Source organism: Panthera onca, chromosome B2 (genome assembly GCF_046562875.1).
Source record: "Panthera onca isolate mPanOnc1 chromosome B2, mPanOnc1 haplotype 2, whole genome shotgun sequence".
NCBI lineage: Eukaryota > Metazoa > Chordata > Mammalia > Carnivora > Felidae > Panthera > Panthera onca.
The window spans coordinates 11,596,585-11,884,942 of NC_138343.1; the positions used below are offsets into that span (position 1 = coordinate 11,596,585).

Consider the following 288,358-nt stretch of genomic DNA (forward strand, 5'->3'; position numbering starts at 1 on the left):
GAATAAAGTGGGATGAGGGCTATTACGTAGACCCATAGGGCAGTATGGAAACGCATACCAAGAACATTTACCACGGTGAGTGAAGCCTTTCCAGAAATGACATTTGAGCTGAGATCTGGAGGATGAAGAGAAGTTAGCCAGACTAAGAAGGGGGAAGTTTCAGAGAGAGGGACTAGCCAGAGAGAGAGCCTTTGAATGAGACTGTGATGGAAGCTGTAAGCACTTGGGTATGGCTCAAATATTAAGTATAAAACAAGTGATTAAAAAATGAGAGCATCTGTTAAGCCATATGAAGACTAGACTTTATCCTGATGGCAGTAAGAAAGGTTTTAAGGTGGAGAGGGGAAGAATCAGAATTTATGATCTCTTTGGTTTATATCAGAGACTGGATTGAGATAAAACAGGAGTTGGGGGACTAAGGTACCAGTTAGAAGACTTTTGCTATGATCTAGAAAAGCGATGACAATAACTAGACTAGGGAGAAGCAGTGATGATGAAGCACCGTCTGTCAGTCAAGAGGAAATTGTCTGAGTTGAAGGCTCTTCAAGAGCCTGAAAAGAAGGGAGCTGGTACCCGGCTGGATGTGTCCCTGGGAGGGACAGGGAGGAATCTCAGTAACACTCAGGTTCCCAGCAAGGGCTCTAAAACATGACCACAAGGGTTTGCATCTTGACACTATCACTTCTTACCTTCGCAATGATAAATCCTGGGCTTAACTTCTTACAAACCCAAACTTCAATATGTAAAGACGAGGATATTAAACTCTACATCTCATAGTGGTGATAAGATTAAAGAATCCATATTATTTCTACCTGCTTACTCAGCATGTATAAAGTGCTTAGCAAGGATAAGTGCTATATGCTCATTAATAGGAGAGGAGGTTACTCAAACAGATGGCCCACTGTGTTCACGTGGGGCATGCCTGATAGTGTAATATGCAATCCCATTTGGAAATGCCATCTAACTTATAATCAACAGTTGATTTACCAAAAGCTCTTTATGCCTTTGTCTTTACTCTGAACAGGACAGTAAGAGGGAAATTAGTGCCTGGCCCAACAGCTGAATTAAAAAAAAAAAAAAAAAGAAAAAAATCAAAACCTTTACCTAACTTTTAATAGATGAGAGTCCCAGATCTTTCAGAATTTATTAAATGTTTTTCTCTCTTGTAGTTATTTCTTAAAACTACCAAGAAAAAAATACAACAAAGAGATTTCCCTACTAGAGAAACCATGACACTGGCACACACACTGTCCATTTAGTCACTTGCAGGTGTGAACAGAACCTCAGAAAACAAGATCTCTATGCAGTAGACATTAAAAGCTTTCTGCAAATAGCCTTAACTTACTTTATTCCACTGAGGTGCATAATACTTAAGACAATCGTTGCTTTTATAAAGAACAGAATAAAGAAATCCACCATTTCTGCCATAAATCTGTGGGCCAAGGATGGAATAACATACTCTCTGCCTGTAAATTAAAAAAAAAAAAAAAAAGTTAGTAAAACTACTTATTTCACATAGGCCTTGGAACCCAAGCTAGGTAATAAATCAGAGAACATAAAGTCAAGGTACAACTTGCTAATTAAAACCTTGCGACAATTATTGGTATTGCCTACATGAATAGTACATGTTTTTACAGCAACTCTATTCCACTATTTACTGAACAGTTTAAAAGTTTGCTTTCATCCTCTTAATGTTTAAAAAATGATTTCACAGGTAAATTTAATTATTTAAGGTACTCAATACATTTCACTAGGGACTCAAATGAGAATCCAGGTGATCACAAGCCTATGTCACAAAATTAAACTTTTTTTTTTTTTTTTTTTTAAGTAGGCTTCACACCCAAGGCTGATCCCAAAGAGGGGTTGGGGGGGATTGAACTCAGGCTGAGATCGAGTTGGAAGCTAACTGACTGGGCCACCCAGGCGCCCCCAAATTAAACATTTTTTGTAAAAACCAAGGTTAAGTATAGACGATTACTAGAAAGTAAATACCTGTGTTCCTCATTTTACCCCCTATTCACTTTGTCTTGCTTTCTATGTAATAAATGCAATGATTATCAATCTGACATCTCAAATTCTGAGCGGGATCAAATTCAGGAAAACTAGTTTTTGTTCCTTGTATCTGTGGCTGAATAAGGTAAACAAAAAGTCTAAATATTAAACTAAACCGCGTAACTAATGCAAAACATTCTAATTCCCATAGACAAGCAAACAGACAATATACAAGATCACTCAGCTAGGTTCCAAAGGTTCAGAACTCCACATACACTTATGTAAATCTTTTCTATCCGTCAGCCCCACTGTTCTTCATGTAGGTAATATATAATTATATAAATTACATATTATAGAAAAGATTCTATATCATATATCCTGTCGTGCATAATAAATCCACGTCCAACCGCCACCAGCCGTCAAAACGGGTTTGCCATCTGACAATTAAGCTTTGGCTCTCTCCACGTCGTGGAGATCAAGGGCACGGTTTCAGGAGCAAAGACGTCCTTACACGTGGAATAAGGAATCAGTTCGGAGAGCCAGGTCTAAAGGAAGAACAAACCGTGCAGCTTCGCGCCACACTTCGGGGATTGGAGGCCTGGGCAGAAGACAGCTGACGAACGTGGAGAAACCCCAGTTCCAGATGCAAAACGCGTGCCCTCTCTCCCCACCAGCGAGCTCCCGTAAGACCCCCCTTCGCTCCGCCCAACCTTCCCGACGCGCTACTCACCTGCTTGCCGCCCGGTCTCGCTCGGGGTTCGCGAAGGAGCGGCCGATCCCACTCTGGTCACTGGGGTGGAGCGGACGGATCCCTGCCCTTGCGGGGCCCGCGGTCCCAGGCCCGCGACGGGAGCAGCGGTGGTGACGCCGGTGGCCACCCCCGGGTCGGGCCCGGCGGCCGCGGCGCTCAGGAAGTAGAAGGGGTTGTAATAGCCCAGCTGGGGGGGCGGCGGCGCCGCGGGCTGGGGGGCGGCGGCGCCTCCGCCCGAGGGGTAGCTCGGCGGGGGCGGCTGGGAGCTGCAGTAGGCGGGGAAGGCGGCCAGGCCGCTGTGCCAGGTGAGGTAGCCGCAGTAGGATTGCCACAGCCACTCGTGCACCTGCCGGGAGTACTCGCGGGCGCTCAGCCGCGCCGGCCTCTCTCGCGGCGCGCCGGCCTCGGGCGCCTCGCGGCCTGCCGGCTCCTGCGGCCCCGCACTGGAGCCGGGGGCCGCCTCCCCGCACTTCCCGGGCTCGCGCGGCGGCTCCGACTCCTCGGCGGCGGCCGCAGCCAGCGCGAGGCCCGGGGCCGGGGGCCGGCCCGGGGCCTGGGGTTCGGCCTGCGGCCCGTCCCGCGGGCGTGGGGCGGCGGCGGCAGGAGGGCCTCTCAGGGAAGGGACGGGCTCGGGGTCCCCTCCGCCGTCGTCCTGCCCGGGAGGGCGGCCTCGGGCTTCCTCCGGCCCCTCTGCCATCGTCGCCTCGGCAGCACCCTCGGCGGTCCTGTCACTGCGCCGTCTCCCTCCCCCACTAGCCCCTCCCCAACGGCCCGGTCGCCACCGCAGCAGCCGCAGGCGTCAACAATTCGCCACCGGAAGCGGAAACCCCGCCTCTCCCCGGCGTCGCCGGCCGCGGGGCGGGGCAGGCGGAGGGGGGGGCGGCGCGGAAGAGGGGCTGCGTGCTCCTGGCGGGGGCGGTGGACGTCGGGGGACTCGGAGGCCGGGGGCCCTTGGTTCGCCGGTTGTGGGGCTCGCGCTGCCCGCTCCCCCGCCACCTTTCACGTTCTTCCTGAAACCTAAGGCCTGTGGCTTCCCCACATCATCTCCTGGGAAGTGGACTCAGGCTGTCCCTGGAGACACTGCTGGTGGAGGAAGAGACTTCCAAGAGCAGTCCCAGCTCCCTATTACCGAGACGCGACAGTTTGGGTTTCCAGGCCCTGGGCTTGTTGCTTATTTCCGCCTGCATTCATTCCAGTGAATTTGTCCCTGGCCATTTGTACTCGAGGGAGTGACATTAGACATATGCCCTTAAGAGGATAAGAAATTAATAACCAAACTAAACTGAAGATAGTATGGCTCAGCTGCAGAGATTTTCAGTGTAAAAGAAGGGAGGAGGGATTATGTTGATTTAAGATCTAGACCCTGTCCTTATCCTGGAGCTAATTTGTGTCCGTAAAATCTTATTTCCACTGCTGCAGACTCTAGCAAAGCTGCCTTGTGTTAACCTTGATGCCTGTTCCTTTATTTTCCGCTAAGGCAAGACCCGTTCATTTCCCAGGGCTTTGGAGCCTTTTATGAATACCCTGGTCCAGGCATGATTTCCCCTTCCTCTTTCTTTCTTCTCTCTTCCTCTCTCTCTCTCTATATATATGTATGTGTGTGTGTGTGTATATGCATATATATGTGTATATATATATACACATATATATACATATATACACATATATATGCGTATATATATATACACATATATATACATATATATACATATATATGCATATATATGTGTATATATATATGAATATGGTATTGAATGAGTGTGAAATATTGTCGTGATTGGAGACATGGACTTTGTTTTGAATATCGTTGATTATGTAGCACCTGGTAGAGTGCCACCCACATAGTAAACATTTATGTTAATCAGGACTCTTGGCTGCAGTTGTCAGAAATCCAACTGTAATTGATTTAAGAGAGAAAAAGATAAGTGAATTTACTGACCTAAAAGTTCAGGAGTAGTTTAGGTTTCAAGGTAATTACTTCAGGAGTCACCTCTTTTTCAGTTTCTTTCCTCACTTGCCTTTGGAGGAAAGTAAGAGTGTTTCTGTTTCAGTGACTTAAAAAAGCCTGAATTCTAACTGGCTTGAACAAAAAATAACTTTTTTTTTTTTTTTTACCTATGCAAATTAACAAGTTCAGGGATTCTACATAAAGTGAAAACGTTCAACCGGACATCTAATAGGCAGCCCACGAGAGAGAACAGAGGCAAAATTAAAACAATGGCCCCCAAATTTTCTAGAATTGAAGACAGATTATTACTCTTTAGATTGAAAGAAAAACCCAGTCTTGAGAAAATAACATACACATCATGATGAAGTTAAGCAAAGAGAACATTTTAACAATCTTAATAGCAATGAAAACTTAAACTGACAAAGAAACAACATTGAGACTGGAAGCCAAGTTTTCACAAGTAAAAATCAATGCTGAGGAGAACAGAATATATTCAGTACTGCAGAGAAGCTACTGACAACCTAGAAAGTTACAAGCAAGTAATCACTCAAAAATGAAGACGTGATGTGACACGCCTCTGCCACTCCAAGCAGCGTGCTGATTAACCCTAGCCCTTTACCATCACACCCAGCTAAGGAGTGAAGCCTCAGGAATATAGAAAGAGAAGTATTCACGACTCAAAATGTAAATGGATCCTGGAAATACGGCAGTACGTGACTTCTGAATCTCTGGAACTCCCCACAAAGAAACAGACTAGTTAGTAAAACCAAAAATGTATGAAACATTTACAACAAAACTAATTGACAGGTAACATCACCAACCCCAAAATACAAGAGGATGATGTCAAACCACAAATGCAAAACTTGCACAATATCAGTGCAAAAAAAAAAAAAATCACGTCAAAACTAAAGATGTTAAAATGATATAAGAAACAAAAGAGCAAAATGAATCAGAGAAAGAAGAACTCAGAAATGAAGTAATAGAACTTGGGGAAGAATTAGGAATAAAAGAAAAAAATATTTCTGAAGAGAATACTAAACTAGGAGGAGGGGCGCCTGAGTGCCTCAGTCGGTTAAGTGTTGACTTTGGCTCGGGTCATGATCTCACAGTCTGTGAATTCGAGCCCCACGTTGGGCTCACTCTTGTCAGCACAGAGCCCGCTTCAGATCCTCTGCTCTACCCCCTCCCCCCCACCCATTCCTTCCCTACTCGTGTTCTTTCTCTCTCAAAAATAAACATTTAAAAGAAATTATTAAACTAGGAGGAACCCAGGAGTAAACAAACACTACAGATAGTGTCCAAAGAGAATGAGAATTGGGAAATGAGATTTTTCTTAAGTAAAAAAGAAATTTAGAGAAAGAAATTATTTTACAGAAATGATAAACATTGAAGATTGGCACAGAAGATCCAGTATATGGATAAAGAAGCCCTGATAAAGAACAGTTTGTTAAAAGAATACAACATGATAATTCAAGAGAACTTTTCCTAAAATAGAAATAGATTTTTGTACTTATATGTAGTCAATATGTATTATATTAATATATTCATATGTATATCCATATATATATTTAAAACCTCACGTTGAAAGAATATACTGTGAAAACACTGAATAACAAAATACATTCTAGTAAAAATTACTCGAGTTTACATTTTGGTCATTTAGGCCAACATTCATGAGAGAAAAAAAACGGATTATCATAGGACTTCAACAGTAACACTTCATTCAAGAAGAAAATAGTGAAGCATTTAAAATGTTCAAAGAAAGAAAATGAGAGGGATACCTGGATAGCTCGGTCAGTTGGGTGTCCGACTCCTGATTTCAGCTCAGGTCATGATCCTAGGGTCGTGGGATTGGCCCTACTGAGCCTGCTTAGGATACTCTCTCCCTCTGCCCCTCTCCCGCACTCATTCTAGCTCGCTTTCTCTAAAAAAAAAAAAAAAAAAAAAGAAAGAAAAAAGAATGAGAACTTAGGACTTTGTATCCACCAAAACTGACTTTCAAGTACAAAAACATAGGCTAATTTGTTATCATAATGGAGAAACTCCGAGAATGTCATTCCCTTGAGTTCTTCCTGACGAATCTAGAGAATGAAACTCAGCATCAAACTGACTAACAATGACAGAAGGACAGTGGTGAGCATTCAACCTTTCATTACTTCTAGCACTAAGACTAAATGAGGGCGTGTTTCAGTCAGGGCTCAGTCAAGGGGAAGAGACCAAGTAATCTGAACGAGAACGTTTACTGTAAAGGATAGTTAATGGAATTAGGAGTGAGGTTGGCAAGTAAGAGTCAAAGAGGACTCCTGCCACATAGAAGCAGTAGATCTGGGGAGCAGCCACCAATCCTAGCACTGAAATTGAGTGGCCAAGGAAGGGCTCCTCACCGCCACTCGGGGCTGAGGTCTGGACCTTGTTGGAGAGGACAGGACTCTGTCTCATTGCTGTGCACAGAAGATCCCTGCAGTGTGGCCTCGGTGGGATCTGTTAGAAGCCCTTTCTGTCTGCAGCGTGTGAGGATGCTCTCCACTGGGTAGCTCGTCTCAGGTGCCCCATCTCAGAATTCGCTGCAAAGTGAGAGAGCCCAACGTGGGGCTTGAACTCACAAACTCTGAAATCATAGCCTGAACCAAAGTCAGAGGCTTAACCGACAGAGCCACCCAGGTGCCCCCAGAAACCAAATATTTTTAAAAAGAAAGGCCACCCTTTCCTTGCTGCCTAGAAAGAGGTCCGTATTGTGTTGTTCTGAGTTCCTGGCCTAACTTAAAGAGAAACTTTTACAATGTCTGGAGCCCTTGATGTTCCACGAAAGGAGGAGATGTCCTCAAATTCCCGTGGCAATACAACTTACATGGCAGCAATCATGACTTCAAGATGGAAAGTACATCCACAGAAGGAAAAGTGATACCTACATCGTAAATCTGAAGAGAACCTGGGAGAATCTTCTGCTGGTGGCTCGTGCCGTTGTTGCCTTTGAAAACCTGGCTGATGTCATATCACACCCTCCAGGAATCCTGGCCAGCAAGCTGGACTAAAGTGTGCTGCAGCCACTGGGGCCACTCTTATCACTGGCTGCCTCATTCCTGTAACCCTCACCGAGTAGATCCAGGTTGTTTTCTGGGAGTCATACCTTCTGGCGGATACCCCTCCCAGGGTTGACTGCCAGCCTCTCAGAGACATGTCTATGGTAACCTGTCGACCCTGCTCTGTGAAACACAGACTGTCCTCCGTGCTATGTGGACGCTGCCTTCCCTTACAACAACAAGGAGCTCACTCAGCGGGTCTGACGTGGCGGGTGCTGGCCCTGGAGTTCAGTGCATACATGGCACCGTCTCCTGTGAGCACCCATGGGAGATCGTGCCTGATCTCTATGTCAACAGAGATCCTGAAGGGATTGAAAAGAGACTGATAATCGCACTGCTGATGAAAAGACCATGGCCAGGGAGGAACTGCAGCATAAGTGGACTGCTCCAGGTCCCAAGTTTACCGGCACTCCACCTGAGGTCAGAGACTGGCCTGGAGGTGAGCCAGCGCCCTCTGCCTATGCGGCAGGTCCCTACTGGGGCCTGGAGAGCTCAGCCTGCCGTGGCCTGTGGTTCCCACTGCCCAGGCCCCTGAATGGCTAGAAATGACCAATAGTCTCAGGCTGTTCTTCCACAGATGTTTAAGCAGAAGATGGAAATAAGGGTGATGGAAAATAAACAGTTAAAAAATATATCAGGAAATTTTTTTAGAAAGCTCAAGAGAGGAAAGGAAACATAATCATAATTACAACTTCCCTTGTCATTGAATAATATTTACAAGAGTAATAATGTCAATATTATTATTTCAGCCGAAATCATGATGTATTACTTTGAGAGGAAGAGAAATAGAGATGGTTGGGGAAGGCAGAAGGTAGCTCAAGGCAGATCTCCTACTAAAGAGTCAACAGACACCTAAATGACATGGTATCTAAAACAGATATAAAGAAGTTGAAGTACACATATTATTCAGAATATGGAAGCAAATGACTTGAAAGTGCTCAGGGTTGCCTTCATGGAAACTAAATGCAGGCTCCCCTTTTTCAAGACCCATAAACCTGTTAGAAAGTTAATTTAGTATCCTGATTCTATAAACACACACACACACACACACACACACACACACACACACACACACAAACCCACTGCCACCAGCAAGAAAATAAACAATATACATGTTGTGAATACACCTGCTAGGGTTCTGCAGCACCCTGCACACCAGTGAGCTTGCTTCCAGGGAGTAGGTTGTGGTGCTCGGAGTAGGGAAAAGTGGGACAGAGTATTGCTGTTTTTCTTCTATTGTGTGATTAAAAAAACAAACTATATTACTCTGTTGGCAAGGAAGGAAGGAAAGGTGGAAGAGAAAGAAGAAATGGGAGGCTGACTTCAAGTACGGCGGAATAGGGAGGGTTCAAATAATGTCACCAGGATCTGGTTTCTGTGTCAGGAATGCAAACTCTGCTGTTAGGATCAAAAAACAAACGAACAAACAAACAAATAAACAAACACTTCAGCCTTAAGATTCCATATTCCTAGTCTTGAGAAGGTGCGTGGTTTCTATGGGTGAAAAGTTGCATGCTAATAAAAGTTGTGTGCACATTAGTTAAGGGACAGGAGAGTCCATGAAAGGAGACAACAGTAGCAGGAAAGAACATTTACAGAATCAAATAGAAATAGAGGATTAAAAAAACAACAACAACAAGGAAACTGTTTAAAATATAGCAGAAAAGTCAAGGAAAATGGAGATGGAGAAAAGACCATGCTTTACAAAGTCTGGTTCCTGGACCAGAAATAGCAGCATCACCTGGGAATGTGCTAGAAATGCAAACTCTTGGGTCCCACATTAGACCTTCTGAATCAGAGACTCTAGTCCTGAGGGTCTACCAATCTGTATTTTAACAAGGCTTCCAGTTGATTCTGAAGCACGCTAAAGTTTGTGGGCAGTGCACAATCCCTATGTAGGGCAATTTAACAATATCAGTCATACTTGGAAATTCGTGTACCCTCCGAGCTACCATTTTCACTTGCAGCAATGAACTCTACAGTTAATCTGCATGCAGGCAAAATGATTTATGTACAAGGTTGCGGCATTATTCGATTGGAAATTATAGGACTGGTGAATCTGTACCACGCAGTGCTGTGTAGCTGTAATCAAAATGAGCACATTCTTCATGCACCAGTATCTCCCAGATAAGTTATACCAATGTCTCCAGATTAAGCTGCAAAAGCAAAGTGAAGAAGAACATCTCTTGAGTGCTGTCATTTGTGGGAGTAAAAGGAGCAGTATATATAATGCATTGACTCTACGTGTGTTGACAAAATCTCTTGAAGGCCAAACATGAAATAACTGGTTACCTATCGAGGATGGAAACTGGATTTTAAGGAAGAAGATAAAAAGATATTTGAACCATGGGACCTTATTACCTAGTTGAAAAAAAAACAAAATGTATTTTAAAATTGTGCAACAAATTCACCTCTCTGTCTTTATTACCGCAAAGCAGCCTGTCATCGGTTGTTATAAACTTCTACAGTAGGGTTATTACTGTGATACCTACCATACCACTGGCCTCCCTGCTTCATCTTCTCTAGTCTTGACCTGCTCCAATTCATTTCCTACACTGTTATAGACAGATTTCCTCTCAATCGAGATAAGAAAAAAGATAACGCCTTTTATACCTTTTCTGAGCCCTGTACATCCTCCTCTTCCCCAGGTGATTGATACTGGAAACGACCACCCCCATCCAAGGTTGCCGTACAGAACATACATTTGGGAAGCTCAGGAAAATCCGCAGCAGCTGCCCATGAAGTGTCAAGGGAGCCATTTATAATTTGTTTTAAAAGTCAGCTCTGTGCCCAATGCGGGGCTTGACCGCGCCACCCTGCGATGGAGACGGGGGATCAAGAGTGGGTTGCTCCATCCACTGAGCCACCCAGGCGCCCCTCAAAGGGGCCATTTTATTTCTTCTTCTGTTAGTAAACGTTTTGGGTTTCAGATCCAGACTGGAAGATTTTACTTTAAACACATTTGATATTTTTAGTTGCTGTATGTAAAAGGATTGCAGAAAGGTGGCTTTTTCTTTCTCTGATCCTTACTCTGGCCTCTGAGGTTTGGGAGGAGTTAGTGTTTGGGTGTGAGTGGCAAGGACACTTGACATGAGATCTATTCTTGACAGATTTTTAAGTGGATGATACAGTATTGTTAATTACGGATACTGTATTGTACAGATCTCTACAACTATGCATCTTGCGTAACTAACTTGCTATCCATTAGCTTTTGGCTTTTACTACTGAGTGTCCTTTTCCCCTTTGAGCAACCGCATCCTGCTTATGATTTGGAAAACTGTCTCACCCCAATATTTTCGATTCTTGTGGGAATGGGGCCGTCAAGCACCATTCTACCAACCTGCCCACTCCTCCTTACATGTGGTCCAATCCAGTTTTTGTCTCAGTAGAACTTCAGTCTTGAATGGTGACTGCCGGTGGTTGGATACCCATCAGTCTAAACAGACCATCTGTGAGCTTCTGTGACTGGATCCTTGGATTGTCCCCGGTTCCTGATCACTTTAGAGTCCTGCTCACCTTTCCCTTTTATTCTGTGAGTGACCCGTTATTCTTACAATACTATTTTTTTCTTGTTAGCCAGAGTCAGATTCTTGGGATTATAACCCCAAAATAGTAACCATAACAGGATACAATTCAGAAAACTGTACCAGTTGAGCCACACAAAATAGACTCATTTTTCACTATTTAGCACCTCTCTGGAGAAGTCTGTCTCCCCTCATTTTTTTAAATATTTATTTATTTTTTAGAGCAGGGGGCAGAGTGTGAGCAGAGGAAGGGCAGAGAGAGAGGGAGACACAGGATCCGAAGCAGGCTCCAGGCTCTGAGCTGTCGGCACAGAGCCTGATGTGGGACTCAAACTCATAAACTGTGAGATCATGACCTGAGCCGACATCGGATACTCAACCAACTGAGCCACCCAGGTGCCCTTGTCTCCCCTCCTTCTTAATCTGTGGTTCTGATGAGACTGACTGCACCCCTCTGGCCCTACAGGTAGGCACACGAGAGTACCCCCCTAGACACAGGTTCAGGGATAGAGTAACCTCTGGGATTTAGATGCATGCCAGGATGGTATGAACTTGTAGCTGCTGGTGGCCATTTTTGATGCCATGTGAATGAGTTTGCCTGAAAGTGAAACCGACATAGAGAAAAGTAGAACTGAGAGATGGAGAAACAAAGAAAATACTCTTGTGACATGTTTCTCTCTTGGACCCAGTGATGTCCGAAGCAATCTCCTTGAATTTTAGACTTGCTCAAGCTAGTAATTCCCCTTTTCCATTGTTTCTGTCACAACCAAAAGAATCTGAATACAGAGTGGGGTTCCGAAGTTCTTCACCTTCTTTTTTTCGTCCTGTCATTGAACTAAACAGCTTACAAGTTCTCTCCTGCAATGTTCTCCATGAGGAGGAGGAAGGTAGATCACTGTTTATAGCTTCCTACCAGTATTCACTTTCAATAAACTTCCTTAGAGCTGGATCATAAAATATTTAAATGGTACCATCTGGTGTTGCTCTTGAAAGCATTCTTCCTCATTGATTACAAACCAGTGCCCAGGTCAGAGACCAGTGTGTTGATTGATGCTCTTCCTTTGGTGGGAGCCCTTAGGCACCTGGGCGTTCTGCTCCTTCTTGTCCCATAGTCTGGCTATAGTCACAATTTCAGGAGTACTGTGCACCAGTGGTCTCAATCCTGGCTGCACACTATAGTCTCTGAGGAACCTTTACAAACCACCCACGAAGGGGCACCTGGGTGGCTCAGTCGGTTGAGTGTCTGACTCTTGGTTTCAGCTCAGGTCATCATCCCAGGGTGGTGAGATCGAGCCCTGTATCGGGCTCCATGCTGACAGTGCGGAGCCTGCTTAAGATTCTCTCTCTCCCCCTCTGCCCTTCTCCCTCACTCGCGTGCTCTCTCTGTAAAGACAAACAAAAAACCACCCATGTCTGGATTCCACCCCTAAAGATTCTAGTATAGGTCTTGATTAGGGCCTAGTGATCCATGTTTTCTGAAAAGTCCCCAGGCAATTCTGTGCAACCAGATTTGAGAGAGTCACTGACACACGCAGTGCACCTCTAGATTGGCCTAGCTGGTTCTAACCAAAAAGTGTTGGTGCTTCTGCTCTCCCTGACCTCTTCAAGTGAGTGTAGATGTTCTCCATCTCCTCTAGCCACACATTCGTTTCTGTACCCACCTTCCTCAACTTACCACGGGGCTGTGTCCCAAGAAACCCTGTGTAAGTAGGGAAAATACATTTAGTATGCATAATCTACGGAACCTCACAGCTCAGCCTAGCCTAACTTAAACATGCCCAAAATTACCCTACAGTTGAGCAAAATCATCTAGCACGAAGCCTATTTGATAATCAAGTGTTGAGCATCTCATGTAATTGATTGAACGCTGTACTACAATTGAAAACAGAATGGCCATCCGTGTATTACTGGTTCACCCTCGTGATCGCAGGGCTGAGTGGGAGCTGTGGCCCCCCTGCATCACAGGAGAGGGCCACACCACACATCGCTGGCCCCGGGAAAGATCCAAATTCAAAATTCAAAGTATGGCTTCTACTGAATGCCTATCACTTTTGTACCATCATGAAGTCAAATATTTGTTAAGTCAGACCATCATAAGTCAGGGAAGTCCTTTCCTGAGCATTTTAAATCCTGAATGCTATGCCAGCTACTAGGAGTACAGAGGTGAATTAAGTCCAGTCTTCATACTTGAGGGACTACAGCATAGATGGGAGAGATTGGTAGGTGAATAAGTACAATGCCAAAAAACCGTGAGCCTAAGGAGGGAGCGGCCAGTTCTACTCGCAAGAACGTGGAGGTTTGATTCAGGAAGGGCTTTATACAGAGGGTGACCTTGAGCTGAGGTAAGTCTTACAAGTATACGAACTACTAGGGAAGGTGATTCCAGGGAGAGGGTGCAACATGGGAAAAATCCATGGAAATAGCAAAGCTGATATTTGTGATCTGAGGTGGATAAATCTGGAAAAGTTGGGAAGGGCCAGATTGGGAAGGGCCTTTGCCTCTTACAAGACAGCTTGGGACTTAATCCAGCGGGCAGCAGAAGCCATCAAAGAGCTTTAATCAGGGAGGTCATAGTTTTTTTAGAAACCTCTGTCCAGGACCATGTGGGAGGTGGGCCGTGAAGGTGTAAGACTGAAGACAGGGACTGCAGGTGGGAGACTGTCACGTAGATGACACGGGGGGAGCCAGAACCAAGGCAACAGCAATGAGATGGAAAGGAGAGGAGGCATTTGAATGAAAGCAAGGAAGCCCAACTTGCAGAATTTAGTGACTGGATGGATGTGGGGAGAGAGAGAGAAGCTCAGTCTCCAGCTTGGATGCCCGAGTGAGTGGACTGTGATGCCATTCGTGGAGATCAAAGGCAGAAGGAAGCACAAGATGGTGGAAAGGAGGACCGGTAAGATGCCTGTGGGATGTCCAAGGGGTACTGGCTCTTGACTCTACTGTGTCTGTAAAGATACTGACAGAGGAGTCATAAGCATGCAGGTAGTCCTTGAAATAACAAGCAGGTGGTAAATATGAAATGACCAGAAAAGAAAGCCAAGAACAGAGGCCAGGGGAACACTGAAGAAGGACCAAAAAAAAAAAAAAAAAAAAGACCAAGAAAAAAAATAGGTGGGAAGGAAAGTAGGGCTGAGTAGGAGACTTTCCATGAGAAGGGAGCTACATCTGGTGTCTAAGTCCTAAAAAAATCAAGGACAACGAAAATGGTGGTGGGTTTTTTTCTTTTCTGACCAGCCTGCCTCTCTCTCCCTCTTTTGGTAATAGCAGTCCAGTCTCGCCCTGCTGATCACCCCTCTCTTGCTGTGTGCAACTCTGGTGGGGCTGTCGGGGAGGGCAGAAATTCTGCTGGCGGGTGGGCACGCCACCCAAGCTTCGTCAGCCGATTGGACGTACCCTCTTGGGACTTGGAAACTAGAGCCAAGTGACACAGAGATGGTGTACATTTCACGTCAGCATCAAACCCTGATAATCTCTCTCTCTCGCTCTCGCTCTCCCTCTTGCTCTCTCCCTGGAGAGAGGGAGAGCAAGAGCGAGAGAGGACTGTGAATTATCTGTTGCTATTGACATTTCTTTCTCTAATTTTAGAGGCTGTGATAGCCTTCCAATAAATTCTTTAAAAAAATATTTCATTTTATGGAGCACCTGGGTGGCTCAGTCAGTTGAACATCCAACTTCGGTTCAGATCATGATCTCACGATTCATGGGTTCAAGCCCCGTGTCGGACTCTATGCTGATGACTCAGAGCCTGGAGCCTGCTTCAGATTCTATGACTCTCTCTCTCTCTCTCCCTCTCTCTCTGCCCCTCCCCTGTTTGTGCTCTGTCTCTCTCTGTATCTCAAAAATGAATAAACATTAAAAAACATTTTCTTAATAAAAAAATATTTTATTTTAAAGTAATCTCTACACCGAACATGGGGCTGGAACTTACAACCCCAAGATCAAGAGTCCCATGTTCTACTGACCGAGCCAGCCAGGTGCCTCCCAATAAATTCTTCTTAAGTGTAGATTAGCAAGTGCTGGTTTATGATCTTTGTAACTGAAGGGTCTTAACTGGATTCAGCCATTAGGAGGTCAGTGAGTAGTTCAGTGAGGTGAAGGGTGAAATGTTAATTGAAAAGAGAAGGAAGGTGAGGAGGTAGAGATAATTGCATTCGTCAAGGAGTTTGATTTAGGAGAGAGTATATTAGGAAAGTAGCTAATTACTTTTAGCTACATTTAAACCCATGTTTTGCTAAGACAACAGAAAAGGAGTTCCTGAAAACAGCAGCCACGAATCTTGTCTTAGTACTGATTTCTCTCATGTTTAGTGAGATTTCGTTTATCAACATATTTCACCTGTTCTTACTAATTGTATATGACAGAGTCACCCATGATGGGGAAATTGTTCTTTAAAATGTCTACTTCGGAGGGACGGCTGGGTGGCTCAGTCAGTTAAGCGTCCAACTCTTGGTTTCAGCTCAGGTCATAATCTCATGGTTCGTGAGTTCAAGCCCCGCACTGGGCTCTGTGCTGACAGCACAGAGCCTGCTTGGGATTCTCTCTCTGTCCCTCCCTGGCTCGCTCTCTTGCTCTCTCTCTCAAAAATAGATAAGTAAACTTAAAAAATAAATAAATAAAATGTCTACTTCAGAATCAAGGTTTGCCTGATTTGATATAGTGATAGAAGAAAATAATTTGAAAGAAATAATAAAACCACCACCAAAAGTTTCTTCCAAAAAGATGTCCAGGGCACCAAATAAAATATTACATTTAAAAATAATTTGATTTTGCTACTGGATTTTAGAAAGACATAAAATAAGGCACCTTTTTCTTCTCCAACCAAACTTGGAGTGAATTTCTGTCTGATGCTTTTCTGCCCTCCAGTGGTTGTTAAAAGGCATCGAGAAATGTATCATCTTCTTTTAAATATTTTATAAGGATATATTTTCTTTGCAACAGACTTTTTGGCTTTAGGAATTCAAAGCAATTTATAAATGCCTCAGCATTCACAAAACGCACACGTTCTTAAAAATGGGCAAAACTCAGAAAGCAACCCAAGCCTCACAGAATGTAAACTTGACTTTAGGCAACCAGTAGGTGGAGGAATTTCCAAAGCTAAGAACTCGGCCACACTATCCAAACCCAACTCCAGAACCGGAGGATCTTAAAAATAATAGACCTGGATCTTCATTTTATACTAACAGAAACCCACGACTGTCTGTCAACTAGCTCCCAGGTGTGTTTACATATACACTTAGTGCCCAGGAAATGCAGGAAAGGAAGGACTACTTTGGGATTTGAATTAGACATTACTTGCAAAGTATGAGAAGCAGGGCTGAAGTGAAAGCTCGAAAGGTATGGACAGTGTAAAGTAAAAAGCTGAAAAGAAGTAGATGTGTGAAGAAAGTGACTGACACCGGGAGGAAAGAAGCCAACAGAAAAAGTGCCCAGGTCACATGTTGGAGAGCGGTGATGGTGCCCAGATAGGTCACAGTGGGGGGCTGAGTGTGGCTCCCACCCAGTCAGCAATAGAAAGCTATTATGAAACACAAAGGCCAAATATTTATAAGGTGTTGGTACAAATGAATGGGGAAAACACTCCTTTGCCTCTGTCTGCACCTTTCTTTATTAGCACTGAAAGCAACCAGTCCAGGGAAAAGCCACAAAAGCTCTTGAACAGCCAGCTCATCTTAGCCCTTTTATTTATGCTCAACTCAGATTCTTAGAATTTCACCCTTGGCTCAGACACCACTCCATCCAAATCTCTCCCTAAACTCCCTCCAAGGCAGAACCCGCTAGCCTAATGCCACTCTTTCCCTCCTCATGATTATTTTACTTTATTTACATGATTTCCCCCCATGTATTCTCCTTATCATAAAGTGGGGCCCCACTGCCAGGCTAGTCTGGAGTTGAAATATGCAGGATGTGAACAGAAACTGGAACCCAACTTCATCCAGTTCCCACTCTGTTCTTGGCCTCCTCACTCTTGGGGTCAAAAGAAGGAAAAATTCCATAATTCCTCATTGCTTCTCCATTTTTCTCTCTTGACATGGAGTTTTGTTGACCTGTACACCCTTTTCTAAATTTAATATCCTGGCTCAATTTTTTATTCTTACTACCACGATGACTTACCCTCTTTTTATCGAATAAGCTTTTCCCCACCCCCAATCAATCTTGTGTACTTAAATAAGCCATATCCCAACAGGCACATGAAAGATGTTCAACATCACTCCTCATCAGGGAAATACGAATCAAAACCACAATGAGATATCACCTCAAGCTAGTCAGAGTGGCTAAAATGAACAAATCAGGAGACTATAGATGCTGGAGAGCATGTGGAGAAACGGGAACCCTCTTACACTGTTGGTGGGAATTCAAACTGGTGCAGCCGCTCTGGAAAACAGTGTGGAGGTTTCTCAAAAAATTAAAAACAGATCTACCCTATGACCCAGCAATAGCACTGCTAGGAATTTACCCAAGGGATACAGGAGTGCTGATGCATAGGGGCACTTGTACCCCAATGTTTATAGCAGTACTTTCAACAATAGCCAAATTATGGAAAGAGCCTAAATGTCCATCAACTGATGAATGGATAAAGAAAATGTGGTTTATATATACAATGGAATACTACGTGGCAATGAGAAAGAATGAAATATGGCCTTTTGTAGCAACATGGATGGATCTGGAGAGTGTTATGCTACGTGAAATAAGCCATACAGAGAAAGACAGATACCATATGTTTTCACTCTCATGTGGATCCTGAGAAACTTAACAGAAGACAACAGGGGAGGGGAAGGGAAAAAACAAGTCAGGGAGGGAAGCAAACCACAAGAGACTCTTAAAAACTGAGAATAAACTGAGGGTTGATGGGGGGTGGGAGGCAGGGAAAAGTGGGTGATGGGCATTGAGAAAAGCACCTGTTGGGATGAGCACTGGGTGTTTTATGGAAACCAATTTGACAATAAATTTCATATTAAAAAAATAAGCCATATCATGCTTTTGTCTATCAGACTGGAAGGATTACTAAGATTAATGGTACCCAGTGTTGATGAGGTATGGAGAAATAGGTTGCTCATGCACAGTTGGAGGGAGTGTAATTTTGCACAACTTTTTGGAAGGGTAATTTGGTAGCATCCACCAGCATTCAAAACATCTGAGCTTTGTTGACTCATTAATTCTCCTTTTAGAAATCCACCTTTCAGAAATATGAGCATGAGGGTATAAAAATACAAGTCAAGCATATTTCCTATAGGATTATTTGTAAAAGTAAAACAATGAAAATAAATGGGATAGCCATCAAAAATTAAAATCCAGAAATCAGAACAGTAGTGTAATCTGTCAATAAATTCAATAACTAGTTTTTTGAAGAAAAAACCAATACAATGAACAAAATTCTGGCAATGTTAATAAAGAAAAAAAGAGACTACAGGTGTAGAACACCAAGGAAGAACAGTTTAAGTTTAAGCCTCAAGCCCTCAATCCTTTGTGGAAATTCAGTAATTTTATTCCTATGGTTTTTAATACAAAGAACTCAAGCTCCAGGAGAGCTAAAGTCTAATTTGTACTCCAAACCAAGTAGCAGTGCAGTTTGTTACCACTGAGGCTGACCCATACAGACTTCAAGACCAAGTCCAGAAGACATTATATAATACCCTAGAAGGTCTGAAAAATAATTACTCATTTACACAGCTGGTCCTTCAGAGCTTTTTACCTATGCTTTCTGATGAACATTATTCAATGTACTGAAGATACATTGATATAATATGACAGTTTCATTCCAAATAATCCAAATGGATTATTTTTTAGAAAAAGAAAAGTTGCTAAAAGTTGCTCAAGAACACGAAAACCTAAAGATACTTATAACTGAAAAAATTTAAAAAATCAAAGAACTCTCTATTTAATGGTTAATCTTGTAGTTAGTTTTTAATTCTCATTTTCTAGCCTCATTGTGTTAAGCTCAGAAATGATGCTTGTGTATTTTTTGCATTTTAGAACTTGATACTAATTTTGAACTACTGTATGATCAATTTTTAAATGTTTCATAAGGTATTGGAAAAATAATCAATGTAAGTGGCACTTTCTAGCTAACCTGCAAAAGCCAGAATATTCCTTATTTGCCTACCTGTCATCTATTTTTTAATTGTAAAAGTAAAATATGCTTGTTATAACAAATTCAAACCACGAAGAAATATCTTTGCATCCCAACAGATGGTCACGTTGTCTATATAGATCTTTCTACTTGTGTTCTTTTTAAAACATAAAAAATATTTTAATTGCTACAACTCTTTAATATTTGCTTTATTAATTTATTTCTCCAGCATTCCTTTAATATGGTTTGTTTCCCTTTCTTAACTTTTTTGCCAGTATGCTTATCACTCTATAATCTTTCATACAGTGTCTCCATTGTTACTAATTTATTATTGCAGTATTGCTGTCTTCTTTGGTTCAAGACTTATTTCGAAGTGGGGTGCCTGGGCCCCTTGGTGGCTCATCAGTTAAGTGTCTGACTTTGGCTCAGGTCATGATCTCACGATTTGTGAGTTCAAGCCCATCTTGGGCTCTGCTCTCAGAGTGCAGAGCCTGCTTTGGATCCTCTGTCTCCCTCTCTCTCTCTGCCCCTTGCTCTCAAAAGTTATTTTTGAGAGAGACAGAGGAGAGAGAGAGACAGAGTGCAAGCAGAGGAGGGGCCGTGAGAGAGGGAGACACAGAATCCAAAGTAGGCTCCAGGATCTGAGCTGTCAGCACAGAGCCTGACGCGGGACTCACATTTATGAGCCTTGAGATCATGACCTGAGACAAAATCAGACACTTAACTGAATGAGCCACCCAGGCACCCAAAAATTAAAAAAAAAAATTTTAAAGCCTGAAAAGACTGTAGATATTGTATATAAAAAATTATTTAGAAGAGTAAACTTTTTCAGTGGTTGGGCTATCTTACTAAATCTTCTGTTCTTCTTGGTTTTAGCTTTACTACCGTGTCCTCAAACACCATGGCCCATATAATATTTACTTTTTAGGCTCTTCAATTTTCATTTAACCCTCATAAAGGATTAAGTCCATAAGACACTGGAAAAACAAGTGTTTTCTCTATTTTTAGAGTTCTGATGATCTTTGCAATGAATCTCATTAATAATATAATTTCGATTTTTTTAATCAGAGTCATAGTTATTTTGCGAACTCAGTCTGTCCAAGACAGAAGTACATATTAGAGCCCACTACTTTTGTATTTTTAAAAGATTCATCTTTCTGCATTTTTAACAGTTATCGCTGAACACATTTTCATGAAAAACAATTCAACGCTGTGGCAGGCAGAATTCTAAAAATGTTTCCAAAATCCTTGCCCCCTGGAGGACATGCTGGGTATAATTTCTCTCCTTGAGTGTGAAAGAGTTCTGTGAATATGATGGGCTGTTACTCCCATGATTAGGTTACATTATATGGCAAAGGTAGAAGGGATTTTGCAGATAAAATTAACCATACCTAATCAGTCAACTTGAAGTTAATCAAGAGGGAGATTATTCTGAGTGGGCTTGACCAAATCAGGTGAGTCCTTTAAAAGAGAGTTTAAAGGTCAGAGATGAAAGAGGTTGCGAGCTGTGGGGAGAGACAGATTCTCATGTTGGCCTGTCGTGAACGGCTTATGGAAGGGGCTGTGAGCCAAGGACTTGAGGGCAGCTTCTAGAAGCTAAGAACGATCCCCAGCAAGTGAACGATTATCCAGCAAGGGAATACAGACTTTGGACCTACGACCTCAAGGAATGTAATTCTGTTAATAATCTGAATCTAGAAGAGGACCTCAAGCCTTGGACAAGTTCTAGAGGAGAGAGTACAGCTCTAGGGCACCGTGATGGGATTTCAGTCTCGCTAGACCCTGACCAGAGCTCTCACCGTGTCAGACTTGTGACGACAGAAATGATGGGATAAGTGGGTGTTGTTTGAAACCATTTGGTGAGGTAATGTGTTATGCACCAATAGAAAGCTAACACAGCCCCATAAAGACTTCTGAGAGTTGTGTTTTCAGTGTGATGTATATCCTTCATCATTATAAAGTAGTAACCTTTAATTTTTTGCTTAATGTATTTTCTTTGAATTTTATTGTATTATATAGTATTAGTAATGTGACTCCCACTTTCTTATTTTTTACATTCCCCTATTTTTCTTTATCCATCCTTTTAGTTGTAATATTTTGAGATGCTTGGATTTAGATGTGGCTTTTAAAAATAGTGTGTACACTTGTTGAATTGAGTTTCTGTTTTCCTGTGCTACAATGTATCACATTTATCAAACCCTATGTCTACAATAAATTTGGTCTTAGGTTTCCTCTTGCTGTGTTTCTTCTATCTCATTCTTCCTTTTATTTTCTGTACTTTGGCATATAACTTTTTTTCTTTTTTCTCCTCATGTTTTAGAATGGGTGCATTTATTTTTTAATAATTTTTTTTTTTAGAAATTAAAAAAGAAAATTTTAATTTTTTCTAAAGCATCTTCAACCTATATTTTTCTTCAAGGTAGAGACTGTGACACTTGTCCCCTTGTATCCTCAGTCCCAATCACATAAAAGTGTCTAAAAAAAAATGTTTCATTTGCCAAATCAAAATCACTAGGCTCTAAGCAAGTGTCCTGGTTAAATAGCTTGTAGCACTTTTTTTCAAAGGCACTTAAAAATATTTGATTTTTCCCTTTGGATTGTATTTTTTCACGTTGATTACAAAACATTTTCTTCATGTGTACTCTTTTGAAACAGAAACCTGTAATCTGTAGCAGACAAAAATAAATTGATAAATTAAAAGGTAATTATGTTCTTTCGAATGTGTTTTAAATTTCACTGGGTGTGGGGCCTGGCTGGCTCAGTTGGTAGAGCATGTGACTCTTGATCTCAGGGTCACGAGTTCGAGCCCCATGTTGGGTGTAGAGATTATTTAAAAATAAAATCTTAAAAAAATTATTGGGTCTTTAATAACACAGAGGATTATGAGAATTTTAGTAATCAAATGCATATAATGCTTATTCTGACAAACTCGAACAATAAAGAATAGAAAGAGAAAAGGTCCTTCCTACCTCATACGCCAAAGATAGCCATTATCGCCATGTTGCTATCTTTCTAAATAGTATTTTTCTCAATGCTAGAACGATGACAATAATATTGACTAATAGACGAGAGGCCAAGATGGTGGAACAGCATGGAAGCTTTTTTTGTGTGTCTCTCGCCCCCTGACATGCAGCCAGATCAACACTAAACCATCCTGCACACCTAGAAAACTGATCTGAGGATCAACAAAACAATCTGCACAACCTGAACCACAGAACTCAGCAGGTGCGCCGGGTGGGGAGGTGAACTTGGGGAGAGAAGCCGCGGAGGGAGGATGGCGATGGGAAAGCATTTCCCACACCCCCTGAAAGCAGCTGGAGAGAAAAGAAAGAGTGTGAACAAAGGGACTGAACAAAAAAGGGAGAAAGGAGAGGGTTTAAATTCCATGAAGACTCTATAAACAGGGGGAGCCCAGAGACTGAAACAACACAGCCGGATACCCGGCGGTGCTCTGGTGGGAAGGGCGAATCCCCAGGAGCAGAGTGAAGTCCGGGGGTCTTTGGGCCCCTCGGGGAGAAGCGGTTCCCCTGCTGGGAGGACACCCGGTAGAGGCTGTGTGGTCACCTGGTCTCAGCAGACGCCAGAGAACAACCACATTCGCTGGTGCTGGAACAAGGTCGTTAAGGGGGAAGCCTGGGGTCAGATGTGTGTCCTGACTTACCATAATCCCTGAAACGCTGCTGCTGCACCATCGCGTGAACTTTTTCTGGGGCGGGCTGGCACCCGGCTGCAGTCTCGCGGAATCGGCAGCAGCACGGTCTCGAGAACGTTCCTGGGGGCTGCCGGCACCGGCCAGTGCTCGGTGAGACCCTCCTCCAGAGGATCTGAGCGGGTGGAAGCCTCGGTCCCTCAGAAGTGAGGGGTCGGAACCCGGCCACATCTGAGATAAAACTCAGGAGGCAGGTGCCGCTGGGCAGCCTGACGGTTTGGTCACCGACACTGTAAAAGCGTGGGAGTGGGAGGAAGCTGGAGACAAAGTAGGGGTGCTCAATTGCCAGGGAGAGCACAGAGATCTGATACTGGAGAGTGGGTACCTGGGTGACGACATTTTCACACCTCCCGCGCATGCGTGTACACGGCTATGAGCGCCGGAACAATCCACCCGCAAGCTAAGCAGCGCCATCTAGTGGAGAATGGAGCCATTACACTAAATCCCGCCCAACTGAGCCAAAAGTGCTCTTGACAAACACAAGTCTCTCCACCTGCTTAGTTTACCGACTATAAAGTACTTCATAGTTTGACTTCTAGGGGAAACGGGATATAATTTCAATCGTATTTCAGTCTGATCGCTGGTCCATCTATTCAATTTTTTTCTTTTCTTATTCTTGAATACAGAAAGAAAAAATTTATTTTTATTTTCTATTTTTATTAAAAATTTTTTTATTTTTTAAATTATTTTTTACTTTTTTGTAATTGTTAAAAATTCCATTTTACTTCCATCATTTCATTTTATTCTATTTTAGTGTATTGATTTTTTCAAATTTTCAAATATTTTCTTTATTTTTCTTTTTTCCCCCTTTTTTTCTTTTCTTCTATTTCCCCTTTTTTCTCTAATCTATCAAGCTCATTTCAACACCAGACCAAAACACACCTAGGATCTAGCATCCTTTATTTGATTTTTTTTGTGTTGTTTTTAATTTTATTTTTTTTTACCTTATTAATTCCTTTTCTTCCTTCAGAATGATGAAATGAAGGAATGCACCCCAAAAGAAAGAACAGGAAGAAATGATAGCCAGGGACTTAATCAACACAGATACAAGCAAGATGTCTGAAGCAGAATTTAGAATCACAATAATAAGTATACTAGCTGGGGTTGAAAATAAAATAGAATCCCTTTCTGTGTAGATAAAAGAAGTAAAATCTAGTCAGGATGAACAAAAATTCTGTAACTGAGTTGCAATCTCGGATGGATGCCACAACGGCAAGGATAGGTAAAACAGAGCAGCGAATCAGCAATCTAAAGGACAAACTTCTGGAGAATAATGAAGCAGAAAAAAAGAGGGAGACTAAGGCAAAAAAGCATGATTTAAGAATTAGAGAACTCAGTGACTTATTAAAAAGGAATGACATCAGAATCATAAGGGACCCAGAAGATAAAGACAGAGAAAAGGGGGTAGAAGGTTTATGTGAGCAAATCACAGCAGAAAACTTCCTTAACCTGGGGAAAGACACAGATATCAAAATTCAGGAAGCACACAGGATTCCCATTACATTCAACAAAAACCAACCATCAACAAGGCAAACCAATAGTCAAATTCACAAAATACTTAGGCAAGGAAAGAATCATGAAACAGCAAGGAAAAAAAAAAGTCCTTAACCTACAAGGGAAAACAGATGAGGTTAGCAGCAGACCTATCCACAGAAACTTGGCAGGCCAGAAAGGAGTGGCAGGATATATTCAATATGCTGAATCAGAAAAATATGTAGGCAAGAATTCTTTATCCAGCAAGGTTGTCATTCAAAATAGAAGGAAAGATTAAAAGTTTCACAGACAAACAAAAATTAAAGGAGTTCGTGACCACTAAACCAGCCCTGCAAGAAATTTTAAGGGGGATTTTTCTCTGAGGGGAGAAAAGAGGAAAAAAACAAAAACAAAACAAAACAAAAAAACAAACCAAAAAGACCATAAGCAACAAAGACTAGAAAGGACTAGAGACCACCACCAGAAACTCCAACTCTACAGGCAACATAATGGCAATAAATTCATATGTTTCAGGACTCACTCTAAACGTCAATGGACTAAATGCTCCAATCAAAAGACATAGGGTAACAGAATGGATAAGAAAACAAGATCCATCTATATGCTGTTTACAAGAGACCCACTTTAGACCTAAAGACACCTTCAGGTTGAAAGTAAGGGGATAGAGAACCATCTATCATGCTAATGGTCAACAAAAGAAAGCTGGAGTAGCCACACTTATATCAGACAATCTAGACTTTAAAATAAAGACTGTAACAAGAGATGAAGAAGGGCATTATATCATAATTAAGGGGTCTATCCACCAAGAAGATCCAACAATTGTAAACATTTATGCTCCAAATGTGAGAGCACCCAAATGTATAAATCAATTAATCACAAACATAAAGAAACTCATTGATAATAATACCATAATAGTAGGGGATTTCAACACCCCACTAACAGCAATCATCTAACAGAAAACCAACAAGGAAACAATGGCTTTGAATGACACACTGGACCAGATGGACTTAACAGATATATTCAGAACATTTCATCCAAAAGCAGTAGAATACACATTCTTCTCCAGTGTACATGGAACGTTCTCTAGAATAGATCACATACTGGGACACAAATCAGCCCTCAACAAGTACAAAAAGATCGAGATCATACTGTGCATATTTTGAGACCACAATGCTATGAAACTCGAAATCAACCACAAGAAAAAATGTAGAAAGATAACAAATACTTGGAGACTAAAGACCATCCTACTAAAGAATGAATGAGCTAAGTTAAAGAGGAAACTAAAAAGTACATGGAAGCCAATGAAAATGATAACACCACAGCCCCAAACCTCTGGGACGCAGCAAAGGCGGTCATAAGAGGAAAGTGTATAGCAATCCAGGCCTTCCTAAAGAAGGAAGAAAGGTCTCGGATACACAACCTAACTTTACACCTTAAAGAGCTGGAAAAAGAACAGCAAGTAAAACCCCAAACCAGCAGAAGAAGGGAAATAATAAAGATTAGAGCAGAAATCAATGCTACTGAAAAAACAAAAACAAAAACAAAACAAAACAAAACAAAATGGTAGAACAGATCAACGACACCAGGAGCTGGTTTTTTGAAAGAATTAACAAAATTGATAAACCACTAGCCAGTTTGATCAAAAAGAAAAAGGAAAGGACCCAGATAAATACAATCAAGAATGAAAGAGGAGAGATCACAACCAACACAGCAGAAATAAAAAACAATAATAAGAGAATATTATGAGCAATTATATGCCAATAAAATGGGCAACCTGGAAGAAATGGACAAATTCCTAGAAACATATACACTACCAAACCTGAAACAGGAAGAAATAGAAAATCTGAACAGACCCAGAACCAGTAAGGAAATCGAATTAGTAATCAAAAATCTCCCAGAAAACAAGAGTCCAGGGCCAGATGGCTTTCCAAGTGAATTCTACCAAACATTTAAAGAAGAGTTAACACCTATTCTCTTGAAGCTGCTCCAAAGGGTAGAAATGGAAGGAAAACTTCCAAACTCTTTCTATGAGAAGAATTACACATCGTTAAAGGTGTCACTTGCGTTTGTCACACAGACACACCTCTGGGTAGTAGCACATCCCGGATCTTCTGACTTCCATGCCAGCGTTCCTTCTAATTAGTGCAAGACCTGCTTTAGTCTCTTGAAGAGTTAATGAAATATGAGCTTTTTTTTTCCTCAGAAGATAAGCCCTGTTGGAAATATGCCTATCTGGTGAGATGTTGAAGAGACTTATTTCTGAAAACTAGAGAGTATGGAATTGATTTAATTTGATGTAATAGTTGGATAGCCATTCAGTAGGAGCATCTTACAGAATGGAGACCATATTGCTGGTGTAGTTATTTTATTTTATTTTTTTTAAATTTTTTTTAACGTTTTTATTCATTTTTGAGACAGAGAGAGACAGAGCATGAATGGGGGAGGGTCAGAGAGAGGGAGACACAGAATCTGAAACAGGCTCCGGGCTCTGAGCTGTCAGCACAGGGGCCCGATGCGGGGCTCGAACTCACGGACCGCGAGATCGTGACCTGAGCCGAAGTCGGCGCTCAACCGACTGAGCCACCCAGGCGCCCCTGGTGTAGTTATTTTAGAGGCTAACAAACGAGAGAACATTTTGATAACTCCTTGGAGAACTGGATTTTGGTTGTTAATCATGGGACATCACTCTCTGAATTCCACATCCACTGAATGCGCTTACATTAAAATATTCCTTCTTTATTCAGCTACTCGCATATCAGCAGTGTTTTAGTATATATATACATAGGGAAGTTTTGACCACTTATTTAGTGTATGTAGACAGGTAATTTGGATAACTTAGGTTTTCAAATACAATTTTTTAAAAAAGTTTACTTATTTATTTTGAGAGAGACAGAGAAAGAGAGAGAGAGAACAAGCAGGGGAGGAGCAGAGAGAGAGATTCCTAAGCAGACTCACGGAGCCCTACGCAGGGCTGGAACTCATGAACTGTGAGATCATGACCTCAGCTGAGATCATGACCTCAGCCGAAATCAAGAGCCATATGCTTAAGTGACTGGGCCACCCAGGCGCCCCTCAAATACTATTTTTTCCCAGTAGGCATATCCAATTAATTTTGTTTTGCTTCAATTAGATAAATAGCAAAATTTCTGTTTTGATTTACCATTGCCGTCAGAGCTGACAAAGTAAGGTCTGTAAGAGTGGAGGAAAATTCCTGGTTATTCGTCCAACTTTTCTCTATCCCAGGATATGGAGAGTACATAGGACATACAACTCCTATAAATACCATATTGCCATATATTTCTATCTTTTTGCTGAAAATACATATCATATATGCCTCTTCAAAATATTTCTCTAGATCTCTGTACATCTTGCAGTAATGTCACAGGGCTGTGTCTCTAAATGTCCATAGAGGAGCATAGATTTTAGCATGCTTGGTCGCAGATGGCAGTCAGTCACCTGGAACCAGCAGTCTGCACCTGCCTAACTCGGGTATTTTCTTCTGAAGAAGAATGCCCGAAACAGGGGGGTGTCCTAATATCGGCTGCATGCAGGGCAGGCTGCTGGGGGACATGTGTCATTAGCTCACCCTTGCTAGGACATGTGTACCATTCATTACGTGTAAACATAATGTCCCCCACAGGACAACGAGCAGGAAAAAAAATAAGTCTTCCCCAACACATCTCACTTTCCCAAACAAATCTACAAAACTGTTATGTTCATGGGAAGAAGGTCCATTAGAAGTTTATTGATCTATAAGTTGAAGAAATGAGGCCATGCAGTTATTATTAAAAATAACAACCCCCCCCCCTTTTTTTAAATGCACACCTTCTGATTAGTTTCCAAGATGGATTATTGATGTCATGGGAAATTTGTAACGGAATGTGAATAAGGCACACCTTTGTGATATTGGTGAATGGGATTTAAAAATACACATTATGGTTTAGTAAGTGTGGTCAACGATGCATTTCTTTTACCTGGCTCTTCATGGCAGTAGGGGATACCATTTTTTGACTGTGACGGTCTTAATAAAAAGCAAGGCATTGCAATAAAGGGGACTTAGAACTCAAATATTCAAAATTGTACCTTTGGGCAAAAAGCATCTTTCGATATAAAGTGTCAGGTTGTACTAGAGAGAAACGTGAAAAAACTTCTCTCCTGATAGGCAAATGTTACCCTTTGTTAGTTGCATGTTCTGTGCAAAGTCACAAAACAAACTGTAGAAGAATGAAAACCATTTGGAGAAATCTGGATGGATCATCATTGGTTAACTAGAGCTGGCTTACTTTTCCCTTATAGCACAGATACAAGCTTATATCAACTTGTCTGCCAAAGCCATTAAAAGCCCTTAAATTGTATCTGTATCTGAAGTACAGAAAGTGCCAATGGTTTAAAATAATTGTTTTGAAATGAGTATGTTTAATGAAAGTCATTTTTGGAACATGAAACTTAGGAAATGCTTCCTAAAGATTTCATGTCGCAGGCATTGGAAAAGACCCATAACCAACTGCACGCTCTTCATTTCCAATTAAATGGCACAAAGATATCCGGAATTAAGCACATTTAAGACTAAACCATGGTTCCTTCCAGATCTGGTTCTCTTTGGGTGTTTCCTGTCACAGGAAATGTCCGGTTGTAGATCTGTCAATGACAATTGACTGCAGCTAGAAAGGCAGACGAAGAAGATACGGATATGTGTGGCAAACGTGTATTAATTTTTGGCACGGGGAATGCCCTTGGGACAGGCGGGTAGAAATAGTCTATGGGCACTTGGAGTTAAGACACTGGGGACACTGGAACTGGGCTGGGGATATGGATTTGGCAGTCATCTACACAGAAGTGATAGATGAAGTTAAGCGAGACAAATGGGCATCTGAGAGGGAGAAAAAGAAGGGAGAGGAACCAGAGATGTTTACTGGGCATCACAAAATCAAATAGAGTTTAACAGGAAAACGGTAACGTCCACAATTTCAGTGGATGAGGAGTGGGATAAAACCACTGGATTTAATGTCCTTGGAGAGTTTTCAGAAACGTGGTGAGACTCAAAGTCAAATTATAGTAATTATCAAACAGTTATAAAACAGTGTTGCTTGCTTTATGCAAGTTGCTAATGTCACTGGACCTCAGTTTTTTCTTCTTTAAAATGAAGGGACTCTTTAGATAAACTCATCTAGACTCTAAGAAGTTGAAGTAGACATTTTCAGCTGAATGAATGAGTGAATGAATAAAACTGTATGTATTTCCTACCAGTTCTAGAAAGAATTTCCATAAATAAGGAGAAGTGGTTTGTACGGACCTCTCACTTTAAGACGTCTTGTGAAAATAAGACTACCAGTAATAGATTATCTGATGGAAACTATATTATCAAGGAAAGAATTTTCAAAACAATAGACTCTGGATTCTTTAATCATTTGATCTTACAAAAGGATAGTTGGTAACATCACAAAGCAAAGAGATACAGGAGACCCTTGCACTTGATTTGCTGACATTTATTTTTGCTCTGATTTTTTTGGTGAATGTACATGACATTCAGTTGTGCTACTCTGGATTTCTTACCCCTTTGCCAATATTTATTAGGTCCTCATATCACTGGTAACACTGCAATTCCATAATGTGCAAGAAAACAAGCATATTGCAAAAGCAGCATTGTCTTGGTAATTATTTTCCTATATATGCCGAAGTTTTATTGTTTTTTTTTTTCTTTCCTTTTTCAATAAATTCAACCTACTCATAAAACCAGTAGGTAACTTAGGGCCCCAGGGCTGGTAAAATGATTGAACCTCAAGTCCAAATTCTCAGTATCTGTAATGAAGCATTTTGAAAGCCTGATACAAGCCCAAGGCCAGTCAACAGAGTCTAAGAATTTTAAGTGAACTTTTTCAATATAAAATTAGGACTATTTTTTTGTTATTATGACATTTAATTAAAAAAATTATTTATTTAAATTCAAGTTAGTTAACAGTATAGTATTGGTTTCAGGAACAGAATTTAGTGATTCATCACTTACATATAACACCCAGTGCTCATCCCAGCAGGTGCCCTCTTAATGCCCACCCCCCATCTAGCCCATCCCCTAAGAAGCCTCCCCTCCAGCAACCCTCAGTTTGTTCTCTGTATTTAAGAGTCTCTTATGGTTTGCCTCCCTCTGTTTTTATTTTTCTTTCCCTTCCCTTTCATTCATCTTTGTTTTTTAAATTCCATATATTTGTCTTTTTCTGACTTATTTTGCTTAGCATAATACACTCTATTTCCATCCACATCGTTGCAAATGGCAAGATTTCATTCTTTTAGATTGCCAAGTAATATTCCATTATATATATGAACCACACTTTGTCCATTCATCAGTAGACAGACATTTGGGCTCTTTCCATACTTTGGCTATTGTTGATAGTGCTGCTATAAACATGGGGGTGCATGTGTCCCTTTGAAACAGCACACCTGTATCCCGTGGATAAATGCCTAGTAGTGCAATGGCTGGGTCATAGGGTAATTCGATTTTAAGTTTTTTGAGGAACCTCCATACTGTTTTCCAGAGTGGCTGCACCAGCTTGCATTCCCACCAACAATGCAAAAGAGATCCTCTTTCTCTGCATCCTCGCCAACATCTGTTGTTGCCTGAGTTGTTAATGTTAGCCATTCTGACAGGTGTCAGGTGGTATCTCATTGTGGTTTTTGATTTGTATTTCTCTGATGATGAGTGATGCAAATTATTACTATTTAATGGATATGTAGCATGTCCTTTTTAGAGTCTTTTCTTCCCACTTAAAATTTTTCCTCCAGAAGTTTATTTACAAATTTATTGTAAGTTATTTTTCCTTATATTATACATTAAAATATATAGTATATGTATTATTGTATCCTACTAAAAAGTAAATTCATTTTCTGGGATATTTACATTAATGAAGATCTATGAGGGGGATTTTCCTAGTGAAGAGGACTTGAATTATGGAGCTGGATTCTAGACTTTTCTGACTGACAGTTATTCCAACTGCAAATGGCTTTATCTGGTACATTGAAGAAGCCATTCTTCAGGGAAGCTGATGGCATGTTGGATACATTCCCCAATTCAACCAGAAGGGCTCAGCCGTCTTTCCTGAATCTGACATATCTGACATATGAGCAAGGGGCAAATCAAAGTGGAAAATAATAATTTTAACATGCAGAATTCATCACAGGATTTAAACAATTAGAATTTTACTTTATTTCAGAATAAGTTTACAGTTGAAAAAAAAGATATTTACTAAAGCCACATAATTCGTATGAACAAAACTTTTATAGCAAAACCTTGGTACATGAGCATTAGTAATTTGAATACTATATGGGTATAGAAGATATTTAAAAAACGGAAACGACGTATCCCAAAGGCTGTAGGAGGCACAATATATATATGCTTGTATTGGGTCTGCAAGCATTATACTAGAATTCATTACACTGATCCAACAAGTTGTGGATTGTTCAGCGCTGTGTACTGAAAGGATACAAAGGAATATGCTAGTTTCTCTTGTACTGAAAAAGCATGTTCTATCAATACTACAAAATAGGAGCAGCAAGTCAAGCCAACAAACAATTTCTTAGGTTTTGGAAGAAGTGTTACATCTATGGCTTTGTAACTCTCATTGTTTTGAGACTGGTTAGAAGTCTGGAAAGTGAAAAAGGAAGTCTATAATAAAACATTAACGACATACTTTACAAGGCATCTGATTATTCATTCAACAGGTTCAACACTGGGAAACAAAAAAATTTATGAGCTTGATCTTTGAGCAAAATTGTGAGGTAATCTGTCTGCCTCCTCCCACCAATCGTTTGGCATAAAAAAAAAAAAAACTTTCTGCAGAAAAGTAAAAGTTTCCCATTTGACAATGGCAGAAGAATATTTTAAGAAAAATTAGAAATTACTTCTAGTTTTAAGTTTTAGTAACTGTAAAGAATACAAGTCTTCTAAGGGCAAGAAACTGGATAATGGTCTTTAGGATGGAATTTTCTTACGTTTTGTAAAAAAAAAAAAAAGTGCCTTGAAATATGTATCATGCTGACAATGTATCCACGCTGACAAAGGTGAACATTTGGTAAAAACGAGGGAAAAAAGGTCAAAACTTTTCAGAGCATATTACTACTGCATCACACTGAAACTGTCTCAAGGGTAAAAATATACATCTTAGATTCTCAAAGGTTTTATTTTCCAACTAGCAATTAAACTGAAGTGTCAAATTGAATCATGCAGTATTTTTACCTATCAGCTACTGTGTTCATGATATTAGGGGGACAGAATTCTCCCCTCCCCCTTAAAATGTGTAATGCTCACTAGTCATCATGTGGAACTCAAATTACACACAAAGGCAAATCATGAAGAAACGTTAAATACTTCAAAATGCCCATGAAGGCATGCCAGAAATGATGCTGTTTCTAGAACACAGAACTGCTGGAAGCCAAAACCAAAGCAGTAGGTGTTCCTGCGACTTCTAGGTCTTCAATGCTGCTTGTTTTTTTTTTGTTTTGTTTTGTTTTGCTTTTGTTTCTTTTTTTGATGGGTTCAGGTCAGGGGGCTCAGTCTCTCTGGAGGTTAGCCCATAATTTCTGCAGGTTCCGTGACCAACTTGGATCCATCCCAGGCTGTCTTGAACTGTTCTGGAACAGGAAATTCTCTCTGGAAGAATGAAGAACAAAGTTACTTGAACCCGGGCTTTCTTCTGCAAACAGATGGGAGCCTGAATAGTGTCGCATAATGGACAAAGACATTTTAGGGGACCCAAGCGTGTGTTGTGGAGAGGTCCTGTGTGTCATGTGGAGACCCGGATAGTTATGTGTCAGTTCTGTCAGTCAATTCTAGCATCATGATTAAAGCTGGATCCTCCTGGGGTGCCTGGGGGGCTCAGTTAGTTAAGAGTCTGACTTTGGCTCAGGTCATGATCTCACAGTTCGTGAGTTCGAGCCCTGCATCAGGCTCTGTGCTGACAGTGCAGAGCCTACTTCGGATCCTCTGTCCCCCTCTCTCTCTCTCTGCCCCTCCCCTGCTCATGCTCTCTCTCTCTCTCTCTCTCTCAAAATAAATAAATTTGAAAATAAAGGGTGTGTGTGGGGGAAACCTAGAACCCCCTAAGAATGAGGCATTCTTCTAAGTACTAGGTATACATGGACTCAGTCAACTGATAGCTCTGTAAGTGAGGTGTTACTGAGACGCCATCCATGGGAAACAGGTCTGGGAGGTCAAGCAACTGGCTTAAGATGATATTGCTGTGAGCAGAGCGGCCAGCGGTGGACAGCCTCTCCACCAAACTCGAACCTGCACAGGATCAGCTGGGGGTCCTGTTCAAACCCAGACTCTGGGGCCCCTGAGGGGCTCAGTCGGTTAAGCGTTGGGCTTGGTTTCAGCTAAGGTCATGATATCACAGTTCGTGAATTTGAGCCCTGTATTGGGCTCCTGTTGGCAGCTCGGAGCCTGCTTGGGGTTCTCTCTCTCTCCCTCTGTCTCCACCCCTCCCCCGCTCTCCCTCCCTCTCTCTGCCCCTCCCCACCCCCTCTCGCAAATAAACTTAAAAATGCAGATTCTGATTCAGGAGATCTGGGGAAGAGAATGGTCATCTGTATTTCCAGCAAGTTCTGAGGGGACACTGAGGCTGCTGATGTCCAGTCACGCTGAGTAGAAAGGTTTTATCCCGGTGTTATGGGTGTACCCTTTGATGAAATAGGAAAATGTGCTTCGGGTTATAAATTTCTTACTCTGCATCCTGCCACCATCTCTTCCCACTGGGAAATATACACCCGAGAGAGAGAGAGAGAGAGAGAGAGAGAGAGATGTGTGGGGGATGGAGGGGGGATGCAGGAGAGCCAAAACAAATGTAGTTTGGAATCTCTCTTTTCCCCAGAAAGTGATTCTGCGGTCATTTCAGGAGAGGATCCAGGGCACCTGGGTGGCTCAGTCTTTCCCGTGTCCCACTTCACTTCAGCCCAGGTCATGATCTCCTGGTTTGTGACTTTGAGCCCCGTGTCGGGCTCTGTGCTGACAGCTCAGAGCCTGGAGCCCGCTTCGGATGCTGTGTCTCCCTCTCTCTCTCTCTCTCTCTCTCTGCTGTGTCTCCCTCTCTCTCTCTCTCTCTCTCTCTCTCTCTCTGACACTCCCCTGCTTGCTCTCACTCTCTCAAGAACAAATAAACGTTCAAAAAAAGAAGATGATCGAAAAGGAAGGTGAGAAGCAGTACTCTTGATGCTGGCTTCCATGGCCTCCCTGGACTTCCTGAACACACAGCACTGCTGAAACCCCAAGTATCGGACAAGCTGGTGTCTGCACTCACCCATCAAGGAGACGCAATGTTTCAGTGGAATATACACGCAAGTCCGTATCTTTTCAGCTGTGGGATGCAACTGCTTCTTTTGGAACAAGCTATTTATTTTAAAGGGAAAGCCCTTTTTTAAAATTATTCTTCTTTATTTTATTTTTGAGGGGGGCGGAGAGAGAGAGAGCACAAGTGGGGGAGGGTCAGAGATCAAGGGAGACAGAGGACCCGAAGTGGGCTCCATGCTGATGGCACAGAGCCCAACATGGGGCTTGAACTCACAAAAAAAAATTAAAATTTTTTAATTTTAGGGAAGGCCCTTTCTCTAAGGAGCGATGAATTCTCCCTGAGTGAAACCTGTAGCGGAAAGCCTTAAGATGAAGCAAAGAAGCCGAAGTCTTCATAACCTAGTGTGTGTGTGTGTGTGTGTGTGTGAGTGTGTGTGGTCAGTATCCCATCTGGGTCTCTTCCCGATGAGTAGACAAGGAGGCTTGGTGGTTGCTCTCAAGAACAGGTCAGGTGGGGAGTACCCCGGAGTGGAGGTGCTTCTTTGCTAGTAACCATGATTCAGCTGCTTCACATCTTTTTTGGGAGTGAAGTAATGTGATGACATTCTTCTCTGGGCGACTGATTTCCTTCAGGATGAGTCATCCCCACCATCCACCCCCAGACTGCTATGCCCACGGCTGGACCCGTGTATTGCTTCCTTCCACCTCCAACTAGAAAATGTAAGAAGAGAAGCTGGATGGGATGCCTGGGTGGCTCAGTCGGTTAAGCGTCCGACTTCGGCTCAGGTCATGATCTCGCGGTCCGTGGGTTCGAGCCCCGCGTCGGGCTCTGTGCTGACCGCTCAGAGCCTGGAGCCTGTTTCAGATTCTGTGTCTCCCTCTCTCTCTGACCCTCCCCTGTTCATGCTCTCTCTCTCTCTGTCTCAAAAATAAATAAATGTTAAAAAAAAATTAAAAAAAAAAAAAAGAAGAGAAGCTGGAATGAGGGCATAAGATAATCTACCTATAAAGGGAAGACTCCTTTTTCAGCCTGAAAGCTCGGGTTTCGACCCCTACTCATGCTTTAGGTCAGTGGATCTCAAGCTTGGCTCCATGTTGGAATCAGCAGAGAAGCTTTAACAAATGCAGATCCAGGGACCACGCCCAGGGATGCTAGCTCAATCACTCTGGCAAGGTGGTCCAGACCCACCGTTTTTCTTAGAAGATCCAGTTCCCGTGCAGACTGAGCCTTCTGCCTACACAGCTTCAAAGGCCAGGGACCACCCTAAGTTTCGGCTCTCTTATCCGAAGCTGCTTTGTATTAGTTTTAGCTCCTCAGCAGTGTGGACATGGAGAACGTGAGAAGACTCTTCCCCAGCTCAGGGTTAGACCGGCCAAATACCGAGCTGGGAGGCATGGCCCAGTGCTGGCGGACTTCTGTTTTTCAGCCTGACAGGATGGATTCTAGGCTGTGCTACTTAGCATGAGGCTGGGTAGTACTCAAGACAGGTGGACAAAGAGAACGTGGGAGCAGGGATGTCGTCTGCCTAAGGAGATCAACCTGAGTACTGACTGTGTAGACAGTCGGCTGGTGTCTGAACCACAGGCTGATGCGGTGCCTTCGAAGTTCCTTTTGCTCCCATCCTCCCCTGCTTCCCTGTCCCCTCTCCCCGCCTCCCCCTTCCTGCACAGTTAGAATCAGAGGGAATCGCCTCTGGGTCGATCTGTACTCTTCCAAGAAGCAACAACTAGAAGGAACCAATAACCTGCTTCCAAGTTGCATCAACCAGCAAGCTCACCACACTGAATGATGCAGAAAAAAGTACTCATTTAGACTTCCTTTTCGATGTGTGAGAGCATCTGCGTGCTTCTTTTAGGGGCTGCTTTGTTGGGGAGAGGAGGCATAGAGAAGAAATAGTTGCAGAATCAATTAGGCTGTGTTTCTCAGAGGGGCTGGATGGGCTGATGGCATCAGAATCACCCGGGACGCCTGTTAAAGTGCAGATCCCCAGACCCCGCCCAAAGCCCCCTGAATCCAACCTGCAGGTGCAGACTTTGGGAGCTGACATTTTCGTCAAGCTTCTCGGCTGATCCTTACACTGAGTTTGAGAACCCCTGTTGTAAGTATACCTACAGGAGAAATAGGTCTACTAATTGTCGACCTCCCTCCCATTTTTTCCCCAAGGTATTTCTCCTTCCTTTCTGTTTGCCTCCACCCCAGCAAAGGAAAACAGTCAGTCCTCAATACCATGAACTCGGATGTATGGGGTACCATTTGAGAAAAGCTAGCCCGTTAAGGTAATTACCAGTGAACTTCTTAGAGAATCACAAATCCAGGAATGAGCCCAGTCAGGAAACTAACAGGGGAGAAGAACTGTGGAAGGCAACTCTCCGAATTCCTCTTCTGCCTGTGAATTATTCTACAAATGAAGTTCACAGGTTGGGAGCTGATTAATCAATCTCTAAGAATGTTAATAAGGATGGGGCGCCTGGGTGGCTCAGTCAGTTAAGCATCCAACTCTTGATTTCAGCGCAGGTCACGATCTCACCACAGTTTGTGAGTTCAAGCCTCGCATCAGGCTCTCTGCTGATGGTGCAGAGCCTGCTTGAGATTCTCCCTCAAAATAAATAAACATTAAAAAAATGAAGAAAAAAAGAATGCTAATAAAAAATGCTCAAGAAAAATTCTTTACCGGCTTTTAAAAGGTACTTACATAATCACCATCCTGAGGAATCAGGACATTCATTTCAGATGATTTGGCACTCACGATCTCACAGTCCAGTGCCTCTTCACTGAGGTAGATGTGGCAACCTTCCGTCTTATTAATGGAAATCGTTGGCACTTTCCCCATGACCTGAAATAAACAAGAGAACAATCCTGGGACCAACGTAGAGAAATAAAAATTAGAATGTCCTCGAATAAGCATGGTGCATGGGCTTCCCGGAGCTTTAGGAAGAGCTGGGTCAGGGCTAGTGAGGCTGCTTAATGGCACTGTGTCCAGGCTGAACTGGTGGGTGTCATTTGGGGACAGAATGAAAGGACCACACAAAGGGATTCTCAAGCCGCAGGGTCTCTTTCCTGAGACAAAATGAAGGGATTAATGTGAAAACAGCAGCTAAGTGTTCAGAAAAAGTCTCACCCCCCTCGAGTGGATTTGCAACATATATTTGATTTCATGATAAAAGCAACAAGGAGCATTTGCTTTTATTTGCTTACAATTTTCATTCTGACAAATCTATCAATCTTAGGTTAAAACAAATACTAATATTGCCACTTAAGAGTAAACACACTGTTCTGTAATCGAGTAGGTTTTTCTTGAACCTAAATTAGAATAAATAAGAAACACTACAATTCTTTTCCCATAAGTCTTCTGCCGGATAAAAATCTCACTGGCTGAATGTGAAGCCTGAATAAGACATTGAGCGTCTAGGTTATTTTGAAATGTATTAATTCCAGGAGCCAAAACCGGGGACTTGGTTGAGGCCACTCACTGGATAGATAAACAGGATCATACCCACGAGGGGGGGCGGTTCTTTGTATTGTTTGCAAATATCTAAGTGCTATAAAAATATTGCTCAGTTTCAAATTTCTTGTTTTAACAGTTTTGAGACATCCCCCCCCACCAATCTCTATAGGGGCAGCCTGTTCCCCAATGACCATATTACAACTCTACAATTTTCCTTCTTGTAATGGTAATTGGAAGTGATAAAGACATCTGCTGTTTCACCCTGAAGAAAAGGCTGGATTGCAAACCCAAGGAGCAGCTCCTGTCGATGGTGCAGGTGATGTAAAGAATTCCTCAGGGGGAGTCTAGCCAGGTCACCACACTTCTCTGTTTTCTCCCTCTCTCCATAGAAACTGGACACTGAGTTAGCAATGAGCCCCAGTGCCAAAAAAAAAAAAAAAAAAAAAAGCAGAGGTAGTTCAAGGTCAGGTAAGCATGGGATTTGCCATAAATAAACTAAAACAGTAACAATACATAGATCTATATTTCAAAAATGTGTCAGCAGTAATGTTTTGGTGATTTCTCCATTTATCTTCTAGTGATGAAAAGCATTTACAGTTGCCTCGAACGATATGGAAGCCAGGCAAGTCAAGAGAAAAGATAAACTGTCAGTGGGTCTTTGGTGATTTGTTTGTGAGGCAGAATGGGGACCCTTGAGGCAAGCACAGGACACTAATCCACTCTGCTGATATTTATATATTGCTATATTGTATTACAAATGCATAAACACTCCATGTTTCCGGAAGTCTGAAAAAGCAACAGCAGACCTTAAACCATTGCCCCAATATGGTACGAATGCTCTTTTCCACAGTGTTTTGGTCAACACTGCATGAGCATAGATTGTAGACATGCTCTTTGTGCCCTGGTGGTCTGGGAGCACTTTGGGAACAGAAATGGCTTCTTATCAAGGGAACTGGGTCCAAGAGTCGTTCCTCTGCTGAGTGACAGGTGATGTGTGACCTTGCCCAGGCCAATGCTCTAGCATTTAATCTGTTTCTATATTAGTTTGGTTTTTCCATAAATGTATTTCTCTACAAAAAAATTTTTTTTAAGATTTTATTTTTAAGTAACCTCTACACCCAACATGGGGCTCAAACTCACAACCCCAAGATCAAGAGTCACACCTCCACAGACTGAGCCAGCTGGGTGCCCCTATTTCTCTATAAAAATTTAAAAAATTTCCATAGAATATCTGAGTCTCTTTTCTTTCTTAAAACTTGTGTGCATTTTTTGGGGGTAGTTTGCCAAAAATGGAAGTCCTGGACCAAATCATATGAACTTAGGTGAATGCCCCTTTGTTCCCTTCAACCTTTTTTAAGTCATTGAGGTTAAATCCGCAAACACAAAATTCACCTGTTTCACGTGCACGATTTAACGGTATTTGGTAGGTTTACAGATGTGTGCAACCATCATTTCACCTCAGTTCTAGAATATTTCCATCACTCCCCAAATACCTCTAGTGCCCAATTACAGTCAAACCCCGTCCTCACTCCCTGGCCAACCACTCATCTCCATTGTAACCAAGCCCCTTCAAAAGAATGTATTAGAGGTGCCTGGGTGGTTCAGTTGGTTGAGTGTCCGACTTCAGCTCAGGTCATGATTTCACAGTTTGTGGGTTCGAGTCTCACATCGGGCTCTGTGCTGACAGCTCGGAGCCTGGAGCCTGCTTCGGATTCTGTGTCTCCCTCTCTCTCTGCACCTCCCCCGCTCCACTCACGCTCTGTCTCTGTCTCTCAAAAATAAATAAAGTGTTTAAAAAAATTTTTTTAAATAAAAGAATGTATTAAATGTTTTAAATAGTTAATGACATTCATTTGATTTTAACATCCAAAAGCTTGGAAAGGATTCAAGAAAATGTCTCTCTCTGGTCTCTGAACCCCGTTGCCAAGTTTCAGTCCCTCTTGGACAGATAACCACGGTTTATCCTTCCAGGTTATTTTTAGAATGATCTATTTCAAACATAGCAACAAAGAAAATATAACACGCAAATATACATATGTCAAACAGCTTTGTCAGGGTCTAACGTTTTGGTTTCTTTCTTTCTTTCCTTTTTTTTTTTTTAGGACTATAATCTTACAGTCGAGTCGAAGTCCCCTCTGTATTACCCACCACTGCATTCACTACCCCTCTCTCATTTTCGTCTCTTCCTTTTCCAGTTTTATATTTCCCAATGATTTTTCTTGTCATTGGCTGGGTTACAACCCTTAAAGCGTTATGGAACAAAGGCAATGATAGAAGGAATTTTTTCTTTATTTCTGACTTTAATGGGGAATTCTGAAGATTCAAATGAAGTTTGATTTTCACTATAGGATTTTGGTAGATGCCTTTAATTGGGTCACAGAAGGTAGTATATCTTCTATGACTTTTTTTCTAGGATTATCAGATACAAATATATCTGTGTATATATATGTGTGTGTATATGGAAAAATGAAATCATGCTCTACATAATCGTACAAAAGTGTTCTTTCCTCTCAACAAGGTTATCATGGATATCTTTGTAGATCACTTTTAAAAATGGTCATGCGGTAGCCATTTTTATATAGAGTTCAGAAGTTAAAAACATTTTTTTAACGTTTATTTATTTATTTTGAGAGAGAGAGAGAGAGAGAGAGAGAGCGAGCAGGGGAGGGGCAGAGGGAGAGGGAGAGAAAGAATCCAAAGCAGGCTCCACACTGTCAGCGCAGAGCCTGATAAGGGGCTCGAATGCACAAACTGTGAGACCATGACCTGAGCCGAAATGAAGAGTCAGACACTTAACCAACGGAGCCACCCAGGTGCCCCAGAAATTTAAAATTTCTAAGTAGACATAGCTTCCTTGATAATTTCTTCTATAACTTCTCAATTTAGAATTATTTCTCCAGAAATTTATGAGTATTTAAAACTGTTTTCTTCCACTTTACTATAGCTTCATGTTTTGTATTTAATTCAATTGGTTTTAATTTTGAACGTGATGTATTTTCATTAAAAAACGCTAACTCCTTATATATCATCAGTGCTACCCAATCTCATTTCTGTAAGAATAAAAGGAAGCTTGAAATATACTCTCTAAAATTCAGAGGGGGTAGATTAGATTATTTCCAGAATACTTTTCACCTGGTTAAATATGTGCTCTCACCTCAGTCACAGAATATTATTTCTGTGACTTTGGGGAGGGGAGGGTTGCTTAAAAATAATGTGAAGTGAGAGAAAGCCTGGCTCTTTGTGTAGAAACTTCACTATCCAAAATAGTTCTTCAGAAACTGTGGACTTATTATTAGGTTTACATGAACCATATTTATCCTTGAGTATAATAATATACCCTTGGACTTTTCCTTTCCTTTTTTTTTTAACGTTTATTTTCTTTTGAGAGAGTGCACACGTGAGTGGGGGCGGGGGGAGGGCAGAGGGTGAGAGAGAGAGAGGGAGAATCCCAAGCAGGTTCCATGCTCAGCACAGAGCCCAATGCTGGGCTCGATCCCACGACCCTGGGATCATGACCTGAGCTGAAATCAAGAAGCAGACACTCAGCTGACTGAGGTACCCAGGCACCACAGAACTGGACTTTTTCTGATGATGAGTGATTTCCTTAAAATTTTCATACATAATGCTTTGGGAGAAATAGAACTATTAAATAAATGGATGGATGTGGTTTTCAGAAATGCTAAATTAGAAGGTGGCATTATAGAATGTAAGCTTCACGAGGACAAGAATTTTTGTCTTGTTTGCTCACTGGTATTTGTTGTGCTGAGAACAGTACCTGGCACATCAGACATGTTCAACAAACATTTGGCAAATGAATGAATGAAATGAGTGTGTTACATGTTAAGTGGCCTTGAGCACACAGCTCACATTAAAATTTTTAAAAATATTTATTTATTTTTAAGAGACAGAATGCAAGGTGGGGGAAGGGCAGAGAGAGGAGGGGGGACAGAGGATCCGAAGCGGGCTCTGCACTGACAGCAGCGAGCCTGATGTGGGGCTTGAACTCACGAATACTGAGATCATGACCTGAGCCAAAGTCAGACACTCAACTGACTGAGCCACCCAGGCACCCCGATAACTCACGTTTTTGAAACTAAAGTGTGAGCTGAGGATTCCGGTCGAGTTTCCCTGTGTATGTGGTGAAGATAACAATATAGTAAATGCCTGTGCGGAGTTATTTGGTTGCTTTCTCCTAAGCAGTTTTCTATCAGGAAATTAAATTTATGAAGAAATGGAAGCAGAATGGTTAGGGAAGGAGATTTACACAGATGCACCACAGACAATACATGGAACTGAGTGAGAAAGAGATACATGTATCCACAGAGCCCATGTGGCAAGGATATTTAGAATTTGGGCTGCAGAGGACTTAGAATCCCTCAGCTAACCTTGGGTTTCAGGGCAGGGAACTCGGAGTCAGAGGTGAAGCCAACTGCCCAAATGCATATGGCAGGTGGGGACAGAACTGGGGCCTTGCCCAGGGCTCAGGGTTCAGGACTCTTTCCATTAAATGGACACACACAAAACCATGTCTTAAATAGTAGTGAGTGAAATGTAAAATGTCCATTCAAATGTACTTGAAGTAAAAGTGGCAGTGGTAGGGGTGTCTGGGTGGCTCAGTTGGTTGAGTGTCTAACTTCAGCTGAGGCCATGATCTCATGGTCCATGAGTTCCAGCCCTGCTTTGGGCTCCACACTGACAATGTGGAGCCTGCTTAGGATTTTCTCTCTCCCTCTGTCTCTCATGCACTTGTGCTCTCTCGCTCTCACAATAGATAAATAAACTTTAAAAAAAGTGATGGTGGTAAAAAGCTCAGTAAAATGAGAGAAATATCTATAAAACCAGAATCCAATTTTAACAAACATTATCAGGAAACATCAGGTCACAAGGGGTTAATTAAATGTATGAAACCTGTCACGGTAGAGCCTGTGATTCGGGAGTTGAGTGTTTGAGCCCCACGTTGAGTGTAGAGATTACGTAAAAATGAAGTCGTAAAAAATGAAAAAATAATAAAAAATAACAACATGAAGAGAGTGTAATCGAAGGTGGAAGTTATCGCTGGCCAAAGGCAGGAAGCCCATTAACTCCTGGCATACTGTAAAATCCCACTGGGTTAAATCAAAATTTACTAAAGGAGTGCACATTTTCTCCTAGTTTGCAAATTCAATTCCAGTCCTACTTTCCAGGTTGTTAGTGTGATAATCTCACCGACTCTTCACAAAAACTCTACTTCCTCCTTACTCAGAACCAACTGTCCCTGAGAAAAGAAAATTCTCTTCGGGATGGTGCTATCATCTAGGAGAATCTCTTAGAGTCTGTGTTCATTCATTAGTTGACTCATCCCAATCATTACCTCGCCAAACATTTATTGGACACTGACTACGTGCAGGTGCTGAGCCAGTGTCTGTGGCTGCAAAGATTAGTTATCTGCTCTTGAAATAGGCATGTGCAAGATAGGATGTGTTAGAGTCTAAGAGACTGAAAAGGCGGAAGTCACACTGTCTAAGAAGAAAGACAGGGCTTCAGAGAGGAGGTGATGACAGAGCTGTGTCTGGAGGAAAGGGAAGAAGAATTCTCCAGGTGGACATGGCCGGCCCCTTGGGGGGGCAGCTGGATCATCAGAGCAAAGTGGCAATGGGTTCAGAGCGCCCGCTTGACAGGCCACCTACCTGCATTTGAATATCCTTGGAGTTGATCACTTCCACAATGCCTACCACGTTGTCAAACACAAGGCCAAACTTCTTACAGTTGTCTAGAGGAAGCAAACAGAAACACAGCCCTGTTAGGCACACGCATCATGTTTATGCAAAGCAACCGACCATCCTAAGTGACCCCGGGTGCTGCCCTACCGATTGTAATGGAATTTATTTTCCCTTTCATCTGTAGAGTGGACTTGTTGCAGCTGAAAATGTAAGCCACTTGTTTCAGTTCGGTCTCCGAAATCACAAGGTCATGCCTGTCCTCTTGATACTCCTAAAATGAAAACACGTGCAAATACTGAATACAAGGACGTATGCAGATAAATGGAATCCTCCGCATGTTGAAATTACTGTGGGGTTCAACGTTAATTCTAGCTTTTCGATATGCCCTTCCTTTCAGAACCACTTTTTAATAGGCCAAACCACAGGTCTTACTCTGTTTTTGTAATGATGGGAATGAATGGAACCACTGCTTGGAAGTGGGCAGGGAGGGGGCGGGGGTCAGTGTCCATTTGCAAACCAGTCTCAGGCGCCCAAGAGGCTGCTGGGTGGTGGGCTGGAGCTTTTTTGTTCAGTCTGTATGCTGAGTCTGGCCTTAATGCTGCAGTAAAATGTGCCGCGTCAAGGAGTTGGGCAACTAGGTTAGTGACGACCGTGGTGTTGAGTCCCTGTGTATCTGCAGCCCAAGACCACCTTTCTCGGGAATTTGGTCTTCCGGAAACCTTTGGGGAAGCTCCATGGATTGGCAGGGAGCACCAGGTCTCGTGCACATTCTCTGTGTCTCTGTCCTGTTCACACAACCAGGCAAGTGGTGGATGAAGCGGCAGATGACATCAGTGCCTCTGTCCATGGCCCTGAACACCCTACCTCCAACCAGAACGGGGAACAGATTAAAAGCTTGTGGAAAGAGTTGTCAAATCCGTAGAGACAGAAAGTAGATAAGGCTGTTGCTGGGGGCTGAGCGGGGGCGTGGGGAGTTGTTGTTTAAGGGGTACAGGGTTCCAGTTTGACAAGATGGAAAGAGTTCTGTGGATGCGTGCTGATGGCTGCACAATGCGAATTCACTTGGCATCCGTGAGTCAGTATGTACGCTTAAACGTTAGGTGTCACTGAAATGCTAAGATGGTAAATTTTATGTGTATTTTACCACAATGAAGAAAATGATTTTAAAAACGTGAAGAAAAGGATGCATGAGAAATAATGAAAAACCAAAAAGTAAAAAAAAAAAAAAAAAAAAAAAAAAAAAGAAGTTGATGGAAGCATTCAGAAACACCCCGGTTTTTGCTCTCGCCAGAGGCTTGTGCCTTTGTCTTTTCACTCAGAAACCCTGAAGACCTGGGTAAGCACTTGGTCCTGTCACTGGAGCATGCCAGGAATGAAGGTTAAGGTTAAAGGGCTTCACTCACGACTCTCCATTTCTTTCCTTCCAACTCGAACACGGGAGCATGTTTCTGAGGAGGATGAGACAGGGGGGCCCTGGAGCCTGGGGAGAGGCTTTTGGTAGGAGATGGAGTTTGTCCTCCTTGAGTCCGTAGGCTGGGATTCTTGTATGTCTTCTGGTCATCTGTGACGTGCCGGAGCCCTGGAAAGGGAACACGTTGCCACGTTTCTTTGTATTTTATGCAAAGGGAACTGTCCCTAACTTCTTGGATGAATATAAACAGAACAAGAAATTTTGGTAATGCTATTCTCAAGGTTAATAATATGCACAGAGACCTTATAGATTTAGAGTTAATTAGAAGCACTGTAAATATTTTTTAAATTTGAGGGAACTTCTTTAAGGAGGTAAGATAGATAAAAATTCTATAAAAAAGAAAAGCACCTGGCCAAAAAAAGATCACATGATTTACTTCTTTGCTCATGGCTAAGGCTTTCCCCAGGTGTAGCCTAGAAGGACAGGGCATTCCAGTAAGTATACACCATAGAGTATGGAATAGACTTCAGGGTTATGAGTCCATTCTCTTACTTTGCAGATGGGGGGGACCGCCCAGCCAGCTGGAGCCAGAGGAAAATTTAGAGTTTGGGGCTCTTAGCTCCTAGCCCAGTGCACAGGGACAATTACACCATAACTCCTATTACTGGTCTGAAACAAAAATACATTTGCATAAACCTTACTGTTCAGAATGCATGTACATCCTGATATATCTTAAAGGTATGATTAAAAACAACCGTTCACAGTGATGACAAATGTGCTTCAATGACAGAATTATTTGGCAAGCCTGTCCACTGCTTGAGGACAGAGGTACTACTGTTTGTCATTTTATTTCACTCGGTCTTAATGCCCCGGTTGTGGATGGTGCCGAAGCATCGAGGCTGCTGTGAGTGGTGCTAACTTGGAACCCAGAGTCTCTGAGTTCTTCCTGATGGTCCACGTAACAGCCCACTGAGCCCGTCTCCCTCGAGATGAAGAACGCTGCAGGCTTCTGTTTCCCCACACAGCTCCCCGTGTTTTGGGGATGGGGACGGAATGGTGCATCCATCACTGTAGGCTCTGGGGGGAAGCTATGTGCCTTGGAGGCAGAGGGAGACAGAGTCAAGGTCCAGTTTTCTCACCTTTCGTAATTCCTTCCCCTTGGTTAAGTTGGGCAAATAGAGCTGAGCGTGAAGGGGAGGGCTCCTCTCTTCTGTCTTCATTCTCAAAAAGCGGAGGTGGCCCTGGAGGAGGGGGTGGGGGAGGGGGCGGAGGAAGGCCAGGCCCAGGGGACAGGACGGACGATGCTGATGCGGTTGATGCTACTGGCCCCTGAGGGAGAGAGAAGACGGAAAGCATTGTCTTCAGACTCACGCTCTCGCTGAGAGTTGGGATTTCGCCACTGTCACTCAGAACCTGCTACCAATGACGAAGTGGCGTTCAAGACTCACAAGGGGCACCACGGGTCTGTCTGGAGCACTGGGACCCCCCGAGGGCGGGGGCGGGGGGGATGCGTCTTGGGAACAGAGCATGACTGAGCTGGAGGGCCCTGTTGGCAGAAACTGCATGCTCTGGGTTCACGCTGCCAACTCACAGGCAAACAGAGCCATATTCACAGGGTCACATCCAAAGCTCAGGACTTGAATGGAACCAGGCCTTGGCCAGCTGAGAATCATAAGAAGAATGTAGTTCAACCGATAAGAGGATTCGCTCTTTTGGGCTGCTGGGAATCACAACCACCAATAAGCGAGAGAGTGGCAAAAATACTCAGTGGATATTAGGTGTTTCTGAACCTTTTTGAGCAGCTCAAGAGAAAGATACTGAAACTCTTTTTCTGGAACTCATTTTCCAAGTATGCATGCCTCACACTGACCCCCAAGTGGGGGCCGTGTATGAGCTGGATGCCTGTCAAATCAGGGTCCAGGACCCATCTGATGGTTTCATGCATCTAATCTTGATTGTTAATGAACCAATTAAAAATTGAATCCTTTCTGAGCAAGATCTAGGCTTACTTATTTTCGCTGCTATGTGAAATTCAAGGTTTGTTTTCGGTTTGAAGTTCTAACAAATTCATATGACAGTAAAAGGTGCGAGACAATAGAAGAGTATGTTTGAACGTTTTGAGAAAATCACCCCCTCTCCCCCATGTAAACACACATATACAACAAACTTGGGTGATGCAATGTTTTACTTTTAAACCTAAAGCGGAGGGGTGCCTGGGTGGCTCAGTCAGTTAAACGTCTGACTTTGGCTCAGGTCATGTTCTCACGGTTTGTGGGTTTGAGCCCCATATCGGGTTCTGTGCTGACAGCTCAGAGCCTGGAGCCTATTTCGGAATCTGTGTCTCCTTCTCTCTCTGCCTTCCAGCCCCTCCCCACCCAATCAAAAATAAATAAATGTTAAAAAAATAAACCTGAAGTAGAACTCTGTATCTAGGATAAGGCATTATAAGTGGATTCAATGAAAAAATAGAAAATTAAAAAAGTTGAGAGTAATGGACATGTGGTTTAGGCTCATGTATTTCCAATGCCAAATATAAAATGTAAAACATCTAAGTGCTAAATATTAACGAAGACAGCATATTCTCATTTTCATAAGCAAGTCAGTATTCCCAAGTGTCAATATTGGGAAGTTTTAATTGGTAGTAGTTTTCAGTTGAAAAAAAAAAAAAACCCAACATGCTATTTTCAAAGTACTTATATAATCTCTATTAAGTGCAGAATTACTCTAAAGATAAAAGATTCTTCTCTTATTCAGAATGCATGTCTGAAAAACTGAGTGGGCTGGAGGTCTTGTCTCCTGAGCTGTAATTTGTGATGGCTTTTTGTTTCTAAGGAAGACCAGCCTGACTCCATCAGAATGCTTGAGTCAAGTAAACCAGGACTGCACAATTCACGAGGCTGGCCAATTTTTCTTTCTTCGTATCTTAAATGTTTCCCATTATGTTGCTAGGGTGAAATTTGAGAATTTGCTCTGAATCATCGATAGCATGTAAGAGAAGCTCTGCACATCAAGCAATATTCCAGTCCTTAGTTCCAGACCCTGAAAGCCCCACTACCCCCACCAACATTACTTTTACTCACAAGCACGTAGTAGCTCATAGAGTGAGTGGAGGGCCAGACCCTTCCTCACTTCTGAAATCCTGCAGCTTTGCAGTCCTATTTTGTGGAAAGGATAGAGGATACTGGCTTCTCTATCTCAGACTGATTTTGATGGCGCCCCTGCTCTCAGAATTCAGAGCGTCTCTCTAAGAGCCATTAAAAGGACACTGAAACCAATAAGCTACAGATACAACTTTTTGGAACTTTGATACCTTCAGATGGCTGACTCAGGAACACCAAACAAAGGATTTACTGCAACAACTGTTGAATATAAAAGCCAAAATATAAGAGAACTCAGGACCAGCTGAAACTCAACTTATCCTGAGCGCCTTCTGGCTCAGCCCCAGTGAGAGCACAAAACTAGGCTCCAGTTTCCAAGGGGACTTTACAATTAGCATTCAGGGGCTTTCCTGCAGACTCAAAAGCAAACTTGGTAGGCATTCCCTTGACAGGCCTCGGGGGCTACTTTGTAGCAGAACCTGGTCTTTACCTCTTTCTTCCTCCTCTTTTCCTCCCGCAGGATCTCACGGCACCTCGGACCGAGTACCAGTACAGAGCGTTCTGTATTCTCACATGTGCCTGGCCACGAGTGGCAGTCACATCCACTGAAATCGCAGCCCGGCACTAATCTTCAGGTGTCCCAGTAGAGACAGAAGGGAGATGGTCAGAGAAGGGAAGGGAGCCAAGAGTTCTGGAAAGTCTAGTATTTCCAGGTGTCGATTACTTCTGTTCATGTAACGAGACATTTAATGCTCAGTATAGGACGGCCTCTATGCCTCTATTCCCAAACTTGTGTGAGCATTCGAATCATTCTGAAATCTGTTAGAAATTTAAAAACCCAGCCCGTGTCCCAGAAATGCTCTCTGGGGAGGTGAAAAGCATCTGTTTTTTTAATTTTTATTTTTTAACATTTATTTATCTTTCAGAGAGAGAGAGAGAGAGAGAGCGAGAGAGCACGCGTGAGTCGGGGTGGGACAGAAAGGGAGGTAGAGAGAGAGAGAATCCCAAGCAGTTTCCATGCTATCAGCACAGAGCCTGTGGTGGAGCTAGAACCCTCGGACTGTGAGATCATGACCTTAGCTGAAATCAAGAGTCACTCACTTAACAACGGAGCCACATCTGTATTTTTTGAAGCTTCCTGGGTGATTCCAGTGCTCAGCCAAGTTTGGGAAGAATCACTCCATGCTACGTGCGGAGATTAATCTTAGTCCTCACAATAATATCATTAGGACTGTCTTGAAATCCCTCCTTAACAGAAAACAAAGCAGGAAATCAGAAAGGCTGACCCAATATTAAATGGCTAGTAAATGGCAGAGACATAATTCAAGCAATCTGCTTGATTCTAAAGCCTTCTTCAGGGAAATCTTTTATGTTATATTTACAATATATTTTTTAAAATAGTCACTAGTGAAATTAAAGGACCAGAGGTATAGGCTACGTCAATACATATGTAGTGTTGTTCTTGGGCCTCTGGCTAGAATATACATGACTCAAGTATGGGGAGGTGGTGTAATAGCTGGCTTAATTTTTATCTCCACTATTCCTTGTTCTGTTTCTCTAATGCCTCCGTGGCTGACTGAGCTCCTACAGCCAACTCTGGTACCAGGACCCCTATATCCTATGGAGATTTAGGAAGTCTTGGGTGTTGACCATGGCCCCTCAGCATCCAAACATCCTTGACGCTGGATTGTTGTGGCTCTGAGCCTGTGCTTCTAGAAACTGGCCTCTTGCCTTATTTGCTTTTCTCGAGTACCTACTGGTTCCAGTAATAGGGTGTTTGCACCCAAATCATGGCTCCTTGCCTTAGGGTTCAAGTTTTTCTGGGATGGGGACCTGACCCTCCCCCCACCGGGGACTGGAGATTTAAGGGCATCACCTCTTGGTGTGACTTCCTATTACAGATAATGCACCAGCTGGTCTAGACTGAATGAGACGTAGTGGATCAGATCAGGGCTACGGCCTCCGTGGCCTGTGGAGTGATCCACCACAACCCGCTGTCACTGCGATGTAGGCCCTGTGGGAAGCAGAGCGCAGAGAAGAAAGCAGCACGGGGAGGACACAGTGCACGCTGTGAGCTGGGTCCCTGCAGGGAGACAGGAGGACGGCTCCCAGACGGGCAAGCCTGCCCGGAGGTGCCGGGAACAAGAGCTGGAAGAGCCTCCGGACCAACCGTGCCTGCTCCAGGAACATGAGGGGTCCGGGGAGAGTCACAGGGGAGAGCTTTTAATTAGCCTGCAGACGGCATTCACTTCTTAGAACACAGGCTATGGGGTCCCACGTACACATGTGGATTAAAATAAAGACATTCAGGGGCGCCTGGGTGGCTCAGTCAGTTAAGTGTACGACTTTGGCTCAGGTCGTGATCTCGGGGTTCACGAGTTCGAGCCCCACGTCGGGCTCTGTGCTGACAGCTCAGAGCCTGGAGCCTGCTTCTGATTCTGTGTCTCCCTTACGCTGCCCCTCCCCTACTCATCCTCTGTCTCTCTCTCTCTCAAAAATAAACATTAAAAAAATAAAATAAAGGGGCGCCTGGGTGGCTTGGTCGGTTAAGCGTCCGACTTCGGCTCAGGTCATGATCTCACGGTCCGTGAGTTTGAGCCCCGTGTCAGGCTCTGTGCTGACAGCTCAGACCCTGGAGCCTGTTTCAGATTCTGTGTCTCCCTCTCTCTCTGCCCCTCCCCTGTTCATGCTCTGTCTTTCTCTGTCTCGAAAATAAATAAACGTTAAAAAAAATAATAAAATAAAATAAAGACATTTAATAAAAGATGTTGTTTACTTGCAAACTATCTGAATATTTCTATTCTTTCTAAAAGAAACTTTTTCTTAATAAAAAATTCCGTTACAGTGTGCTTTACCCTAACAAGTGAAGAATCGTACATCTTAAAGCTGAAGACCTACAGGATTATGATATCACATGACTTGCACAAGGTCACACAGACCAGAAGGGTGAAAGTGGGGAATGATGCTGAGCCAGCAGGAAGAAAGGCTGAGCCTCACTGGGCAGCAATTGCCCCACCCCCCACCCCCCGACACACAGATGTTTTTGTTTTTTTTTTTCTTAAAATTTTTTTTAACATTTATTTATTTTTGAGACAGAGAGAGACAGAGCATGAATGGGGGAGGGTCAGAGAGAGAGGGAGACACAGAATCTGAAACAGGCTCCAGGCTCTGAGCAGTCAGCACAGAGCCCGATGCGGGGCTCGAACTCACAGACCGCGAGATCATGACCTGAGCTGAAGTCGGACACTTAACCGACTGAGCCACCCAGGCGCCCCCAGATGCTTTTTAAAAATACTACTTTGAGGGGCTCCTGGGTGGCTTAGTCACTTAAGCATCTGACTTTTGATCTCAGCTCAGGTCATGATCTCACATTTCCTGGGTTCAAATCCCATGGCCGGCTCTTCATTGGCAGCTAGGAGCCTGCTTGGGATTCTGTCTCGCCCTCTCTCTCCCCTTCCCTGCTTGCTCTCTCTCTCTCTCTCTCTCTCTCTCTCAAAATAAATAAATAAACTTAAAAAAATACTTTGGTATCTGTATTTGGTACAAAATACTTTGATACATTGATGTCTCAAGTATCTTAGAGCCCCAGACTGGTAACAACTGAAATATACATTTTATCAAAGTCATTGTAACAATGGCTTATAATTTAAAGAAAAGCAGCGCATTTAGGACTTTATTTTATTTATTTATTATTTATTTTTCTTTGAAGTAGGCTCCACACCCAGTGTATAGCCCAACGTAGGGCTTGAACTCACCATCCTCAGATCAAGACCTGAGCTGAGATCGAGTCAGATGTTTAACTGACTTTCATGTTTATGATTTTAAATGGCCATATTGAAGGTGCAAAATTCACCCATGTTGCAGCAAGAGCACAGCATAAAACCTAGAAATGCTGCTTTTGAAAGCTATTCAGATTAATTCTGAGAGCAGATGTTTGATTGTATACTTTTCTTTGGAGGTGGGGAGGGCAAAGACTCAAAAACGTCTGCAAATCTCTTCCTCTAAGTTAATTTCAACTGTCCTGGGAACAGCTGCTTCCTCTGATTTTAAATATATGAACTGTAAAATAATGAAACCATTGTATGCAGCATGTGCAAAGCTTGTCATGTTGCAGTTATATATACTATATACATATGTAAGAGTACAAGTAATATACAAATAATACAATTGTGTACTAATATGCATCAACACTTTTCATTAAATGTTACTTGAATTAATAACTACTCATTTTATTACTTTAGAATTTATATTTTATTCTGAAGAAGCAGCTACTTCAGGCTCTCAAATGAAGCCTCCTCACTGTTTTGCTGCTGGCAATTATGGATGTAATTAACAACTCACTTCTTTCCCCGGTGACAAACACCAGTTTGGGTACAGTGTAGCTTTGAATCTATCTAATTTACCAAAAAGACTCCCATGATCCATTTTGTTGAGTTTGTAGAAAGTGGGTCTAATGCAGTAGAATTAGGCAGAGGTTTTTATCTTTGTGAAAAATTAAGCCAAAAGTGAAACATAGCCGCTTAAGTAAAAAAAAAAAAAAAAAAAAAAAATCTATTTCTCTCTCCTCTCTCTCTCTCTCTCTCTGCTAAACGTTTTCCATCAACACAGCTGCTTAAGTAAAAAAAAAAAGTCTATCTATCCTCTCTCTCTCAGCTACCAGTTTTCCATCTATGATTTTTCTGCTTAATAACTGACTTGTTTGGAAATTTTCAACTTTCACATTTTAAATTCCAAGATTTTTCAAGCCCAACAGTAAAGGTAGCAGGGGATTGGTCTAAATAGAACTTAACTCTTTAACAGATAGACTGATAATGAATCAGGATAAGGAGGTTCGTCTGTCCACTCAACAAACATTTACGGAGCGCCTCCTTGCAAGGAACCAGGCCTGCGGTGAAGAAGCAGCAGACGTCCTGTTTGTTAAGAAACTCGTCATCTAGGAGGGGTGTTAAGGGCACAAATAAATAATTGCAGATGCAGTTTGATATGTGCCGTGTGGAACATGAACAGGGACATGAGGGCACAGAGGAGGGCATGACCGGCTCTCCTCAGGAGAGTGGGGTTAGCGGGGCCGGAGAAGGGCTGCTGTGCCTAACCTGGGCCATACCATCGAATGTTTTGCAGAGGACAGGGGTCTATAAAGAGAGGCATGAGGGAGTAAGAGGGAGTAACGTACATACAAATCACATTAATCTCCACCTTTATCTTATTTTATTTATTAAAAAAATTTTTTTTTAACGTTTATTTATTTTTGAGACAGAGAGAGACAGAGCATGAACAGGGGAGGGGAAGAGAGAGAGGGAGACACAGAATCAGAAGCAGGCTCCAGGCTCTGAGCTGTCAGCACAGAGCCCGATGCGGGGCTCGAACTCACGGACCGCGAGATCACGAACTGAGCCGAAGTCGGATGCTGAACCCATTGGGACACCCAGGCGCCCCCCCTCCTTTTTTTAAAAATTAATCTCCACCTTTAACAACAGGTCAGCCAACCTGTATCTTGGCCTGTGTTTTTACCAGTTTTTAGAAAAGCAGACACTCAGAAAATAAAAATATCACGGGGCAGCCTCTTGGAAGCAGTGGATTGTGTCCCATACCACAGAGCTTTTGTTACAATTTTCCTCTCTGAAACTAGCTTAGAGATAGTAATATTTTGAGCCACCTATCTTGCTAAGTATTTGTGAAGATTACAGATCAAGCTACAAAAGGAACCATCTGACGTGCAGTGGCATTGTTTATGGGTTTCGCCAGCGCCCCCAGCCCCCAGCCATCCTCCTTGTGGCCTCCACCCTGGCTCCCCTCACACGCGCACACACAGATGGCTGTCCTAGGATTCTTGGTCAGATTCTTTCTCGAGCTGTCCACCTCAGAGCCAAGCTGACCCATCAATCCCCTGGCTTAATGGTTTACTTATTTTTTATATTTTTGTTAAAAAAATGGTTATTTATTTTGAGAGAGAGAAAGAGAATCCCAAGCAGGTTCCATGATGCCAGCAGGGAGCCTGACACGGGGCTCGAACCCACAAACTGTGAGATCAAGAGCCAGACGCTTAACCAACTAAGCCACCTAGGCACCCACTCTGGCTTATGGTTTATGTTCTGCAGGCAGCAGTGAAAACTTACGTGTGCCCAATCACACACTTCAGAAGCAGTTTTAAAATTACAAAGCCATTTTAGTCGCAAATATACTTTCATTAACATGCGACAGCTGCGGGAATGGACAATGTTTTACAGCTGAACTTTTGGGTCAAGTGCTGTTTGTTAATTTTCCCAAATACGGCACACAAAATACGAGTGTGAGAAAGCCACTCATGTACCAAAACAGGAGGGAGGGATTAAATGAAAGAACCAGCACTTTCAGAACTAAAGACTTTCTATGCGCAGAAGTCAGACCGTTCTCACTGCAGAAAAAAATACTTCACAAATTTATGATTTAGGGTTTGTTTATATTTTAGAATCAAAATTTCTATTTTTTGCAAGATGCACTTTGATCAAGAACTTAGTGAAATTGATACATTTCCAAATTTATCAATTTCTATAAGTACTTGTGAATTTTACTTTCATATTTACATCACACTTTCATTGGCAGACAAGTATCATCGAGAAAAAAAGATTGCACATAAACTAACAGATGACCATCCCGTACAACATAAGGATAAGCCAAAGAGAATTATGGCTTTAGTCTCTATTTTCTTATTTTTATCGCTTCCTGTAATTTTGAGACTTCTCCTGCCAAAGAAAACAAAGTTTCTGGGGGCCTTTCCAAGAAAACAGAATTGTTAAAAATACTACAATGAAGTACTATATAGTATGTTAAGCACCTGCTTATTAATAATTGTTAAAAAGTCAATTTAGGGAGTATTTCCTATTTCATCTATGGCAACAGAACACTGCTTGAGTTTTAGGTTTCCACAAAGCACCAATGGCACTTGTTGAAGTAAAACCATGGTCTCACAATTATGAAGGAAATGTGGGTCCATGCGGATCACTTTTCTTCAGAGGCAAGATTCCAAACACCCTTATCTCAAGAAGTATGAGAGAAGGGTGCCTGGGCTCAGTCTGTTAGGCAGCTGACTCTTGATTTCGGCTCAGATCACGATCTCACGGTTCCTGGGATTGAGCCCCATGTCTGGGCTCTATGTTGACGGGGTGGAGCCTGCTTGGGATCCTCTGTCTCCCTCTCTCTGCCCCTCTCCTGCACATGCGCTCGCTCTCTCTCTCTCTCTCTCTCTCTCTCTCTGTCAAAATAAATAAATAAACTTGAAAAAAAAAAAGAACTAGAAGAAGGGTCATGAAAATACATCTCACAGTCTTGTCCATGACTTCTGATGGTTTCCCTCTCCTGGAGTCTCTGTACATCATTCCTTTGAGAACCTGGAGGGGTGTGTGAGCTATGGCAGTAGATGAAGAAAAGACAGAGCAACAAACAAAGTCCCTTCAGAGAAGCTTTGAGGTGGAACACGGCTGGGGAAAAACATACATAGTCTATGTGAGTTTGGGGAAACCAGTTAATTTACTGTTTTTTCTTTCTTTTTTTTTTTAAAACAGTGCATTTAAGGGGCACCTGGGTTTGAGCCCCGGATCGGGCTCTGTGCTGACAGCTCGGAGCCTGGAGCCTGCTTCAGATTCTGTGTCTCCCTGTCTCTCTGCCCCTCCTCTGCTCCCACTCTGTCTCTGTCTCTCTCAAAATAAATAATAAAAATTAAAAAAAAAAAAAGAAACTCTTTTGGCTCCATCTAATGAACCGAGCATTTAGTGAGTTTCTATCAGCTGGGAATTTGTGGCAAGCAGGTGGCAAGGGACAGGTGCAGGGGAGGCATCTGTGACCAATATTCCGCTGCCTGTAATAAAATGCACTGTCCATTTCTGTTACCGCCATCTGATGGACGAAGTAAAGAAATATTACATATGCGGCTCTTGGACGAGGAACACAATCCGTAGTTAGTTAATGGAATAACATGGTAGAAATTTCATTGCGAAGAAATGTGATTACACATGAATGCGTTTCACTTAGCAAATGTGACCGGGCACTGTGTTTAAGGCCCCGTAGCAGCCGCAGCTGCCGGTTCCCAGCAGAATGGGGAAAGCGCCCTGCTTTCAGGAGCTCCCGGCCTCGGAAGAGAGACAAGACACTTCTGTGTTCCCAGACAACAGGCACTCAGCTCTTGCCTTCACGTCTTTGCTCAGGATATGCCTTTGTTTAGAAGGCTCTTCCCCAACGTATAATCTGGAAAACCCTCATAGATCCTTCAAGGCTCGACTCCAACGTCTCTTCCTTTTTGTACATTGTCTCTCCCAAGAGCAAACTTCCTGTTTCTCTGTTACGAGGACCCGTGAGGAACACCCTTATTAGAATCATTCACGCTACACTGTAATTACCTGTCTGTGCATTCAGGTTTGGTCATGAGCCTGAGCACTAAAGAGTCACTCATTATTCATCCCAATGTCACTGGTAAGGTGGCCCAGCGCCTGACACCTGGTAGGTGCTTCGTAAGTACTTACTGAAGTGAGTAAGTAACTGCTTTATAAGGTAGAAAGTGCTGAGCATCATAAAAGAAGTACAAATTTTAAGAGGTGCCAGGGGGCGGTCTGTGGAGGGAAAAGGATAACTTCCAGCTTCGGGCATGGAGATGAGCAGAGGAGACAGGCGACTCGGTTCTTGGGAAGGAGGCCATGTGAAAATGGCACTGAAGGTTGGATGGGTCGGATCTGGCACAAGGAAGCAAGAGGAAGGGGGTTCCAGCAGTGTTGTCGTGACAACAGATAACTGCAACTGAAATGTCAGCATCACACGAGAACTGACAGATCCACGTTCATGTTGCCTTTCCAGGCATCACCTTCTGATGTGACACACTTGTTTAACCAAACTACCACTCCTCAAGACTCTCCTTTAGGACTGCCTGCGGATCTATTTACAAAAACATAACGCACCAAGCAATCACTCATTCCGCTCTACTCTGCCCCTTCTGACTGCAAAGAGTATGACTTGAATTAATCCCTCTCCAAAGAGGGTCTCAAAGGCTTCTGGCCATTTGAAAAGATAAAAGTCACTTAAAAAATATGTTTGTTTTTGAGGAAAAGAGCACGGGGGAGGGGCAGAGAGAGAGGGATGCTGAGGATCCGAAGCAGGCTCTGCGCTGACACCAGAGAACCCGATTTGGGACTCAAACCCACAAACCATGAGATCATGACCTGAGCCGAAGTCAGACGTTCAACCCCACAATTCGCCCCACAATTCGCTTTTAAAGAAGGAACATTGGCTACCATGTACTACCCTAAAAAGGATGGGCTAAAGACTTTATCTGCCCTTGCCCTTTCTCACTGAGACAAGAAGGTGGATGATGGCATTGAGATGATGGACAGGGAGAGGGACAGAGCTACTCGACCACGGCAGGGATTCCTGGGGGGGCCTGGTTTCAGGAAGCAGGCAAGTCCCCCAGGAGCAAGGGCTGAGCTTCACCCCAGAGGTGTGGCTCCTTGGGGGTGAATGAGAACCCAGGCCTCAGCTCAGCTCTGGGCTCAGTTCTGGGCTGGACTGACAGTGGGCCTCATTCAACATCTCCTCCTATTCAGGCACCCCCTGCTTTGCTCTAGGGAGCACCTCTGTCTGCGCCCCTAAATCACGACCTCCTGATTTTCCTGGGAGGAGCTGAAGGAGAGGGCAGGGAACAGGACAAGGCCAAGTACATCACTGCCTTCAATGTCACACGTGAAGGAATTTTAAATGAACGCACTTTAATTAAAATATTCCCAAAGGTGATGGTTTAAATAAATTAGGAATGTGTATTAATTTGCTGGCCCTCAGGTGAAGAGAGTTCAAGTTCTTGGTTAGAAAGAAGTTCTAGTAAATAAAATAACCCTGATTGTTAAGGTTGGCAGTTTTAAAAGCTATTACTGTTTTGATTTAGGAAGAGAAAAATTTAAGTACTCTAAAAAATTTATGTATTGTTATCAACCACCAATAAAACTCAAGAATATTTACGAGATAATAAAAATGGTTCTAAATATAAAAGGTTTACTTAGAGCTTCATAGTGCAGCTAATTCTAAACTATTGTGTATGAAATTGTAGATATTTATTTTTGACTTATGCTTACTCTACTGAAGATATAGCTCAAGTAGAAATAAAATCCTTGAACAATCCCCAAAACTTCAAAAGGCAGAAATTGAAGCTTTAAGCAATCCCTCATTAAATCAGACAACTGGTCTACAAATGGTCAAGACATCATTACACAAAGTCAGTTGTGTTCCTTTGTTCTACAAAACTGCACCTACCTCCAGCTCTCTAGAAACGTTGCTTTCTAGAGGTCATTAATACATCACAGCATTATTTACAATAGTTAAGATACGGAAACAACCTAAATGTCCACGGGTAGATGGATAGTTAAGGAAGGTGTGGTCCGCACGCACACACACACACACACACACACACACACAAATACACACACACTGGAATATTACTCAGCTGTAAAAAATGAGTTTGCCATTGGTGACAACATGGAAGGACCTAAACAGTATGATACTAAAGGAAATAAGTCAGTATTATACTAAAGGAAATTTCACTTCTATGTGGAATCTAAAACACCAAATCAAACGAACAAACGAAACAGTGCAGAAACAGACTCATAAATACAGAGAACAAAGTGGTGTTTGCAGGGGTGGGGGGAGATGAGCAAAACAAGTGAGGAGAATTAGAAGGGACAGGTTTCCAGGTACAAAACAAGGAAGTCACGGGAACCAAAAGCATAGCCTAGGGGATATGGTCAGTACGCTGCAGTAACTCTGCGTGGTGGCAGGTCACGAGACCCGGCGGTGATCACTTCGTAATGTATGTAAGTGCCGAATCGCTGTGTTATATATACGCTTAAAACCCATATAGTATTGCACTACACTTTAATAAAATAAAGGTCACCAATAAGGTGGATGATGGCAGCTTTTCCCTAGTCCCTACGTTCCCCACATTGTCACAGTGGATAGTGGCAGCCAGCCCACGCTTCTTCAAGTCTGGAGATCCTGGACTCTGGTTTTCTTCTCCTCCTCTTCTCTTGTCTCCTTGACGGATTGACTCCACTCCCCAGAAAACACGGTTCCCCGGGGTGTTTTCCTCCACCGTGTCCTCCTTTTTTGTCTCTGCATCCACTTAACGATCGTCCCTAGGCCTCCCCCTTGGTGATGTCACCTGCCTGCTGCACCTCTCTATGGAGAATGTCTCACCTGCACCCCAAACAGCACGGGGAAGGCTCATGTCAAGGCTGTCTTGCTCCTCTGTGGAGTTCCCTGTTGTACTGATGTTGCTATGATTCTCCCAGATTTCCAGACTTGGAAACTTGGGTGTTTAGGTTTGATCTCTCTCTCTTTCAAAGGAAAGACAAAGTCCTCATCTCAGCATCCACTCTATCTCTTGCTTCCCATTGCCGTCCCCACCCTCCAGGTCACGTACGAATTGTCCCAGTCCCAGCCGTCCATAAAGCCTCCCAACAAGGATCGGGGAGCCTCTAACCTCCTCCCCTTTTCCGTCTATCTTGCACAACTTCCAAATCACCATCTTTTTGCTCAAAAACCTATGATGAAGGAAAAAATCCTGCATACCACATATAGACCCATCTTTTTAGGAAAAGACATACAGACAGATTTCACCATCTGGCCCTAGTTTGCTTTTCTGGCCTCAATTCTCACCATTTTCAGCTCAGAAAACGACCAGTTTTTCTCTCAAAGTACTTTGTTCATGTCCTATATGCATGTGCCGAATTCTCTGCTAAGAATAAGAACTGCCCTTTCCCAGGGCGCCTGGGTGGCTCAGTCGGTAAAGCGTCTGACTTTGGCTCAGGTCATGATCTCACAGTTTGTGGGTTTGAGCCCCACGTCAGGCTTTGTGCTGACAGCTCAGAGCCTGGAGCCAGCTTCAGGTTCTGTGTCTCCCTCACTCTACCCCTCCCATGCTCATGCTCTGTCTCTCTCTGTTTCTTAAGAATAAATAAACATTAAAAAAAAAAAAAACCTGCCCTTTTCCTTACTATCCACCTAGGGCTCTCCAAACTCCTATTCATCCTTCAAGACCCAAATCAAACATCAGCCCCTCTCTTGTCTTTTCTGCCTACCCAGGAAGTCTAACTAGCAAGGTTTCTTTTCCAACACAGCCTTGGTTATTGTAATTTATTTCTGCATCATACTTAAAACTTGCTGCTTGATGGCAGAAACTGTAACATAAATAGAATGTCTGTTGTATGCCTTGTACATGGTAGGTAGCCAATAAACGGCTATTAAGTAAATGAATTGCTAAATAAATGAATGAGTAAAAATCAAAGATCTCTGGACTCCTTTGGTCCAACTTGAATACACTCGAGCAGTGTTTTTCAAACTTTACTATACATATAAATCACCTGGGGAAATCTTACTAAAATGCAGGTTCTGATTCAGGAGGTCTGGAGTGGGGTGCTGTATTCTGCATTTCAAACAAGTTTCCAGATTACTGCCGGCCCCAGAACCACACTGCACTGAAGGATTGTGTGTTCCTTCCATGTTCTGTGCAAGCATCTGTGCTTTGTGTTTACTTGTAGCGTGGTAGTTACATCATGTTGTATCTGTTTATATGTTCTTTAGGTAGAATGTGAGTTTCAGTGGACAGAAATGTGCGGCCTGCGTCATATACCCATTCTCTGCATTGTCAGCACCTGGCCCAGAACCTGCTGCATGCTAGGTGCTGCATACTATGTTTGTTTAATTACCAGTGTCTCTCAGGCTGAACTCCAAGCCATTTCCAAGTTTACTTCATTATCTGTGCATTTGGAGCTGCTTTGTTAGTCAATGATACTCCTAACTCCCTCTGAGCAGTCTGGATCTTTTCCATAAGAGAACAAAAGTAATTGGCTACCCAAAGCCCCAAAAGGGAGCTAAAAACCCAGGAGCAATTAAGTCGACTGAATGCAGCTGTGGTCAAGGTAGACTGGAGACAGCCACTCCCCGCAGCCCCAGAGCCCCATGGAAGAGATCAAGGAGCTCTGTGATCCGGACAAGCAACACGCCGTCTAAGGCTCTACCAATTCACTTCGATGAATAAATGCAACGCACAGGATTGGTACAAGTTCTAAATGAAAATTTCGATCGAAAAGACGGAGAACAGTTTTCTTTTGTACAAATCAAGAGGGAGCCAGAGGGGCCAGAAGACTGGAAAACTTATAAGACATACATATTTAATGCCATGCTACAGGGCCTACATTATTTATAAGTCAGAATACCCTCTGGCTGAGTTTTAATTTGCTCACGGCAAACTGTTACACTTTGCGCTTTGTTAACGAACATTTGGCCTTTCCACTGAGAAAGAGGCCGGAGAGAAAGATCTACCCTGAGAATAAAGGAGTGATGGCAAAATGTCTGGCTTCGAGAAAAATAAAACCCCACCTTGTCTATGACTATAACACCCCCAACTACCTGTCTCTTTCTGGAGGTTCGGATGACTGACAACTAACTACATCACCATCACATAAGACTTGCTTCACGTTCGTGTATGTAGAGTTTTATCCTTTCCACACCTAATTATACCCTAGGTGTTCCCAACAATAAAGGAATTCAAGAAAGACATGAAAAAGGACAGAAAGATGTCAGCAAGTTTAACCCCAGAAAGTGAAGAAAACAACCACATTTTATCCCGTTCATGGAATTCTTTTCATGACCTTTTTCTGGCCAGATCCACACAGAACGGAACAATAGCCTGAATGTTGATCTGGCCAATGCATAGGAAAAAAAAAATCAGTTATTTCGGTAATTTTCAGTGCAAAGATGCGGCCTTAGCCGTTCAATGCTTATTATCTCATCTGCAGGAACTGCCGACAAATATCACAAACCCGACCGACAGCAAGGGATGATAAATAACAGTGTCCCTGCTGGGTTCCTGCCAAAAAGCTGATTTATCCAGCACAGCGCGTTTGAAACCCAGGGCAGAGGAAACCGTGCAAATTAATATGTAAAAGAGTTGCCAATAATTAAATGGAAAACTACAAGTTGTTTCTGGCATACAGTCCTTCTGGACCACGGTCACGTTGAAGAAAAGCTTACAGAAATGAGAAGGTTCCATTTACCACAGTAAATGTCACCAGAAATCCTACGTGGATCTCTCCACAGCTGCGTCTTCTTCCAAGCTCATGGTCCCCACCGGCGCCCGCACACCTGTGCACAGACCCTCGCCCTGCAATCACTGTCCCGGAGAATAACCGGCCTCAAAGTTTTACATTCCTCCCTGACAACTGACGGGAGCCACAGTTGCCCGGCACAGCTGTGGTCTGAAGGCCAATGTCAGGAGGTGGGAGCTGGCAAATCCAGTTCCAACTGTCAACTCAGGGGGAGCGATCCCTTCTTAGGGCAGTGCGTTCTTGGAAGCGCAGGGCCCTGGGCAGCTAGCTCGATGCTGGTCCCTGAAACTCCCATGGGGCTCTAATCTCAAAATTCAATTTGAAAACAGAGAAAAAAAAAAAAAAACCACGGTGACTCAAAATACTTGAGATGTTAAGTCACCATCAGCGTTTTGACTGTGTCCATTAAAAAGGAATGCGTTTCCTAAACCTTCTGAATGTTGTGATATCAGTGAACATGAACACCTCATCTTCCTACCTGCTCTTGGATCCTTAACATCTTATGAATACGAACTGTTTGCATGATTGTGATCAGTGGGCAAATAAACGAAATTATTCCTATTTATTTTTTCTTCCCAAAGGCCATTTAATCAGATCATTCTAACAGTCCTCGTAAGAATGCTGTGATTCTGGCTACAATCGCTCATTGTTCATTTTGCTGCTACGTTGACACATCATCGTTAAGTGAAGAGAAATTAGTTTGATTTAGGCTGTGGATTATGCTTTTAAATCTTTTTAAAGATGTTTAACCTTTAATTAAAATGTTTAGAAGGAGGGAAGATGGCGGTGTAGGAGGACGCTGGGCTCACCGCGCGTCCTGCTGATCACACTCAGATTCCACCTACACCTGCCTAAATAACCCAGAAAACCGCCAGAAGACTAGCAGAACGGAGTCTCCGGAGCCAAGCACAGACGAGAGGCCCACGGAAGAGGGTAGGAAGGGCGGCGAGGCGGTGCGCGCTCCACGGACTGGCGGGAGGGAGCCGGGGCGGAGGGGCGGCTCGCCGGCCAAGCGGAGCCCCCGAGTCTGGCTGGCAAAAGCGGAAGGGCCGGACGGACTGTGTTCCGAGAGCAAGCGCGACTTAGTGTCTGGGAGGTCATAAGTGAACAGCTCTGCTCAGAGAGCGGGAAGGCTGGAGGACAAAGGGAGGGAGAGTTGCTGAGCCCCGGGACGACAGAGCTGTTTGGTGGGGAACAAAGGTGCCCGTCAGCGCCATCTCCCTCGCCCATCCCCCAGCCAAAATCCCAAAGGGAACCAATTCCTGCCAGGGAACTTGCTCGCTCCGCGCAAACACCCAACGCTTTGCTTCTGCGGAGCCAACCCTCCGGCAGCGGGTCTGACTCCCTCCCGCTGCCACAGGGCCCCTCCTGAAGTGGATCACCTAAGGAGAAGCGAGCTAAGCCCGCCCCTCCTGCCCCCGTGCACCTTGCCTACCCACCCCAGCTAATACGCCAGATCCCCAGCACCACAAGCGTGGCAGTGTGCAAGTAGCCCAGACGGGCCACGCCACCCCACAGTGAATCCCGCCCCTAGGAGAGGGGAAGAGAAGGCACACGCCAGTCTGACTGTGGCCCCAGCGGTGGGCTCGGGGCAGACATCGGGTCTGAATGCGGCCCCACCCACCAACACAAGTTATTCAAGACAGCACAGGGGAAGTGCCTTGCAGTTCTGCACCACTCCAGGAACTATCCAAAATGACCAAACGGAAGAATTCCCCTCAGAAGAATCTCCAGGAAATAACAACAGCTAATGAACTGATCAAAAAGGATTTAAATAATATAACAGAAAGTGAATTTAGAATAATAGTCATAAAATTAATTGCTGGGCTTGAAAACAGTATAGAGAGAGGGCAGCAGAGAATCTCTTGCTACAGAGATCAAGGGACTCAGGAACAGTCAGGAGGAGCTGAAAAATGCTTTAGACGAAATGCAAAACAAAATGGAAATGACGACGGCTTGGATTGAAGAGGCAGAGGAGAGAATAGGTGAACTAGAAGATAAAGTTATGGAAAAAGAGGAAACTGAGAAAAAGAGAGATAAAAAAATCCAGGAGTATGAGGGGCGCCTGGGTGGCGCAGTCGGTTAAGCGTCCGACTTCAGCCAGGTCACGATCTCGCGGTCCGTGAGTTCGAGCCCCGCGTCAGGCTCTGGGCTGATGGCTCGGAGCCTGGACCCTGTTTCCGATTCTGTGTCTCCCTCTCTCTCTGCCCCTCCCCCGTTCATGCTGTGTCTCTCTCTGTCCCAAAAATAAATAAAAAAACGTTGAAAAAAAAAAAATTTAAAAAATCCAGGAGTATGAGGGGAAAATTAGAGAACTAAGTGATACACTAAAAAGAAATAATATACCCATAATTGGTATCCCAGAGGAGGAAGAGAGAGGGAAAGGTGCTGAAGGGGTACTTGAAGAAATAATAGCTGAGAACTTCCCTGAACTGGGGAAGGAAAAAGGCATTGAAATCCAAGAGGCACAGAGAACTCCCTTCAGACGTAACTTGAATCGATCTTCTGCACGACATATCATAGTGAAACTGGCAAAATACAAGGATAAAGAGAAAATTCTGAAAGCAGCAAGGGATAAACGTGCCCTAACTTATAAAGGGAGACCTATAAGACTCGTGACTGAGCTCTCTTTTGAAACTTGGCAGGCCAGAAAGGATTGGCACAAGGTCTTCAATGTGCTGAACAGAAAAAATATGCAGCCGAGAATCCTTTATCCAGCAAGTCTGTCATTTAGAATAGAAGGAGAGATAAAGGTCTTCCCAAACAAACAAAAACTGAAGGAATTTGTCACCACTAAACCAGCCCTACAAGAGATCCTAAGGGGGATCCTCTGAGACAAAGTACCAGAGACATCGCTACAAGCATAAATCATACAGACATCACAATGACTCTAAACCCGTATCTTTCTATAATAACACTGAATGTAAATGGATTAAATGCGCCAACCAAAAGACATAGGGTATCAGAATGGATAAAAAAACAAGACCCATCTATTTGCTGTCTACAAGAGACTCATTTTAGATCTGAGGACACCTTTAGATTGAGAGTGAGGGGATGGAGAACTATTTATCATGCTACTGGAAGCCAAAAGAAAGCTGGAGTGGCCATACTTATATCAGACAAACTAGACTTTAAATTAAAGGCTGTAACAAGAGATGAAGAAGGGCATTATATAATAATTACAGGGTCTATCCACCAGGAAGAGCTAACAATTATAAATGTCTATGCGCCGAATACCGGAGCCCCCAAATATATAAAACAATTACTCACAAACATAAGCAACCTTATTGATAGGAATGTGGTAATTGCAGGGGACCTTAACACTCCACTTACAGAAATGGATAGATCATCTAGACACACGGTCAATAAAAAACAAGGGCCCTGAATGATACATTGGATCAGATGGACTTGACAGATATATTTAGAACTCTGCATCCCAAAGCAACAGAATATACTTTCTTCTCGAGTGCACATGGAACATTCTCCAAGATAGATCATATACTGGGTCACAAAACAGCCCTTCATAAGTTTACAAGAATTGAAATTATACCATGCATACTTTCAGACCACAATGCTATGAAGCTTGAAATCAACCACAGGAAAAAGTCTGGAAAACCTCCAAAAGCATGGAAGTTAAAGAACACCCTACTAAAGAATGAGTGGGTCAACCAGGCAATTAGAGAAGAAATTAAAAAATATATGGAAACAAACGAAAATGAAAATACAACAATCCAAATGCTTTGGGATGCAGCGAAGGCTGTCCTGAGAGGAAAATACATCGCAATCCAGGCCTATCTCAAGAAACAAGAAAAATCCCAAATACAAAATCTAACAGCACACCTAAAGGAAATAGAAGCAGAACAGCAAAGGCAGCCTAAACCCAGCAGAAGAAGAGAAATAATAAAGATCAGAGCAGAAATAAACAATATAGAATCTAAAAAAACTGTAGAGCAGATCAATGAAACCAAGAGTTGGTTTTTTGAAAAAATAAACAAAATTGACAAACCTCTAGCCAGGCTTCTCAAAAAGAAAAGGGAGATGACCCAAATAGATAAAATCATGAATGAAAATGGAATTATTACAACCAATCCCTCAGAGATACAAACAATTATCAGGGAATACTATGAAAAATTATATGCCAGCAAACTGGACAACCTGGAAGAAATGGACAAATTCCTAAACGCCCACACGCTTCCAAAACTCAATCAGGAGGAAATAGAAAGCTTGAACAGACCCATAACCAGCGAAGAAATTGAATCGGTTATCAAAAATCTCCCAACAAATAAGAGTCCAGGACCAGATGGCTTCCCAGGGGAGTTCTACCAGACGTTTAAAGCAGAGATAATACCTATCCTTCTCAAGCTATTCCAAGAAATAGAAAGGGAAGGAAAATTTCCAGACTCATTCTATGAAGCCAGTATTACTTTGATTCCTAAACCAGACAGAGACCCAGTAAAAAAAGAGAACTACAGGCCAATATCCCTGATGAATATGGATGCAAAAATTCTCAATAAGATACTAGCAAATCGAATTCAACAGCATATAAAAGGAATTATTCACCATGATCAAGTGGGATTCATTCCTGGGATGCAGGGCTGGTTCAACATTCGCAAATCAATCAACGTGATACATCACATTAATAAAAGAAAAGAGAAGAACCATATTATCCTGTCAATCGATGCAGAAAAGGCCTTTGACAAACTCCAGCACCCTTTCTTAATAAAAACCCTTGAGAAAGTCGGGATAGAAGGAACATACTTAAACATCATAAAAGCCATTTATGAAAAGCCCACAGCTAACATCATCCTCAATGGGGAAAAACTGAGAGCTTTTTCCCTGAGATCAGGAACACGACAGGGATGCCCACTCTCACCGCTGTTGTTTAACATAGTGTTGGATGTTCTAGCATCAGCAATCAGACAACAAAAGGAAATCAAAGGCATCCAAACTGGCAAAGATGAAGTCAAGCTTTCGCTTTTTGCAGATGACATGATATTATACATGGAAAATCCGACAGACTCCACCAAAAGTCTGCTAGAACTGATACATGAATTCAGCAAAGTTGCAGGATACAAAATCAATGTACAGAAATCAGTTGCATTCTTATACACTAACAATGAAGCAACAGAAAGACAAATAAAGAATCTGATCCCATTCACAATTGTACCAAGAAGCATAAAATACCTAGGAATAAATCTAACCAAAGATGTAAAAGATCTGTATGCTGAAAACTATAGAAAGCTTATGAAGGTAATTGAAGAAGATATAAAGAAATGGAAAGACATTCCCTGCTCATGGATTGGAAGAATAAATATTGTCAAAATGTCAATACTACCCAAAGCTATCTACACATTCAATGCAATCCCAATCAAAATTGCACCAGCATTCTTCTCGAAACTAGAACAAGCAATTCTAAAACTCATATGGAACCACAAAAGGCCCCGAATAGCCAAAGTAATTTTGAAGAAGAAGACCAAAGCAGGAGGCATCACAATCCCAGACTTTAGCCTCTAGTACAAAGCTGTAATCATCAAGACAGCATGGTATTGGCACAAAAACAGACACATAGACCAATGGAATAGAATAGAAACCCCAGAACTAGACCCACAAATGTATGGCCAACTCATCTTTGACAAAGCAGGAAAGAACATCCAATGGAAAAAAGACAGTCTCTTTAACAAATGGTGCTGGGAGAACTGGACAGCAACATGCAGAAGGTTGAAACTAGACCACTTTCTCACACCATTCACAAAAATAAACTCAAAATGGATAAAGGACCTGAATGTGAGACAGGAAACCATCAAAACCCTAGAGGAGAAAGCAGGAAAAGACCACTCTGACCTCAGCCGTAGCAATCTCTTACTCAACACATCCCCAAAGGCAAGGGAATTAAAAGCAAAAATGAATTACTGGGAGCTTATGAAGATAAAAAGCTTCTGCACAGCAAAGGAAACAACCAACAAAACTAAAAGGCAACCAACGGAATGGGAAAAGATATTTGCAAATGACATATCGGACAACGGGCTAGTCTCCAAAATCCATAAAGAGCTCACCAAACTCCACACCCAAAAAACAAATAACCCAGTGAAGAAATGGGCAGAAAACATGAATAGACACTTCTCTAAAGAAGACATCCGGATGGCCAACAGGCACATGAAAAGATGCTCAATGTCGCTCCTCATCAGGGAAATCCAAATCAAAACCACACTCAGATATCACCTCACGCCAGTCAGAGTGGCCAAAATGAACAAATCAGGAGACTATAGATGCTGGAGAGCATGTGGAGAAACGGTAACCCTCTTGCACTGTTGGTGGGAATGCAAATTGGTGCAGCCGCTCTGGAAAGCAGTGTGGAGGTTCCTCAGAAAATTAAAAATAGACCTACCCTATGACCCAGCAATAGCACTGCTAGGAATTTACCCAAGGGATACAGGAGTACTGATGCATAGGGGCACTTGTACCCCAATGTTTATAGCAGCACTCTCAAAAATAGCCAAATTATGGAAAGAGCCTAAATGTCCATCAACTGATGAATGGATAAAGAAATTGTGGTTTATATACACAATGGAGTACTACGTGGCAATGAGAAAGAATGAAATATGGCCCTTTGTAGCAACATGGATGGAACTGGAGAGTGTGATGCTAAGTGAAATAAGCCATACAGAGAAAGACAGATACCATATGGTTTCACTCTTATGTGGATCCTGAGAAACTTAACAGAAACCCATAGAGGAGGGGAAGGAAAAAAAAAAAAAAGAGGTTAGAGTGGGAGAGAGCCAAAGCATAAGAGACTGTTAAAAACTGAGAACAAACTGAGGGTTGATGGGGGGTGGGGGGGGGTGGGTGATGGGTATTGAGGAGGGCACCTTTTGGGATGAGCACTGGGTGTTGTATGGAAACCAATTTGACAATAAATTTCATATATTGAAAAAAAAATGTTTATTTACTTATTTTGACAGAGAGAGAGAGAGCGCGCGAGCGTGCGAGCAGGGGAGAGAGGGGAAAGAGAGGGAGAGAGAAAAATCCCAAGCAGTCTCCTCGGTGTCAGCACAAAGCCCTACCTGGGCCTCAATCTCACGAACCGTGAGCCAAAATCAAGAGTTGGATGCTTAACCGGCTGAGCCACCCAGGTGCCCCTGTGTTTTGGAATCTTTTAAATAGATTTTAGTCATTTAGGTTTAAAATTTAAAACTATGGTTTTTATAACACAGTTTGTAATGTATGTATTTTTATCCCAAACTTTAGAAGAAGAGGACAAAAATATTAGGAAATATACTTCATATGTCTTAAAGCTTGCTAAAAGATTATGCATTGATGATGTTATCTCTGAACTAACACTTTCTTACCATAATCATTCCTCACTTTTAATATCTGACCAACACTTTACCATTAAAGAAGTGAAGTAGCTGCTCTGCTTTATAATAACTGCCATTTTAAATAGAATTTTCCCATAGCATAACATGCTCAGTAAATAACAGCCATTATTATTATGGCAATCTACACTGCCCAGTGTCTGCTCCAAAGATTATACACACGATTATTCATTTTTGAGAGACAGAGCATGAGCAGGGGAAGAGCAGAGAGAAAGGGAGACACAGAACCTGAAGCAGGCTCCAGGCTCTGAGCTGTCAGCACAGAGCCTGATGTGGGGCTCAAACCCACAAACCACGAGATCGTGACCTGGAGTCAGATGCCTAACTGAGTCACCCAGGTGCCCCAGGATTATATTTTATATAACATATATACACATTTGTATAAATATAACATTTATGTTTTAAAAAATGTACTTTGTGATCCATTAGTGGGTCATGAAATCAATTTAGTGGGTCTCAGCCAGAATTTTATAAAAAATGAAATAAAATAGAAAACATATTTGAATGCATTTCATGTGGTAAGAGACAGAACTGTTTCACAAAACATGTTTTAGTATTATGAACAGGGTGTGTGTGTGTGTGTGTGTGTGTGTGTGTGTGTGTGTGTGTAAACTGTATTTCTTACCACTAATTGCCTTTAAAAGTTTGAAAGCCGTTGTTACAAGGCTTTTATTTCTCATGAAAATAATGAAAACACAGTATTCACTCCAGAATAAAGGAAAATAGCTACATTTATTTTTCTATAATTAATATTTGATTCTTATCTTAAATATTCAAAACACCATTACTCAGAGGTAAAAGGTATTGAAAGCATTTAAGAGAATTTTCTATTCCTTTTCCATGGGTGCCATTAGAGAATTAATGAGCTGGTGTTTGTTGACATGATTATTTTCCACAAATGGGTTCTGTTTCCTTTTCCATTTATCTACCATGAAATGTAAGACATCCAAGGACTCTTGCTGTCTAGTTTACTGTTCTCTAGTGGTGACCTATCTCCACGGCAAATACATGACTATCTCCCTTTACAACAAACTGATCTATAACAAAATAGCATCTCATTGGAAGTGTACGAAAAATAACACTAATCCATCCACCCAAACACCCACCTGCATCATGGTCACCTTCCTGTGTTAAAACCCTTCAAGTGTCTATGAACTCTCTTCTCAGAAATCATAATGTCGTGGGCAGAAGAAAAAGAAACAATTAGCTGCACTTTATAACTGTGCGTTTGTGCTTGCGGAGAAAATAGGCAAACTAGAAAGTAAAAGGAAGGGTCTGCCTTTGGGGGTCAATGTTAACGTTTGTTACAAGTGTTAGGGAGGAAAGGCAGGAATCCCACACTCCCTTGGAAAGTCGCAAACTCTGTGTTGCTATTAAGCCTACCTCACTGACGTCAACATTCAGGACAAGGGGTAGGTGCTGGAGCATGGCCAACCAGAAGAGTGTGTGGGGGGGGGGGTTCTACCCCCGAGCGGAATTCACAAATATGCCCCTTTACTTTCTCCAGAGTCACTCTGGTTAGATCATCCACCGTGACCCCTTAAAGGTAACATTCATTTCTAACAGAAGGGGGTTTCCATAGGAAGTCTTTCTGTGACAAGTGCAGAGACTTAAAAGGGCAAGGAAGATTCTAAGAGTCCCCTGTCTCGCAATTTAGTTCAAACCATTTACTGAGTACTTACTCCGTGTCAGGTACTGTGTTAGGGGCTGGAGACAGAGATGAGCTTCCAACTGAGTGGGAGAGACCCCAACACACACGTACAAATGACAGTCGCGTGAGCTGAGCTATACTCGAAATACAAAGGGGGCGTAGAGGAGAAATCCCCATCCCAGATGGAGAGCCGAGGCACATCAATGGAAGTTTCTTAAAGAAGTGATGTTGGAGCGGAGTCTTGGAGAAGAGAGACAGGTACTTCCCCCCAGGGAAGGCCAGACAGCATGATGTATGTTTGGGACGTTGCAAAAAGGCTAAAGCATATGAGATTTGCAAGCTTTGAAACAACAATCTGATTTGGTTTGGCCTAAGCACGGCATGTGCTGAGGATCCCACCAGCAGTTTGGGAGTGCTGGGAAGCAGCGAGATGCGGGGAGAGAGGAGAGACCACGCTGAAGACAGGGCAAAGGTCAGGCCAACCTCTCACAGGCTGGGATTTTGTCCTAGGGCTAAGATAATGCTTGAGGCGCTAGGATTGCCTCGGTGTTCAAAAACGTCATTCAAAAAAAATTTTAAACATCAAAAAAAGACATTTAAAACATTTAAAAGGACATTTTCTTAATCATTCTATCTTCTTAAAATTGTAACTATTTTCAAACCTATTTCCTTTAATTTTTTTTCACAGTTTCTTTACATGTGCCATCTTAGTATGCAAAACCTTTTGCACTTCAGCACGTTGGGCTGGTAAATCATTTCCCATGTAGGCATCATATATGTTATTATTTTTTTGATGTTTATTTATTTATTTTTGAGAGAGAGAGTCTACGGCCATACCACCCTGAACGCGCCCGATCTCGTCTGATCTCGGAAGCTAAGCAGGGTCGAGCCTGGTTAGTACTTGGATGGGAGAGAGAGAGAGAGAGACAGAGACAGAGAGAAGAGGGGAGGGGCAGAGAGAGAGAGGGAGACACAGAATCTAAAGCAGGCTCCGGGCTCCACACTGTTAGCACAGAGCCCGATGAGGGGCTTGAACTCACAAACCCTGAGATCGTGACCTGAGCCGAAGTCGGATGCTTAACCGACTGAGCCACCCAGGAGCCCCTCATATATGTTCTTTTGAATGGCTGTAGAGGTTTCATTGGGTTCTCACCATGACCAACTTAACCATTTCCTTTCTGCATGTCAGGTAGGTAGTCTCCAGATTTTCTCATGACAAACGACACTTTCATAAAGAGTTTCTACGTATCTATTTATCTTACGCTTTCCTTGAATTCTAATTCTAAATTCTAAAGTGTAAGGATCCTAGGCTACCAGGAATGAACACCGTTATGGCCTTTTTTTCTCCAGGGGGCAGACGGCTTGGTACTTACAGTTTTGCTCCAAGTCAGGCCGGTGGTATGGTGTTCCTTGATGTATGCTTGCAGAGCACTCCAAATGTTCAAATAGGACTTCACCCAATCCACATGGCGTAAATCGCTTTGTTATAAAAGAGGGTGGAAGAGAGTAGAGTTAGGATCTAAGGTAAAATTTAAAAAAGACTAACAGGAACGTGGTAATCCAGTAACTAAGGCTCAGGAGGACCCTGGACCAGTTGTCTTTCTGGGTCAGTCACCGTGAACCAATTTCCGGAAAGGACCCTGAAAGGCTGGTGGCCCAGGTCTCACCTGAGGGGAGCCGAGTGCCCTCCCTGAGCTCCAGGTGAGGGGCCAAGGGGACCCCGGGGAGCAGATCCAGCAATTTGGGCCGTGCGCCCTCACATGACCTCTAACTAGAAGGTGACCACGGAAAGAGACCATCTCTTCCCGTACCTGCTTCTGGTGCAGAATGAGAACAATGTGTTTTGGAGGGGAGAAGGGTATTGGAAGAAAAAAAAAGTCCTTTGGCTTTCTAATAATTTGGTTGATTTATTTGGCCAAGGGAGTAGTAAGGGGGATGCTGATGCAAGGAGACGATTTCCCACAAACAGGTAACACCCAGTCCCTAACACAACGTGGGGTTTGTAGCATTGGGCACAACCGCTCAACCAGACCCCCGTTTCCAAGACAGAGCAAGCAAACTATATGAGGGGAGCACGGCACTGTGGCTGCTCTGTGTTGTTTTGTTTTGACAGAGCAGCTTTGTTGACATACAACTCACATCCCATACAATTCATCCATTGATTTAAAAACATTTTTTTAATGTGTATTTATTTTTGAGAGAGAGAGAGAGAGAGCACAAGCAGAGGGAGGGGCAGAGAGAGAGAGGGAGACACAGAATCGGAAGCAGGCTCCAGGCTCCGAGCTGTCAGCATAGAGCCGGACGTGGGGCTCGAACTCACAAAACGTGAGATCATGACCTGAGCCGAAGTCGGACAGTTCACCGACTGAGCCACCCAGTTGCCCCTCAATTCACCCATTTAAAGTGTATAATCCAATGGTTTAGGTCAGCAGCCATGCAATCATCACCATGGTCAACTTTACATTACATCACCTCAGAAAGAAATCCCATACCCATCAGCCGTTACTGCACATTTCCCCCAAACTTCCCCAGCCCTGGACAATTCCTAAGCTACTGTCTGCCTCTACGGATTTGCCCATTCTGGCATGTCACAGGAATGGAATCGTACAATATGTGGGGTTTTCTGTGTGTCTGACTTCTTTCACTTAGCCTGTTTTCAAGCTTCATCCATGTTGCTCTTCTGTCAATGATCCGTTGCTTTAACGGCTGAACAACATACCATCGTATGTGCAAACACATTTTATTTATCTGTTCAGTAGTCGATGAACATTTGGGTTGTTTCCACTTTGGGGCTATTATAAATAATGTTGCTACAAACATTTGTGCACAAGCTTCTGTGTGAACATGTTTTATTTCTTTTAGAGATACACCTTGGAGTAGAATTGGCGAGCGTGTCTGGTTTTTGCGGTAAAAAATATCCGGACGTCTTTCTTTTTTTTTTCTTAAGTTTGTTTATTTATTTTGAGAGAGGAAGAGAGTGTCCGCGGGAGAGGGGCAGGGAGAAAGTAAGAATCCCAAGTAGGCTCTGTGCAGTCAGTGCAAGACCCCCACGTGTGGCTCAGTCTCCCAAACCGTGAGATCGTGACCCGAGTGGAAATCAAGAGTTAGATGCTTAACCGGCTGAGCCACTCAGGCACCCCTCGGTACATATTTATTTAAATGTCTATTTATTTTGGGGGGGGGGAGGGGCAGAAAGAGAGGGGACAGAGGATCTGAAGGAGACTCCATGCTGTCAGCACAGAGGCCAACGCAGGGCTCGAACTCATGGACTGTGAGACCGTGACCTGAAGTCAGACGCTTAGCGCACTGAGCCACCCGGGCTTCCCAGTACGTATCTTTTGTGTTGTGATTATATTTTCCGTATATTTTATAAATATTCTTTCGTGTCTCCTCAATGCTTCTGACAACTGAAAATAACCTGAAACAGACGCAGTATTGGTCAATGACCTGGTCCTCACGTTTCCTTCCCACTGAACAGTCTGGGCCGGCCGGTGAGGTGCGGGAGCCCCTCGATTTGCTGACCGATAAGCACTTCCACTTCTGCCGCCTGAGGGCTCAGAGGGGGAGCCGCTCTCCAGCCCAGCGCCCAGGGGGTGGATGTCTCTTGCTCTTGTTTTTGCCTCATTCCTTCCGTGAATGACTAGACATCAGCCCCATCACATACAGCCAGCTGTTGACAGGGCCGGCCGCGACATTATCGGAGGGGAAGGACTCTCATAACCCTTCCTGCAGCGGAGACACTGCGGCTTGTCTCCATTCAGCCCATTTTCAATTCCAAACCCAGTGTTAAGTGTCTCCAGGACCTATTATTTGTGCTGTAGAATGCGAGGTCTATTTTAAGCTGGATCTGCAGGCAAAGCTCCTTGGTTGGGACTCATCTGTACTGCCCTTCTTAGAGATGTCTCTCCGTCCGCCCCAGTTGTATTTCGTCTCCACGCCCTCGCTGGTTTCCCTCTCAGGGGCCTGGTTCACTGTCTCAGCTCACTCCTGTTCCTCACTCACACTTCATTTCCCGATTCCTCCTTTCTTCTCTCTGCTTGCCCACCAGCCCTGTTTGGGGCAGTGTGAAAGAGCTGTGCCCTTATAGGACGGGTCCACCGCGAACCATCACAGAGCCCTCTGGCCGCCGTGGGGACACGTATGGAATGGCACGTATTCAAGTGGGGAGTTTATCATCACGAGAGAACTGCGGCAGACTTTCCAAAGCACATCCATTATCTGGATAACTGGCCTCACTTTCCACTTTGCTTTAGCTGCAAAGATGGGCTCTTCCCTTAACATTTACCGTAAGCTAGCCTTTGAAAGGAATCAGGAACGCACTACACTAAGTTTGGGGACAGATGTTTAACAAATGAACACCTGAAAATTTGGTCGGTAAAAGAAGGGACGTACCTGTGTTTGTAGTCCTTTAAGACTCTGTTAGTGTAAAAGGTGGCAGCCTCATTCATCTCCTTGACATAAGGACCGGGTTTGGGGGACTGGGCGAACAGGACCGTCACCCCAGCATAGAAGAAAAAAAAACAGGATAAGAAAGAAAATGTCTTAAGGATGAAGAAAAGCCATGGAAAGTTGGAGACAAACATTTTGTTCTGTAAGGATAAGTGAGACATTTCCACATTTCCGAGCACAAAGCATCGAACTGCAAATAGGGTAAGAGAGAGCTGGTGCGTTCACCCCGAGAGGAATCTCCTGGGGTGTAACGGACAGGAAGGAGCCCGAAGGTAGCCCAAAGTTCTCCTAAACACTCCAAAAAATGACAGGTGCAGGGGCCAGACTCACCACAGCTATCCACCCAAGGGCAGGGATGCTTTCGCTGACGGCGGAGAGATGATTAAACATTTTACTCCCCCGGTTTCTCTCTCTGAAAGTTTGGATTTCCTGGATCTTTTCTGAGATTGGTTTCAGAAGCGCAGCGACATCATTCTGCAAGCAAGCATTAAACATTGTTACTAAAGAGCAAGACTCCTAGCAAGCATTGAACATTGTTACTAAAGAGCAGGGCAGAAGTTCAGGTCTCCAGGCTGGCCTCAGCAGGAGTACTTGCCATTGGTCAGGGGCTTTCAGACCAGAACGGAGGGCTGTTGTTACCGTAATACTATGTTTTCATTCTCTGAAGTGTGAAAATTGTACATATTTTTAACATTATGAATGCCGTCTCCTGAGACATGGAAGAAACCCAGCATATGATACAGTGCCTGTTTTAGAGAGTGCAGCATGAACAAGGAAATTGAGTGTGGTCAGTTTAATTTCGAAATGGAACATATAGGCCACACACGCTGGAATAACACAGATCTAAAATCAGGGTGGGTGATGGGGGCGCTTGGGTGGCTCAGTCGGTGGAGCATCTGACTCTTGGTTTCGGCTCAGGTCATGATCCCAGGGTTGTGGGATCGAGCCCCATGTTGGGCTCTGCACTGAGCTGAAATAAAAAAAAAAAAAAGATGAAAATAAAATCTGGGGTGGGGGGAGACATTAGTAAAAAGGTATCTTCTTGCTCCTGTGGGAATAGATGCGAGGGAGGGTCTTGCTTTTACCAGTTACCATAATTCACGTGAAAAAGTGGAGATCTTCCACGGTGGCTCTTTTTTTAAAAAATGTGATGGCTTACAATATTTACGGTTATCTTAGTCTGGTTTGGCTTTCTACCTTGTGCCTCGTGAACCTGGCCAACAACTACTGGTTACTCTCACTTGTGATTAATTCAACAACTGACTTCTCTAGTCATACAGAAAACGACTTTCAAAATTACGTGAGCCAGTTATGAAGTATCACAGACACAGGGGCCTGTACTCCCTCCCCTTCCACCCCTGGAGCAGTCTCTTCTCTTTGGTTTTGAAGTAGATACAAGATTACCTGGTTGTTTTGTTTTTTTTTTTTTTTATGTGTTCCAAAGAACTAGAAACAGCTTGTACTCTGGCAATATTTTACTAAATGGTGTTTGCAGAAATGTTAAATGGAAAGGCCCCTAAAGCTCTTTCATTTCTTTTACTGAGACTTCAGAGCAAAGGTTCTCAACCTTGGCCACACATTGAAATGATCCGGGAGCTTTGAAAAACAGAGGGCTGGGTCCCACCCTGAAAGAAAGACTGTGATTTCACTGGTCTGGAGGTGGTCTGGGGTAGGGATGTGGGGGGAGGGGGTTGGAAATGCTCCCCAGGTGCAGATTTTAATCACTGCTACAGTGATGGCTTAGCACCCCAAAGGGCAGTTGTTCCTGCCAGGGACGGCAGACCGTTGGGGAAGAAGCCACAGTCAGCCACAGCAGCTTCCAGACCTCACTTCTCCTTCTTGACCCTTTTATATACCCTTCCCTACAAGAAATGTATATTAAGAGCTGACACTGGTTCGAATCTCAGCTCTGCCACTTACTACCGATGCGGCCTTGAGCAAATAACTTAATCTGAGCTTTGGTCTCCTCATCTGTAATTCAGAGATAATACAGCATTTCAAGCTTTCATTTCATTTCATTTCATTTCATTTCATTTCATTTCAAGATTTACTCTTATGTAATTAGCTTGGCGAGGAAGTAAAAGGGATGTCCTCTAGCATATGTAATACTCATTTGCTTCAAGTAAGTGTCTGTGCATTTAAGATAAGAGAGGCTCCAAATAAATATCCACCTAGGTTAATAGGATTTTAGGATTACAGGAATCCAAACTGGGTCATCTAGTTCAGGTTCTGATAGACCCGTCTGAGTAGGTCATGATCAGTGTTTTAAAAAGTAACTGAAACAGAAAAAAAAGTATCAGAGGGCATTCACATGAGGTGGGAGCGTCCCAAACATTTGTTTCAGTTACCCAGTGGCTGTGCGTGTACATGCGTGTGTACAATGTATTTCTCATCATGAATCTCAGTCTAAAATTTTAAGAGGTGTGGATGGAATCCAGTTCTCCCATTTCACATAATTAGGAGACAAGATCAGCTAGCCAGTGTTAGTAGAGCTGGGGCTAGAACCCAGGTCTTCTGGGAGGCCCTGAAACAACTTTCTGCATCCGGTGCTCAGAAAAATACAGTTAGCTCTCCACGCACAAGTTTCCTCCCTGCCAGCAAGAGTAGGGGAAGGTATTGTGAAGAGATTAGGGGCTCAGATCTGGAAAGAGACCACCTGGATTCAAGTCCTTGCTCCCCAGTGTACTAAACCCTAGGCCATTCCTCAGATTACCAAATGTGTCTATGATTCCATGACCTCATCTGCAAAATAGTGTTGATAATGGTACCCACTTGACAGGACTGTTAGGAGGAGTGAATGAGAGGAAGCTGTCTGTACTCGGTATAGAGTCAGGTGCACTGGGGTTCTCCGCAAACAGGGCGTGATCTAAAGGTCTCTGCCAGGGAAGCCTCCAATCGCCCACATTCACTGCCCAGTTCCCTCTTATCACTTGTATGCCAGCACAAGAAGAGAGATTTCCTAGTTGGGATATGCAAATGGACAGAGGCACGCTTTTTGTTTTGTTTTTGACACCTTGATTTAGGACTTCCAGGCTCCAGAACTGTGAGAAAGTAAATGTCTGTTGTTTAAGCCCCCCAGTCTGTGGTACTTCCTTTTGGCACCTGTAGAAAAATAACCTAAGGGTACAATGGCTTTATAGGAGAAGCAAACACCTCCAAACCTCCAACAACAACTCCCAAATCAACCTCTGAATAAAACAGTCACCCCCCACCAAATACTCCTTGCCTCAAAACTCCATGCCTCTTCCATGTTTGTTTGTTAACGGCAGCCAAAAGTCAGGTTTAAATGCTCTCCCTGGAATTTCGCTATTTGTTTATTTAAAAAAAAACTTTTTTACATTAAGTAAATACTACCCACGATGTGGGGCTTGAACTCACAACCTCAGAATCAAGAGTCGCATCTTCTATGGACAGAGCCAGTCAGGCACCCCTGGAATTTCACTCTTTAGAAGGGAAACATTGCCCTCTTCAAGGGATTCTTTTTAGTCCAAATCCTACATCAGATCCAAGGTGTGTTATAGGTATTTCTAGAAGGCAGCTGATTTTTGCTTATGGCAAAACTACTAAAAAGCATCCTAATTTCCTCCAACAATTTGCTAAGCTATAATATTCTTGATGCAGTGACATTTCTGAAAAAGACCAGAATATCTGAATTGTTGGTGATATCTGGCCTATTGCCCCAAGGGGAAAAATAACCAGAAACACTGTATTTACAATGTTAGATAGATTTATTAAGGCCATCTTCATTTATCTCTAACTTCCCAAGAACAAACTCTAAAGTCTGAGGAGACCGAAGGATATTATACATTGGTTATCTGATGAAAGCATCATAAAGATTGAGAAGAGTTTCCTTTTGCCTTGGTTTGGCAATTGCACAAAGAACTGTCCTCATTAAGAAAGACAGAGAGAGAGAGAGAGAGAGAGAGAGAGAGAGAGAGAGGAAGGAAGGAAGGAAGGAAGGAAAAAGGAAGAAAGAGAGAGAGAGAAAGAAAAAGAAAGAAGGAAGGAAAGGAAGGAAGAAAGAGAAGGAAAGAAAGAAAGAAAAGAAAAGAAAAGAAAAGAAAAGAAAAGAAAAGAAAAGAAAGGAAAAGAAAAGAAAGGAAGGAAGAAAGACCGGCTCAGAGAACTAAGTAAAACAGCTATTTGCATAACCTTAATAAACACTATAGCTTTTATTCGGTGCCAGATTTCTCCTGTACTGCAAGCTAGGCTAACACTCTCCAGCTCATCCTGAACGTTCACAGCTGGAATCAAAAACAGAGAACATTAGGGTTATGGTGTGATTTCCATCAAAACTGACTGTGTAGGGATGTCAGATGAAAGGCAAATGGGAGAGAGGCTTTCAGTTACAAGTATTTCCACCTGTTAAGTACTGAGCAGGTACTAGGCGTACTCAATAAATACAGGCTGAAAGGCACATGTCAATGAACACTACAAAAGGGCTTTCCACTCGTAGAAGGGGATACATTTAGGAGGTGTCCTGGGTTGTTTCAATGGATGCATTGGTGATGGCTCCTCAGACCGCATCTAGCTTTAGGCTGACTTGGGATTGGCCAGTTGTACCCAGGTCTCATTCAGATGACTTCCTGCCTGCCTGCCTGCCTTCCTTCCTTCCTTCCCTCCCTCCTTCCTTTCTTTCTTTCTTTCTTTCTTTCTTTCTTTCTTTCTTTCTTTCTTTCCTTCTCTTCTTTCTTTCTTTCTTTCTTTCTTTCTTTCTTTCTCTCTTCCTTCCTTCCTTCCTTCCTCCTTCCTTCCTTCCGTCCTTTCTTCCTTCCTCCTTCCCTCCCTCCTTCCTTCCTTCCTTCCTTCCTTCCTTCCTTTCTTTCTTTCAAAAAATTTTTTAAATCTTTATTTATTTTTGAGAGACAGACAGAGTGAGCAGGGGAGGAGCAGAGAGAGTGGGAGACACAGAATCTGAAGCAGGCTCCAGGCTCTGGGCTGTCAGCACAGAGCCTGACAAGGGGCTTGAATTCATGGACCATGAGATCATGACCTGAGCCAAAGTCAGACACTCAACAGACTGAGCCACCCAGGTGCCCCAGATGACTTTCTTTAAACTCAGGTTTCTATTACTCTGAGAGACCTTTCCTTGGAATAAAACCATTTTGCAAGGTTCAAATGAAGGGTTAACTGGAAAATCTTCTCTTCTCCTTCCCCCAGTTTCTGTGGGCTTTAACAGAAGGAGAAAATGACCAAAATGGAGGGGAGAGAGAGACATCAGCTGACTGTTAGTTTCAGGAAATGTTCTACAGGACTGTCTCAGCTTGATGGGACTGTGCTTTGGAGAGTATTTCAGGACTCAGTGTCTTCATGACCCTAGTTTCTGCCTTAAAGTTGAAGAATTGAGACCCAGTATCATCAACTTCATCTCAGCTTAGCTCCAGAAATAATTGTTTTGCAGAAAGTAAAATTAAAGAGCTTTATCAGCAAGCTCTGTAGAAACTTTACCCAAAAAGGAAAACCAAATTTCCACTCACGCTATTTTGTGAGAAATGGAACAGACTCCCTGGACTTTGACCTCAGAGATGTGTCACTGAGTGGAAGGAAATAAGCCTATTCCTGGAATCCAGGGTTTTCATGGGTTCTCTTCACCAGGTAGAGAACGGATCAATCTATCGCTACTCCTTTTTAAATAATTTGTTTTTTCTGGTTATAAAATTAACATACACTCTCTGTGAAACGCTGGGGAAAAAAACAGATGGGAAGACGTCGGTGAACAATAAACATGCTTAATTCCGCCACGTGAAAAAAAAGCCCTACTTAAATGTTTTATTTTTTTTTTCTGGCACACAGACTTAGTAGAGCTCTCTTGAAAAATAACAATAATTACTTTAAAAATAATGGCCATTAAGACCGTAAAGAATGGTCCTAAGAGTGGGATTCCAGAAGTTTCAATGAAAATAAGCAAGGACACAAATAAAATGCCATCAATATATTCTTGGCAAGTACTGTGAGAATTCTGTAATTGTAGAAAGGATGTTCTAAATGTAAATACTACAAAAGCATTACTATCACAATGCAGACAAGCTAAACAGCATTAAAGAAAGTATTTGATTTTAAATATCTGACTCCTACTTACATTTAAAATTCTAAGAAAACTTACATCAAACAGGAATGCTTAGCCCAGCATGCCACCAAATATCAATCATTATTACCTTGGCTAATGTGTTTTTGTGTAAAGTTTTACCAATTGATTCCACTTAGGTGCATGTGTGAACATGTGCGTGAATTATAGCACAAAAGACATATGGAAACATACACATCAAAGAGTTAACATTAAAATTTTTCTTATTCAATCTTGTAGGTTTATTCATATATTTTAAATTTTGTTTAAAAAATTTAAAAAAAAATTTTTTTTGAGACAGAGAGAGACAGAGCATGAACAGGGGAGGGGCAGAGAGAGAGGGAGACACAGAATCTGAGACAGGCTCCAGGCTCTGAGCAGTCAGCACAGCACAGAGCCCGACGTGGGGCTCGAACTCACAGACCGTGAGATCATGACCTGAGCCGAAGTAGGATGCTTAACCGACTGAGCCACCCAGGTGCCCCTTCGTATATTTTGAATTTTCTAATCTGTACACCCATTTATTCTGTTATTAGGGGAAAAGTTTTAAAACATACTAACTAGTTTTGTACCTTCAGTGGTAGAAAAGAATTTAATGGGTGCTATTAAACTTACATATATCAAAAAAGATTAAGCCTCTTCCTTACCATGAGGTAAGTCATTTCAGGAAACCATCTTCAGAAATTATCAGAATGAGTTATTCAGTTGAAGAATAGGTATAGCATTTTCTCAGGCAAAGGTTACCCAAATTGGGTTTCTAAAAATATGTTATTTGGGCACGTTTTAATAAAGGAAGCAATTGTTTTCACCATTTTAAGTTAGGAGCAAATATTTTTTACCAGAAACATTAATTTGAGTTCACTCACTTTGGTGCAGTTGTAGACACTTCCCCAGGCTAGTTTCCCTTAATGTTCCTGTTACATAAAAATTTTCCACTGTCCAGGAACATTTTGGAGGTTTGAGAATACGCCTCATGGAAATACTTTCAGAAACACTGGTACAGTTAAGACAACTTGGAAATTGAAAACAATTGCAAAACTGTCACAGAAGTCAATCTAAATAAACGAAACTTACTGAGCACTGCAAACATACATGATATTGTAGTAGTTGTCATTATCTTGCATTGTGACGATTTTCATAGAAGATATTTTTTATGTTCACGAGGATTTACATTCCATATCCTATTTCAGCGTTTGCTAAACTCTCCTAAAAAACACACTTAAGCATCCTCGGCTTTTGCTTATATTCCTTAAAAATCATTTAAAAAAATTTTTACTTGTTTTTTTTTTTTTTTTGTTTTTGACAGGGGGCAAGGAGGGGCAGAGGGAGAAGGAGAGAAAGACTCCCAAGCAGCCTGCACGCGCCCAGTGTGGACCCAGATGCGGGGCTCGATCTCATGAACCGTGAGACCACAACCTGAGCTGAAATCGAGAGTCAGACGCTTAACCGACTGAGCCACCCAGGCACCCCTAAAAATAATTTTTAAACAGTAAAACCATGGAGACTTGGGTTCCTTGGGGAATGAATTGCTTTGGAGAGTTGCACTGTCCTGATACCCAAGAGAGAAGCTCCTAACATACAAAAACTCCTGCTTAATTTTTTAAAGTTTATTTATTTATTCAGGGAGAGAGAGAGAGAAAGAGAGAGAGAGAGAGAGAGAGAGACTGAGCGAGAGAGCTCCTACTGAAATTTTTAATGCAAATCTTTCAACAACCCATTATACTCATCAGCACTTTTTCTTTCAGTAATTTTAAAAAAACAAACCATTTCAGACATGCATAAAAGCATAGAGACTAATAGGTAGGCATGTATATGAAACACCACTGAATACTGACTGGGGCCCAGGATCATCACCATGCTGCTCCTTTACTGACATTTGCTGAAGGATGGTTGGACATGCGAGGGTCTGGAGCCTGGGACAGAGAACCTCAGGGAAGGCACCGAAGCTCGACGTCAGCCTGTTCCATTTTTCTCATAAAGGTAGAACCGTGTGCTTGCAGTTACAAATCGGGCAGTTTTAAAATTGAAGCAGAGTTGACATATACCATTATATTAGTTTCAGATGTATAATTAATGGTTTGATACCAGTCTGGCTCATATCCACCACCACATGAAGCTACAAAATATGTTTTCTCCTGGTGCCAACTTTTAAGGTTTACTCTCTTAGCCACATTCGAATATGCAGTACAGTATTATTATTTTTTTTTTTTTTATTTTTTTTTTTCAACGTTTTTTTATTTATTTTTGGGACAGAGAGAGACAGAGCATGAACGGGGGAGGGGCAGAGAGAGAAGGAGACACAGAATCGGAAAGAGGCTCCAGGCTCCGAGCTGTCAGCCCAGAGCCTGACGCGGGGCTCGAACTCACGGACCGCGAGATCGTGACCTGGCTGAAGTCGGACGCTTAACCGACTGCGCCACCCAGGCGCCCCTGCAGTACAGTATTATTAACTCTAGTCACCATGCTGTATGTTACACCCCCACAGCTTCTTTCTTTTATACCTGGAAGTGTGTACCTTTTAATCCCCTTCACCCACTTTGCCCACCTCATTCTCCACCCCTGACCCCTGGCAACGACCAATCTGTCCTCTCTATCTATGAGCTTGGTGGTTTTTGTTTTCAGTTCTATCAGTTTGGTGTTTTTTTTTGATTCCACCTATAAGTGAGATCGTATGGTATTTGTCATTCTCTGATTTATTTCACTTCGCATATGCCCTCAAGGTCCATGCATGTTGTCGCTAATTACAAGATTTCATTCTTGTATATGGCTGAATAATATTCCATTGTATATGCATCCCAGTTCGTCCATCCATCCTGATTGATACTCAGGCTGTTTCCAAGTCTTGACTATTGTAAATAATGCACACGGGGTGCAGATACCTCCTCAAGTTAGTGTTTTTGTTTCCTTTGGAGAAATATCCAGTAATGGGATTACTGGATCATATGATAATTCTAGTTTTAATTTTTTTCCCACACACGCATTTAAAAAAATGTTTATTATTTTGAGAGAGAGAGAGCGAGTGAGCCTGACCGGGGGAGGGGCAGAGAGAGAGAGAGAGAGAGAGAGAGAGAGAGAGAGGGAGACACAGAATTGGAAGCAGGCTCCAGGCTCTGAGCAGGGGCTCGCACTCGTGGACTGATAAATCATGACCTGAGCCAAAGTCGGATGCTTAACCGATGAAACCACCCAGGGGCCCCTATTTTTAATTTTTTGGGGAATCTGTTCAGTGGCTGCACCAATTTACATTCCCACAAATTGGGCATTTTTAACGTAAAATCTTTTCTGCAAAAGCATTCAGCAAACCACAGGCTAAAGAGCCTTCTCCAAATAAATGTTTTAATTGTTCAGATAATACTACAAATAATAATTTGCACTGTTGCTACCGACACATTGTAAGTTATATGTTTTAACATTCAAAGCCTTATTTAGGATTTCATGGCCCCTGACACTGAGCAGTAGACACTCTGTCAGTCCCCACTTATATTTTTGTCTTTGCCACTGTTCACAGGGGTGAGCCTTATCTCTCATCATTTCTAGTTTTTGTTGTGTACTACCAAAACCTACAATTGATTCGTCAGAACAAGAACACAGTTCTGCTGACATGATATGTGGACCACAATTTTCTCTAAGCTCTCAATGTTTGACATGTCTCAGAAGAGTAGGTACAAGATGTAAAAAGTCAAGTTCAACGAAAATCAAAATGTTTACACAATGACCCACAACAATTTGTGTCCTTATAACACCTCATATCCTGAATCTTGCTGCAACAATAGGAGTCAGAAGATGGAAACAACAACAACAAAAACCCTGTAACATTAACTGTTCCCTCAGGTTGAGATTTATTGTTTTCATTATAGTTGTTCTGATAGGTAGAGTCTTTCACTGGTAGTACAAAAAGAGAATAGTCCAGACAGAGAAAACACATCTTTTGTATTCATGCATGGGTGTGCAGGCTAACAAATTAAGTTGAATATCAACAACTTAACCTGGTTACTTACCCACAGAGAGCACAAGAGAGGAGACTGGGTGGCCGAGAAGAATCTTATCTTGCACTTTGTTATGTTTTCAGCTTATTTTATGGGTCCAGCTGAGAAGATATCAACTCTGACCCCATCTGGGGAGGTATCACCTGGCATCTAAGAGTGATGAATTTTGTAACGACCTATAATTTTACTTTATGGGATACTGAACATTAGAGAGGAACAGCAGGTCTCATTTTGTGCTCTACTCAAACGCACAGGGACTTCACTAACAATCTCTACGGGTATAAATTGGACAACACTGCCAAAACTGTCCAGATTCACCAGCTTTACAAAATCTACAACAATATACTATGATCAGAAATTAGTTCTCTGCAAATGCAAAAAACAAAAACCAAAAACCAAAAAACACACAACTGAACTGCCATTAATCTTTTTTTTCCTATTAACATTTGTTGAGCACTAACTGTATGCCAAGCACCATACAGTCACTTGTGTCTACTTTCTAATGATATCTCTCAGTTTATTTTTTTTAAATTTTTTTTGGATAAATCTCAGTTTATTTTTTTTTAATTTTTTTTGATAAATCTCAGTTTATTTTTTTTATTTTTTTTGATAAATCTCAGTTTATTTTTTTTTTATTTTTTTTGGTAAATCTCAGTTTATTTTTTTTAATTTTTTTGATAAATCTCAGTTTATTTTTTTTGATAAATCTGTTTATTTTTAATTTTTTTTGATAAATCTCAGTTTACTTTTTTTAATTTTTTTATAAATCTGTTTATTTTTTTTTAATTTTTTAATAAATCTCAGTTCATTTTTTTTAATTTTTTTTTTTTTTTTTTTGATAAATCTCAGTTTAAACTATCAAAGCACCATTTGAAAAATCCCAGCCTAGTCAACTGGATTTACCGGGTTATTATCTTCCCCCTCAATAAGCGGCCCATGGTAGAGGCACAGCTAGATCTCCCTGAGATTCATTTATGCAGAATATTGCTGAGATGACCCAAATCTATAGTTTCCCTTCCAAACTCAGGAGATAAGAAAAACTTCAACAACTATCCTGTGAGTCTTAAGTCACATGGCAGGTGAACCATTACTGTCTCAAGCTACTAACGCTTAGCTCCAATAATCCTTAATTAGAAACTTGCTTTTTCTTTTAAGGTTAGCACAATCTCCATGAGATTCCACTGTCCGATTTTATCAAGCACAATGCTTCCCACTTGGCATCCAGTTTGGTGAACAGCTCAGCACAAATAGTGCTTCCTGGTCAACGGAGTTTGGTATCCCCCTTTTGGTGAGTCATGATTCACCTCAGAATACTGCTAGAGAAGTACGAAAGAAACCTATTTAACTTTGTTTAACCTGATGTTTCTACAGTTTTTTGTTTTTGCCCACAGAACCTTTTCTCTCCCCCAACCCTGGTTTTCTAGGGAACTGATACTCTGTGGGACAGAGCGTGGGAAATGCTGTTCCAGGGAGTCCGTGGGGCGGCTGCAGGAACTCCCAGAAGTCTGCAGGGCTGCTCATTGGGTATCCATCATTCCCCTCCTCTCCACTTGGTCTTGCTCATTACCACTGAGATACTTCCAAGGGCATTTAATGGAGGTAAAGAAGTCTCTAGTCCCCCTCCAACACCCACACCCACACCCACACCCACACTGGGAGGGCTGTTGGCACAGCCTGCCCCCCTCTGCACTGAGATTCTGTCTTCTACTGCCATCCCCTCTGCCAGTCCTTCTCTGACTCGCCTGGTGCCCACTTCTAATCACCCCCACCATTTGCAGCTCCAGTCTTTCCTCTCCCTTCTCCTTATCGTCTTTGTTTTCTTTTTTTTTCTCTTGCAGATCGAACCCTGGGTGGAAAGGCAGACTCCCTAGAAAACACAGCATTCTTTTCCTTCTGCAGAGCAAACTGATGGCTAATGACATTTGCCTTTGGTCCTTCCAGGTCTTGAGCTGTCTCTTCTCCCTGGGCTGCCCCATGGCCATGGGATGCTTCTTGGTATCCAAGAGGGATTTCTGGCTGCTTCCAGCTGCAGAGAAGTTTCCTGTTTTAAGGTTTCCTTATGTTGTAGATCTCATGGGCTCAGCCTTCTCTGTGCTTATAGATTCCTGTGCCTGGTGTTTCACACTGACTTCTAAGGGGAAGTGCGGCTAACAGGGTGTGTGAAGCTAGCACAAAACGTGATATACATCCAGAACGACTTTCTATGAGGTATGTGCAGGAAGACCATCTTTGATCTTTGACTTAGTTATTAGACATAAGGCCTACTGCTCTTGACTATGTAGTAAAATGGAGATGATTGTATTCATTATGTCTCTAAAGAGAGTCATCTTGTTACCTGTTTGTTTCTTCATTTATCCAACAAATATATGCCAAGGGCCATCTACGTGCCAGGGCTGGTCAGAGGTGCTGGGGTAGGGCACCCCAATACAGACAGTTTGCAGCAGCAAACGATACAGTGACTCTTACGTCCCTGCCCTCTTTTGTTCAAGTGAGGTGGGGAAGGAATTGGCTCATATGGGTTTGGAGGTGGGCAAGTCCCAAGATCTGCAGGGTGAGCTGGCAAGCCAGAGACCCAGAGCTGACGGCAGAGCTCCAATCTGAAGGCCGGCAGGCTTGAGACACAGGAAGAACTGGTGTTAAGTTTGAGTCCAAAAGCAGAAAAAAAGCTGATGTCCCAGTTTGAAGGCAGTCAGACAGGAGGAATTCTCCCTTACCCAGGGGAGGGTCAGGCTTTTTGTTCTATTTGAGCCTTCAACTCATCAGATGGGGCCCACCCACATTAGGGTGCTTTATTTATTCAACCTACTGATTTAAGTGTTAATCTCATCCAAAAACATCCTCACAGAAACAGCTAGAATAACGTTTGACCAAATATCTGGGCACCCCAATGGCCTAGTGAGGCTGACGTATAAAGTCAACTGTGACAAGAGACAGTACACTCTGCGGGGAGCAGATTTCTGATTAAGGATGATTGGAGCTGGGTATCAGTACGAACAAAGAATTATAAATAACTAAAGTATATAGTATGTTAGGTGTTAAAAGCCACTGGGAAAAAAGGTGGAGTCGAGTGAGGGGGATCAGAAATACATGTGGGGATGGGGTGCAATCTAAAATAGGATGACCAGAAGAGGTGTCATGAGGGAGGTGACATTTGAATAAATACTTGGAGGAGGGTATTAGCCGTGGGGCTGTCTGCGGGAAGCAGAAAGAGCTCTTCAAGAGGAAAAAACCATCACAGGGGTCTTGAGGCTGGAATGTGTCTCCAGGGTTCAAGGATCAGCCAGCAAGACCAGTGGAGCTGGAACGAGTTGGAGGAAGAGGTGGAAGAGGAAATGGTGGGGAGCAGGGGAACGAATCACACGGGCTGTTGACAGGACTCTGGCTCTTATCCTGAATGAAACAGAAATCGCTACAGAGTTTTGAGCACAGGAATGACATGATGTGATTTTCTTTTATAAGAATCATTCTGGCCGCTGCGCTGAGAATAGACTGGGGGAAGGGGGAGGGTAGAAGCAGGGAGATCGTATTTGAGACTTTGCGAGAATTTGGATGAGAGACAGAAGCAGCTGGGGCCAGCGTGACCGTAGCGGAGGCTGTGAGGAGATTCTGGACTGGACGTGGGCTATCTGAGCGCAGGAGGAGTTAAGAATAACTCCTCGGTTTTTGATCTGAGCAATTAGGATGGAGTTGTGGTCACCTGAGAAGCAGAAGTTGAAGAAGGAACAGATTTTAGGAGGAAGACCAGGAGTTCAGAGTTGACACACTCTTTAGGCTACCCTTAACCTTGCCTTCCCAAGGGCCACACTTCACTAAGATGAGTCTGCAAAGCGGCTCCTGATGTCCTTAACTCCCCTCCTTGCTTCTAACTAAGCTTGATTCCTTTCTGGTTTCCATGCTCGGGAGCAGGTTCTCCCTTCTCAATTCAGTGCAACACAGTGTATCATGTGTTGTTCCTCATACACAAGGATGGTGCCTTTGGCCCACAATCAGCAGGAGGTGAGCTCGGTGCCGTTTCTCTCCTGGTGATGGTTTGTGCTGAGTCATCCACTCTGGCCAGCGGCAAATGTCTGCGAGACAAGTCGCCTGGATAATGGGTACACCCCGGGGTTGGCGGTAAAATTTTTTTGTTAATTTCCCAGGTCAATTACTCATTCTATCCTGAAGTTAGCTGGCCTACAGAGAGCTCAAACCTTTGGACTTAACTTCATCTGTGCCATATTTTAACTAATCAGAGTAATGGATGGAGACATACTGTTTAATATGGTTGATCTGGGGTAGACCCAATCATGTCATATGCGTGTCTGTGGGTGATCTAGCTTTCTTGCTTTCTTTCTTTCTTTCTTTCTTTCTCTCTCTCTTTCTTTCTTTTTTTTTTTTTTAAAGGTTTTACTTTCAGGTAATCTCTACACCCAACATGGGGCTCAAACTCACAATCCCGAGATCAAGAGTGGCACACTCTACCTACTGAGCCGGCCAGGCGCCCCCTTGCTTGCATTTTTTATGCTAAATACAGTGCTTGTCACGTAACAGGTAAATGAAGAAATAAATACATTAATGTTGAAGTAATAAATAAAAATGAACCTTCGAAGAAGTGAGACGTGATCTGGATAGTAGAAATAAACTTATTTACTTACTATGGCAATAGTTTATCCTCTTTGATACATGTGTTGTTTTATTCATAAGTGAACACAACGATCAGGTATTTTCTTCTATGTTTTCTTCCTCTGTTTTCCTTCATAAGCTTTTCCTTGTATGGTATCCACCTTGATCTCATCAAGCTTTCTGGTTCCTATTATCTGTTAAAATATTTATAGAGCACCTACGATATGCCAGGTTTAATTCTAGGTATTTGGAATATATTAGTGAGAAAAAGAGAGACTTCCTCTACTGGGTTTGTAAGTGGTGAACGGACGGCAAATAATATACATGATAAATACATCTTACGTTGAAAAAAAGTAGAGCAATAAAAAGGGATGTAGGTTCTGGGGAGTTTTATTAATGTAAAAAGGCTTAGGTAAGAAGGTCTGGCTGACTGAAATATTTGACTATTTGGTGAATTCTGTTTCTTCTAGCCAATCCTGTCACATGCTAGCAGCTGATCAGAGTGGAATATGGAATTTCAATGAGGAGAAAATAGGAATTGGAAAGGAATAAAAGTTGCCTCCCTCACTCCCACCCCAGAACTGGCTAACCTGGATTCAGCCACTCATAAAGCTAGAGTTCATTTTCAATTCCAGATAGTCTTGACCTTGGCATACAATACAGGATAATATGCTTGCTGCTGATTAGCATTACAGAATAAAATGTGCCAGGTATACTTTCTAGTACCTGCTTGACCACCTCTGTGTTACCAATCTTGATTTTTTTCTTGTAGGTACATTTTGTCAGCTCTGGGTCCTTCTGACTTCCAGTGCATAGCGTTACTTTATTAAATTAAATACACTCAGAGATTTTTTTTTTGGTGACCCCAAGATACAAAATTAAAATGTGAATACATGTACCCTACCACTGGGCAACATCATAAAAAGTTGGTAAATTTACAGGCAGGGAAAATATACAACTGTTTCCCATGTTTGGTTTTAGGAAATTTCTCTGAATTGCTAAGATGTACCTTTCCAACATCACACACTCGCATTGCTAAGTACAAAATACAATGCCTGCAAATGAAAGGCTGAACGGTCAAACTCTTTCCTTCCTTCTGGCACATTAGATGCTCCTTCCAGAACACAGAGAGATAGGCTGAGGCCAAGAGGAACTGACCTGGGCAGTCAATGGGATTTGTTCCTCATCATCAGGCCATGTTAGGAACCCCACACAAGTCTGTATAAGACCTTCAGTGGTGAGCCTCATATAGGGATCAGTTTTGGGGTAGGGAGGACATGAATTGCCTGCTATCAGTCAGGTACTATACTTTGCATTCTATATCTTAATTAAACACCACAAAACCTTGGAAAAATTAGCATTATTATTCCTGTTTTACGAATGAGGGGATAAGTTCAATAAATACTTAGTGATATGCTCAAGGTCATCTTGACAGAACTGGGATTTGAATTCAGATATGTCTGCTTCTCAAAGCTTATGTTCTTAGGCATAACGAAGAAAGCATTGGCTTTGGAGCGGGGCACATCCTGGTTTAAACCACACCTTTCACACCCGTTGGGGCTAACTTCCCCTCTCTGAGCCCCAGAATCCTTCTAGGAAAGGAGTAATACTCATCTGTGACCAAATAAGATAATATGTGTATAATGTCTGACACATACACATCACAGAGACCTCAAGATGGGACCTGTTGTTATTTTCACCATTATTCAAAGATTTTACTGACTGTATGTATGAATAAACAGTATGTCATTGATAGCCAAACAAAATGTATTGCTCAGTGAAACATCACTGGTAAGAGAACCGACAGCCCACAATTCGTAGCCACAAGGACGAGCTCTCAGCGCAGGCCGTCCTGGATGAGGTAGAAACTCAGGTCTTCTCTTCTGAGACTCCCAGGCCACTTACTCGTGTACTCCTAGATACGACATAGGCTGAAGCACTGTGACAATGACTGGAGCACTGAGGAACAGTCTTTGGGAGAGGCTGCCCAAGGTCAATGCCAGGTGGAATTGTATCACCTCTCATGTGTTGACACCATGCTGGACTCTGAGACCTCGCTGTTTCAGTCGCTACTGATTAGTCGTCACCGTATCACTGATTTTCTTTAAAGACAACTTCTCTTGTGGCCATCAGTTTTGTAAATTTTGGACCTCATATCCTTCCTAGACCTGCTGGTACAAGCGTTTTCCCGTTAGCAAGAGTGTGCCACAGGCAAGAGACATGGCAGCCTGTAGTGGGAGAACGTTCTGTTTGCTACAGACCTGTCGGATATGAAGGGCAGCACAATGGAGTTGCCATGCACTGCAGGCACCAGAGTCAGTCTCGGATTTTAGTCTTTTTTTTTTTTAATTTTTTTTTTAACATTTTTATTTATTTTTGAGACAGAGAGAGAGCATGAACAGGGGAGAGTCAGAGAAAGAGGGAGACACAGAATCTGAAACAGGCTCCAGGCTCTGAGCTGTCAGCACAGAGCCCAACGCGGGGCTCGAACCCACAGACCAAGAGATCATGACATGAGCCGAAGTCGGATGCTTAACCGACGGAGCCACCCAGGCGCCCCTCGGATTTTAGTCTTAACTCTGCCTCTTACTGACCAAGAGAATAACATTCACCTCATAGAACAGATGTGAAGCAACAGGTGTTCCATATTCATTAACGCCCTTCCTCCTTACGCTTCTGGAAGGTACACTTTGAGACCAACTGTGACAACTCAGAGGGCAAAGTCCAATGACTAACACAAACTACTACCTAGTGAGATGCCTCCGAGTGACTGATACTTCGGTGTCTACCTTGATAGGTGCTGATTCTTGCTAATGACTTTGAAATTAAGTATTATTATCCCATTGTTTCAGCAGACAAAACTGAGGTTTGGGCACACTTACTAATTTATCTCTGAAGTTGGCCTGTATTATAAATGATTTTTTTAAAAAAGGGGAATGGGAAATGGGAGGCAAACCATAAGAGACTCTTAAATACAGAGAACAAACTGAGGGTTGCTGGAAGGGAGGGGTGGGTGGCAGATGGGTTAAATGGGTGATGGGCATTTAGGAGGGCACTTTTCAGGATGAGTACTGGGTGTCATATGTAAGACATGAATCACTGGGTTCTACTCCTGAAGCCAAGACTACACAGTATGTTAACTAACTTGAATTTAAATAAAAAATAAAATAAAAAAGGGAAGGAAATTCATTGAACAATTACTATTAATTGCCTCAATGACCACATTCCCACCACCATGCTGTTACCAAAAGAGTAAGAAGGTCACACGAATGCACAGCTACAGCATGGTGAGATGTGGTCCAAGAAGGAACTGGGGAGGAGCTGGTCTGAGGTGGGTGGGGTCAGGTGGGACAATCCAGAGGGGCCAGCTTTGCTTGTTTTTGTTTTTTTTTTAATGTTTATTTATTTTGAGAGAGAGAGACAGAGAGCATGAGAGCACGAGGTGGGTAGGGGCAGAGAGAGAGAGAGAGAGAGAGAGAGAGAGAGAGAGAGAAAGAATCCTGAGCAGGCTCTGTGCTGTCAGCATAAGAGCCCAACGTGGGGCTCGATCCCATGAACTGTGAGATCATGACCTGAGTTGAAACCAAGAGTCGACGCTCAACCAACAGAACCACCCAGGCACCCCTGTTTGCTTGTTCTTTAAAAATGAGAAGAAATGTGCAGAGTTCTAAGCTGGGAGAACAGCAGGTAAAAATACACACACTCCTATAAAAAACAAAGACACAGAGGCATAAAAAGTCACAGTGTGCAGGAAACAATAAATTTTCCTGGAAGGCATGGAACGCAAATCCTGTGGGGAGTTGTGGGTGATGAGGCTGCCAAGCCAGACAAGGATCTGTGTCTGGGGAGCCCCACGTGTGGTGCTGAGCAATGCGGATTTTAGAGAGAACTCCTGGGAGGGTTTTAAGCAGAGCAGCGCCCCAACCGGAGACTGAGAATAACCAGCTTGGTGGGGAGGAGAGACTCAGAGGAAGGCACGGGGGTGGGGCCAGCACCAAAGCAGAGGCAGCAAGGCCAGTAGGAGGTGTTTCTAAGGCATTGATGAGGGACTGACGAAGGCAGTGGCTAGGGTGACCATGAGAAGGGGCCGGATCTGAGAGGCATGTAGGACAAGAATGCCTTCTGTTTCTATTCTGCTGCCTCTGGAGGACCCAGCACACAGTAGGCACTCAATAATTGAGTGCTGAGTTGACGAATGAGGTAAAAATGAGAAGTGACAGCAGACAGAGACACAGAGGATGACTCCAAGGCTCCCTGTCTAGAGGACGCTTTTAAAACTGCTGCTGCCTCCTGCTGATAAAGTCAAGGAAGCTGCTGGATTCCATGAGCAGATGGAGACGGCACCCTCCAACCCCAGCAAATCATCTTTCAAGCCAAAGGCAACCGTAAGAACATGGCGCACAAGAACTACCAAGCATGGGCTTTCTGCAGGATGCGGAATGAGAGTTCAAGCTCTTGTCTGAGTCCTAAGTGGAAGAGTGACTTCGGCTGGCCTGTGGGTTGTGGTCACAGAGTCGATAAGAGAAAACACTTCTAGATTGCTAGCCTTTCATGATCCCATGTGGTGGTGTCTGGGATCCTTTTTAAGAAGTATTCCTATAGTGTTTTCATGATTTCCTTGGCCAGGCTTGAATAGTATGTTCTTTACCTAGGTTTCTTGCCTGAAGATAGTTAAATTATAAACACAAAATCCTGGAGTCCTACTTCCTATTATTTTGTCGGATTTTCCTATTTTATTGTTTCTTAGAACATGTTTGGTCACAAACATAGGGGGCTATTGTAATAGGAGGAATGTTTAGGTTCACGGAACTGCCCCATTTTTACTCCTTCATTCTTTGAGCAGTATGGCACGGTGGATGGTGGGAAGATGCACAGCTCACCCTCCCCCATTCCTTCTTTCCTTCTCACTCCTCATCCCCAGAAGCTCCTGCACTATGTGGGGACCCCGCAGAGCCTGCCATGGAGGTGGTTTGAGGGCTACTTCAATAGAACGTTCTGGGAGTCTCTGGCTCCTGACAATGAAGGGAAGAGCATTTGAAACAGGAAAAGGAAGTTAAGACTGCAGAGACATGGTTGCCATATGGATTTTCCTTCCACAATCCATTTACTTTTTGGAAAAGAACAAACTTATTAATAATTATTAGCCCTGTAGTTATCAATTAACCCCTTTTTCAGGGTCAACGCAAATCAACCAAGAGCAATAAAGGGGCTGACAAGAAAGGAGGAAGAGTGGATGTGACATGGGAGCCTGCATGACAGGAAAAGTATGCTGATATGGTAGCCAACAGGGTGATGCCCACACTCACCCCATTACACCCAGGGCCCAGCTCTCAGGACCGGGCTCTCAGGGTTAGCTCCCTTGCCATCTTGGGCCACAGTGTCACTGGCTACCAAACCTGGCTGGAGAAAGCTGGTGGCACCGGGAACCGGAAGCTTGTGCTCTAGGCTGGTAAAGCCCCGCCGATCATTGCAGGTCTCTGGCAAGTTGTGTAATGGAACATCTGTGAGCTTTGGTGTCTCCATCTGTAGATGGAGTGTAACATTACTATCCACGCGCTCCTGTGTGACATTATGGAAACTAACAGGTGATAAAAGAATCTCGAGATCCTCGAATTAAAAGGTTACTGGGAAATGTTCACACAAAACGCCATCAGTATTTATGCCATTTACATCAGGAGTTGGGGGAAAAACCCTCAGGACTGGGAAATTCATTGATTTTACTATTTCTGTTTTCCATTCTACTTATCTCAAATTCTCTGCCCGCTGAATCCCACCCCCCCAACTTCAAAAAGAAGTACTGTCCCTTCTATATCTGCACTTTTATTGAAAGCAGAGAAATCAGACAATGGCATTTGAGTCTGGCATTTTGGGTTCATTTAGAAGAATCTTTAGACTTGAAAATAAGAAAGAATGATTTTCAAAGGCAGTGAAAGAAAATCATCTTCAGTTAAGGGCAGTTTGTGTCCAGAGAAGCAATGGGGATGTGGATCCTGGGACAATGACATAATCCTCCTTCTTCTGTACTAGGGATAACTCCGGGCGTCTACAGGCAGCTGTTCAGTGGTCTCAAAACCTTTTTGTTTATGGAGTTTCCTGACTCCAGACAATTCTACAGTGTGGTCATGGTCAGATTTCCTGGTCACGCACCTATGTGTTGCTTGTGCTGGACCCAGTTCCACATAGAGCTCCCCCAACACTTGACCGACACTCACAGCACACACCCTCAGCTCCATATGTATCCTGTTTGATTTTTCCATTTGTAAAACACCTGGCAACACGTTAGATCCAGATGAAAAGCAAGGTGTTTACAAACTAGTAAAGAAATACGATATTTATCCTGTCAGCTGAAATGAACGTGACAGATGTATTTTTGGTTAAAATTAAGATCCTGAGCCCTATCACGTTACTCCCGGCGATGTCGCCAGATGCACAGCGTGTGTCTAACAAAGACACGCCCTATGGTCATTTGAGCCAGGCTGCGGGTTCCAACAATTCATGGCAGGGAGCTCGTGACAAGGGCTTGCCTGAGAGGGGGCCCCACCCACGAGTCGAACCCACTGGAGTAGACTCTTGAAAGCAGTGTAGAAAGGATTCTCTTCTATCTTGCCCTGCCCACAAACATCTTCGCTGTCAGGCAAGGGTTCTGGGAAGAAAACACATGGACTCTTCAATTTGGGTCTACAAAAGTGGTTCTCATCTCGGAGCAGCAGACTAGACATGTCCCCAAGGACATAAATATGGGAACGGACCAGTTCTTCCCACTAGGCTCGCTGGGACTTTTCTTCCCACCGGATTTGCATAACTCCAAATAGGAGTGACTTGTGCGTGCACAGAGGGCACACAGGGGAGACACAGGAGAGAACCCACGGGGCTATTTTCTAGGGCAAGCTCTTCCTCTGGTTCTTTTCAGGGTCCCCTTGTCCATAGTTTATGAGCCCGGTCTGCTTCTCTTGCTGACCAATGAGCTGGTAAAAACAATACTGTTGGCAGTACAGGGAAAGATAACTGAACTGCCTTTAAGCCTGGCCTTCTTGAGGGCTTTGTGTCTAGTGACAGGACCTGGGCATGTGAGAAGGCTCTACCAAGGGGTCCTAGGGTTCCATGCAGGTTTGAATTTCCATCTTTCCACACCTCCCTTTATGGACTGGTATTTGCTTCTTTTGCACAGGTGCCTAATCCCAACTTCATCCCACTGTAATAATGATAGTCAAACTGGGTCCTTTATCGTTACCTTATCTGCACTCTGTAGAGCTAGTCTACCGTGGGTTATGTCTCTCTGGGGTGTGGCCACCTGCACACCAATGAGGTCTTTCCTCCACATTGATATGCATTCCATGTGTACACATGACATCTTAGGAGTCACAGGGATTCTTATAGAACCGTCCAGAAAAATTAGAAAGGAAACAATGGGGAGGGAAAAAAAAGAATGAAAGAAAACAGCTGTTATGTACCCTGGACTCTTGAGAAGGAATTTGGGGGATGGTAGCACCCACCCTCCCCATAAAATGATTTGAAATAGAAAAACAAGAAACAATAAGTACCATATAATAAGTTTCATAAATAATAAATAAGTCAAACAAATAAAATTCACCAATTCGCAGCCTGAGTCCCATGTAAAAGTTTTGCAATTGAAGAAGGAATGAGCAAAACAAACAAAGAAACAAAAAAAACCCACCACCACCAACAACAAAAACCATGGACCTGGGGCTATCCACCTAAACATGTCCGAATGAGCTCATGACAACAGCTTCCAAAGAGAGAGAGAAGAAATAATTGTCACTATGAAGGAATCAGGAGGGATAGGAAGCTCAGCAAAACTTGCAAATTTATAGACAAATAAAAACACCAAGAGAAGAATTCGTGCAGCCCAGATGGTTAGTGTTACCATGACAAGCCAGAACAACTGGCCCAAAGTATGGCTGCATTACACAGATAGTAACATTGGAACTGTCCCCGACAAGCCTAGTGTTAACCGCTGAATTATGCCTCCCCTAGATTTGTATGTTGAAATCCTCACCACAAGTACCTCAGAACATGACCATATCTGGAAGCAGGGGTGTTGCAGATGTAATTAGTTAAGATGAGGTCATGCCGGAGTAGGGTGGGCTCCTAACCCATTATGACTGGTGTCCTTACAAAAAGGGGAAATTTGGATAAGGAGGCACACACGCTGGGAGAGCACCATCTTGGTTTTGGAGTTCTGGCCTCCACTACTGTCAGACAATAAATTTCTGTTGTGTAAGCCCTCAGTTTGTGGTCGTGTTTCGTTATAGCCGCTCTGGCAAACGAATACACCTGACTAATAGGCTGGAGAATCTCAAGCTTGGACGAATAGGCACATGGTGGAGTCAGGATTGTGATAAGCACAAAATCAGGAGCAGAGATAACAGAAAATTTCCTAACCGGGAAGGGAACTTTGGCGTGGATGTCGGGAGAATCCCGACAAATCTACTCAGTAACGAGTGACTTGGCATGCCCATATTTCCCTTCACAGGCTTGTCTATCACTTAAAAAAAAAATAAAGTAAAGGGAAAGTTTTAAAGCGACCATAAATAAGGGAAGTTGGCATTTAATGATTTAAGGAGAACAAGTAATTTGGTTTCTCTCCTTAGACTTTGGAGGAGAACAGGTCTGGGTGGAGAAATCATGACAAACCCAAGAAAAAATACTTGACCAGGGTCATCTTGCTCTTTAAGGGCAAAGGAGAATATTTTAAGATTTAGTGGACTTGAAACAATGACCAACTAAAAATAGAAACAGTGGGTCACAAAGACTCATACCCATTATGTCGCTGCAGGAGATAATTAAGGCTAGACAGAGACTTAAAGATCTCTTTGAGAAACAAATGAATTAGAGTATTAAGCAAGGATTAATTAATACGCCTTTCACTAATAATGAAAACAGTTGGTAAGTTAGCAAATAAATTCTTGGAACTCTCAAGTAATAGCAGAACCCTAAAAGGATCTCAGATAATAACTATAAAGAATGAATACTAGAAGGGGAAACAAAGACTCTTTCTGATTCCTAAAAGGGAATGAAAGTTTATTTAGTTAATAGTAGAAATAAATAGAAGCAATTAAAATGGTTTCTCTGAAATACATTAATGTTAAAATGTTAACGAACAGACCACTTAGGGTTATCCTTTGGCCTAGCTCAAAAAGAAATAAAGAGTTTAAAATCCAGCAAAGAACACACAGAAATGAAAAAGAGAAAGCATTAAATGACTACAATAGGAGATAAACTGATTGGGCTTAAGGATAAATAATGTATCAAAAATAAACAAGAACAGCCTGAACTTGCTTATTGTAACAAAAACAGTAGTTGACCAGATGAAAAAAAAATAAAATCCAACAATCTGCTGTTAAAAGATATATTTAGTACCAACCCATTTTGATCAATGGGGTGGGGGAGAATGGTCTCAGATTTAACCCACTTAACTACAAGAGCAGAGATACTTTGGGCTTTTCCATTTGTTCGACGCAATTTCACACACTTGAACCCTGCCTGTCTTCCAAGACTGGGTTCCAGGGTCCCCTTCTCTGTGACCGTGTCTGCAGCTTCCCCAACCCCTACGCAGCGCTCCAGACTGCCACGGGGGGCCCCGTCAGCTCAGCATTTATTACGGAGCACCACATTTAGACTGATCTTTGGTCCTCACCAGACCTTGAGCTCCTGCAGAAAGCAGCTCTTGGTGTCTCTAAGCCTAGCTAATCAAATGATGGACTATGGTGTATCCGTCAAAATGAAACATAAATGGATTTGGAAGATGGAGATGGACATTTCAGGGCTTTTCTTTAACATAGGCATGGAAGTACACTGTTGTAAGAACTTTGGCTGCTCACTGTGATGGCGTATTGGATTTGCTTGGGGAAGGGGTTGGCGGAGGGGAGGGGACTCGGATGCTGAGACGGCAAGCTGCAAAGGGCCCTGAATGTCGTCCTATGGGGTCTATGGGATTGACTGCAGGATTCCAGATTAGTTTCTTTTCTGTTTATTGACTCTGCTTTGTCACAGTGCCCACGATCAAAGAATGGGGCACAGACAGTGGAGAAACCAGTTAGGAGAGTCCATTCCTATAATGTTTGTCAGTGAGTGGTGGTATTTCTTTCTTCTTCTGTCCTTTCTTTTTTTAAGTTTATTTATTTTGAGAGAGAGAGAGAGAATGAGAACATGAGTGGGGCGGGTCAGAGAGAGGAAGCAGTGCAGAGCCTGACATGGGGCTTGAACTCATGAATCATGAGATCATGACCTGAGGTGAGATCAAGAGTTGGATGCTTAACTGACTGAGCCACCCAGGCACCCCTTCTTTTGTCCTTTCTTTATTCACGGTTGTTTCAAGAGCAAGCCTGGAATACTTTTATGTTAAAAAATTTAAAACCTTCCCCTCTGTAACCCAGTCATCCTTTCTTCCTCTCTGCATTAGGGCAATGGGAATGGAGTAAAGGTTTCAGATTCCACAGTCTTATGGTCAGGGCAGTGTCAGGGCTCAGAGACTGGTTAGATGTGGGGGCTGAAGGAAAAGGAGTCCAAAGAATTTAGGAATTTCTAATTCAAGTGACAGGGTGGTTCGTGGTTCCATCAACTGAGAGAAAGAATCGGAGTGGGGGCTCAGTTTGACCAAGGTGTGTATGTGCGGGTTCTGGACAAGGTGCATTTGAGGTTCAGGTAGAGCATCCAGTCCTCGGGATAAGGAGTCTGGAGGTGCATAATTGGCACCATTAGCACAGGGGTGACTGGTACCACCATGGAAACTGAGGATACTGATCAGAGAGAGACGGGGTTCAAGAAATTGCTCTTCTGATGATAAAGAATGAAATCTTGAGGGAATATATATAATTAATGAGTAGAGGAAGAAAGAGAAGCCAGAGAAAGAAATGAAATGGGAGAGACAACTTGCAGAGAATAGAGTTTCATTTGCAAGAGAAGAACAAACTTTTAGGAGGGGAACAGTCAGTAGTAAAGTTTCTTCAGGGAGGTTGAATGGAATGAGGACAACCAGGAAGATCCCAGGGCACTGGGAAAGTCTTTTTTGGTAAAATGATAAGGAAGGAAGACAGATGACAGGAGACTGAAGGGTGACAGGGAAGTGAGGACATGAAATCAGGGAGGACAGAGTATTCTAAAGAAGTCTAGCGACAAAGGGAAGGAACGTGATGGGTTTAGGTGGTCAAGGATGATGAGATTTTTTTGTTTGTTTAAAGGAGAAAGAACCCTGATTTGGTTGGCAGACCAAGCAGAAGGAGCCAGTAAAGAGAGAAAGAGGGAACGATTGATTAGATAAGGTTCCAGAGAAGTCAGGAGGTCGTCACATAAATGGGGTGCTCATGATGTTATCAGATCAAAAAGAGAATTCTGAATAAAAGCAATGAGGGGTCACTATAGGATTGCCACAGACACAACCTATATAATATAGTAAATTTTTATGTCCCAAGCAACATAAAAAAATACATAAAAGAGAAGTGGGGGGAAAGCAAGAAGAAATAAGTAAATGAGTAATTGCATAACAAACTCTATTCAGGACATGCCTGGACAAAGAATATAGACAAAATTGAAACTTACAAAAAAGTAAGGAAAAACTAACAGACATAGGAAAGAGAATTAAACATGAAACAGAAACATGTTTAATTAAACATTAAACAGAAACATGACACAATTAAAAAATATTTTCTTTTCACTAAAAATAAATCTCTTCCCACCATTTATTACATAAGGGAGACAAAGACACATTAAAAAAATATACCTACAATATTCTTCCACAATGTTAGAAAACCAGTATCAACTGAATTCCATTTAAGTAACACCATACAATTAGAAAATTTTTTCTTATAAATAATATCAATTAAAGAAGCAAGCCATGGCCCAACCCCTGTGCTCTTACATTTCTTTTAGAACCCCACTCCTGAATCTTTGTTTTGGTCCCAATTCTTCACGATTTCTCCCCAAGCTCAGCTGAAGGCATTGGGTGGTATTTCCTCTTTATAAAGGCTTATTTGTTTGCTGGTCTTCTCTACTCAATCTTCTTTAAAAATACTAATTATGTTTTATATGTATGGGCTCAAGTTTATTGGAGAATCAGGTAAAGAATGAAGATATGGATCATAAGAATTTATGATTAACCAAAAGTTAACTCAAAAATAGAATGCCTACTCAAATGATGTCATAGATAATTACCAAATAAAGAATGTCCACTACGATGACAAATAACATGGATTAGGATGATAGGAGAAGATGTGAATATTTAGTTATGTTACATACAAAGAGCAGAGAAAGTACTCTGACACAAAACTGAGGAGAATATGAAATAATATAAGTCATTAGATAATGATGTTCATCACATTATTTCCTTTAGAATTTCTTCAATTTACTTTTCTTTTTTTTTTTTTAACAAAACCAAAAATCAGGGACAAAATGGAACAGGGGTCATCCTCTTGGAAGAGTTAAGAAAACTAGCAGGTTATAGAAAATGTCAGCAAAAGTACTCTTTTTAAATGAGACAAATATATCTCCAGGTCCTGTCAATAGTAAAATAAATGTTCCACTTAGAAAAACTAAACAAGACTAAAGCCACATAGGGCACCTGGGTGGCTCAGTCGGTTAAGCATCCGACTTCAGCTCAGGTCATGATCTCACAGTTTGTGGGTTCGAGCCCTGTGTTGGGCTCTGTGATGACAGCTCAGAGCCTGGAGGCTGCTTCTGATTCTGTGTCTCCCTGTCTCTCTGCCCTTCCCTTGCTCATGCTCTGTCTCTCTCTGTCTCTCAAAAATAATAAATGTAAAAAATTTTTTTTTTAAAAACCACATAAAGCATCTCAGAGCAATAAAGAGCTCGATGGTGAAATTTGTGGCCATGTCTACTTGGGAGATCTTATAAGCCAGTTATCTTGATGCTCAGGTAGGAAGAATAAAATTTAATTAGCATTTAAAAGAAAAAAAGAAAACAACAACAACAACAAACCAAACCAAAGAGAAACTGGGGTGATACATTCATGCTCAGAATTGGAAAACCTTAGAGGAGCCAAGATGGTGGAACAACAGCATGGAAGTTTCTTTTGCATCTCGCATCCATGAAATACAGCCAGATCAACACTAAACCATCCTGCACACCTAGAAAACTGATTTGAGGATCAACAGAACCTGAATCACAGAACTTAGCAGGTACGCAGCATGGACAGGTGAACTGGGGGAGAGAGAAGCCACAGAAAGCAGGGAGCTGTTTTTGCGTGCTGAGAGAGGGTGGAGAAGATGGGGAAAATATAGGAAAAGGGCCCTGCCCCCCAAAGCAGCTGGAAAGTGGAAAAGTGGAAATAGCTGCAGGGACTGAACTAAAAAGGGAGAAAGGAGAAAGGAGAGGGCTTGAATTCCATCAAGACTCTATAAACAGGAGGAGCACAGAGTCTGAAACGCCTCAGCTTGATACCTGGCAGTGCTCTGGTGGGAAGGGCGCATCCCAGGAGCAGAGTGGGGTCAAGGAGGTCCTCAGGCCACATGGGGAGAAGTGGTTCCACTGCTGGAAGCCTCTGGTAGAGGCTGTGTGGCCACCTGGTCCCAGCAGATCCCAGAGAACAACCACATTCGCTGGGGCTGGAACAAGGTCATTAAGGGGGAAGCCGGGTGCCAGATGTGTGTTGTGATTTTCCATAATCCCTGAAATGCTGCTGCTACATGATCACATGAACTTTTTCTGGGGTGAGCTGGCACCCAGCTGCAGGCTCTGGGCATTGGCAGCAGCACGGTCCTGTGAACGTTCCTGGGGGCGGGTGGGCACCCGGACATTGCTCGGTGAGACCCTCCCCCAGAGGATCTGAGCAGGTCAAAGCCGCAGTCCCTCAGAAGTGAGGGGTAGGGAAACCCAGCCGCATCTGAGATAAAACTCAGGAGGCAGGTGTCGTCTGGCAACCTGATGGCTTTGTCACAGACAGTGTAAAAGTGGGGAGTGGATGGAAGCCTGAGACAAAGGACAGATGCACAATTGCTGGGTGGGGAGAGCACAGAGTTCCAATACTAGAAATTGGGTAGCTGGCTGGGTAACACCATTTTCACCACTCCCACGCATGCGCATACACACCTACAAGCGCCATAACAATCCACCCCAGTAAGCATTGCCATCTAGTGGAGAACAGAGCCGTTACACTAAGCCCCGCCCAACTGGGCCAACTTCGCTCTTCAGGAACACCACAAATCTCTCCGCCTGCTTAGTTTATGAACTATAAAGTGCCTCATAGTTTGACTTCTAGGGGAAAATGATTAATTTTAATCGTATTTCAGTCTGTTCACTGGTCCATCTATTCAATTTTCTTTTTTTCCCTTGATTACAGAAAGAGAAAAAATATTTTTATTTTCAATTTTTATTAAAAATATTTTTATTTTTTCCACTATATTTTTTACTTTTTCGTAAATTTTTCAAATTCTATTTCACTTCCTTCATTTCATTTTATTCTATTTCATTGTATTCATTTTCTCAAAATTTCAAATGTTTTCCTTCTTTTTCCTTGTTTTTCTCCCCTCCCCCCCCCCTTTTTTCTCTAACCTATCAAGCTCCTTTCAATAACCAGACCAAACACACCTAGGATCTAGCATCATTTATTTGATTTATGTGTGTGTATGTGTGTTGTTTTTAATTTTTTAATTTTAATTTTTTTTACCTTATTAATTCATTTTCTTCCTTCAAAATGATGAAACGAAGGAATTCACCCCAAAAGAAAGAGCAGGAAGAAACAACAGCCAGTGACTTAACACAGATACAAGCAAGATGTCTGAACCAGAATTTAGAATCACGAAAATAAGAATACTAGCTGGGGTTGAAAATAGATTAGAATCCCTCCCTGTGGAGATAGAAGAAGCAAAAACTAGTCAGGATGAATAAAAAAATGCTATAACTGAGCTGCAATCTCTAATTGATGCCACGGTGGCAAAGATGGATGAGGCAGAGCAGTGAATCAGCGATAGAGGACAAACGTAGGAGAATAATGAAGCAGAAAAAGAGAGGGAGACTAAGGCAAAAGAGCACGATTTAAGAATTAGAGAAATCAGTGACTTGTTAAAAAGGAACAACATCAGAATCATAGGGGTCCCAGAAGATGAAGAGAGAGAAAAAGGGGTAGAAGGGTTATATGAGCAAATCATAGCAGAAAACTTTGCTAACCTGGGGAAAGACACAGACATAAAAATCCAGGAAGCATACAGGACTCCCATTACATTCAACAAAAACCAACCAACAACAAGGCAAACCAATAGTCAAATTCACAAAATACTCAGGCAAGGAAAGAATCATGAAAGCAGAAAGGGAAAAAAGTTCTTAACTTACTAGGGAAGATAGATTAGGTTTGCAGCAGACCTATCCACAGAAACTTGGCAGGCCAGAAAGGAGTGGCAAGATATATCCAATGTGCTGAATCGGAAAAATATGCAGGCAAGAATTCTTTATCCAGCAAGGCTGTCATTCAAAATAGAAGGAGAGATTAAAAAATTCCCAAACAAAAATTAAAGGAGTTCATGACCACTAAACCAGCGCTGCAAGAATTTTTAAGGGGGAGTCTCTGAGGGGAGAAAAGACGGAAAAAAAAAAAAAAAAAGACCAAAAGCAACAAAGACTAGAAAGGACCAGAGAACATGACCAGAAACTCCAACTCTACAGGCAACATAATGGCAATAAATTCATATCTTTCAGGACTCACTCTAAACATCAATGGACTAAATGCTCCAATCAAAAGACATAGGGTAACAGAATGGATAAGAAAACAAGATTTATCTATATTCTGTTTACAAGAGACCCACTCTAGACCTAAAGACACCTTCAGGTTGAAAGTAAGGGGATGGATATGTCATTTGCAAATATCTTTTCCCATTCTGTCAGTTGCCTTTTAGTTTTGTTGATAGTTTCCTCTGCAGTGCAGAAGGTTTCTATCTTCATGAGGTCCCAATAGTTCATTTTTGCTTTTCATTCCCTTGCCTTTGGAGATGTGTCAAGTAAGAAATTGCTGCAGCTGAGGTCAGAGAGGGTTTTTTTCCTGTTTTCTCTTCTAGGGTTTTGATGGTTTCCTGTCTCACATTCAGGTCCTTTATCCATTTTGAGTTTATTTTTGTGAATGGTGTAAGAAAGTGGTCTAGTTTCATTCTTCTGCATGTTGCTGTCCAGTTCTCCCAGCACCATTTGTTAAAGAGACTTTTTTCCATTGGATAGTCCTTCCTGCTTTGTCAAAGATAAGTTGGCCATACTTTTGTGGGTCCAATTCTTGAGTCTTTATTCTATTCCATTGGTCTATGTGTCTGTTTTTTGTGCCAATACCATGCTGTCTGGATGATTACAGCTTTGCAGTAGAGGCTAAAGTCTGGGATTGTGTTGTCTCCCACTTTGGACTTCTTCTTTGATATTACTTTGGCTATTTGGGGTCTTTTGTGGTTCCATACACATTTTAGGCTTCCTTGTTCTAGCTTTGAGAAGAATGCTGGTGCAATTTTGATTGGGATTGAATTGAATGTGTAGATAGCTTTGGGTAGTATTGACATTTTAACAATATTTATTCTTCCAATCCATGAGCACAGATTGTTTTTCCGTTTCTTTGTATCTTCATTTCCTTCATAAGCTTTCTATTTCCTTCATAAGCTTTCTATAGTTTTCGGCATACAGATCTTTTACATCTTTGGTTAGATTTATTCCTAGGTATTTTATGATTCTTGGTGCAACTGTGAATGGGATCAGTTTCTTTATTTGTCTTTCTGTTGCTTCATTATTAATGTATAAGAATGCAACTGATTTTTGTACATTAATTTTGTATCCTGAGACTTTGCTGAATTTATGTATCAGTTCTAGCAGACTTTTGGTGGAGTCTATTGGGTTTTCCATGTATAATGTCATGTCATCTGCAAAAAGTGAAAGCTTGACTTCATCTTTGCCAATTTTGATGCCTTTGATTTCCTTTTGTTGTCTGATTGCTGATGCTAGAACTTCCAATACTATGTTAAACCACAGCAGTGAGAGTGGACATCCCTGTCGTGTTCCTGATCTCAGGGGGAAAGCTCTCAGTTTTCCCCCGTAGAGGATGATATTAGCTGTGGGCTTTTCATAAATGGCTTTTATGATGTTTAAGTATGTTCCTTCTATCCTGACTTTCTCAAGGGTTTTTATAAGAAAGAATGCTGAATTTTGTCAAATGCTTTTTCTGCATCGATTGACAGGATCATATGGTTCTTTTATTAATGTGATGTATCACATTGATTGATTTGCAAATGTTGAACCAGCCCTCCAGCCCAGGAATGAATCCCACTTGATCATGGTGAAATGACATATCAGACAAAGGGTTAGTATCCAAAATCTATAAGGAACTCACCAAACTCCACACCCGAAAAACAATCCAGTGAAGAAAGGGCAGAAAACATGAATAGACACTTCTCTAAAGAAGACATCCAGATGGCCAACAGGCACATGAAAAGATGCTCAACGTCACTCCTCATCAGGGAAATACAAATCAAAACCACAATGAGATACCACCTCATGCCAGTCAGAGTGGCTAAAATGAACAAATCAGGAGACTATAGATGCTGGAGAGCATGTGGAGAAACAGCAACCCTCCTGCACTGTTGGTGGGAGTGCAAACTGGTGCAGCCGCTCTGGAAAACAGTGTGGAGCTTCGTCAAAAAATTAAAAATAGATCTACCCTATGACCCAGCAATAGCACTGCTAGGAATTTACCCAAGGGATACAGGAGTGCTGATGCATAGGGGCACTTGTACCCCTATGTTTATAGCAGCGCTTTCAACAATAGCCAAATTACGGAAAGAGCCTAAATGTCCATCAACTGATGAATGGATAAAGAAAGTGTGGTTTATATACACAATGGAATACTACGTGGCAATGAGAAAGAATGCAATATGGCCTTCTGTAGCAACGTGGATGGAACTGGCGAGTGTTATGCTAAGTGAAGTAAGTCATACAGAGAAAGACAGATACCATATGTTTTCACTCTTATGTGGATACGGAGAAACTTAACCGAAGACCATGGGGGAGGGGAAGGAAAAAAAAAGTTAGAGAGGGGGAGAGCCAAATCATAAGAGACTCTTAAAAACTGAGAAAAAACTGAGAGTTGATGGGGGGTGGGGGTGGGGTGGGTGATGGGCATTGAGGAGGGCACCTGTTGGGATGAGCACTGTGTGTTGTATGGGAACCAATTAGACAATAAATTTCATATTAAAAAAAAAAAGGGGGGATGGAGAATCATCTATCATGCTAATGGTTGACAAAAGAAAACCCGAGAAGCCATACTTACATCAGCCAATGTAGACATTAAAATAAAGACTGTAATGAAGAAGGGCATTATATCATAATTAATTGGTCTATCCATCAAGAAGACCTAATAATTGTAAACATTTATGCTCCAAATGTTGGGTTAGAGCACCAAATATATAAATCAATTAATCACAAACATAAAGAAACTCATTGATAATAATACCATAATAGTAGGGGACTTCAACACCCCACTTTGGACAGATTATCTAAACAGAAAATCAACAAGGAAACAATGGCTTTGAATGACACACTGGACCAGATGGACTTAACAGATATATTCAGAACATTTCATCCAAAAGCAGTGGAATATACATTCTTCTCCAGTGCACATGAAACGTTCTCCAGAATAGATCACATACTGGGATACAAATCAGCCCTCAACAAGTACAAAAAGATCGAGATCATACTGTGCATATTTTCAGACCACAACGCTGTGAACCTTGAAATCAACCACAAGAAAAATTGTGCAAAGATAACAAATACTTGGAGACTAAAGACCATCCTACTAAAGAATGAATGGGCTAACCAAGAAGGTAAAGAGGAAATTAAAAAGTACATGGAAGCCAATGAAAATGCTAACACCACAGCCCCAAACCTCTGGGACGCAGCAAAGGCGGTCATAAGAGGGAAGTATATGGTAATCCAGGCCTTCCTAAAGAAGGAAGGTCTCGGATACACAACCTAACCTTACACCTTAAAGAGCTGGAAAAAGAACAGCAAATAAAACCCCAAACCAGAAGAAGACAGGAAATAAAAGATTAGAGCAGAAATCAATGGTATAGAAATCAAAAAACCAATAGAACAGATTAATGAAACCAGAAGCTGGTTCTTTGAAAGACTTAACAAAATTGATAAACCACTAGCCAGTTTGATCAAAAAGAAAAAGGAAAGGACCCAGATAAATACAATCAAGAATGAAAGAGGAGAGATCACAACCAACACAGCAGAAATAAAAACAACAATAAGAATATTATGAGCAATTATACACCAATAAAATGGGCAATCTGGAAGAAATGGACAAATTCCTAGAAACATATACACTACCAAAACAGATAGGAAGAAACAGAAAATCTGAACAGACCCAGAATCAGGAAGGAAATCGAATCAGTAATCAAAAATCTCCCAAAAAACAAGAGTCCAGGGCCAGATGGCTTTCCAGGGGAATTCTACCAAACATTTAAGGAAGAGTTAGCATCTATTCTCTTGAAGCTGTTCCAAAAAATAGAAACGGAAGGAAAACTTTCAATCTCTTTCTATGAAGCCAGCATTACCTTGATTCCAAATCCAGACAAAGACCCCGCTAAAAAGGAGAACTATAGACCAATTTCTCTGATGAACATGGATGCAAAAATTCTCAACATGATATCAGCCAACCAGATCCAACAATACATTAAAAAAATTATTCACCACGACAAGTGGGATTTATACCTGGAATGCAGGGCTGTTTCAATACCCACAAAGCAATGTGATTAATCACATAAATGAAAGAAAGGGCAAGAACCACATGATCCTCTCAATAGATCCAGAGAAAGCATTTGACAAAATACAGCATCCTTTCTTGATAAAAACCCTTAAGAAAGTAGGGATAGAAGGATCATACCTCAAGATAATAAAAACCACATATGAAAGACCCAACGCTAATATCATCCTTAGTGGGGGAAAAATTGAGAGCTTTCCCCCTAAGATCAGGAACAAGACAGGGATGTCCACTCTTACCACTGTTATTCAACATAGTATTGGAAGTCTTAGCCTCAGCAATCAGACAATACAAAGAAATAAAAGGCATCAAAATCAGCCAATGGGAGGTCAAACTTTCACTCTTTGCAGATGACATAATACTCTATATGAAAACCTAAGATTCCACCAAAAAACTGCTAGAACTGATCCATGAATTCAGCAAAGTGGCAGGATATAAAATCAATACACAGAAATTGGCTGCATTCCTACACACCAACAATGAAGCAACTGAAAGAGAAATCAAGGAATTGGTCTCATCTACAATTGCACCAAAAAAACCATAAAATATCTATGAATAAATCTAACCAAAGAGGTGAAAAATCTATACTGAAAACTATAGAAAGCTTATGAAAGAAACTGAAGAAGACACAAAAAAATGGAAAAATATTCCATGCTCCTGGATAGGAAGAACAAATGTTGTTAAAATGTCGATACTACACCCTAAGCAATCTACATATTCAGTGCAATACCTATCAAAAACACCAGCATTCTTCACAGAGCTAGAAAAGAACAATCCTGAAATTTGTATGGAACCAGAAAAGACCCTGTTAGCCAAAGGAATCTTGAAAAAGAAAACCAAAGTAGGAGGCATCACAATTCCGGACTTCAAGCTGTAATCATCAAGACAGTACGGTACTGGCACAAGAACAGACACTCAGATCAATGGAACAGAATAGAGAACCCAGAAATGGGCCCACAAACATATGGCCAACTAATCTCTGACAAAGCAGGAAAGAATATTCAGTGGAATAAAGACAGTCTCTTCAGCAAGTGGTGCTGAGAAAATGACAGCGACATGCAGAAAAATGAACCTGGACCACTTTCTCACACTATACACAAAAATAAACTCAAAATGCTTGAAAGACCTAAATGTAAGACAGGCAGCTATCAAAAACCTCGAGGAGAAAGCAGGGAAAAATCTCTTTGACCTTGGCCGCAGCAACTTCTTACTCAACACGTCTCTGGAGTCAAGGGAAACAAAAGCAAAAATAAACTATTGGGACCTCATCAAAATAAAAAGCTTCTGTACAGCAAAGGAAACAATCAGCAAAACTAAAAGTCAACTGACAGAATGGGAGAGGATATTTGCAAACGACATATCAAATAGAAGGTTAGTATCCAAAATCCATAAAGAACTTACCAAACTCAACACCCAAAAAAACAAACAATCCAGTGAAGAAATGGCAAAAGACATGAATAGACACTTCTCCTAAGAAGACATCCACATGGCCAACCAATACATGAAAAAACGCTTAACGTCATTCCTCATCAGGGAAATACAAATCAAAACCACAATGAGATACCACTTCACACCTGTCAGAATGGCTAACATTAACAACTCAGGTAACAACAGATGTTGGCAAGGATGCAGAGAGAGAGGATCTCTTTTGCACTGCTGATGGGAATGCAAACTGGTGCAGCCACTCTGGTAAAGAGTATAGAGGTTCCTCAAAAAATTAAAAATAGAACTACCCTACAACTCAGCAATTGCACGACTAGGCATTTATCCAAGAGATACAGGTGTGCTGTTTCAAAGGAGCACATGCACCCCAATGTTTATAGCACCAGTATCAACAATAGCCAAAGTATGGAAAGAGCCCAAATGTCCATTGATGGATGAATGGATAAAGAAGATGTGGTATGTATACACACACACACACACACACAATGGAGTATTACTCAGCAATCAAAAAGAATAAAATCTTGCCATTTGCAACTACGTGGATGGAACTAGAGGGTATTATGCTAAGCGAAATTAGTCCATCAGAGAAAGACAAATATCATATGACTTCACTCATATGAGGACTTTAAGAGACAAAAAAGATGAACATAAGGGAAGGGAAACAAAAACAATATAAAAACAGGGAGGGGGACAAAACATAAGAGACTCATAAATATGGAGAACAAACAGAGGGTTACTGGAGCAGTTATGGGAGGGGGGATGGACTGAATGGGTAAGAGGCATTAAGGAATCGACTCCTGAAATCACTGTTGCATTATATGCTACTTAACTTGGATGTAAATTAAAAAACTAAATTAAATAAAAATTAAAAAAAAGAATTGGAAAACCTTGGTTTTCCACTTTTTTGCTCTTATTGGAAGGATACCAGACAAATATATTTTTGTGTTTTATCCCTTATCCACATGAGAATAAGAGTATTTGTTCATAACCAATCCATAGACCAGGGATAATCATGCTTAAGCCCTTCCATGATGGTCTTGTTGAGTGTGAATCTCCTTTCTGCTAGAAAACATGCACTCCATAAATATGGAAAGAAAAATCTCCTCTTCTGGACTCCCTGAAATTCTCATACTGTAAAAAGTGATAGGGTTGACTTTCTATGTACTGTTTCCACAAACACAGAGACAAGAGGAGGTTCCAAGAGAGTCATTTAATGGGTGATCTTGGGAGACGGTTTTCATCATCCAGAATATCTGGGGTCCGGTTGGTTTTGGATGGTTTACTCACTCTGTTTCTTGAGCACCTACAATGGGTGCTGGGCACAGGCTGGGCAGTCATGGCTCACAAGTACTGGATAATCACATTCTACCATCTGAGTCCCTTCCTGGTACTTACTGGTGGTAATTTATGTGATTACTCTCTACCTACGTCAACAATCAAATTGATTTGGTGCCATGGACAATGTAAGAGCATAAAGACTCAATCAGTATAGGGAAAACCATTAAGTGTGGGGTGACCGGATTCAAAGATACTAAAGACAAGTCAAAAGAAGTTAAAATGAGAACAAAATGAGAGCAAAGCGGCTCAGAGGAGTCACGTGCTAGAAAGTTCTAAGGTGTATGGTCTCACGCTCGGCTCACAGCTCCCTCCCCCTCGCCCCTGCTTCTCACTGATAAAACCATAGGGATGTGATTGTCCTTCTCCACCCTCTTTCTTCATATCCCTCCCACTGCTCCTCTTGGACTCCTCCCTGAAATCTTGTAAGATGGAAGAACAACGAAAAGTTGACTGAGCAAACTAAAGCCAAAAGAACCGTCCCAAATGCACTTCTTGGTAAGGTCTCTGAAGGCTCTGATTCTTTGGTGGCTATTTTTGAAAAGAATACTTCAGTCTCAAGGACAGTACTGAGAACTACTGAATGACTCTGAATGTCTCCATCCAGGCCAGAGAAATGCTGTCAAGAGACGCCAAGGAAAGGCAAGAGCTCTCACTTTCCCACAAAAAGTATTTTAAAGACATGGGTCATCCAGCATATGTCTACCAAAAAAGACCCTTCAAATTCTACAAAGTCAATTAAAATTATAGTGATAAATATCTCCCGTGGCCACTGTCAGTTTCAGATAGGTAAGGTAGGATATGGGCGTTTTACGAGCTACATATGCGGTTAGAATTCATTAAGGACTTGTTATTACAAGTGAGCAGTATGTTTATGCCCGCATGACAGGACTTATAATCCAACTTCTGACTTCCCAAGAGGAATCCTGTATACATTCAGCTATAGGATACCCAGCCAAAGAGAATGGTGGGGTTCCTGTTGTTTGAATGACTTAAATCCAATTTGTGTGATGTGCTACCCATTATTCTATGTGGAGAATCCATCCAGGCAGAGATGGGATAAAGCCAGAAGTTTGCACTACAGCGTCTGTGGTTCTAAAGGCATAATTACCAGCTTCAGAGGGTTGACAGTGGACATTCACGACAATTTCACAGCCTCAAGAAAGGATCGTTTTCCACCATTATGTGAAAACTCTGCCCAGGAAAGAATCCATCTAATTGGAAAAGTTTTCAACAGCATTTAAATATCAGGCCAGCTGGATCTCCATCACCCATGTGAATTTAATCAGCACATTCTTCCCAGAACCTATATTCTATAAGCATTGAATGCCTGAACTACATCTGTCACCCAAATCTGGTTGTGATCCCTTCTTGTCATTAAATGCTCCACGCCCCCAAATATGAACCATTCTGTGGTAGGCCTCAAAGGCACTCCTTTTGTAAAAGGGTACATAAAGGAAATGGTACCTTTGAAATAAAATGCCTTTCCAACACCTAATCACCTGTTTTTCCTCTAACTTACCTTTCCCACATTCCCGTTAGGAATACTTTCTCACGGCTAATTCTACTTGGTTGATCCATGACTTACATTTTACCAGTTATACCCTCAACTGATATCGCAATCCATACCAAACTGACCTCCAAATATCTATCTCTTTTCTTTTTTTTTTTTTTTTTAGGTAAATGACACCAGTATCACTAAATAAAAGTATCATTCCACTCTGTTCCCTCTTGTGCCACTGTAATCCATTAACCAAGCTTTTATTCTTCAAACCAAAAGTGATCAGGAGCCTGAGGCTCCCTTCTTAGCAAACTTGACATGAAATAAAATAGTTAGGACCATACTGCGTCATAAAAGCATCAACTCGAATGATCTCTGAAGCTCTTAGAATCTTGTTGGGGAGAGGGATGGAAAATATGTCTAAAAAAATAACGGGCATGTTTCTGAAACGACACATAAACAAGTTATCTGTGCATTGACAGAAACTACTCAATAGGCGCTCAGAAAGTTCAAGGCTATGAAGACACCATCAGAAGGCACAGTTAATAGGCTCCTTAATAGAGGAGAGGAGAGTGGGCAGGAAAGCTGAAAGGGTGGCCATGGTAGGGGCAGGAGTGTGGTAACAGCTAAGACCGGGGCAAAGTACAGGAATACATGAATCGTGACAAAGAACAGCACCCACACCATAGTTTTCCAAAGTGCGTTCGCACACAAATGAGATAATGACACGTACAGAAGTGCCAAATGTTAGGACAGCTCTGTAGCTGGCATCCGGTAAATGTTGGGTTAAAAAAAAAAAGCCTGAAGAAATAAGAATTAAAGAGGGCTAGAGTACAGAAGATGAACAGGCCCCAGTGGAGACCTGAAACAACCTCAGGCCAATTTATCTAAGAAGTGATTCCAGATATGGGGCCCCTGGGTGGATCAGTCGGCTAAGCGTCTGACTCTTGATTTTGGTTCAGGTCATGATCTCACGATTCCTGAGTTCGAGCCCCTGCACAGGGCTCTGTGCTGACAGTGCGGAACCTGCTTGGGATTTTCTCTTTCTCTGCCCCTCCCTTGCTTGTGCTCTCTTTCCCTCTTAAAATAAATAGACATTTAAAAAAAAAAAAAAAGAAAGAAAGAAAACACTAGTCCTCGAAGCAGCTGATCTGCCAAAATCTGACAAGAACATTTTGTTCTTGTTTCATTTATGAAAAGAAGTAATCATCAAAGGAGAAGCATATTCTCTAGGTATTTGCCACTGGAAACCTAAATAAATATTAAGCTGCAGTGGGGGAAACAATGTGGGGAAGGTAAGGAAAAAAGCTTGTGTGTGTTTTCTTCTCTCCAAGATTGGGAAAAGAAGCTGCCTCTCTTGCTCAAGTTAGGAGGTGAGAGAGGCTGTAAAGCGGTGAATTTGGGTCTATTATTCTGGCAGGGTTGACTCGCTCCTGCTCAAAATTTACGTTTTACAATCTCTGGAGGGCACAGCACATTTCAATCAGCGTGTGCAGTAAGTAGCTTGTTTTCTCGGACATTTTATTCTGGATTATCTGTGGTGAGGGTACTTAGGGAAGTGTCTGCATTTTCAATTAAGAGCTAACTATACAAATTAAAAGTCCTGCACGGCGAGGCTTAAATCTAGCCCTCCCTGGTCGGTGCACATAAACACTAATATCAAATGATGGTTTCTGTCATGTGATCCGTCCCCCAGCACATACAAATATAGAACATGACCATAAAAAGTAACGGACCATGCCCTCTGCTAAGTAATTTATGCCGGCGGATCTAGGCTAGAATGCCAGCTGCAGTTACCTTCTCCCGGTCTGCTGTGTTCACACGTACGGCTTTGTACAGATGGACAGAATCTATGTCCTGCAAACAGGGCCCGAGTTAAGGCTACCGAAACCGCAAGCAAATGGTAAATGTGACGGCCGACACACGTGTGGCTTTTAAAAAAGATTTGTGGAATGACTCCACTGCCTGTCTTTAAATTAATTTCTGACTCAGGTCCTACAAGAAAAACTTGCGGCCTTTCCAATCTTTTTTATTTTTTTTATTTTTTGCGGTGGCTTTATGGTGACTAGCAACCAAATATTTAGCTTCGCAATGGAGAATGATAAACAGTCAGTAACTATTTTATTAAAGATGCAAAGTGATCCTAATGTTTGAGTAAATGGAGAACGAAAAATTCCCTGGTCATATTCTAGCCTTTGCGGAGAATTTGCCTTCAAGGCAGTCTGGAATGGAACAAACTTCGTATGAAATAGTTGATAAAACAAAGGACGTTATCCTTCTTTATTAACCTTTACCCCTCGGATAATCCCCCAAATCCCTTGTGTGTGAAAACTACCTCACTTCCTTTGGGCAGTCATTCATTATCTAATTCAAGTCTTACACAAAGAGAGATGAGCTAATGTGCCTTATCAGATTAAAAAAAAAAAGTCACCACGAGTGATGGCCAACAGGACAGGATCTTAGCAAATCCTTTCTGCCTCCAAAGTCCTGGGTTGCTAAATACCTTTAAAGCTACTAACCCACGGTCACAGCTCACAGGCCCTTTGACAGCTTTATGTTCCTAAAACAAACAGTCTGGGCAGAAGAATGACAGAATTACCCTCCTTTCTGATTATCTTCCTCTCTGCATCCTGATAAACTAATGATTAGCTTTCCTGTTGGCATTCAGCACTGACTGGGTAGCTTCAGGCTGTCAACTCAAGCAGACCCTGATGGTATCACACAATCTTCTTCCTCTCCTTCCTTCCCTGGTGCTTTATTTTTCGTGAACCAGCATTATTCTCCAGCCTTCCCACCCTAGCCAGGGGGTAATTTCCAGGGTAATTTTCTTGCCATGGAAAGGCGCACACGGAAAGCAAAGGCTTCTTTCGGCCCCCACTTCTCCACCTACACCGCACGGATCTACTCAGAAGGCTGCTGGTTACACACGGGCAATCCTGCAGGTATCAGGAAGCAATCAGTCTTACCCGCTCTTCACAGACTGTTCTTGAGCACAGGTTTTAGTTGGGCCTAAGTCTATGTACGCTTCTCCCGAAATTAAAAGCATATATGTATTGCCTTTGGTTGCCTTTGTGTCAGTAGTTTAGGCAGAACCAGTCCATTTAGTAATATCAGTAAGAGCAGAAACTTGTGCATATTTATGAAGTGTGAATACAGAGTTAATTCGGAAAAGGCTATAAAGTGGGCCGCTGGTTCGATGCTAATGGGCTACTCCTCCAGATCGCCGGGAAACACCAGTACTAAACGAAAACATAACTATGATACAAAGGATACAAACTTTTTATCTTTTATTTCTCTTCTCTTTTTTTCAGGATAAATGTGGAATCACATATTTAAAAAATCCACTTAAAATACTTGCTTGGCACATATTCACAATAGTTACTTAGCAGAATATTTTCTTGATGTCTTGATTTCTAAACGTCCTCAGGGAAAAAAAAAACACTTTTTAAAAAAATACTTTAAAGCAGGCATTCATTTTACATTAGGGCCAGAATTCTTTTATTGCATTATGTTATCTGTCATATGCCCCCTCACAAGAGAACTTAGCAGTGCTAATCATGGCCAAATCTCTCAAGAAAATTCAGCAACCCCAGCGACGCGGTGACATTTTCTGGGCATGGACTTAGGCAACACTTGGGAGTTTGGCTTTGTTTGCTTTTCCTTTACAATTTCCAGACCTGCCACCCGCACTACCTAAATTACCCAAGGCATGCTCTGAGATCAAAGTCACAAAACGGTTTTGTCTGGCATTTTAAAATATTGGACAATAACTCTACACCATGTAGTTATTATGGTAAAACACAACAGAAGCAACCAGGATTAAATCATTCTAGTTAAAAAAAAAAACAAAAAACGTTTAAGGGGCGCCTGGGCGGCTCAGTCGGTTGAGCGTCCGACTTCAGCTCAAGTCATGATCTCACAGTTGATGAGTTTGAGCACCGAGTTGGGCTCTGTGCTGACAGCTCAGAGCCTGGAGCCTTCCTTGGATTCTGTGTCTCCCTCTCTCTCTGCCCCTCCCCTGCTCATGGTCCGTCTCTCTCTCAAAAATAAACATAAAAAAAAAAAAAACCTTTAAGATATTTGTATACGTGTATCTATGTCTGTATCTCTCTCTCTATATATATCCAGATAAAATAAAAACAAATTCAGCTGTTGGATCTGAAGGTTTTCTTGTCTTTCTCTGGATGGTTCCTGGGGGATTAATTTGGAAAAACCCAAAGGAGTGTTTAGAAAGACAATATTTTCTCATGAGACAGACCTCACGTTAGCCAAACCAAGTTACCCACACAGACTGGCTAGACGTTCACCACACCTGAGGATACGTTCTTCCCAGCATACAGGTTGATGACATTTCCCAGCATCCCTTGCAACTAGGAATGGCCGCAGAACTGAATGAAGGTGGAGGTGATATATGCCACTTCCAGGCCTGGCCCATCAAACCTTCCTGGGAATGATCCAGCCTTCTCGTTCCCAATTCAATGGCTGAGGATGTAGAGGAGGTGGGACAAGATGAAAAAAGCCTGGTTCCCTGAATGACCTTGACTGTCAGCCAAACCCACCAGAGCAGACCTTACTGAGCAAGGAGAAAATGTCTACTATGGTACGCCTCTGAGATCTGGGGACTATTTCCTAAAGCAGTTGGACGCCCCTAACGCTGAATTCTTCTATTCAGTCACCTGACACTCCCATGCTTTTTCTCATTTAATCCTCACATTAGCTCTCTGAGGTAGGAACTATTATCCCCACTTTATTTTTTGTTGTTGTTTTTTAAGTAGGTTCCACACCCAATGTGGGGCTCAAACTCATGGCCCCCAGATCGAGAGTCACATGCTCTCCTGACTGAACCAGCCAGGTGACCCTCCCATTTTAAAGATAAGGAAACACGGGCTGAGTTTAACTGTCTTTCCCCAGGCAGGCAACTTACACGAGTTGGTTTGGTTGGAATGGCTCTCTGTAAATGTACTGGGGACTTTACCAGATTAATTTGCCAGTGGTCACTCAGAAAAAGAGAGAAGATTCTCCAATTTAAGGAGACTCTGATAAATTTGTTTTTCTTGCATTTGGATTTGCAGAGCCAATGAGTAGATCCAAGTCCAAAGTTTCTATTCCTGATGACCCTCACAAATTAGGATGTTTTATAAAAGTCTCAAGTATATTTGTGCCTAGTAGTAATCTCGATCTATCATGCACCAAGCAATTATGTAAAGTCCTAAGGTTACTGCCATTAAGCTTTCTTGTTTAGTTTAAGATGAACAAATTATTAATAAACTCTAATGCTCCATGCAAAATCTGTTAAATGGGTACTTTGAGGAGACCACTGTGCAGGAGCATGTGCATTCACTCATAGATGGGAGGGATGGCCGCCTCTCATCTCCCTCCTCTTCTAATTTCCAGACTATGTGAGCAATGAAAGGACAATCAGTTTTAGAGTCCTGCTCAATACACAGGACGGTACTATTTCCTTTTAAAATGCAAGTCCAGATAGAGACAGAAAAGAAGAGCGAGTAGAAGAAACTTTTCTCTCTCTCTCTCTTCTGGAAGAACAAAAAACCCAGACTTCCTGGTCTTTTCAATAGAATAAAATCCACGGTGGCAGTCAGTGACCATAAATCATCTTCCCTGAACTTGGAACTTAGGATTAATATTTTTTCTCCATGTACTGGTGCACATGAATTCTATTTGAACACACACACATACATGTGCACATGTGTATGCGCACACGTGCACGCACACGCACACACACGCACACACACACTTCATTTCACTGTCAGGTCTTGGCAGCATGAGAAATGTTGGAGAAGATATGGAAAGTATATGTGGGGGGGGAACAAGAATGCCTACTGTAATTGCCCACGGCAGGTGCAATTCACCATGCTGAAGCTTCCTCTCTGCTCCTGCAAATTAACTGGGGCTAGAGGTAGTGGGCCCTGGAGGGAAACCTCTTGGGAACCCCGTGGCGACAGCCTTCCTTGGGGGTGATGCCCATACCTGGCTTCAGGAGCACTGGTCTACTGGAGATTACATTTTCAGCACAGGGCAGAGTTTTGGGGTCTCCTAGGGTGGATGATTAAAGATCAGGTTTCACATCTCTCCCAGGTGATGTGAGATATTTCAATGCCAAAAAACACGTGTTTCACCTCTCCCTATTCAAGCGAACATTTCCTACATTTTATTTTACTTTTTTTAATGTTTATTTTTGAGAGACAGCGAGCGAGAGCAGGGGAGGGGCAGAGAGAGAGGGAGAGAGAGAATCCCAAGCAGACTCTGCATTATCAGCGCAGAGCCTGATGTGGGGCTCGAACTCATGAACTGTGAGATCATGACCTGACCTGAAATCCAGAGTCAGATGCTTAACGGACTAGCCACCCAGGCGCCCCTACAGTTGTATTCTGACATGAAACTCCTATAAATGATGTGCAGGGTGGCTCTTCTTGTACGCAGTATCTGTGAAAAGGACTCTGCATGGTGAGAGGGGTTCCAAAGGGAACAGGGCCCAAGCCTAGGTCCGGTGCCCAGGTCATTAACATGTCACTGAACTTCATTTTTCATGCTGATGGGTTAGAAATAACTCATTTTCCCTGTAACCGCCTGTTGTAAAAATAAACGCATAGTTGAGCGTTCCAAGTTGCCTTGAAAAATTCTGCACTTACGGAACGGGGGCTTGGTCATTTTCCATGTGAGAATCCTTTCCTCAACTGGGAAAAAGCCAGGCTTGATAAATTGTCACTCAAATTCCTAGACAAAAATACTGTAAGGACTAGGCCATTCTTCCGCCTAAAGATTATTTTTGTAAATTACAACAAGGAGAGAGAAGAAAAGCATGAGATGTTCTGCCCATGTTTTAGAACTTGTTCTGTATCATGAGTGTTGGAATAGGTCAATGAGAGGAAGGCTTTCAAAGTGCGAGATGTGATGAGCCGTCACATTAGTCCTTCATGAAATCAGTTCAGTAGGTCCACAGAAGGGACTAGAAGAAAAATATGAGAATGTGGTATACCTGGTAAGCGCGACTGTGGTTTTGTGGAACTGGGTGGTGAAACAAGATATACTTTTTTTATGGGTCAACAGTTGAAGAAAGTTTTGGAAGCCTTCATGTCGGAGAATATAAGAAACCCGTTTTTTACTCCAAAGTAAGAGAGGAAGGTTTGAAAATGGATGTTGTCATTGTCAACCGGGGCTGCAGACACACCTCTTACCCTGCTTCTCCCAGACAGAAGGAGGGGTGAGTGTGGATGGATTAGGGTGCAGGTAGGGAAGAGAAAGCAAACGGTAGGGAGGCATCATGCTTTGGTTTGTGGCTCACAGTCTTATTTAAGAACCTGATTAATTATTTTAAAGTCTGGCAAGAAGAAGGGAATGGAGGCAATCTCTATTAGTTTTCTATGGCTGCATAACAAATTACTACAAAGTCAGTGGCTTAAAACCACATCCGTGTATCACCTCACAGTGTCTTCAGGTCAGAAATCTAGGCAAGGTCAAGCCAGATTCTCTGATCAGGGTGTCAGGGCTGAATCAAGGTGTCAGCAGTGTTCCATCTTCAGCTTGGGGTCCCCTCCAGGGCTCACATGGGTTGTTGGAGAGATTGATCCCTGTTTCACTGCTGGCCATTGGCAGGGGTCCCTCTCAGCATCTAGAGGCTGCCCCTCTGACAACTCGGTAGCTCAGGCTTTAGAGCCAGCAGGAGAGTCTCTCTCCAGCCACCAGGACGGTCTTGGGTGACATAACAATCGCAGGAGTGATACCCCATCTCCCTGCTCATAACTTAATCAAAGTAATGCTACCCCACATCTTCACAGATGCCACCTACATTCTAGAGGAGGAGATTATACTGGGAGTGCCCTTCAGACAGTGGGGATCTTAGGGCCATCTTGGAATTCTGCATACCACAGCCTCCTGATAGTTACAATCCACATAAAGCAACAACCATCAAGCATCTCGAACAGCCTAAAAGAAATGTGCACGTCTGCATTTTCCAACCTGGTGTGTCAGCCTTCTGCAGGACATGAATACATGTCCCTCTTCAAAAAGCCTCCACGGTCAGGGCGCCTGGGTAGCTCAGGCAGTTAAGCATCTGACTTCGGCTCAGGTCATGATCTCAGTTTATGGATTTGAGCCCCACAACGGGCTGTCAGTGCAGAGCCCGTTTCAGATCCTCCCTCCCCCTCTCTCTCTGCCTCTCCCCCACTCGTGCTCTCTCAAAAATAAATAAACATTAAAAAAAAAAAAAAAAAGAGCCTCCACGGTCAATTTAGTTTGGGAAAAATGTGGGTTTAATAACATTTAACATATTTCTTTACTGAACAGAATATGGGATTTCCCCAAACATCTTTAACCCTGAAAATATTTTTCGGGTTTGTGCTAACTCAATTCACCACATTATTAATATTAATATGGCTGTAATACTACTATTATACTAGAAAGAGTTGTATTATTGTTCTTGTATTATTGTTTTATTCCCTCTGTGATGCCTTTCCTGATCACCTTTGTCTATGAGATCCTTCTTCTCTAGATTTTGGTAACACTAATGGTTTACCTTGCTTGATTGGCAGTTTGCTTACAATTGAGAAATATAAAATACTTGTCGATGGTCACCCCCTACTAAATTTAGTCTCTTTGAAGGCCAGAACTCTGGCTTAAGGCCCCAGTGTAGAGCATTGGAGACAGCTGTGCTGGGAAGCATGGTGGCTGAGATTTCTGGGGACCTGAGTTATCTGTGGGTAATTTATCAGCTTAGGGACTAATGAGCAAACCTGTTACCCTCTCTCTGAACCTCTCCTGGATCCCCTTTAAACTGAAAGTGTTGCAAGAGATGATCTCTGAGGTCGCTTCGCACTGAATAATCTGTATCTGCCTGTCTCCAAGCCCTGCCCCATCACATGGGTATCTTTATGGTGCCTGGCCCACGGGTATGCACTTCAAAAAAATATGTTTGTTGACTGAATACTTTTGAACTTACATTGTTATGGGTTCCTGTATTTTATCAGTGCTCTTCTGTGTTCTAGGATGTTGCTAGCTTCCAGCTGGCCGGGATGCTTACCTGGTCTTGTGCATCTAGCTTATACAAGCCTCAGGCCACAACTGACCTAATGTAGCTCTGACCTTGTGCTATGCTTCTGTAACATAGGTGGTCTTCTTCATTAACGGGGATGGAAGGCAACCCCCTGGGAGGTGCACCTGTCATAAAATATCTTCTTTCCCAATGCCTGAATCTCCTGTTAAAGATTCATTCTCTACCCTTTTCTCTTAGAGCTCTATTACAACTCTAAAGAAATAAATACAGGAGTTATTATTTAGTAACTCATTCAGTAAGAAGTAAGCTGCCTTGTAATAGGCATGTAGTGGGCACGAAAGAAACCTCTGCTGTTGTGAGCCCCTAGGATGTTGGAGATGTTTGTTACGGCAGCATAACACCATCTGCTTCGATGCAGAAATGTCAGGAGGAAAGCACAGGGGGTTGACAATTGATTGCTAGGGGATTTTGTGCTTGTGGGGATTTTAGGTGGCGACATCTAATGCTGCACACAGTTTATTAGCAACAGACCAACAGCATTAGCGTCACCAGGAGCTGACTAGAAATGCAGACTCTCGGGCCCTGCCCCAGACCTACTGAACCAGACTCTGTACCTCCAGGTGATTCAAGTGAAGATTAAAGTTTTGAGAATCAGTGGCCTAGAGGCAACTGGAAATGAGAGTCTGAAGCACCTGAAATAAATCTGAGCTAGAGGTGTAACTGGGTGCAATCCACATTCCACAGGTTTGTAAGTGTGGCCGGTCCCTGGACCAGCAGTATCGCCATCACACGGAAACCCTTTTTTGTTTTTTGTTTGTTTTTGAGAGATAGGGCCTGAGTGGGGGTGCGGCAGAGGGAGAGGGAGAGGGAGAGGGAGAGGGAGAGGGAGAGGGAGAGGGAGAGGGAGAGGGAGAGGGAGAGAGGGAGAGAGGGAGAGAGGGAGAGAGAGAGAATCTCAAGTAGGCTCCAAGCTGTCAGTGCAGAACCCGACACAGGGCTTGATCAGAGATCAAGAGTCAGACGCTTAACCACCCAGGTGCCCCATGTAGGAACTTTATTTCAGAAATGCAGATTCTTGGGCCTCAACCAAGATCTACTGACTCAGAAACTGTAAAAGGGGCCCAGAAACCAGTGTTTTAACAACCCTGGATATGAGTCTCATACACACCGAAGTTTGGGAGCCTCTGTCACATACCAGTGAGTTGAAATAACAGTTACTAGTCTCCTGAATGAAGGGGATGGTTATCACATTGTCCCCATGAGAAAATACCACCTGTTTCGTGGTCATTTTCTTTATACTGTATCTTCTAGAAGGTACACGGGGACAATCAAGGCCTGGCTGCGGACTCTTTTTACCACGGTGATGACCTCTCAAATCTGCTTTTCTATCTGGTGGACGTACTAGGACAAAGCTGTGGGTAAAGAAGCAGAGGACAGAAAGGGAGGGGACATCAAACAACTGCTTTGCCTTGTGCCTCCTTGATCCTGCTGGGCCTTATGGCACTTGAAGTGCTGTGATGAGTGCTACAGAAAACACTTCCTGGGAGGGAGTCCCCTGGAACAGATCCAGGCCTCCCCCCTTTTACCAAGAATGCGAGAGAGGGGCGCCTGGGTGGCTCAGTCGGTTGGGTGTCCAACTTCGACTCAGGTCATGATCTCATGGTTCGTGGGTTTGAGCCCCGCGTCGGGCTCTGTGCTGACAGCTCAGAGCCTGGAGGCTGCTTCGGATACTGTGTCTCCCTCTCTCTCTCTGCCCCTCCTTGCTCAAGCTCTTTGTCTCAAAAATAAATAAAAACATGATAATAATAACAAAAAAGAATGCAGTAGAGTAAGAACGGGAACCCCAGCTGTCATTCCCAATGGTCTGCACAGCCACATGCTAACCCATACACATCCCTGACTGCAGCTCACTTTGGGATGCCACGGTTCTACAGCACTCATTCATTCCTTAACTTGTTCCGTAACTTGTTCACTTTGTGCAGTATTTAATGGGTGACTTTTACGTGCAAGGCCCACGAGGCCCATGGAGAGGTCTCTTGTGTTTAGAAAAGGGACTGGGGGGAAGGCGGCACCAGCCAGGAAGGTCATGGCTCTTCCCTGCACCTGAGACTCCCAGGGATGCACCAAACTGGCCTCTCCTCCTACTTCAATCACAGAAAAGCCGGGCTAAGGCCGCATCTAGAATGCAGCGCACTGTGACCTTCTAGTTTCACTGTTCCCTTTTGCAAAGGAGGGGGTGGGAAAGCAGGGATCGAGGAGGCCAGGGAGGAAAATGCATCCACAGCAGAACACACAGTATCTCCATCCTTACAAAGCTGCCTGCCTAGGGCTGTGCGCTAACTCCCCATTTCACAGGAGGGGAGTGATACGGCCATCCGTGGTGGGGCGGTGGGGATGGCTGGCCACTCTGGCTGCAAGTTCAAATCACCTGATAAGCCCAGAAAATGCTCAAGGCCAAGACCAGTCCTTGAACCACTTAAACCAGACCTTCTTGAAGTGAGATCCAGGCGCTGGTATTAAAAAAAAAAATGTTCTGGGTGATGCCACTGCACAGGTGGGGCTGGGAACCGCTTCTCCAGGGAGGGTCGGGGGTCTTGCCCCTTTATGGAGCTGAGAGCTTCCTCCCCTGAAAGTCAAAGTCCCAGTTTCTCAGGATTCTCAGCAAAACTTTTTCAATTTCAAGAGTTTGTTTTAGAGTTCAAAGGGAGCTATTCAATTTAAGCTATTGTATTAAAATGACCATCCAATTATCTTCTATATTTTTAATTTTTTTATTTTGTGAGAGAAAGAGCATGGGTGTGCATGAGGGAGGGGCAGATGGGGGGAGAGAGAGAGAAAGACAGAGAGAGAGAGAGAGAGAGAGAGAGAGAGAGAGAGACGCTGACAGGGCTTGATCCTACCACCCTGGGATCACGATATGAGCCGTAATCAAGAGTCGGATGCTCAACCTACTGAGCCACCCAGGTGTCCCTTTTATATTTATATGGTTGTCACCAAACTTCTGATGCAGAATATTTAGTGAAAAGAACAATTCTTATTTTTTTCTTGTTTAACAATGTATGCTGGTCATAGATCTATTTTTGTTTTTTTGTGTTTTTTGTTTTTTTGTTTTTTTTTTTTTTGAGAGAGGGCACAATGAGCAAAGGGCAGAAAGAGAGAGAGAGAGAATTCCAGGAGGGGCAGAGGGAGAAAGATAGATGGAGGAGGGGAGAGATAGAGACAGAGAAGTGGGGCTCACCCGATTCGGGGCTGGAGCTCACCTGGTGTGGGACTTGAACTCACAAACCGTGAGATCACGACCTGAGCCAAAGTCAGATGCTGAAAGACTGTAGATCTATTTTTAATGAATAATTTCATTCACTACACAATCAATATGGCCAGAACATTGTTATTACGAATCCTTGGTAGAGAGCGCGATGTTATTTACATGAGACAATGTCTGTGGTTTGGGCGGGGTGGGGAGGCGGTGCTGGGTTTAGAATGTGGTAAATTCAAAATGGCCTGGGGAATGAGAAGGAGCCCTTCCAGCCATCACTTTGCTCTTCACATCCGCTATTATGTTTTTTTAATTTTTAATATTTATTTATTTTTGAGAGAGAGCGCGAGAGAGTGCAAGCATGAGTGGGGAAGGGGCAGAGAGAGAGGAAGACACAGAATCTGAAGCAGGCTCCAGGCTCTGAGCTGTCAGCACAGAGCCTGAGCGTGGCTGGAACCTGCGAACTGTGAGATCATAACCTGAGCAGAAGTTGGATGATTAACCAACTGAGCCACCCAGGCGCCCCACATCCACTATTATTTTTATATGAAAGTTTACTCTGGGCCTTATGTAGCAATGTGATGTTAGGTTAAAAGTTGTTAGAGACTGCACTGACATTCCCTAACTATATCCCTACACAATACATTTCAGAAGCGTTGACAGCCTATATCTATGCCAACTATGAAATCAAAGGTAATCGAATTCATACAGGCAATTTATAGATGATGACAGATGTGAACAGGTTTGATAACAAAGTAGCACAAAATACGAACTAAAAATCAGTGGTAAAGTCTTTCTTAGTTAATAAAACGGTTGTGAGACTGGCAAAAAGAATAGGCCCTCTTCTATGGCTAATATTCTATGGTGTGTGTCTGTCTATCTATCTATCTGGTTATCTACCTGATCACATCTTGTTTTTTTTAATGTTTATTCATTTTTGAGAGAGAGAGAGACAGAGAGAGAGAGAGACAGAGAGAGAGAGAGAGTGCAAGCTGGAGAGAGGCAGAGAGAGAGCGAGACCCAGAATCCGAAGCAGGCTCCAGGCTCTGAGCTGTCAGCACAGAGCCTGACGCGGGGCTAAAACTCACGAACCATGAGATCACGACCTGAGCTGAAGTCAGACGCTTAACCGACTGAGCCACCCAGGCACCCCTGATCACGGTGAGACAGGGTAACTACATTTATCCGGGTGATGTGCAGAATTGTCAATTCACTATGTTATACACCTGAAACTAATATAACATTGTATGTGTCAACTACATTTCAATCAAAGAAAAAGAAGAGGCTACAGAAGACATAAAGAGATTGCCCTTTTAACCTGGTGATGTCAATTGTAATAGTATGAATTTGGCCATGAAAAGATTATGAAGCCAGAAGAAATGTTCCACGCCAGAGACAGACCTATATGCTACACTTCTCACTCTGGGGATGTCTCTCAGAGTAAATGGTTCTGCTGCCTCCTTGTTGTCTGTCTTACACTAACCATTCCCTAGGCCGCCTTGCCTCTCGAAATACACTCTCACCTCTTGGGGTTGTTGGTACTGAGAGGCCATCAGAAGGAAAGCCCGCTGGGCCTGGAAAGCACTATGCACCATTTCCGCCTGGGAACAAAGAGAAAGAGGCAAGTTTAGATGTTTGAGCTTCAACACACAGTTACCATATAATCCAGCAATTCCATCCCTAGGTATAAACCTCCAAAATGAAAACATATGTCCCCATAAAAACTTGCTAATGAATGTTCACAGCAGCATTCTTCATGATAGCCAAGATGTAGAAACAACCAGAACGTTCATCAAGTGATGAATGGCTAAACGAAATGTGATATATCCGTACAATGGACATTACTCGGCATTAAAAAGAGATGAAATGCTGATACATGCTACAATGTGGGTGAACCTTAAAAACATGCTGAGCGAAGGAAGCCAGTCAGAAAGACCACATTTGTATGATTCCATTGATATGAAATGTCCAGAATAAGCAAATCTAGAGAGACAGAAAGGACATTCGCAGTTGCCCGGGGCTGTGGGAGAGAGGAATGGAGGTTTCTTTTGGGGGTGATGCTGGAATCACATAGTGCTGATGGTTTCACAACTTGGGGAGTACAGTAAAAGCCACTGAACTGTTCACCCTGAAAGAGTGAATATTATTACGTGTCAATGACATCCCAATAAAGTTGTTAAAAAATGTCCGAGTCCCAAAGTACCATCGTTTTCAAAAGGTATCTCTCCCGTCCTCATTCACGGGGTGCCCAGACCTGTGTGTTCTATGCCTTCTAGTGGAAAGAAACTTGTCCCTTAAGTCATTCCCATAAATATACGTTCCCCATGAGCCAGTGGCTTCTACAACTAACCATTAAGACATATTTGGAGGGGTCCTGGGTGGTTCAGTCGGGTAAGTGGCTGACTTCAGCTCAGGTCATGATCTCACGGTTCAAGGGTTCGAGCCCCGCGTCGGGCTCCGTGCTGACAGCTCAGAGCCTGGAGCCGGCTTCAGATTCTATGTCTCCCCCTCTCTCTACCCCTCCCCTGCTCACATTCTGTGTCTCTCCATCTCTCAATAATAAATAAACATTAAAAATTTAAAAAAAAAATTTAAAAAAGAATACCAAGAAGAAAATAATTCAAAATACTTGTATCACCTACAAATGACCATTTTTGGCAGAATGTTTCTAGGTTTTAAGAAAATGCACTGTTTTCAGAAGACAAAGTATGACTTAGAATAATTTTTAAATGCAAATAATTACAAATATTAAAGTTTAATAAAATGCCTCACGATCTAGAAATAATCCTTATTAACAACAGATGAACACCATTGTATCACCTTTTAAGATCTATATGCACAGACTTTTATAAGATGGGACCATACCCAAGGTACTATTTTTTAAGAAAAAAAGTATAAATTTTGATTATGGTTGAGCATTAGACATGAAAGAGAAAGAATTGGTAAACTTAAAAGCTTCTGCACTGTTATAATTAATATGTCCTAAATGATCATTCCAAGGTATGTGTATGTATGTATATATATATATATATATATATATATATATATATATAAAATATTAAGAGATTGGAATAATTATGTATTTGCATTTTAAATTACCTGGTATAACTGACTGACTTCTTACTGATAAAGATGAGAATATAAAGTATGTTCCTACTTTTTTTTCTATCTCTGGCTCCCTATATTTCCTATGTGTTTACTTATTTTTCTTTTGCTCTAGTTGTGACATACATATCCTATTTGTAACATTAATTCACAGACTTGAGGATCAGTTCCATGTGTAAACACACCTATGTTTCTCACCAGTCATTTTACCATGAATTCTCCGGATCTAGGTTATCTTGATAATTTTTTTGCTGGCCGAACCTAATTATCTATTCTTTTCTTCAAAAAAAGATCTCCAAGTTGCTTTTTGTTCTTCAAGTCTGGACACGTCTCCCTGTTGTCTTTATATTTTCACAGAATCTTGGCTGAATATAACCTCCTTGGGTCACTTTCTTCCTCCATTTTCAGATAGCATGGCACTGAATGTGGCAATGGAGAAACCCGAAGCCAGCTTGGTTTTTTTCTCTCTTGCAGAAAATTGGCTTTTTCTAGTTTGACACCTGGAGAATTCTTTCTTCATCCTCGGGGTTTAACAGCTTAACCACAACGCGTTTGGGTCTTGAGGATTCTGTGTTATATCTGCTGGAGTAGGCTTGGCCCTTTACTTGTTTCTAGGAGAGTTTCCTTACATCATTCAAGACGCCTCTGTTCCATTTGTTACAATCTCTGTTCAGGGACTCCATTCATCATCTTTAGATTATGAAATATTTGAGTGTCTCTGTATCTTCTAGATTCTCTCTGTCTTTAATTTCTTTGTCTTTCATCTGTATTTACTGTGATCATATGAAGTCTCTATTGTGAGTTAACAGATTTTTCAACAGGATCTCTTATATACATTCACATTTTAAATTTATATATCATTTCTGCGTGAATGTTGTTTTTGTTCTTGATTTATTACCATTCAATTTTCCTTTGCATTTCACTCTTATTCTATCACCTTGTCTTTAAGCTATTTAAAACTGTTTATACTCTTATTAAGTTCTGAGAATGTAAGTTATACTCTTATTAAGCCATTGTGAGGAATCTGTGTCTGTTCCTTACGTTTCCCTTTCTTCGAGTGTGAGCCTGTGCTTTCCCTTTGCATGCTATCCTCCTGTCTGACACACTACCTCTAGCTGTCCTGAAGGTGATTCCATGAGCCTTTTGCTACCATTTTGGGGGCTGGGTTATTTTCCCCTTCACTCAAGGGTTTGTGCTCTGTCAACTCTTTTAGAGCCCGATGGAATGCGACGAGACGGACAGCTCAGTGAGGTGATGTCCAGTCTTTGAGAATTTGGGTGCTACTCATTCTTCTGAGAATAAGTTGAGTATCTTAAACCATGATTTGCTCCACATTCCTGGGACATACACCATTCTGATGGAGTGGTCCCACAGATTTTAGATCATCCCTCCAATTCAGAACCCAGACACGAACCATCGTCTACACAGGGAAGCAGCCCTATGGTTCCCTTTTCCCTTTTATTTTCTTCTCCTGATTTCATTTCCTTTAAGGTATGTTTTTAAGGGGGTGGAGAATAGGGGCAGAGCTATGAACCAAAAGCTGCTTAGCCATCAGTTACTGAAATGTATTGCTTTCAGTTATCGCTTTCTTGTTTACTTACTATTAGTGAAATTTTTTTTTTTTTTTACCTCTTTTCTTTTTTCTTCTCTTGGCTCATCGTGGTTGTACAATTCTGATTCAGTTGTGTTTTTTGGTCACAGGTTGTATCTTTTAACTTTCTGATTTCACCTTTCATCTCTTCTTATTTACTTACTATTAGTGAGTTTTTTGTTTTTTTTTTTTTTACCTCTTTTTTTTTTTTCTTCTCTTGGCTCATCGTGGTTGTACAATTCTGATTCAGTTGTGGTTTTTTGGTCACAGGTTGTATCTTTTAACGTTCTGATTTCACCTTGGATCTCTTCCTTGTTAGTGTCACATCTGGTTTGGGGCAGTTTCTATCTCTCTGTCACCAGGGATAACTCTTTCTTCTCTGATAAATAGGTAAGAACCAGTATAACACATTTAATACATTTTGAATAACAGATAGCTAGACCATTAGGATTAGCTTCATTTCATCCTGGTGTCAATATCAAACAATTTTCTGGGCTGGAGGGATAAATGTATCAACCAAATGGGAAATTACAACTTTTTAAATTGAAGAATAATTGACACACAATATTACATTAGTTTCAGGGGTACAATATAGTGATCCGATATTTATATATACTATGAAATGGTCACTACAATAATTCTAAGTTACCATCTGTCACTCTACAAATCTGTTACGATATTATTGGCTATATTCCCTGTGCTGTAATTTATATCCCCATGTCTTACTTATTTTGTAGCTAGAGGACTGTCCTTCTTTTTTTTTTTTTTTTTTTTTAATTTTTTTTTTTTTTTAACGTTTATTTATTTTTGAGACAGAGAGAGACAGAGCATGAACGGGGGAGGGTCAGAGAGAGGGAGACACAGAATCTGAAACAGGCTCCAGACTCTGAGCTGTCAGCACAGAGCCTGACGTGGGGCTTGAACTCACGGACCTCGAGATCATGACCTGAGCCCAAGTCGGCCGCTCAACCGACTGAGCCACCCAGGCGCCCCGAGGACTGTCCTTCTTAATCCCCTTTACCACTTTCATCCATCTCCCACTTTCTTCCCCTCTGGCAACCATCAGTCTGTTCTCTGAATCTATGAGTCTGCTTCTGTTGTTTTGTTTGTTTTGTTTTTCAGATTCCATGTATGGGTGAAATCATGGCACTTGTCTTTCTCTGCCTTATTTATTTCACTTAGCATAAATACCCTGTGGGTCCATCCATGTTATTGTATATGGCAAGATTTCATTATTTTTTTATGGCTGAGTAACATTCCACCTCTTCTTTGTCCATTTATCTATCAATGGACATTTGGGGTGATTCCATATCTTGGCTATGGTAAATAATGTTGTGATGAACACAGGGGTGCATATGTCTTTTAAAATTATTGTCTTCATTTTCTTTGGATAAACACCCAGATGTGAAATTGCTGGACCATAGGGTAGTTCAATTTTTAATTTTTTGAGGAACCACCATACTGTTTTCCACAGTGGTTGCACCAATTTACATTCCTACCAACAGTGCACAAGGGTTCCCTTTATTTCCATGCCCTCAACAACACTTGTTATATCTTGTCTTTTGGATAGCAGCCATTCTGACTGGTGTGAGGTGATATCTCACTGTGGTTTTGATTTGCATTTTCCTGATGGTTAGTAATGTTTAGCATCTTTTCATGTGCCTATTGGATATCTGTATTTCTTTGGAAAGTGACTATCTAGGACCTCTGCTCATTTTTAAATCAGATTGTTTTTTTAATTTATTTTAGGTTGTATGAGTTCTTTATACATTTTAGATATTAACCTCTTGTTTGATACATCATTTGTGAATATCTTCTCCCTTCGGTAGGTTGCCTTTTCATTTTACTGGTGGTTTCCTTCACTGCAAAACCTTTTTAGTTTGATATGGTCCCACTTGTTTATTTTTGCTTTTGTTGCTCTTGCCTGAGAAAACAAATCAAAAAAAAAAAAAATCCCATCTAGGAATTGTATGGTTTCAGGTCTTACATTTAAGCCTTTAATCCATTTTGAGCTAATTTTTGAATATGGTGTAAGGAAGTCATCCAGTTTCATTCTTTTGCATGTAGCTGTCCAGTTTTCCCAGGACAATTTATTGAAGAGAGTATCTTTTCCCCATGGTATGTTCTTGCCTCCTTTGCCATAGATTAACTGACCATATAAGTGTGGGTTTATTTCTGGGCTCCCTCTACTGTTTTATTGATCTGTATGTCTGTTTTTGTGCCTGTATCGTCCTGTTATGATTATGATAACTTTATGGTATAGTTTGAAATCTGAAACTGTGATACCTCCATCTATGTTCTTTTTTTTCCTCTAGATTACTTTGGTTATTCGGGGTCTTTTGTGGTTCCTTAGGATTATTTGTTCTAGTTCTTTGAAAAAATGTCATTGGTATTTTGATAGGAATTACACTGAATCCATAGATTGTTTTACATAGTATGGACATTTTAACAATATTAATTCTTCCAATCCACGAACACAGCATAACTTCCCATTTATTTGTGTCATCTTCAATTTCTTCCATCAATGTCTTATAGTTTTCAGAGTACAGGTCTTTTACCTCCTTGTTTAAATTTATTCCTAGGTATTTTCTTCTTTTTGATGTCATTGTAAATGGAATTCTTTTCTTAATTTCTTAATTTCTGTTACATCATCGTTAGTGTATAGAAACAGATTTCTATATATTGATCTTGTATCCTGCAACTTTACTGAATTAATTTATTAGCTCTAACAGTTTTTTGGTGGAGTCTTTAAGGCTTTCTCTATATAAGCTATGGACATGTCATCTGCAAACAGTGACAGTTTTACTTCTTCCTTTCCAATTTGGATGCCTTTTATGTCTTTTTCTTGCCTAATTGCTATGGCAGGATTTCCAATACTACGTTCCATAAAGTGATGAGGGGGGTAGTGACTAGTTTTTGTCATTCTACTTCATTAGTATGTTTTGGCATCTGACAAATTTTTCCAAAATGTTTACTGAAATGAGCACCTTGATCTTGTTTCTAACTTTTCTCATCATTTCTCATTCAAGGAATTTTTTCTACCGAGGAAAAAAAAGCTTCAGATCAAACCAAGATTTGTAGACCATTTACATTTAAAACAACAAATTCAATCATCATCAACATACCAGAGTAAGTTTCATGAATGTTTACATGAGGGTATATCCTCCATTTTGTAGATAGTACACTATCTCCTCTTCTATTTGTCCTGGTACCCTGATTGCTGGGATTATATTGCTCAAAATTTCAAATTTTGGATGTTCCTTAAGGAAGAATAGAGGATTGTCAATATTTATTGTCCTGGAGGCATTATGACCTTATGAATGCAAAGTTATGAGCTGCATGACTGTTTATCCACGTATCAAAGTGTGTATTTTCAGTGGTTGAGAAGGACTTTTGTCAGTCTCTAATGACCACATTTCCAAAAAGAAAACTATGAAATATAGCTTGCCACAGCTTGGATATAAATAAAATACTTGCACATCTCTCAGCCACAATAATATAGAGTATTGTCCTCATCTATGACAAGCTTTGCTGAGTTGACTGAACTATAGTTGCTGTGGAACAGTAATTCAGGATTGCCTGACTTCTGTAGTTGAACTGCTGGCTCAGAGGTGGCATTGACAATATTTTTGTAGTTATCTCAGGATGAACACTATCATTAGTGTTTTTTTACTTTCCCTACAAAGAATATTTAGCTGTTGGTAGTAGAGTAATTTTCTGGTGGTCTAATCAGAAAGGCGGCCAATTGTATTAATTAGAATCCTTCCCCAAATGGCCTTTCACTCAACAAGAGAGCCGGAGTTGGAGAGGAGAATGGCTCAATACCTAGATACCCGCTTCAACTCTTTCACTTTGCTTATGAAGAGAAATCTTTCTGAGGATTCAGCTGTGCACTTCTCCCAGCTCCCTAAAACTCTGGGCATAATTAGCAGACTATAAAGCACATTCATGTTTAACTCATCAGTCCATGTTTCAAAGGATTTTCATTCCACACTTGAGATATTGTGATCTACCTGCTTCTACTGGAATGTTCTGTGAGTCCCCTCAACCAGACAGCATCCTATTTAGGAGCAATTTTACTAAACCTGCTGAGTTCTGACAACTCAAAAGGGAGAATTTGGCTCACTCAGGCAGCTCAAAACATTGTGAAAGAAAATGCCAAACGTAGGGATTTTCAGTAACAACAAATAATTGCGGGTTTTTGCTGAGTTTGTCCATCACATGTGTGCAGGGCTCAGAGAGCCTCAGTGACCTTTGTGGGTGTATATGTGCATCTATCTGTCTCTGAGCACGTGTGTGAAGAGAGGAAAGGGAGACTATTTAAGACTCAAGGCTATGCATTTGGTTTAAACTCAATCCACTATCACTTAGGTAAATGGGATTCTTGGATAGATGGAACTGTGGACCACTTTTTTTTTTTTTGCCCTAGGAGCACACAGTAGGACAGAGTAGGAGAATGAATTTTGGTAATCAGTTTAAAGTAAACCTCAGGACTAGGAGACACCAGCCAAGTATGACTCATTTCCATCTAATCCCCTCAGGAGAGAGCTGACTCCCTGGGGAAGCCCAAGTGATCTCTAAATACTCATCAAATCTTTGCATTGTTTCACAGGGAATGTTACAGGCTGAAAAATACCATGTGGATGAAAGAATGAACAGGTGCAACTGGGAGAAAGGGTGTAGGAAAAACATGGAGGAGACGAAAAAGTACCCAATCAGGGCATCTGTAATGAAGGGATTCCCAGGTCTTCTGAAACAGCATCAACCTTCTTGAGAACCAGACAGTCAAGGGAAGGGGGTCCTCCTCTTCTAAGGTCAGGGGAAAGGGCATCTGTTTTTGGATGCAGTATGTGGACTCTGGAAAGGTCATGGTCAATGCCATCCCCACTGCCCTCCCTAATTAGTCTGCCAATGCCCTATATTTTATAATTAGAGATTTTGTATTTTTAGATTTTATTCCTTAGGGGCCTCTAATCAGGGGCCTTTAACCCTAAAGGAGAAGTTCCTTGAGTTTCAGCAAAGAGGGACCTGAGAGACAAAAGCAAGACAAGAAAATGGGTTGATGAAAAGAGGTGACAGGATGACAAAAACAAATTTGACCACTTCTCAATTTTGCTTAAAATAAATTGAAGATGCCTAATTTTTCTTTTAATTTTTTTTTAACGTTTATTTATTTTTGAGACAGAGAGAGACAGAGCATGAACGAGGGAGGGTCAGAGAGAGAGGGAGATACAGAATCTGAAACAGGATCCAGGCTCTGAGCGGTCAGCACAGAGCCCGACGTGGGGCTCAAACTCACGGACCGCGAGATCATGACCTGAGCCGAAGTCGGCCGCTTAACCGACTGAACCACCCAGGCGCCCCTGAAGATGCCTAATTTTGTAACAACGAACGTAAGCACCAATTCTATAAAGTCAGATTATGAAAGGCATCTGGGTTGACATATTAAGAACCATAAAGAAAGCTTACACCAGTGCTTCTTAGCCGTAAGTGTGTATTACAGTCACCTAGAGGGTTTGTTAAAACAGAGTCCTATCCCCCGAGTTTCAGATTCAGTAGGTTTCCATGAACCTGAGAATTTACATTTCTAACAAATACTACTTGCTATAATTGCTTATTAATTCTAAGAGGTCTTTTTTGTCAAGTCTCTTGGATTTTCTTGATAGATAATGATCACATTATCTGCAATAAAGGACAGTTTTATGTCTTCCTTGCCAATTTGTATACCTTTTAATTCCTTTTCTTGTCTAATTGCATTTCACAGACTTCCAGTCTGAGTTGAAAAGGAATGCCCAAAAGGGGACATCTTTGCCTTGTACCTGATCTGAGTGGGAAAACTCCGAGTTTCTCACCATTCATTAATTATGCTAGCTGTAGGTTTCTTGTAGATAGTCTTTATCAAGTTGAGAAAGTTCCCCTTTAGTCCTGGTTATTGAGAATTTTTATTACGAATGGGTATTGGATTTTACCAATGGCTTTTTCTGCACCTATTAATATGACCATGTGATTTTTCTTTTTTAGTCTGCTGATGGAATAGATTACATTAATTGATTTTTGAATGTTGAACCAGCCTTGCATACCTGGGAAAAATTCCACTTGACCGTGGTGTATAATTCTTTCTATACTTTTTTGGATTCAATTGGCTAATTTTTTTTTTTTTTGAGGATTTCTACATTTATGTTCAGGAGAGTTATAGGTCTATAGTTTTCTCTTCTTATAATACCTTTATCTTATTTTGGTATTAGGGTAATACTGGCCTCATAGAATGATTTAGGAAGTATTTTCTCTTTGGAAGAAGATTCGGAAGAGATTGTAGAAAACCGGTATAGTATCTTTCTTAAATGTTTGGTGGAGTTCACCAGTGAACCCACTGGGCTTGATGCTTTCTATTTTTGAAAGGTTACTAATTATTAATTGAATTTCTTTAATAGATATAGGCCTTTCAGATGATCTGTTTCTTCTTGTGTGAGTTTTGGTAGATGTGACAGATGAATCTTTCAACGAATTGGTCCATTTCATCTTGGTTATCAAATCTGTGGGCATGGAGTTGTTCACAGTATTCCTTTATTATACTTTTAGTTTCCATGGGATTTGTAGTGATATGCCCTCTTTTATTTCTGACATTAGTAATTTGTGTCCTCTCTTTTTTTTTTTCCCCTTATTTAGCCTGGCTAGAGGCGTATCAATTTTATTGATCATTTCAAAAAACCAGCTTTTAGTTTTGGTGATTCTCTACTGATTTCCTGTTTTCAATTTCATTGATTTTTGTTCTAATTCTTATTATTTCTTTTCTTCTTTTTCTAGTTTCCTAAGGTGGAAACTTAGATTATGTATTTCAGATCTTTCTTCTCCTCTAACATTCCCATTCAATACTATAAATTTCCCTCCTAGCACTGCTTTCACTGCATTCCCCAAATTTTGATCTTGTTTTCATTTTTATTTAGTTCAAAATATTTTTTAATTGAGGTATAATCAACAGATAACACGGTACTAGTTTCAGGTTACAACATAATGATTCGGTATATGTGCATATTGTGAAATGATCACCACAATAAATCTAGTTAATATCCGAGTTCAAAACAATTTTTAACATCTTTGACTCATGTGTCATTGAGAAACGTGTTGTTTAACATCCACACATTTGAGGATTTTCCAGTTATCTTTCTGTCATTAATTTCTAGTTTAATTCCACTGTGGTCTAAGAGCAGACAATGTATGAATTGATTTTTTTTTTTTAATTTGGTAAGGTGTGTTTTGTGTTTCAGAATGTGGTCTGTCTTGGTGAATGTGACATGTGAGCTTGAGAAAAATGTGTATTCTGTTGTTGTTCGATAGTTCATAGGTGTCTACCTATGATTGATGGAGTTGAGTTCAGGTACGTCCTTACTGATTTTCTGCCTGACAGACCCGTCCATTTTTGAGGCAGGGATGTTGAAGTCTCCAACTGTCATCGTGGGGTAATGCTCTCGTGGATGGTGGATTTGCTCTTCTATGACTACAATGCTCTGTTGTTCTGAGCACACGGCTATGCACTGTTAAGAACTGTTAGGTCTTGTGGGTAATTGACCCTTTTGTCATAATGCAATGCTCTTCTTTTCCCTGGTAACTTTCCTTACTTGGAAGTCTGCTCTGTCTGACGTTAATCCAGCTACTCCTGCCTTCTTCTAATTAGTGTTAGCACGGTATATTTTCCACATCCATTTACTTTCAATCTATACGTGCGTTCATATTTAAAATGGGTTTCTTATAGACAACATGTAGTTGGTTGTGTTTTTTGACCCACTCTGACAATCTCTATCTTCTCATTGGTGCTTGTTGACCACTGACATTCAAAGTGATTACTGCTATAGTTGGATTATATCTACCATATTCATTACTATATTCTATGTTGCCTTATTTGTTCCTATTTTTGTCTGCCACTCTTTTTCTGCTTTTTGTGGTTTTAACTGAGCATTTTAGATGATTCCACTTTCTCTCCTTCCTTAGCATATCATACACTGTTTTCTCCTTTTTAAGTGGTGACCCAAGAATTCGCCACATACATTTAATCCAAGTCCACTTTCAAATAACATTATACCACTTCATAGTAGCATGAATACCTTACAATAACAAAATAATATATTTTTTAAAAGTTTTATTTATTTATAAATAAAACGTGAGTTTTATCAAAAAATAAAAATAAAGTGTGAGTGGGGGAAGGGCAGAGAGAGAGAGAGAAAGAGAGAGAGAGAGAATCCCAAGCAGGCTCCACACTGCCAGCACAGAGCCTGATATAGGGCTTGAACCCATGAAGACACAGGAAATGAGCTGAGCCAAAACCAAGAGTCAGATGCTTAACTGACTGAACCACCCAGGTGACCCAATAACAAAATAATCTTAATCTCTTCATCTTGTCCTGTGTATCACTGCTGTCATTCATTTCACACACACACACAATGAAAATAAATGAAAAATAAAAGTTTTTATTTTACCTTCACTTATTTCTTGCTTGATATTCTTTATATAGATACAAGTTTCTGAGCTAATTATATTATATTCTTTTTCTCTGAAGAATTTGTTTTAACATTTCTTGCAAGGTAGGTCTACCAGCAACAAGTTCCCCTCAATTTTCGTCTGAGAAAGTATTTCTCCTTCACTTAAAAAAAATTTTTTTAACGTTTATTTGTCTTTTGACAGAGAGAGACAGAGCGTGAGTAGGGGAAAAGAGGAGCAGAGAGAAAGGGAGTCACAGATTCCAAAGCAGGCTTCAGGCTCTGAGCTGTCAGCACAGAGCCCGATGAAGGGCTCAAACTCATGACCTGAGCTGAAGTTGGACGCTTAACCAGCTGGGCCACCCAGGCATCCTTCTTCTTCACTTTTGAAGGATAATTTCTCTGGGTACAAAATTCTAGGTTGGTAGGTTTTTTTCTCTCTAACACTAAGTATTTCCTTCCATTCTCTTCTTGCATGGTTTCTGAGAGGTCAGATTTAACTTTTGTCTTTGTTCTTCCTCTGGTTATTTTCCTCTGTTTTTTCCTCTGGTTATTTTCCTCTGTATTTTCCTCTGGTTTCTTTCATTTTTTTTTAATTTTCTATAATTTGAAAAGGATATGCTGGGGTGTAGGGATTTTTTTGTTTTTTTTGTTTGTTTATTTGTTTTTTTGTTTGTTTATTTATTTATTTATTGTATTTATCCTGCTTGGTATTCCTTAAGCTTCCTGGATCTGTGGTTGGGTTTCTGATGTTAATTTGGGGAAATTCTCAGTTATCATTGTTTCAAACATTTCTTCTATTCCTTTCTCTCTTTATTCTCCTTTGGGTATTACCATTATACGTATGTTACACCTTTAGTAGTTGTCCCAAAGTCCTTGGATATTCTCTTCTGTTTTGTTTGGTCTTTGTTCTTTTTGTTTTTTTGAAGGTTCTACTGGTACATCCTTTAGCTCTGAGATTCTTTCTTCAGTTGTGTACAGTCTACTAATAAGCCCATCAAAGCCATTCTTTACTTCTGTTGCAGTGTTTTTTATCATTAGAATTTCTTTCTGGTTCTTTCTTAGGATTTCTGTCTCTCTGTTCATTGCCCATCTGTACTTGCCTGCTGTCTACTTCCTCCATTATTGCCCTTCACAAATTAATCAGAGTTATTTTAAATTCCCAATTAGGTAATTCTAACATCCCTGTTATGTCTGGTTCTCAGGCTTGCTTTGTCTCTTCAAATTGAGTTTTTGCCTTTTGGTATGCCTTGTAATTTTTTTGATAATTTTTTACATTTGGTAATTTTTTTCATTGCCAGACTTGGGCGAGAGAAACTGCCGTTAATAGCTATCTAATTTTTTTTTAATGTTTATTTTTGAGAGAAAGCGTGCGTGCACGCACGCGCAAGTGGGGGAGGAACAGAGAGAGAGGGAGGCTCTAGGCTCTGAGCTGTCAGCACAGAGCCCAATATGGGGCTCGAACTCACAAACCATGAGATCATGCTTGAGCCGAATTCGGACGCTTAACCAACTGAGCCACCCAGGCATCTCAGAAACTGCTATAAATAGGACTTCAGTAATGGGATGGTGGCAAGACAAGGAAGTGTACTTTAATCCTATGATTAGGTCTCAGTCTTAAGTGAGTCTGTGCCTCTGGGATGTGAACTTCACAAGTGTTTCTCACATTTTTTTCCTTCCTCTCTAGGTGGGACAGGATGGCTACAGTGATCTGGACTTGGGTGTGTCCCCTTCCCATGTGGAAGACTAGTGCCGGCTGGAGTTGGGGATTTCTCTTTCCTGGTCAGTTGGGCTGTGACAATACCCTACCAGGTTAGGCTCTGATTAACTAGCTTCCACTGAGGACAGGTCTTTTCTCTTTTTTTAAATCTTTATTTATTTTTGAGAGGGGGAGAGAGAGAGAGAGACAGAGCACAAGCAGGGGAGGGGCAGACAGAGAGGGAGACACAGAATCTGAAGCAGGCTTCAGGCTCCGGGGCTGTCAGCACAGAGGCCGACGCAGGGCTCGAACCCACGAACCATGACATCATGACCTGAGCCAAAGTCGGAAGCTTAACCGACTGCACCACCCCGGCACCCCAGGACAGGTTTTGTTAAGAACAGAGTGCTCTGGCTGATTTTAAAATGCTTCCTTTCCCCCCTCCCCGTGCCAGAAGCCTGAGGGCATTTTTCTTCCATATTTACTGTGGGGACCTGACTGAACTGCCACAGGCAATGTCACAGTGTTGTGGGGGACCCCAACAACTGGGTCCTCCTGGACTTCTGAACTCTCTGAGTCGTCTGCGCTGAGCTTCCAACAATCCATCAATTACAGTTCAGGTTGTTTTCCCACTGGGCGCTGGTTCCCATGGCAACGTCACTCCTGAGTCTCTGCTCCCAGATGCAGGAACTCCTGTTGTCACCTGTTTCTCTGGTCCCGGGGACAGCAGTCTGCCCTGGGTCCTCCCTTCTCTTACAGATCCAAACAGAGCTGCTGGTCTTTCAAACTGTTCAGCTTATTACTTGTTGTTGGCATGGTGTGGTGACTTCCAGGCTCCTTAAATGTGGCCCCAGAAGACAGAAGCCCTTTCTCCACTTTTTTTTAAGCAAGAAAAATTTATCCTGTTTAAATTTTGAGACATCTTTGACCTCGTATCCCATCTTCATCCTCTTGGTGACAGAACATCTCCTCATCCCCTGCTTTTTGACGTATTTACATGGGAATGTGGATAAGGCGTGGGGAGGGAGGTTATGAACACAGAGGTGTTGTGAACACCTAGGTAGGAGGGCCTTGGGGGCAGTTATCCCATGGAAAGAGTGGTAGAACAATGATGATGGGGGCGGGGCTCACTAAGAGACTATGATAAAAACTATTTCCACTTGGATTGTTCTGTTTGTTAAAAATAGCAAAGTTTTCTAGAGAAGCTTTTATCCTCATCATGAGGGTTTCTTCTTTGTGTTGATTATTGTTATTTTTATCATATTTATCTGGGGGTGCTTATGGAGATTACTGAGGTGGGGAACTAAAGCGACAGACCACTCCTTTATGTCGTCACGGCCAAAAATAAAACACACAAGGATGGGATGTTTCCTCGCTAGCACTTTAGTTCCCACAGACCTTTGGCTATTCTGCATAAGCTGGGCAACGGCTCTGTCCCTTCCCAATGTGCCATTAGGAAAAGGCATCAGGCAAGCCAGCTGAGTTGCCATTAATAAGGAGACACGTACATCTGTGTGTGTTAAAACCTGTTCTGAGGGCAGATCTGTGTGTTCAGTAACGTAGTCAAAAGCTAAAAATGAAGAAAGGAGAAATCAGATGGACAATTTGTTGTTGAACTTCGAATTGCCACAGTGACACGGGACAAGGGCCAAGCTTTGCTTAGACTACGAATGGCCCCGTTATTTCAGTCAACATCCTAATGCCTCACTTGGACTACCTGTGCCATGTCAGTGCCTGGCGTGTGTCACTTGTCCTTATACAAATGGCTGGCACAAATTACAGGGTCGATTCTAACTCACCGAGGAGAAAACAGGACTTGGAACGATGTCCTTATGAAATAAATATGCCATGATATCAAAGGCAGTTATCACTGAGTACTGAAACTATATGAGTAGCTTTTGTTCTCTTCCTCATGTATTTGTTCTGAAATTTTTCTTCATCAAACTTTTAAATTGTATTATTGGGAAAAATATGCAAAAGATATAAATAACTGAGTAAGACAGAAATTTATTATTGAATTTCACAATCGAAATTTTCTTAGAAAATGTTTTTAATGTTTATTTATTTTTGAGGGAGAGAGAGAGAGAGAGAGCACAAGTTGGGGAGGGGCAGAGAGAGGAAGAAAGAGGACTCAAAGCAGGCTCCTTGGTGTGAGCACAGAGCCCCATGTGGGGTTTGAACTCATGAACTGTGAGATCATGACCTGGGCTGAAATCAAGAGTCGGCCCCTTAACTGACTGAGCCACCCAGGCACCGTGCCCCTGAACTGTATTTTCTGAGTACCTACTAAGTGTCTACGTGCCACCAGGTTTCAATGGGGGAAACAAGTCATGAATACAGAGAATGGTTAACAAATATGAGTAATAAGTGATAAGGTGCTAATTATACAGAACAGACAAGAAACATTCAATCCTGAAAGGAACGGATTGCTGGTATCACCCACGATTGAAAGGGTAAGCCTGACAACATCTGGTTAGCTTGACAACACACAAGAAGCACTCTCATTAAAAGGGAATGTATTCCTTTGTGAAGAAAAGATTTCCTTCTCTGTAGAACCCAAGAAGCATTACTTCGAAACCACTCATTTCTAACCATCATTTCCCTTAACGTGGCTCCCTGGTCCTTTGAGACAACAGAGTTCCCTAAAGCTTATGACTCAGCCACAGCTGCCCTTTTTCAAATATCCAGTGTGCACACCATAAAATGGAGTCTAAATTTACAGTCTGACTAGGGGCAGGAAGCAGTAATGTCACACTCCACTTATTTAAAAATATGTTGGCAATGCTCCGTTAAATCATAAAGACAAGTTAATTTAAAGACTCTGGCCCACTCAAATACCAAACGAGTTCAGTCAATTTCAGGCTCTGCCTTCGTCAAAGTATATATCAAAAGGGCAATAATTTTATATTAGGTAATTGTTATAAATTAGTATTTTTACTGCCCTTACAGTTGACTAATTTTTTTCCCCCGATAACTCCACTTTCATTGGCAGAGAAAGGAGGCATGCTTATTGAATACAGCTCAATAGTTTTGCAGTCTGGAAAGCAAAGATGAGCAGGTAGAACGTCAATGTTAGACTTCCAGGCGCAGTTTATAAAAAAAGTAATCATTCAGGCTCTGAAAATAAAAGAGGTTTATTCTTCATTAATAGGATTGTTGCCTTGGCAACTTCCAACTCACATAAGTATTTACATCAACCACGGTGCATGTTTCTGACACTAGAGAAGAGCTCCAACGTGTCCCTTCTATATCCATGCCTGGAATCTTCTATTATACGGCTCAGTTGTATTAGTGGTCTCAGTCAAAGTGACTCAACACTCAACCAACCCCAACCCAAACCAAAGAGGAAATTTAAACCTATTTCTTGGTATGTCAAGTTAGTAAAAGACAGCACTGATAGATGGTTTTCTTTCTCAAAAAAAGATTGTTTATATGGGGAAGAATAGCTTTGTTTTTATTTCCTGCTCATCCAGCAGAGGGCAAGGCATTTTTAGAGTCAACATTACAAATATTAATGAGCATTCAAATCATGCGTTGTTTCCCTAAAATTCTTATTTTCCTAGTTCATAATTATCACCAAATTGCCTAAAGGACTTGAAGACATTATGAGCATATGAATCAGTACTGTGTGTGTGTCGGGGGCTGGGGGTGGGGAGGGAAAGGGCGGGGGGGGGGCAGTAAGTATTAGGCAGTGTTTACTATTGACCTAGCACTTCCAATTGTAGGCATTTTCTTTGAGAAAATAATTGTACAATAATAAAATGATGTTTGTGCAAGGATATCCACTGAAGTTTTGTTTCTAATTGGGGAAAAAATTGAAAACAAGTCAAATGTTACTTTTTTTTTTTAAGATAGTATATTGTAAACACTGATTTTTCTTAATGTTTCTTTATTTTTGAGAGGAGGGAGGGGAAGAGGGAGGGAGACAGAGAATCCCAAGCAGGCTCTGCGTTGTCAGTGCAGAGCCCAATTTGGGGCTCGAACTCATGAATGGTGACATCATGACCTGAGTTGAAATCAAGAGTCAGATGCTTAACTGACTAAGTCACCCAGGTGCCCCAAATGTTACTACTTTTTAAAATGACTGTAAATAGCCTTGCAGGGACAGGACCAGGTCGACACTGGGGAGAAGCCCAGGCTTGCTCCCTCTCAGGGTCACACCCAAGGACCTTACTTGTATCACCCTAGTCTGGGCCCTGCATTCTTATATATACATTATATTTCACCGAGATACAATTTTGAGTGTTTAAATCAATTATGGTGTAACCACACAATGAAGTATTATGCAGTCACTAAAAATGATAATGTAGACTCCAACCTACTGACATGGTAAGAGAATCAGAAGATACGGTCTAAATTAAACAAGCAGTTTACAAAAATAAAATGTGCAGAAGACTTTTATAGCAGCGCTATCGACAATAGCCAAAGTATGGAAAGAGCCCAAATGTCCACCAACAGGTGAATGGATAAAGAAGCAGTATATATTTACAATGGAGTATTACTCAGGAATCAAAAAGAATGAAATCTTGCCATTTGCAACTACGTGGATGGAACTAGAGGGTATTATGCTAAGTGAAATTAGTCCATCAGAGAAAGACAAATATCATATGACTTCACTCATATGAGGAATTTAAGATACAAAACAGATGAACATAAGGGAAGGGAAGCAAAAATAATATAAAAATAGGGAGGGGGGTGAAACATAAGAGACTCTTAAATATAGAGAACAAACAGAGGGTTGCTGTGGGTAGGGGGATGGGCTAAGTGGGTAAGTGGCTTAAGAAATCTACTCCTGAAATCATTGTATGCTAACTAACTTGGATGTGAATTAAAAAATAAATTTTTTAAAAATGGGGAAAAAAGCAAAATCTAATATAAAAACAATCGCCGTGGTTTTAAAAAGCCCAACAACAACAACAAATTCTTCTAAATAACTCACTGTTGCAGTTTATATTTAAAAAGGCCAAAGATCTGAAAGAAAAACAATGAGTATGTCTCAAGGCATGGGAATAGGAGGAAAAAACACCACTGTATGTTTAAATCCATTTGCTTTCCTGACAGGTACGAATATTGTTACAAGTCTGTATTCTGAACAAAACCATTCTCCTAAATTAACTTCATTTTCAAATTCAATCCCTGTGTGGTTAAAAAATACTTGGCAGATCGGCCCCTCTCCAAATTTTCTAATTTTTTTTTTCTTTAACACTTAAGGAATCTAACGCATTTTATCAACATGTTTAAATCAAATCCTTTGACTTAGTAAGCCAGAACTGCTTCGTGGTTAATGAGCCTTGGGTCTACACAAGGAAAGGGTACTTGGTGGCTGAGACCAGTCTCAAAAACTAGAGACAACAAGGTTCTCCTTATTCTAGAATGCCACTGTGACACTAAGCACTGTCTTCTCACTTGTGTTATTTAAGCCCTATTCTTATGTAACTTCTACGCATGTGTACACGCCTTGTGTCTCCAACTAGGTGGCATGTTTTGAAGACGAGGCCAGTGGGTGCCTCCATAGAAGGCTCTTTGGTACAACAGAAGCTCAGGAACTACTGCTTCATAATGAAAGACCTAAGTTACTGGAAAGCAGTGTGGTGGAGAGACCATGAGCTTTAGACCTTCAGACAGGCTTGAGATAGAATCCAACTCTACCCCTTACTAGATGTACGGCTACAAGCAAGTCTTTCTGAGCTTGGCTTCTTCGTCTTGAATGTCTTCTGTCTTAAAGGTTCTCCTACCGACCAAGGAAGGTTTGTCAGTAGCTGTGTAGAGTGCCTGGCACATTGCAGTCTCTCAACAAATGCTCGTTCTCTTTCCCCTTCTTTCCAATTGCCTCTCTCACGGATATGGAAAATGAAAATGAGGCAGGGAAATAAGATCGATCTCCAGTAACCACAAAAGTTAGCTAAGAACCAGATTGTGTTCATTCATCAACCATATCTGGTCAATATCAATCCATCTAGACTGAGCTCTTACTATGAACACTTGACCCATGAAAAAGTCTTTGACTGACACTGGTTCCCCCACTCCCAGGGGATTCCCAGGCACCCTGGACTCTTGACCACAAGGGTGCCCAGCAGCCAAGTGGCGCCACCTAGTGCCTCCTAGTGCCTGTATTTTCTCTTCACTTGTTTTTTCCTGCTCAGCGAACTCCTTTTTAGGCAATACCTTGATTCCAAGAGTTTTTCTTCCAGAATCAGACATTCCTTTTCCTCCTCTTTTGATGATAACCATAGCACATACATGATACAAAAGGTTCAAAAGACATGACTGTTTAGGAAGTAAATGTTTCCATTAAGCCCACAGCCCCACCCCCAAAATGACCATTGTCAGCAATTCAATGAACATCCTTCCAGACTTTACTTTTGACAAAGCAAATCTTTCTTAAGTGTATATATCACCTCTTCACTCTCTCTTCCCTCAATTTTTGCTCAGTTATCCTCAGAAAAAAATTTCTCTTCCTGCCTTTTTTGTGCCACTTGTGAATCTCAAAGCTACCCTTATAATAGATGCTAAGTATCAAAGGGCTGTAACTCTACACTCATATAAAGAAAAAGAAAAATCCCATCTTTGGTGGCAAGAGTAGAAAGGAATCAGGCCAAATACCAGTTGAAAGTACACAAACTTGCATAGAAATCCCTATCTCCTTGTCTTTCTCTAATGAAACTCACAGTCCAGGCATCAATCAGCATTCACCATAAATAACTACTTTGCAGTTAACGTTACTGTTTTCCTGCTTCACTTAACTAAAAGCAGAGTGGAAGAATTTTTTCTCGCATGTTGCATTACATAAGTGCTGCTCACAAAACATTTGGTTAAAGGTTTTTCTTTTTAATTTCTCATCTGTCACAGACTGATACTTTCGTAAAATAAATAAAAGAGCTTTGCTAGGAAAATGAAATTAAAAAGCCAGACCTACAAAGCACAAGTCCTAGTTTTTTTTAAATTACCAGATTTAGCAGACATAAAATTACTCTGTTGGGTTGCTAGCAAAGTTTTCAAAGTTGTACAATTTGTGCTTATCGTGTGGCAAACTGTTAGCAAAGAGACTGTAGATCTCAGCAGGCTGTGTACCATACACGCAGCGAGGTTCTTCCATACCTTTTCATTGGAACTGAACCCCTCCTTGCTTACATGAGGTCTATGGGAAAATGTCTTCCAAATTTCTAAGAACTAATTTATAAGTGAACTTTGGGGGCGCCTGGATGGCTCAGTCGGTTAAGCGTCCGACTTGAGCTCAGGTCATAATCTCGCGGTTTGTGGGTTCAAGCCCTGTGCCGGGCTCTGTGCTAACAGCTCGGAGTCTGGAGCCTGCTTCAGATTCTGTGTCTCCCTCTTTCTCTTTCTCTTTCTGCCCCTCCCCCGTTGGGCTCATTTTCTCCCTCAAAAATAAATAAATAAACATTAAAAAATTTTTTTAAAAATATAAATGAACTTTGGGGTAAGAGTCCCCATTAAAACATTGGGATGGTTAGTATTTCGACATATTGAGCCAATCTACTCAATTTTTTAGTTTTCATCCAGATGTTTGTTTAAAATTACAACAATACAGCTGAAGATTCTTGGAACCCAAGAAAGTTGATTATTGGAAATACACAGTGAAGTTCCAAACAAGAATTGAATTTCCCAACTGGCCCCTTCAGACTCCAACATTATCTCTCACCTGATCTCTATCATTTTGAACGTTAACGGTCAAAGGAGAAAGTAACACGTCAAACCGCAATGCAAACAGAAAACAAAATTCAATTCCTTTTTTAAATGTGGGCTTCAGTTTAAAATACTTACAGTAAAGCTCACAAAAATACCTTGTTTCAGATAGAGATCATGGGATTTCTAGTGGCAGTGACTATCAGTCAATATGTTGGTGGATTTTCACATCCTTATAAACTCTCATTTAGATCTTACATCTGTCAGAATGGCTAAAATCAAAAAGACAAGAAATAACAAGTGTTGGCGAGGATGTGGGGAAAAGGGACCCTGTGTACTGTTGGTGGGAACGTAAATTGGTGCAGTCACTGTGGAGAACAGTATAGAGGTTCCTCAAAAAATTAAAAATAAAAATGCTATGTGATCCAATAATTCCACTACTGGGTATTTACCCAAAGAAAACGAAAACACTAACTCAAAAAATACATGCACCCCTATGTTTACTGCAGCATTTACAACAACCAAGATATGGAAGCAACCTGCGTCCATCAATAGGTGAATGGATAAAGAGGACACACACACACAGATATTACACAGCCATAAAAAAGGATGAGATCTTGCCATTTGTGACACGGATGGACCTAGAAGATATTATGTCAAGTGACATAAATCATGCTGAGAAAGACAAATACCTATGATTTCACACATGTAGAATCTAAAAAAAACAAAGCAAAGAAACAAAGAAACAAACAAAGCAGAACCAGAACTATAAATACAGAGAGCACCCTGATGGTAGCCAGGGGGGGAGGGGGGAGCGGATCAGGCAGAATGGGGGAAGGGAGTGGGAGATCCAGGATTCCAGTCATGGAATGAGTAAGTCACAGGAATAAAAAGCACAACACAGGGAATATAGTCAATGATATTATACTGTATCGGGACAGATGGTAGTTACACTTGTGATGAGCACAGCATAATGAGCAGAGATGATGAATCACTACATTGTATACCTGAAACTAATGTAATGTTGTGTGTCAACTATCCTTAGATAAATTTTAAAAAATTCTCATTTAGCTTTTTTAAATGAGAATGAAGGGAATGAGGGAGGTACTAGATAAACTGTCAGATCTATGAGAAATTTAGAGTGTGTGTGTGTGTGTGTGTGTGTGAGAGAGAGAGAGAGAGAGAGAGAGAGAGAGAGAGAATGAGAGAGAGAAACAAAAATCTACAGAGTCTATGTTTCTCCATATTTTACTTGCTAATTCATGACTTAATACTTGGCTTTGGTATTTTTTTTAACTGGTAGTCTAGGATACTGTTTAATTTAAACTTTGGCTATGGCACATTCATCTATCCATTGATTCACTAATTCGTTAATGATTTGATTCATTCACTCAAACATTCATTTTCATTCATTCGTTCACGAAGCACTGATTAACCACTCACTATGGGCACAGTGCTAGATGCTCCCAGGGTCAGAGGAAACAGCATACTTCTGGAACCTTGTGATAGACCCCAGCACTCAACAGGCGAGCCCCAAATTATCAAAAAACCATACTACCTTATCCATATATTAGTCAGTTTTAACAACACTGATTAATTGAAAGTGAAGTATCAATGTTCCAAGTGCCTTAGAAAAGTGTTTTCCCAGGGTGCTTGGCTGGGTCAGTCAATGGAGCATCCGACTCTTGATCTCAGGGTTGTGAGTTCGAGCCCCACATTGGTGTAGAGATTACTGAAAAATGAAATCTTTTAGGGGTGCCTGGGTGGCTCAGTCGGTTAAGTGTCCGACTTTGGCTCAGGTCATGATCTCACGGTCTGTGAGTTCGAGCCCCATGTCAGACTCTGTGCTGACAGCTCAGAGCCTGGAGCCTGCTTTGGATTCTGTGTCTCCCTCTGTCTGCCCCTCACCCACTCACTCTCTAAATAAATAAATAAATAAATTTTTTTAAAAAAGTGTTTTCTGAAAAGGAGAGGATTTCTATTGCAAACACACATGAGTGATATCATTATTTTTTTTTTAAAAGAATAATGGAGATATACTACTGTATTAGTTTCAGGTGTACAGCATAGTGATTTAATATCGATATACAGGATGGAATGGTCACTGAAAAACATTGGTTACCATGTGTCACCATATAAAGCTGTGACAATGTTACTGACTATATTCCCTATGCCGTACATTACAATCCCAGGTTATTTACTTTATAACTGGAAGCTTGTGCCTCTTACTCCTCTTCCCATTTGGCCCATCCCCCCCACTCCCCTCCCCTCTGGCAACCACCACTTTTGTTCCCTGCATTTATAACTCTGCTCCTATTCTGTCGGGTTTGTTTGGTTTTCAGATTTCACGTGTAAGTGAAATCATATGCTATTTGTCTTTCTGTCTAACTTGTTTCACTTACCATTGTACCCTTGAGGTTCATCCATATCGTTGCAAATGGCAATTCATTTTTACGGCTGAGTGTGTGTGTGCGTGTGTGTAATACATCTTCTTTAATGAATGATAAATTATTAATTCATTCATTAAATACCTTGTTTTCTTTTACATCCCTAACACATCTTATACTTGATATTTTTTTATTATTTTTTTTTAATGTTTATTTATTTTTTACAGAGAGAGAGAGAGAGACCGAGCGTGAGCAGGGGAGGGGCAGAGAGAGAGGGAGACACAGACTCCGAAGCAGGCTCCAGGCTCTGGGCTGTCAGCACAGAGCCCAGCAAGGGGCTCGAGCCTGTCAACTGTGAGATCATGACCTGAGCCAGTCTGACGCTTACCCACTGAGCCACCCTGGAATTTTTGTTTTTTGTTTCATTTTTGTTTAAGATGTGTAGTCCCCAAAGCTCAGAACCCTTTAGAATTTCTTTTTTTTAAAAAAAATTTTTTTTAATGTTTATTTCTGAGACAGAGAGAGACAGAGCATGAGTGGGGGAGGGGCAGAGAGAGAGGAAGACACAGAATCGGAAGCAGGCTCCAGGCTCTGAGCGGTCAGCACAGAGTCCGACACGGGCCGATCTCACAGACCACAAGATCATGACCTGAGCCGAAGTCGAATGCTCAACCGACTGAGCCATCCAGGTGCCCCTTATATTTGATATTTTAAAAAGAGTTGGCTTGTAATGTGTTATAAAATGTACAAACTCTCATATTTTAAAACTTACATTGGTAAACCACAACCTAAATACTAAGTATGCTAATAGATACATTGAACGAGTAACAATCTAAATACTAACACTAAAAGCAAGAAAGCGTATTTTATACTTGCCTTAGGCATACAGACAAATCTGCAAACATATTTCTTACAGAGTGACTCTTGGACCTGACATCCCATATATCTGACGGAGACCTCTGTCTTACACGTAGCTAATACGGCATGACAAAGAATTCTTAGGTGAATAGTGGATATGCACGCGAGTGGGCGCGTGCGTGTGTTTTGTGGGGATGGTGCATGGATAGAAATAACAAGATAAGCTAAATGAAATCAGGTCATTTCTTTTAGACAAAGTATTAATTTTCAGAGGCTGACGCAGCCTCCAGGCAGACAATTAAGTTATCCTGAAGTCTAGATAGAAAACAACAACAAATGTTCCAATTATCGGTGTCGTTTTAGAAAAGAAGGAAGGATGGGGGAAAGAAAAGGGTGAGGACAAGGACGTGTACTTTCCGGTCTTGGGTAGCATGACTGAATTCTGACATGGATGGTAAGCAACCCTCGGAAAGAGTTACGGCCCAGGAGAAAGATGTATGGAGAGAAGTTGCTGGTTACCCTTGGGAACTCCTGACGTGGCCTGGACTGTAGATTCTTGCTATGAGTTTGCACAGAGCAAGGCCATTCATGTAAGACTCAGTAATCTACTCTGTTCCTAGGTACAGGCCAACAGGTGCCAGCTGGTGGGGGACACTGCTTACCCCAAGCACAGCAGGCCTGGGCACGGTCGGAATGCATCCGTGCTTTTCCTTGCTGCTCGTGCTAGTGAACACAGAACAGACACAGATAACCAACACTAGCACTCCATAGTTTTCCTTCAAGGAAAAAAAAAAAAAGCACTCAGGCATGAGTTTGGTAAAAGCAAATTTACTATCCAGGAAGGGGGAAAAAAAAAGGCAGAAAAAGCCTTAACCTGCAAGATCACGGCACCTGATTCATTACTTCAGCAAAATGTTTTGGTGCCGTTTTATGTTTGGTAGATGGGGAGATCCTGGTGGTTAGTGACGCCTGGTGGCCCTTCAAGACATGTTTGGATTCTAAGTCCACCTGGTCTCCAAAGCTCTAAATGTGGTATCAGACTAGAACTTTCAAGGGAAGAGTTGGGGATTATATGTCCTAAACACAAACGCCCTTAAGTTAAAAAGCAGTCTCAGGGATGTCCCACTAAGGCTAGTGACGTAGCAGGAGTGAGCCTTGCGTCAGAGCAGATGCTGGGTAGCAAAGTACGTGTCCAATGCCGAGAATAAAAATTCTCCACATTCTTGGGAAGAAACGATGACAGAAACTGATATCTGTGACCTTCTGGAACTCTGCAACTTTGGCACCAACAGCACAGTGAGTGATAACCAGGCTGGGACAAGGCGGGTGTGATGGGGCAGAAACCAAGACCCATGAGGGAGACGGTGCATCTGTCCCGAAGGCCACCAACTTCCCTGTCGCCTCACTCAGCACTGCTCTGAGGACATACTTCACACACGAGCAGAGGTGATGTTCCACACTCTCCTTACTCCTCGTCTGAGTCAGCGGTCCTAATGAACTTTCCTCATACTGTGGAAACTGGGTAGGGGGGGTCGGGAACCACTACGGACTGCAGAGGGTGGGAGGAAGGAGGCAGGTAAGTGCCACTTGCTTCTCACTAGGGATCCAGTTCCCCACAAAGGTGACGGGGGACACAGCTGCCCACAGGGTCAAAGGCAGGCATCTCCCCACCCAATGGCGACTGGGAACTGTAGAGACCAGACTCTGGCTCTGAACCAAGCCACGGTCCATCATGCAACCCAACACCGATGTCACCTAACCTCTCTAGTGTGTGTTTTCCTCTCTCAAAAGAGAAGGAAGGAAGGAAGGAAGGGATGCAGGGAGAGAGGGAGTAAGGAAGGAAAGGAGGGAGGGAAGGAGGGAGGGAGGGAGGGAAGAGGGAAGGAAAGGAAAGGAGGGAGGGAGAGATGAGGGAAGGAAGGAGTGGAGGGAGAGAGGGGGAAGGAAGGAAGGAAAGAAGGAAGGAAGGAAAAAAGAGACAGAGGGAGAAAGAAAAGGAAAAGGGGATATATATTAGAACGGATGATATGAAGGTATCTCCTTCTCTAAAAATTCCAACCATCATAACTGGCTAAGACAGTAAGAAAGAAAAATCCCAACTCGAAGTCTGTATGAAATGTAGGGGCAGAATCTTTTTTTTTTTTTTTTTTAATTTATTTATTCACTTTGAGAGAGAGAGAGCAAGCTGGGGAGGGGCAGAGAGAGAATCCCAAGCAGCCTCCATACTGCCAGAGCAGAGCCTGGGCTTGAACTCACGAACCGTGAGACCATGACCTGAGTGGAAATCCAGAGTCGGACGCTTAACCGACTGAGCCACCCAAGGCACCCCAGGATAGAATTCTTTATACAAGTCATTTTCTGTATCTCTGCCACGTGGAGAATCTCAAAGACCTACAGATCCTTTGGGCTTGACGTTGCTAAAGTACTCTATATCTTGTTACAGTAAAAATAAATGTTTAAAATAAAGCAATGAGCAGGAAACTAGAAGTCAATGAGAGAAATAACTTGGCGGAAGACGACCAGGAGAGGATGAGGGGGATCTATGTAGAATGGGCTGCTTGGTTGACTCAACCCCAAACTTGTGCTTTGGAGGATTTTTTTATGGCAAGGGCAGGAGAGTTCCTATATAGACCCCCATTATAAAGCATCAAAAATGCAAATGGTCACTTTTTAAATGAGTGTGATTTACCCATGAATATTTTCTAAAGTCAAAGGAAGATATGGATGCAATGAGTAGACTTAATATGCACACGCATTTGTGTGATTCATTCCAGAGACAGAGTTATTAATTATTCCAGAGAAAAGGTCCATGTAAAGGAATAAGGGACAACCTTTAAGACCAAAAAGGACAGACTCACAGGGCCTCAAGGTCTCTTGAAATGAAGGAGTCTGATTTTCTTCTCTATCACAGTAAAGCAGGATGATATTTTGTCTGTAGTGTTGGCTGTGTCCTTTTTCTGTTGTGTTTCCTTCTGCTTGTATGGGATGTCCAGATGATTGAGGTACTTTCCCTGGCATGACTCAAGATACGTTTATAAGGGTGACAACGCCCTATCGCAAGCCCTGTGTGGAAACCCATCAGCCCCTCCCTCATGCTTTAATGCTGACACAGGGGGGAGTCGCTCCATCGGGCTGTGAGAAAGGGAAGGCCCTTGGGAGGGAGGTCGTCCAGCCTCATCACTGGGGAGGGTAAGGGACCAGCTCAAGGTTACACTGTAAAAAGTCGAGCCAGCTCTAAAATGCAAATACAACCTGCTAGTCCTAGTCAGCCGCTCTTTGAACATAGCATGAAGACAAACAAAACATTTTGGAGAAGATTTAAATAAATAACAAAGACTAGAAACATCTAGAGTGATTGTGACCCATCAGGAGTGCCCCTATCATAACTGTCTAAAAATGTTCGTCCTTTACAAAGGCAGGGAAGTCAAGGTCATAACACGGTGCACTGTGACTTAATCACACTATGCTTAAGTGTGCTGCACTTCTTAACTGAATTGTATTCCCCTTGGATTCAAAGTATGGTTCTCTCATTTTTACGAAACAATGAATAAAAGAGTGTTTCTTTCTTATCCATTTTAATCAAGAACAGAAAATAAATGGTTCCAGACTTCCAGAGACATTTTTAAAATGTAAATTCTATAAATCTCCAAAAAGGGTTTGCGTTGAGAGGAGCTATGTGATTCATAGTCGTTTTGCGATTGTCAAATCATTTAGAAAGAGCCTGAGATTGGGTCCATTGACCGTGAATGACAGCAGGCCAGCTTTGTGAAAAACAATCACGTAAGTCCAGTTAAGGATAAATGATGCCTGGCCAAGAGCTCGGTATTACATACACCCAGTTTCTGGGGGATCCTTTCCTTTGACATCGAAGACTATATTTAATCTAAATAGCTATTATAAAATTAGGCACTGTTGATTCTTTCTTAAAAGGGGTGCAAGCTTCGCCAGTGTTCCTGGGTTGAAGACTAGTTTAAATAAGCCCTTGGGTTTATGTTGCACACAAGAAGGCTTTACAAGATCTAATCTTTTCTAAACCTGTTATATTCTTTGGTTCAACAGGGCTTCCTAATTGTAGCTATTAGTTCCTCTTTTTTGTGGTCTGGTCTGTCAATGGACTATTGAGTGATCAGTAAATTAAAGCCCAGCCAGCAGCCAACACATCGAAGCAGACGTTAAATCATAGCTTGGCTGCCCTTATTCATTATTAGTATCTGTGAAACAGCTTTTAAATACACGGATAGGATTTAACATGATGCACATTTGTGTCATTCTCAGATTTCCATACTGTACAATCAGGTATGTGAGGGTTTTTTTTTTTCTTCTTCTAGGCAACAGGTGTGTTCTTGGAACAATGTTCAACCCCCACTTCTGGCTTATGTGAGAGGCAGCAGCTGCAAGCTTAATGTCACTGACACATGGTTCTATAAGAGAGAAAATAAACCGCCTTCTCAGTGTATTAAAGTCATGGGCAGATGGACAATAGCTGTCTGTACTTCCTTTGTGTTGTAGAAGCAGAGTCTAAACTTTGAGATGACAAGGTTTTCTCTGCCTCTTTTTCTCTTCTCCCCCTCCCCTCTCTTTTCTTCCTTCTTTCTCTCCTTCTTTCATTTTTCAAAAAACTTGTTAGTGAAAAACATGCCTTTCTTTAAGCATTCTGCACCCATTATTGAGAACTGTCCTCCAGTTGAGTCATATTGTTTTCAGGCTGACGAGTGGAGAGGAGAAAAAACGTGATATAAATCGGGCTGCACTTTATTTAGAACTTGCTTTGTTCTGAAAAGAATTGAAAGGAACTGTTTACTATGGAATTTGAAGAGACTTACTTGCTATGCAAACACGGCGTGTTTTCTTTAAGGGCAAATTCAGTGCTCCAGTACAACACTTCTATATCTAATTTTGTGAGATATTGCTAATGACAGTTACAATGTACTCTCCACCTCACAAGTACAATGTCAATGTTAACTGATAGGAACCATAATGATCCAGTAATTCTTGTAATAGAGTTTAAGACAACAAATGTTTGTCAGTTTCTTCAGAATCTCTTAGTAGTGGCAGGACTATTCCATTTTGCGTGTTAGTTTTCAGGTGCTGTCGTGCCTCAAACAGAAGCAGTCCAGCCACTGTCTTACTGCATACAAGGTTTCTCGAGAACAAGCACATTAAGCTCAAGAACAGACCCGAGTAATCACTGAGCTCCGGGATCCACTGGAAGTGAACACGTCTCATTGCACGGACTTTTCTAGAACCCATGGACAGCAGAGTTTCCCCTCTTCTGCCAAGAGGCGTTTCAATAGGGATTTTAATAAAAATGGAGGCCATGAGACGAATCTTCCTTTTTCTTAGACGTGACGAACAAACGCATTGCAAACGGGAGGAGACAGGCACCTATTTAATTACAATCCTGGAGTCTCTGGTATCACCTGAGCCACCAGATCACCTGGAAGACTGGGGTTGGGTGCTGCATATAATGTCTCATTGGGGGACAAGTAAGAGAGAATGAATCCCTTTTTATGTTTGCTTCTTTTTTTTTTTTAACCGCAAACCTCAGCTTTATTCAAGAATGAGATTTTCTGTGAATCGACACTGAAAATGGTTTTGCCATCGCTGAGAAATCCATGACCAGATGGATTTGGAATTTAATCCTCTGTGAGAAACAAAGGCAAATGAAAAAACAAGAACCTGCAGATAAATTTCTCCTAGGTTTTTTAATTGGTTTGGCTATGACATTAGATTTTCACTAAATGCATGCAAATAATGACTAGTGTCAAGGAGGATGCTAAACATTTTTTTAAATTTTTCTATTTTTGAGAGAGAGAGAGAGAGAGCCAGAAGGGCAGACGAAAAGAGAGACTCTCAAGCAGACTCCACACTCCGCGCAGAGCCCAACACGGGTCTCGATCCCACGACCCTGGGATCATGACCTGAGCCGAAACCAAGAGCCAGACGCTCAACGAACCGAACCACCCAGGTGACCCTAAACATTTTTAAATGTATCCAAAGTGTCTAAAACTGGAAGTCTGGCCCAGATATCATTAAAGGTCTTTATCAATCCAAGGATTACCAAATTCTATGATTTTGCGGGGCGCCTGGGTGGCTCAGTGGGTTAAGCGTCCGACTTCAGCTCGGGTCACGATCTCGCGGTCAGTGAGTTCGATCCCCACGTCGGGCTCTGGGCTGACGGCTCAGAGCCTGGAGCCTGCTTCCGATTCTGTGTCTCCCTTTCTCTCTGCCCCTCCCCCGTTCATGCTCTGTCTCTCTCTGTCTCAAAAATAAATAAACGTTAAAAAAAATTAAAAAAAAAAAAAAGAAAAAAAAAATTCTATGATTTTGCTTCTTCCTCAGGCTGCACTTTTCCACTGTGGTAAAATACACATGGTACCCTCTTCACTATCTTTAAGTGTACATCTCAGTACTGTTAAGTATGTTCACATCGTCCTGCAACAGATCTCCAGAACTTTCTCTGGAGTTCAGCTTTCATTGCAAGACTAAGACGCTATACCCATTAAACAAGTTCCCGCTTCTCTCTCCCGCCAGCCCCGAGCAGCCGGCATTCTACTTTCTGTATCTGTGAGTCTGGTTGGCTACTCTAGGTACCTCCCTCAGCTCAATGGATTCAGAGACACCTCACGTAAGTAGAATCATACAGTCCTTGTCATTTTGTAACTGACTTATTTCCCTTAACGAAATATCCTCAAGGTGCGACCATGTTGTAGCGCATGTCAGAATTTCCATCCTTTTTAAGGCTGAATAATATTCCCTTGGACGCATAGACCACATTGTGTTTGCCCTTTCATCTGTCCACACACACACGGTGGCTGCCACCTTTTGGCTATTGGTGCATCATGCTGCTGGGAACGTGGGTACACAAATAGCTCTTCAGGATCCTGCTTTCAGGATTCGACACTGGCTACATCATTCTGCATTGCCAGCAGCAGTGAACAAGGACCCCAGTCTCCCCATATCCTCACCCACCCTTGTCATTTCTGGGGTGTTTGTTTGTTTGTTTGTTTGTTTTTTAAATAGTAGTCATCTCCTCCACAGAGACAAAGAGAGAAAAGTACTCACGTGAGTCTCCACATCGCCAGCAAGGATCCTACTCTTCTGTAAAAACTCTGCCACCATGCTGTTCATCAGCTTATCAAAGGCTTCCACGGAGGGTGCCACACCTTTGGAAGAATCACATTTTGTCAGTCTCTGAGAGGTTTTTTTTTTTTTTTAATGTTTTTATTTATTTTTGAGAGAGAGAGAGAGAGATGGAGTGCAAGCAGGGGAGAGGCAGACAGAGAGGGAGACAGAATCTGAAGCAGGCTGCAGGCTCTGAGCTGTCAGCACAGAACCCGACGCGGGACTGGAACCCATGAACTGTTGAGGTCATGATCTGTGCTGAAGTAGGAAGCTCAAATGACTGAGCCACCCAGGTGCCCCAGTCCCCAGGAGTCTAATGAAAAGCTGATACTGCTTTGCCAGAGGCCCTATGGAAGCTTAATATCACCCATCCCATTCTCATTCTTTTCACCCAGGCAGTCATTCAATCGGTCAGTATTCCTGAAACGTTTTTCAATGGCTCAAGAAAACACAATGCTCTCCTATTTGAGTAAGCACTTTCACCTACATTCGAATTTGTTTCTTCCCCAAACTCACGAGGTTAAGTACCACCATCATAGTTTTCCTGGTTGAGGAAATGGAGATGTAATCGGAGCACATGACTTGACCAAAACTATAGTCAAATAAGAGGCAGATCCAAGAACTGACATAAGCCAAGTGTACTTTCTACTACACTGATCTGCCCAGGTGCTGTGAGACCTTGCACACAGTTACCAAGATTACCCAGGACAATTACAAGGCAATAACAAACTCTGGTAAGTAGGAAAACAATGCCAATGTCACACATTCTGTTCCATCCTGTCCTCACTTCCTGGGGGAGGGAGGCAGAGTTGGGAGGCATGAAAAGGTCTGCTGAGCTAACTCACGTTAAGTTTTGATCTGACAAATTACCATAAAAACCCAAGCGACAACGGCCCAACCTGGAGTGCTCTGTATCTCTTTCCCTGCTTTTTAACAGAAAAATTGTGTCTTAGTCCCAGATTTCATGTCCCTAATATTGAAAAACTCAACCCTACAGGCAATTAAAATCCAAACCAAAACCTAGGATTCCCTTTCTCAAACTGTACATTAGTAGCCATGCTCATAAAGCTGTAGGATAAAGCTTCCTTCCTTTCCCAGATGCCCATTTCCACAGGCCCAGAAGGTGATGAAAACAGCTGCTTACAGTGCTGTGCACCTACAGTCTAACTTCTAAGCAGGCTATTGAAGCTGAACCTTAAAGTTCAAAATACAGTACATACCAACTTCTGGAATATAAAAGGGGGGCAAGCCCACAGATTCCTTAGGGGTCCATTTGGAAGCAGATAAACCCGTTTGTTGCTGTGGGAGACACCTGAGAGGTGTCTGCGATGTATTTAAAGTTAGAGAGTTTGAGACATGAGACAAAGGACTCTACACAGCAGAAGGAACGGTTATGAAAGGAAATTATTTTCCTATTTCCCTTTCATCACTTAGCTCTGTTCACACCTCCTCTGGGCAGCCCTTAATGACCTGTCTTTCTTCCCAGCCTGCATCTTGTGAGCATCCCTTAATCAAAGCAGTTGTGGCCCTGAATAGCAAAGCATGGAGACCAAAGATTCTGGAGGATTCTGCATATAATCCATCTTAGATTTCCTCGTATATAACAAAGTACTCATTACTTGGTGTGTGCGCAAAAATACTTCTTCAACTGTTGAACCAAACTTACCTGATCGTCAGGGGGAAAAAACCACCATAAAACACAACATAGCACCTGTATCATAAGAAGGCAGTTCGCTGACTTCTGCATATTACAGATGTAGTGGACAGGGTTCCATCTAAAAATTTCTTTTTATTTCTTTTTAGATTTTTTAGTGTTTATTTATTTTAGAGAGAGAGAGAGAGAGAGAGAGAGAGAGAGAGAGCAGAGGAGGGGCAGAGAGTCCAAAGCAGGCTCCAGGCTCCAAGCTGTCAGCACAGAGCCTGATGTGGGGCTTGAACTCACAAACTGTGAGATCATGACCTGAGCTGAAGTTGGATCCTTAACCAACTGAGCCGTCCAGGCGCTCCTAAAAGTTTCTTTCTAAATCAAAAAAAAATTTTTAACTTCAGTTATAACATCACCATAATAACGATGTTTTATATTTCAGGTGAGAGGGTGTCCTTAAGGATTTGTTAAAAATAGAATTTAGAAAACCATCAAAGCTTACTAAATTAAGAAGAAATGAAAGCGATGCTGTTTAGGGTTGTAAAATGTTTTAAGGATGGTTATCATTCAGATATTTTACTAATTATCCTGCTTACCAATGACCCTACTGCATTCCTAGTAGGATAATAAACCGCTGGGTAAGTTGTTTTACAAGACCTCATTCTAATAACTGGTTTGGAACAATTTTCTGTATTAGAAAATATCTGTTTAAATACTTAAGTAATTTAATTATACACCTTCCAATTTTGTTTAGTTTATTAAGTTTCCCTGAAAATTACTGTTGTAACAAAGAAAATACAAAGTGCAGTCTAGTACCTCTTCAAGCCAAGTGAGGTTCAAATTATTGAGTTTTTCCCCCCTTTATTCAACAATGCTACACAGTGTTCTGAGAGTTGGATTTTACTTATATTTTATGTATCTACAGGCTTTCTATTTGTGGGCAGCAATCGTACAGAAATGTCTTTTGATCTCCTGATGTCAAAGACATAAGGAAACCCAAGTTATTGAAGCGAACATGAAAATATTTCCTTACAAATGAGGTTTACTGAATCTCCTACACCAATTATACAGTTAACAAAGAGAGGCTCAGAATGAAATCATAGATGTGTTTCAGTTGATGTGGAAGAAATTTACAGGCCCCTGGCAGCCTCCCTTTAAAGAACATCCCCTTTCAATTCATTCAAAACATTTTAATTTTCATTATGTTCAGGGGGGAAAAACCAGTCTGTGCATTTGTGTTCATGCAGTAATTTTTGTCCTAAGGCATCCGATACAAGGCACAGCCCCCAAATACTCCTGAAATTCTAGAAGCACCAATGTGGATCTTGCCTAGTGAAAGCTTTTTTTTTTTTTTTGAAGCCCCCATTCCCCTAGGCTTTTCTCGGTCCCCAAAGCCTGATAGGATTCAAAATGGGTCAGATAAGGAGGAAATGTACTTGAGACAAGAATAGAGTTGCCAGATGAGATACAGATCCCCGAGTTACATTGGAATTTCAAATAAATAATGAATAAATTTTTAGAGTTAAGTGTGTACCATGCAGTATATCCCAGGCAATATGTGGAACATACTTATACCCCCCCCAAAAAAGTAGTTCATCTGAAATTCAAATTTAACTGGGTGTCCTGTATTTTTATTTCCTAAATCTACGACCTCAGACAAGAAGGAACTGGAAAAATTACTGTCGATACTTAGAGAGTTTGCCTTATATGGTATTCTTCTAGCTAACTTTTATGTTATGTTGTTAACTTTTTATGTTTGATCATATATTTAAAATCTTTTTTTTTAAGTGGCATTAGCATATGACTTTAAAGGCATATTTGGTTAGGAACAGGCACAGGTGACACAATGAGACGTGATCATGTTACTTGGAACCAACGTTTGGCTTCCCGTCAGACTCACTTCCTTCAAAACTGCAGTTCTTAAATTTAATGACTTGTTCTCTTTAAAATTCAAATCTACAGAATGATAATTCCTTCCAATTGACACTGTAATCGAGAACATTAATTTCTCTTTGATAAAAGTACTCAGGTAATATATGTATAGCCACTGCGGAATGTGGAACAACAGTATAAACACTAGAGCAAACGAATAACGACATTTGGCACATAGATTATACTCTTAATAGGCACAGATACTGGTAATTTTTGCAGATTGTGGGTTGAAACTTTATTTCCTTTCCCTTCTTCAGGGATGGCTTGCATCTGGTGAATATCATGATCACGTACAAAGGAAGGAGTATGGGGGCGCCTGGGTGGCTCAGTTGGTTAGGAGTCTAATGCTTGATTTGGGCTCAGGTCATGATCTCACAGTTCGTGGGTTTGAGCCCCGCCTCAGGTTGTGCGCTGAAAGTGAGGAAGCTGCTTGGGATTCTATCTCCCCCTCCCCGCTGCATCTCAAAAAAAGTAAACAAAACAAATAAAGGAAGGAAGGAAGGAAGGAAGGAAGGAAGGAAGGAAGGAAGGAGTACGAAAGCTGAAGAAAGGGTGATAAAAATATTTCCTGAGAACTAAGTGATGGGGAGAACATTAAGTAATGACAACAGTTGGTGTCCCTACCTCTACTGACACCATTAAGTCCCTCACAGTCCCCAGGAGGCCGGTGTGACTCTGCAGACAGCGACTCCAGTCGGCCGACCACCCGTTCCAGCCTCTCCATCAGTCCTTGCATCTCTGCCATTCTAGAAAAACACAGGCACAAATGGAGTCCGTGTGAATGTCAGGGAGGATTAGCAAGCTGACACCATTAAATTTAACGGCAGCAACAGGGAAAATAGAAATTACTCGGAATGGCTTTCATTACCTAGAGAATATTTCTATACATCAGGAAAATATGTGAAACTCCAAAAAACGTAAACCTTGGAACAAAAAAAAAAAAACCCAAAAAACCCAAATTATATTGATCTTGGTTTCTATTCGATTCAATGACTTTATAAGCTCCATATGCAATACACAAAAAAAAATCACTCCCTACACCATTAACAAGTATCTCCTTGGATGCTTCCTTGTGCTATGATACAATCTATGTCTAGCATAAACTAAAAGCCCGTGAACATATATCTCACAATTAATATTGCCAACTCTTATCCTACTAAGTGGTAGGAGCATATTTTAACTATTTCCAATGGTTTCTTTCTGTGAAAGTATAACTCTCCAGGGGACACTAAACCCACTGGTAATTCTTGTTTACCTACTCAATTACTTTAAGCCAAACAGCTGAGCTGTTTATGAATTGAGTTTATGAAACCATATCACTTAGCAGGTGACTGGGTTTTCATCTCGAAGGGCTAACTGTCTTCTACTTACTACCACCTTCAGTGTGTCTGCCGCTGGATTACTTTAGGTTACAATTATTCCGAATGGTGGAAATTTTTAATTTGAAATATTAACAGTGTATATTTCGTTTTGCTGCTGATTATTTTTGGACAAAGTTTAGTTTTAGGTGGAGTGGTTTCTGGAGACAGGAAGCTTCGGTTCCCCGGCAGTCTCTGCTGGGATAAATTGGGTTTGACGCTGGATAAGGGATTGAGGATGAGAGCGGGCCTGTTGGGAATCTAGCTTTTCTGCGTCCAAACACTTCTTAGAGAGCTATCCTGAGTGCGCACAGGTGAGTACCTTAAAACTGCTGGCCCTACAATGTAACGTTATGAAGGCAACCGCTGAGGAATGGAACCCAATCTAATTTGGCCAAGTTCATGAGATCCAGCTTAGAGATACCATAGCTCCCGCCATGTCAACCTACGACTGCTTTTGGCAAATTCAGGCTGCTGCCCCAGAGAAAGTAAGACACACCCCATCTTAATCAGCGTCTGTAGCTCTCACTCTTGAGAACTTTCTAAGCATCATCTTAAGCCAAAGAAGATAGACGTGCTCCCATAGAGGAGACAGGGCTGCCCCAGAGGGTGAGTAAATACTATTTCTCTAAGACAGGTAATGTTTTCTATTTCTGCAAACAACCAACTAATGCATTTTTTTGTGTGTTTTGTATTTCATAATGATGACATGTCACTGCCATTTTCAAGAGCAAGGTTAGACTTATCAAAACATGTGGGTAGCTCTGTACTTCTGCATCCACACGTTAGATGGTCATCAGATACGGATGGGGGGGGGGGGTTCACTGCCTATTTTGGAAAGTCATCTCCTCTGAAACTGCCAGCAGCTATGCTTTCAAAATATGGGGCAGTGTTCTCTGCACGGCTGAAATCAGCATCTAATCCCAAGGGGATTCAAAATTAGAAGTTTCTCATCTATTCTTTTCCTCTTAACGTCAGAGCTTTCGCTTCTACTGCAATATGAAAAAAAAAAAAAAAAAGAAGCAATTTAATTGAACCCTTTACGTAATCGTGCAAGGGAACTGGGTATCCTGTAGGAGGGTGAAGGCCATTTGAGAGATGGTAAAACCCCTCAAATCTTTTAATAGGCGTCCATCTGTTCACGGTTATCTATGTTCTCTGTTACTCAACTTGCCAAATGTTACACCATAGACCTAGCCCATGCTAAGGGAAAAAAAAAACGTGTTTGCTTTGTTAGCAAGTTCCCGATGCCCCAACAGAAAGGCACCCACCACCTCCAGAGGCTCACAGCGCCATTTCAGGAAGGCCTGTTACATTTCACACTTAGGATGGCTGTCCCCGACTGGGGCTTAATCGGCCTCCCTGACAAGACTCAAACTCACACTATCTAATAGCGCTCCATATGTTGAGAGACAACAGGAGTTAGCCCACACACTGCAGGGCCAGGCTGACTGGTGTGGAATGCAGTCTGAAAACAAATCAGATGTCACTTCGCGTAAAATCACCATGGACTGGAGTCTTGTCACAGCCTCTGAAGAGATCAAAACACAACCCAGGCAAGGAAGCTGGAAAGATGCCTCTGGGTTTAAAATTTTAGAACAGTTTCTAAGAGAAATGGAAGAACAAATAAAAGAGAGAATAAAAAAGAGAAAGGTATCCAAAATATACATGGTATATTCCCAGGGAGAATGATGGGGTCCAAGATGGCTATGCTTTCTTCTCCCAACACACACACACACACACACACACACATCCCTCCCCACATGTGGCCTCAGCTGCTATCCTGGCTCTCAAGAATGAAGAAAGAACAGAGCAACAGATTCTCCAAATTCTTCCCAGGCAGTTCCATTCGCCTTGGTTTTTCAAAGTGGATTTAGCCAAGTTTTCATGAGGCCAGGAATTAGGAATCAGGCTGAGGAAATGGATAGGACAGGAAATGGAGACAGCAAGGTCAGGGTAAGGAATGAGTCAGAGCCAGGTGGACAGACAGATGGATTTGAACCAGGAAGCCAACAGAAGAGGGGATCTATGGCAAACTGGTCAGACATAAGATGTTCTAAGAATCAGATGAGAAGCAGAGAGAAGCCAGACACACAGCTGGGCAATCAAGAGACTAGGTCAGATGATGAGGCTCAGACTTGGTCTCCAGACTGTCTAGACCTCCAATTCATGCAGAAGAACCCCAAGATGAGGTCCCCTATAACCTCCGGCTTATAGAGGATAAACACAATCATCTGACCAGGTGTGAGGGTGGGTGGAAAGAAAAAGTGGGAGGAATATGGAATTCCATGACCTTCTCTTTTTAATGATCTGTTTTAGCAAATGACACTCGAGGTGAATCTTAATTCCTTGTTTTGTAATAATTTGGTAGTATTCTTTCTTGAGTTCCTTTATAATAGGAAGTAGAACTCATCTTGGTTTTTTTTCCTCATTTGAATTATCCCCTTACTTTTCCCTTTTTAAAGTTTAACTCTTTAGACATGCACAGAATTTAAATAGCTCTACAATAGTTCTATGAGGCTGCCCCCTTCCATTTTTGCCTTGAGAATCAACCGATTTCCATGATTTTAGCTGTTTCTTTCAGTAATTATCTCCTCATCTGTACATAACATGCTTCCATCTCTGTGTGTCTTGTTTCTCTTCGGTTCCAGGCATTATCCACTGAGTTCCCACCAAAACCAAGAGGTTTTGCCCAATCCCCACCACCAGACACATGAACACTTCCTTTTGCCCAGTACTGTTGTGTCACAATTTCTATGTGACCAAGCATCGGGGTCAACCCGTTTATGACTATTCACAGCTGAGTCACAACGTATCCTAAAATTGTTCTCCATTTTCTTTTTTCACAACCTGTTTCCCTGCAGCTATGTTGTTCAGCTTCCCAGTTTTCTCTACATACTTAAAAGCTATTCACCTCCAAACTCTTCTCCCAGTTGTACAAGTCTCCTTTCAGTTGAGGCAAACACGTCTGGAATGCTATTACATCTTTCTTCTCAGAGGCATCTCTTCTGGAGAATCACTCCAAGTGCATGAGAGCTCAGTAGGCCCACGGTGCCTCTGGGACCAGAGATCTGCCTTCCCTTTCACCCCAGGGCCTTCTCCCCACTCGTTCTTACCTAGTAACACCTGCTTTTCCGATTCTATACCCTCCTCTTTCTTGGTGTACTTTCTTAACTGTCTTCTTAGTTTCAGAGCATTTTCTTCTGAAAACGAGGTACGCGAAAGGACAATTTTTGTGGAGAACCTGCAAGTCTGAAAATACCTTGATTTTGCCTTCACACTTCGGAGGTTTGGCTGAGCGTAGGATTCTGGGATGGAAGTTTTCCTCAGAATTTGCAAGCCATTCCTCCACTGTGTTCTAGCTTCCTAGGTTACTGTTGAGAGGTCCAAAGCCGTTCTGATTCTCTGATTTTTCATCCCTTGATGCAGTCTTTGTTTTCCTTTCTGGAGGAAGTTTGCGGGGTCTTTGTCCCCAACGGTTTGGGATTTCACAATGACATACCTCAGGGTTGATCAAATGTTTTAATGAATGATTTTCAAAAAGGTGTGGCAAAAATAGGAAAATGGGCATCGCATCCTGTTTATCTCTGAGTTTACAAACTAAATTTTGTGGGTTTTTTTTTTTTCAAATAAAGTAGTTAGGATTCTAAATACTTAAACAATTTAAACTCCTTTACACCAAATACACCCATTTACAAATATTTCATACACTTCATTAAGAATATAGCCAGTTAGTATTCTCTCATATACTGTCTTTGGTAGCATTTTCCTAGGTGAAAGGATGGCTGTCATCATTTAAAAATTTATTAATTTTATATTATTTTATATTTGTGTTATATTATTTCTATTCATATATTACTTTTATATTATACTTATGTTATTTTTATAGTATCACTTAAAAGTTAAAAAATAACATTGGTCATTTCATAAAACCCATCCTTAAAGTACAGATAGTTCCTAATACTAATTTTGTGTGCAATGCTCTGCAATAAGACAATGACTAAAACAGTGAGAGAGACGACATTCCTATCCTTTCCCATAGTAGTTTCCAGAAAGGGAGAGTTCCCCAGACTTACAAACATTTTTACAAGGTCTCCATCGTTTGCCTCTTTTTAACCAGGGCTGTTTAGAGGGGGCCCTGCTTTTGGAATCACTAACTGAAGTTCTTGGGGAAAGAGCTTAATTTTGTTTTGCTTTATTTAGTTACTACCTGTACATAGGGTTCCTATAAGTGTGTAGAGAAAGGCACACAAAGTCTGTGACATGATCAGTGATAGATGTGTTAGCTACTGTTAGGAAGACATCCCATTTATTTTTGCTAACGGTGCAAACAGATTTACAAACCACTGTATCAAGCCTTTGTGCATGTTAACTGCTGGGCAATCATCTAAAAGACTTGGCCAACAGAGTTGTCAAATCACTATGAACGTAATTACACTTCCATAAAAAATGAAAACTAAGTAAGTAAAATAAAATAACATAACATAAAAAACCTGGCCAATGGAAATGACTAGCTAAACATTTCAGGTCATACCTTATAATTATACCCTTATAATTTTTTTTCCCTTGTCTCAGTTTCCTCTACTCACATACTTATTATTCCGCCAAGATTTCTAAAAGTGGCTTTCTCAAGTCCACGTGCAACGGTGAGATTTTTGGTGTGTAATTAGTTTGGCAGTCATATGTGTTCCCCCAAACATTAAAACAATTCAGAACTGATCAACATATACTACATTAGTTTTAGATGCACAGCTAATGATTTGATAGAGTATGACGTAGTCCTCCCTTATCCCTCAGGGATCTGTTCCAAGACGCTCCCAGGAAGCCTGGAACCTCAGAGAGTGCCAAACTTTGTATATGCTGTGTTTTTTCCTACATGCACATTCTTACGAGTAAGTTTAACTTCTCTATTAGGCATAGTTAGAGGTTAACAAGAATAACTAACAATAAAATAGAACCATCACAACAGTATACTGTACTCTAATAAAAATTATGTAAATATGACCTTTCTCTTTCCCAAAATACCTCACTGTGCTGTACCCATGCTTCTTCTTGTGATGACGTGAGATGATAAAATGCCTACGTGATGAGATGCGCTGAGGGAATGACGTAGGCGCTGTGACAGCAGCACATGGCTGCTACTGCCCTCCCGGCCTCAGAAAGAGGATCATGTATCTACTTTAGCACTGTGATCGACTGCAGGTAACTGAAACTGTGGATGAGAGGCGGCTACCATACAGGGAGGTGGTGGGAGGGGGGTGCCTGGGCGGCTCAGTCAGTTAAGTGTCCAACTTCGGCTCCGGTCATGATCTCGAGGTTTGGGAGTTCAAGCCCCGCGTCAGGCTCTGTGCTGATAGCTCGGAGCCTGAAGCCTGCTTCAGGCTCTGTGTCTCCCACTCTCTCTCTCTCTGCCCCTCCCCTGCTTGCACTGTGTGTGTGTGTGTGTGTGTGCGCGCGCGCACGCGCATCTCAAAAATAAACATTTAAAAAATAAAATAAAATAAAAAAGGGGGTGACTTCTGTACATTGCAAAATGATCCCCACAATAAGCTCAATTAACCAGCCCCATACACAGTTACGGATTTTTTTCTTGTGTTAGGAACTTTTAACATCTGCTCTCTTGGCAACTTTCAAATATACAACACGATATTGTTAACTACAGTCACCGTGCTGTAGATTACATCCCCAGGATTTCTTTATCCTCTAACTGGAGGCCCCTACACATTTCCAGAATGATTTGTTTGCTTTAAAAGAGCTCTCTGCTAAGGACACAAGCCCAATCTCCGTGGAATCACGTTTGGAAAACAACGCTCCTTCATCCCTCAGATTGTCTCATCCAAATCGTCTTGTGCTCAGTGGTAAGGGGTCTGGTAAGACAGAACTACTTAGTCTAACCAATTATAGCTGCTTTGAAAATCGCCACCCTCTGGTACAGCGTCAATGGTGATAAGCCCAGAATAACCGCCTGCTTGTCTGTGTTACAGTCTCGGCATCTAGAAGCCACCTCTGCTCAATTAAAATCCTGCCTCGCCCTATCTTTCCACTAGCACATGCACACCTTGCCTCCCACAAGTCTGAGCTCTCCACGTGCTATGGTACTACCTTTTACTCTTCTTTGCATCTCCCTCTGAGTCCTGCCTGCTGCCGTGTACACGGAGAATTCTATAAATACTTTTTGATTGACTAATTAATTGGCTACCACTCACTGCCTTTCCCTTGCCTGCCCACTCGCTGGCATAATCCCAGTTCAGGTGATGAGCCAGATTTTCACAGGAGAAGTTCCCACTTGTTTATTTTAGTTTTTAGTGTACATATATTTTTAAGTTTATTTATTTATTTTTGAGAGAGAGAGATAGAGTGAGTGGGGGGAGGGGTGGGAAGAGAGAAGGAGAGAGAGAATCCCAAGCAGGCTCCGCACTGTCAGCTCGGACCCCGACGTGGGGCTCGAACTCATGAACCGTGAGATCATGACCTGAGCTGAAACCAAGAGTCAGACGCTTAACCGACTGAGCCCCCCAGGAGCCCCAAGATTTCCGCTTCGAAGAAGACATTAGGTTAGCTTAACCCACTTAAAACCACGGTGGCTTCTTCCCGTGACTTACAAGAGCACACCCGCTCTCTGGAATGTGAACCCTGGGTTTTCCACAGCTCCTTTTTTCCTTCGGGGTTTCAAGATTTTTAAAACTCCACACTGTCCAAAGGATTTTGTAAATCGCTCACAGCAAGTTCATAAAACAAGCCAGGGAGAACACTACTGCGGTAACATCTTCATGTTCACAACGGCTGGGTGTTCCAGGGTCCAGACTGCTGGCTGAAGTTCTGCTCTCATGAGGCCAAAGGTGCAGAAATAATTGTGGTGAGCGTTTCTCCTCTAACTCTATAAAGGAGACCCAGACTCCAGGGATTCCAAAGATCATGAGTCTAAGCTTACACAGAAAACAGATTTGAGGTGACAGGAAATGGGAGATTCTCTAACTTTTTCTCATGGTCAGACTGGGCAGCTGGCTTACGTGTGAGCAAACAGGAGTCACAATGGACTCCTTTCTCTATAAATCCGCCCGAATTAAAGAAAGATTTGTTGAACTACCACCGAACCAGGCCGTCCTAGATGTTAATTTCTCTTTATTGTGACTGTAATAATTACTTCCTTTCCTTTCTCTAGAAGCTACCAATCCCTGGGGGGAAGGAATCGTGTGGTTCAGTATTACTGATGGGGTAAATAGTATGTGCAGCAGAAACAAACCACAGTCTTCATTCCTCCCTCCATTGGCTGCCTCCCTGGATACGCTGGGTTCATTCATTCAGTTAGTCCCCTCTACCTGCCCAGCACAGTGCTCGTGGGTAGAAAATCAAGTGGGATTAAAATACATTTCTGGGCCCAGCTGTCGTGGGAGGGGGCCGGAAGGAGACCCTGCTCTGTCAAGCCAGGGAGTTGTTCTCTCAGAGACACATTCCCATTGTCAAGGTGCCTTTCTATCTTTCGCTTTCCCTCCCGAAGAGCACTGCTGGGGCCAGTTTCACCAAACATCAAAAAAAAAAAAAAAAAAAAAAAGAGAGAGAAAAAAAAAGAAAAAGCCACCATTTTCTTTTCATTGCAGAGAAGTTTCAAAAGTCTCTGGATTTTGAGACAGTAATATCAGAATAGGAGAGATCAGAGAGTTACGCGAATGAAAGAACACTTTTAAATTTTTCACAAAACTGGAGAAAACCTACCAGAGGAGATCCTGATTAGCCGACGGATTCCTCCAAAGGTCCCAGTGCAGAGAACAAAGGCAAACTCTCTTCAGCTGGACTTTCGAAAGGACCCCCCCCCCCACCCCAGCCCTCTATAACTCACAGGGTTCCTAAGACCCAATGGCATTGACAACTCAAACGTGCCCCCCTCCCCCACACCGCTCCCTCTCCCCTCCCACCCTTCTACTGCTGCCACTGCCTCAAGGGTCCTTCCCGGCACTGGCGCACCCATTCTCTGCAGCTCAGCGCTCCCACGAGGCCGCCTCGTGTCCTACAAATCAGAGGTAACCTCGCTTTACCGTTCGCCATTTACTTCCTGTCATCTCCACCAAATCCGAAGTTGGACACAGAAGGGTAAAATAATCAACCACACGTAGAAAGGACCTCCCCATTCCATCTGCCCTCCCCACTCCGGTGGTATCACTTCTCAGGAGCATCCCTGATCCGTCCCGTGATACAAATATTTCTGGTCTAAGTTGGAATCTCTGAAGATAAGAGGTGAGGGCTCATAACTTGATATGGTAGAAAAAGCATCTTGGTATCGGGGAACCTTCATTTGAGATCCAGTCCCTTAACTGGCAGCTTACATCCCTCTGGGCAGATGATTTAATCCATCTGGGTCTCAATTTATTCACTTCTAATACAGGAGTTCATTCCTGTTTCTTCATTCGCTGACTGAAGAAAATTGTATGCAAATGTGTTTTGAGATGTGTTCTGTGCTGCTGCTGGGGCTACACGGCTGGATGAGACACAGACTGTCCTCAGGGGCCATGATTCCCCTCAGGAATGGACAGTTTGGCCGTTGGGGGCAGGCCAGCCCTCCAGGACACCGGGCTGCAAGGAAGAGCCCAGTGGGAACTAAGGCCATGGGGGAAGTCTAAGTATATCTTGAAGGCTGGCTCTGTGCCCTGTGGTAGTGACGGGTAAGGACAGAGTCATAAAATCATAGAGTCTGAATGCTGAGTGGACCAGGAATGAAATACTTCCCCTATCAGGAAGTGTGAACTCTCTTAGCTAAATGAGACCCTTCACTGAAAAGAAGCTCCCCCCTAACTCACTTCATGACCCATTTCTAAGCTCCTATGCTTTCCTATTTCCCTGCACTGCCCTTTTGCTCTTGCTTAGGCCGTGGAAGGGGTGTAGGTCAAGAAGGTGTTTCCAGGAGTTCCCCAAGGGCCACATCCTGGCGAGAAGTCATGGAGACTCCACTGGCTAATCTATCACAGCCTGGGAAGGGCTTCCATGGACCTTTTGTCGCTCCATAAAAAAATGTATTGCTCTCCTTACATTGCAGAATTTACAAAGAACTCTTACAACTCAATAATAAGACAAAGATTCCAACTTAAAAATGGCCAAAATAGAGCGCCTGAGTGGCTCAGGAGGTTGAGCATCTGACTCCTGATTTCAGCTCAGGTCATGATCTCACAATTTGTGAGATCAAGCCCTGGATTGGGCTCTGCACTGACAGCGTGGAGCCTGCTTGGGATTCTCTTTTTCCTTCTCTCTGCCCCTCCCCCCACTCCCGTGCATGTGCTCTCGTGCGCTCTCTCTCTCAAAATAAATATTAAACATTTTTAAAAATGACCAAAATATTTGAACATTTTTCCAAAGAAAATAGGCAACTAGCCAGCAATATAGCACATAGACTCAACATCAATAGCCATCAGGGAAATGCAAGTCAAAACCACAATGAGATCCCACTTTGCAGCCACTAGGATGGCCAGGGCCAAGAAGACAGATGATTACAAGTGCCAGCGAGGACATGGAGAAATCAGAACCTTCCTACACTTCCGGTGGGAATGTGAAATGCTGCAGCTGCTATGGAAACCACCTGGAACTTTCTTAAAAAGCCAAGTATATATCTGCCATATGACCCAGCCATACCATTTGCATTATCTACTCAAGACCAATTAAAACACATGTCTACACACAGGAACACTTGTACGCAAATGTTCATGGCATCATCACTCATAATAACCAAAACATGACGGGGAGCAGCTGATGACCAGATAAACAAATGAGGCATATCCATACAACGGAATATTATCCGGCAATAGAAAAGGGAAGAAGCACTGATACGTTCTGCAACATGGATGAACCTCAAAAAAATTGTATTTATTTTTTAAAGTTTATTTATTTTGAAAGAGAGGGAGAGGGAAAGAGAGAGGGCAGGAGGGTGCCTGAGTGGGGGAGGGGAAAAGAGAGAGAGAGGAAGAGACAGCACGGGGCTCGATCTCAGGAACCATGAGATCATGACCTGAGCTGAAATTATGAGTCAGACGCTTAACTGACGGAGCCACCCAGGCGCCCCCCCCCCACCCCGCCCAAAACACGATGTTAAGTGAAAGAGCCAGGCACAGATCAGGTATTATACAATTCAATTTCTAGGAATATCCAGAAAAAGCAAATTTCTAGAGACAGAAGGTCGATCAGTGGTTGCCTAGGGCTGAGGCTAGGAATGCGAAGGGACTACAAATAGGAATAAAGTTTCTATTTGAAGTGAGGGAAATGATTTAAGACAGGATCATGGTGGTAGGGGCCCAATACTGGAAATATGATAATAGTCATTGAATTGTGCACTTAAAATGGGTGAATTTTATGGTATGCAAAACTGTACCTCAATAAATGTTGTTTTCAAAAACAAACAAGTACAACTGATCCTCGAGCCCACAGGGTTTAGGGACACCAACATCCCCCATGCAATTAAAAATCCACATATAACTTTTAACTCCCCCGAAACTTAACTACTAATGGCCAACCGTTGACCAGAAGCCTTACCGATAACACAGTCAATTGATGTATATTTTGTATGCTGTATTTATATACTGTATTCTTATAATAAAGTAAGCTGGGGAAAAGAAAACGTTAAGAAATCATGAAGAGAAACTATGGTTGCAGCAGTGTATTTGCTGTATTTATTGAAAAACTCTGCACTCCGTGGCCCTGCGTGGTTCAAACCTGTGCTGCTTAATGCCAAGCCTCAAGCTCCCCTTTATAACCGTACAGTCAAAAACCAGTTAAGTCAGAGTTAACTTTGCTGCTCTCACCTCCCAGCAAAGACACAGGTGGTAATTAACCTTAACCAGAGACTTCCCTGAGCGGCCACAGCCTCGCTCCCGCTCCCAGAACAAGCTGCAGGGGACAGAGCAGAGCGGTGGTGTTTCACACGGCAGCAGAAATCGCTGGGCAGAAGTGGGGCCTCCAAAATGCAGATTCCTGCCCTCCCCCCACCCCACCCCCATCTCAGCAATACTAATTTAGTGGTTCTGGGTGTTCCTGGCAATCTGCATTTCTCAGAAGCGCACCTCAGAGTAAAAGGACCCACGCTTTGGGAAATCTGATCATAGAAGTGCCCGGGAATGCTGTGGGAGCATGTGTGCATGGGTGTGGGGGTCAAGAAGGGCGAGTACTCAAGGGAGCCCTGGGAAGTAAGGAGGCCCTTCGAGTTCAGTTAGGAGCGAAACGGACTCTCAAAGGACGAAGAGGCATCATCGAAAGCAGAAAGGTAAGTAGAGTAGATGTATCCCTGAGCCTATGCCCAGCATGTGCCAAGACATGGAGACACTGCAGCTAGAAAATATTCCTCAGGCATTCATTCACCACGTGCCAGAAGCTATCTAAGAGCTCATGGGAAAATAAGGGATTGATGAGTAGCTGGCAGGAGTGGCGGACAAAGCTGAGGGGAGACGTGGGAATTTACTACAAGGCAGCAGCGGGTTGGAGAAGGTCTGAGAACGTAGGAGAATGAAGGAGGTCTGAGTGGGGACCACGGGGCTTGAGTGGGGCTGGGAGGGAAAGAGAGAAGGCAGAGTGTCTCAGATGCCTTGTCTCAGGGTCAGGCGGTGCAGGTGCGGACAGACAGAGGGAATGGAGGTGTCCAAGGGGAGGAGTTCAGTGTGAGACACTGAGTTCGAAGGGCCACCGAGATGACCGCTGGTGGCTGCAGGGAAGGGAAGCCCAGGGCACTTTCGAAGGTGGAATCCCAAGTATTACCTACCTAATAATAACTGCCTCGGGATTCTTGGGAAGCTCAGAGGACATGACGAGGGGAGCTTCGTGAACTAGAGAGTGATGGCCAACTGTCACTATTATAATTTATCTCTGAATGCTCCCCAGCACTCATCACTGTGATCTGCACACAGTGAGCGCTCATTACGGCACATGTCACCAGGTCTCTGATCCCCTAAATGTGATGACCTGGACATCTCACACACCACACTTCGAAGGCTCTGCCATACACAGCCCATAAAAACTTGACTGAAACTATTTCGCATCGCTAAACCCCGACATTTCAGTGTGAAGAATGCCGTGTCTTGGGGCGCCTGGGTGGCTCGGTCCGTTAAGCGTCTGACTCTCAGTTTCAGCTCGGGTTTCATGGCTTCGAGCCCCACATCGGGCTCTGCGCTGGCAGCACGGAGCCTGCTTGGGGTTCTCTCTCTCTCTCCCTGTCTCTGCCCCTCACACACTCACACTGTCTCTGTCTCTCTAAAAATTAATTAATTAAAAAAAAAGAATGCCATGTCTTCCTGGAATAATGAAGACAACAAGGTTTGCTGAAATTCCTTCTGATCTCAGAATTTACTGGCAAGCAGTGTAGGCTTTATATGCGGTTGAATAGCAGCTTCAGCAACTCTCTTTAAGAGAAAAACCAAGGATCAGTTCAGATCAAGAACTAAGCCGGTTTTGAGTATGACGTTTGTTAACAAATGTGAGGGCGATCCTTTGATTTAGAAGAGCCAGGTGATGCGTGTGGCCCCAGCCCCCTTCTCCTTCTTCACATTATCTCCAGCCCCCTGGGTCTACTTTCATACTTGACTTCTATTTATTACGTGTAACAAAACTGGAGTTTTCAAATAGAGCTCTGGACCACCAAAAGACTACAGGCTCTTCTTTTTTGTTGTTGTTGTTCTTTGGAACTGAAAGCCCAAAGTAAAGGGGACACAGAGAAAGTGGACAACACACAAGGAAGAGAATGGGGGAGGGTACAGGTGTCAAAAGAAGGAGGGAGCTACCAGTGCTGTTCAAGAGGGAATTGGCCCAGGGCGCCTGGGAGCTTCAGTGGGTTGAGCGTAGAACTTTGGCTCAGGTCATGATCTCATGATTCATGGGTTCAAGCCCCACGTCGGGCTCTGTGCTGATGGCTCAGAGCCTGGAGCCTGCTTCGGATTCTGTGTCTGCCTCTCTCTCTGCCCCTCCCCCTTGTGCTCTGTCTCTCTCTGTCTCAAAAATAAATAAAAGTTAAAAATAATTAAAAAAAAGAAGAGGGAATTGGCCCATGACAGCCTATCTCTAAACTGTGTTCAAGACATAAAAAGCAACTCCCTGACTGAAAGGTAAACAATAGCAGGCCAATTCAAGGAAGCAATCAAAACTTGAAAAGGGGATTTATTTGGGAATGTGTTTCTGGTTTGTTTGTTTGTTCTTCTCTCTTCTCTCCAGGGTTGATCCAAGACTGAAGCTATGCAGGGGGTTCAGGCAACAAAATCTCTGAGAGAATCCTCCTCTGTTTGACCAGAAGACCCGGAAAGGAGGTCCTGCAGATGGAAAAATGTGATGCAAAGTCCAGCGGTCTGTGTGCGTGTGCATGTGTGTGTGTGTGTGTGTGTGTGTGTGTGTGTGTGTGTGGCTAGTCACAGAACTGCATCCTAGAGAAGCAAGCAGCAGCATAAGCCACTAAAAACTTCTCAGACACGGGGTGCCTGGGTGGCTCAGTGGGTTAAGTGTCCGACTTTGGCTCAGGTCATGATCTCGCAGTTCGTGGGTTCGAGCCCCATGTCAGGCTCTGTGCTGACAGCTCAGAGCCTGGACCTTCTTCAGATTCTGTGTCGTCTTCTCTATCTGTCCCTCCCCCACTCATGCTCTGTCTCTGTCTCTCAAAAATGAATAAATGTTAGAAAAAAAATGAAAAAAAAAAAAAAGCTTCTCTGATGTCACTGCCAGAGGAGAATCCCAGAGAAGCCAGAGCTGGAAAGGGGGATCCCCTCATTCTGTGCATGAATGAGTACAAGCCCTAGTCTTGCCCCATAGTGTGCATGTGGGGGACAGATCCACAGGCTTTGAGATCTGTGCCGCAATAGAAGCCAGTGCTCAAGTCCCAGACTAAGCCCTAAATAGTGCTTCCTGGGGGTCCAAAGCAGCACAGCAAAAGTTTTAAAAACTGCACTGATGTTGGGACCATTATAAGGGAGAACTGGGCTGGCTGCCTGGGAAAACAACAGCAGTAAAAATGAGCATTTCAAAAGGACCCAGAGTCTCACAACACAATCCTCAAAATGTCTAGAATTCAATCCAAACATGTGTGACATGCAAGGGACTGGGGAACTGTGATCAATTCTTGAGAGAAAAGACAATCCACAAAGGCCAACCCCAAAATGACACCGATGTTGGAATGACCAGATTTCTAGGAACGATGTCAACTATGCTCCAGGAGATAGAGGTAAACACTCTTTTTAGAAAAAAAAATTTTTTTTTAACATTTATTTATTACTGAGGGACAGACAGACACTGAGCGTGAGCAGGGGAGGGGTAGAGAAAGAGGGAGACACAGAATCTGAAGCAGGCTCCAGGTTCTGAGCTGTCCGCACAGAGCCCAACATGGGGCTCGAACCCACAAACTGCAAGATCATGACCTGAGCCGAAGTCAGTCACTCAACCGAGCCACCCAGGCGCCCCAAAGGTAAACACTCTTAAAATGAATGGAAAGGCAGAAGTTCTCAAAGTTCTCAGAAGAGGCACAGAACTTATAAAAAAGAGGGGCGCCCGGTGGCTCAGTCAGTTAAGCATCTGACTTCGGCTCAGGTCATGATCTCATGGTTCGTGGGTTCGAGCCCCATGATGGACTCTGTGCTAACAGCTCAGAGCCTGGAGCTACCTGGGATTCTGTGCCTCCCTCTCTCTCTGCCCCTCCCCTACTCGTAGTCTGCCTCTCACTCTCAAAAATAAATGAACATTGAAAAAAAATTTTTTTTAAAGAACCCATTAAAAAAACGAGTATTTTAGAGCTGAAAAATACAATAGCAAAAAATGACTGGGTGAGCCAAATAGCAGGATGGAGACTGCAAAAAGAGGTGACTGTGCACTTGTTGGTATATATATTATCCAATCTGAATGACAGAGAGAAAAAGAATTGAATGCAAAAATGAACACAGCTTAAGAGGCCTGTGAGACAGTATTAGGAGGTGTAATATTAGGGTCCTCAGCATCCCAGGAGAGGACAGAGTGATTGAGGTAGAAAATATACCTGAAGAAATGATGGCCAAAAATTTCCCAAACTTGATGAAAGCTTATGTTTACAGATCCAAACAGTGGTATCTATCTGGTTATTGTACACAGACGTACACACACACATGATGACCCACAGTGAGTGCCTCCCAAGGGGAGATCCAGAAAGAAGAACAAAGTGAAGATACAACTGTTTAAAAAGAAATAAAACCTGGAATGCCTGGGTGGCTCAGTCAGTTAAGTGGCCAACTTCTGCTCAGGTCATGATCTCCTGGTTCGTGGGTTTGAGCCCTGCTTCGGGCTCTGTGCTAACAGCCCAGAGCCTGGAGTCTGCTTCGGATTCTGTGTCTCCCTCCCTCTCTGCCCTTCCCCTGTTCGGGCTCTGTCTCTGTCTCTCAAAAATAAATAGATGTTAAAAAAAACTTTAAAAAGAAATAAAACCTGATGGGCTATCATTCCCTTTTGAGAGGCGTCAAGGTCTTTAGCCCTTAAATGTCTTCCCTAAATCTAGCAAAACCAGGAGTCACTAGAGCTCTGTCAATCAACAAACTGGTTCCTTTCCCAGCACTAAAGTTGCAGAAAGGGTTTGTCATATGACTGACCCCTGATTTTTGGTCCAAAGCCAGAGGAAGGACAAGCTACAGAGGGATTTCCAAATTTTCACTTGTAAATATCCAGAATGCATTCTGTAAACCCTCCTGCCCATTTTTAGATTGACACGTAAAAAATTTCACCAAAATGTGAATGGTTGTAAAGAACATCACCTTTAGCATTCTGTTCATATTGACCCATAAAGGGGCTCCTGGGTGGCTCAGTCAGCTCAGGTCACTATCTCCCAGTTTGCGAGTTTGGGCCCCGAGTCAGACTCTGTGCTGACAGCTCAGAGCTTGGAGCCTGATTCAGATTCTGTGTCTCCCTCGCTCTCTGCCCCTCCCCCACTCATGCTCTGTCAATCTCTCACAAATAAACATTAAAAAATTTTTTAAAATATTGACCCATAAAAGTAAAACTATTTTTCACTCACTGAAATACATCCATGAAAGTCATCATCATTCATTTCCAAAGAATACATGAGCAGGCTGCTTTTTGATGGTCACAAATTTTGCATAATTACACTCTCTCCTCCAACTCGTGTCTCCATTCCTCTGGCCCTTTAGAAATCTATCCTCATTTTATTTATTTTATGCTTGAATGTCTTTTATTCATTATTCTATTATCCTTTTCTGCATCAAAAATATATTTATAAACTTAAATTTAAACTCAATGGCAGGGCGCCTGGGTGGCTCAGTCGGTTAAGCCTCTGACTCTTGGTCATGATCTCACGGTTCATGAGATTGAGCCCCACGTCAGGCTCTGCGCTGACAGCACGGAGCCTGCTTGGGATTCTCTCTCTCCCACTCTCTCTCTGCCCCTCCCCAGATTGCTCTCTCTCTCTCTCTCACTCTCTCTCAATAAATAAATAAACATAAAAAAATTTAAAAAAATTAACTCAATGGCAAAAAAATACTTTTCCGATTGTTACCATCACAACTGTGAATGCAACTTATCAAAACAACACAAATATTACAAATGTTAACAAATTAGTCCTACATGTACACAAAAGTAATTCTTACTGGAAAACCCTCTCTCTTGAGTACTTTCAGTTTTCAATTATTTTTAATGCGTATGTGGATGAGTATATTTATTACTAGTACGAGTCAAGGTTGAACATCAGTTTCTCAATTTTTGTTCTTATCAAAGTAAATGTTGGGAAACTATGTTCACATAAATGAGGAGATGGGAACGGATGACATTTTGTGACAGAAATGTCACTCCAGTGTTTGAACTCCAGAGTACAAAACATCACATGGTGAAGAAATATCAAAATTATGTGAATCATCGGTGTAAGGAAAACTGAGAAGACTGACTAGTGAGTGCCCTAACTACTCATCCAACTGGCTTGTGTCAGTCACTCACTGTCTTTAACTAGGGCCATTTTACAACTCTGCAGACACAGCAGTTAACTTGCAGAAAACTGATCGGAAAGCAAGTAACTATCATCTGCAGGCATGTAAACAGATCGTACCCTGCGGAAGTCCAATGGACTTTCCTCTCCCTCTGTGGAAGAAGCCGATTTCACGTCAATTTAGCAAATTCACTTCAACCTTCTTATCATTGGTCTTTTTTGAACTGACTGTAGACCTTACTGGCTCTCTCATTTTTCATATGTTTAGAAATGTTTGTCTCTTCATTTGTACAAGAGTCCTGACTTCATCCCCTTCAAAATGTGTCCTTTAATATCAATTTACAAATTGATCAGATTGATGTGTGTGTGTGTGTGTGTGTGTGTGTGTGTGTTAACAGAGATTTAGAAAACATATGTTGGCGATGTCCGGACACTGGAATCATTCATTTTCTTACCCCTAAACTTGATATTCTGAAATGTCCTCCTTTCCCGCCCTTCCTTATCTCATAGATTTTTACATCCTTGATCAACAGTTTAGTAAAAATGGGTGAGAAACAGCCCTTTTTGATAAAATGAACTAGGAAGATGGATTAGAGATGGTCTTATGTAAAAAGAGAGAAAGGTGCTTATGGAAAAGAAGGTAGGAGAGAGAGAGAATCTGCATCTCTAGGAAACACCTGCTCTCAAGAAGACAAGTCTTCGGGAAAAGGACACCTGGAAGAGGAAGATTTGGAAACGGACTTTCTCAAAACACCTGTGTGCATGTACCTGGGGGAAGTCTTCGAACACGGTTAACGTACACGGTGTGAAGACTGTTGGCCTAAAGTAAGAAGCACAAGAATGAGTCCCACCCCTAATTCCGTCCTACCTAGACTCATCTGCATCAGCGAACCTCTTTTTCAAAGTTTCCAGGGACTGAAGAACTTTCATTAGATAATTGTTCACCTTCCACTCAGAAGAGACGCTGAGGGAAGAGGCATCCTGGGAAGGGAGAGGCTGTTCGGAAGCAGGACGGAAAAAGGGGGCTGGAGGGCTGTCTGCAGATTGCACCACGAGAGCACTGAGAAATGAAGAAGCAGAAATGGAAATGAAGGAGGAATCAAAACTGGAACTTTTAAGAATCCTGGCTAAATACGGGTGAACCTGCATTGTGCCCCGAAAGTCTCCAGCCACAGCTTCCAACATGCTGGAAGATGATAGCCAGGAGAAGCTGTCTGTGTGGGGTCTACCGAATGCAAGGAACCAATTAGATGGGACTCTTCTATCAACCTACTTACTAGGGCAGACACAGGGGAGCCCTGCCACTGGACGGAGGTGAGCACCAGTCCCAGACAGTGTTCAGTACAGGAAAAAAAACGCCCTCCTATCTTCCCAACCCCTTACCGACACACTCTGGGCTTCTAAACTGAGAATGCATAAAATGGACAGCCTCGCTTACATATCAGACCATAATCAGACTGAAATGGGCATTCGCCCCTTGGAAGCCTAGTTCACCTGGTTCTGGAAGATTCAACTGGCTAGTTTTCTTAGTGTGGTCCATTTTGACTGCCGTTTTTTGCCATCGAGTATAGTAATCAATTTATCTCGTAAAAATCTAGTGATTCTTGGGGAGCCTGAATGGCTGAGTCAGTTAATGTCCAACTTCGGCTCAGGTCATAATCTCACAGTTTGTGGGTTCAAGCCCTACATCGGGCTCTGTGCTGACAGCTCAGAGACTGGAGCCTGCTTCAGATTCTGTGTTTCCCTCTCTCTCTGTCCCTCCCCTGCTCACACTTTGTCTCTCTCTCTCTCTCTCTCTCTCTTTCAAAAATAAATAAACATTTAAAAAATTAAAAAAAAAAATCCAGTGATTTTTCTCTGGATAAAACTAAATGGGAACAAAGTCAGAACTAATGACGACTATGACCTAAAAGATCATTTGAAATCTACGTTCACAGCCTAGGTCACCTCCTGTTCATTGTATCTTCCTTCACTGATACCCCTCTTCGCAGCCCCAGCGATCTTCACTGTTCCAGGCATACAATAGTCATTCAACATGGAGGAAGGAAGAAATAATCAACGGATCCCAGAGTCTCTCTGGATTTCCATGTGGACTGATACAAAGTAATGACGGTTATTTTCTCATTATCCTGTGTACGTATCGTGTATTAAGTATAGACGTAAGACAACCAATGTCACCTATGTACTACAAGGTTTATCTCTGGTGTCTCTAGCACCCAGCTTCTCCAGGGACCACCTCCCTCTTCAATATTGCCATGAAGACCACCTCACATCTATTTTCAGTGCCCACAACCTTCCTCTTCTTTTTTTTTGGTCTCTCCCTATCAAAACTAGAATCAATTTTAGATCAGACTTTTATACTTTAGAATGGCCTTTAAATTCTAGAAGTTGGGGACTAACAGGAGCTTCAAAGGTTACCTAATTCATCCTGTCATCAGGTGTGAATTTTTAACCTGGTGCTTCTCTGCCTTCTCCACTTGGCTAAGTAGTCAATGAGAAGCCAGGACCATTAGATATCTAATTAATGAGACAGGTCAGGTGAATTCTTCTTCTTCTTCTTATAAATCCATAATAAACAAAAGTTCTCCCTCTGGTTTTACAACACTTGTTATGTCCCTTCCTATAGAGGGCTGTATCCTGAAAAGGAAACAGTCCCATTACATAACTTCTCAGTCAAAGAAGGTATGTTTTCCCTAAGTGGGAAATGGGTCTACTTAAGAAAAACAAAACAATGTAAAATTCCTATGGATGTAAAAGCTCATGTCAAAAGACAAATATTGTATGATTTCACTTACATGAGGCATCGAGAATAGGCAAATTCATAGACACAGAAGGTAGAACAGTGGAAGCCAGGGGCGGGGGAGGGAGCAATGGGGGGGGGGGGGTTATCGTCTGACAGGGACAGAGTTTCAGTCTGAGGTGATTAAAAGGTTCTGGAGACAGATGATGGTGCCGGTCGCACAACTTTGTGAATGTAATTAATGCTGCTGAGCTGTATACTTAAAAATGATTAAATGGTAAATTTTATGTTATGTGTATTTTACCATTAATTAAAAACAACAACAACAACAACAACTTAGAAAATCCCTTATAATGGCCTACTCTGACCTTACGGTGCTTCCTCTCTTCCTAAGTACAAGTAGAAACACCCAGGATGAAATTCAAAAGCTCACAGCCTGAGTCAGGGCAGGCCTAGAAAGTGCCCGAGGCTAACACCCCAGCTTGCCGACTGGTTTGTTGCTACCAGAAAAAACAAACTAAGTCATGTCAGAAATCCTGGACTGCCCAGCGGGACACACATACAAGGAAAATGCTAGTCAAGTTTAGAAACCACTCAGGTACCTTGCTGAAAGCCACGTCCCTTTGGCTTAATGAGGTTGTCCTCTGTCCGGTCCTAAACCCAGGTGATAAAAGAGAACGAAGATGCTCGTAAGTGGTGGGGAAATTCAGCTGTCCAGTTTTAGTTCGTGCTTTTGCACACTTCTTGGGACAAGAGGTAACAGATATTGCCATCAGAATCTAAATGGAATGAGAAGACAGGACCTCAGTTCTATTCACTTGGTTGGAGGCAATGAAGAAGCTAGGGATGCACAAGTCAGAAGAGCCAACTTTTTCTTTTATCTTCTTGTCATTAAAATATACGATACAGTCACACCACAGAGGAAGAGAACTCTGGCATACGTGTGCCAAGACACTCGCAAGAAAGTCTTCAAAGGAGCACACTTCATAACAGCAAAATGTGGGGGCCAACCCAAATGCCCGCCAGTAAGAAAATGGATGACCACACTGTGGCTTGTTTGCTAAGAAGTACTATGCAGCTGCTGCAACAATAGAGATAATTCTTAAAAATTTAATGTTGAGGGTTTTTTTTTTTAAGTGAGAAGGTTATATATACATTTCAAAAGAGTTCCAAATTTTTTTAAAAGTTTATTTATTTTTGGAAGAGAGCATGCACGACACGTGCATGAGCAGGGGAGGGGCAGAGAGCTAGGGAGAGACAGAGAGAGAGAGAGACAGAGAGAGACAGAGAGAAAGAAAGAGAGAATCCCAAGCAGCCCCACGTGGGGCTCGATCCCACCAACCGTGAGCTCATGACCTGAGAGTCAGATGCTTAACCGACTGAGCTACCCAGGCACCCCTGCACCCTTTTTATAGATCAAAAAACAAGCAAACCTAAATAACACACGGTTTAGGACTACATACCTATGTCATAACAGTTTTACAATAAAATCAGGAATTAAGACAAAATTCAGGGTCGGGAGGGACACGGAATGGCACAGAAGAGCACAAAGATGCAACAGTACAGGTAACGACTTTTTTTTTTTTTTCCTAGTTTCTGTTTATTCTCTTGAATGGCTTTACTGAGGTCTAACACATATGAGACAATTCACCCAATGGAAGTGTATGATTCAATGATATGTGCAATCATCAACACAGTCAATTTTAGAACATTTTCATCGGCTCAAAGAAAAACCCTACAGCCTTTAACAATCACCTCCTTACCCTCCTTCCCCAGCTCTAATCTATTTCCTGTCTCTATAGATTCCCCTATTCTGGACATTTTCATAGGACCAGAGTCAAACAATATGTGGTCTTTTGTGACTCGCTTCTTTAGCTCAGAATAATGTTTTCAAGGCTTCTACATGTTTTAGCATGGATCAGTACCTCATTTCTTTTTATGGCCAAATACTACCCCATTATGTGGATATGCCACATTTTATTTATCCATTCATCAGTCGATGGACATTTAGGTTATTTCCATGATACTCCATCACCAATGAGTAAGAGTTTCAGTTCCTCCACATCCTTATCAACACTTAATCATCTGATCTTTTTATTCTAGCCGTCCTAGTGGATATGAAATGGTATGTCAGTGTGATTTTGATTTGCACTTCTCTGATGAATAATGATGTTGAGTATCTTTCCATTACTTATTGGCCATCTACACATCTTCTTTGGAGAAATGTCTATTCAGACCCTTTGACAATTTTTATATTGAGTTATTTATCTTTTTTATTATTGAGTTGGGAGAGCTCTTTATATATTTTGGACACGAGTCCCTTATCAGATACATAATTTTAAGACATCTTCTCCCACTCTGTAGGTTATCTTTTTACAATTATCTGGTTCTTAAGCCGTAGTTTTTAGTGCTGTGATGGGGTCACAGGTGGCCATTTGAACATAATGGCTATAGTTTACACATACTTAGCATATTATTTTTATGTGTAAAATATTACATAATTAACAAATTAAAAACAGCACTTCATGTATAAAGATGTCTGTTAGGAAATATTCAAGGCAAAACAAAACACTATAATGCCCAAATAAGTTAATGCTATTCTTGAAGGCATTTAACAACTCGTGGGCATGACTTAGGCACTCGGACAATCTGGCTCACTAATCCTTGCAAAGGCTCTTCTCCAAACTATCACATGGCAGGTGGATGTAGCAAATTCCTGCCAACAGGACAAGCCTGCCCTACCCCCCTCCTGATTCTGTGTCTCCCCCTCCTCTTCCAAGCTAAGAATTATTTTTACATTTTTAGATACCTGAAAAAAACAAGACTATTTCGTGACTGGTGAAAATTATGAACTTCAGATTTCGGTATCCATAAATAAAGTGAAACACAGCCTCACCATCCCTTTATGTATTGTCTATAGTTGCTTTTAAGCTGCAACAGCAGAGTTGAGTAGCTGCTAAAGAGACCACATGGCCAGCAAAACCTACATATTTACTATCTAGCCCTTGGTTCAAACATTTTGCCAAACCTTACACCAGATCAACAAATTAAGTCACTTCTCAATGGACACAAGGAGCACCAATACCCTACTTCCTACCAGCTGTGGCCACGTCAATAGTCACCTTCCCGATTTCTCCATTTCTTTCTCTCTTTAATAAATATGACACCTTGATTCTAATTTTATTAAGGACTTTTAGATATGGGAATGCATGGAACAGTCTTTCCTTGCAAAATACGCGCTTTCTTCAAGAAATCATGATCCAGCCACTCAAGCTATTGAGTTAATTACTTTAACAAACTTTTATTGCTTGCTCATTATATATGCTGTAAGTGAAATACAGTTTTGGGGCTGAAAGAACTATCAAAACTCCCACCCTTGCCCTCAAGAGGCTTACAGTCTAATTAGACTCTAGTAACTACCACAACAATTTCCCCAAAGATCACTCCACTCTTGTAGTCTTACATTAAGTGAGCTTAGATTATTTTACCAAGAATTCTAGGGCATGCTCCCGAAATTAAAAGAAATCTATATAAGCAGTAAGGAAATAGTACCGGCAAACAATTCTGGTAAACTATAGTGCCCGAGGCCCATAGACTTCTGCACTCCCAAAAGTATAGAACCAAAGGTTCTTTTTTTTTTTTTTTTTTTTTTTTTGCTAAATGTTCAATCTCCCGCTTTGGCCCTTTGGACCCAATCCTAGTTCCACATCCCAAATGCAGTCACCCCTATTTCCTCATTTTAAAGAATGCCTCTATTCAAATGCTGCTGAAACTTGCAGCCTATTGTGATGCCCGACACCACTCTCATGAGAATAAAGGAAAGGCCATCTGCAGACGCAATTATTAGCAGCCCGAAAAGTGATGCTAACGCAGCTACTCGCACCGACTAGTCCTCTACCCAAAAGCAGTCGGGGACGCAGCTGTGTGAGATGCCCTGTTCCATAGAGCTCTCCCTCAATGCCTCAGTTGCCTCTGCATTTTTTAAAAGTGACTCATTGCCTCAAGTCAGGTTCTGCAGGGAAGCCAGGTCTGTTTCTTTCCAGCACTTTCCAATGGAGGTGCCGCGGTCAGATCCAGCCCAATCACAGCCCCCTCCCGCCCCCCGTCTCCGCACGCACCGCCGAGGGGCCCGCAGCCTAGCGGGCCAGAACCCCCCGAAGTTAAGACGGGCCCGGGGCGGCAGCGCAGGAAGGCTAGGCCCCGGCCGGCTCCCGCGCGCACCCCGCCCTCCCGCGTCCGCCCGGGGCGCCCGCGGCGCGGACGGGATGGGGGCAGGGCGCCGCGGCTCGGCCCCAGATGGGGCGCCCTGCCCCCGCCCCGCCCGCGTCCCCGCCCCGGGCCCCGGCCCCCCGGCCCCGCAGGCGCCCGCGCCGCCTTTCTCAGTCGCGCGCCGCCGCCGCCGCCGCCGCCGCCGCCGCCGCGTCCCGGCACCCTCCCCGCCCCACCCCACCCGCTCGGCGCGCAACTTCCGCGGGGGCGCCCCCCGCACCTGCCCCGGCCCCTCCCCGCCCGCCGCTCCCGCTTACCTGCTGGGAGCCCCGAGGTCGGGTCCCCGGCGGCGCAAATCCGAGTCCGGCCGCTCGCACCCTCCTCCCGCGCCCTCCTCCCCCCCGAAGCGGAGCCGGTGTCAGTCACGCTGCTCCCGGGGAGAGTCGCCGGCGGCTTCCGGGAGCTCCAAATACAGCCGAGCCGAGGGGGAGAGAGAGGGAGGGAGGGCAGAGCCCCGCGGGTGGGGAGTGGAAATAAAGGGGAGCAGAGCGGAGAGGGGGCTGGAGGAAGGGAGGGGCAGATGGGCCGTGGGAGACGGGAGAGGGACGTGGGGAGGGCAGGGGAAGGGAGAGAGAGCCTGCCAAGCGCCCGGCTTTGAAAGCAATGAATTCACCGCATCAGGCAGCCGTGCAAAGAAGTCTGGAAAGATCCGGGAGACTCCTGGCCCAAAGAGCCACGGATAGGTTTGCTCTTCAAAGACTTTGCGGAGAAATGACGGGGCCTTGGGAGGCAAGAGACAGGCCTGCCTGTCCCCCGACCCCAATATATGAATAAGCGTCCTGGTAGGAGAGGGACATCTAACGCATTAGCTGGGCATCAAGTTCAGGTGCATTCAGATCTTGTAAAAACATTTTCTAATGTATTTTTAAGATGTATCTTGCACACAGCATCTTTAAAAGAAAATAAAAACCCAATTATTTAAAAACAAGCATATCCCAAACCAGTCTACTTTTGTGTCTGTTTGTGGCCATTTCCCTTTTATCTATTGATTATAATTATAAACCTGGAGGCATTTTACCTTTTTGTTAACATTAGTAGAAGGAAAACATTGATTTTCAATTTTCATCATTTATTTCAATCTGAAAAACGTGGGTTTGAAACTCTTCATTGAAGGAATGCCAGGAAAATTAAATAGAGGAGAGAAGGGGGGCAGTGTGTGTGCAATTCATACTTCTTAAGGCAAAATTTCCAAACAAGAGGATGAATATTCACTGTCAGTGTTAAAATTGCATCTAATTTGGTTCTGTGCCTTGCAAGGCTTATTCTGACCCCATGGTCACAACTTAAATGAAGGTCATTGCTATTACACATCGCTTTTAGCCAACAGTGGTGGTGGGGAGTGCCTCTTTGGTCCCCTTTGTCTGGAAAGGAGAGAAACAAAATGGCATAAACATTGATAAATGGACGCATACACTGCATATATCCAGGAGCCAGCACCGTCCCTATCGTGCACATGCCTTGCATTTGGTAGGTATCTAATACATTTCTACTAAATAATGCATAAATGAATTAATAGATGGATGAAATATATATATGGATGTGAAATATATATATGTAAATATTAGAGCATTTATGTTCCAGGAACGCAAAAAGTAACATATCCATAAAAACCAGCTTGTTGAGGTTTACAAGAAACATTCATGCATCCAGTCTAATAGGACCTTTTTTTCTCCTAGAATTAACCTCAACAAATATTAATAGAGCATTTCTTTTAGCTGAGTATATTTTGCATTGGAGTATACAGTACTGTACAGGTGAAAAGGCCAAATCCTGCCCTTAGGTTTACAATATAATAGGAAGAAGACAGGAGTATAAGGTGACCACAGTATAAAGACTGCAAAAAATATCCTAAAAGAAAGATGATGGAAGGTCTGTGGACATGCAGAAGAGAGGGAGGTTGCTTCTAGTACCGGGGTCAGAGAATACATCCTGGTTGGAAGTGAGAGTTGAACACGGGAGTAGAAATAAAACAAGAGGAGTGGAGGGTCTGGGGAGGACACTCAGTGAAAAGAGCAGCAAGGACAGAAGTGGAGAAGTGATAAAGGATGGGACATGTAGGAAGGACAGTCAGTGACCTTAGCTGGAATGGAGAGCTGGAGGAGTCAGATACAGGAAGGATTCTAGCTGGTGGAGGCCTCCAACCTTAAAATGGTTGACCCCTAAGGGGCAGACATCAGGGGACTATGCACAGATTTGGGGCAGAGCAATGATAACAATGGTTATCTGGGATTGGAAAGAGAGAAGAGGCAGAGAAATCCTCTGAGAAAAGACTCACTAGTTTAGAGGGAAAAGTAATGAGCCTTAACTGGGTGTCTGAATTCTTTCTATAACTATTTCCACCTAGCACAGCATCTGTCTGCTGACATATGCCCCGATGGGGCTAACCCCCGTGAGCTCTTCTTCCTCACGACGCTCTAACATTTAGTGTCCATGGTTTCCAACTAGACCTGAAAGTTCCAAGAAAGCACGGATCATGTCTGTTCAAAGGCTCAAGGCTATGTCCCCGAGGCTGACACAGAAAGGTCATTGGGTACATATTTGCTGATAACGTTTTTCTTTTACAGGATTCGTTCCGAAGGTGGTGGAGTTGGAAAGAAGAGGACGGCCGCCGGGTTCTTCTAAATCTTTTCCGTCTTCCTTGAGATTCCAACCCAAAGCTGCCATTTTCCTTAGCCAATCATCTCATGACCTGCTGCACTAAGAGGCTGATGCCCTGTTAGCTTCTGTGCCTTCCACTCTTCTCCCTTCTGCCCCCCAATTTTTCCTCTCCTCTCCTCTGCTCTTTATATCTCATTCGAATTAATGTCGCCTTCCTTGCCAAAGCTAATAATATTCTTGTCTTCTTCCACCTTGGGCTCATACTCTTGCATCCAAGCCTCTTCCTCTGCGTTGGTTTTGTCCCCTTGGACAACGCTTCTGTTGCTACCAGCCACGTCTGTATCTGAGAGCTGATAACATCATGGGGAAGAGGAAGGGCCCATTGCTGGACTGATTCTACTGTTTTTCCGCCTTTCTGTATATAGTGTAAAACTTTTAAATTAACCGTGTTATGTGAAGGGGTTTGCTAGAATCTTGATGGTCAGCAGGTGACGCAGGACCTTAAAATCCATAGTCCATAAAGCTCAGACAAACGGCAGGTGGAATCTAGGCTTTCACGTTCCTCTCCCAGAATCTACTCCCGAGGTCCTGACTCCTGTGTGTCAGACATCCTGGAGGCTAACCGTCTGTGAGTTGACTTGGTGAAAAGTCTCCCCGAAAGTGGTGTAGTGGCTGGAAACAAATGAACCTGAATAGACCCTCTTTCTTAAACGGGGTCCATGCCGGAGCACAGAAAGAGAATAGGTCCCTGGATTCCAGGTAGCACCCTATGTGAAGTTATGCTAGGACCCCAGGTCTCTGCGGGGCCCACTCCACACACATGGTTGCTGAGACCACCGAGGCCACTGCCCCCGTGCTATCGTGCCGAATCTCCTTTACCTGACAGGCAAATGGAAAACACCCAGTGAACACAATGTTTTTTGGGAGCTTTTCCTAGTCCTTGGGGAGGAAAGGATGATGGCAGTGCGCCCCCACAAATGTGCCTTCTCAGGAGACAGAAGTTCTGAAGAACCCATTACCAGTGCACCCCGAGAGTTTACATGTTAATAACTCCCAAGTGGAAAGTTATCAATGGCAATTTTACCAGGGATTGATTCACGCATTTTGGGTGCTAAGAATACAGCACTCTATGCAAACAGAGAATAATAACTAACTCTGAGCACTTACCGTGGGCCAAGCTCTCTGTTCTAAGTATCTTATGTGGATTAACTCCCCAGCCTTGTGAAATAGGTACTGTTCTTATCTACACTTCCTAAATGAAAAACCAAGCACGGAGAGCTTTAGCCATTTGCTCAAGATCACAAAGCAACATTGGTAGTGGGATTTTGGATCCATCAGTCCGGCCTGACTCCGTGCTCTTAACCACTACACTTTCCACGAAACACTAGGAACGAAATAAGAATGAATGGAAAATGACCATTGAGGGGGCTGAGCTGGCTCAGGTGGAAGAGCCCGTGACTCTTGATCTCAAAGTTGTGAGTCTGAGTCCCACGTTGGCTCTAGAAATTACAATAAAAAAATAAATAAACTTAAAAAAAAGAAGAAGAAAACTACCAGTGGATAATAGCACAAATACTTACTACAAGACTAGGTATCTGAACAGCTGTGATAGGAATTGATATCTATGCATCATCAAGAATATCGAGGAATAAAACATAGTCTGCTCCCACTGAGCTGACATACCAGGAATGTATAAACCCAGCTACAGAAATGATGGAGCTTTATAGTATGACAGAGAAAGGGGCAGGTGAGTAATACTCCCTTGAGTTCACGAAACATAAACAGAGATCAATTATAGAAGCTAAATGTCACCCCATTTCTGTGATACAAACTCCCTTGGCAGAGGTAACAGTGAGTAACCTACTGCTTTGAGTAAATGAATGCTTTATTCTTTCTTCTCAAAGAAGGAACCAGAGTAGCTCAGCCCTGTCACCCTGACCTTCCTTCTTTCTGTTGTAGCTTTGGAAGCTTGTGCCAGAGAAGTAAAAGGCCCCGGAAACAAATTTTAAATATTCCAATCTTTTGCCACATGAAGATCCTTGGTACAGATTTCTACCTTGTCTACCTCCATATGTCCTGGCCCGGCATCAGTGAAAGGGAGAGAACTCTTTGATGGCTATGCTCATGGCTTGAATTGCTCCAATACGAAGGAGTTATACCGAGCTTGCCTTTGACCGAGCGGCTACAAAGTATGGCAGAATTGGCCACATCACAGGGCCTCTGTGATACCACCTCCATCGCCACCATCCCCCCGTCCACCCACCACCAACCACACACAGCCCTGGCTTCCTTTGGTTACACCTTGCTCTTGGTCACACACCAGCACATGGAAGCAAACCAGAGGCATCGGCACACAGCCATCTTTTTCCAGTGTCAGGATTCTTGGTCATTATTTTGATGGTCTGTCCACCCACAAATGGGGGTGGGGCGGGGAAAGGGTGCGCTCAGAAGTTGAGCGTTGAACTATAAATAGAAGAAAGTGAAGGTGAACAGTATCAGATTCTCCAGCACCACAGAGACACCAGAAATGACACTTGTTTTGTGTTCAGTGAACAGAGATTTTTCACCTGCAATCAAGCTTCAGGACTCTGTGAGCCCCACGAACTATATGTAACGTTTCAGTTTTGTGCATTTGTCTGAGAAGATGATCCATAGCTTTTATCATATTTTTTCGGTGTTGGCTCCGAAAAAAAATCCGAGTCAATGTCTAAACATTGATCAAGATGTCAATGATTTACAGAAGTGTAAAACAGAGACAACTGTCTTTTCTTTCTGCGTCCCACAGCAAAGCCAACATCTCAACCTCAGGCGAACACAGGCTTTGGTTCTCCCGTGCCCGGGCATAAACAGGTTTGTTCAGCAGAATCATCCAGGCAGATCGTGTTTGGTAGGTTTAACCTTTTGGGAACAACTTCTTTTTTTTTTTAAGAGCATCTTGTGATGGTCATGCCTTAACGCAAAAGGATAATTTACTAATCCCGGGCAAGGAGGTGGGTGTGGGGTGAGATTCAGTAGCATTTAAGAAGATGAAAGGGCTGGTGGGCAGCACTCAAACAGCAGGGCACGCCTCTAACATCCCACTTTGTGGATGAGATGTCCCTGCGTGAACATTTTATGTCACTAGAAATAGAAAAGACCACTGGTCTTACACGTAAGGATTCCTTTTATATCCCACTGACTCGTTGGAGCTATACCTAGATACTCTAGTCGCCCTTAATCTCATCATTGAATACCTTTGAAATTTATAGTTTATTCGTTAAATTAGAAAGCAATTACTCTTAATATTTTTCCGTTCTCTACTTCCCAAGTCTTCTCTGTCCGTGTTTAAGTGCCCCAAAGCGGAACCTCACATATCTCAAATTCATTTCATATATATCATTAGGTAATGCTAAGGGAAAGGTTACCCATTGTCTCTCCCTCTCGGCACACGTGAACAAATAGCCTCTATTCACCTGTGAGCCAGGGACCCTTGTGCCTGGCACATCGGCCAGGCTGTACACAGCAGTCCTAAGCAAGGACCGTGAATGGCATGCCCTCAGTGGTCAATACACAATTTTGTCGATTTACTTCACTGAATCAAATCCAGACCTACAGTCAGAGCTCAGAGAAATAGACACATTTGTCCAAAATAGGGCAGAAAAGAAAAAAAGACTATTGCAAAAAAGTGTTTAATGTATTTTTTTTTAATTCCAATATTGGGAAGAAATAAGATCACGGCTTTGAAAACAGAACTAATAAGGGAAAAACCAGATTCAAACGTTTAGAGACAGCCTAAGGGAGAGAGATTATCCAAGAGAATTTAAGGGGTCCAGAGGCCAATTTGAACTCCGAGTGAGTAGAAAAAAGTGCACTATGGTATTTAACTCTTGGACTCTGAGTGTAAAGAAGGCTTGAGAAGGTGGAATTGCCAGAGGCCAATGGTTAGACAAGGGTTTGTTCGTAAGAAGGCAAGCTTATTTATCTTTCATTTTGAGGTAGTATCTTAAAATAATGGAAATATAGAACAGACAAAAATAATCCCGCCATCCGACACAATAGGCAAGTATTTTTGTATTTTTTTTTCATTTCTGTTCATATCTCCTATGTGATATATTTTGCAGTTGTAAGTTAAAAGTGAAGCCATAATGTTACAGCTAAAATCGAGAATTTGGTTTTGGGTTTTTTAAATTAAAGTTTAGTTGTTTATTTTGAGAGAGAGAGATAGCATCAATGAGGGAGAGGCAGAGAGAGAGAGAGAGAGAGAGAGAGAGAGAGAGAGAATCCTGAGCAGGCTCCACACTGTCAGCGCAGAGCCTGATGCAGGGCTCCAGCCCACAAAATATGAGATCATGACCTGAGACGAAGTCAAGTCAGATGCTTAACTGACTGAGTCACCCAGGCACCCCTAGATTTCAGTTTTTAAAATAAGATTATGTTTATTAAGTGGAATACTCCTGGATCTCTCATTTAATCATGGCAGGAGTAAATACTTATACTATAAATACTTACATTATTACTTGCATATAAGTATATACTTTTATGCTCAGAGTATATACTTATATACTTATAGTATACTATACTTATACTATTGCTACAAGATGGGGCCACTAATGATGGCAAAGAAAGAAAAACTGAGGGGTATGGAGAAGTCTACCTAGAACTTAGCCAAAATTAACAACCCCCTTTTAGGTGAAAGAAATGCTAAAATATCCATCTACCTGGCACATAGAAGGCTCTCAATAGATATTGGGTTGGACTGCACATTGTGACACCCAACACTAAAGGAAGAATCTGGAAATATGTTTGTCTAGAAGGAACTATACTTGTTCAAAATAATTTTAAATAAGAAAATAATCATTGGTCTATTATTAAGTTAATGTGATATATACATATCATATACTTAGTGTGTATTAAATAGAGTATGTTTAATACCTATGAAATAGTGGATTGACCCACAATTTCATGGAATCTTTAAGGTAGCAAGAGGAAAATTCCAAAACAATAACCCGCCTACCAAGGAGGTATATTCCTAGTCAGGGCACCTGACAAGTTTTTACAACGAACAACTCTAGATGTCCAAGTTTCCGCCTGAAGCCCCCTCAACAGAACAGGAAAGATTAACTTCAAACACTTTTCTTAGCCAGATGTCCTACTTGGAAAATTGTGTTCTCCTGATTTTCATGCATTCTTCAGGTTTTTTTTTTTTTTGAAACAATGCAACCTGAATCAAGTATTTTATAATGATCCTGAGAAAAGTAATAAGGCCGATTTAAAAACTTGATCCTTCTAGGGGCGCCTGGGTGATTCAGCCGGTTGAGCAGTCTGACTTCAGTTCAGGTCATGATCTCCCAGTCTGTGAGTTCGAGCCCCATGCCTGTGCTGACAGCTCAGAGCCTGGAGCCTGCTTTGGATTCTGTGTCTCCCTTTCTCTCTGCCCCTCCCCCACGTATTCTCTCTCTCTCTCTCTCTCTCTCTCTCTCTGTCAAAAATAAACATTAAAAAAAGGAACTTGATCGTTCTTTCTGACACCTCAAAGTGTCTGACATCAACAAAAATATGATCCACTTTTTCCCATCAGATGTAAGGGATAGAGTCGTGAGCTATTTAGGTGTCTGATCTACAGGAAAGGAAGATCTATGAGCCATGTTGCCCAATTCTGCTCAGAGCAGCAAGCATTTGTCTCCTCCTTTTCTCCCCCACACTTCCCATCCTAGATTATCTCCATCATCCTGTGACTGAAGGAGAAAATAACTCCCCAGCTGTCAGCGGCTTTCTCAGCTGCCAACACAAGAACCTGATCATACAGAGGGAAATTCCTGAATTAAGGAAACAGAGTCACCAGGCACACTCTGGGTCACCCCATCTGGGTTTCTGGTGGTAGTGGCGGGGGAAGGGGGTGTATCTCTGCCTGCACCCACCAGTGCTCCTGGAAGGGTGTCTGAACCTTCAGTAACGGCTGGGTTTTTTTAGGTTGTTCTTTTGAACGTCATCTCCTATGGGACTCGACCATTAGCATCTGTCCGGGTTTCCTAGGCTATAGACCATACCTTGTTCATTTTATGTCATCTCAGAAACTTTCTGGGTCCTGGCAAATCTGTTAATAATTAGTGGAATGGTGGTAGGAGGAAGGGGGCAGCTCTAACTGAGGAGTGGGACCTTGTTTAGCCTTGGCTCTTTCCCCAGCTTCTGCTTGTGAAGGATCGGTAGGGCTGGAGGCTGGAGGCACGAGACGTGCAGCGAATGAGAGGGAATGAGAGAGGGAGGCCAGGATACCCATGGATCCATCTGGCCGTGCATGCAGAGAGGGACGCCCTGGAGGAGACAGTGGGACAGGTGTGGGATGCTATGCAGGGCAGACAGGACAGACAGAGTCGGAGCCGGGGCCAGCCCACGTTGCCAGCGTTGGTGGGGAAAATGGCTGCAGATGCCCACCCCCTCCTGGGGAGGGGGGTGGAACCAAGACCTGGCTGGAACAAAAACTTTCTAGTCCATCCATGATCACCTGGCAGGTGTCGCTGGAAGTAGTCCGGAATCTAAACAGAAGGAGCACGGAGAGGCTGTGCTCCAGGTTTCCTGTTTTAAGAGTAATAAAAGCAGGGGTTCCCCGGGTGGCTCAGTCGGTTAAGCCACCACTTGATTTCGGCTCAGGTCATGATCTCACGGTTGGTTCATGGGATCGAACCCCGAATCAGGCTCTGCGCTGACAGTGAGGAGCCTGCTTGGCATTCTCTTCCTCTCCCTCTCTCTGCCCTTCCCCCACTCATGCTCTCTTTCTCTCTCTCTCAAAATAAATAAACATTAAAAGAAAGAATCATAAAAGCACTAATGGGTGAAATTCTGCATTTTTGGAGCTTTAATGAGTATCTCGCTAGAGGCGCCTGAGTGGCTCAGTCGATTGTCCAACTCTTGATTTCAGCTCAGGTCATGATCCCAGGGTTGTGGGTTTGAGCCCCACATCAGACTCTGCCCTGAGCTTGAGATTCTCTCTCTCCCTCTGCCCCTCTCCTTTACTCTCCCTCTCTTTCTCTCTGTCTAAAATAAAATAAATAAATAAAAGTATCTCACTATAATTTTGTGGATTTCTTCTAGTAGTGATGAAATAATGGTGGATGAAATAAAATCAATGTAACCTTTGAAAATGCCATAAATGGGAAGGGGGAGAATTCTACAGCACAGAATGGGGCAAAGTTTTTATTTCAAGTTTTTGACATGATGAAGAAGAAGAACACTGGGGGCTTAAATCCACGTTGACTCTGAAAAAAAAAAGTGATTAATATCTTTACTTCTCACAGATGTAGCAATGAAAATTCATCCTTCATTCAACAAAACTTGATCTTCAGGCAAGTCTTGAATGATTTACTATAACCTCATAAAAAGTGTCAAAAAGATCTGTAAAATAAGACCAGGTTGCCCACATTTTTAAAAAAGCAACTACAGAAAAGTCTGAATAACTGTGTGGTGCCATCCAAAGGTATTTGATGGTTGATAAGCCTTCTGAAATTATAATTATATACTTGAAATTTTTTTGTTTGGATTATGTACATTTCTGCGGACAATTCAACTACAGAATGAAGCTCTTTTGGAGGCATGAAAACCCATATTTTAAAACCTGATAACTGTATTTTTCTTTATTCTAACTTCTATAGCTTAGAAGACATTCTAGTGTCTGATTTTTCCTGTATTCAGAAATTCTACATGAAGTCTGATGTGGTCATTAATAAGGATTGTAATGAAAAGTAACTCTAATTATAACCCTCTCACAGTCTTAAAAACAATTGATGTCAGGAAGTCGCTGTTTACTGGAATGTCTAGTTATCATCTTCTGGATCACATCTAACAAGAACCTGAATAAAACTTCCTAAGGAGGGCAGCACCACGGGCCTTTCATTTATTTTGATTGGATTCCAAATATCCATTGAGAGATTTTTGCCCTCCCACCTACCCAAAGACAGAGAACTGGTTGCAAATTGGAGCAAACACTGACATAGATTTGCATTTTCCAGGATTCTCCAAAGCACAAGTCAGAGCCCCATGGCCTCCCACAGAGTGGCCAAAAATAGCCAATTTTCCATGGTCCTCTGGAAAATTGGCATTTATCAGTGAGGGAAGCTTATTCATTATGTAAGGGTACATTCTGCAGATAGTTTTTCAACTACCCACATAAAATCTCGCGCTAGTGCCAAAGTCCCAGATCGCATCTTCCCCTAGTGTCTGGAACAGTGACGACCAGGCTGTGTTCTGAGCCCGCTTGATGGCGGCTGATTCACTGTAGCATTTGCTCTGTGCGTTTTAAGAGCTGCAGCTAGTAGAGGGCCCAGAACTCTTCTAGGGCCTGGCTTTAGAAGCAAGCAGACAGCAACTTTCGTTTTGCATGGGAGCTCGAACCTGTCATGTTCAAACACCTTCAGCAGCCCTCCAGAGAGCCGAGCCGGGCTGTCCAAGAGAATTTCCTATAATGACGTAGGTGTTCATCTAAGTTTGATTTGAAAAGTGAATTAAAATAAAATGAGAGGAAGAGTTTAGCTCTTCACCAGACACATTTCAAGTGCTCAATAGCCACATGTGGCTAAGGGATCCTGTTTTGGACAGTACAGCCCTGGGCCATTCAATGGGAGAGAAAGTTGAGAGGAGAACAGCCCATCTCTGACCACCGTCATCTGATGCTTCTAAGTTTTAAAATTCACACGTCTACAGTCTACACTCACCAGCATGTTTATATAAGAAGGCTAAACGCTTTTCAGATATTGTTAGGTCTCAATTTTTTTTTAGCAGCTCTCACTGATGGCTAATTGACACACAAAAAATAGCACATACTTAAACTGCATAATTGGATACGTTTTGACATCTGTATATACCTATGAATCCATAACCATAATCAAGATAATGAATGTATCCATCACCCCCAAGACTTTCCTCTTGCTTCTTTGTGATCCCTCTCTCTTGCCCCTCCATGTCCCTTTTCTCATTCCCTGGCACCCATTGATCTGCTTTCTGTTACTGTTGACTAGTTTCCAATTTTTAGAATTTTATATAAGCTTCTATATATATATTTTATTTTGGTTGGGCATTTTTCTCTCAGCATAATTATTTTAAGATTCACCCTGTTCATTCTTTATATTGTTGAGTACTATTCCATTATATGGAATCCTTCAATGTGTTTATCCGTCTACATGTTGTTGGACAATTGGTTTATTTCCAATCTGGAGCTGTTACAAATAAAGCTGCTATGAACATGTTTGTACAGGTCTTTGTACGGACATATGTTTTCCTTTCTCTCAGGTAAATACCTGGAGTGGAATGACTGGGTCATATGCCACGTGTCTTTGGAAACTTTAAAAAAAAAAAACCTGCCAAGATGCTTTCCAAATTGGGTGTGCTATTTTATATTCCCACCAGAAGTTCCGTGGCTTCTGTACCCTCGCCAATACTTGGTATATTTAGTCTTTCCAATTTTAAACATACTAATAGGTATGTAATGGTATCACACTGTGATTAGAGTTCCACTTTGAAATAAAAATCCATATCGCTCACCTTTCAAGCTTTATTGCTTCATTTGACAGGCATGCTTTGAGCATATAACACTGGTTTCTTGTTACTTCTCTTAGTAAGTGCATCAAAGTGATGGGTTATTATTTTTTTGAGATCTCTGAAATAAATAACATCAATTTTTACCTTATGGTGAGGTCTGAACTAGGAGAACTAAAAAGGAAGGATGGAGGCAAGAGATCTTTTTATAGCTCTAGAAACAATCCTCTTTATATTCTGAATTACCCTGTAGTTGGTTGGATAATCTACTATCCTTCTATTTTGCATATGCTAGAGAATGGATAATCAAACTGTGGTCTATCTATATAATGAAATACTGCTGAGTGATAAAAAGAAGCAAACTACTCATACACTTAGCAAGAGGGATAGCTCTAAATATGAGGTGCCAGCTGAAAGGAGCCAGAGTCAAGAGGCTGTATACTGAATGACTCCATTTGTACAACGTCCTGGTAAAGATAAAGGTATGTAAGACAAAAAATACATCACTAGTGCCCAGAGGTTGAGGGTGAGGATTGGGGTGGGCCACAAAATGGCGCAGGAGAGATTTTTGGACGGACCTAACTGTTCTATATCTTGACTGTAAGGTCATTACGCAATTGTATGCATTTGTCAAAAACCACTCAGAACTACACACTAGAAGAGGTCAATCTTATTGTATGTAAATTAGACTTAAATGTTTTTTTTCTTTTAAAAAAAAATTTTTTTTTTTAACGTTCATTTATTTTTGAGACAGAGAGAGACAGAGCATGAACAGGGGAGGGGCAGAGAGAGAGGGAGACACAGAATCTGAAACAAGCTCCAGGCTCTGAGCTGTCAGCAGAAAGCCCGACGCGGGGCTCGAACTCACGGACCGTGAGATCATGACCTGAGCCGAAGTCGGACGCTTGACCGACCAAGCCACCCAGGCGCCCCTATACTTAAATTTTTTAAATAGTGAAAAATACATTCCAAAAATTGCCTGTGCATATGCAAGTATACGTGTTTATATGTGCATCCTTTTTTGGTTTTGTTTTACAAAATAAAATAACAGTATAAATTTAATCTCGCCACTTGCCTTCTTCATGAAACACAGTATCTTAGATAACTTATACTGGTACATCCAGAACCAGTCGAGTGGTGGACATTTAGTTTGTTTTCAAATATTTTCGACTTGGCAAATATTGAAATAAACATATCTATATGTATAAGCCTTTTCCCAGTTGTTTAAGAAAAATTGTATGATAAATTCTTTTAAATACGATTGTTGAGCCAAAGAATGTGCATGCTAAAGTTTTTAAAAGATACTGCCAATCACCTACCAAAAAAGTAAATCAAGAAATAAACTTTAAAGGAAAAAATCAATAAAATTAAATGACTATGCACAGAGGGAAAATAGCCAGAGATTGTTTTCCAGTTCTGAAATCTGAAGGATTGAGAAAATTGTGACACCATTTACAGAAATACAGTAAAACCTTCGTTTACAAGTAAAATTCATTCCAGAAACATGCTTGTAATCCAAAGCGCTTGTATATCCAAGTGAATTTCAAGAACCATTGGCTCAGTTGTGATCATGTGACATTCAGGGTCATGAGTTTGAGCCCTACATTAGGTGTAGAGGTTACTTAAAAATAAAATCTTAGGGGCGCCTGGGTGGCTCAGTTGGTTAAGCACCTGACTCTGGCTCAGGTCATGATCTCATGGTTCATGAGTTCAAGCTCTGTGTTGGGCTGTCGGACAGCACAGAGCCTGGCATCTGCTTTGAAACCTGTGTGTTCTCTCTCTATACCTCCCCAGCTTGTGTTCTGTCTGTCTGTCTCTCTCTCAAAAATAAATAAACATTAAAAACAAAATAAAATAAATAAAATGAAATTGTAAAACAACAGCAACAAAAACAGTCTACCCCAAAACAGCAGACTAGAATATACATTCTTTTCAATTACACGTGGAACATATTTCTAGAGAAGGTATTTTATCTAGGATAGTATGTGTGTTAGGCCAAAAAAATCAAGGCTTGATTAATTTAAACTGATTGAAATTATATAAAGTATGTTTTTTGACCACAATGGAAATTAGAAATTAATAACAGAAGGAATTTGTCACATATACATAGAAATTAAACATTACTTTGGGATGAAAGAAAGAAACACAATAACGCAAAAACATAAAGGATGTAGCCAAAGAAATTCTTAGAAAAAAAATATAGTTGTAAATGCCTATATGAAAGAAAGAGAAATCAATCAATAATTGAACCTCTACCTTAAGAAAGTAGGAAAAAAAAAAGAACAATTTAAATGTAAAATAAGGAGAGAGAAGGAAATAATAAAGATTAAAGCAGAAATAAATAAAATAAAGAATAGAAAAACAAGAGAGAAAATCAGCGAAACCAAAAGTAATTTCTTTGGGAAGATTTAAAAAAAAAAGACAAGACTCAAAATACTAAAATTAGGAAAGGAAGAAAGGATATTATTATCAACCTTATAGAAAGAAAAAGTATTATACAGGACTAGTGTGAATGATTATATATCAACCAATTAAATAACCTAGGCGAAGTGGGCAAGTACCTAGAAAGACAAACAACCCAAGCTGACTTAAGAAGAGGAGAAAGATCTAAATAGATATACAAGAAGAGATATTGAATTAGTATTTAAGAATCTTCCCACAAAGAAAAGCCCAAGTCCTGATGGCTTTGTGAATTTTATCAAATAGTTTTAACTATAATTATAATATAAATAGACAGAATATGAATTCTTTACAAACTCTTTTAGAAAATAGTACAGGTAGAGAACACTGCTGAACTCATTCTATGAGGCCAGTATGAACTCAGCACCAAATCAAAGACATTTCGCCCCACCCCCACAAAAAGCAAAAGCATGCAATCCTCTTTATAGATGCAGAAAGTGATAAAAAGCACTCAGCAAACTAGGAATAGAAGAAATCTTTCTCAGTCTGATAAAGGACATCTACAAAAAGCCACACCTAACATCATATTTAATGATGAAAGGCTGAAAGCTTTTTCTCTAAGACCAGAAAAAAGACAAAGATGTCTATTCTCACCATTTCTGTTCAACATTGTACTGGAGGGGATAACCAGGGCAATAAGACCATTTTAAAAAGACATCTAGGGGTGCCTGGGTGGCTCAGTCGGTTAAGTGTCCGACTTCAGCTCAGGTCATGATCTCACACTCCATGAGTTCAAGCCCCGCATCGGGCTCTATGCTGACAGCTCAGAACCTGGAGCCTGTTTCGGATTCTGTGTCTCCCTCTCTCTCTGACCCTCCTCTGTTCATGCTCTGACTCTCTCTGTCTCAAAAATAAATAAATGTTAAAAAAAATTAAAAAAAAATAAAAAAAAAAGACATCTAGATTGAAAAGGAAGAAGTAAAACTATCTCTGTTTGAAGATGACAGAATCTTGTATATACGAAACTCCTAAGAAAGCACACAAAAAACACTATTGGAACGAATAAATATGTTCAGCATGATTGAAGGATATAGTATCAACATACAAAAAAAAATTATTTTATTTTTAGCACTGGAAACCCTGAAAATAAAATTCAGGAATCAGTTCCATTTACAAAAGCATCAAAAACAATAAAATATTTAGAAGTAAATTTAACCATGGGGCGCCTGGGTGGCTCAGTCGGTTGAGCGCCCGACGTCGGTTCAGGTCATGATCTCCCCGTCTGTGAGTTCGAGCCCCACGTCGGGCTCTATGCTGACAGATAAGAGCCTGGAGCCCGCTTTGGATTCTGTGTCTCCCTCTCTCTCTGCCCCTGCCCCGCTCACACTCTGTCTCTCTCTCTCTCTCTCTCTGTCAAAAATAAATAAACATTAAAAAAAAAAGTAAATGTAATAAAAAAAGCACAAGATTTGTACACTGAAAACTACAAAACATTATTGAAAGAAATTGCAGATGCTCTAAGTAATTGGAAAGATCCTATATTCATGGATTTAAAAAATATTGTTAAGATAACAATATCCCCAAATCAATCTACAGACTTAACGCAATGAAACCACTTTGGAAAATAGTTTGGCAGGTTCCTCAAAATGCCAAATATGGATTTTCTCTGTGTCTCAGCAACTCCACGTCTAGGTATCTAGTCAAGAGACATGAAAACCTAAGGTCATGTAAAAAGTTGCATGCTGATGTTCACAGCAGCATTAGTCATAATATCCAAAAAGTAGAAACAACCTAAATATCCATCAATGGATGAATGGATAAACAAAATGTTGTATAATCATACAACAGAATATTATTCAGGCCTAAAAAAAAAAATGAAGTACGGACACAGGTTACAACATGGAGAAACCTTGAAAATATTGGGTTGAATGAAAGAAGCCAGACACAAAAGGCTGCATATTATACAACTGCATTCATATGAAATGTTGAGAGTAGGCAAATCTGTAGAGACAGAAAGTAGATTGGTGATTGCCAGGATTAGACTTTTTCGAGTTAATTTTTGTATATGAAGCAATGCAAAGATTTAACTTCATTTTTCTCTTGTGGTTATCCAGTTTTCCCGGCACCCTCTGTGGAAAAGACTCTTCTTTCGCCATTGAATGGTCTTGGTATGCTTCCCGAAATCATTTGACTATATGTCTGTCTTTATGCCAGTACCCCCCTGTTTGGATTACTGTAGCTTCGTAATAAGTTTTAAAATCAGAAAGTGTGAGGTCTCCAGCTTTAGTTTTTCAAGATTATTTTGGCTCGTCTAGCTCTCTTGAGTGTCTATATAAATTTAAGAATGGACTTTTCTATTTCTAGAAAAAAAAGTCTTTGGGATTTTGATAGGAATTACATTGAATTTTTATAGGAACTGCAAAGATCAATTTGGGTAGTATTGACAACATAACAATAATAAGTTTTTCAATTCATGAATGTAGGATGCATTTCTATTTATTGGTGTTTAATCTCTTTCAGTAACATTTTGTAGTTTTCAGCATGCAATTCTTTTGGTTAACTTTATTCCTGGCTAAATGTTTTCATAAATTGAATTATTTTCTTAGTTATCCTTTTAGGATATAGAAATACAACTGGTTTTTGGGTGTTGATTTTGTATCCTGTGTGTGTGTGTGTGTGTGTGTGTGTGTGTGTGTAACTGTTAGGGTTTTCTACCTACAAGATCACGATGTCTATAAAACAGGAATAATTTTACTTCTTCCTTTCCAATTCAGATGCGTTTTTTACTTCTTTTTCGTACATAATTGCTCTGGGTAGGATTTCCGGTACTATGATGAATAGAAGTGGTGAAAGTGGGCATCGTACTCTTGTTTCTGATCTTGGAGGAAAAGTTTCCACTTCATCATTGAGTATGATACTAGCTTTTGGTTTTCATATACGGCCTCCATTGCATTGAAGTAGCTTCCTTTCATTCCTAGTATGTTAAGTGTTTTTATCATGAAAAGGTGCTGGATTTTGTTAAATGCTTCCTTAAAAAATTTTTTTATTGTTTATTATTCTTGAGACAAAGAAAGAGAGAGAGAGAGAGAGAGAGAAGAGAGAGAAGTGGGGGAGGGGCACAGAGAGAGGGAGACACAGAATCCCAGCAGGCTTCGGGCTCCAAGCCATCAGTCCAGAGCCCAATTCCCGCAGCCACACACACGAACTGCAAGATCATGACCTGAGCCGAAGTCGGATGCCCAACCGACTGAGCCATCCAGGTGCCCCTCAAATGCTTTTTCTGCATCAACTGAGATGATTGTGTAGCTCTTTTTCATTCTATTAATGTGGTATGTTATATGACACTAATTGATTTTCATATATTGAACCATCTCACATAAGTTTTTGGTCTAGAGACTAGCTAATATTGAAGGGTGGGCTAGCACAGTATTTACCATAATAAATAATTTCAATTGAAATTTCAATTTCAAGAAGAAATCATTCAGCTCTGTGTCTTTTTCTTGCTTATAATTTTTTTCTTGTAAGATTATTTTTACTGATTATGGAAGGCCATTATTCTCATTTTATATAACTTAAAATATTTTAGAGAGGCATAAAATGAATTGGTAATAAAAAACCAGAATGAACTATTTGGAGAAACTGCTTATTACTTTAAAGAAAACTCTTCAGATGATTTCAAACTTGCGAAACAATGTAATTACATAACACTTTAATGGATCTATTCAATTGTGGTGATAGATATGTAATTTTCTCATTCTGGAAGTTTTTAAGCTCTTGATATTTTGAAATGTAACTTTCTGTTTAAAAGTAATAAAGCTCAGGGCGCCTGGGTGGCTCAGTGGGTTAAGTGGCCGACTTTGGCTCAGGTCATGATCTCACGGTTCATGAGTTCAAGCCCTGTGTTGGGCTCTATGCTGATAGCTCAGGGCGTGGAGCCTGCTTCAGATTCTGCGTCCTCCTTTCTCTCCCTGCCTCTCCCCCGTTCATGCTCTGTCTTTCTCTCTCTCTCTCTTTCAAAAATAAATAAGCGTTAAAAAATTTTTTTTAAAAAGTAATAAAGCTGGCATAGTTATGTCAAGTGATATCCTCAACAGTCCTATAAATGGTAGGGGCAGGTGAAGTAAGCCTTTGGAGCAGCGACTTTCAACACAAATATGACTTAAGACACATGTCCCTTCAAATTTTCCAGTAGTAATACTTTCAATAGTTAAAAAAAAAGGTGAAATTAATGTTAATGTTTTATTTAATTCGATATATTCTAAATATTATTTCAACATGTAATCATCTAATTTTCTTTTTTTTTTTTCTTTTTAATTTTTTTTTAACATTTATTTATTTTTGAGACAGAGAAAGACAGAGCATGAACAGGGGAGGGGCAGAGAGAGAGGGACACATAGAATCAGAAGCAGGCTCCAGGCTCCGAGCTGTCAGCACAGAGCCCGACGCGGGGCTCGAACTCACGGACCGTGAGATCATGACCTGAGCCGAAGTCGGACGCTTAACCGACCAAGCCACCCAGGCGCCCCTGTAATCATCTAATTTTCCATAAAATTTATTTTTGAGATTCTTATTTGTACTAAATCTTTAATTTATGTTATTATTATTATTATTATTTTTCAGTAGGCTCCACATTCCACGTGGGGCTTGAACATATGACCATGAAATCAAGAGTCACATGCTTTACTGACTGAGCCAGCCAGGCACCAGTGGACTAAATCTTTAAAACACAGTATGCACTTTACATTTACAACACATCTGAAGTTGTACTAGCCACATTTCAAGTGCTCAATAAACACATGTCACTTGGGCTATGGTACAACCTTAAAATTCTACACTTACTGAATTTATCATGGCAGATTTTGGCACCCATGAAATCACATTAGGAAATACTTGCCTATATCTTAGCATAATAGTCTCTCTAGGGAAGGAGAGACTGAGGGTCAATGAGAAATGGTGATGTCACTATTTGCTTAGAATCGGGGGTCTGTCGCAAGCCCTCAGAGTCCTTGGATAGACTGTTTTACTTACAATCGTAGGTTTTTTCTGATTTATTTCTTTTTTCTCAGGAAGTTTGGCTTTTGGCAGTGCTCACTTAGTGCTTAATGTAGCTGCCACTCATTTCCAATTTAGAATATTTGGCCTCAATTAAACACTTCTATTTTTAATAGGTATACAAATATCCAAATGGTAACCAGGCACACACTGGAAAATCTGTTATCCCTGTCTCCTTCCGTCCCAGTCCCCAAATTTCTGGTGCATATTCATTGTTAGTTGTCTCTCATTTATTTTTATCTAATGAAGCTTAAGCTTCAGGACACTTATCTGCATCCTTTCTAAGACCTGGGTAGGGTCCCAACGATGCGTTCACAAAGAAATATATTTTTGTAAATGTTGCAGACGTAAGACATTTTCAACTGTGGTAAGATCACTGTCTCTTTCCACTTCAGCTTTTCCTCCATTACACTTGCCCTCATTCAGGTGGTGATCGAGTGTTGAAGCCAATTTTGGAATATAGCCTGAGAGAAGCTGGATCAGGGATACATGTGATTTAGATTTATGAGGATATATTTATGTGGTTTATAACATTTTCATGTATAGTTTTTGATAGCTGTTCTGAAATTGTTTCTACTTACACTGTATGGAACCACTCAATAGCCCATGGGTACAAGGCCAAAGAAGGTACCACTAAATGGATATGTCATAGTTTACACAACTCTGTAAAAACATGTGCAGTGGAGGGGCGCTTGGGTGGCTCAGTCGGTTAAGTATCCAGCCTCAGCTCAGGTCATGATCTCACGGTTCACGAGTTTGAGTCCTGTGTTGGGCTCTGTGTTGACAGCTCAGAGCTTGGAGCCTGCTTCGGATTCTGGGTCTCCTTCTCTCTGCCCCTCCCCCATTTGCACTCTCTCTCTCTCTAAAAAAAATTTTTTTTAAATTAAAAAAAAACCATGTACAGTGGAGGAGAAACAAAGTTGGAAATGTAGAGTCAAAAATAGACTGTGGAAAATTTCAAACAAACATGTGAAATTATCGATGGAGGATTTGGTTCTCATTGACACTTGCTCAAAATTAAAGTTCTCTCCTGTCATGAATATACTCAGTAACACAGCATATATGATTATAAATGTACCATTCATTCTTTCCAGATGAGAATTGTATAAAAGAGCATTTATCAAGTCTTTCCGCATTTGTAGAACATACATCGATAACAGTGTCACAAAGAGTGACTATTGTAAGAGGTCACAAATTTTAGGTCTTCCAATATGCTGAATTTTGCTTTGCATATCTCAGTTTACCTGACAAAGTCTGGTGCTTTCGGAGGAAACAGCACCCATAATTGTTACTAATTCAGGAAATGATCAACCATGTCAGTAAAAAGACTAAATAATACATCGGTTGCTCCCATATATGATATTATAAATTATTATCATCCAGAGGCAATAAAAGAGTAAGCGGCCCAAAAAGTTGGTAAAAAAGCACCGTGGTATTGTACCACAAATTAGTTAATAAAAGTATTATGCTTTTTTTCTATATTTGGTAACATTTGGAATATTTTCTTTACAAAAATTTTTTTATGTTTATTTATTCTTGAGAGAAAGAAAGAGAAAGAGACAGAGCATAAGCGGGAGAGGGGCAAAGAGAGAGGGAGACACAGAATCCGAAGCAGGCTCCAAGCTCTGAGCAGTGGGCATAGAGCCTGACGCAGGGCTTGAACTCATAAGCCGTGAGATCGTGACCTGAGCTGAAGTTGGATGCTTAACTGAATGAGCCACCCAGGCACCCCTGGAATATTTTCTTATATATGCCAATGATCAGGTGAAATTCTTCATATTTCCTTTTAAAAAAATATTCTTATCTGAATAAAATTCTTGCCTAATAATCCCAGTATCTGGAACACACACAACTCCATCTTTATCATCTGTTTTTTCTCTTGGTTTTCCTGTCATTTACTTCTATTGCTTGGAATGTCTAGTAATTTTTCTTTGAATGTCAGACATTGTGTATGAAAATTCCAGAGGTCCTAGAGGTTTTATCTTCTTCCAGAGAAAGTAAATCTTTAAATTTCTGGCAGATATCATCTTAGACTGGGGTTAGAAAACTTTTCTTGTAAGGGACCAGATAATAAGTAATTTAGGTTTTGTAGGCCAAGAGGCAAAATCAAGGATATTATGTGCATATTTGTATAACATAAGAAAATAAATTTTCAAACTTTTTTTTATTGATGAAATGAAAAATATAACCATAATAATTGGGAACACTTTTGTAAGATAGATCTAGTAATAAGAAGAATTCTTGTGGGGCCTGATTTTTTGTTGTTGTTGTTGAATCTGGGTTCAAATTTTTAGTGTTCGCTCTATAACAGTCAAATATAAATGTGCATCTGTTAATGCTAATCTGCAATGAGGTTTTGTGTATTTCATCTTTGAAAAAGCCTTTTTTACACAGATAGGCACTGCCATATATTGATATAAAACGGCAATCATAAGATTTTAATAGCGTATATTCATAATTCGAAAGATAGTCATAAAATTCTATTAGATTTTCTCTTAGTTTATAATCAGAATTCAAATAGAGATTTTCCTTCTTGTTTTAACTTTTGCCAGAATAGGAGGTATACAAAGTGTCCTGACATTACTTGTAATTTAAAAATTATCGAACAACTTCACTACCTTATAAGTTTGACATGTAAGTGCTGTTTTTTCCTGGTAATTTTATTTATTTATTTATTTATTTATTTATTTATTTATTCATTCATTCATGTATTCATTTGAGAGAGAGATAGTGTGTGGGGGGCAGAGGGTTAGAGAGAAAGAGAGAGAATCTCAAGCAGGCTCCACGCTCAGTGTGGAGCCCGATGTGGGGCTCCATCCCAAGACCCTGGGATCGTGACCTGAAATGAAACCAAGAGTTGGATGTTTCACGGAGTGAGCCACCCAGGCACACCTTTCCTGGTAGTTTTAAGTTGAATTTGATAAGAAACATCATCAAATCTACATCAAAACTGATTTCAGAAAAGGAGAAATCTATCACATCTACAACACAAACTTTTAACTTAAGAAACTAGAAAAGGAAGAGAAAACTACACCCAGAGTAAGCAAAAGGGTGGAAATAATGAAGATTAGAATAAAAATCACTGAAATAGAAAAAAAAAACAAAACATAGAGAAAACAGATTAAACCAAAAGTGCAATAAAACTAACCCTTAGCTAGGCTGACCAAGAAAATAAAGAGAGAACACACAAATGACAAAAATCAGGAACAAAGATGGGATGTTACTACTGGCCGTATTAAAATGTAAAGAATTGTAAGGAGTGTTACAAACAATATTATGGCAATGATTAAACAACTTAAATGAAATGGAAAAATATCCTGAAGAGATGTAAATTCTGAAAACTCGTGTAGAAGTAGAAAATCTGAATATACCTATAACAAGAAAAGAAACTGATTGAGTAATTAGAAATCTTTCACAAAGAAAAGCTGAGGTCTAGTTGGCTTCACTGGTAAAGTTTATTAAGCCTTTAAAAACAACACCAATTTCTCACAAACTCTTTTATAAAGCATAAAATAGAGGAGAAGGACACCTATCAATTCACTCTGTAAGACCAATATTATCCCGATAACAAGGAAGACAGAAACATCACAAGAAAAGAAAACTAGCCAATATCATGAGCATATATGTAAAAACCAATGACAAAATATTAGAAAACAGAATTCAGGAACATATGAAAAGAGTTTTACACTAACAACCAGTGTGATTGTTTCAAGAATGCAAAGTTGATTTAACAACTGAGTCACTTAATATAGAATACCATATTACTAGGATAGTAAGGAACAAAAATAACATGATTATCTCAATTGTTTCAGAGAAAGCATGTGAAAAATCCAACACCCATTCCTGGTTTAAAAAAAATCTCAACAAACTAAGAATAGAAGGAAAATTATGCAACCTTATGAAGGACATCTATGAAAAACTTACAGCTAAAATCATACTTAACGGTGAAAGACTGAAAGCTTTTCCACATAAGATCAGGGGAAAAAAAGCCAAGGTGTCCACTATCAACACTTTTGTTCAACATCATGCTGGAGGTTCTAGCCGGTATAAAAGTGAAAAAAACCCAAAAAACATCCAGTCCAGTTTGGGAAGGAAGAAATAAAATTATTGTTTCTTTGCATGTATCATGAGCCTATATGCAGAAAAAAATTTTAAATCCACAAAAACATAAAAGAAGCAATAAAGTATTTGGCTAGTTCATAGAATACAAGATCAGTGCGCAAAAATTAATTGTGTTGCAATAAAAAATCTGAAAATGGGGGGCGTCCCTGGGTGGCTCAGTTGGTTGAGTACCTGACTCTTGGTTTTGGCTCAGGTCATGATCTAATGGTTCATGAGACTGAGCCCTGCATCAGGCTCCACGCTGACAGCATGTCTGGGATTCTCTCTCACCCTCTCTCTCTGCCCCTCCCCTGCTCTCTCTCTCTCTCTCTCTCTCTCTCAAAGTGAATAAATAAACCTTAAAAAACAAACAAGTCTGAAAATGAAATGAAAAAAACAATTTCATTTATAACAACATCAGAAATAATAAAATACTTAGAAATATATTTGACAAAAGAAATCAAAGAGTTGCATCCTGCAAAGTAAAAACGCTGTTGAGAAAAATTAAAGCTCTAATAAATAGAGAGATGTCAAGTTCATGCATTGGAAGGACCAATATTGTCAAGGTGGTTGTTTGCCCCAGATTGATCCACAGATTCAACACAACCCTTATCAAAGTTGTGGCATGCTATTTTTCAGAAATTGACAGGCTGATCCTAAAATTTATATGGAAATGCAAAGCGCCTAGGATAATGAAAACAATTTTGATTAATAAGAATTAAGTCGGAAGACTTGTACCATCTGGTATCATGACTTCTCGTAAAGTTACAGTGATCAAGAACGTGGTATTGACAGAAGGATAAGCATTTGATCAGGGTTTGGCACGTCGATTTTAAAAAGTGCCATATAGTAAATACTTGACACTTTGTTGTTGTTGTTGTTTTTTTTTAATTTTTTATTTATTTTTGAGACAGAGAGAGACAGAGCATGAACGGGGGAGGGGCAGAGAGAGAGGGAGACACAGAATCGGAAGCAAGCTCCAGGCTCTGAGCCATCAGCCCAGAGCCCGACGCGAGGCTCAAACTCGCGGACCGCGAGATCGTGACCTGAGCTGAAGTCGGACGCTTAACCGACTGAGCCACCCAGGCGCCCCTAAACACTTGACACTTTGGAGTTTCTGTTGCAATTACTCAGTGCTGCTGTCAGTGCAAAAGCAGCTCAAATAAGATGTGAACACACGAGAACACCTGTGTTCAATAACCCTTTATGAACAAAAGAGGTCGTGGGCTGAATTTGGCCCACAGACCATACTTTGTGACCCTGCTATACAAATCAATGGAATAGCACTAAAAGTTCAAAACTAAACCCTTACATTTGTGGTAAATTAAATTTCAACAAAGATGCCAAGACAATTAAAGAGAGAAAGGAGAGTCTTTTCAATAAATAGTGATGCGGCCATTGGATGTCCAGATGCAAAAAAGAAAAAAATGGAATAAATAATATAAACCAACAAACATAGAATCTTAACACACTGTGTTAAAAACGTAACTCCAAAGGACTTTTTTGGCCCTAAAAAGAAACAAAATGGTTAAATCTCTATAAAAACCCACAGGAGTTAATCTTGATGCCCATGGGTTAGCAGAGAATCAGATATGACACTAAGAACACAAGCCATACAAGACAAAAAATTAATAAATTGGACTTCATTGAAATTAAAAACGTCTGCTTCAGAAGATAAGATTAAGAAAATGACAAAATAAGCCATAGACTGAAAGAAATATTTGCAAACCATATATCTGATAAAGAATATGTATCTAGAATTTATACAAAAACTCTTACAATGAGAGATAAGACGATAAACAACCTAATTGTAGGGGACAAAAGACTTGAATAGACATTTTACCAAAGAAGACATATGAATGGCTTATTAGCACAAGAAAGTGCTCAACATTATTAGTTATTAGGGAAATAAAAGTTAGAGCCACAAAAAGATATCATCATACACTAAGAATGCTTATAATCAAAAAGACACACAATACCAAGTATTTTGGTAAGGATGTAGAGAGATAGGAACTCTTATACGCTGCGGGTGGAAATGTAAAATGGCACAACCACTTTGGAAAACACTTTGGCAATTTCTTTAAAAATGAGACATAAAAAAGGGGTGCCTGGGTGGCTCAGTCGGTTAATCATCTAACTTTGGCTCAGGCCACGATCTCATGGTTTGTGGGTTCAAGCCCCGTGGCGGGCTCTGTGCTGACATCTCAGAGGCTGGACCCTGCTTCAGATTCTGTGTCTCCCATTCTCTCTACACCCCCTCCCCGCCCCCACCCTGCCTCTCACACTCTGTCTCTCTCTCAAAATAAATATACACCAAAAAAAGTGAGACATAAACTTACCACATGACTCTCATATTTCACTCCTAGGAATCTAGCCAAGAGAAATGGAAACATAGATCCACAAAAAGGCTTATACATAAATGTTCTAATCAGCATTATTTATAATGGCCCCAAACTGAAAACAACCCAGTTATCAATCAATAAACAAAATGAGGTATACAAATAGAATACTATTCAGCATTGAAAAAGAATAAAATACTCGTATGTGCTACAGCATGGAAAGTTCAACAGCATTATTTACATGAAAGAAGCCATAAGCAAAACATGGAATCATTGCGTGATTCTCTTTATAGGAAATGTCCAGGAAAGGTAAGATTAGACTCAGACAACTGATCAGTGTTTGCCCGGGGCCATTGCTGGGAATGGTAACTGATTGAAAATGGGTTGAGGGGAAAAGTGGTTGGTGATAGGACACTATTCTGTTAGTTTGCTAAAGCCAACTGACTTGTATACTTCTGACAGGTGAACTTCATGCTATACCAGTTATACTTCGGTGAGCCTGTAAAAAAACAATAGGGTCATTTTCTTCATATTAAGACATCTAGATATAGATATTTCAGATCCAGTCAGTGGTTCGACCAGGTTGTCAGGATTCATCCGATGTCTTTCTCTTTCCAAACTGCCATCCTTTCGGGGGTAGCCTTCACCCTCTTGCTAGCTGCCCCATGGCATAGGCTGCCACTGACCCAGCATTCTGTTTGCAGTCAACTCAGAAAGAAGGGAGGGGGAGGAAACAGGATTTTGACAGTTGTGTCTGTTCCTTTTTTCCCATATGCCCTAAGTCCGTTTTACTTACACCTTACTGCACAGACCTCTTGAACATGGAGTTTTCCAGCCTAATCACAAGGGAGTCTGGGAAAATGTTCATTTACTGGTCCAGACTTTCCTCAGGGAGGCAAGGAAGAGGGGTTGGGAATGGGTATTAGGATATCCAGCCAAGAATTTCTCAGTCTTCTTTTCCACCAAAGCATGTCAATCTTAAATAACGGATTTCATTACTTTGGATGGGATCGAACCATGTATGAAGCTCTTTTGTAGAAGAAAGGAGGTATCGCTAGTAAATGAATCCTTCTAAAGATATATAATTATGTTTCTTCTTACAACCACATAGCTTTAATTGTTATTGAGGTTTCTTCTTCGATTCAAAAATATGGATTAAACTTCACCATGATGGGAAGGACCTTAAGATAAATGTTCGAATGGCTGCAATTCTCATTCTTAAAATGCTTTTTAAAAAGAAAGCAAATTTAGACAGGTGATCCAAACAGTTGGCATAGCGACAGAAAAAAGAAACAAATACCTTTACTTTAATGTGCCAGGCCCAAGCCAGCCTTAAAAACCTCTGTAAAATCTTTTATGAAGAAAGATTCACGTCGGGTAACAAACGTTATAAGAATTTGCTATTTTACTCTAAATCCTTAACTAAATTCCCAGTTGAAGAGGCTGGCATGACTTATCAGTCTACCAGCGTGTCTCTTTCTAACCGCAAATCCAGTGGGGTCTGTGCTAAAATCAACCATGGGTGGGAATATTTATCCCGTAGAAATTGGCTAATTGCTACAAATTAGTGTTTTTCTTCTTCCTGAAGAGCAGTTAAACCACAACTAGCATACTCCTACCCATCCGCATCAGTCTTTGGAGTGACAGCATCGTACGCACATACAGAAACAAATTCCTCCCCTCCCCTAACACAACACGAATCCCCAGATGGCTGCTCTATTTGCTTTTTTCCTTTGAAGCATTATTTTTTCCCTAACTTGACAACACAGATACCAACACCAGAATCAAGGTAGTCAGTAGAAATTTCCTGGCCTAAAAAAAATTAAGCCGTGAAAATATCAGAAGTGTGTGTATGTGTAGGATACTTAAAAAATAAATAAATTCATGGCACGGTAGCTTTGTGCAAGGGCAACATGGAAATCTTTTGGCAGGAAAGCTCTGGTTAGCATTGTCAAATCAGCAGACATAGGGCAGAGTAAAGTCCTCCATAGGGGCTAGGATTAGGGCAGAAAATTTGTCTGTAGATCTGGTCCCCATTGCCTACGAGTGAGGGATTGTGTTTCCTGAACATCATTAAAAATTAGTATGAGGGTATATAAGTATGGTAGAGGAATTGCTATGTCACTGTTACTGGTATCTCAAGTGGTAACAGCCCTCCTCGACACTACACGCCCTTGAATGATTTGGGCCACTGTAGAAACTTGAAGGGAGGCAACACAGCTCTACTCACTGGGGAGAGGCTGAGCTTGAGCCCAAAGGATTCTATCTACCTCAGGCACACAATTCTATTTCATTTTCAATGACATCGTTCTAGACTAGAGGTTCGTAATTCCCTTCAGGTTTGGAACTTAAGGAGGCATCTTTAATAAAGAACTTTGCACCATATTCAATGAGGCAGAAAACCCTCAGACCACCCGTTATACTTTCTAAGCCTATCAAATGACATTCATTCTTGGTAGAATTGATCATATGAATGAAATTTTTTAAGATGTGATATCATATCTCGGTTTTAAGCACTAAAAATCACAAGGCAATTATTAATTCATGTCATAAAAATGTACATTTTTAGAATCCCAGAATTGGACTCTTAGGTTGTCTACCTGATGCTTTTCCACTGCATCCAGCAAGAGGTAGCTTGGTCTCTGCTTGAACATTTCCACAAGTCAAGAGTGCAAATCAAGAGTGCCGTCTATTTTATTGTTAGGCTAAAGGTCTTCCTTATATTGACCTGAAACTTGTCTTCACAAACCTTCCCTTCTTTGGTCCTAGTATGGGTCTTAAAAAGCATTTTTTTCAGCTATGTAATCTTTGATGTCTGTGACAGCCAAATTATATTCTCAGCTCATTTGGACTGTCAGTCAGCTAAACTCTCTAGTTTATCAAATGCAATTTTATTAAACCCCGTCTTTCTCACTTTGTACTTGTGTTGTTGCATTTTTAAACTTAGCTTTGGGACTTCACATTTATTGCAAATCAATTTCATTGTTTTAGATGTGATCAGTGTTTCCAGCCAGTCAAGATATTTTTGAATTCCTAGTTTTATCATTCAAAGTATTTAGCTGTTTTTCCCCAGCTTCATATCATTTGAATATTTGATTAAATGCCCTGTGTCCCCCTAGGAAAGGCATAGATTAATGTTTTTAAATAGGACCAGAACAAAGTTCTGGAGCACGCCACAAGACCCCTTTCTTCTCCGTGGATAGGCTGTGGATTTGTTTTTTCCTAACAATTACAAATCTACTTTGTTGTCCTTGAACCCAGTCCATCCATGAGGACACTGTGATGTTGCGATATAATGAGAAATATGTATTTGGTTTTCATCCCCAGATCCTGGCACAGAGCTTCTGAAGTCCCTTGTAATTTCCTAAGCCATAGAGTGATAAGAGCATCCTTTGTTATACTATTTGGTTTTTATCCCCAGTTCCTGAAATAGCTCCAAAGCAATTGAAGAGAAAGGAGTGTCTTTTGTTATTCATAACAAGCCACACCTGAATTTATGTTAATGAGGTGACTTTTGGAAAGCCTGTGAGGCTGTGGGCTGGTTGCCAGAGGAACCAACCGACAGGACTAGAAATTTCTGCCCCACCTCCTGACCTCCAGGGAGTGGAGAAGGGTGGCAGGTTGAGTTAATCATTGGAGGCTAGTGATTTAATCAACCACACCTATATAATGAGGCCTCCATATCAAACCCGAACCAAGGGGTTTGGAGAGCTTCTGGGCTGGTGAACACACCTAAGTGCTGGGAGGGTGATGCGCCCGGAGCAAGCGTGGAAGCTTCATACCTCTTCTCCATCCTTTGCCCTACGCACATCTTTCCCATTTGTCTGTTCCTGACTTGTATCCTTGAAACTAAACCAGTAATAATGAGCACATTGTTTTCCTGAGTTCTGTGAGTTGTTCTAGCAAATTAGCAAGCCTGAGAAGAGGGTCTTGGGAATGCCTGCTTTGTATTCGGGAGGACTGGAGGCCTGTACTTGTGACAGGCACTTGAGGTGCAGGCTATCTTGTGGGACTGAGCCCTCAACTGTGGGGTGTGATGCCAGCCCCAGGCAGTCAGTGTCAGGATCGCCTCGTGTGGAAAACCCACACATTTGGTGTCAGAAGTGGTGTGGGTGGTAGTCGCGGTAGAGACGTCTGGAACTTTCCTTCTCGACTTCATTCACGGGTATATTTCTAACAAACCCATGGCAGCTTCCACCGCTCACCTCTTGCTGTTCTACTGAAAACAATTACGTGGCTGTAAATGAATTCTCTTTGTTAAAGTGTAAAATACAGAAGGAAACGACCTGAAGAGTGAAAGTTTCCTTTTTACTTCTCTGCTCTGGTTTCATGTCTTTACTCAGAGGAAACCACTGGGAAATCGATGTGTATCCTTCTGCATACTTTCTTACATATTTACATGTAGATGTGTTATTATTCACACTTTCTTAAATATGCTCTCTTACCTCATTTGATAAGGGACCTGAGGAAGGTTTTCTGTGATGGTACCTATTCTCTTTACTGGCTTCAAAATAGTCCTCAATTTACTACAGTTTACTACTCCCCTATTGTTGGCCATTTAGGTTCTTGCCAAATTTTTGCTTTAATAAGCAATGCTGCTGTGAACATCCTTTTATCGTGAGCAAATGAGAAAGAATTCGTGTAGTATAGATTCCTAGAAATAGAATTGCTATCTAAAAAGCACGCGCACTTTAAAATCCAAATGAATACTACAAATTTTTCTCCAATATATAGTTCTTTCGAGAGTACCCTAAAGCCTAGCTCTGCAAAGTCTGGTCCTCTGACAAGCAGAATTGGTTGGTTTGGGGGCTTTTTGCAAACAGACTTTTGGGCCCCATCCCAACACACTGACTCTACCACGTGACAAGATTCCCATGTGATCCACATGGTCATTGAAGTTCGGAAAGCATAGCTGTATATAGTCTTTTCTTCACTAAAATAAGATGTCATCAATCTTTTTAATTTTTACCCATTCTTCTTTATTTTCCAAGTACTTAAAAACTATTTATTTAACAATATTCTTTAGAATTTTGTCTGGGGTCTCTACTCAATGCATAATTGATCATTCACAGAATACAGCCTTTGTCAATATGAAGATAACACTTTCCCCTTCTCTAATCTTTTGGTTTGTCTTTCATTCTCCAAGATTCCTTAAAGACAACGGACATTTATTTAATAAATTCATCTCCTGGTGGCCTCTGTGTTCTGGGACAGAATTGATCTGAGTTGGGAGACCTATTTTTTTTTTTTTTTTTAATAGCAGTAAGGTGCACTCCTAGTTTTTCTCACTGTGTTTAGGGAAGTAAGTTCACAGACCATCCGGAGGATATTTAAGAGCCATGAGAAATACTCTTGAGACTACTGCCTCAGGAGATCCTTTAACAAATACTCACAGATCGCTCACCTTCCTTTTGTTGGTTGATTCTTTGGAGAGGAGGGGTTGCCCCTCCACCTTCTGACTCCTACCCCATCTCAAGACAAAGAGCTCTCTGCTTCTCATCCTCTTGGGAAGGAAGACTACGATGTGCTAATTGGAGTGGATTGTTCCTGGATTATTGCCTGACATGACCTCACATATACCAGCTTTTGACTCAATCTTTGACCTTCATGCTGCTAATAAATGTTTATTGAGTACTTACTGCATCCAAGATACCATGCTTGACACACATCAATTTTCTTAATCCTCAAACCAGCTCTCTAGGATAGATACCATTATTAGTCATTTTCCAGAGTGGGAATTTGGGGATGCAACAAATGATAGTAAATGGTGGAATTTAACTTGACTCTTAAATGCCACCCATATGTCCTGCAGGTGACCAGCAGAACTCCTGGTCAGAACGGGACTCAGCAGAGTCCCTTTGCATGCAAAGCATCACTTTGATATTACATAGTTTTACAGAAAGTGTTGCAATTTATAGCATTAGTGAATATAACACTAAAACAAGATTGTTTTATCTATAAGCATAAGTAGCATTCTTGGGTCTATTCCTATAAATACTGTTTCTTGGGGAGCTTAAGGATCAGAATTGACAACCGTTCCTGTTTCCAGATTTTCTGAAAGAATAAGTTAAAGAGAAAAAAAAACTTGTGAGCGTCAACCCTTGTAGAGATGGCTATGGCTACAAGGAGTGCCAGGTTCATTAGGGGTAACTAATGTCTCTGGTCATCCTTGAGTCCCTCTCTTCTATGTCTCTTTACTTACAGCTTCCACAAGAATCAATTTTAAGTTGAATATATCTATAGAATACAGGATACAGAGAGATAGATAGTGATAGAATAAAATTCTATCCCTACAAACTGCTGGTCTTCTGTCTGCTTTTTATACTCATATTTACAGACATGTCCCAAAAGTTTCCACTTATGTCAAGGATGTGCTGATCTTAGTTGTTTTTTTTAATGTTTATTATTTGAGAAAGAGACAGAGAGCAAGCAGGGGAGGGGCAGAGAGAGAGGGAGACAGAGAATCCAAAGCAGGCTCTAGGCTCCGAGCTGTCGGCACAGAGCCCGACACGGGGCTCGAACCCACAGACTGGGAGATCATGACCTGAGCTGAAGTCGGCTGCATCACTAACTGAGCCACCCAGGCGCCCTGTGCTGATCTGTTTTAAAGGAAGTCTGAGGCTAACATCAACTTCAATGAAAAATTCATATTTCCTTCTCAGTACTTTTGGGGTGAGGGCATATGTGTGTGTTGTCACAATATATAAGACCTTAGTAATGATTGCTGAAAGATCTGTTATACTCATTTATGAAGATTTCCTGGAAGCTAGAGATTCTATTCTCTCAAATATCCGATATGCTCTCAGCATTAATTTATGCACCAGGAGAATCTGAACAGATACTGAAAGATCTCTATGCTTAAAGGGCTTCTTGGGGGCATTTCTTGAATTTGGGCCCCATCGTAAACATACTAGCTACATAAACGTTAGGTAGGTTTACTCTGTTGGCTCAATTGACTTCGATATCATAAGATAAAAAGAGAAAAAGAAGAATAGCAATGATATATAAAGTATATATTAAAAATTATCCCCCAAAAGGAAAGTTATCTCACTAATGGAATAGCCATAATGTTCCCTCTTTGATGAGTTTTCCAGACTTATGACCCCAAGGAAGTCTGTGAGTGAAGCATTGATAAGAGAAACAGAAGATCTTACAAAATTATGCCAAAATTTTTTCTAAGTTTATTTATTTATTTTGAGACAGAGAGAGCCAGTGCGTACAAGGAGAGGGGGAGCAGAGAGAGACAGAGAGAGAGAGAGAGAGAGAGAGAGAGAGAGAACCCCAAGCAGGCTCCATGATGTCAGTGCAGAGCATGACATGGGGCTCAAACTCACGAACTATGAGATCATGACTTGAGCTGAAGTTGGATGCTTAAACAGCTGGGCCACCCAGGCGCCCTACAAATTATGCAAAAAAAAAAAAAATTATTTGCAAGGTAAGGATGATGAGCAGAGTTGGGGGAAATAATGTATTTCCATATTCTGTTCTTGGGAAAAAGAACCTAGAGATTCTCTTGCAAACTGAAATGATGGCTTGGGCAATTTTAAAAATCAATTAAATTGGAATATATAGTAGTTTACTAAATTGTCTAAAGTAATTTTCATAAAAGGTACAATCATGACTTTGTTATACATATAAAATGAGTACATATCAGAGAGTTTATTTAATTCATTAGTTAATAAGGGAACCAATAAGATGTTCCAACCAATTTCAAGGAGAATTTAAAAAGTGGGGGTTTAGGTAGAGCATGAAATAAATTTGCACATAGATGCAAAAAATTGGCTATTTCTGCAGGTAGGGGAGAGGAAGCAATGGTCTGTCCATCAACCGAATTATTTGCAGATCTATTGACAAAAAAATATTTGCATTGGATTTGTTATCTCCAATTTACAGAGTTGTAAAACAACTCAAAGACAATAAAAGACACACACCCCCCAAACCCCCACAGATAACCCAAAAGAATGTAATCTAAGAAGAGTTGTCAGTTTTCCATTGAAAACACTCAGTTAACTCTTGGTACAATCCATAGTCTTTCACAGTTTTTACCTACATAGATGATATAAAACCAAACATAATTATCCCTGTTCTTGTCTAAAGTTCTTAGCATTTCTTTTTTTTAATGCTTACTTATTTATTTTTGAGGGAGAGAGAGCTAGTGAGCAGGGGAGGGGCAGAGAGAGAGAGAGAGAGAGAGAGAGAGAGAGAGAGAGAATCTAAAGCAGACTCCGTGCCTGTCAGTGCAGAGCCCTACGTGGGGCTTGAACTCATGATCTATGAGATCATGAGCTGAGCCAAAATCAAGAGTCTGATGCTTAACTAACCGACCCTCTCAGTATTTTTGATGTAGATGTTGACCTGTCAGATTCATTGATTCCAAATAGAGCAACAGTATACATTTGATTTTTGAATGGTGAACATTCATCTTCTATTTGCAGAAGCAGAAGATTAGAATGACCACTGAGCTCGAATTCCCTCTTGAAGTGTACATCTCATGTGGTATTATAATGAGATCGTGCTAGATGGAAGGGGAAGCATCAGCCATGAGGGATGGAAATCAGGGCACGGCAGACTTTGAACTGTTGGTGATCCTAGCCTCCAGGGTTGTCGAATGAACTATCAAGAGGCAGTTCAAAGATTTTCAATATTTCTGGAAATTTATTTGTAGATTATCCTAAATCTTGGGAAATGTTATATTTTTTCTTTTCTCAGATCATCAAATTAATTTGTGTTTCCCAGATGAGCCATTCATTTTCTGAATTTTTCTCTTCTGACTGCCTGATCCAAGAGCTGCATAAACTCCCTCCCTTCATTGATACTCCCTATAAATTTTTCATCCTGAAGTTCAAGTTGCCTTCCTACCACCAAGAGTAACGGTAAAGAAACTTCAGATGTAGCTCTCACATTCTGATCAAAGCTATTTCTCTCAAGGTGAGTCATATTCTCAGAATTCCACAACTGTGCAAACATTTATGTCATTGCTAATATACCAGCAAAGCTTCAGCTGTACCAAAGGCCAGAAATAAAATTAGAGCAGTGAACTAATTAGCATTGTATGTACTAAGAGAGAGTGGCATTTAGTTTTTGTATTTACCACTTGAGAAAGGAAGGGTGGAGTCTGTCAAGTTTAAAACCCAAAGCATCGACAAGGTTCCCCTCAAATCTTTTGAGATTCAAATAGTATTACTACTGGGAACATGCAACATCGTCTTTAAGGAAGATGAAACTTGGCATCAGAGAACCAATTGTTCTGCATCTGGGGAAAAAAAACCAACATGGAGTACATTTTGGCTTTTGAGCTTTTCAGAGCAAGAAAATTGCTTTTCTTCTGACTGAGAGGCCGTAATTGTAGCTCTGATAAAAAGATGTCTCGAGACAAATTCTTCTTTTAAAAAGTCTTGATGAGATTGTTGACTGTTTACCCTTAACTTAAAATCGTCCACACCAACAAAGCTTTGCATAAAACGGTGTTGGTGTCCGTACTGTTTTTCTGCAGGATTTAAAAGCGAATGCTCTTTGGATGATGCTTCCACTCCTTTGATGTGCGTCTGGTTGAGGGGACTTCATGCCACAGAGGAATCTGTCATTTAAGAGGGTTTGTCTGTCTGCCTTTCAAAAAGCTTTGCAGAGGCCATCAAGGACGAGCATGGTAGAGTGGAATGGAAGTGGCTCTGGAGGCTTTTGTCATCTATTTTTTCTCTTCTTTCTCATTTTTTTTTCACATGCTAATGCTGGCTACTAAAAGCATCTTTCATTCCTTATGCCTAGCAACTGATTTGCTTCGGGAACAGACAATTGTGTTGTAGCGAAGGAGAAGAATTTTGATTCCCATCAGAGGTTAGCAATTATTCTTGACTCAGAACAGCCTGGGTTTGAATCCAGCTCTGTCTTTAACAGCCATGTGACCTGGGACGAGCCATGTCACGCTGTTCTCAGTTTCCCCATCTGTAAGACAGGGATGATGACGTTAGTGCCTACCTCAGTGGGTTATTTCAGAGATTCAGTGAGCTGACTTTTGTAAAGTGCTTAGATCACAATTTGGCACTCGTACCTGTTATGTATTTTGAATTAATTAAGTTAAAATAATTGGTTTCAATTGCGAAGTCTAGAAACAAGCTAAATGTCCATCAGGAGGATGCTGGTTAAATCAGATATACTATGTTCATGTAGGAGTATTCCATGCAAGTATCAAGAACAGTGGCAAGTTCTCTTGTCTAATATGGGAAGTACTGGGGCGCCTGGGTGGCTCAGTCGGTTGGGTGTCAGACTTTGGCTTCGGTCATGATCTCGCAGCTCGTGGGTTCGAGCCCTGCATCCGGCTCTGTGCTGGCAGCACAGAGCCTGGAGCCTGCTTCGGATTCTGTGTCTCCCTCTCTCTCTGCACAACCCCCCCCACCCCCAACGCTCACACTCTCTCTTCTCACTCAAGAATAAATAGATATTTAAAAAAATAATATGGGAAGATCTCCAAGGAAAAAAGCCTCACATACATGGAAAATGTGCATGGAAAATGTGAGGTCTGGAAGAACACACAGGTAACCATAATCAACAATTGTTTCTGAGTGGCAAAGAGAGACTTGGGAGATCCAGAAGGCTTCTGTTTTGTTACACACCCTTTGTTCTACTAAACAAATTTAATCCAGTTTCAGTTATTACTTTTTCAACAAAAATGTAGTTAATTATGGTTTTATTCGGGAACAAAATAATAACTGTGAAAGAACCTCACGTGAACTTCAATTTGTTACTTCAACAAATCAAGCCAAATGTAAGAGGCTCTGGACTACCTTGCTGGTTTCATTTGCATTAAACACAATTGTTAGTATTTTCTTTGAGAACTGAAAACTGGTAGTGGAAATCCTCAACCCTTGTCCTCTTCTCCAAGGCACGATTTGGGGCTATGGCATAGTGAACAACTCACTATCATCGAGCTGCATTTTATGACTTGTAAGTGTGGATTGAACATGCTTCAGTCTGTCTGCGTTCCGTCAGGACTTTCGTTCATTTTTTGCAAGAGGTGGATCCTTGTTAAGAGGATGATGATAGAACCAGAACATGAGTTGCTGCAAGGAAAACACAGAAAGCTAGTGATTCCTTACAAATGGATAGCTGGTTGCCCCAGACATTTGCCCAATCAGTCTACAGCGATGCCTCTAATTCGCACCAATAGTCACCAATAGTTAAGGCATAGACTCTAGAGACAAGGGTGTTAATAAAGAGGAAACTATTATGTATGGAAGGCAAAAGGTGAGGAAATTGAAGTGAGGGAGAGTTGGGTAGCTACAATGAGTATTGATTTCATGGATAGCATCAAGCATTTATGCGGTCAAAATTAGGTTGGATCTTGGCTCTGACACTTATATGTTCATTGGGAGTTACTTCACATCTCTGAGATTCATTTTTCTACTCTGCAAAATGAGGGTAAGACTTGGATATATGGTCATACACAACACCCTATTTTGCTGTATTTTCCCAGAGTCCAGAAGAGCACCTGGCATGTAGATGTTGAACAAATATTTGTTGAATAAACAAATGAGGTAATAGAAAGCTACTTGAATGTAGGAAGGGACAAGTATATATTAGTTTTCTTTTTTGGCTCCTGCAGGGCATTTGACAAGGTTCTTCATGGTATGCTCCCCATGAAGATAGGGGACTTGGGGCTGGAGACAACGATTAGAATCTTCTTCACTGGCTATGATCAAGGGTACATAAATAGGTTATTGCCATTCTGGGGATGGGTTTCAAGACTTACCATGGGATTCTGCCCTTTCCACCCCATTTTTTTAAAAATTTATTTTAGAGAGAGAGAGAGAATGAGTGTGATAGGGGGGAGAGGGGCAAAGGGAGAGAAAGAGAGAATCTTAGGCGGACTCCTGCTCTGCACACAGCCCAATGCAGGGGTCAATCCCATGCCCCTGGGATCATGTCCTGAGCTGAAATCAAAAGTCTGTTGCTCAACCGACTGAGCCACCCAGGAGCCACATGCCCTTTCCACCCCATTAAACATCTTTGTCATTTACTTGAAGAAGAGTATAAATGGTGTGGTTCATCATATATTTATATGACACCAAGCTGAAAGACAGGCTATGTTGGAGAAAAGAATCAGAAGATTTTGATTGATTAATTTGAGGGACAGAATTAAATGAGGTTTGCCAAGATATGTTTAAAGTCTTGCATTTGGGTTCAAAAACTCTAAAACACATGAACGTGATGTGGGACCCTGTGTTCCATCGTTGTGCACGTGGGTAAGCCACAGAAGTTTCTGTCTTCAATAAAATTGATATGTATCAACTTCAAATATTGTGTATATCAAATAACTTGCTGAATCTTGAGTTGCATTGGTTGGAAGCATGGAATCAACTCAAGTTAGGGCATGGTCCCATTTTTCTCTGTGATTCTTGGAGGGCCCCATTCCACTCTCAGAATCCCAGTTCCAAAACAACATGTAAAAATTAGTTAGAGACTAGAGATGAGTGGTCAGATCGTGAAGGGACTTGGCACTCTGTGTGTGAGATTCGATTGAAGAAATGGAAAAGTTAGCCTGAAGGATAAACTTAGATGAAAACAAGGTATCACTAGACTATCACATAGGAAAGAAATTAGATTTTATCTACAAGGTCCCAACAGGTAAACTGTCTTTAGTGGGGAGAATTAACAGAGAGGTTTTTGTCTCGGTAAAAAAAGGAATTTTGATGGGTAAAAACTGATGGGATAAGTAACAGTGGTTTTCTTCACTGTAAAAAAGAATGCGTGTCCTTTTAAAAAATCAGAAAGCAAAAAATGTTGAGATATAAACAGTGTTAATGTTTTTAAACCCCACCATCTGTTTAAACTCAAGCATGCTAGTACATTGTTGAAAAAAGTTTCAAGTTTAATAGTTCACCAAACTTGGCAGACGTTCATCCAGCGGTTGGTCCAGAGCTCCTCTGTGAAGTTACAGACAGGATGGCACTTAAATTAAATAACATTTTGGGTCCTTTCAAATTTGAGGGCCTTATATCTAATTATCCTACAAATGCAAGAAGCATCAATTCTATTGAGATCGTAGCTTCTATATCTGACCTTGGCTCGAGGCCGCCCGTGAATTTGTGTTAGCTCAATCCTTGGATTCTAACAGGCTTTATCCACTGCTGGTTAACTAGAATGGAAAGCCGATGTAGTTGCCAAGCAACCCAGATTTGGAGAAATATGCCTCCTTGTTCTAGTGTACCAGATAAGTGGATAAACAAGCATTCTTTTGAAATGACTCAATCTTCTCTTATGGGTATACTTATAAAATGAATGAGAGAACCAAGACAGATCTTTAGGTAATTCAAGGCAAAAATTTCTCTGAATAAATAATCTAGTAATTTAAAAGCCCAAATGGCTTGACCCCTGTGAATAATTTCCTCAGTCTTTCATCTGTGTGTGAGTAGTACATCTCGGCAGCCGTTATGTTTCTCTGTGAGTGCACGGTGTATGGCGTAGCCACAGAAATGGAGAAAAGACGATAGACTCAGTGGTTAAGTGTGCAACTGTATTTATTCTATAATTTGGAGTTGACCTGTGAGTTGGAATATCTTTTTTTAGAATCTTGGACTACAGTCAGTAGCTGCTAACAAGACAATGAGGTCAGTTTCTGGCAGCAATGAAATGGCTGCTTCCCCAACTAGACTGTGAGCTCTTTGAGGGCATTTATTTTTGTGTTTCATAATGTCCAGAAAGCATAGAATACTAGACATTAATTTATGATGATTACAGATCAAAGATGTCCTTGCCATAATGTATACTCATTTACATTTCCCAAATTTATGAGCACAAAATATACATATAATATTAAATAGGTAAAATAAAACACCTACCAATCAAGATACCCGACATAATGCAAGTGAATCCTCTGAATATATTTACTATTCTTGTGCCACTGCAAAGCTTAAGCTGAGAAAAGAGCCTTTCATGAAACAGTGGTCAAATATTGATATTCATTTATCAAACCTTTTTTCAACAATTCACTGCCATGCTTTCATTTAAAAGATGGTGGGGCTTCAAAATATTAAGTCTTTATAGCTCAACATTTTTCTTTTTCTGTTAACAATGACATGTATTCTTTTGCAATGAAGACAACCATCATGATTTTATAATGTAGAAAACCAAGTAATATTCCAACTATTCCCAGTAGAGAGATCGTCATTTGACTCAATTGTGCTACCCCAGCCCCTGTTGGTGCCCGCAGGGCAAGGCATGAGATGTATGGATGCAGCGGAAATCTTGAACACTGGGGCCGATGGCCCCTCCTTGTTCATCGCCTGCTCTAGAGTTGGCCCGGATTAAAGGGCTGGAAGCCTTGCTTCAGTCATGGCTAAAAACCGTGCGGTGGGTGTAGCTACAACTCCCCCCCCCCCACCCCAAGCCACAAAACCCACTGAGCCCTCCCTACTCCCACCGCTAACCCACCCTCCACTCTTGTGATTTCTAGGGGTTTTGCATTGACAACAGCTTGGGGAGTCACCAGATCCAAAAGAAACAAGAGGAAGGAAATGAAGGAAGTTTTCTCGTAGCCTTGCAGGGCAAAGTGTTGGAGGGAGAAAAACTAAGTGGTCTCTTTAAGAGAAAGATCATGTCTCAGTCCCTTTTGTAGCCCTATCATCCTAGCCTGGTGCTTGAACTCAGCGGAGAGGTGAGGAATGTAGCCCATGGGGAGGGGACCATGGCTGCATTATCTCCATAAAAGGGTGCGAGGGATTTTTCAAGCTTATGAGGATCTGGGATGTAATTTTACTTCTGCCACTGGTTTATGGTCTTGGAGAAGTGAGCTAATCTGTGCTGTGATTCTTTGAGACACGTAAGTAGGTTGAGTTGCGTCCTCTTTACAGTGCCTTTGCCCTTAACCTTTTGGGTCCACATGAAGGCTTATGTTTCCAGAGAGACAGCAGCATTCTCCTGGAATATTCGGTTCATATCATCAGTAGCACCTGTCAGCCCTTTCGAAGCTCAGATCCAAGGTTCATAATTTCCCACTTCAGAGGCACCTCAGGTGCTCACAATAAGAAAGGAAGGAAGCACACAGAAAACAAAGCGGCACCACTGACAGATGATCATGGGAACTCTGAAATCATCTTTTAGGCGAAAGTAGCTCTTTCCCATAATCTGGTGGAAGCCAGCCTGGAGGTATGCTAACAAGTATCCGATGCAACTCTGTAATGTGTAATAAGCAGCTTTCTCTTAGGAAGAAGATCCTTGATGGTGTTTAAAGGATTCTACTTACTAATGGAGGTGTGAAAACATTGACTTTCAAAATTTAAAGAGTATCTAGGTTTCTTTTAGGAAGATGTGCCAAGGCAAAATGAAGCACAGTACCATTAGGCTTTGTTTGTGTGCATATATCCAGGAGAATTTTAAAAATCCAATTAATTCTTAATTCAAGGCGTTGTCTTAGTAACTCCTATTCCAGGATGCTCCGTGCTTGCAACATAATTCATAGCTTCACCAAAGCAGGAGAAAAATAGAAAAAGACAGAACCTTAAAATACCTTTGCCAATTAAATTCTGAATTATTTTTGACTCGGAGAATAGTCAGTCATTTTATTTAAGCTGTTAAGGATGATAAAGAACACATTGATTCCTTATGTTTCCACTTATATTTCCATTACTTGAAAATCCTCAGTGTGTTTTGGATTTTCACTTAATCCCTTTTTACCGTCCAATCCAAGATGTTAAAAATAGATACAAAGACCAGCTTAGTATTGGATCTATACCCTGAAGGTTAATTCCAAAATAATGGAATTCATGACTCAAGTCACCAAATTCCCATAATCCCAGGGCGATCTCAAGAAATGTCTAAGATGCGAAGAGTAAGTGGTACAGTGAACCCAGAAGTTTCGTCCAAAACCAGCTAATACTTCCTCGTTCATCCTTTGTAATGAGAAGTTCATCGCTGAGGGCAGAAAGATCACGATGATGGCACAGGTCCAGAGCAAACCTCAAAGATTTATTCAACATTCCAAAACCAGCCCTTGATTAAGCCTTTTCTTATATGGTAGGTTCTTATGGAAGGTTCTGTTCGTTAGTAGCGAAAAGCTATTCCCAACTCACTTTTCCTCCATGTCCCCACTACAGAGGCTTCAAAGCCAAATACTCGCTTTTTTGTAGCTTTTTGTCTAGCTTGGGATAATATGATAGCACAGGAACAGGTGACAAGCAGAAGTCTGCTAGCGTTTCTTGGTAAACTTTCTGTCCCCATTAAAGGAATAAATATCCTAGCAAGACCTTTCTCCTCATTGCTGTCTTGAATGCAGGCATGACGTCTGGATCTTTGTCAGTTGTGTGGCCACCACGAAACCACAGTCCTAAGAAAAGACCGAGAAACTTTCAACAACACATGTCACTGGATGAACACCAGTGGCCACCTGTTCCCAGAACTTTAATATGAAAACAAGGCCTTATTTGTTTAAGATACTATAGATCGGGTTTTGTGGTGTTTCCAACCCAAGCATCCTTAGCTAATAGAGTGTTATACATTCATCTTTTTGTAATTCCTACAACAACCTGCAAGGAAGCCATTATTACCCCTATTTTATAAATGAGGAAACTGAGGCACAAAGAGTTTACATTGCTTGTCCAAGGCTAGACAATGGTCTCACCACTTTGCTAGTGTTTCCAACTTTTTATGTAGGTTTCATTTCCTGACTAAACATTAATGCTTCATGCACTTATATCATTCTTCTACTCTTCCTCATATGTGTGTGTGTTTGTGTGTATGTGTGTGTGTGTTGTATTACTCCTACCAGGAAATTTAGGTTCTAGCCTAGTTTTACTACGGCCTGCCTGCAAGGCCTCTCCTCCACTCAGTTTCCTCTTCCATAACACGATGGGCTGGATTAAAGTTTGCAAGTCTCTTCCAGACCTAAAGTCCTATGATGCTGTCATGTGCTCATAAGACTGTGAGCTTCACAGCACCAGGGATTATTTCTTTGTTTATTTTCAAGCTCATTGTTCTGCCCCTGGCAGATAGGCAGTCATTTTACTGAGTATGGATGGTCTAATTAACTTCCTCTCTAAGGACCTACAAAAAAAAACATAAAAAGGATGGTCTAAAGTACCATGGGGAAATGTTATGAGGAAATATTAATTCAAGCTCATAAACTGGAGACTGGAAACAATGTTTCTTAGAAGAAAGATAACCTAGAAGTACAAGACTCGTTCATCTTCTCCAGGGATGTTTGTTGTGTATCTCTCAGGTGTCTGGTCTCTTTTGAGCATGGAGCTAGTTGGGATGTTATAAAAAGTTGGCATTACAGTCGGGAGGATGTGTGTAAAAAGTTACTGTGCAGCACAGTGAGTGTGATGATAAAAGGACATTCAGGGGAAGAGAAAAGACCCAGGCAATTCAGCCTGACGAGAGGAGGGCAGCTCCACAGTGGAAGCAATAGAGAGCTGAGCTAACTTTTGAAGGATGATTATGGATTTCAACAGCAAGAAGATGGGGCAAGGATGACTCTTGCTAAGGAAATATGTCCAAATCCACTTAGGCACATAAGAACACGTGTGAGAACCGAAAAATGCTGAAGTGTAAGAGCATGAGTGGGGGGTTTGGAGAAGAGTCTGGAGAACTAAGAATGGGCCTAGTTATAAAGGGTGGTAGCCAGGCTGAGGGGAATGGACTTATTTTGGTAGGCAATGTGGCCCAAGGAATATCGTCAGATTTCAAGCTTTAGAAAGATTACTTCATACTATGAATTTTGGAAAATGGCCAATGCACAGTAGCCTCCCTGGTACTGGATATCCATAAAATGCTTCACATTTATATTGTCTATGACTAAGAGTGATAGAAGGGTAGCAGAAGACCTAAAAGGAGAGTGTTGAAGGTTCCAGGGGTAAGATGATGAATTAAGACATGGTGATGGGGCATGAAAGGGACAATCATAAGTGATGTCAAGGAGACAGATGATAATACTTGATAACTGATCAAATGATGAGGCAGGGATGCTGATGATCAAGAGTGTAACATTCGGGAACCAAGCACAGGGAGGGAGTTTTGTTGAGCCAGATGATGAGGTTTGCCTTGGACACGTTAAATTTAGAATGCCACGCAGTATCTGAGGGCGAGATATTTAGTAGAACATTGGACAAATATAGGTCTGGTGCTTAAAGTAGAGACAATCATGAGCACTTAGCACAGTGGTTCTCAGTCCTTTGAAAACCAGCATCCTCTTTACACAACAAACAGTAATGCCCCTGCAGTAAGTAAATAATATGCTTATATATATGTTTTTAAGAATCCAAACAACACCAGGTAAAGGAGAGGTAAAAGGAAATCAGGGTTTTTTTTGAAATAAAAACTTAATATCTAATAATCAGGCATAACTACACTTACAGTGAATATAAAATATATATAAAATATGTATCTAAGATTATTTTCTGAAGGACACATTCATTTGCTCATTCCTTTAACAGCTGTTGGTTGTCATCTAGGTTACAAGTACAGTTTTAGGCATTGGGGAAACAGAAGTGAAATAAAGAGACCCAATCTCTGCTTTCCTGGAAAATTCTCTAACACGGCAAGACAGACAAGCAAATATAAAAGTAAATGATATCATGAGTTCTTACAGTGATGAGAGCTACAAGGAAATAATTTAGACTATTGGGATGGAGGTGATTAGTGGGGGAGGGAGGTATCAGCAGTGACCTAAGGATGGAGACAAGCTGGGTGTGTTTGAGGAGCAGAAAGAAGGCCAATGTAGGAAGAATGTCACATGTTAAGATGAAAACGTGGAAGGAAGTACAAGTCATATCATGAAGAGCCTTGAAGGTCAAAATAGGAAGTTGAAGTTTTGTCTTAAGTGCCATATGAAACCAATGGAAAATTTTAATCAGAGGTGTGGCGTCATCTGATTTACATTTTAAAAAGCATGTTCTAGAGACTTCCAATTAGTGATAGCATGACAGACTAGATTTCCTAAATGAAATCTAATCTCATTAAAATGGGAAATGAATCCCTTCCATTAAAAACAACTAAAAATTCCAATAATTTTATATTTCTAATACTTTAAAAGTCTTGCAAACAAGTAAGGAATTTGCAGATGCCAAAATGAAATGAAAACAGGAATCCTAGGAGGTACATCCTTAGAACTGGTTTTTATACTAAGGATGTTTGCTCATCTGTAGTGATCTTTACTCTTTGTTTTGCTTGATGCTCAAGGCACACAGAAGGAGATGAAGGCTAGGGCCCACCCAAGCTGGGAGTATAATAAGAACCCTCCATATAAAGCTCAGTTCCCAAAAGGATGGATCTTAAAGAGTGAACAAGAAAAGAAACCACAGTGCAGAAAGACGAAGCAGGTGCTCCCATAGAATGTTGATGGGAATATAAAAGTTTTACCACTTTGGAAGATGGTCTGCAAGTTTCCTATAAAACTAAACATAATCCCATGCTATGACCCAGCAATCCTATTCCTGAGGTCTTTACCCAGGAAGATGAAAACGTACGTCCCCAAAATGACTTGTGTGGGAATATTCACAGAAGCTTTATTTATTGGAAACAGGTCAAGAGCTCACCAACACAAGAATGGATAAACAAATTGTGGTGTATGTATACAATAGAATACTAGCTAGCAATAAAGGAAGAACAAACTACAGATACACTTAACAGCATGAATACATTTCAAAAACGTTATGCTAAGTGAAAGAAACCTCACACAAAAGAGCACAAAATGTATGATTCTATTTACATGAAATTCTAGAACGCACTAAACTAATCGAAGGAGGAAAAAAGTCAGAACAATTGATGTCTCTAGGGTTAGGGATAGGGGGACAGGTGCTCATTGCGGAGGGTAGGAGAAGACTTTCTGGTGTTATGTTCTATATCTTGAGAAAACTGGAACTCATGAAACAGAAAATTCTAAATCCATCTATTTTGTGTAATTTAATTTTATTCTCCCAAAAGAAAGAACTATAAATAAATATTGACTCAATTAATAATCTACATGTATGCTGAAGTGCTTAGGGGGGCATGTACTTTCAAATGCATCCAAAACACTGTGGGTGATGGACAGATAAGGGAGTAGATGCGTAGGAAGATACGTAAATAAAACAGAGTGTAGTAAGTGTTCATAAGAAAATAATGGAAGAAGAAAAGAAAGTCTGAAAATGTGCCCATCTTGACTTTGAAGGTAGGTGGAAAGTAAAAAAGAATTCATAGTATCCCAAAGGAAGAGTTTAATTTAAATGGTCCTATGTTGGGCTCTTGGGTGGCTCAGTCGGTTAAGCATCTGACTTCGGCTCAGGTCATGATCCCATGGTTTGTGGGTTTGAGTCCCACATCGGGCTCTGTGCTAATGGCTCAGAGCCTGGAGCCTGCTTCGGATTCTGTGTCTCCCTCTCTCTCTGTCCCTCCCTTGCTCGTGCTCTGTCTCTGTCTCTCAAAAATAAACATTAAAACATTGTAAAACTAAAAAAAAAAAAAAAAAACAAGGTCCTTGGTTGTTAGTCCCCATAAGGCAACTGGGAGAAACAAATGCAAGAAGAATGTAAGTTCAACCAGGGACTCAACGGACTCTCTTTGATAGAGTTTTAAAGATAATGAGCTCATAAACAAAAATCTCACAGAATGCAAGGAAACAGGAGGCTGTGAGAACAGGCAACCCCCCACCCCCAAAACAAAAACAAAAACAAACAAAAACAAAATGCCCACAACAGATTGCCAAAACAGAGCATCTGAATGATCACATAGACTATGTTTAATGTTTAATATGTTTAAAGAAGTATGAGAGGCTTATACTTATGAGCAAAGAACAAGAAACTATAAGATTTTATCAAGTAGGTTACATAAAAGGATATCTAGAAATAAAAGGAAAAATAACATAAGGTTAAAACTCAGTGGATGGAGTGAAAGACACACAGACTAGGCACAACTGAAGAGAGTGTGAGTTAACCAGAAGACATCTACGCCACAGCTCAGAAAGAATGAGAGGCAGATAATATATAAAGATGTTAAGCACCAAGGCAGATAGAGAGGGAAGGTCCAACATATATGAAATTGGAGCTTTGTAAAAAGGCAGAGAGAGGAGAGGAGGAAGTTGTTTGAGTTAAATGTTGAGAACTGAGAACAGAATTATTAAAACATATCAATCCTTAGACTCAGGCTACCCAAAGTATTAGCAGTACGATAAATAAAAAGAAATGCATAGCTCCACTATATCAAAGTAAAATTGCAAAAGGCAAAAAGAAAAGAATATTTTTAAAGCAGCCAAAGAGAAAAGGTAGATTACCACAAAGATATGGTGGTTAGATTTACAGGTGACTTCTCCACAGCAAGATTAGAAGCCAGAAGACAATGGAAACATATACTGAAGGTTTTTAGGACACAATTGTAAACCCAGATTAATACATATTGTGACACTATATTTCAGGATGAGTGTAAAATAAAGACATTTCCAGCCGTGTCTCTTCTGCTTACATTTCACCAACCAAATCAGTTTGGATGATTACGTCTAATATCAAGGTTTTGGGTGTGCAGAAGGAGAGGAAAACCAGAGACCTTGATGAGCATTAGTTACTATAGCATATAGGGCAAATTACATAGGTAGCAAGAACAGTAAAAAGCAGGGCAAATTAGAAACACAAAATTCAAGAGAGTAGCTACCTTTGGAGGAGAGAAGCGAACATGACTGAGGAAGGGCATGCATGGGGCTTCAAATTTATTTATTTGTAATATTCTCTTTCCTAAGCTGTGTGATGGGTGCATTTGGTATTTGTTTTATTACATATACAGTGTATAAATGCTATGTTAAGAATGACAGATATTTAACTAGACATAGTAAATATATAACTGTATGACTAAAATATATATTGAAATAATACAAATTTTAAAATGTATGACTATATAATATATAAAAACAAATATAGGGGCACCTGGTGGCTCAGTCAGTTAAGCGTCCGAATTTAGCTCAGGTCGTGATCTCACAGTTCGTGAGTTTGAACCTCACGTTGGACTCTCTTCTGTCAGCACGGAGCCCGCTTTGGATCCTCTGTCCCCCCGCCACTTTCTGCCCCTCCCCTGCTCGTGCGCTCTCTCTCTCAAAAATAAATATACATTAAAAAAAATAAATATAGTTCAATTGTTAGTGTGTGTATATACATATACAGGTATTTGTGTGTGTATTCATTTATTTATATGGTTGATTGATAATAAAAAACAACGTCAGGTCACTCTGGCTACTTTGCAGGGTGGAACTGGGGAAAGTAGTGAGAAGGCTGTTGCAATAAACCAAATGAAGCATGAGAAGAGCTTAGCCCAGAGCAATGGTAATGGAGATCAGAGAAAGGGGGTGAGTTCATGACACATTTTGGAGATGGAGACAAATGAGAAATTGGATTTGAAAGTGGAGGAAAAGACAGGAAATAAGAACGGCTAATATTTCAGCCTGTATTACCAGGTGGATGGAGATATCATTAATTGAGAACAGGATTAGGAAAGGAAAAGTTTGATGACTGCAGGCAAGAATTCTCTTTCTGCCTTCTAAGGTTTGGATACCTACTAGATATTAAAAGTGAAGATACCAAGTCGACAGATAGCATTAACAGTTTGGGGGAGAGGTCAGGGCTTGAGATGTAAATTAGAGAGTCCTGGGCCCATAGTGATATTTCACCATTTGTAATATTAAAAGATATGAAATGTTTAAATGTATGTAATGGCTAGCTAGATACATAAATTATGATATTCATAATGGAATATCACATAGCCATTAAGCAAGGGTGTAGATTCACATAGACTGACACTAAAGGTGTTCAGGATATATTGTTAAACTTAAAAAGCACTTGGCGTGTGTATTGTATGATTTGTGTAAAAAGTAATCACATTATATGCTTGCGTGTGGGTGGAAAATTTCCAGAAGATACATAACTAGATGTCAACAGTGGTTACTTGTCCAGAAGTGGGGTAGAGGCAGGATATGGGGAGAATGGATTTTGCTTATCCTTCTTTATTATTTTAAATTTAACTTTGAATATGTAATTTATAAATAAATACCAAGTAAATACCTTGGTGATTTGTGGTGGTGGTTGTGTTTTTTCAAAAGGTAGTTCAGGGTAAGAGGGGAACAGAACCAAACTAGGGCCATGGAGTCCTGGTTTCCTCACTGGCTCTGTGTGTGACCTGGGACCACAGTCCTCTCTTCCACTTTGGCTTTAATTTTCTCATCAGTAAAGCATCATCATTGAGCAAACAGATCTCTGTATTCAAATTTGCATCGAGGTTAATTTTACCTTATGCTATACTCTATTCAGGCTTATTTGTTTATACACAAATCAACACGTGGATTCAAATATGGTAAAATCTTCAATTGTGAGTAACTTGTTCTGCGAGGGTTCCGCAAGGTGAGCAAACATTTCTAATCAATTTTAACTTGATCAACGAGTGATGTCTTGCCATACGAGTACTTTATGATGCTGAATGTCACATGATCAAAACTGAGCCAATGGTTCTTCTCTCTCTCTATTTGTTCTTCTCTCTCTCTTTCTTTCTCTGTGGGATTGTGGGTGATCATTTCCCATGCTCAGATGTTTGGTCTCAGGCTGCAGTGTTTGGCAGAAATCAATGATTTTCCAGAAAGTTGGAGGGTGCCCACAGCTGGGACTAGTGTATTTTTTGTCAGTTCAAAGCACCTATGGACAGTCCTTTGCTTTTCCCGACAAGAGGAAGCTTAGGAATGCTTTGCTTCATTCTAGGTCAGGCTGCCTGCCGATAGAGACCCTTTCCTCTGCTGCCTTATTGCCAGTTACATTAAATCCAGCGTATGACAAGAGTTTACTAATACTGTACTATAGTCAACATCCGTTAGTGATACTGAAAGTTGTCCCTCACAATAACCCTCCTCTTTCTTGTCTCCCTCACACCAGCCATGAAGGTTTTCAAGGGTAAATGCAGGTTAATTTGTTTATTTTTCTTTATATTTTGCATTTTACTTATTATTTTGTATTATATTACAGTATTGTAATCATTTTTATACGAATATTTTTGGGTTGTGGAACGAATCATCTGAGTTTCTATTATTTCTTATGGGGAAATTCGCTTTGATATACAAGTGCTTTGGATTACAAACATATTTCTGGAATGAATTAGGCTTGCAAACCAAGGTTTTACTCTACTCTGTTTTACATCATTCTGATCCAATCCATCCAATTCCATTCAATTCACCCTATATCATTCAATCAGCAGGGCATCTCCTACGTCCCAGACACTGTGTAGGTGACAAGACAATAATAAAAGGCTATCCTCACAAAGTGTCCTTGTAGTTGGGGAGGTAGTCATGCAAAACAGTTATAATACCCTGTGTAATAGTACAGAAGTTCTAGGGGCACCTGAGTGACTCAGTCGCTTAAGTGTCCAACTTTGGCTCAGGTCATGATCTCACAGTTCGTGGGTTTGAGCCCTGCATCAGGCTCTGTGCTGACAGCTCAGAGCCTGGATCCTGCTTTGGATCTGTGTCTCCCTCTTTGTCTCATTGCCTCTCCATCCCTCTCTCTTTCTCTCAAAAATAAATAAACATTAAATTTTTTTTTTCAAAAATACAGAAGTTCTAGAGGTGAAACAAAGGAAGGAGCGATGAGCCTTTTCCGGGGAGACCAGACTCCATTGCAGTTTACCGATAATATCTGCCCGTTCTCCCTGAGAGAAAATTCTACTTTCCCAACTCACTGAAGGCATGGGTGGCCGTGAGACTTGCTTTTGCCACTGGAGTGCGAGACGTGCAAACGTTTACGAGCGAAAAGTTTGAGAGCGCTTTGTGCTTTGCCACGTTTGTCTTCTGTCACTGACCAGCCACGTTCCAGATGGCTTCCGCCATGTTATCCGGGAGTCAGCCCACCACGATGGCCTTGTAGCTTGAGTGGGATTCAAACTTGGTCATTCTCAGCCACTGAGATTTGAGGGTCCATTCGCACTGCACGTCTGTGAGGGCTGACCGATGCTGTTGGGCTGGGTCTTCCAAACAAATGTAAGGCAATAACTTACTAAAACGTTAGGACCCAGGAGCACCAAAACCGTATCCTTTGTGGGCAGGGAGTCTCGAGATAATCCCAGGAAGGAGAGCACATCACACTGATAGTTCACTTTTGTTCCAGAGGTGTGGCGCATGTCTCCTTCAGCAAGTGATGAGAACACAATTTCTGTCATATTCCCCTTTTCTAGTCAGTTGCCACGTAAACTTATACATAAATTAGCCATACTATAAGCAAGACTTGTTCCTCACTTCAAGGTGGCTCCATCCGAAAAGGGACACGTCAGACACTCAACTTCATATAGAGAGACCAAAAAGCTACAGGTAAAGGCAGCATCTTACTGTTCAGCCTTTTGAAAGGAGAGCAGGAAAGTCTGCTCCTTGGTCCAGACTGCTCCGTTGAATTTCCTAAAAAGAAAACACTACTGTCTAACAGGAGGTGGATGGCGGAGAAGTGGAAATGTATCTGGAAGCAAAGAACTTAACCAAGATATCAGGCTCTGGGGTTCTTGGAGCGCCTTCTGCAACTCCCAGATGGCAACCCAAAGCATTTCATTAGGGCTCTCATGACTTTTTGTTTTCTTGCCTCTTTCTCTTTGCCCATGAAGCTGAATATTTTTCTAGGTAGAAAACAAGACAGCTGTTAAATGTTGGCATATTGAAGAAAAGACACGGCGTTTTAAATTCATGACCACTAACCTTTGCATTCCTTGAGAGCCACCTGGTAATCCTAATCTGTTCCTGTCAACAATCCCACTCTCCTAGCCTTTTATTGTAGACCTTCTCCCCCCTCCTCAAAACAAAGTCCTGGCACTCACGGAGCTTAAATTCTGGGGACACGGAGAGCCAGAAATGAATAAACAAGCAAATATATTTTTCAGATAGGTGATAGAGGTAATGACAAAGAATAAAGCAGGAAAAGGGACAGAGAATGATAGAGGTGGGCAGGAGGAGGTGGTGTTTTTGACTGGCTAGTTCGGCACGTTTCTCTGATAAGATGACATTTAAACAAAAAACAAGAGGATATAAGGGAGTTGGCCTTGTGGACATGCAAAGGAAGAGCATTCCAGGCACAGGGAACTGCATGTGCAAAGGTCGTGAGGCAGGAGCGTGCTTGCTGTGTTCGAGGAAGTGCAAGGAAGAAAGTGCAGCCAGAAGAAGTGGAGAAAGTAAGGGGAGAGTGGAAGGAGATGAGGTCAGAGGCGCCAGGGAGCAGCCAGAACACACAGAACTTTATAGACCATGCTCACTTTCATCACCCCCACTCTTAACTAATGATTTCACTTCTTATTTCACTGAAAAATGGAAACAAATCAAAAGAGAACTTTTACTTCACCACCACACCTACTGGCCTATCTGTACCTTTATAGTTTGGCTTCTCTCCTCCTACCTTGGAAGACCGACCACATTCCAGCCTATTTGACCACCTGATCTCCATCTCTGCCTGTGGATGACATCGCTCCTGACATTGTCCAGTGTCCTGTCTTGTTAATATTTTCCTCTCTACCAGGCAATTCTTTCTTGCTATAATCTTCTAACTTAAAACATCCTCCTTTGACCCCTCCACTCTTTGCTTCTCCTAACAGAAACACTTCCTTTGTCTTGTCTATCTGTCTTCATTCCTTCTATCCCATCCATGCCTGAACCCAGGACAGGCAGACGCTTGCTCCCACCCCCTTCACAAAATCTGTGTCAGGTCACCGGTAGCTGCCATGTTGCCAAACCCGTTGCTTATTTCCTAATTCTCGCCTTAGAAGCTGGTTGGTTTTACTTGATGCAGTTCATCACTTCCTCCCTCTTGAGGCATTTTCTTCCTGGGATCTCTTAATTCCCCTTGGCAGCTGCTCCTTCTCAGTCTCCTTCCCTGGAACTTCCTTTCCTTCCCCACCTCTAAGTGTCGGGATGCTGCAGGACTCAGCCCCTCAGTCCTCTTCTCATTACCCTTAACCCTCATGCCTACATGGTCTTACCCAGTTCCTTGGTTTAATAACACTTTTAGTTTCGTACACGGTTCTCAGAGTAAGGAAGAATTTTCTACAAACTACCCTCAAGTCTCAAGGCTTCAGAACAATAAAGATTTTTTGTTCACTGTCAATTTCCATCCTGAGTCGGTAGAGGCATCAGTCACCCAGGGAGCCAGGGCAACAAATGTGTCCACAATCCCCTGGGCAGGAGAAGGAACCATGGTGAATCACACGCATACAGCTTAAAGCTTCCGCCCGAAGTGATGCAATCATTTCTGCCCTCAACTCATTGGCCATATCGAGTCACATGGCTATGCTAAACTTTAAGGGGGTAGAAAGTACAGTCCTGTGACGGGCCTAGAAATATTGGTGAACAGCTCTAATGGTTACGACAATTCTCACGGTTTTCTCTTACACTCTGACTTCTCTGCTAAACTCTTGACTGGTGGATCAAAGTGCCTATTTGACATTTTCTCTTGGATACACAAGAGACAATTCAGACTTCGTTTTATCCAAATCAAAATTCTTGGTTTCTCTCTCACCCTCACCTCATATTGCCAGATTTGTCGCTGCCTTTGGCTGACTTCTTGGGAAGTAGCAACCTCATTCTACCTGCTATTCAGGCCAAAACCTTAAAGTCCTCTGACTACTTTCTGTTCCCAGACCCACATTTTACCTATCTGCAAGTTTTGGTGGCTCTTTAATTAAAATATATACAGATTAGAATTTCTTCTCACCCATTTATTATGGCCATTCTAGTGCGGACTCCCATCATGTCTCATGAGGATGATTGTATTAACTGTTTTCCCTATTTCCCTGGTTGCCTCACTATATATATCCTACATTCTTCATGCAGAAGATAGAGTAATCCTCCCTAAACTTTGTCTTTTCTTGACTCTCCTGGCTCAGAACCTGTCAGTGGCTCCCTATCTCATCGCAGTAAAATCCAAAGTCATCATGGTCTATAAAGTCCTACAGCTGTTTTATAGAAGACACAATCAACATCTGACTCTCCTTCCAGCCAGCCTACTTTGTCAGGGTCAAAGTCTGCTCAGAAATACGCTTGACCAGTGTGTCAGTGATACCTGGATTTTTAAAAAAGGAAGGGAAGAAGAAAATAAGAGAGGAAGGAAGGGAGGAAGGAAGGTCTGTAATGTTCTGACTGCTTCCTGTCACTTCCCTGACCTCATCTCCTACTGCTATAGAAGGCTGAACTTTCTTCCTTACTCTTTTTTGAACACACCAAGCACATGCTTGCCTCAGGGCCTTTGCATATGCACTTTCTTGTTCCCATAATGATCTTCCCTTAAATGTCCATATGGCTTCCACCCTTACATCCTCTTGTTCCCTGTTTAAATGTCATCTGATTAGAGAAACTGGTAATGTGCTACTACCCCCCTTCCCATCTCCATCACTCTTCTCTTTTTTTATGTTTTTTTTTTTTTTTTTTTTTTTACCTCCTGCAAAAGTATATTCACTTGATTCTTTATTTTTGGTCTCCTTTGCTTCCACAATGCAAGTTTCATGAGTTATCAAAGCTGAGTATTCCTACATCCCTAGTGCCAAAAGCAATGCCTAGCACATATTAAACACTCAATAACTATTTGTCAAATGAATAATTAAGAAAAACAACAACTAACATATCTAGCCTTTATTGAATGCTTACTTCTTGTCTTACTTCATGCTTTACATTATTGTACTTTATGAGTATGATACTTATAGAGGAGGAAATAGAGACTTAGACAGGGTTTTAAGTTCTTAAGGTCACTCAGCCGGCAAGTGGTGGTGGAGCCTGGTTTTAGCCCCAGGTCCGTCTGCTTCCAAGTCCATGCTCCTAGCCATCATACGCTAATGACCTTGTCCTGCTGTGATTTTGGCAAATTCCCTAGTGAACAATCTATTAATGGACTCTTAAATTAGAACCTCAAAGTAAGGCAGGATTAATAATTAAACGTCACCATAAAGAAGAACTAGACAGACCTAGAAGATTATGAGCTTTACATGGAATCAAAAAACAGATCTGGGAATTCTGTTGTTTTTTAGTCCTCCATATTGGATGTAAAACGCAGATCACATTTTCATACTTAGTGACCTGATATAAAGCCCAACTCTCCAAAATAACTGAGTGCCCTTGACCAATCTTAAAGTCAAACAAGAGAATCCCTGGTCAAATATCTTCCTCCCTCCCTTCATTTTCTTTAAGGAGGTGTAATTGACAAACTGGTAGTGTGCTTCTGACCAGACGTTGACCCCAACAAATTAGGATGGCCAAAAGGAGAGTCGTATGTTGAATGCATCTTCTAAAATTGCCTCTGATCTAAGCTATCTGGTGACGTAACTGGAAAGTTCAGAGAGTGCTGCGTCAGTCTGAGCATATTCTGTTTCCCTGGAACAAGGGCATCATTGGCTCTGTCTTCTACGAACAGCCAGCATTTCTTATTAATAGGGTTCTTTCTCCACAGGGCCATGGATTATTGATAGGGCTCATGGTTAGGCAAGGCCCCTGCCACCCTAGACAAACACAACACAGCTCCTTAAGCCTCAGTTCAACAGGCACAGATGTCCCCTCCCAGTGGCCCATGTGCATGCTTGCCCCAGGCACTGAGAGGTTGGCTGTTGTTCAACCTACCTATCAAAGGGAAAACACCTTTTCTCTGGCTAAATGAATAGAGAAGGAAGAGGGGAGGGACACTGGCAATTGTCATTGCCCTAGACAGACATCGTTACTGAATGTCTCTCAAGTTGACCAGGAAGCTCTCTCTGGACCCCAAATTTTAATTGTAATCTGTTTACACCTTCTCTTCAAGCTCTTTCTTATATCTTTCTTCTCTTAGTTTAGGCATTTTATTATGTGTAAAAATGCACTGAAACATGGAAAGTGCCTGTAAAAGAAAGTTGATTACCAAGGAACGCTCATTCAATTATTTTTCCTAACTTCTTTTCATACATATTTTAAGAGCTGCTCTGTTAAGAGCACAGTAGGAGGGACTTGAAATAAAGTCAGAGCGTTACCAAAACTGGAAGGAAGCCATCCTGAGGTTACCTAGCCAAACTCTTTATGGATGAAGAAACAAAATGACCAAGTCAAGTGGCTTGCTCAAGTACATCATAGTGACTTGGAAGGCATGGACTGAACTTGAAGCCTTTCACTTCTTAGTCCAGTGTCCTTCTAACTGGATAGCCTGCTGGCTTCCTCTGGATGTGGGTTCCTGCCTGCTATTGTCAAGATTCACTTTGTCCCTAGATCTACCTTTTTTTCCTCTGGCTTCTATTTCAACTCTAGGAATTTGGATGCGCATCCTAACACCTGGCAAGTTGGTTATCAAGTTTAGGAAAAGTGTCAGTCTCCTAAAAAGTTGGGTTATAAATTACACATGATAACTATTTAATATGCCCAATTGACATTTAAATTTTTATTTTAGGGGTGCCTTGGTGGCTCAGTTGGTTGAGCATCTGACTCTTGATCTCAGCTCAGGTCATGATCCCAGGGTCACTGGATCAAGCCCCACATCGGGCTCTGTGCTGACAGAATGGAGCCTGCTTGGGATTCTCTCTCTCCTTCTCTGCCTCTCCCCTGCCCATGCACACTTGCTCTCTCTCTCTCACAATAAACTTAAAAAACATTAAAAAAATTTTTTTTAAGTTGATTTATTTATTTTGAGAGAGACACAGAGAGAGTGAGCAGAGGAGAGGCAAAGAGAGAGGGAGAGAGAGAATCGTAAACAGGCTCCACACGGTCAGCAAGGAGCCTGACACATGGCTCAAACTCATGAACCACGAGTTCATGACCTGAGCAGAAACCAAGAGGGGGATGCTCAACTGACTGAGCCACCCAGGTGCCCCACTTAAAGAAAAAATTTTTTGACTACCGCTTCCTGCTCTTGGCCACCTCCACGCACTCTCTGGAATCCTCACGACCCTGCCGGCTCGTCTGAGGCTGAGTTTGACAAAGCTGCTGAGGATGTTTAAGCATCTCAAGACCAAGCCAGCAGATGATGAGATGTTGTTCATCTACGGCCACTACAAACAAGCAACTGTGGGGGACATAAACACAGAACGGCCCGACTGCTGGATCTCAAAGGCAAGGCCAAGTGGGATGCCTGGAATCAGCTGAAAGGGACTTCCAAGGAAGATGCCATGGAAGCTTACATCAACAAAGTAGAAGAGCTAAAGAAAAAATATGGAATATAAGGAACTGCATTTGGCTGCCGGCAAGGCATTTCATATAAACCGATTAACAATGCCTTGTTTTTCTAATACTGTGGAGGACGTGAAATGATGAAATCAGCCCATGAACCTAGATCCTGAAGACTCTACGGGACACGGCGCTGACAGAGTAAGGGCTGAAACGGTTACTGACGTGCTCTGAGTAGCTTTTATCTGCAGATCAGTTAAAAGTACATTTGTTACTTTAAAAAAAATTTTTTTTAAAGATTCTTGTTCCCTCTCCCCTGCTGTCTAAATAAAAAAAATAAACAAATGTATTTTTACTTTATTTCAAAACTAATCAGTAATATATCAGAAGTCACCTCTTAACACAGCTATATCCCTAGGGTCCTGCCACTTATAACACACCAGTTCCTACACTTCAAAAAAAAAAAAAAAAAAAAAAAAAGAGCAAATATAGCCGCAGAAAAAGGAAGAGAACTTACTATTATTATTGTTATTAGATACCAGGATGAAAAAGGGATTGAATACAGATAAATGAATTCATACTGAAAATAAAAATTCTGTTAATGTGACTGTTTTAAAGATGGTACCAAATACTTTCTATTTCCCCAAGAGGCGGGGTCTAAGTCCCCTGGCACTGAGTCTGGATGGGCCTTCCTGACTCACTTGGACTCCACGGAACGTGGCTAGGCCAGGAGAAGCCAGGCAGCTTGCACCTTGCTCCCTGCAGTCCCGGGCCATTGTGTAAGGGTGGACAACTCCAAGGCCGTCCCTCTGGAGGCACCACCTTGCCCCAGGCTCCTGCTGTTCCCGCCACCAGGCCTTCCAGTTGGCTTGGCCATTCTACTCATGGCTGCTCCTTGTAGAGCAACGAGGGCTTTTACCACTGTGCCCTTTTTGAATTTCTGACCCACAGACAGCGAGTATAAGCAAGTTGCTGTTTTTTGTTGTATACTGCTAAGTTCTGGGCTGGTCCTATTATAGTGCCATGGATCCTGCAGCATTCATACAGTTCAATGCTTCTTCTCTTCGTTCATATTTATAATTCTTCACACCTTGGTGCGCATTATGTTTATTCTACCACCCTTGGAGAATACTTGGTCTCATTCTTCTCGGCATTTGCATGTTTGTACGTTGTTTTATGCTTGGATTCGAGTCCGGATTGACGGGTATCTCCTCTGTGTCTGAAAAAAATCTATAAACACGTCCTAGATATATCTAACTTGACATAAATGAAATCATGAAGATGATTAAAATGTCACGAGTGCCACTGCAAATAATTATTCTTTGGAATAATTACAAGAAAGACAACTGGTCTGTAAAACAGTGACAAGTTTCATTTTAAGAAACCATTTCCCACCGTTTTAGTTACTCCTACTTTATTCTATAAGAGATTTTAAAAAGTCACTTATTCAAAGATTTGGCAAAAATTAATAATGTCAAGGGAATGTTAGCTGCTACACCCTGGCTATCACGTAGAAGCAAAAATCGCAGAAATATGTAGTGTCTGTAACAAGCCTTATGCATAAGAAATGCCCACAGGGGCACCTGGGTGGCTCAGTCAGTTGAGCGTCCAGCTTCAGCTGAGGTCATGATCTCACAGTTTGTGAGTTCGAGCCCCGCATTGGGCTCTATGCTGACAGCTCAGAGCCTGGAGCCTGCTTTGGATTCTGTGTCTCCCTCTCTCTCTGCCCCTCCCCCACTCATGCTCTGTCTCTCTCTCTCTCTCTCTAAAATAAACATTAAAAAATTAAAAAAAAAAGAAATCTAATGCCTGATAAAGATTAGATTTTAGTGTTGATATCATTGTAATAGAACAGGAAAATGGAATGCTATTATGACCAAAAAAAAAAAAAAAAAAAAAAAGAGTAAGAACAATTCTGGAAATGAAAAATCATTACAACTTTAGTTTTTAAATTGTAATTGGTGGCATCCACTGGCTGCATGATTTGTCTGCCCGAGAGCTGAGGAGCACTGAGCTGATTCAGTTAAATTATACATTTTTGGAATGCCACAATCCCAATTCATCTTTCAGAGTTATAGAGCTTCTATCCTTTCAACACAAACTATTTCTATCAAGATCCGAACTGATACCTTATTAGCACTAGCTAGAAAGAGTTTGGTCTTTGTAATCTGGAGATGTGTGTGTACACGGGGGTATCAGTTCAGCTGTTCTTTCTGGCAGACTATCATCGATGCAGATTTCTACAGAATCCGTTTAGCTACAGCTATTGATTCTGATTGAGAAAGCAATCCAAAGGAGTAAATCCAGCTTGGATGGACCTTGCCTGTTGATTTTCCTCTCCTCCAAGAACCTGGACTTAATTAAGTATATAAAAAGTTCCCATTTGCTTCAGAGCACGGTGGGCAAGTATTTCTGCACAATCAAGAGTTTTACTTTCAATACTGATGGATACCATTCTTTGGAATCATAATCTTAATAGCATACTAGCAACACAAAGACATTTGAACAAATTTGTCCGTATTTCCTGAGTTAACCTCAAAGGGAACTAGGGGATTACCCAAGACATCTGTACTTTTTGAGCCTTTTTTTGAGTGGGAATAAAGGAGTGACAATTGCCAGGCCAGAATCTTCTAGCTGTGCCTTAGCAGTGTGGGACCTGGAAATTGTTTCTTTCTGCTTTGTAGAGGTCCTCAAGCTCTTATCATATAGTTTTTTGTTTTTTGAGAGAGCGAGAAAACACGAGTGGGGAGGGGCAGAGGGAGAGAAAGAGAATCCCAAGCAGGTTCCACACTCAGTACACAGCCAATGCAGGGCTCCATCCCATGACCCTGGGATCATGACCTGAGCCAAAATCAAGTGTTGGACACTTAACCGACTGAGCCACCCAGGCACCCCTTATCCTATAGTTTTTAAAAAATCCTTTCCAAACTAAGATTATTTTTCTCACTCAGAATCCATCATGTTAAGAAAACCAGGTAACCCCATAGAACCACTAACATTCCCTTATAAGAGTTACTCGAGAAGAGACAATTACATTGATTATACAAGTTTGGAATCACCTAGAGGTGCTGGTAGTTGCAACAGAAGCCAAATAGTCTCCAATATGAAATGAAATTTCTCTCCAGCTTCTAGCATTTACATTTCTGTACGCAGTGGGGATGCCAGTTAACTTTTTATCCAACCGAGAGGGTGTTACATAAACTCTTCGAGGCTGCAGCCACAGAGAATCTGCATTTCTAAGGGGAGAAATTTCCTGTTTTGGACAATTAAGAGCCCTGTGGTTCTCTCTCGCTTTTCTTTGTGCAAGCCTCTGGGGTGTCTCATCTTTTCAGAAACGCACGGGTTGATTCATGGCGCGCAGGCTGTATGAAAGCCGAGGTGAAATTTTTTTCCTGATAGATTGCAAGGTTAATTTTGAAAATGCATTGTTACGGCCGTTCTGTCCCTTCCCCACATCAGCATGCTGAAATGTCTCATTCTGAGAGAACCAAGAGACAACCACTGTGCCAAAAGTGGCAGCTGGGAAAGATTTAAAAAAATATAGACAGATAAAGGAAGCAAGGGCTGAGAGGTAAGAAAGACAGCTGGGAGATTTAAGGGACCGTGGCCTCTAAGCAGCTGAAAGAGACAGTGGTCCAGAGAGAGACTGTTTGCGAGATAAGAGGCTTTGTGCAAGCTGAAGAAATATGCCAGAGATGATAAGAAATGCAGCTGTTACGAAAGCGTGAATTGTCAAGATTCTCAGTATGCCCAGGATGGAAAGGACGGTCCACATGTGTGCTTTAGGGGACAAGCACAGTGACTTCTTGGGCCAGGCAGCTTCCCCTCTCAAACTCTGTCCAACTGAGGACACAGTGCATTCCTCCTGCTCAGCCATTCCCAAGCTGCCGTGGCTCCTGTTTCTGGCATTACTTCTTCTTTTCCTCCTTCAGCTCTTCTCAGTTTTCACCGAGAGTCCAGCTAATAATGGCACAGGACTTGAACCACACACATTTAAGAACGACCTTCCGCAATTTAAATCCGATGTTGTTATCAAAATTGGCAGTGTTCGCTAAAAGTTTATAATCAATTGATATTCCTTGGCATATACGCTTCTTCAATTTTATAGTAGTTCATAACCATAAATCATACTATCTTTCCCATAAAAGCACAAGTGGATGGAGGTCACGATGATAAATAAACACTCTAATCCTTAGCAGTATGACAAACACATGACCGCGGAAATTAAATTTAAAATATGAGCACGGAGACACGTATGTTACACAATTCGTATTAAGGGTTTTAATTGTGCACGTAACTTGCCTTGGGATCCTTAGATTCGGTTTTGGTCCCTCAGTCTGTTGAACCCAAGGCATGTTTATTAAGCTTCCCTTGAAATTTCTCAGACAATTCCTGCAGACACGGAAAGAGATTGCAAAAATAGCCCAATGGTGGTTGATCTTTGACATCATCCAGACCTGAGGTTCACCTCACATGTCAACCACCTTCAAGCGGTGCATTTGGCAGATTACATTGGCTTCTCCGTCAAACGAAGATGGTAGTGCCGACCCCACGGCGAGGTGGTGAGGATTTAAGATATCGCATGCTGTATCTGGCTTAAATGGATACCCAGCCAAAATGCAGCCATTTACAGTAAAGAAGTGAACAACGGGAGTAAGAGAAGAGTGTTCAATCTGAGGTTGACTATTACCGGTATTCCTTTTCCGATATGGAGCTACGGGATGGAAACGGTCACAGGGAACAGACCAAACAAAGGATCTGTGAGGTTAAGGTTTTGTACTGACCCTCTGTGTTCTCGTGGGACTTCCGACACTTACTTTGGCTTCGCATTGGCCAATCATGCTGTCCCAACACGTTCTCTTTCTACCGGGCAATGATTTATGCCACGAGCAATGCCGAACACGGTCAATGACAGAGCATGTGGAGCGTTTTGAAAGTATTAGTGATGAAGTAGGTGTAGTGTGAAAATTGGCATCACAGGATTTTTTTTAAACACGGTGCCCTGGTCGTAAGCAGATACACGTTAGCACAGTTAGATGTCAGGCTAAAGGTCCAAAGAGTGAATTCAGCTGTGATGGAGAATGAAATCAAATTTGTTCAAGGCAATCCTGAAGACTTTCTCAGCCTGTCTGATATCTTCTATCCCCGTTCTTTCCAGTAATTCATACTGATGTGCAGGAACGTCCCCCCCCCACTAATTCAGTGGTTGCTTGCTCATATGTAACAGATGGAGGACAGGGAATCAGTGGTTCTGTCTTACGAACCCCAGGGGAAACGCAAAGGGTTCGCTAGGAAGGGAAGAGTCAGGAAGCAGCACAGTGAGGTGGTGTGCATACAGGATGTGGTTTCCGGCCACCCCACCTTGACATCCTGGTACAACCAGGTCCATGCTGACATGGTGACTTTGGCAAGCTGCTTACTGCCTTTGCACTCTTCTCCGTCTGGAAAATGGGGATACCATCACCCGCCTTACATTGCTATAAGGATTAAATATAAGTACCCCGTGCATGGTATGTGGTTAGTGGTGCAGGCTTCTTCCTGGCGTCCCTTTGCAAACTTGGTATTATTTCTACAAAGGTCCATCAACAGGTATCTGCCAGCATCAGCACAGAAGCAGCATAGCACATGCAAATACCGATATTATGAGCTTGAGGCTCAGCCACCAATGACGTTTTACTTTTATTATTTATTTTTATTTTTAAGTAACCTCTACACCCAACACGGGGCTCAAATTCACAACCCCAAGATCAAGGGTCGTACGCTGTAAAGACTGAGCCAGCCAGGAGCCCCCCAAATGATGTTTGAATACATTGGAGGAAAGTATACTGGATAGCAAGGTAAATACACTTTCGCTCATCCTCCTTTTTTTCTGACTCACTTGTCTGCTTAAAACGGGGAGTGACGACAGATGAAGAATGCCAAGGTTCCATGTTCCTGGAGGGCAAGGTCCATGGCGAAGCTTCATCTAATCCCACCGTGTTTGCCTGTTTCTAAAAGTTTTCCACTACAAAGAGTAAACTCAAACTTTTTAACATCCAAACCTTTCCAAGTTCAAAAACTCAGCGCTTGTCCTAAATGCCTTTTAACTAGAAAACAGAAACCCATATATCCAATTATGGTCTGTTTACCGACTGCCCCCTGCCCGTCCCCAGATGAATGTCCTCCATCCAGCAAAGTCACCTCTCCCTCTTCCCCATACGTGGCCCCTCTAGTGGCAAGTCCTTGCCTCACATGGTTCAATCCACATGACCCTCACTGCATCATCTCACCTCTTTTGGGAATGCTTTCAGGAGATGCTTTTGACGTTAGTGCCTTTTTTCCTCATTACTTTCTTCTACATCCTTTTTACATCCCCCTTTTCTCAAATGGTAAAATATACATATGTGAGTGTAGGGTGCAAATGCATACCCTGAGAGTCTCCAAAGGCACCTGCCGTATCTCTTGTACCTCACACACCTGCAGTACAGGTGGCAGAGCCAGGAATCAGAGTACGTACCCAGGAAGCAAGTTCATACTGGTTGGGACTGTTGGATGAACACAGTTGGTTGGTTGTTTTTTTTTTTAATTTTTTTAATGTTTATTTATTTTTGAGACAGAGACACACACACACACACACACACACACACACACACACAGGGTGTGAGCGGGGGAGGGGCAGAAAGAGAGGGAGACACAGAACCCAAAGTAGGCCTGATGCGGGGCTTGGACTCACAGACCGCGAGATCATGACCTGAGCCGAAGTCGGATTCTTAACCAACTGAGCCACCCAGGGGCCCTGAACACAGTTTTAAAGTAGAGAGAAAGCACACTTTCTACTTGGCAAAACTAGATTTTTGTATTTTGAACTCCTTTTGGAAGTCAGTTCCAGGTATTTGCCCTTTTATGAACACGTTATCTAGAAAAAAGTAAGGTTTGGTACTCAATCCCTATGGTAATGTAATCTGAGTTACCTCCAACAGTGGCAGAATGGAAAACAAAGCACAGCCCCCAACTCACTTCAAGTATATTAATAGCTCAATGGTAGCATCCTGGATCTAAAAATCTATGGCATCCATCTTCCAGGAGACAAGTGACCGGAAAAAAGGGGACTTTGTAGACTCTTTCTCTGAAGAAGCTGGTCAAGGGTCAAGGATGACCAAATACTGTGCCATAAGACTTAACTAATTTATGATATCAAAGCTGTAAATGTATATATATCACTTCCCTTATCTAAAATTCCTAAAGTGCTTACACATGCTTTGTCTGATTTCTTCCTCATTTCGATTTACGATTAGGGTTTCCAGAGCCTGAAATTTAAAGGACTTGGCTAACATCATTATTGAACTTCTGAAATTCAACTCAGAACAAATACCCCAAATGAAACCTCTTCTGTACCAAGTGCTTAAGCAAAACAAGTTAGAATTTCCATGGAAACGGCCCGGAACTCTTGAAGGAGAAGAGAGGACAAAAGTAAGCATGAAAATGCATTTATTTATTTTTTGGTTCCTCTTCACCTCTGCCCCTCCAAACCTCAGGCTGTCATCTTAATGAACGCTTTCAAGCCTCAGAGGGAATTAAGAAGAACAATATTTGACAGGACTGAGGAAGGAGCTAAATATAGTTCCCCTGTGAGAGAAACGTATTCGAGACTCTTCTCTTCTCCCCTTCCTTCCCCTATCTGGGCAATCTTTCTATCTTTCAGTGTTATTTTTGTGCCGCTCCTGTGGCACAGCAATTTTAGCTGTTTCTTGGTTGGGACTGAATAAACATAACATCTTGAGATACAGTTTTGTCCTCCTTTGGAAGGGTCATTCAATACAAGACCTTGGAGATCAATTTCCAGATTCATACTGCATATACTCCCTCAGTATAATTTCCATTTGCCTACTACTTGAGAATTTTTAGAATGCTCTCGTATAATTAATTCACTTGATTCACTAAACAGAGCCACTGTGTTGGGTACTATCAATTCACGTCTTACGAGGGTAAAGTGCTTCAAGCTCACCCCGCTAGTAAGTAAGGAAATCAGGACGCAGCTGGTTCTTTGTTTCTCAGACCCACTGGTTTCTGTGCCTCTACCAGTACAACCAACCCGCCTGACCACGGTACACATCAGGTCATGGCTACTCTCCCCTCCTTATTAGACACTGAGAACTTGTATTTATTTTTAGAAATACATGCTGTGGGGTGCCTGGGTGGCTCAGTCCGTTAAGTGTCCGACTCCTGATTTTGGCTCAGGTCATGACCTCATGGTTTGTGGGATCAAGCCCCGTGTCAGGCTCTGCCCTGCACAGCGCGGATCCTGCTTGGGATTCTTCCTCTCCCTCTCTCTGCTCTTCCCCTGCTCTCTTTCTTGCTCTCTCAAAAAAAAAAAAAAAAAAAAACATTAAAAAAAGAGAAATATATGCTGTGGTATTACAAAGTAAAAACCTCACCCTGTCTCCAAGTGCTAATATTGATATTAGTATAGATCAGAAACACCCCCAAGGAAGTTACAACAAAGCATAGGTGGGCTTTTGGTTTTCTTGAGTACGGCTACTTTAGACAAGCTTTTTCCAGAACTGTCTGACGTATTCTTCACCGATAAGTCAAATAATGTTTCATTCTAAAACACAACAATCAACATATGGCTTATTGAGGACAAAAGTGGCCTTTCATAAATCTGAAAAATTGAATGTAGAACATGTCTTTTCAGTAAAATAATCCTTGATGCACTGACTGAATTAAGTAGCTTAGAAATTATTTTACTGATCCAAGATAATACCTTGAGGTGCAATAATATCCCAGCCTGGGAATAAAAGTTGGTCTCTATTTTTCTTCCGAAAATTAAAAGCAATTAAAATTTGAGACTGTGTTGGCCCTAACTAGGATATTGGTTATCATAAAGTGGAAAGCACAATAGAATCTGTTATCACAACTTTCTACTGCTCGTAACTTTTGCAAAGTAATGGAATTCAAGAAAAGATATTATATCACAGATTTGGTAAGTACCGAGACCAACTGACCAACAACAATCTATTCCATAATTGAAGTACCATACACCCTTTAAGACAATCAATATGGCAGTCAAATGAATTTTGCCATCAAAATTATTACATGCTGCCACATCATTGTACACAGAAATTTAAAAATGAGAACATTCCAACAGGTGACTTCCTTTTTGGTTAGCTTTTACCATAGTGCATCACAACTACTACCAGTGACCATTTATCAAGATTGTACTATAGATTTGGCCTTGGACCAAGCAGCTGATACACTTTATTTTAGTTAATATCTAAATAAGCATGTGAGACAGGGATTACTGTCCCATTACGGATGAGAAATCAATGAAAACCTCACCCAAAAAGTCGATTACAGAACACAACCCGCTCCATTCGTATTACTAGAAAGTGGTAGAGTCTAACACCAAGCCTCAGTTTACCCAACTCCAGCTTCGGATGGACTGTCCCCCTGTGCAGCCCACTCTTTCAAGTGACCTTTACGTAAGCAATGTTCAGCGACACGAACAGTCCTTTAGGATTCACTGTTGGGGGAGGACCTATACCATTTGCTCAATGCAAGGAAGACCTGGGTTAATAAAATGTACTTAAAAGGTACGAACACAGGGCATCTGGGAAGCTTTCTGCTCACTGAAAATGTTACATGTAAACCATGGCCATGGATGCTAGTTGGAAGGAGAAGCTGTTCTAACCTTTATGACAAAATTAGAAACGATCGATGCAACAGAAGTTTTTAAAAATTATATTTAATACAAGTGAATAGATTAGAAGATCTGAAATGTTATAAAGCAATATACACAATGAATAAATAATTTGCACAGGAGAGTCATGTCTACATTACATAACACTGTCTAGTATGGGAATACTTAAAGTAAATCCAGTGATAATGGAGAAAGTCCATAAAAATGCTAACCTGTCTTCCCTTGTATGAAATTGTTCAAGTATAAAAATCCGATACAGTGTAAAATAGTATTCAATTTAGTTTAAGAATAAAAATTGCAAGTATTGCAGTTTTGGAAGAAAAAAGTAAAGCAGCATTTAAAAACTACATAAACTACAGAAGAATAGTGTTAAACTAATGAAGTACCAATAAATGAGATCTACACGAGCAAAAATTAAGAGAAGGAAGCATGAAACTAGCAATATATCTGCTTTAAAATAAACCCTAAACACTAAAATAAATTAAAATGTGTTAATGTCAGAGTACTCTCTTATACAGTGCACATACGAATTTAAATAAATCCAAGTGAACATCTTTAGCTGAATAGGTTAATATTTAATATGCTACATCTAGACCTACTAAATAATTTATGCCATGAGATGAATACATAATTTTACAGTGTCACATCTAAAGTTCCTTTCTTTAGAGTGCAGCATAGTAAAACTTAAAAATAAATATCTTAAATAGCGTTACTATTAAGGCACAGTATAAACCACATTATCGGTAACCTTTGAAGAACTATAATCTCAGTAACCTTGTTGTTTCGTGTACTGTGTTCACTAATAAATAGTTTTAAATATGACTCTGAAATAGATACTAAAAAGTGTAAAATTATTTAAAAAGGGGGAGGGGGTAGGAAATACGTGTCCTTAAGACAGTTCTTAAGGGTTTGGAGTCTGCAAACTTTGCCTGCCTTTAGTCCTAAGCCACGAGTCAACACAATAAATAGAAAGAGAAGGCTGTTGTAGTAAAAGCCTGATCCTATTTCAGAATCAGAACTGCTGACACCAGCAGATACAAGTTTCCCAAAATTGAAACAGGATGGGGAGAGGGATTAGAATGTGACAAGCTCATCAAACAAGCACAAGTGATGTGTTCTTTCCAGAACTGTGTGTGTTATTGATTGTCTGTACAGCTGCTGCACCCATTAATTCCACATCACTTGCCCCACAGTCCCGCTCATCCACAGGATAGATGAGAAAATAGCTTTGGTGCCTGTCCACCATTTCACCCACTGCCACGCTCCTAGGTTGATTGTTCGATGCCCATGTTTTGAGACGGTAAGAACGTTATCTTCTTACCTGAAGAAGTTCTAGAGGCCCTCGTGACCGCTAAAAATGACAATCAGTGCGTTCACCGTTTTTGTGGTGTGTGTGTGTGTGTGTGTGTGTGTGTGTGTGTTTGAAATCTGCTCTTAAAGGTAATTCAAGCTACATATTGCTCACTCTGCATTCCCTGGTTCGACTAGATTCAAATAGCATCTCCTAAACTTGTAAAAGGCAGTTTGCTTCCCTGATACTATAAAAAGAGCAAAAAAATAAAAAATCCCGTTAGAAAAAGTGAAGTTCCATTGTTTTGCCCCTGCCACCGTCGCGTCGTCGCGGCCTTTCCTTTCCTCAGGCTCTTTGGGATCGATTTCCAAAACTGCGCCCACTCCCCTCTCTCTCTCAACTACGACACTTACTGGAGTAGGAAAAAAAAAAAAAAAAAAAAGGAGGAGGAGGAGGAGGATTCTGTTTCACAATAGCATAGCGCTTTTTTTGTTTCTTGTTTTTGTTTTGTTTTTCTTAAAGCTGGTAAGTCAACGTGAACTCGCCTTACCTACTACACGTCGGGCAACTGTGTGTGGGGGGGAGGGGACGCGAGGCGACCGCGACCACGCGGCCGCGCTACTGCATGCGGTCGGTCTGCAGCTGCTGCGGCTGGTACTGGCCGAAGGCGGCGGCGGCGGCCGCGGCGGCGGCGGCGGCGGCGGCCGTGCCGGGGGCGGCGGCGGTGATTGGCTGCTGCACGGCGTAGCCGTAGCCCCCGGCGGTGACGTAGCCCGCGGCGGCCGGCGACGCCGCGTACGGGTACTGGTCGTAGGCGGCGGCGGCGGCGGCGGCGGCGGCGGCCGCCGAGTACTGGGCGTACGCGGCGCCCGTGTAGTCGATGTAGGGGGTGGTGGAGGCGGCGGCCGCGGTGGGCTGCACGTGCGGGATGACCACGCCGGGCTGCACGAAAGCCTGCGGGTACACGTAGTGGGCGGGGATCCTGCGGAGAAACGGGACACCGAGTCAGGCGCCGCTCGCCTCCCGCCCGCCAGCGCGGCTCGTTCAGAGATCAGACAGACTCCGATTTAGTGGTTATTACGAGCATAGGGTTGCCACAATATCTCCTTTCCAGTGGTCGGGGCGGAGCGCTCGGGCGGTAGCCCGGAGGCGCGGAGCGCCCCGAGAGGACTTCAGCGACAAAAATCGGATGACACCCCTCCCTGCTGCCAACTTTGAGTTATGATCGTTTCGAGGGCCAATACTTCGATCATTCGGCAGAAGTTTGCAGACTAAATCAAGGTTCATGAGGGCTTACGCACATGAGAGGTATTTAACACCTGCTAAATTGAGGAAGGCTTTGGAGAATTTTGTGATCGGTTCATAAGACTGCGTAGCAAATAGGAAAATTCTCAGCTGTGAATATAGGACTCCAGAGGTAATCTGTGATCGTCCAATTCCGTAGGTGGAGGGGCGGGGGGGGGGGGGGTTGGCCGAGTTCCCCACATTCAATTTCCACAAAATCCACATGTTTATTATCATGGCAACCCTACTTGAAATCGCTATGCAGACTCAGCACACATTAATCTCTCTGCAACCTCAGTCACCCTTATTAAAAATAATAATGATAAAAGAAGCAGGCGACAAAAATAAAAAAAAAAGGAGTTTAAAAGTTCACAAGTGTGGTAAACACAGCAGAATCACACTTCTCAAACGAACTGTAGTGCAGCTCACTCTATCACAAGAGGCTGTTGTGGGAAGCTACAGAAATGCTATTAACATTCACGGCAGTGATTCCCAAAGAGATGTGCAGCACGCTTTTTGCCTTTCTTTCTCTCTTTCTCTCCGTAAAATTCATAAGGACACAAGGGTCAATCAAACCTGTTTGACTATCAGGCACCTGAAGGTCAGCCAGCTTGTTTATCTCTATGCAAGACAGACAGAAGGGGTTTTGGGGAAATGATGAGGTTGAGGGAAAAGGTAGGAATAGGGAAACACAACTAAATAGTTCCAAAATTCATACAAACTTAAAAGGTTCACATAATAAAATGAGTAAGGAAATATTTGTGTGCAAATACTCGTTTCATCTTCCAAATCAACCAATAGATTGGCGTATTTGTTTTACATCTGCCCCTACTCATACATAGTTGATCCGAATCAATTGTATTATGTATTATCCTGTAAAAGTTCAAGAAACAAAATCAAGTCCCTTTAAAAACTATACGTTCAGAGATCACGTCAAGACACACTCCCAACGATCTTACTTAAAAGTTAATTTGGTTAAAAAAAATAAATCACAAGAGGTATTTTAAAAAACACCATGCATTTCAGCTCTCACTCTTGCGATTCATTACTGCCCCTTTCAAATGCTACCATGAATATCTGATTTATTTTCATCTTTCTTTAAAGCAATCTCCATCAAAACCCCCTATATTTCTAAAAATATGACACTATGATGCCATCTGGTTGTGGGCAAAGCCAAGTTACAGGAAGTACAAGCAACAGTTAACAATCTTTAAAGAATTTTAAAGAACTCAACGCCGAAAACTTCACATTGAGATTTTCGAAAACAGACTTTGCTTTGCCTTTTCGGAGTTTTACTGAAAGTACTTATTAACGAACATCCATGGAAAAGATGAATTTATCGCAGAGGGTGGTGAACTCTGACCCCAATGATAAAAATACACTCAATTTTACTAGACTCGCAGCTCTTTCCCAGTGCCAGGAGAAACGACGTCATCAAGTGTTTCTAAGGACACTTAGACATGTTCTTAATTGCTTGTCAGAAACCAGACGCACGGTCATGCACATACTCAAAACTTGCCTGTAGGTCAGGTGACTGGCTCCCTCACAGCGACAGGTGTGGCTTTATGAAACCCTGTCCTTGGAGGCCTCCGTGTCCACAATGTGCAGACACGGCTAAGAGAGCCTACCCTCTCATGCCAGTTTACATGTGGTGATGGACAGCAGGGGCTGTGGCAGGGCTATTTTTGATCCTGTCATGCGACAAGGGTTTCCAGCGGGTAAAATGTCTTTATAAGGCCAAAGTAAAACATCTATCAGCAGCAGAGGCCAGCCAGTATGAATCTCACTGATACTGAAACATTAACCCCTGTACTCCCAAAGCTCTGAGGACAACATGATGGTGACCAGGGTCCTATCTTTGAATGAAGGTGGTGACGGAAAATAAGTTTAGCCTACAAACAGGCAAGATAAAAATGTGTGTGCGTGCGTGTGTGTGTTTAGAATGCACTAAAGATAAGCAGCGTTTCCTACGGGACTCTTGTCTCTGCACTGATTTCGCATTAATAGCTTTCATTTGATAATGCCAACCAATGAGAGTGTAGAGTTCCCTGGACTATCAGAATCCAACATGAAGTCTGGCAAGGGTTAGGAATATGTTTGGAAGGCACACGAAACCCCAGAATTGTTAGAGGCTTGGGAGAAGGAGAACCCAGAAGACCACGGAGAGCCTAAAATATCTCAATTCAGGAAGGAAAGCAGGAAAGGACTGAAGGGAAAGGTGATGCTTCTGAAAAGGATCTTGCATTAGGAGGGCTTTTGTTAGTTTGAGGGGCCCACGAAGGTGATCTGGGAACCTCTCCCCCAATTAGATATCTACCGGTGTCCGTTCCCTCAATCAGTTGTACCGTGTACGTCCCTAGCTAAGGTTAGGAAAGCACAAGAGCAAGGCAGATACATCGGGCAATTTCCAAAGAAAATGGACTACATCATTCCTTCTTTTTCAGGTCCCTCTGACATCTCTTCGTGACTTTGGACATCCTAACTGGTCTCCTCTTCCAATCTATCACCAGACTGCTGGCAAAGTCTTCATTTCATTCACTTGTCCATAGGACTCGGTGGCCCCTAAGGTCCTACCAAACGAACTGCAAATTTCTGAAACGTTGGCATGCTAGGCTTTTCATGCTTCTGGCTCCAAATTATTTCTTCCAGTATTTCTTTCCACCTTTCCTTGGATCCAGGTCAGCTAAGCTCCTCAGTGCTCCTTGGACATGCCCCACGTTTCTAGATCCTCACCTTTGCTGACGCTGTCCCTTTGCTGGGGATGCCAATCGTCACTGCCATCTCCACCTGTTGAAATCCAAGTCCTATCCACCCTAGCTCTAGCACTCACCAGCTATGGAGCCTTCGGGGATTTGTTTCACTTTCTAGTCTCACTTTTCTCAAACGTGAAATGAATCTAGTATTTCTAACCGTGAACTGCCGTGCATTAAATAACATTATCTACGCAAAGAGCCTAACAATGGTGAAAAAAGTGGGCACTTCATACAAGAGTACCGTATCCTCCCACCATCCTTCCAAATCTAGGTCAACTTCCACCTTTACCATGAAGACTTCTTGGGTCCCACTAACCTGCTGTCTCTCCTCCCTGTCTGAAGCCACAGCCCTTCTGGGGGTTTCTCAAGTTTTCTTACCAGAGTACAAGGGAGAATGGAACTGTGTCTTTTTTGGCTATAGCTTGACACAGAGGAAAGAACACCGCTCTTGAGGGAGGTCGGGGAAACCATGACTCTGAACCTGGAAACCAGACTCTGTGACTTACCAGCCCTGTGGGAAGTTAATTAACGTCTCTGTCTCACAGTTTCTTCACCCACGGAAAGGCCATTTGAACAGGCTGACATGAACAGCCTGCATCAAATAAGTACTGAGAATTCTATTATATGACTTACATAAATCTTTTATTAGAACTGGGTCATACAGCAGATGTTCACTTAATGGTACTGTCTCCCCTGCCCCCCTTGCTAGACAGTATAGTCTCTAGTACAGTGTTCACACAACTGGCATAAAACTCAGCACTTAAAGGTACACTGAGTAAATGTTTAAGGGTATTTCAACCTGATCTAACCTAGCCTAGAATTTTCTTTTTTTAAGTTTATTTATGTTGAGAAAAAGAGCACGAGCAGGGGAGTGGCAGGGAGAGTCAGAGAGAATCCCAAGCGAGCTCTGCACCGTCAGCGTGGAGCTTGATGTGGAGGTCAAACTCGCAAATTGCGAGATCATGACCCGAGTGGAAACCAAGAGTCGGGCACTTAACTGACTGAGCCACCCAGGCGCCCCTACCCTATTATTTTCTACTCACAGACCCATAATCTTTCCTTTCTTATCTTCAATAAGAAAATGCTTCTTTCAAACAGAAAAAAAATATATAAGATATTGTTTAGCAAATGTACATGTTTCTACACATCTGCCCACTCTGTCACATCAGAAATTCTTTTAAGCCAAGGTTTTCGCTTGAAAAGCCCAGAGTAACCTGGGGGCCATTTAAGGACCACATAAAGAAAAATAGTTCAGATGCTAGAATTTCAAACAAGGAAGATTAAAAATTCTCAAGCTTCTTTCCAGGCCTAAAATAAGAACATGTGGCATTCAAACAGAATTTAGAATGACCAGGTGTGATTTGTTGGGTACAGGCTCTGGGAACTAGAGCGGTGTTAAGAACCGTTTAAAAAAGAAAAGAGAGGACTCACTTGGTCCACCTGGTGGAATGCTATCTATTTCTAATAAGAATCTCAAGTTCAAACAATTTATGCAAACAGTAATAATCACCATCCTTTATAAAGACAGCTTCATATTAGCAGGGATGAAGAACAAAACATCACTATCAAAGCATGCTTGACTTAAACTTTCCATAGGACATTTTATTCTGGTTGTTCTTATTTTCCTCACACTACTTTCTTTCTCAAGGATCTATGCAGACTACCACAGCCAGTCCAAATTTCTAGGTCTGGCTCCCAAGACCCTCCATCAATGGTCTGGTTTCTCCACACACTAAATCTTTTCTCTTCTGTCCCTGTGCTTATGCTCTCTTCATCCTATACCCCTCAGGCCTGTCCCTTCTTCCTCTTACCTGTCCAGGACATACCCACTGGTCTGAGACTAGGTCAAGTCCCATGAAGCCTTGTCCAACCCCTCCAATTCACCTGTTTTCTTACTATTCTGAATTCCTTTTGTCCTTAAAACAATGCCAAGTAATTTAGCAATTAATAGTTCTTGATTGGCTTGTGTTAGTTTTGCTTCCCAAACTACAGTCTCCCTGTTTTGTATCACCCACTTGGCACAGGAAAAACACAACAACATGCTAATACCTGTTGATGATTTAGCTATATAACTGTGTCAAGAATCTTATTATGAGATCATGACTTCATCATCACTTCTTAATATGTATGTTCTCCTCCCCAATCCCACCTTACACGTGGTCTAGACCAATGAGCGGGAGAACCCACAGAAGCAGCTGGACCCATCAACCCACAATGCGTTGTCAGTGTCCAGGATGGTTGGGATGAGGCATCTGATAAAAAGCTATGGATATATGAAGGCCCTTTCTAATCATAACGGAAATAATACTCTTCCTCAGTTTAAAAAAGTAACGGTGGTAAGGTGAAGTCTCCATATGTTAAAGGGAGGGTTATAAGAAGGTGGTCATGGAAATATAACTTGACCTTTCCAAGTCAAATGATGATTACTTGTCCTGGGCTACTCTTGGAGACACATGTGATAGATCTCTATCTATCTATGTAGACAGAATCTGACCATCCAGGTTACACATATAGATACTTAGGTGCTAAGCCAGAGAAGAAACTATAGCTGAGGATAAAATACGCCTTGAACAGTTAGAATATTTAAAAAGGAAGCTGAAGTCTGTGGCACTAGAGTCCCAGCAGTGTCCCTCAGGTAGAATACAGCCAACACAGGCTCTAAGTGGTCTGCCTACATCTAGGTGGTGGTGGTGGGGGGGGGGGGGGTCACCCACTTAATGATGTCTGAATGGAAGGGAAATAAGGGAGCTCGGATGAGAACAGCTGGAAACCCCAGAGCCCAGAGAGACAACACAAATATGAGCAGCCTGTTCAACTGAGTTAGGGTCCGAAAGGTGAAAAGTGAGTGCTGCGTGACTCAAAAAAAACTGGCTAGTGTCCGTGAAACCTGATGAGTGTTGCTGAACATTTAAATTAGAAGGCCTAAAAGTGGATACACATTGCAAAAGAAAGAACCCCATTCCCAGAAAACTCCCCAGTAAAACAGAAACTTAGGACATGCAAGCGATGAATCTGTATTCTTACAGAGGGAAATCACACAATTTAGCACTCACTACAAAAATATGGTTAAGTGGAAGTCACAGGCTATAGCTTAAAAGCAAGAAAAAAAAAAAAAGGCCCTTTGCTTCCCATGGCAAAGTCAAAAGTCAACACTCCTCAACACCACCACCAAAATCAAAACCACAAAGAACCCCTTCCCCGAGGAAAAGAAAACACTTTCACTACAGCTCTTTTCAATTAAGTAAAAGCACACAGTTTAGCTATCAACACTTCATTACTGTAATAAATAAAATACAGCACACGGAGGTCTATTGACTATTGTGAAAAAGAAAACACCAACACCAACATCCATGCATCGTTAATCACCATCTGAGCTTGTGTGTCTGAGTCTACTGGTTACAGAGTTTAATTCCAAACAGAACTATTCCACCTTTTATCATCGTATCCTTCTGATCAGTTAGCTTAACTGTGTACGAGCCCTGTCAGGTTAGAAAGAGATAAATCAAATTGAGTCACGTTGAACAGCAGTAACAGTGCCGGGACACAATCGTCTCGTACACAAGTCATACCTGGTACTTGTGTTTTGTTTTGTTAATCATAAGCTCAAAATTTGTCTGGCTGGGAGGCTGCGTACTTGGTCAGTAACTTGACTCATCTAAAAATATATTATCAGCATCAAAAATATACAAACATATATAAATAGTATCACAAGGAACGTTCTGTGACATGATGGTCTTGTCTGTATATAACAAAGAGGCAGGTTAACCAATGATAGCTACCAAAACTCAGGAGGGTCGGATTCATGGACTTACCCAAAAGGTCTTTGTATAAGGGCTGGATGAAGTTGTTGAACACCAAAGGCAAAACCTAACAATAAAACAGACCACATTCTCGATTTGTGCATGGTTAGGCAGTTATTCCTCCCACATATAAAATGCAATCACAACTTTCACTTAGAAAAGATAACCATTCTTTGGATACTTTACAGAAAAGTAAAGTATATATATACAACTTATAAACATATATATACATATATATATGTTCTTTTTATTAATGTTATCATCGACCCCCCCCCCCCCGCCAAATTTTAATAGGCTACAAGTGGACACTAAAAATTATCTGCAAAGTTTAGTTGACAATCATACAGTAAGACCTTAGAAAATTAGACCAGGGAAAAATTCTTGTGGAATGAAACCAGACACAAGAGGACTTGATAATGAAGTTACAAGTCACAAATATTCCTGCAATTATGAATCATGATCTGTAAAAAGTCTAATTTAGAACCTGCTGGACAATGCTTTGGAAGATTACAGATTTTACGGATTATGGTATTAAAAATTCCCCCAAACCAAGTCTCCTTTTCTGGACAGCACACACGCAGACAAACACGTGTTTTTGAATGTTCACAGATATTGGCACATGCACTCACTTTCTTGACAATCTCATTTCCTAGCAAATCCATTTGCATGAAAGTGTCAACCTCTTTCCAAAATTTCAGATGGAAAGATTTGAGTGAAGAGAACAAGATATAATGAAACAAAGTTGCTTACCCAAGAAAAAGATTACCATTTGGTCAATAGTTCAGCTCTTAATTATGTGTGCAAAGGCAAAGGGCAGTGTTGTAAATAATCCAAAAGGTCAAATTTTCACATGGACAAAAGCCTGCTTGCCCACTGATAGCTGTTAGCTGCATGACGTTGGAATAAAACATTTCCCATCTCTAAGTGTCAGTGTCTTTATCTGCAACACGAGGGTCCAGAACTACATGACATTTCCCCATTTTTTAAAATTACTAATAGTCTGTGATTTTATGTGAGAGGGTGAGACACCACCCTCACCCCTATGCTTCTCTTGGGTCAGTGCTTTGGGTTGGATCTCCCGCTCTGGGCACAGGTCAACCGGTGGTAGGAGAGACAACACTAAGCAGGGAAGGATAACCTGCTGGAGTTGCCACATTTGGCCCCCACGATCCACACGCGAATTATCTACAAGTGGCTGAAAACTGGAAAATAGAGTCCACGGACTGACTGTATGTCATACCTGAAACAGAGGAGTCAAGCCTAAGTCTGGGTGGGTACAAACTGCTTAGACCCCCAAGATTTATGTTTGCACAACGTATGTTTCCTTCAAGAGCTGTTTACGACTCTCATTTAATGTCTTGGTACAATACCTAGCCATGGTTCCACTTTACTGAACACACCGACCACCTCTTCATTCTATTCAGAAGTGGGTGTCCCAAGTTGGGGGGAGAAGGGGAGGAGGGGAGGAAGGTCATCTCTCACCTGGTTGCATGATCCTTGGTTTTGCTCCCAAATATGCCAGATTCACATTGGCTTTCCTGCCATCAATGATGGGGTTGGGATCCTTGCAAGCTCTTTCCGCAGCAGCTCGGTCAGCCATGGTGACCTTAGCAACATACACACACAGACACACATACAAAGCCTTAAATCAACCCCTGAAGGAAACCAATAGTCACGATGGAGAAGTCATTCATGATAAAACTAAGGGGGTTCTTAAACTTTCTTTTTTTTCTTTTGTTGGAACTTACTCCTTGATCCCCCGTCAAAGAAAAAAAAAGAAAGAAAAAAAAAAGAAAACAGAAAAGAAGAATGAAAAGAAAACAGGAAGGAAGAAACAAGCCCCTCTCCACACCCCCAAGGGTGCTAGCAGGGCCTAGCAGGGAGTCGGAAGCCTGAATTCCATCTTAGAACTCTCGATCCTCCCTCCCTCCCTCAACCGCCCCCCACCCCGCCCAGGTCCCTACCCAGCCTAGGAGGCACTGTTTGCTTTAAAGAAAGTCCAGAGTCACATCCGCCGGGTGCTCCCAACCACCAGCAAGCACTCCTTAACGACAATAGCTATTGTCCTACTCTGGAGCTCCCAGCTCTCCGGCAGCTGAATTTGCACGCTTAAATCCCCAGGGGGCTTAATATGCTCTCTTTCAGTTCAGCAAAGAGCCACAGGATCTTCGTTTTAAAGAACCCATCTTTGCATTTAAAAAAAAGTATGTGTGTGTGGTGGTGGTGGGGGGGAGTGATGGCATCAGGAGTAGAGCCCTAGACCTCCTGGTCTCCCTAGACCTCCCTCCCCGCCCCAACCGGAACGCCTGAAGACACACGCATTTTTACAAAGCAACAGCGCGCTTAACGCCCGGCCTCCAACCCGGGAGGGCGATTCCGAGGGGCTGCGGCCCCTCCCTCCCAACCCTGCGCACCCGCAAACCCAGCACTGGTTAGTTCTCTCCTTCCACCGCCGCTCCGCCCGTCCCCTGACACCGCGGGGCGCTGGATCCCCTCGGAAACCCGCGAGGCAGGAGCCGGCCCTCCCTCCCCCGGCAACGCCGCGCGCAAACTTTCAGTTCAGCCGGGGCCAAAGGGGCAGCGCCGCCCGCGTCCGCGGGGTTCCTAGCGTTGTCACGCCGACCCCCCCCCCCGACCCCCCGCTGCGAACCCCGACCCCCGAGGCCCTGCGCCGCCCAGAGCCTCTCCTCCCCCGCGGTCCTCGGTTTCCCCGCCGGGCTCTGGGTCGCCCCCTCGTCTCCCTCCCCCACCTCCCCCCAGCCCCCAGCCGCGCAACTTACAAATCCGTAGCCCCGGGACTTGCCCGTCTGCCGGTCGGTGATGACCACCGCCTCCTCGATCTCGCCGAAGACCTCGAAGTACTTGCGCAGGCTGGCGTCGGTGGTGTGGTAGGGCAGCCCCCCGACGAAGATCTTGGTGTACGTCGTGTCCTTCTGGGTCGTGTGCATCTTCGCGCCCGCCCCGCGGCTCGGGCTCCGGCTGCGGCTGCGGCTGCGGCTCGGGCAGCGGCTGCGCCTCCTCCTCCTGCTCCGCGTCTCCCGCACCCTTTCGCGGCCGCCGGGGGCCGAGGGCGCGCCCGGGGGCGAGGGCGGCGGCGCGGCGGGGGCGAGCGGCCGGGGGCGGCCGAGGGCGCGGGGCGCGCGGCTTCCGAAGTCGCCAGCAGCCCCGGAGACTTGACTTCGCTCTCTCCTCCCGCCCCCCCTGCCGGTCGCCGTACAAATTCTCCGGATCGTCCGGGTTAGGATCCCGTTCTATAGAATGTGCAAGCGGTTTCCACTCACCCGGCTGGGAGGCCAAAAACGAAAAGGAGAGGGTGGTCCTCGAGCGAAGAAGCGGGTGCGTTTAGAGGTAGATTTTTTTTTTTTTTTTTTCCTTTTTGGAAATTAGGTAGGTGTCTTGGGTGGGGCGTGGGTAGGGTCGGCGGTGAGCGCGTCCGGGCGCGGAGGTGGGCGGGCGGGGGGCGCGGCGGCGGGGCCAGGGGTGGGGGAGTCCGCGCCGCTCGGGGCTCCGGTGGTGTCCCTCCCGCCGCGGAAGCTGGAAGACGAGTGGCGAGGACGGCTCTCCACCTCTCTGCTCCCTTCCCCCGCGGGCCGGGGGTCGGCGCCCGGCTGGGGAGGGGGCGGGCCGGACGCCTGCGATTGGCCGCGGCCGCACCTGGGGTGCCCGGCGCCGCCGCCCCCCAGCTGTTGGGAACAGCTGCTTCTCTCCCGGCGCGGCGCTGGGCCGCGGGGCTCGCGCTCTCGAGCCGGCGCTGGGGCAGGGCTGGGGACGGCCGGAGGCGGCCTTGCTCTCGGCGTCGCCTGCTCCAACCCGTCAAAGTCCTGGGGACTCGGCGCCGTCCTAGCGGGGACTGCGTCCCCGGAGCTGCGTCCGAGGAGGCAGCTGCGTCGCGTTCCAAAACGACGACGCGAGCTCTGTGCGCTCGACCGCGGTGGCGGGGCCGGCGACCTGGACGGAAGCGCTGGGGGCCGGGAGGCCTGGGGCGGTTCGTGGAGAGGCCAGTTCCCTCCCTGGCGCGGGGGGCCGGCGAGCTTGGCCAACGCCGCCCGAGTCTGATACTCTGGGGTCTCAGGGTCCCCAACCTTCCTTGACCCGGAAGAACCAGTGCTGGGGAGAACCAGCGAGGCAGCGCCAGAGGGGAAACAAAAAACAACAAAACAAAACAAAACAAAACACCAACAAAAACAGAACAGGTCTAGTGTTTGGGTGTGCTGGAAAGAACCCCAGCTTTAATTGCTCACGGCCCGGCCAAGCTAGGTAACCGTAGACACCACCTTCTATTTCAGAGGACCATAAATTAGTACTCTAGCCCTTACCATGATCGAATTTGTGTTTCCTCCCTACTTATTCCCCCCTAACTATTTGGGGGGTTTGGTACAGATTTCTCATTGTAAATCCTCTCTCTTTTTTTCTTTTCCCTAAGCAAAGGAATAATCTTATTTCCTTCTGTTTGAACTGCCAGAATGTTTAGTGACTTGACCTCAGCTGTTTTACCAGGATGCACTGTAACTGTAAAAGGTGTTATTTTTGAAATCGACTTGTTACATAACCACTGGTTCCTACCAGCAGACCTTTAAAGCATTTGTAGAAAATACAGACTTCAGAACAACCTGTGTGTGTGTGTGTATAATAATATTATTATAATATTAGATATATTTTTCAACATCCGCTTTTTGCAACTTCTTTTTTATCAAGAGTACATTCAATTAAGCATAAAATCCTTGTCATAGTTGAGGTTTGGATGAAGGTATTTAATGTGAGCAGGATGTTTCATCCACCACGGTTTGGAACATGATTTGCTTTTAAGTCATTTCTGTCTACCAGGAGTGTCTGCGGAAGTCCATACATAAGTTGCCCCTGGGCTGTACCATTTATTCCCTTTAAAGCAGGTCAGTATGTTAACCTATTAGGGAAACACATACTTCTGTTTCTCTTTCCAGGGCACCTTTGCAGTCAGTCCAAAAGGATGAGATACACTGCATTTGCCGAAGCTAACACGAAGGCAAGTATCCTGGTGCTTTTCACCTTGTCGAATTCTGCAGGAAGTTGGCCTCTTGAGGTCATGAGTTTCTTTAAGTGTGAACCCCCAGTGGGTGATGTGGAGAAATAAGAAATCTACAGTTGTTTTTTTTTTGAAAAATGTTTTAAAAATCCAGTTGAAGAAAAATAAGATATTTTACAGGCATATGAGAGCCAGAAAGGGAAGTTGTAAATAGTATCCTTTCCTCATTGCTTAAGTAAAGTACAAATTTAAAAGGGACTCTGTGTACTGGTATGATGAAAGGTAATTTTTAAAAGTTAGAGAAACAGGGCCGCCTGGGTGGCTCAGTTGGTTGAGCGACCGACCTCAGCTCGAGTCATGATCTCACAGCTTGTGAGTTCGAGCCCCGCATCGGGCTCTGTGCTGACAGCTCGGAGCCTGGATCCTGCTTCACATTCTGTGTCTCCCTCTCTCTCCGCCCCTCCCCTGCTCACACTCTGTTTCTCTCTCTCTCCAAAAGAAATAAACATTAAAAATTTTTAAACAAAAAAAACATTAAAAGTTAGAAAAACAAAGCGGGCCATGAGACAAAGGAGGCGTGTTCTTTAATAGTTAACTTCCATCTTGCAGGGTCACTGAAGAATTACTTGTACTTAGATGAGGCTCAGGCAAAACCCTCCGTGAGAGGGGAAGCTACTGACAGAAGGCTGAAAGGGAGGGGTGACTTCGGCTGCCTCAACTCTCGTCGTACCTAGATGAGGAGCCCACCACTGCAGAGGGGACTGTGATCATATCAGAGATGGAAGGTGTCTGGGATATAGCCAGCAGCTTGGATGTTCACTAAGTAAAGTAGTGAGACCTACAAGGGCAATTCTGATCCCACGTTGGGATCGCTGTGTCATAGGACTCCGCTTCTGGAAATAAGACGCTTCCCTGCCATGGTCCCAGAGAAAAAAAATGCAGCCTCCCTTCCCACATCCTGTGCAGCCCCTGACTGGTGTGCTTGTAGTTTTTTCAATCGAGCAGTACATATTTGATAGCTCGGCTTGAAACTTTGTTTGTTCTGTATGAAATGATGCCTCAGTATTCCCGATTTTGAATTGCACAGATCATTAAAACATTACTGATCATCTGGTGTTACATGATTGACCGAGAACAAAGGTTAAGAAGAATAGATATTCCGGGGCTCCTGGGTGGTTCAGTCACTTGAGCATCTGACTGCGGCTCAGGTCAAGATCTGGAGGTTTTTGAGTTCGAGCCCCCCATCGGGCTCTGTGCTGACAGCTCTGAGCCTGGAGCCTGCTTTGGATTCTGTGTCTCCCTCTCTCTCTGCCCCTCCCCTGCTCACCCTTTGTCTCTCTCTCTCTCTCAAAAATAAATAAACATAAAAAAAGAAGAAGAATAGATATTCCTTATTTTCTAAACCTATTTAAACAGAAGCCATAATTCATACGCAGGGCAGTCTGACAAAGCACCAAGTGCCCCCCACACGCAGGCACTGTGCTCGGGCTGGGCGTTATTGACACTGGGTTTTGTTTTAACATCTGCCCAAAGGTGGGCACGGCTACAAGGGCCAGAACCATTCTTGGGGGGATTTGTGAACCTGAGCCATCACACCGTGTAGCCTTGGGGTCATAAAGTCTTTCTGAATTCAGACCTTCAAGGTTATTAAGTACCAAATATTTCTGTACAATTACCCATTACAAAGTCAAGTTTGAAAAACAATGCTTGAGTAATCCTTTTGCTTTCTCAGCTGCTTTTGGCAGAGAATACTTGGATAGTCCAGACCTTGTGCAATATGATGTGTTCTTCTTTGGAAAGAAAGAACCATAAAATACTTTAAAAGTTATAAATAGGTTCCAAGCTTGTCATATCCAAATTAGTCCATATGGATGGCCCCGAATCCTTGGTTCCTACTCCATGGCAAGATCGATATTATTTTATTACTTACAGTAAATGTGTCCACTTCGTTCAAACTCTTTATTTGGCTGTTGAAGGACAGAACGACACGGACCAGTTTCGCATTCATTTACCTATTTTCTGCCCTCGCCCCCTTAAATTAATCATGGGAATCAACTCCAGGGCCAAGGCTTAGGAAGAATTTTGAGAAAACAGAGTAATATTTCATGAAGGTAGAGAAGCAGTGTTCTGGCTCATGAAGGCCCCTTGCCCCAAAGACAGCAATGCTCAGAGAGTTAAGTCTCCTGCATGTAGGATTGGTCTTCTGGATGTCACTGTGCTTCGTGCAAGTCAGTGAGATCTTCCAGAGGCCTACACATACAAACACTGAAGAAATATTGCTGAAGAGGGTTGGTATATTACAGATATCTACCTGCAAGCTTGATGGGGGGAAATATACAGTCTTGATCAGAACTGGCCACGTACAGTGTATTTAGGCCAGGCACTTGTTTTGTTTTGTTTTTGTTTTTAAAAAACAGATACATGGCTTCAATGACATGTTTTGTTTTGGCTGATTGGAAACGTTTACCTGCTTTTGAGAGTCTGTGTGAGCATCTGATGTAGAACCAATAGGTTTTCTGTCCTTTGGAGAAGTCCCATGATCAGCTGTATTTCTGTTTCTCTGGGTGGGTCGGTAATTTTCTCTTCATAACAGATAACAAATGCGGTAATAGGTTACGCTGCTATTTTAGTGTGCAGAAGAATTGGCAGTCAGAAACGTAGTCAGTTCAGCTCACATCCACCTCTGGGCAAATTCTATTCATGCTGCATTAAGCCACATCTAAGCTGGTAAGTAAAGTGAAATGGAAATTTGTAACTGTTATTCAGGCATTAAAGTCATAATGTCTCTTCTACATCAACATCCAGAAAACAGAAAGCAGGCTAGGGTTACCTGCAGAATGAGGGAAGGGCAAAAATCAAAGTGGGGGGTGGGGACAAAAGAGTTCACCGCCAACTTTGCCCTGCCCACAAACAGCCTCTCTCCGAAAGGAAGGAAGAGCATGCAAACATGTAAACCCACCGGGTGCTTCTCCACATTTTAAATTCAGAAAGTACTTTGGTTTTAAGTCTTTAAACAGTGAGCCTCGGAGCCGCCAAGTTATTTTTTACGGAGCGGATGATACTCTCCAAATGTATTGAATGACTCTCTCTTGATGACAGATTCATTCTAACTATGTTGCTTGTGTGCTCAGCAGAGGACACAGTGTGGTGGAAATAGCCCTGGATCCCAAGACAGGAGACCTAGGGCCCAGCCCAGACGGTCCTGGGCCACCTCCAAGACCCTTGTATGCTTCACTCCAGTAAAAAGTATGAGGGTGGTCAGAAAAACCTACGACAGTCTTCCCTGAGCAGACATGTCTTAGAATGCAGGACGCTAGTCTGACCCTTGCTTTACATGTGTGTTTTAGAGTCACCTTGGATTTATGAGACAGCCCGATGTTAACACTCAGGTGTTGTTTACTTTATAATTTAAACTACTTGAGAGCATTTTGTTAAGACTGATATTTTCTCTGCTAACAAAGGAAAGACACGTTCATGACAGAAAATTATAAAAATGCCTAGAGACATACAAAGAGGAAAATAAAAACCACCCACAGTTCTATTCAAAATAATGTCACATTTTAGAGTGACTAGTATGAGGTCATTCCTTGTACATAAATATCCACATATAAGTGAACAAATATGGGTTGCCCTTTACATTGTTTTACTGTGAGCTTTTTTCACTTAATAGTAAATGGTGAATATTTCCCCCTATAATTACTTTCTTCAATTCATTTTAAATGCCTGAATAGCATTTTATTGTGTTAATGCTTCATGCTTTGTTTAAGCAATCCCCTTTGGTTGGGCATTTATGTTGTTTCCAACTATTCCCTATTATAAAGGGCTCTGAAATTAACATCCTGTAGACAAATCTTTTTACACATGCTCTTTTAAATAAAGTTTATTTATTTTGAGAAAGAGAGAGCATAAGCAGGAGAGGGGCAGAGAGAGAGAGAGAGAGAGAGAGGGAGGAAGAGAGAGAATTCCAAGCAGGCTCCATACTCTTAATGTGGAGCTTGATGTGGGGCTCGATTCCACGAACATGAGACCATGACCTGATCTGAAATCAAGAGTCAGATGCTTAACCGACTGAGCCACCCAGGTGCCCCTTTTTACACATTCTTGATGATTATTTCCTAAGGCTGGTTCTATAAGGAACTTCGTTTTGTCCACTGCTAAATGCCCCTCAGCTCCTAGAACTGTGTTTAGCACAGAAGAAGTGCTCAAATATTTGCTGAACAAGTGAATAAATTCTTACAAGTTGATGTATCAGAGTGAAGGGTATGGTCGTATTTAGATCTTTTGATACATATTGCCTTCTAAAAGGCACTATCAGATTTTATTTCTACTAGCAGCATATTGACGTCAGTGTTCTAGAATCTTCACTGACACTGCTATGTAAGATAGAATTCTTTTTTTCACAAGTAAGAAACATCCTGGGGTGCCTGGGTGGCTCAGTCAGTTGAGTGTCTGACTTCGGCTCAGGTCATGATCTCACGGTTTGTGGGTTTGAGCCCCGCATGGGGCTCTGTGCTGACGGCTTGGAGCCTGGAGTCTGCTTTGGAATCTGTGTCTCCCTCTCTCTGCCCTTCCCCTGCTGGCTCTCTGCCTCTCTCTGTCTCTCTCTCGAAAATAAATAAACGTTAAAAAAATTAAAAAAAAATTAAAATCCTAAGTCACACTGACTTAAGTAATAAAAAGGAATTTTTTGTCTGATACAAATTGAATTTCAGAGGCAGGACAGGGCTTCAGGTGTGGTTTGACCCCCATGCCACCAAGACTATGACTTCATTTGTTGAGATCTTCATGGTCCTCGGCTGGTGGTTGGTTGGCTTTGTTTTTCCGCTGACTCCCTGAAGGTCGGCAGGTAGCTGTCAGCAGCCACTAGAGCCATGAATCTTTTTTGTTGCCACGCAGGGGAAAACACCTTCTTTTTGCCCAATTATCAAATAAAAGTCTTATCTTCTTTAGATTGTATCATTTTAGGCTGTGTGCTCACCTGTGAACCAATCTTAGAGGCCAAGGTATGTGATTCACTAATTTGTTCAGCTCTGGGCTCCATTCTGTTTTCCCATCATGGAACGAATCTCTCAGGCACAGAGATGAATAGACCCCGATTTGCTCAGACCCTTGATGGCTCATCCCTGGAGCTGGAGAACCCTACCCAGCGCCATGGTCGTGAGAGTCCGGGTTCTTTTGGGAAGAAGAAATGGTAGAATGAATGCTTTGGAAACAATAAAAAATGATCATGAATGTTGGCATTTAACTTTTTAAATATATGTATTTTTCTAGAGTCAAAATGCCTCTTGTCGCTTAATTTTTGTTTCCACATGTCTATGGACCATTTGTTTTTCTTTTTTGTTCAAATTTTTTTATGTTTATTTATTTTTGAGAGAGAGAGAGAGAGAGAGAGAGAGACAGAGCACGAGCGGGGGAGGGGGAGACAGAGGGAGGACACAGAATATGATGCAGGTTCCAGGCTCTGAGCTATCAGCACAGAGCCCAACGAGGGGCTCAAACTCACAGACTGTGAGATCATGACCTGAGCCGAAGTCAGACGCTTAACTGGCTAAGCCACCCAGGTGCCCCATTTGTTTTTCTTTTGAGACCTGTCTTGACAAAAAAAATTGTTTTTGTCCTTTTTCCTTCAATTTCTAAGAATACTTTATTATTATTATTTTTAATGTTTATTTATTTTTGAGAGAGGGAGAAAGAGAGAGAGAGAGAAACAGAGTGTGAACAGGGGAGGGGGAGAGAAGGAGGGACACAGAATATGAAGCAGGCTCCAGGCTCTGAGCTGTCACTACAGAGCCTGATCCGGGGCTGGAACCCATGAACCATGAGATCATGACCTGAGCCGACGTCAGACGCTCAACCGACTCAGCCACCCAGGTGCCCCTCTAAGAATACTTTAAAGAGCTGTTTTGATAGACCCATGCCATGTTAACTCATTTTGGAGTTGAGAAAACTAAGGCCTAGAGAGAAATGGCTTCTTGAAAAGGAAAGGACTCAATGGGGATTCAAATTAAGTTTTTTGTACCTTTGAAAAAAATGTGTTAAATTTAGATATAACTTAGATATGCTCAGTTGCAGAAATTTAAATGTATGCATGTACACACTCATATGACCACTACCCAGATCAAGACGTAAAACATTTCCATCAATTCTAGAGATTCCTGTGCTTTCTCCCAATCAGTAACCACCCCACCCTACACACACACACACAGACACACACACACACACACAGACACACACACACACACACACACACACCACCACCACCACCACCACCACCACCATCATTCTTGCTTCTCTCCTCATGGATTAGTTACTCCTGTTTTTGATTTTGATATTTACACTTTTGTGTCTGGCTACTTCTGCTCAATTCACAAGCATTGTCGGAGGTGTTAACACCTTTTTCTCAGTAGTTTAAGGAAGCAGGATTCGGCACAAGGGGATATTGAGCCACCATGCAGTCTGATAGAGTTTTCAGCCAGCCCTAAGGGGAGTTCTGAAGCTGGATGATCCTGCAGGGTTCAGGGAGCTGTGACTTTATACCTTCTCAGCGACTGGTCACTGGATATGCTCCCCAGTCCCCCGCCCCAGGAAGGAGGCATGACCTTGGGCCAAGCAGTCGTCTTCAGCCCAAGTATTCCCCGTATGGGATGGCCAGTTGGAGGCTTCAGGCGGCCGTGCTTCCAGCACCTGGTATAATAAGGGGAACGTGGACAGTGAGTGCATCGTGTGTCCTTCGTAGGCTCGCCGGTGCCTCTTGGATTTTCTTCATATAGGTTATTAGACCGCTCCTCCAGGAGTCTGGTGCTCGTTTTCCTGAAAGGACTTAGAAGTGAAAGGTTAATGGCATCAACTACAGCCTCGGTGGCTCCAGGGGCACCTTGGAGATGCAGCTGATACCCATTTTCACCTTCTTCGTTGTTCAAGATTCTACTCTTCCTCCACTAGCATGCCACCTAGTCGTGCTGGTTTGATCAGAGTTCTCCAGATATGGATATTGGATATATGGATGTATGGCTATGGATATAGATGTGTGTGTGTATATGTAAATACACACATATCTATATTTATATCTATATCATCTATATCATCTATTCCTATATATCTATATCTAAGTCTATGTCTATATGTCTATATGTCTATATCTATATCTATATCTATATCTAGAGAGAGAGAGGAGTGGGGGGAGGGGGAATTGGCTCATGTAACTAGACGCTGGCAAGCCTGAAATCTGTAGGGCAGGCTAGCAGGCTATGAATGCAGGCAGCACTTTTGCCTTGTGGTCCTGAGGCAGAATTCCGTCTTCTCCAGGCAACCTGAGATTTTGCCCTCGAGGCTTCCAAAGTGATTGGATGAGGTCTGCCCATTATTATCAACGATCATCTCCTTTAAACACTTTTCCAAAATACCTTCCACCAACATCTAGACCAGTGTTTGACCAAACAACTGGGCATCTTGGCTTAGCCAAGTTAACACATACAGAAAATCAGACGAGGTAGTACCAAGAGGCATCCAAGCGGATCACGTGGCCCGGTAGTGTAAAGCAGCCTTATTTCCTCCTGGTGATTACATCAATCACCTCCATCAGGGTGGCGCCTTGTCTTCTTGTCTGCTGGTCCCTCCACATAGGAGCTCACGTGGCAACAGTAACTTAGAGTTCTATGTGACTCTCGCTGTGTCCCCTGGAATAGAATTTCTCTTTGGAACCAGGATTCTATACACGCAAAGCCCAGAGTCATAGGAACAGGGAGCATAAACCTGCCAGAGTCACTGGGGGTGATGATAATCGGGGCCACTGTTGATTTCACCCAGTTGTTCCCAGACCTACACGTTTCGCCTCTGGGGAACTGTGGTATAGAAAAAAAAAAAATAAGTAAGTATTTGGTTTTGGTGTTCAGCTCCTGCAGAGCTCTGAAAACCCGTAGAGTTTACTGTCTTTTGTATGCTAATGAAATGACTGGGGGTGGGGGAGGGAGGCTAGATAGTGTCAGGATACCCTTTAGTCACTAGGAAAACCTGCATTGATTCAAGGGTTGGAACTTTCAGCCCCGTCCGCCCTCAACATCTAGGGAGGGAAGAGGGCTGGAAATTGAGTTCTATCACCAATGGCCAGTGATTTAATTGATCATGGTTATGTCATGAAACCTCCATAAAATCTTCTAAACAACAAGGTTCAGAGAGCTAGGGAAAGTCTGGAGAGGTCCTGTACCACCCCCCTGCCCCCTACTTTGCACATTTGTCGGTTCCTGAGTTGTATCCTTTATAATAAACTAGTAATTGTGATAAGTAAGGCACTTTCCTGAGTTCTGTGAGCCTGAGGGGGTGATCATGAGAACCCCTGAATTGTAGCCTTTCTGGCAGAAGTGTGGGTCACCGGGGACCTCGTTTGCTGCTGGTAAATGAGGTGGAGGAAATGTTCTAAGACTGAGCCCTTGAACTGTGGGGTCTGTGCTAACTCGGTAGGCACTTACCTTACTGACAGATCAATTCTATTTTTCAATGTTGGAATTTAGAATTTTTTTTTTTAGAGTTAGTGCTTTTTAATTATTTTCTTACTCCTGCAAAGTAGTCATCATTCTGAAACATGGATTTTCCGGAGTCTCAAATGAATGACTGGAGTGTTCATTAAGGTCTTTTCAATTTGAATGAGCTAGAATAGTAAGATCTTTGTAGCATTTTGCAACCTCTGAAATCTTTGCTTATCGATTACCACTCCAACCCCCCATGACAGGTTTTTAAACAAATATAGGCAGTCTTCCTTTTTAAATATGTCCCGTAGCTTTAAATCCAAGACTTTTTTTTTTTTTTTTTTTTTTTTTTTGCAGATTTTTGGGCTCTTTATCTTTAGTTCTCCCTTATCTGGTACCTGTCCCCCCAAATCTCAGCATTCTTAGTAGACCAGACTCCGAGATCTCGGTTTCTTCTGTCCAATGAAACTGACACTTTGTGCTTGGACCCCATTTCCTTGGGCCAAGGATTGGAAAATAACTTCAGGGAGAGATCTGGAGTGAATGTAAGACTCATGTCACGAATTCCCATTCCCTCAAGATTCGTACCCCTGAATCGCTTGCTGTCCAATGCCTTCTAATGGATGTTGTATGTATTGTGTTTTGTCTTTATAGTTCTTCCTTAGTGATGTGGATTTAGTGACACCAATTACTTTGTCGTGGCCTGAACCAAAATTCCTTTAAATCAATTATGAATATAGAAACTTTTGGTTAAAACTCCCTTACACTAAGAATATTAATGTATTTCTTTATTTTATTATCATTATTTTTTAGCGAGACTGAGAGAGCATGTGTGCGAGCAGAGGGTAGGGGCAGAGAGAGACAGAGAGAGAGAGAGAGAGAGAACCGTAAGCAGGCTCCATGCGGGGCGTGGACTGACATGGGACTCAATCTCACAACTCTGAGCTGAAATCAAGAGTCAGACGGTTTAACCAACTGAGCCACCCAGGCGCCCCTGTATTTGTTTACTTTTTAAATTCATCAGACAAACATGGCTTGACGCTTGTTTTATGGCAGTTATTGTACTCATGTTAGATTTCCAGCAAACTCTTACCAAAAATGCAGGAGATTTTCCTTTGTTTGTCTGTTTTCATCCAGAAAAATGTATCAGAGTAAATAAATATCTTCTTCACACTTCACTTTGCCTTAGCCAAAAGACAAGAAACTATTCATTTTCATCATCAGATTTTGAAATACCAAAGCAATGAAAAAATCATGAGTTTATAAAAGTCAGCTTCCAGATTGATTCCTTTATCCATCAACTTCTGGGCAAGTTGTATAAAATTGATTTCATTTTTAAATTTTTTTTTTTAAGTTTATTTATTTTTGACAGAGACAGAATGCGAGCATGAGCTGCAGAGCGGCAGAGAGAGAGGGAGACACAGAATCTGAAGCAGGCCCCAGGCTCTGAGCTGTCAGCACAGAGCCTGACACGGGGCTCGAACTCACGAACTGTGAGATCATGACCTGGGCCGAAGTTGGATGCTTAACCGACCTAGCCACCCAGGGGCCCCTATTTTTTTTTTTTTCTTTTTACGTTTTTATTTTATTTTTGAGAGAGAGAGAGAGAGAGAGAGAGAGAGAGAGAAACAGAGCATGAGCGGGGGAGGGGCAGAGAGAGAGACACACACACACAGAATCCAAAGCAGGCTCCAGGCTCTGAGCTGCAGGCACAGAGCCTGATGTGGGGTTCAAACTCATGGACCTTGAGATCATGACCTGAGCTAAAGTTGGATGCTTAATCGACTGAGCCACCCAGATGCTCCAATTTTAATGGAGCATATTTGTATTAATGACAAGGCCCGGGAACAGTGTGAGTGAACTAAGATTTGCAGCACAAAGAGACAAAATTACAATGCACATATGTCTTTCAAGAGAGCCATAGGCTCAAAGTGTAAATCTTCACTGCTTCAGACTTCTTTTTTTTCCCTAGATACGTAGGTTTGTTCTCTGCAAATGTAGCTCTTGGCCTCCAAACATTAATCAGACACTTGCAAAAATTTGAGGAGTGTTTATTGAAGACAAATGGGTGAATTTTGGTAAGAACAATGAGCTTTGTGGCATTGTCTCTTACTGGAGTCTCATCTTCTTCTGTTACATAGTAATCTCAAAAGCCAATAGTTTTGCAATCACAGCAGGCGTGAGAAACAGCAGCCAAGTAGCCACTGGAAGGGGCAAACTGGTGTTAGAGCATCTCCCAAAAGCAACATTCCCAGAAAATTGTCATTATTTGACCTTTCTAACAGCTCCCTGAAAATCTCCACTCACAGAGCTTGCCTTTATCTGACCTCACACAAAACTCACCCAGTGCAAACAGCCTTTTTCCTGGGGCACTTGTCAAAAAATTTCAGTGGCGGTTGGTTAACATTGTAGCTTCCTGAGGCTGTGGTTACCAGTGAGGACTGAAAAACGTCAGAGAAAAAGCCTGGAAATGAGGGGAATCTGCATTCCAGTGAGGACTCAAAAACGTTAGAGAAAAAGCCTGGAAATGAGGGGAATCTGCATTCCAGTGAGGACTCAAAAAGGTTAGAGAAAAAGCCTGGAAATGAGGGGAGTCTGCATTCCAGTGAGGACTAAAAAACATTACAGAAAAAGCCTGAAAATGAGGGGAATCTGCATTCCAGTGAGGACTAAAAACTTTAAAGAAAAAGCCTGGAAATGAGGGGAATCTGAATTCCAGTTGCTACATTGCATTATTTTAAAAGCCCAGTTTTAACAAATTTCTGACAAAAAAAATTATGGGTCATGCAAAGAAATGGGCAAGACTGTGCACAGGGGGAAAGAAAAGCAGTCAAAAGAAGCTGTCCCTGAGCAAGCCCACAAGTTGGACTTACTAGGCAAAGACTTCAAATCAGCTATTATAAATATTCTCAAAGAACTAAAAGAAGTCACATCTTAAAAAAAAAAAAAAAAAAAAAGCAAAGTATGAGAATGATGTCTTACCAAATAGAGATTATCAATAAAGAGACAGAAATTATTTTAAAAGCATCAAATAGGGGCTCCTCAGTGGCTTGGTGGGTTAAGCATCTGAATTTGGCTCAGGTCATGATCTTGCGGTTCGTGGGTTTGAGCCCTGCATTGGGCTCTGTGCTGACAGCTCGGAGCCTGGAGCCTGGAGCCTGCCTCGGATTCTGGGTCTCCCTCTCTCTCTGTTCCTCCCCCACTCATGCTTGTCTCTCTCTGCCTTTTGAAAATAAATAAATGTTTAAAAAAAATTTTTAAAGCATCAGATAGAAACTCTGGAGTTGAAAAATACTAACTGAAATGAAACATTTGCTACGAGCTCAACAGCAGATTTGAGATGGCAGAAGAAAGAATTGCTGAACTTGTGGGCAGAATGGAGATTACCCAGCCTGAGACACAGAAGGAATAGCGAAACAGGAAAAATGAACACTCAGAGACCCATGGACGCCACAAGCATACAAATGTATGCACAATGGGAATCCCAGAAGGAAGAGTGAAAGAAAAGAATATCTAAAGAAATTATGGCTGAGAAGTTCCTACAGTTGATGAAAAATACCAATCTTCATGTCCAAGAAACTCAATAAGCTCCAGGCAGGAAAACTCAATGACGTCACCACCTATACACATGTACTCAAACTGTCAGAAGCCAAAGTCAATTGTAATACAGTACAAATACAACACAAAATCAACTCTGTTTGCACGCACTTGTAATGAACAATCCAAAAATAAAATGAAGAAAAACAATTCTGTTTATAATAGTATCAAAAATAAAATGCTCATGAATAAGTTTAACAAAACAAATGCAAGACTGCTAGGGGCATCTGACTGGCTCAGTCAGCTGAATGTCCGACTTTAGCTCAGGTCATGATCTCATGGTTCATGAGTTCAAGACCCGCATCAGGGTTGCTCCTGTCAGCGTGGAGCCTGCTTCAGATTCCCTGTCCCCCTTTCTCTCTGTCCCTCCTCCACTTACACTCTCTCTTTATCTCAAAAAAAAAAAAGAAAGAAAGAAAGAAAGAAAGAAAGAAAGAAACTTAAAAAAAAAAAGTGCTAAACATCATTGAAAGAAATTAAGGAAGACCCATGTAAGTGGAAAGACATCCTATGTTCATGAACTGGAAGACATAATATTAAGATGACAATACTTTTCAAACTGACCTACAGATTCAGTGAAAATCTCTTTCAAAATTCCAACTGCATTTCGTTGCAAAAATTGGCAAGCTGATCCTAAAATCCGTATGGAATTACAGAAGACTCAGAATAACCAAAACAATTTTGAGAAAAGAAAGCAAAGGAGGAGGGGGCTCATACTTCTTGATGTCAAAAGTTACTCCAAAGCTATAGTAATCAAGAGTGCATGGTACTGGCATATCGCTAGACGTGTAGATCAATAGAATAGAATTCAGAGTCCAGAAATAAGTCCACACATTTATACTCGATTTTTGACAAGTGTTTCAAGAATATTAAATGGGAAAAGAATGATCCACATGCCTGTCAACTAAGCGATGGAGTTATGGATAAAGAAATGTGGTACGTCCATACAATGGAATATTGTTTCTCAATAAAATGGCACCAAGTGCTGTTACATGCCACAACACGGATGGGCCTTGAAAATATTATGCTAAGTGAAAAAAGCCATGTGGAAAAGGCCAAAAATTGTATGATTCCATTCATACAAAATAGGCAGAGTGGACAAATCTATAGGAACAGAAAGTAGATTAGGAGTTGCTAGGAGGAGGGATATGGGGGGGGGTTGGTGATTACTAATGGTTTTGAGGTTACCTCTTTGGGTAAAGAAAATAGTTCAAAATTGGGGTGCTTGGCTGGCTGGCCCAGTCCATAGAGCATGCAACTCTTGGTCTTGGGGTTGTGAGTTCAAGCCCCACATTGAGTGTGGAGCCTACTTAAAAAAGAAAAAAAGAAAAAACCAAAAGATTTCCAAATATGGTAATCGTGGTGGTGGTACAACTGTGAACACACTACAAGTAATTAGCTGTACACTTTAAAGGGGTGAATTGTGTGGTATGTAAATTATACCTTAATTAATCCACCATTAAAAAATAATACATTGAGAAAGCAATATCCTTGCGAGCATGAGTCTTGTTTGGAAGGGATCCACTTGGGTTATTGAATGTAGAATGGCAATCGGAATTGGCTATAGCATATGGTGAGTCTTTAAAACCAGTAAGTGGGGCACCTGGCTGGCTCACTCAGTAGACCAGGAGACTCCTGATCTTGGGGTTGTGAGTTTGAGCCCCACAGCGGGGGCTCACAGTGTAGAGTTTACTTAAAAAAATAAATAAATAAGTAAGAATATTTTATATAGAAGAATGTATTATCCCCATGGGCATTTGTATTCATCAGGTTTTTGCCAGAGAAACAGAACCAATAGGAGATACGTATATATATCTATACATATATAAAAGGAAATTTATTTTGAGTAATTGGCTCATGCAATTTTAGAGGCTGAGAAGTTCCACAATCTGCCACCTGCAAGCTGGAGACCCAGGATAGCTGGTGGTGTTATTCATTCTGAGTCCAAAGCCCTGAGAACCAGCGGAGCCGTGTATAAATTCCAGTACAAGGGCAGGAGACCAACGTCTCAGCTTAAGCAGGCAGGTAGGAAGGGAACGAGCCTTCCCTTCCTCCATTCTTTCTTCCATTCAGGCCCCCAATGAATTAGATGATGCCCACTTACACCAAGAGGGTGCTCTACGTCACTGAGGCCACTGATACGCTCATCTGGAAACACCACCCCAAACACACCCAGAAATAGTGTTTAATCTGGACACCTCATGGCCCAGTCAAGTTGACACACAAAATCAACCACCACAGCATCATTCTGATGCTAAACAATATGCTTACTTGAGTGGTACAGCCATGACTTACATCATTTCTTGACCTCTTTTTCTGCAATCGCCTAGGAGCCAGTTGGACCGGTTGGACAGCTGGATTGTTGTCAGTGCTACCAAACATTTTCTTGAGGGTAGACTGTTTTGTCTACAACCGGTTAAAAATTATTCATAGCTGCGCTTAAAGGGTAATGTGGGAGATTAAACCAATCAAGCTGGATGATACTATCTTATGTTATAAATGAAGATGAAAGGCTGTTTTTCTATAATGTTCACAACCTGTCGAGGTTGCAGTAGATCAATCGCAGTCTACGAACTTGGGTGTACGAGGCGTGTCACTTTCATTAAAGGACAGCGTTAATGCTAAGCTCCCAGAGGGTGCTGACAAACCACCTGGTTCCAGTCGTGGCTCTGCCTCTTACTGGCTATCATCAAAACTTTGTTAGTATTTCTTAAATTTTGCCCTGTTACAAGGGAAAGTCCCAAATAGAAATGCCAAGAATGTTTCAAGTGATGGTAGCATTACTGGAATCGGTGAATAGCTTATTATGGCGACTACTCGGATCGCACTTATTATCATACCTAAATTTTAGTACGTTTGTAAAAGTAGTCTCTTTACTTTCTGGTCATGTTTTTATACAGGATCACAGATGTGTAGAGATGGAACGGATCTTACAGATCTTATGATAAAAGTGAGACATCAGATGCCGAGTCATCCCTTGACTCTCCCGAGGTCACACCAATATTAGTGGCAACAGTAACTGGAAAGGACAAGTAGAGGTCAGGTGTGTGGGTTCATGTGGGTCTTGTTCCCATTCTCCATATACTTCTTTATTAAGAGACTACACTTGACCTTGAGCACTAGCTTTCCACTTAATATGGTTTCTCCAACACATTTTTTAGCTTTATGTTTGGGGACTTCCCATTTTCTTTTTGCCCATTATTTTCAAGTCTAATGCTTAAAAATTGTTTACTGGATCTCTGCTGTATTGAATTTTGAACAATTTTTTTAATGTTTATTTATATTTGAAGGAGAGAGAGACAGAGCATGAGCAGGGGTGGGCAAAGAGAGAGGGAGACACAGAATCCGAAGCAGGCTCCGGGCTCTGAGCTGTCAGCCCAGAGCCCAATGCGGGGCTCGAACCCACAAGCCGTGAGATCATGACCTGAGCTGAAGTCGGATGCCCAACCAACTGAGCCACCCAGGGCGCCCTGGGAAGCCCGGTTTTAGAGCCTGGCCAGCCGGTATGAAGACTTCGGAGCCACTGTCAAGTGTTGACCGGAGCTGTGATGTGACCTGACTTATCTCCTTAAAGGATCTATCTAGAATGTAGGGCGATGTGTACAAAATCAGGGAGACTCTTAGGAGGTGGTCACAGTTATCCAGGGGAGAAGTGACGGAGCTCAGACTCTGGTGGCGGTAGTAGTTAGTGGTGGGAAGTAGGGAGACTCTGGAGATAATATTGCAGGTCGAAACAATAGGATTTCCTACCGACTGAACATGGGATGTCACAGAAGGAACGAACGTAGGGGTGACAGCAAGGACTTTACTTGAAGAAAGTGCTTTATGAATAGTATCATTGTCATGGGCCCTCTCTAAGCGACTCGCAAATCAGTGGAGTAGAAACACGTTGGACGCCATCCGTCCTACCGATTGAGCTGCACCTGCTTGTTTCCCGACAAGACGTAGCCTGGATGCACAAGGTAGGCAGACGGAAAGCCTGCCCCGTCTGCCCTTCCTTTGCAGCTTCCTTGTTGATGCATCTTTCGCCTTTGCCACAGGGAGCGGTTGAAGGCATCAAGCTGTGCCCGGTGTTAGGATTTTAGTAGAGGCCGCAGAGCAGAACCCACCTGCCAGCTGTGGCGACCGCCAGGCAATGAATAGCCCTGATCTTCAGTCTGGGACATTTTTTTTTTTTTCAACGTTTTTTTTTATTTATTTATTTTTATTTATTTTTGGGACAGAGAGAGACAGAGCATGAACGGGGGAGGGGCAGAGAGAGAGGGAGACACAGAATCGGAAACAGGCTCCAGGCTCCGAGCCATCAGCCCAGAGCCTGACGCGGGGCTCGAACTCATGGACCGCGAGATCGTGACCTGGCTGAAGTCGGACGCTTAACCGACTGCGCCACCCAGGCGCCCCCAGTCTGGGACATTTTTGAGGAGCTGTGTGTCCAAAGCTCTAGGGACTGATTGTGATTACCTGGAAGAGTCATTTATGTATTTATTTTAAAGTTTATTTATTTTTGAGACAGAGTGTGCAGGCGGGGGAAGTGCAGGGGAGGGGTGGGAACCGAGGATCTGAAGCAGGCTCCACACTGACAGCAGCCAGCCCAAGGCGGGGCTCGAACTCACGAACCCGCCAGATCATGACCTGAGCGGAAGTCAGATGCTCGACCGCCTGAGGCACCCGGGTGCCCCTTGAAGTGTCGTTTAAATAACACACTACCATATACTTATGGACACAAATTACATCATGAACTACTGCTTTCTCGGGGATCCTAAAGACAGCCAAAGACTATCATGTATGATGAACAGATTTTTATGGAGACATTTTATTTTATTCCACCTATCAGGATAAAGAGCGGGGCAGACGGCTTTCCAGCTTACCAAATGTTACCAAGCCCTGAATGCTTCAGCCTCAAGTAATTATATCCTTTTTATTTATTGATAAACACCAGATGCCTGTCATGTCAGAGATCAGAGAATGTCAAGGAGTCATTCATTAGGCTCTACGACAAAGCCTCCCTCATTATGCTCTACCTCGTTCATTCCAGCTAAGCCTTCGCGTCTGAGGACCTCTGTCTCTCGGGCCTTCACAACAGGGTATTCAACTCAAATAGCATGTCTTTGATAGTTGAGCGATTGGTGGCATTGTTAATATGCGACCGCCTTTCTCCCCAGTTATTTGCCCTGACGTGGGGGAGCCAGGATTCAGATGATGTTTGAAAAAGAGAGCAAAGATAATAAAAGGTATTATAATTAGTTCAGAAATCTAGAAGTAGCCCTTGAAACACTTTGCTCTTCCTAACTATAGTTTACAGAGACTAAATTTAAAGTTGATTTGCATCTTCTAAACCTACGTGAGCTAGAGAAAAGGGAGTCTTATTCAGTGTGACATATGGCAGGGTGATAGTGTTTGGGGATTAAAGAGAAAATATATTGTAGCATTTCCAGTAAAGAAGGGCCCTGCTTTTGGTCTAAACACATAGGATAAGAATGGCGATGATGATTGTAAGAGAAAGACCAAAATAATAACTAGTTACTTAATACTCGTGGAATATGAGCACATTGTTCTCTACGCCCTCCCCCTATATGAAGGCCCTTAATCCTGCTAGGAGGTATGTATTATTAGTATTACTACGCCCGTTTTGCAAATGAGGAAACTGACACTGAAAGAGGGTATGAGATTTGCTCATGGTCACATAGTCAGTAAGTGACAGAACTGGGATCTGCATCCAGAAAGTCTGATTCCACACTTTTAACTTCTATATGATGTTACATCACATAAAAATGTCAACCACAAAATGATATATTGCTTAGCTTGATAGAAAAGGAAATGCCTTGGTGCCAGAACAGAGCAGAAACTCAAAGTTGGAGCCGCAACAAGAAGCAGAAGAAGAGAAGCCCCAGGGAATAGCAGACCCGAATACAGACCCTAAGAACTGAGCGGGATTTTAACATCCACCCAGGGAACTGGATACATAAACTTGCACTTTTGCAGGGAGGGGAGCTTGGGACAAAGCTCTTTATCAAAGCTGGGAATATTGGAGGCTTCCCTTGGGTATGAAAGGGATCAGAAAAGCTTTGCCCCCAAACCCAGAAAGCTAAAAAGAAGTTGATGTCTTCTTAGGGCGATGGTGAGTAACGATATTCGTAAATGCGTGAGCCAATCACAATGCAGGCATGAAGTCCACGCTTTTATCGCCCACAACGTAAAGGAACATGAAGCTTAAAACTAAACATAATCATTAGACTCCAGTCCGTGAAAACACTGGGACCTTCATGGAAGGAAACACACTGGGAGGGAAGCCCAGTGTGAGCCCCCAGGAAGAAATTACAGACCACAAAAAAGAAAGGAACTGTGTGAGGATAAGTCAACAGATAAAACACGTAGTACTTTAGGTACGGGACATCAGAGACCATCTGAAAAATGCTGTAGTTTAAGTGTGTTTAAAATTATTCAAGAGACGAAAGAAGAAAGAATGCATTGCAAGATAGGATACTGTGAGTTAAAAAGCAAATTTTTAAAAGAACCAAATAGGGGCACCTGGGTGGCTCAGTCGGTTAAGCCTCCGACTTCGGCTCAGGTCATGATCTCACACTCCGTGAGTTCGAGCCCCGCTTCGGGCTCTGTGCTGACAGCTCAGAGCCTGGAACCTGTTTCAGATTCTGTGTCTCCCTCT

At 42.1% G+C, this 288,358-nt stretch overlaps 3 protein-coding genes, 2 long non-coding RNA genes and 2 pseudogenes across 8 annotated transcripts in view; 3 read left to right on the top strand and 4 right to left on the bottom strand.

Moving 5' to 3' along the window:
* Positions 1 to 3,565, bottom strand: part of FAM8A1 (family with sequence similarity 8 member A1) — a 9,411-nt gene extending 5,846 nt beyond the window's left edge. The window contains exons 1-2 of the mRNA XM_060614742.3: positions 2,723 to 3,565; positions 1,346 to 1,466 (exon numbers count right to left, since the gene is read on the bottom strand). Coding sequence (XP_060470725.1) covers positions 1,346 to 1,466; positions 2,723 to 3,440 — 839 coding nt within the window. The 5' untranslated portion in view covers positions 3,441 to 3,565. The remainder of the gene's footprint in view (positions 1 to 1,345; positions 1,467 to 2,722) is intronic.
* Positions 3,566 to 7,349: 3,784 nt separating this feature from the next.
* LOC132666701 (small ribosomal subunit protein uS2B pseudogene) lies at positions 7,350 to 8,314 on the top strand (annotated as a pseudogene).
* A 23,426-nt stretch (positions 8,315 to 31,740) lies between these two features.
* CAP2 (cyclase associated actin cytoskeleton regulatory protein 2) lies at positions 31,741 to 189,368 on the bottom strand. Of its 4 annotated transcripts, none has more exons than XM_060614737.3 (13): positions 189,024 to 189,365; positions 164,124 to 164,245; positions 159,863 to 159,963; positions 128,566 to 128,643; positions 76,417 to 76,560; positions 76,030 to 76,115; positions 73,011 to 73,116; positions 46,538 to 46,727; positions 45,391 to 45,566; positions 44,135 to 44,258; positions 43,955 to 44,037; positions 37,536 to 37,676; positions 31,741 to 33,207 (listed from the first exon to the last, which is right to left on the bottom strand). In XM_060614737.3, the coding sequence occupies exons 2-13, from the start codon at positions 164,242 to 164,244 to the stop codon at positions 33,124 to 33,126; spliced, it is 1,434 nt and encodes a 477-aa protein (XP_060470720.3). In that variant the 5' UTR covers position 164,245; positions 189,024 to 189,365; the 3' UTR covers positions 31,741 to 33,123. The 4 variants fall into 4 exon arrangements, with proteins under 4 accessions (XP_060470720.3, XP_060470721.3, XP_081651824.1 ...); XM_060614738.3 differs by lacking the exon at positions 189,024 to 189,365 and adding an exon at positions 185,100 to 185,121; XM_081795698.1 differs by lacking the exon at positions 189,024 to 189,365 and adding an exon at positions 167,974 to 167,995.
* On the bottom strand, positions 92,426 to 102,820 carry LOC132666704 (uncharacterized). The gene is made up of 2 exons (XR_009604796.2): positions 102,617 to 102,820; positions 92,426 to 92,906 (listed from the first exon to the last, which is right to left on the bottom strand). It is a non-coding gene; the product is annotated as an uncharacterized LOC132666704 (long non-coding RNA).
* A 56,177-nt stretch (positions 189,369 to 245,545) lies between the features above and the next one.
* LOC132666705 (acyl-CoA-binding protein pseudogene) lies at positions 245,546 to 246,037 on the top strand (annotated as a pseudogene).
* Positions 246,038 to 255,530: 9,493 nt separating this feature from the next.
* Positions 255,531 to 268,170, bottom strand: RBM24 (RNA binding motif protein 24). The gene is made up of 4 exons (XM_060614744.3): positions 267,414 to 268,170; positions 266,116 to 266,239; positions 264,646 to 264,700; positions 255,531 to 257,778 (listed from the first exon to the last, which is right to left on the bottom strand). Exons 1-4 carry the CDS (start codon positions 267,579 to 267,581, stop codon positions 257,415 to 257,417), a joined length of 711 nt encoding a protein of 236 aa, XP_060470727.1. The 5' UTR covers positions 267,582 to 268,170; the 3' UTR covers positions 255,531 to 257,414.
* Positions 257,772 to 261,345, top strand: LOC132666707 (uncharacterized). The gene is made up of 2 exons (XR_009604797.3): positions 257,772 to 258,104; positions 260,525 to 261,345. It is a non-coding gene; the product is annotated as an uncharacterized LOC132666707 (long non-coding RNA).
* Positions 268,171 to 288,358: the final 20,188 nt, after the last annotated feature.

Bases quoted from the DNA above. Each gene is read 5' to 3' on its own strand.
- CAP2 (XM_060614737.3), bottom strand. From the start codon at position 164,244: ATGGCAGAGATGCAAGGACTGATGGAGAGGCTGGAACGGGTGGTCGGC. The intron at 159,964-164,123 runs GTAGGGACACCA...ATTCTTCCAAAG, and splicing joins ACTTAATGGTGTCAGTAGAG to GTGTGGCACCCTCCGTGGAA. The intron at 76,561-128,565 runs GTGAGAGTGTAT...GCTTGCTTGCAG, and splicing joins AGTACCAACAACCCCAAGAG to AATGATGTCGCTGCGCTTCT.
- RBM24 (XM_060614744.3), bottom strand. From the start codon at position 267,581: ATGCACACGACCCAGAAGGACACGACGTACACCAAGATCTTCGTCGGG. The intron at 266,240-267,413 runs GTAAGTTGCGCG...TATGTTGCTAAG, and splicing joins AGTCCCGGGGCTACGGATTT to GTCACCATGGCTGACCGAGC. The intron at 264,701-266,115 runs GTGAGAGATGAC...TTTTATTGTTAG, and splicing joins ACCAAGGATCATGCAACCAG to GTTTTGCCTTTGGTGTTCAA.